The 288358-nt window shown below is 39.7% G+C and overlaps 1 protein-coding gene and 3 non-coding genes across 27 annotated transcripts; all 4 read right to left on the bottom strand.

Moving 5' to 3' along the window:
* Nucleotides 1-46966: 46966 nt before the first annotated feature.
* Nucleotides 46967-209204, bottom strand: PUM1 (pumilio RNA binding family member 1). Of its 24 annotated transcripts, none has more exons than XM_056795362.1 (22): nucleotides 208906-209204; nucleotides 203443-203819; nucleotides 156260-156328; nucleotides 133102-133210; nucleotides 131724-131902; nucleotides 118608-118774; nucleotides 116818-117088; nucleotides 107042-107138; nucleotides 105062-105178; nucleotides 94140-94291; nucleotides 84789-84927; nucleotides 83657-83800; nucleotides 82028-82324; nucleotides 80355-80591; nucleotides 75343-75610; nucleotides 73707-73836; nucleotides 71367-71501; nucleotides 69759-69896; nucleotides 64081-64206; nucleotides 62795-62916; nucleotides 52863-53055; nucleotides 46967-48703 (listed from the first exon to the last, which is right to left on the bottom strand). In XM_056795362.1, the coding sequence occupies exons 1-22, from the start codon at nucleotides 209042-209044 to the stop codon at nucleotides 48572-48574; spliced, it is 3738 nt and encodes a 1245-aa protein (XP_056651340.1). In that variant the 5' UTR covers nucleotides 209045-209204; the 3' UTR covers nucleotides 46967-48571. The 24 variants fall into 24 exon arrangements, with proteins under 24 accessions (XP_056651340.1, XP_056651342.1, XP_056651343.1 ...); XM_056795364.1 differs by having other exon boundaries at nucleotides 71373-71501; XM_056795365.1 differs by having other exon boundaries at nucleotides 105062-105166.
* LOC130454179 (small nucleolar RNA SNORD103/SNORD85) lies at nucleotides 50205-50291 on the bottom strand. Its single transcript, XR_008911852.1, has one exon. It is a non-coding gene; the product is annotated as a small nucleolar RNA SNORD103/SNORD85 (small nucleolar RNA).
* On the bottom strand, nucleotides 84613-84695 carry LOC130454182 (small nucleolar RNA SNORD103/SNORD85). Its single transcript, XR_008911855.1, has one exon. It is a non-coding gene; the product is annotated as a small nucleolar RNA SNORD103/SNORD85 (small nucleolar RNA).
* Nucleotides 103458-103543, bottom strand: LOC130454181 (small nucleolar RNA SNORD103/SNORD85). The gene has a single exon (XR_008911854.1). It is a non-coding gene; the product is annotated as a small nucleolar RNA SNORD103/SNORD85 (small nucleolar RNA).
* Nucleotides 209205-288358: the final 79154 nt, after the last annotated feature.

Genomic DNA, 288358 nt, shown 5'->3' with positions numbered 1-288358 from the left:
ACTATTGTGCTGTAAGGAACAAAGAACAGAATGATTTCATTAAAAGCTGGAAAGGGGGCAGCTTGGTGGCTCAGTGGATGGAGAGCCAGGCCCAGAGAAGGGAGGTCCTGGGTTCAAATCTGATCTCAGACACTTCCCAGCTGTGCGACCCTGGGCAAGTCACTTAACCCCCATTGCCTAGCCTTTACCACTCTCCAGTCTTAGAACCAATACACAGTATTAATTCCAAGACAGAAAGTAAGGGTTTAAAAAAAAATAAAAGAAAAAGCTGGAAAGATCTGCATGAACTGATGCAGAGTGAAATAAGCAGAAGCAGTATAATATTGTTCACAGTAACAGCAATATTGTATGATGATCAACTATGAAAACTTGGCTACTCTGAGCAATGCACAGATCTGGAACAATCCTGAAAGACTTAGGACAGACTTACCTCCAGAGAAAAAACTGTTGGACTTAGATGGATGCAAGTCAAAGCAGATTATCTTTCAAATCAGTGAATTTACAGTTTTATTTTAGGATTTTGGTTATGTATGAGTTTGTTCTTACAACAAGACCAATATGGAAATGTGTTTTGCATAATAATAAAAATAAATTTTTAAAAAGAAATAAGTTTTTTGGTCATGTCAACCAAAGAAACAAACAGGGGGGAAATTTTCCCACAACCCTGTCCAGCCTCATTAAACTTCCACGGTGATGGCAGAGTGGTGGGAAAAGAGAAGAGGATGCCAAGAATTCCAGTGTTTTCAGATTGCCTACAAATATTACTTTAATTCTCTTTTATTAAAAAATGTATAAGTAAAAAAGATGGGTGGGCTGGCCATGTGGTGAGAACAAGGGATGATAGGTGGACAGCCTGAGTGTACTACTAGTACCCTCATGATGTGAGAAGAAAGCAAAGTCCCTCCCTAAGGATGTTAAGAGGATCCTATGTGGGGAACCTCAGGGTGGATATTGGGGAGACGTGTCCACCAGGGCTCTATCCTGGGCTCTCTTCTCTTCTCTCTCTACACTAATTCATGTGGGCATCTCATCAGCTCCTCTGGATTCAATAACCATCTCTATGCTGATGAGTCTCAAATCTAGCTATCCTGCTCCTAACTCTTTGCTGACTTCCAATCTCTCATCTCCAACTGCCTTTCAGTCATCTCAAACTGGATTCCAGTAGACATCTCAACTCAACATGTCCAAAATGGAATTCATTATCTTTCCTCCAAACCCTCTCCACCTTCCAACTTCCCAATGCCGTCCATCCAGTATTGAGTCTAAGATGGAAGGTGAGGGTTTAAAAATAAATAAAGATCCCATCCACTAGGGGAAGCCTTCCCCAGTCCTTCTTAATTCTAGTGTCTTCCCTTTGCAAATAATATTTATTTACTACAGTACTAAGCACATAGTAGGTGCTATGCAAATGGTAACACTGTGCTAAGTGAATATTATTTGCAAATGGAAGGCACTAGAATTAAGAGGAACTGGAGAAGGTTTTTTATACAGCACTGACTATGTGGCCTGCACTGCACTAAACACTTTACAAATGTTTTCTTTTTTAAGCCTCACAACAGCCCTGAAAGGCAAATTCCATTATTACCCCCCTTTTATAGATGACAAGATTGAGGCACATAACATCTAAGTAATTTGCTCAAGGTTACACAGCCAAGCTATAAGGATCTGAGGCCCGCTTTGAACTCATCTTCTTGACTCCAGGCCCATCCTCCTTTCTTCCCTTCACCACCTAGCTGCCTTTTATGTATCTATATTGAATGTAGTTTGTATATATTTGTTTGCTTGTTGTCTCTCCCATTAGACTGTAAGTTCCTTGAGGGTAAGAACTGTCTTTTGCCTCTTTTTTATATTTCTAGACCTTAACACAGTACTTGGCACATAGTAGGTGCTTAATAAAATGTTTATTGACTAAGATAAGCAGGCATAAATGAGTAACAATCTGTATCACTGCAGGGAATATTCAAAACAATGAAATCACAAATCCGTTTTGAGTGTCACTCAAATTTCTAGTCACTCCCAACCATGCTCCATTCAACCACAAAGTGTGGATCTGGCCATGTCACCCTGCTCCTACTCAATAATCTCCAGTGGCTCCCTATCCCCCCCCAGAATCAAATAGAAACTATTCTATTTGGCATTCAAATAATCTAGCCCCCCACCTACCTTTCCAATCTTCTTATACCTTATTCCCAGTCAGAGATAAGAATGCAGAGATAGCACAGAACCTGACAAAATAGACCACATCCATTATGGTATTCTCACTGTGAATGATATGAAAAACATTTAATAAGAATTTATTATGTGCCAGGCACTGTATTCAACACGTGCGACTCAAAAATAAGGAAGTAAGACAGCCCCTGGCTTCAAGGATCTTATGCCATAATGGAAAAAGACATGCTATAAAGGAGAAGCAGAAAGGGAGTGGGGATGGGAGGGTTGTATTCCCATGCAGCTGTATAGTTTGGAAATAGCCCGGAAGGGATACAGAGGCCTGGTTCCTAATGAGATCCAGTGAAAATTCACCTGTCTCAGGACAGAATCCTTGGGAAGAGCACAGGCTCTGGTGGAAAGGGGATGGAGCAGTATGTTCAAAGAGGAGCTACCACAGTTTGGAAATGACCAACTGGCAAGACAGCTAAATGGAAGGAGAGTTCTCAGTCCAAAGACAAAGAGAAACATCTTTTTGATAGAATCATAGATCTATAGTTGGAAGGATCCTTAAAGACCATGTGGTCCATTTTACAGATGAAGACACAAAGGCCCAAGGAGGGCACATGGCTTGTCCAAGGTTATACAAGCATTGGTAACAGGATTTGAACCCAGGTTCTCAGATTTCAGAGTTAATGCTCTCTCTGCTATACCATACTTGAGTAACCTTGCCTGGGAGTACTCACCATGAATACAGACAAAAGAAACATGGCACCAAGAGTGGCAATTCATGTTGCATCATCTCTATGGAAGAAGAAAAGGTAGAAAAATTCTAGCAAGTACTTGATAAGATCCTCTGAGCCAAATTGATATTTATCTTATTAACTTCAATGTGAAGGAGGGCCTAAGGAAAGGCAATAAAAAATATGGTGGAAAATATTGTGCAATGTTAAGAAATGAAAGTGGTTAAAGGTTTATAGAATACAATCAAGACTGGCATCGTTGTGTAATAAATGCTATCTTTAAGAAGAGAAGAGGGAGCATCTTGGTGGATCAGTGGATAGAGAGTCAGATCTAGAGACTGGAGGCCCTGGGTTCAAATCTGACCTCAGATACTTCCTAGCTATGTGATCCTGGGCAAGTCACTTAACCCCCATTGACTTACCAGTCTTGGAACCAATTCACACTATTGATTCCAAGATAAAAGATATGGGGTGGAGAGGGGAGAGAGAGAGAGAGAGAGAGAGAGAGAGAGAGAGAGAGAGAGAGAGAGAGAAGTGCCAAAGAATAACATTAAAAAAAATTAACAGCCAGAAAAAAACTAGTTTCTTATGTGGGAGTTATTTCAATATCAGCTCTCTACGTACAATCAGATCATTTATTGAGAAGAACAAAATTCAAAAGTAACATCAAACTCGAATAAAGTCATAAAGGTAAGCTCCTTATTAAAAACATGGACTGTCTTTTATTCTCTGTGCCTAGCACATGGCCTTGTACATACATAGTAGGTATTCAGTAAAGGTTCATAAAGAGATTGATGAGAAGACACCTATGCTTTGACTTCTAGGTAGAGAAAATCGTGAAACCAAGTGGACTGAGTCCACCACAAGTTTATGTTAGATACTCTTGTCTGGGTCCTCCCTAATGCTTTTGTAAACCTTCCCATCATTTCACAAACCTCCCAAAACTCACCCATCCCTCACCCTCTTAGCTGTGTTTTGCCTCATATTTCACTGAAAACGTTGAGACTGTTTGCTGAAAGCTCCCTCTTCTTTCCTCCTTATTTCACGGCACTCAAATGTCTTCTTCCACTATCTGTGTCTTCTCACTTCATACCAAAGGCAAACATGCTGGAGTGACACCACTTCATCCTCTATCATCCCAACTTTCTCACGTCAATCCTTCCCTGTCTACTGGCTGGAGCCCTACTGCCTAAGAACATTCCCATCCTCAACCTGGTCCATCCATCCCCACTGGCAACCATTCTACTGTTCCCCTCCCTTTTGTAGCTAAACTTCTTGAGACGGTACTCTTTAGTCATTGCCTCCATTTTTCTTCTCATATTCTTCTTAATTCTTTGCAGTCAGACTTCCCACGTTGTCATTCAACTGAAACTATTCCCTCAAAATTACCAAACATTTCTTAATGGACAAATCTAAAAGCTGTTTCTCAATCCTCATCCTTCTTGACCTCTCTGCCTCTGATAATATCAACCACCCTTTTCTTCTTTCAAGATTTTTGTGACACTGCTCTCTCCTGATCTTCCTCCTATCTGTCTGAACACTCCATCTCATTCTCTTTTTTTGTTTGTTTGTTTCTTTAAACCCTTACCTTCTTCCTTAGAATCAATACTATGTATTGGTTCCAAGGCAAAAAGAGTGGTAAGGGCTAGCCAATGGGGATTAAGTGACTTGCCCAGGGTCACACAGCTAGGAAGTGTCTGCGGTCAAATTTGAACCTAGGACCTCCCATACCTAGGTCTGACTCTCAATCCACTGAGCCACCCAGCTGCTCCCTGTTTTGTTTTTTTAAAAGAGAATGAGATAGGGAGCAGCTGGGTATCTCAATGGATTGAGAGCCAGGAGTACAGATGGGAGGTCTTCGTTAAATCTGGCCTCAGACATTTCCTAGCTGTGTGACCCTGGGCAAGTCACTTGACCCCCATTGCCTAACCCTTACCACTCTTCTGCCCTGGAACCAATACACAGTATTGACTCCAAGAAGGAAGGTAAGGGTAAAAAAAAAACTTTTTTTAAACTCCTTTCTTTCAATCTTAGAATTAATAATAAGTATCAGTTCTAAAACAGAAGAGATGTAACAATTAGGCAATTGGAATTGAGTGACTTGCCCAGGTTCACAGAGCTAGGAAGTGTCTGAGGTTAGATTTGAACTCAAATCTGGGTCTCTATCCACTGTGCTGCCACCTCATTCTCTTTTGACAGATCTTTATTCAGGTCATGCCTGAATAAAGATAATAAATAAATAATAAATAAAGATAATAATATACTATTTCTTTTAGTGATTTCATCAGCAACCATGGATTTAATCATCTTTATGCTGATGATTCTCAGATTTACTCAACTAGCCCTACTCTCTCTGCTTGACTCTAGTTTTATGTCTCCAACCCTCTACTGGAATTTTGAAGCAAATGTTCTGTAGAAATATTAATCTCAACATGTCCAAAAATTAATTTCCCCTTCCTTACTTTTCTATTCTATATCCCCTACTGAAGATACCACCATTCTCTACTAGGCTCGCAAACTAGTGTCATTGTCTACTCACTCTCCTCTCCCATATCTTTTTTTTTATCCTTACCTCTGTCTTAGAATCAACACTAAGTTTTGGTCCCAAGGCAGAAGAGTGGTAAGAATAGGCAGCTGGAGTTAGAGACTTGCCCTGAGTCACACAGCTAAGGAAATGTCTGAGGTCAAATTCGAACCCAGGACATCTCTTGTCCAAGTCTGGCTCTCTATCTTTCTACTGAGCCATCTAGAAGCTGTCCCACATCTCCCATGTCTAATCAATTCCCAAATTCTGTCATTTTTACCTTTACAGCATCTCTTTTATATGCCTCCTTCTCTCCTCTGATACTGCCACCACCGTGATGTAGGCCCTCCTCACCTCACATCTGATCTATTGAAGTAGCCTTCTTTGTTTTTTTAAATGCTTATTTTCTGTCTTAGAATCAATATTGACTCTTAGGCAGAAAAGTGATAAGGACTAGGCAATGGGGGTTAAATGACTTGCCCAGGATCATACAACTAGGCAGTGTTTGAGACCAGATTTGAACCCTGGACCTTTCCACTCCAGACCTGACTCTCTGAGCCACCTAGCTGCCCCCTTGAAGTAGCAACTATGGTGGAACAACAGAAAAGAAACAGAAGATGTTAAGACCATCTATAAGCATTTACCATTTAACTGCCGAGATCATTGCTGTGTGATCTCGTCAAGTGATCAGCAAGTGAAGCACATCAATATAGACATTCTCCATATAAATAAAACCTAGAAGATACTCAAACACAACCAAGCACAGATATAACTTAGTGGTTTTCCTGACATGAGAAAATAAAAGAATAGTCAGAGTCAGTTAGTCATTCAACAAACATAAATTAGATGACAGGCACTGTGCTAAATTCTGGAGATGCACAGAAAGGCAAAAACTCAGTCCCTGCCTTCAAGAAGCTTCTATTCTGGGAGCAGCTTGGTGGCTTAGTGGATTGAGAGCCTAGAGAAGGGAGGTCCTAGGTTCAAATCCTAGCCATATGACCTTGGGCAAGTCACTTAACCCTCATTGCCTAGCCCTTACTGCTATTCTGCCTTGGAACCAATAAATAGTATTGATTCTAAGATGGAAGGTAAGGGTTTAAAAAAAGAAGAAGCTTCTATTCTAATAGAGGAGATGATATACAAACTGCTATGCATATACAAGATAAATACACTGTGAGAAGATTAAATTGATTCTGGATCTTTTTTTTTTTTACTAATTCTTTTTACAGTTCATTAAATTTGTCCTGTAACTGCCTAAGCTATAGTTCTCTGTCTCTGAACTTAGTTCAGAATTCAGCTAGCCTAAATCAGACCAGAATGAAAAGGATGATCAAAAAGCCAGGGATAAAATCCAGTCTTTACGAACCAGAATACAACAACTAGAATTAAGTGACCTCACAAGGCAACAGAACACTATAAAACAAAACCAAAAGAATGAAAAAATTGAGGAAAATATGAAGCATCTCACTCACAAAACAGAGGATTTAGAAAATTGTTTGAGGAGAGACAATTTAAGAATCATTGGTTTACCAGAAGACCATGTCAAAAGAAAAAGCCTGAACATCATACTACAGGAAATTATTCAAGAAAACTGCCCTGATATCCTAGAACAAGAGGAAAAAGTGGAGATTGAAAGAATTCACAGATCATCTCCTGTACTTAATCCCCAACTGACAACACCCAGGAATGTTATAGCCAAATTCAAGAACTATCAGACCAAATAAAAGGTATTACAAGCTGCCAAGAAGTCATTCAGATACCACAGAACCACTAAGGATTTGACTGCATCCACACTGAAAAACTGAAAGGCATGGAATATGACATTCTGGAAAGCAAGGGAACTAGGTCTACGACCAAGAATCAACTACCCAGCAAAACTGACTATATTCTTACAGGGGAAAGTATGGTCATTCAACAAAATAGAAGAATTCCAAGAATTCATAAATAAAAGACCAGACCTGAACAGAAAATTTGATGTCCAAGCACAGAACTCAAGAGAATCATCAAAAGGTAATTTAAAAAGAGGGGGAAAAGAAAAACAGAATTCAGCTAGCCTATAATGGGTCAAGTTTAGAAATTCTGATCTCTTTGTATTCACTATTCTATTCTTGCCTCAAGGAATTTAGCTATCCTTGGGGGATACAGGTGAATGCCAGGGTGTCTGGCCTTTTATCTTTGTACCACCAACCTATCTGTCAAGGATGTCTGGTTTGCTCTCTAAAGAAGTAGGCTAAAGTTTAGAAATTCATTCTTTCTTAAAGCATTCTGATTCTATGGGAAACTTCCTGAAACTGTGTATTATCCATGAGAAGCAAATCAGCTGGACCTGTCTCATCCTTGCCAATGAAAAAAGCCATATTGGAGAAGCTAGGTGGTTCAGTGAATAGAGAATCCAATCTGGAGAGAGGGGGGTGGAGTTCTGGATTCAGATTTGATCTCATACTCTTCCTAGCTATGTAACCTTGGGCAAGTCACTTAACTCCATTCACCTAGCCCTTACTGTTCTTCTACATTGGAACCAATACCTATATCAATTCTAAGACAGGAAAGAAAGGAAGAAAGGAAGAGAAAGAAAGAGAAAGAAAGAGAAAGGAAGAGAAAGGAAGAGAAAGGAAGAAAGAAAGAAAGAAAGAAAGAAAGAAAGAAAGAAAGAAAGAAAGAAAGAAAGAAAGAAAGAAAGAAAGAAAGAAAGAAAGAAAGAAAGAAAGAAAGAAAGAAAGAAAGAAAGAAAGAAAGAAAGAAAGAAAGAAAGAAAGAAAGAAAGAAAGAAAGAAAGAAAGAAAGAAAGAGAGAGAAAAGAGAGAGAGAGAGAGAGAAAGAGAGAGAGAAAGAAAGAAAGAAAGAAAGAAAGAAAGAAAGAAAGAAAGAAAGAAAGAAAGAAAGAAAGAAAGAAAGAAAGAAAGAAAGAAAGAAAGAAAGAAAGAAAGAAAGAAAGAAAGAAAGAAAGAAAGAAAGAAAGAAAGAAAGAAAGAAAGAAAGAAAGATGGAAGGGAGGAAGGAAGGAAGGAAGGAAGGAAGGTAGGAAGGAAGGAAGGAAGGAAGGAAGGAAGGAAGGGAGGAAGGAAGGAAGGAAGGGAGGGAGGGAGGGAGGGAGGGAGGAAGAAGCCAGAGAAAAAGGGAAGTGGAGATGAGGAAGAAGAATATTTTGAATATGGGGCACAGCCAGAGAGAATATCCAGAGCTAGGAGATAGCATTTTTTCATGGAAAAGCCAGGAGCCCATTGTCCCTGTACTGAAGAGTACTAAGATGTCTATGCTGTTCATCCAGTTGGAGATGTCTGAAGGCAGTTGGAGATGCAAGATTAAAGGTGAGTTAAGAGGTTGGGATGAGAAAAGTAGATTTCAGAATCATCAGCATAGAGATGGTCATTAAATCCATGGGAGCTGATGAAATCATCCAGCAAAGCAGTATAGAAGGAGAAAAGACCCAGGACAGAACCCTAAGGTACACCTAGAGTTAGAGAATGTGATATGTAAGAGGATCCAGTGAAAGAGACAGAGAAGGAGCAGTCAGATAGGTAGGAGGAGAACCAGTAGAGACTGATGTCCTGAAAATGTAGAGAGAAGAAAATGTCAATGAAGAGAGAGTGATCAACCATTAATGTCGAAGGCTGCAGAGAGGTCAGGGAGAAGGAGGATTGAGAAAAAATCATTGGAACTAACAGACCACTGGTAATTTTGGAGAAAACAGTTTCAGTGGAATTATAAGGTCAGAAGCCAGATTGCAAGAAGTTAAAAAGAGAATGAGAGAAGAGAAAGTGGAGTTTCCTATCCTAGATGGCCTAAGGGCAGAAGAGAAATAGGATGATAGCAGAGATGGTAGGATTAAGTGATGGTTTTTTCCAAATAATGAAACAATAAATAAAAATACAACATAACAGATAAAATTTTACATTGTGATTTTCTAAATGAATATGTAACCTGCAGGGATCCATTTCTAATTGGGTTCAATACCGCAGTCCTAGACCACAATAATAATGATGATGATAGCAGTATTTACACAAAGCTTTACAGTTTTCAAATCAATTTACATTCCACTCCTCATAAGAGTCCTGCAACAACCCTATGAGATAGTAATTGTGGATTTTATCACCTCCATCTTACAGACAAGGAAACTGAGTCATTGGTTGCACTCCCAGAGCAAAAGACAAATTCAGCTGGAGACTTTGGATTTTAGGATACAAAAGTGTCCTACAGAAAGATCCCCAAATGCCATTCCAGAGAATAGATACAGAGACTGAGGGATGCCAGGAGGCCATGAAATGCTTCTGTGGAGACCACACATAGAGAGGGAGTAGGGCAGGTCAGTAAGTGAGGAGCATACCTGGGATACAGCTACTAAAGCTGAGCATTCTTGCTAATTACCAGCTGAAAGTACAAAAGTTTTTGGCAACCCCTAGGGCAAATCCCTGATCGCCCTGCCCTAGTTATAGTTGTACTGGGGCAACATCACATATTGTAGATGAAAAGGTAGAAAAGTATCAAAATGAACTTGACTAAATGCTCCAAACAAAGTTAACATATACCTTGATGCACAGTGGCTTCAATGCAAAAGTACCATTGGGGAGCTCTGCAAAATCTAAATGGGAAAATTCAATTGGGGATCAAGAAATGAAAAAACAGGGAAGGTTCTTAAGCTGCCTCTGGATTATGAATACTTTCGTTTTATGAATATTCTTTTTTTTAAATAGAACTTTCACTTCCCAATGATCCCTTCCCCTACCTCCGTCAGAGCTTAGTGCAGAACAAATCAATCCTTGGGCCTTATTTGATGACCTCTATGGTCTACTCATCTCTGTTGTGAGATTTAAAATAGTGAAGCCTATAAACTGTAGTGAGTTAAAATGGTGGAAAATATAAATTGTGATAGATATAAGAGAGGGTGAGTAAATTTGACTGCAGAAAATATGTTTCACTACAGTGTCTTGGTTTTTAAATCAAATATAAGGTGGTCACCAGGGAAATATTCCCAATTATTCAAATACCCAAGTCAACTGGGTTTTATAGAGATTTTTAATTAATAATATAATGAGTAATTAGAGAAAGAGAGAAAGAGTAGGAAAGGAATAATTATGAAGGGCCTCAAGCCAATATGGCCTAGACCTGAGTCTTAAGAGAGAGAATCAGTCAGTCAGTCTTTTAACACTCACCATAAGGTCTACCTAAGCAAGGATTCTAGTGACACCAGGCCAGCATCATCTCAGCTGACTTCACCAAGAGAGTTCCAAAGGGCCTCTCTCCAGAGCCTCCTGAGGGACAGAGTCCCCTCAGAGGAGCTCCAGTGAGATCTCCTTAGAGATTGTCCTCCAAGAGCTTCCCTTCTCCAGAGCCTCTCTCAAGCGATTCTTCCCAAGCGATCCTCATCAGAGATCCTCCAAAAGGATCTTATTTTCTCAAGAGATTCTGCTTTTTCTTATATAGGGGTTTTTCTCCTATGTCACCTCCCCTAAGTCCTTACATCTACCAATCACTGTAGACATTTTCCAAAGGACTGCCCATCTGAATTCCTGCTAAGTCAACAAATCTCCTCAGTAAGTCTGAACCAGAAAAAAATGCTGCTGTGTCGACTAATCTCCTCAGTACGTCTGAACCAGTGAAAACACAGCTGAATCGACTAATCTCATTAAGAGAAAACTTGCCCGACCCTTTTAGGTACCTAGCATCTCATTGTATCAATTCTAAAAACAGGCCTGGCTCAAAGAACTCCTTGCCCCACCATAAGCATGGATCCCAAGTACTTTCTTTGTTTAGCAAGGAGTTTTCTCCCCTGAAGCAGTCCCAAGTAGGGATGGGGTAGAGATCCTCCCATAGCAAGGATTTTTCACATTCAAGTAGAGTTCTCACTATCTGGTAGGGAATTATTTCAAGTAGGGAATTGGAGGATTCCTCAATGTGGAGTAAAATTTTTAACATTCATAAGTCTGTGAAATTTTAAGGTTTACACTGTTGAGGAGAGCCACACTTCATCATAAGTCCTATGAGGTCATAATTAGTGACCACATGGACCAGAATCCTTTGGCTTTCTTTTACATCATTGCCCTCATTGGACATATTATCCTACTGCTTCTTCCCACTTCACTCTGAATCAGTTCAAGGAAGTCTTCCAAAGCTTCCCTAAATTCTTCATATTCATTGTTTTTTATGGTACAATAATCTTCCATCATGTTCATTTGCCACAAGTTGACTGATTTTCAGCCAATCTCATTTTCCTTCTAGTCCTCTGCTACTACAAAAAATGTTGCCATGAATATTTTTCATATGTATGTGTATAAATGTATAATATATGTATATGTACATATACACACATATAATATATATAATATATGTACACACACACCTTACATATCATTTTATTCACCACCTATTTGGTATGTTGAGTGTATACCATAAAGATAAAAAATAGAAAAGGAAAGATTGTATGTGTTTATGTATATGTAATATGTACACATTATATGAGATGTTTCCTTTATATACTTTTTCATATATATTAAATATATGCATATACACATGTATAAAATCTTTTATTTTCCCATGTGTATAAATAAATATCTATCTGTGTATATTTGTATATGTGTATATATGTTCTTTCCTTTTCTGTCTTTTGCATTTTCATGGTATACACCCAATAGGTGGTGGGTAAAGATATGTTTAGTTTATTGGCTTTTTCATTGGTGGTCCACTATGCCTGGACCTCTTTTCTCCTTTGTACTTCCTAGCTTCCTGTGAGTCTATCTTCCACCTTCTGCAAGATGCCTTTCCTGATCCCCCTTAATGGTTGTGCCTTCTCTCTGTTGATTATCCTCAATTTATCTTGTCTACCACTCATTCATACATAGTTGTTTACATGTCTTCTCTTTATACTGTGAGCCCCTTGAGAGAATGGAATGTCTTCTGTCTTTGTATCCCCAGTGCTTATAAGACCCAGGGCACGATACATAGTAGGAGCTTAATAAATATTAGATGGCTGATTTCAGACTATACAATTCTTTTTTCAAGAGGAGAGCAGGAAAGCTCTAGATGTGACAAGAACAAAAAAAAAAATCACAGAACCCAGAATTGATAATATTTAGCTGATGGGAAACAAGGAGTTACCAATGTGGGAGTTGATATTCATTTCAGGATCAGCTGTCTGTGTGCAGCCAGCTCATCGATTGGTTAGAGCAAAGGTCAAAATCAATACCTAATTAGAAGAAAGGATTAAGATGAGGAGACACTGTGTGTAATTACAGCAGTTCAGCCTCAACTTGTTTAAACAAGCTGTCAACTTTGAAAAACTCAGTCAGGGCCCACTTCCTCCAGGAAGCTGAAGCTGAATCCCTCCCTACCATCACTCCCACATTCCCAAGTTCCCTCCTCAAGAAATTATTTCCTATAAAGTTTGTATTTAATTTTCTATGCACCTTTTTCCCATCCCTACTACACCAATAAAATGTAAGTCCTCTGAAAGTAGGAAATATTCCCTTTTCATCTCTGTATTCCAAACACCTCAAATAATCTCTGGCATATAGTACTCATTTTAGGAATGTTTACTGAATAAATGAATGAAAAGCAGTATATGCACAAAAATAATGGCACTGAATTTAACCAGGAGAATTTCTCAGAGAAGCTTCACAATGAAATTTAACTCAACTCAATGAGCATCAATGAAATGATTCACATGTATAAGCTCTGAAGATCACTCTCCCAAAGTCTTCCTTGCCGTAACAGTTAAGTCCCTAGAGCAAGATTAGTTTTCTCCCCTCTCCTGGCTCTAGGAATAGCTCCAGAGGGATTATAGGAAGTTTCTCTAATGTTTTCCACTCAATATTAACAACAAATTAAGCATCTCTCTTATATCATCTAGGTAATATCAAGAACAATAGGAATATCAATATCTTGGGAGGCTTTCAAGAAAGGAGGAAGAAATGCTGTAAGACTCTGGTAGAGGGAGATGCTCTCCCACTTGGTCACCATCTGGCCTTGAACACATGTCACTTTTGTTTCTTCTGTTTACAGTTGTGTTGAGTTTTCCAGATGAATGAGTATTGGAGGCACAACGACCACATAAGCTCTATAGATCTGAAGAGTCATCAGAGAACCAGTGATGGAACCCCATATTGAAGTCTTCTACAGCCAGAACAGCTAAGCCAAGAGAGCCAGCCAAACGTAGAAGAACAATTTACTTGATTCAGCTGCCACAGGAAATTGAATGGGCAGTTGAGAAAGATACTTTCTTATAAAAAAGGAAGATATTCATCCATAGGTTACACTGTACCCAGAAGTGAACTTGGTAAGAGGGTAGCTATCATTTAATGTTTCTGCACAATCTCCCCAGGGATAAAGGTGGTAGAGGAGAATGTGCTCTGGTTTGGGGAAATGTTTTAGTGTTTGCTTGGTATCTTTTCATAGATATCCTTTAAAATATCAGTGATATTAAGGGGTTATCAACTCACCAAAAGGATACTGGGGCACTAATCACTAATTGTTGAAGTCATTTTTCATTTGTGTCCAATTCTACATGACACCATTTGAGTTTTTTTGTTTTTTTTTAGTGGTTTGCCATTTCCTTCTCCAGCTCATCTTCTGAATGAGGAAACTAAAGCAAATAGAAGCTAAGTGGCTCTCCTCGGGGCACACAGCTAGTAAGAATCTGAGGCTAGACTCGAACTCAGCAAGATGAATCTTTCTGCTCCAGGCTCAGCACTCTATCTACTGTGCCCCCTAGTTACTATTAAAACAAGTCACAGAATGCCTCCAGGATCATCCTGCATTATATGTCAACAAGCAGTTACCCAAAGGGCTCCAAGATGGATGTGCAGTTGGCAGAGAAAACTGTGCATTCCCTAAGGGCTGTGCTCCCACTTAACAGTCTCTCCTCCCCATTACACAAGCACCTAGCCCTATGTATCAGAGCCCTGTACTAGGTGTTAAAGCTACAAAAACAAACACTTTTTGACTTTAAGAAACATATTAGATACAAAACAGTTACCATAAAGAATTTGGTCAAAAGAATCTAGGAAGCAGCTTAAACAGTAATGCTTGTACTCTTTACTCATCAGAAAGAATGAAACTGAAAGAAATATTAGATTAGAGCCATGTTGGTGAACCTATGGCACTGGTGTCTAAAGGGATTGCTCCCTGCCCCCTCTCCACAAGCACCTGAGGACATTTCTCACATCACCAGTCCCTCTGCCCAGTAGCCCAATGGGAGTGTTTCCTCCCTCCCCTGTCTGGGGTAAGGTGGGGGGCTCACATGTGGCATGAGGGATGAAGTTTGGGCACTCAGTCTCAAAAAGGTTCACTATCATTAGATTAGAGTATACATTCATTTGCCAAACTTTTCCAGAAATATCACCCTATAAAAGGATAAAAAGCAGTTGAGTAGAAAACAGAAGACCTTGGCATGAGACCCAACTAAAACAGATTATCTGGAGAACATTTATAGATGAAACCAAAAGGGAGGGCAACAAAATGGCATTGAATGAAACAGATCTGCCAACATCTGTATGACAATCCCCCAATTATAAATGAAGAAACCACCAAATTTAGAACCTATCACATCAATAAGCCTTGTGATTGAGTAGCAATAGTACTTCAGAGAATCAGCACTGAGTTGAAGGGTCTTCAAAAGCCATCTGAGAGGCAGCCAGATAGCACAGTGGATAGAGCACAACGGAGTCATGAGGACCAGGGTTCAAATACTACCCCAAACACTTCTCTAGTGGTGTGATCCTGGGCAAGTCATTTCTTAACTGTATTTTCCCAGCCCTTGCCTTTCTGTCTTAGTGTTAGTTGTTACTAAAACAAAAAGTAAAGGTTTAAAAAAAAAAAGGCATTTGGTCCAGTCTATCGCTGAGCAGAAATCCTCCTACCATATTCCTAACAAGAAGCCATAGGGCTTTCACTTGACAACCTCTAGTGAAGAGGAGTCAGGCAGGGCAGATGGAACGCTCCTGGCACAAGGGTAGACAGACCACTCTGTAATTGCAACTATTCTTCCCTGTAAGGATGCCCCAAACCCTTGCCTCACCCTCACCATTCTTCCCTGAACTCCTTTTCTTTCTCACTCTTCAGGCAGCTCTGGAACAGCATGAAGGGAGCTTGGTCTGTAATGATAAATGAGATATATTTTTAGACTGTTGTTCTCAGGAATACAATTCCCAATGCAAAATTTATTCCCAGGGATGTATTATTTACCCCAGAAACAATTTCCTCTCCTGTCCCTGGAAGAGAAAGTCCTCAGATTTTTCTCTCCAAATCTCAACCCTCCACCTTGGGATCTATGCTCTTGACTCCTCACAAAAGATAGGAAGTCCAGGGAGTTAGCCCACTCCTTCCTGTCCCTCAAGACAGTGGGGGGATGGGGAGGCAAGGGAGGAGACCAGGATTAGGCTGTTGTCTAGAATACAGGAAAGCCACTGGAGACTTTTCCGACAGGAACAGTGTAGGGATATACTGGGGATGTTAGTGCTCTGAAATCAAAAGACATGAGCTCAAATCCTGCCTCTGATACTGGGTTTATAAGGCTATGATTGGGGATGTAGACTCTAAATGATCACCCTAGTGCAATTATCAATAATATGGAAATAGGTCTTGATCAATGACACATGTAAAACCCAGTGGAATTGCTCATTGGCTATGGGAGGGGGTGGGAGGAGGGGAGGGAAAGAACATGAATCATGGAATCATGGGAAAATAGTCTAAATCAAATAAATAAATAATTTTTTAAACTACCATAATAATTCTATGCTTAGAAGGGTCGTTAGAATATGCCTACACTTATGCCCCTAGTTAGAAAACTGGAACTCTGATCATGGCCTGGATAGAGCAGTGGATAAAGCACCCAGTCTGGAGTCACAAAAACTCCCAGAGTTCAAATTTGGCCTCAGATATTTACTAGCTGTGAGACCCTGGGTAAGTCACTTAACCTTGTTTGCCTCAGTTTCCTCATCTGTAAAATGAGCTGCTGAAGGAAATGGCATACCACTCTAGGATCTCTGCCGAGCAAACCTCAAATGAAGAATCTGAACAATGACCTGGGGGTTGAGATTCTAGCCCTAAGAGGTCACTCCTGGATACCTCTCAGAGCCATCTTTTACCTTCATGCTATGAACAAAGGGACATCAAAGAACAAGATCACTACAGGTATTTGTGAGAAATAATGCATTGAATCTTTTCTTTAACAGTTTATAAAAAACATGATAAGTAAAAGTGAGGCAGGGCCAAGATTGCCCATTCACTCCTCCCATCTGTTTTCTCTCATTGTCCCAGAAATTTTGTTTCAATTTTTTAAAGTAACACACCTCCCACTTCCATGTTGTCTCTCATGTTCTTGAGAAAGGGCACTGCAGATGTTTCCGTCACAGCTACCATGGTGGTGATGCTGCCCCAAGACACCAGACAGCCCTCATTCTCTCTCAAACCATTCAAAACGCAAAAGCAGTAGATTATGAGGTCCAGTCCTCATGGAAGAAAATAAAGGCTTTGGGCCACACATTCTCATCACTGCTTCTGCTTAAATATAGGAGTCTCTGGGAAGAAAGGCAGAACTGGGAAGCAAACAGCTGGTTAAGAAGATGGCTTCTAAAATCAGGGATTGGACTTCCACACCAGGGTTTCAAAGAGAAGTGATGGGCTTTCGGCCAAGGAAAGAGACTCCTGTACAAAGAAAGGCTGAAAGAATTTATTTGCTCAGAGACTTAAGGATCTTTGTAGGGGAAAGAGCATGGGTCAGGAAATCTGGCTACAAGTCTTGGCTCTGCTCCTAACTAGCTACGTGAGTTTGGGCATGTCACTCAAACTTATTGAGTCTCAGTTTCCTTCTCTGTCAAATGAAGGGACCAGATTGTATTATCTCTGAAGTCCCTTCTGGATCTAAGATTCTTGGAGCCATAGACTTTACCACTTCCCATGACAGAGCCTTAGATTACCCCTCAACTTTTATTTTATTATTTTTTAACTCTTACCTTCTGCCTCAGAGATAGAAGAGTGGTAAGAGCTAGGCAATGGGGGTGAAGTAACATGCCCAGGGTCACACAGCTGGGAAGTGTCTGAGGTCAGATTTGAACCCAGAACCTCCTATCTCTAGTCCTGGCTCTCAATCCACTGAGCTACCCAGATGCACCCCCCCCATAACTTTTAAAAGAGGGAACTTATGTCCATTTCTGTCTGCTGCCTATAGACATGCCCACGTCTCCCTCCTCTTAAAAAATTCTCACCTGATATATCCATCCCTGCTAGTGGTCATTCCATTTTGTCCTCCTTTCATGGCTTAAGCCCTGGAGAAGTCAATGTATAAGTAGGTGCTTCCATTTCCTTTTCTCTCACTTTTTTCTTAACTCTCTACAGTCTGGCTTCCTACTATATCATCCTTGGAGACAGTTTTTTTTGGTCTTTCTTTGTATCCCCAGCACTTAGCACACAGTAAGTGTTTAATAAATGTTTTCCGACTGATTGACTGACCTGGGATGGCAAGTGACCAGCCTAAAGTCATACAGGGAGCCAGTAAGTTCAGAAGGTATGGTCTTCATGATAGAACATTGAATCTGGAATCAGGAAGATGCGAGTTTGAATCAAACCTCAGAAATTTCCTAGCCATGTGACCCTGGTTAAATATGTTAACCTTGCCTAGCCTCAGTTTCCTCTTTTGTAAAATGAGTATAAGAGCTAGAGTATTGGCTATAATGAGTCCAAAAGAGCCTAGAAGCTACTACCACCCTTAAGTACTCCATCCCCTTGCCAGATGGGAAGAAGGGTTGCAGAGCTGTTGTACGGGTCCAATGAGATAATACATAGAGCTCTTAGCCAATTGAATCTTAAGAACCACGGCAATATCTACTGTTATTACTATTACTATCATGCCCAGAAGTCTAGCGTTAGAGTGAATACTCTGTGGTGACTTTTGAGAGCTTCTCCCAGGCCTATCCCAAGCCCATTCCCAGTCTGAGTGCCCAGGGTGGATAAAAGGGCGCCAAGTCAATGGAATTCCCTTGACCTCGGTGGGCAGTCTATTTCTTTAGGCAGCAGTGCCCTCTTGTGGAAATGATTAGTAACCTCAGAAAGCCTCTTCCACTGGTTCAACCTCATCCTCAATGATCATCTCATCCTCCCTCTTCCTTCTCTTTTTTCTTTCTTCCAGAAACACAGACTTCAGAGAACAGCTGGACTTCATAAAGAAAGGGAGGCTCGGCAGCTTTCTAAGCCTAAAGACTGGTCATTAGCACTTCTGGGCTAATATGGCTGCAGTGTAGAAGGAACTTCATGACTCTTCCTACTACCAATCACAGCCAAGCATCTCAAAAGGACAAAAATCGGAAGGGGCTCTACTGTAGGGTGCAGTCTTGATGGTAGTCAGGGTTTGGGTTTGGGCGTTTCCATACTATAATGGAGTAAAATTACTCCTACCAAAGTGCAAGCTGATTACACACACACACACACACACACACACACACACACACACACACACCTGCTATGCCAGAATCCGAGTATAGTATAGAGTATAGTAAGAATCTCTAAATTCTTGGAGCTGGCTGAGGGCACCACAGTCTTACCCCTAAGGACATCCATATTAGATTAGAGCCATGTTGGTGAACCTATGGCACTGGTGTCTAAAGAGACTGCTCCCTTCCCCCTCTCCACAAGCACCTGAGGAAATTTCTCACATCACCAGTCCCTCTGCCCAGTAGCCCAATGGGAGTGTTTCCTCCCTCCCCTGTCTAGGTTAAGGTGGGGGGCTCACATGTGGCATGAGGGACTTCTGGCTGAGAAGGGAAGATAAAACTAACACAGCAATGGCCACCAACACCCAACAACTACAATCTACAACTACCAAAAAAAAGTAAGATACAACAGAGAAAGCTTCTGACATTGGACAGCTTCTATGGAGAAAAGAAGCAGAGTATAAGGGGACAGCAAAGAGTGACAAACAAGGACACATATCCAAACTTTCGGGGGGGAAATGGAAATTGGTCACAAACTCTCAAGGAACTCAAATTGGAATTCAAGAACCAAATAAGAAAGATGGGGGAACAATGGGAAGAAAAGGGGGGAAAAGAAATGCAAGTCATTGAAAAGGAAAATAACAGTTTAAAAGACAGAATCTCCCATGTGGAAAAAGAGACACAGAAATCATATGAAATAATAAGCAAATTGGAGACCATAATTGACCTGCTAGAAGCCATGAAAAGCAGATTAGACCAAACCAAAAAGGAAAAACAAAAGATCATAGCTGAAAACCAGTCTAAGATTAAAGATTGATGAGATTGCTAAATCTCTGCTCTAACACTGACCATCGATATGGTCTTCACGGTGAGGCAAATGCAGGGAAAATGCCTTGAGCAGAACCTAAGTCTCTACATTGTCTTCATAGATCTGATGAAGGTGTTCGACACAGTGAATAGGGACGCATTGTGGGTGATCCTCAGCAAGCTCGGTTGCCCAGCAAAATTTGTCAAACTGATCCAACTCTTTCATGTCAACATGACAGGGGAAGTCCTATCTGGTGGAGAGATTTCCGATCGCTTCAACATCTCCAATGGTGTGAAACAAGGCTGTGTCCTCGCTCCGGTACTATTCAACCTATACTTCACCCAAATATTACGACATGCTGTGATAGATCTAGACCTGGGCATCTACATCAAATACCAGCTGGATGGCTCACTATTCAACCTTCGCTGCCTGACTGCAAAAACAAAGACAACAGAGAGACTCATCCTGGAAGCTCTCTTTGCAGATGATTGTGCTCTCATGGCCCACCAAGAAAATCATCTTCAAACCATTGTGGACAGGTTCTCTGTCGCAACAAAATTGTTTGGCCTGACCATCAGCCTCAGCAAAACAGAGGTGCTGTTCCAACCTGCACCAGGGAGGCCAACTAACCAGCCGTGCATTACAATCGACAGCACACAGCTTTCCAACGTCAACACTTTCAAGTACTTGGGCAGCACCATCGCCAACGACGGGTCCCTAGACCACGAGATCAATGCCAGGATCCAACAGGCCAGCCAGGCACTCGGGCGGCTACGCTCCAAAGTCCTCCAACACAGCGGTGTAAGCACTGCGACGAAGCTCAAAGTGTACAATGCAGTGGTCCTCAGCTCACTCCTGTACGGTTGTGAGACATGGACACTGTACCGGAAGCACATGAAGCAGCTGGAGCAATTCCACCAACGCTCCCTCCGGTCAATCATGAGGATCTGATGGCAGGACCGAATCACCAACCAGGAAGTCCTTGACAGAGCCAACTCCACCAGCATCGAAGTAATGGTCCTCAAAACCCAGCTATGATGGTCTGGACACGTCATCCGCATGGACCCACAGTAAATACCAAGACAGGTATTCTACGGTGAACTGTCAACTGGACTCAGGAAACAAGGCCAACCAAAGAAAAGATTCAAGGATCAGCTAAAGTCCAACTTGAAGTGGACTGGCATTACACCAAAGCAACTAGAACTCGCTGCCTCTGACAGAAGCAGCTGGCGAACCCACATTCACCATGCCTCCACCACCTTTGAAGATGAGCGACGTCAACGTCTTGCTGCTGCATGTGAACGCCAACACCAGGCCACAACCGCACCTCCCGTAACAACTGGCATCCCATGCCCCATGTGCCACTAACTCTGCGCCTCAGCCTTTGGACTTCAAAGCCACATGAGGGTACATTAATAGATGATAATGCACAAAGACAATTGTCATTCTCGATCACCGAAAGAATACCACTACTGCTCTAACCTTCTAGGTTCTGTGCTCCAAAGTCCTTCCTTACCCTGATATTCTGGGTTCTAAGATCTTCAACTGCTAAAATTCTTAATTTGAAGGTTCTTTTCATTTCTAACTGTTCAAATTAACAAAGATTTATTCATTGCTTACTAAGTTCCTCCCAACCCTGACATTTTATATATTGAGGTGTTCCCCAAGAGCTAGCATGTTATGTTCTCAATTTCCTGCTAACCCTGATGTTCTTTTATAGGTTTTACAAAATCTGGCATTCCCTATCTCATCTCCCACTCTCTGGCAAATAGGGTTCCCAGAGCAAGGCTATATCTTCCCCACAGGGTCTCAAAAAAGGAGTTTGGTACTCCTGAGGGGTTAAAGATGTCTTTTCTATGCTCATGAGCCCCCACTGGTATACTTCCCTCTATGGTTATCACTTAATAACTTAATTAGCTTTTATAATTGGTATAATTCATATAAACTTTCCCCCCAAAAAATGGATACCATGTTCTCCCACTGGTAATATACAGAATTCATGGTTAAGTAGGCTCAAATTTAAAGCACATATGGGAAAGGGGTAACTCATAGTTCCTGGAATTTCTTTTGCTGGAGTCCTCAAAATGTTCCCCATGGGCATGGGACAGCTTTTCTGCTGGGTTTTTTATAGAGTTTTGAATCAGCATCCAGCCTGTAAGGCTCCTGCAGACACTAGCATCAGCTGATCTGAGAATACTTCTAAAACAATGATGGGAAAACCAAAATTCTCTGGACTTCCCAAGTTACTTTGCATCTCTTTTATATCATTGTGTGTTTCCTTTTTCAGTTCATGTCATTTTGTCCCAGGAGAATGTAAGCACCTTGAGGGTAGAAACTTTTTCATTTTTGTCTTTGTATCCCCAGTTCCTGGGTTATTGCATAGTATATAGTAGACACTTAAGAAATGCTTATTTATTATTTTTTTATTATATTGGCTCAACCAACCATCAGCAATTACCATTTTTCCAATTGTTTAAATCTGACTTTATTTTTGTGAAAAGTTTTCATATAGTTCTTGGTCTTGGCAGGTAGATACCCAAATATTTTATATTATCTACAGCTAATTTAAGTGGAATTTCATTTTCTATATTTCTTTGCTTGGCTTTATTGGTAATCTAAAGGAATGCCAATGATTTATGTGGATTTGTTCCAAAACATGCAACTTTGCTAAAGTTATTCTTTTAACCAGTTTTTTAGTTGACTCTTTAGGACTTTATAATATCATCATTTCATCTGCAAAGAGTGATAGTTCTTTTTCTTCATTGCCCATTGTAATTCCTCTAATTCCTTTTTTCTTCTCGTGTTGATATAGCTAGCATTTCTAGTACAATATTGAATAGTAGAGGTGACAATGAGTATCCTTGCCTCACTCCTGACCTTATTGGGAAAGCATCTAGTTTATCTTCATTACAGATAATGCTCACTGGTGGTTTTAGATAGATACTATTTATCATTTTAATGAATGTTCCATTAATTCCTATGCTTTCTAGTGTTTTCAAAAGAATTGGATGTTCTTTATCAAAAAGTTTTTCTGCATCTATTGAGATAATCATATGATTTCTATTGGTTTTGTTCTTGATAGAGTCAATTATGCTAACTGTTTTCCTAATATTGAACCAGCCCTATATTCCTGGTACAAAGTTCTCCTGGATATAGCATATAGTCTTCTGTAATTCCTTTGCTAGTATTTTACTTAAAATTTTTGTATCAGTATTCATTAGTGAGATTGGTGTATAGTTTTCTTTCTTTGTTTTCGCTCTTCCTGGTTTAGGTATCAGTACCATATTTGTATTGTAAAAGGAGCTTGGTAGTATGCTTTCTTCTGTTATTTTTTTTTCAGATAGTTTTATAGTATTGGTATTAATTGTTCTTTAAATATTTGATAGAATTCATTTGTGAATCTGTGGTGCTGGGATTTTTTCTTTTGGAGTTAATTGATGGATTGTTCAATTCCTTTTTCTAAGATAGAATTGTTTAGTATTCTACTTCATCTTTTGATAATCTAGTCAATTTATTTTTTAATATTCATACATCTAACTTAGATATTATTTTCCATTATAAGATCTTTGGAATGTTTTTGGATTATTGTATTGATCCAAATAGCTAAGTCATTCACAGTTGATCATTATTTCAATATTGCTATTTCTCTGTAGAATGTTCTCCTGGTTCTGTTCACTTCACTTTGCATCAGTTCATATAGGTCTTATCAGGGTTTTCTGAAACCACCTTCTATAAGAATTGAAATTTAAGTTTTTATGCTAATAAGAAAGTTCTAAAGTGATATTGTGGTCTCGGATTTTAAAATATTACAGCTTAAGTCAAAATGAATTTTAGTAGCTTTATTTACAGAGATGGAAAGAATGAAAGTGGAAAATGTAGATAAAGAGATTGATTCTAATAAGCCTACCAGCCCTTCTCCTGTGAAGCCAGACTCATCCCCAGCAGGACTTCCCCAAGACTCTGTCTCCATGTGGATTTTCCTGGTAATGCTCAGCCAGAAGTCCTGGTGGGTATCTTCAGCCAAGGTTCTACCAATGCAGTCTCTTCCAAAGCCAAGGCAGGAATCTCTGGAACCAATCTCTCCAAAAGCCAGGAAAGGAAGGCCAGCTACTCACCCAGCAAGCCAACACAGGATCCAGGGAAAGAGTCTCCTCCTTCAGTCCAGCTCACCAATGCAGAATCTCCAAATGTGAACTCCAAAGGAGAAAAAGTTCAAAGGATAATACCCCTTGGACCAGGAAGTTCAGACTTTTTATAGTCCTTTTTCCCTGTCAATTCCTGTCCCTTCCCCACTTTATGAAACCAATGGCAATCTTTCAATTTTCCTAGAGGTGGGGCAGTGGCCTCTGGAATTGTTACCCACTCCAGCAAGTGACTTGTGAAATCTCATACTTAGTGACTGGTAAGGTACTACTAGGTAGGGGTACTTAAGTTTTGACTGATTAACTTCAAAGTTGCTGATTGGTAGACAAAGAGTTTGATTCACACTTCACAGTTCCTTGTCATTTCTTATTTCACAATAGTATTCCATTACAATCATATACCACAACTTGTTTAGAATTCCCTGATTAATGGACATTTCCTTAATTTCTAATTCCAATTCCAATCCAAATCTCCAATTCTGCCACTATAAAAGGAACTGCTGTAAATATTTTTGAACACAAAAGTCCTTTTCTTTTATTTTTTTAAATCTCTTTGAGATACAGAACTAATAATGGTATTGTTGGGTCAAAGAATATGCACAGTTGTACAGACTTTTGGAACTAGTTCCAATTTGCTCTCCAGAATGGTTGCATCAGTTCACAAATCTACCAACAGTGCATTAATGTCCCATTTTTCCACATCCCTTCTAATATTTGTCATTATCCTTTTCTGTCATGTTAGCCAATCTGATAAGTGTATGATGATACCTCAAAATTGTTTTAATTTGCATTTCTCTTATCACTAGTTTTTTTTTTTAAGAAACCAGTTTCTGGTTTTATTTATTAGTTGGATTTTTAAATTTTCAATTTTATTAATCTCTCCTTTGATTCTCCGGATAGCCAATTTGGTATTTCTTTGGAGATTTTTAATTTGTTCCTTTTCTAGTTTTTTTAAATCATACATCCTATTCATTGATCTGGGGGTTTTTGTTTTTATTGATATAAGCATTCAGAGGTATAAAGTTTCCACTAAGTACTGCTTTGACTGCATCCCACAAATTTTGGTATATTGTCTGATTATTCTCATTTTCTTTAATGATATCATTTGTTTATTTCTAGCAACTCTTTTTGTAGTAGCAAAGAACTGGGAAATTGAGGAGATGTCCATCAACTGGGGAATGCTTAACAATTTGTGGTACGTGTTGGTAAATGATCCAGGACGATGAAAAAGAATGTTATCTACCTCCAGAGAAAGAATTGGAGTTAGAATGCAGATCAAAACATACAATTTTTCAGTTGTTTATTTAGGTTTATATTTTGTTTAGGGGTGTATGGGGTGTTCAGGGAGGAGTAGTATCTCTGGTATGGAGGGCTTGTCATGCTCTTCTAGGGCAGCTCTCCAGCCTCTGACCCCCACCTGACACCCAGCTCTCACTTGTGGCTCCTAGTAGCTGCTAGCATGCAGCAGTGGCCACACCCCAGGCAACAGCTTCAACAGGCCGGATAAACCTTGTGAGGGTAGCCATCAGGTCGTCGACCCCTGGTGAACCAGGGCCATGCTCACCCAACATGTGAAGACTGCTTCAGCTGAACAGACGGAAGAAACCAATAAGAAGGTTCAACGGCTGAGAGGGCGACGCAGCAAAGCACTGTGGAGTGCTTAGGGCGTGTTGGAGCACAAAAGACAACACGGCCATCCAATGCAGCTGAGGAAGTCTCCAGGTGTAACGACTTTTCGTGCCATTGGACCCAGGCTTCCAACGCCAAGAGAGTGGGACTGTCTCTGTGCATCGACTTTTCCACTTAAATCTCCTTCACACACAAGTGTCTTTGTGCACACTCATCTATCATAGATGAAAACACACAAAGACAATCATCATCCTCGGTTACCGAGAGACTACTACTATACTTTGTTTATTTAGGTTTGGGTTTTATAAGATTACTCATTTACAAAAATGAATAATATGGAAATATATTATGCATGATAATAGATGTATAACACAGATCAAATCACCTGCCAGCACTGGGTGGGAGGTGGGAGGGGAGAAGGGAGGGAAGAGGATGAGTTCAGTCATATAACTTAGAAAAACTTATATGGAAATTATTAAAACACATAATTGGTAAATCAATAAATGAAAATAAAGTAAAAATTGATAAGCAAGATGATTTTAGAAAAAAACTGGAAAGATCCACAGGAACTGTTGCAGAGTGAAATAAGCAGGATGGGGAGAACATTGTACACAATAAGAGCAATATTGGACAATGATTATCTGTGAAAACTTGACTACTCTCAGCAATGCAATGATCAGGAACAATCCCGAAACACTTATGACATAGAATGCTATCCACTGTGTAAGAGTTAAATTTAATGGTTGGATGATAATTTTATGAAATTATGTGATCCCCAATATTTATTATATTTTGAATCAGAAATGTATTTATAAATATATACAAATAGAGAAGAAACAATAAAGAGAAATGTGAGGGGGTTAGAGAGGTTATCTATCCTATCAAACTAAATGTTTTACTCCAGGTTTGCTTAAAATCTTAACAAAGGTTACATCAGTAGCATACTATTAAATAGTAACAAAAAAAAATAAGTATAACTATGATCATATTGCAGTTACTGAGATAACTATAATATCTGTACCTCAGAAGTCAACTCTAATACATCATCTCTAAGAGCAGATGTAGCTGTATAAAAATCATGAGTACTTCTATTCTCTAACTGAAAAAACCATGATTATATTATGTGCTAATACTATCAAGATAAGTAGCTTGATATACTTGAAAATATTTCATCAGTTTGTTTGACATAAAAAGTGTTACACAAATGATTACACATCGATTATAGTTACAATAACAATTAATAACATTGATGAAACTTTAGCTGAATCTTCTTTTATCTTCATCTTCATCTTCATGGATCTTGTCTGTCTGGACTCTGGTCTGCGTGGTCCAGGTTGCTTGGAGGAATCTTCAAAGAATTAGGAAAAAATTCTTTGGAAAACTAAGATATTGTAAAATAAATTCTTCTACATCAGGAGATATAAAAATTCCTTTGATCTAAAATTTAGATTATATTCACTTTGCAAATAGCTAACCTATACTTGTGACATTTAATTGTAGGCCAAACAGAATTTCAGTGGTCTAAATTCATTGCTAAACTATCCTTTGAAATAGAGAAGAAATGCAGGGGAAAAGACCTTTGGAGACTGATTGTTTAAACACATGCACAAGCTAAGCATTAAATATCAATAAAAGCAAAATATAACAGATGTGGTTACTTTTTTCTTAAAGGCCAAACCATTTTACCCATTATCAATAATATTCCAATTCCAATCATGATCATAATTTGAAAACAAGCTGCTTGTAAGTTCCATAACCTAACAATTGCTAAAATGTTTAACTCATATGAATGTAAGCTTATCCTAGTAACCTTGCTGCATAGAAGCTTTAATTATATAAAACATCACTAGAGTGGTGAAAAAACTATCCTACCCTTAAAGTCTATTTAAAGATACTATTTCTGTGATTTAGACTTTGAACCACTTAGTCTTTAGGACTAGATTATTTTCCAATTAATATTTAATTTGTTTCCATCATAATTTATTAAATGTAATCTTATTTTATTAGAGTCTAAAAAGGATGCATTTAATATTTTTGCTTTTCTACATTTTGTTGTGATTTTGGTTTTTTGTTTTTTTGTTTGTTTTTAACCTTTACCTTCCATCTTGGAATCAATACTGTGTATTGGTTCCAAGGCAAGAGAGTGGTAAGGGCTAGGCAATGGGGGTTAAGTGACTTGCCCAGGATTACACAGCTGGGAAGTGTCTGAGATCAGATTTGAACCCAGGACCTCCCATCTCTGGGCCTGGCTCTCCATCCACTGAGCCACCCAGCTTCCCCTGGTTGTGAGGTTTTTATGTCCTGGATCTTGGTCATTTTTTTTTTTAAGGTGCCACATACAGCTGAGAAAAAGATATATTCCTTCTTATTCCCATTCAGTTTTCTCCAGAGGAGTAATATATCTAACTTCTCTAAAACTCTATTCATCTCCTTAACTTTTTATTTATTTTGTGGTTAGATTTATCTAGTTCTAGAAGGGGAAAATTGAAGTCTCCCACTAATATTGTCTTACCATTTATTTCCTCCTTTAACTCATTTTATTTTTAAAAATGTGGTGGCTTATACATTTCATATTGATATTACTTCTTTGTCTATGGTACCTTTTATCAAGATGTAGCTTCTCTGCTTATCATTTACTTAGTTTTATTTTTGTTTTTGCTTTGTCTGCAATCATGATTGTTACGATACCTTTTTATCTCAGCTGAAATAAAATAGAATTTATTCCACCTCCTTAATTTTATTCCATGTATGTCTCTCTGTTTCAAGTATGTTTCTAATAAACTATAAATATATATATATGTAGATACACATATATAGTAGGATTTTAATTAGTGTCCAATACTTCAAGTATTATTTTTATAAAGTTTATTATCCGACAAAACAGAACCACGTGACTAAGTTTTTCTAACTGCTCAAAAATCCCCAATCCACCAAAGCCAAGACAGGAAGGAAAAAAAAAAGACCTAGACACGGAACTCCACCCAATTTATATCCTGTCTACATCAGCATGTAACAATAGGAAGTGAGTAGGGTGCTAGGGATCATAGTTTTGCTGGAGATTGTAGTTTTTAGGGAAATAGATTCAAATTAAACTAGATAGATAGATAGATAGGTAGATAGGTAGGTAGATAGATAGATAGATAGATAGATAGATAGATAGATAGATAGATAGATAGATAGATATGGATACCAGTTTCTTATCCTTTCTGCTATCCACTTCCATTTTATGAGTAATTTCATCTCATTCCCATTCACTATTTTTTGGTTGTTGTTTTTTTTAAAACCTTTACTTTCTGTCTTGGAAATAATACTGTGTATTGGTTCCAAGGCATAAGAGTGGTAAGGTTAAGCAATGGGGGTTAAGTGACTTGCCCAGGTTCCCATAGCTAGGAAGTATCTGAGGTCAGATTTGAATTCAGGACTTCCTTGTCTCTAGGCCTGGCTCTCAATCCACTGAGCCACCTAACTGCCCCCATTCCCATTTGCTACTATGATTACTAACTGTATTTTCTTCCATCCTATTTTTCCTCTCTTTCTCTCAATCTCTTTTTATCCTGTCCCTCTCCAAGAGTCTGTTTTGCTTCTGACCTCTGCCTCTCTTAAACTGTCTTCTCTTCTATCAGTCACAATCCTTACTCCCCTTCCCTTATTCTCTTCTCCTTATACTTCCCTGTCAGGTAAAATGGGCTTCTATACCAAAATGAATGTGTATGTTATTCTCCATTTGAACCAGTCCCAATGAGAATGAGGTACAAGCGTTGCAATTTCCCTCTTCATTGTAAAGGCTCTTCTTTATACACCTCACTTATGTGAGATAATTTCCTCCATTCTTCCTCTCTTCTCTCATCTCCTAGTGCATCCCTCTTTCTCACTCCTTAATTTTTTTTTAGATTATCCCATCAGAGCCAACTTATAACTGTGAATTCTTTTTATGTAAATGCCTAACTAATGCCTGCTCTAATAAAAAAAAAAGTTCTTAGGAGTTATGAATATGATCTTCCCATAAAGGAACACAAATAACCAGCTTAATTATATCAAATCCATTATGATTTGTTTTTAATGTTGCTTATTTATGCTTTTCTTGAGTCATGTTTGAATGTCAGATTTTCTATCCAACTCTGGTCTCTTCATCAGAACTGCATGAAAGTCCTCTATTTCATTAAATATAATTTTTCCCCTGAAGAATTATACTCAGTTTTCCTGGATAAGTTATTCTTGATTGTAATCCTAGCAAATTTGCCTTCCAGAACATCACAATCTAAATACTTTACTCCTTAAATCTTGTGTTATCCCAACTATCCTGGCTTCAAGGCATTTGGAATGTTTCTTTCTGTCTGCAAACAATATTTTCTTCTTGGCCTGAGAGCTATGGAATTTGACTATAATATGCCCAAGAGTTTTCATTTTAGGATATCTTCCAAGAGGTGATTGGTAAATTCTTTTAATTTCTATTTTACCCTTTGGTTCTAGGATATCAGGGTAGTTTTCCTTGATGTTTTCTGGAAATATGATGTCTGGTCCTTTTTTTTTATTATTTGTTTATCTCTCCTGATGTGTTTTCCAGTGTAGTTGTTCTTCTAATAAGAAATTTCACATTTTTTTCTATTTTTTCATTCTTTTGACTTTGTTTTATTCTTCTTGATTTCTCATGGAGTCATTAGGGTCCACTTACCCAATTCTAAAGTTTAAGAAATTATTCTCTTCAGTGAGCCTTTTATACCTTCTTTTCCATTTCACCAATTTTGCTTTTTAAGATCTTTTCTTCAGTAAATTTTTGTACTTCTTTTTTTCATTTGGCCAATTCTTTTTTTTTATTCTATTTTCTTCTATTTTCCTAATTTCTCCTCTATCTCTCTTATTTGATTTTTAAAATCCTATTGAGCTTTGTTCCATTGACATTTTCTTTGATGTTTGGTTTGTAGTTGTTTTGACATTAAATTTTCTCCTAAATTTGTGTCTTGATTTTCTCTGGTCATGTTTATTATCCTGTTATTTTTTGTTGTTTATCCATTTTTCCAGACTATTTCTTGACTTTTAACTTCATGTTTTCATAGACAACTAATCTGATTCTTGGAAAGCAAATACACTCTGTTGCTCTGTTTAACATGTCTTTGAATCAAGAGCAATGAAGCTACTAAACTAAGAGTTTGATAACACAATGCTGAATATATTACAAGAGGAAGTGGAAACAAAGGTAAGAAAAGCAGTTGGACCAGACCAAAGGAACACAGGGGAAGTCTATGCTGCCAGCACACAATTACGAGGTCATTGAAGAATCTACTCTCCAGCAATCTGAAAGAGAAGTGTGGAAAATAAAAAAAGAAAATATCAAATGAATACAAAATTCCAACAGACTATATGACATATCTCTATTAAAATCTTTTTTAAAAATAAGTTTAATTGGGGCAACTAGGTGGCTAAGTGGATAGAAAGTCAGTCCTAAAGATACAGGGAGAAGGACTCCAGGTTCAAATCTGGCTTCATCTGGGTGACCCTGAGCAAGTCACTTAACCCCAGTTACCTAGCCCTTACAGCTCTTCTGCCTTAGAACCAATATTTAGTATTGATTCTAAGATGGAAAGTAAGTTTCATGAGGCCCTTTATTTATATAACACTTTCATTTCTATATATCTATCACCCTCAAACTGAAACCTCAAATAATCAATTAACAAGCATTTATTAAGTACTTATAATGGACCAAGAAGAGTTCTAATCTCTGAGGATACAAACAAAAGTGAAACAATTCCTCTCAACTTGAAGTTTACATTCCAATGGGGGAGACAAGATATATATCTTGTATATCTTAGAAGTATATATGAAATGTACACAAAATGAATTCAAGGTCATTTTGGGTAAAGTAAATCACTAGACCCTGGACAAGATCAGGGAAAACTTCATAGAAAAGTGGTTCTTAATGAAAATTGATGCAAAAATCTTAAATAGAATACTAGTAAAATGACTCCAGCAAGTGATCACGAGGGTTATTCGCTATGATCAGGTGAGATTTCTACCAAGAATGCAAGGATGGTTCAATATTAGGAAAACCATCCACATAATTGACCATATCAACAAGCAAACCAACAAAAATCACATGATTATCTCAATAAATGCAGAAAAAGTCTTTGACAAAATACAACACTCATTCCTATTGAAAACACTAGAAAGTATAGGAGTAGAAGGGCCTTTCCTAAAAATAATAAACAGCATATATCTAAAACCATCAGCAAATATCATCTGCAATGGGGATAAACTAGAAGCCTTCCCAATAAGATCAGGAGTGAAACAAGGATGCCCATTATTATCACCTCTACTATTTGACATTGTACTAGAAACACTAGCAGTAGCAATTAGAGAAGAAAAGTGGTGCTTGAGATGAGTTCTAAAGGAAATCAGGGATTCCAAAAGACAGAAATGAAAAGAGTGCATTTCATGGATGGGGGTACATTGTTATGTAAAGGCAGAGTATTGAATATGATGTGTAGAGGACAGAAAAGCATCTTTATAACAACAGCAACAACAACAACAAAGCCATTGAGGGAGAGGGAGGTAACAGAGTAGATAGAGTGCCAGGCCTAGAGTTAGGAGTGCATGAGTTCCTGGGCAAATCATTTAACCCCAACTGCCCAGTCCTTGCCACTCTTACATTTTAGAATTGATACTAAGATAGAAGGTAAAAATTTCTTTAAAAGCCATTAGACACAGGGGCAGCTGGGTAGCTTAGTGGATTGAGAACCAGGCCTAGAGACAAAGGGTCTTAGGTTAAAATCTGGCCTCAGACACTTCCCAGATGTGTGACCCTGGGCAAGTCCCTTAATCCCCATTGCCTAGCCCTTAACACTCTTCTGCCTTGGAACCCATATACAGTATTGATTCCAAGACAGAAGGTAAAGGTTTAAAAAAAAGCCATTAGGCAAAAACAACTAATTCAGTGATAATCAAATGATACTGATATATGATGATAGCAAATGATATATGCAATATTCTGCTATGAGAGTCACCTGCCTGTCAGCTGAGAGGAAAGAAATGTTTTACTGTCTATTTCCTGAAATTAAGAGTAGGTACATCTACTCCCAGTTCAGTGTATATATTGTTCTCTTGGTTCTATTTATTTCATGCTGTGTCAGATCATGTAAGTCTTCCCAGCTTTTTCTGAATTTTTTTCTGCATCTTGACATTTCATTGCATTTATACACACCTCAGTTTGTTTAACCATTCACCAAATGATGGACATTCATCTCATTTCCAGGACTTTGCTATCAAAAAGTATTTTTACAAACATTTTGGCACACATGGAATCTTTTCTTTCTATCTTTTATCTTCTTTGGGGGTTTTGCCCAGCAGTAAGATCATTGAATCAATCTACCCACACTTTCAAGATCATGTTTGATGAAGATCTGAGAAGGAAAAACATTTCCACAGAATATTCTTGAGCAGAATACACACCTTTATAATCCACATATATAGTTGGGAAGTGTAAAGAATACAAGAGCCTACTGTGTTTATTTTTTTTTGTTGACTGTAGAAAAGTATTTGATTCAGTGGAACAATGTCACCTTAAAAGCTCTCTTTTAAGAGATATGTATCAAATGTATCCTATGTATCCTATGCATGTATCAAAACTGTACAAAATCCCCTGAAAAAAATAAAGAAGTTGATATAAATGTTTTGAATGACCCTCTGGTTTTTAATATCAAGCAAATGGTAAAATAATGTGGCATATGCTAGCCATAATGGAGAATTTCTATAGCGAAATCCAGATAAAAGAGAGATTTCCAATGAATGATGAGGTCCTCCAGATCCTTCTGTGTGCATATGGCATTATGATGACCTCTTGAAGACTGTGAATTTTATTACTCATATGCCACCTGTGAAGACTGGATTTAGCTATCTCCTGATTGTAACAATGAAGATACTTAGCTCTTCCTTTATTGGGAAGATTGAATTGTAATCCACATTATATTTTTAGATTTTAATCCCCAAAAAGCGATAACTCAGTATTTTAAGTAGATCTACCCATTTGAACTACAAAAAGGTGTTAAGTAACTACAAAAGATGAACTAACCAAAAAAGGTGTTAAGTAACCCAAAAAGATATAATTTAACCAAAGAAGGTGTGAACTAAAGAGTGGGTAGTCCTAGAGAGGAGCATCTGCTGTGATTGGTAGATGTGAAATTTAGGGGAGGTGACACAAGAGAAAAAGATCTTTAAAAAGAGTATCAGAGGCCAGAAGAGATATTCAATTGGATATTTGATTCGAGAGTCGAGGTGGATGGAGAATTCTCTGACTCAGAGTTGGACTGGAGGAAGATCTCAGATTGCTTTTCTTTTTAGACAGTCATCGTTGGTGAGTGAGAGGCTGACTTAGTGATCCTGCCTTTCTTGGAGGCTTCATGCCTTTCCTCCAGGAAAGGCCCATTGTCTTCAGACTTTTTTTCCCTGATTAGGGCCTTAGTATTTCTACTTGGCTCAGAGGAAGCCAGAATTCTCTCTCTCTCTCTCTCTCTCTCTCTCTATCTCTCTCTCTCTCTCTCTCTGTCTCTGTCTCTGTCTCTCTCTCTCTCATTCCTTAAAATCTTCCCTCTATCCCTCTATTATTAAACTACCAGTAATTCCATTTACTTTAATAATTCATTTTTGGGTTTTAGAAATTAAATCCCTGGCGACCACCATTTAAATATATTCAAGTCTCAACCACAAATAAATGTAACACACCCTCAATTATGCCTATAGCAAACCATTTCCCACCCTGTTTCTGTCCCTTTCCCCAAATTCATCAATTACCAACTACATAGAAGTAAATTATCTCTAACATTCACTTCCCACTTAACCACCCTCATCTTCTTCAACTTAACCCCATCAGCATTTTAGTCCACCCACAATCACCTCTTCCTCTGTGCCCTCCAGAATTCCTATGCCATAGTGAGCAAATTGTCCATCATTGCAGTCCTCTTCTTCTCATACTAGGCCCTACTAAGACCTGGCTCTTCCCTAACAACAATGCATCCTTGGTCCTCTTCTTTAGCAATGACAAAATCTTAATTTGTAAACATTGGTCCTGGAGGGTGAGAAACAATACTCCCTTCTCTCCACTTCCAGACCCTCCCTTTACCAAAATGGCTAACCTATCTTCCTTTTGCAGTCCCTCATCATAATTAAAATTGGTTGGCCAAATGTTATCATTAAAATTCAGTTTGACAAAGATAATACTTTTAAAAATTGTTGTGGTCTCCATTTATAATAATTAAAAATTATATATTAAAAAATATATATAAATATATATATTATATATATATAAAATATATACATATATATATAAAATATATATATATATATATAAATTATATATGGGGATGTTAGTAGATTTATTACAGCAAAATAGTGATAGTAAGAGAGGAAGGAGATGAGGAATTTTCTAGCCTACCACTAGAAGTCTGCTCTGAAGAAATCTAGCTTGCTACCCCTACAAAGTTCTAATCTCCAGCCAGAAGAGCAGGAAAGTCTCAGCCTCCAGGTTCCAATCTCCAGGTGGAAGTCTGCGAAAGACTTCCACCCAAGAGAGTAACCTAAGACAAACTCCTCGAGCCACCAACACCAAATCCAAGGCAGAATTGAATGCCAAATCAAGCTGTGCCACCACAAGACTGTGTCGCCAAAAGACTCCGAGGAATCCCACCAAAACTCACACTCCGTAGGCTTAAAAGCCACCAAGAATCCAGAGCCAAGAATGAAGAGAGTCCAAAAATGAAGAGACTAAATCTTGCTTGAGCTCTCTCTTATATACAGTTCTCTCCACTCATTAGCTCTCCTTCGCACCTCTCAAGAATCAATCACTGCCTTTCAATTTGCCTAGCACTGCCCAAGATGGGGGTGGAGGGGGAGGCAATGCTTGTGGCCTGCTGTGAACTTTCTTTGTTAGTGACTTACTAAGTGTTACATTATATAGGGATACTTTAAGTTCTTGATTGATTAACTTAAAATAGACAAAGGGAATCAAAATTCCCTTTAACATACACTCAATTCAAATTTCCCATCCATCCCCATCCAGGTGGCCATCATGCACCTTGCTCATTCTCCTTGAATTCTCTCAAGTACAGCATTTGGTTCATTTCTTCCTCACATCTCCACCTGCTACTCTTATTCTAGAGGGCTTCAACATCTATATAGATACTCCCTCAAACTCACTGTTTTTTCCATATGTTCAATTTTCTTAAACCTCACGAGCTATTCCCTTGTTCCCCCTAAATCACACATAAAGATGGTAATTTCCTATATCTTGCCATTTCCCACAAGTGTGTGTATTCCTTAATCAATTCTGACATTACTCTGTTGAATCATAACTCCTATCAAACCATTTCTTATGTCTCACTTCTCTTAAATTGATTCTTTGCCCTCATTTTTATCTCTAATCTCTTTGCTCCTCAGTATTGTCTCAGGCTGTTACTCATGTTTTGAATTTATTTTCCTTTTAAAATCTCAAGCCTTTCATTTTAAAAAAATCATAGAATCAATACTGTGCATTGATTTCAAGGTAGAAGAGTGGGAAGGGCTGGAATATGGGGGTTAAATAACTTTCCCAAGATTACACCAAGAAGTATCTAGGGTCACATTTGAACTCAGGACCTCCCATCTCTTAAGCCTGACTCTCAATCCACTGAAACACAAAGATGCCCCCTTGACCCTTTCTTTAGCTATTCAGAGTTTATATTATCCTCAATTTTCACATCCCTTGTTCTGTCATTACTCATTACTTCGCAAACCTCAACCTAGGGTTGTTCCCACCATCCTCTACTCCTACTCATAAGCAGCTGAATGGAACTAGAAGAAATAACACAACTAGACTAACTGGGTTTTTTTTTTTTTGTAAATTGATGTTATTCAGCTGAATCCTCATTTTTTCCTCTCTAAATGGACCCCTATCATATTCCCCAAAGAAATCATTCCAAGTCTTGCCTCAAGCTTCTCACAGCTCCCCTCTTCCCTTTCTCTTAGCTGATGACATTTCTTACATTTACTGAGAAAATTAAAGTCATTTGGCACAATATCGCTCTTCTTCTCTTTCTTCCATCTTGGATCTCCTTGATATTATCCCCTGCTCTCTCTCTTTGATATAACTCTTATAATGAATTTGGTTCTCCTTGCTAAAGCCTACCCTCAACATGTATCCATGAGCCCATCCATCTTCTTCAGCAAATTACAAGTTCAATCACCCCTTACTCTCTATAATATTCAGTCTCTCCCCATCCATTGGTTCCTTCCCTTCAAATATTTCACCCTCATCCTTAAAAAACATTCACCAAACTCTACAATTTCCTCAAACTCTCATTCTACACTTCTCTTCCCTTTCTCAGTCAAATCTGGCAAGCAATCAGATCTGCAGAGTTAGAGACAAAATTAGGAATTATGGTTAGTGCTAAAGTTTTGAACTAGGATGACTGGAAGAATTCTGGTGCCCTTCATAGAAGTAGGAAAATTGGGGGGAAGGGAGGGTTTGGAGAGAAAAGAAAATGAATTCCATCTTGAATATGTTGAGTTTGAGGTGTCCCTAAGATATCTAGTTTGGACTGTCTAATAAGACAATTGATGCTAGCCTGAAACTTAGGGCATAGACCATTATGATTAAAATTTTCTGGAGACGATATCTTAATTTACAATTATTTATAAGGTAGTAAAAAGCAGGCTAGATAAATAAGTGTATAATTGGAAATCGGTTACCCTGAAAACTACATTTCCCAGGAGCCCACTGCCTTCCTGTTGTTATGTACTTCCTATAGACATAAAAATGTAGTTTTTAGGGTAACTGATTTCCAATTATACAGAAGTCACCAGTCATATGTGGCTGGTCACTTTCCATTCCAAGAGCCAGACCCACCCTCACAACAACTCGCTCTGGGATTCCAAGGAATTCCCCTACTTCCTCCCAGTACTCCAATTTATATTCTGGATGACATTCCTTTCCCAGGTGTTTAGAGCACTCTGACCTCATTCTGGACAAGAAGCAGGTATTCCAGACCTCTAGAATAGACCCACAATATTGAAGTCCACTTTTCTCTGCTTTACTGTCTTAAGAGGCTTGTTTACAGATAAACAAAGAACATGTTGAAGAAGTAACTTCAGTCTTAAGATGAAACTCTTTTTCCCTTTAAAATCCAAAGGTTGTCTTCAGGTGCCAAAAATGGAGTATAGATGTGTTAAATTTCCTCAAATGCTGACTGAATATATCTAAATGTAGGAGTCATTTGCATAGAGATGATCATTTAACTCATGGGAACAGATGAAGTCATGAAGAGTATTAGTGTAGGGGCAGCTGGGAGGCTCAGTGAATTGAGTCAGACCCAGAGATGGGAGATCCTGGGTTCAGATTTGGCCTCAGACACTTCCCAGCTGTGTGACCCTGGACAAGTCACTTGACCCCCATTGCCTAGCCCTTACCACTCTTCTGCCTTAGAACCAATACACAGTATTGATTCCAAGACAGAAGGTAAGGATTTAAAAAAAAAAAAGTATATTTGGTGAGGGCAAATGCTATGTGCCAAATCTGAGCCCAATCTCTTCAAGGACCAAGATGATATGAGGAGAGTATGCTCCCAGGCTTTGAAGGAAAATGACAGTAACTTCTATTCTTTCTCTACCTACACAGTAAATATCCTTTTGTCGAAACTAACTGATAGTCCTTGGTCAAATGAAACTGGCTACTAATCCCTGGAGCTTAGCAATAGGGGGAGTCAAATTAAATCAAGGCAACAAGCTTTTATTAAACATTTACTATGTGGCAGGCACTGTGCTAAGCAAGAAGAATACAAAAACAAGCTAAAAGAAAGACAATCTCTGCTCTCAAGTAGCTTACATTCTTTTTTTTTAAACTGTTACCTTTTGTCTTGGAATTTATATTAAGTAAGACAGAAGCGAGGTAAGGGAAATTGGGATTAAATCACTTGCTTAGGGTCACACAGCTGGAAAGTGTCTGAATCCAAATTTGAACCCAGGACCTCCTATCTGTTAGCCTGGCTTTCTATCCCCTGAGTTATCTATATGTTTTCTGTAGTCTTTAAGTACTTATGGGAAACATCCCACATTCTGAATCCCAAATGTGCTACAGAGAAACATTTCTCTTTGTTCCAAGTGATATGATAAAGGCAAAACTTTAAGACAGGAATTCTGATCAGCGTAATAACCAACCATGATTCTAGAGACCTAATGGTGAAACATGCTGCCCAGTTCCTGATGGAGAGATGCGGGAGTCAGTGTCAAATGAGACATAGCCTGTGCAGAATTTTCTTTGACGTGTTTGTGCCAGAGTTATTTTTTCCTTCTTATTTGGTGGAAGAAGAGATAAAAACATGTTTTTGCTGATTGAAAAAATTTGAATTTTTTATTCAAGTCTATTTTATTTCCCAATGACACATAATAATAATTTTCAACATATGCTTTCTGAAATTATAAAATTCAAATTATCTCCCTCCCGCCATTCCTTCCCCTCTCAGAGATGGGAAGTAATTTAAAATTAATTTTTTAAAAATATATTTGTGTTCTTTCTAGATCGCAGGCTTTCTAGTGAGAATGGATTTGCTGTTTATCTATTCTTCCTCTTTCATTCTGTCTATATCTCTGGCTTTTAAACCTTCTATCAGGTTTTTTTTCCCCTTGCCTTTGTGTAATTAGAATTTTGGACCCCTGGACTTCATTTCCCAGCATCCCTTTCCTTTCGTCCCCACATTACATGCTTACATTTTGAGGATAAGTCTGTGTAACTCTGCCCCCTCTCACTCTTCTCCCCCTTTTTGCAGTCAGGGAAATTGCTCTTTACTCAGGCTATCGCTTTCTTCTACTTCAAGTGCTTATTAATAAATCTTATAAAAACATACTATTTGGATTACTGGATATTAATTTTTCATCTTACCCTTGCTTTCCGAAATGAATGGAGGAAGCAAGAATCATTGCATCTAGCTAGTTCAGGGTCTGCACACAGTAGGTCTTTATAACTTTTTAAAAATAATGCTTGTTATCATAGTTTGCTATCAAAAAGGATTTGATGCCTACTATAAGGCTTTAAGTTCTGTGAGGAGATGATAGCCCCAAGCAAATAAAAATAGTTCATTTTTTGAAATGTTTTCTACCGAGCAGTTTCATGTATTGGATTGCATAATGATTTTATCATGGAGTGTGACACTGGATCAGAAAAACAGTCAGAAAACATATACTCAGTCTTCGGTAGGGATTTCTTTTCTGACATTTTACTATTACTAAGGCAGAAATGGTACATTACAGGAGTTTCTCTACTTGCCTCATAGGGTAGGTGTGTGTTTCTTTATTGTGTTTCCTCAAAATGGAGAACGTATTTTTGTTCACTGTAGAATTGTGGAGTGTTTTTAATTGTATTAAAATATTTCCTTAAATGGAAAATAAACTGATGATTTTGCTTTTGTTAAATGATGATCAGAAGCTTTACTCCCTTCACTCTCTTCATCCTTAAAAATGATGCCTTTCTTTAGAGAACTTAAGATCTTATTACATTCTTATCGCTACGTTGTCATAAAACAATAAATGTAATGTAATGATGGGGAAAGCTAGATGGCATAGTGGATAGAGTGCTTAAGCCTGGAGTTAGGAAGACTCAACTTCATGAGTTCAAATTTGGTCTCAGACACTTACTGTGTGACCTTAGGCAAGTCACTTAACCCTGTTAGTCTCAGTTTTCTCATCTGCAAAATGAACTGGAGAAGAAAATGGCAAGCCATTCCAGTACCTTTGCTAAGAAAACCCTAAATTGGGTCAGGAAGAATCAGACATGACTGAACAACAAAAATATAAAAATAATATATTGACTTTAAACACCCCAGGGCCTTTGTTCAGACAGACTTCTATCTAACCACTCCTCCCTTTTGTACTTATGAAGTCAATTTTTCAAATCCGCATGTAAGACTTCACATTTATTCCAATCAAATTTCATCTTAATAGATCCAGTCCAATGCATTATCTAGACTAATCCTTTTGGATTCTGACTAAGGCAGAGGAAGTTAGATGGCACAATAGAAATCAGTGATTCTGGCCTGGCATCAAGAAGTCCCGAGTTCAAATCCAACTACTTCAGACACTTATTAGTTGTATGACCCTAGACAAGCCACTTAACCTGTGTCTCCCTCAATTTCCTCAATTCTAAAATGAAGACAACAGTACCAACCTCAAAGGGTTTTCATTTTTATTTTGAGCATCAAATGAGATAACACTTGTAAAGAGCTTAGCATGTGTACACAGTTAAAAAATGTTTGTTCTCCTTCTTTCCCCAACTGTCATCCAACGTGTTGGCTATCCTTACAGCTTTGTGGAGTCTGATGAACAGGCTTTTATCTAAGTTATTGATTAAAATGTTAAATAAAAAAGAAACTCAGGACCAAGAAGGGTGCTTGGGCACTCCCTAGGAGACCGCCTTCCCAGATGATATAGGCCAATTAATGATTTCAAGATGTTCAGTCAGTGAATTCTGAAATCAGCTAGTGAGAGTATTGTCTAGACTAGAACTCTCCAGCTTTTCAGCACAAAAGAGTGACAACTTAATTAAAACATCTAGAAACTGTCCAAATCAGGAAAAGAAATGTGCTTGGTCTTGGCATGTTCCTGGTGAATCCTTGCTGGTTCTTTCTAATCACCACTTACTTATCCATATACACCTTTGCCTTCAAAGGCACAATCTCCATGTTCACGAACTCTGGGATCCTCTTATCTGACGGTAATCTATTGGCTTTCCACTCCTCTCTTTGACTTCCCTAACTAAATCCTGCTCTTCGTCCATACCTTGACTTCCAATCCCTGGACTGGTCCTTCAGTTCTTCCCCAGGCCATCACCCCTGCACTAGCCACTCTTCTCCTTTCCCCATCCTTACTGCTTGGTGAACAAGTTCAGCTATACAGTTGTCCTCTTCTCTTCAGTCTCTTAACTCCTTATCATGCCACCAATTGTACCCTGTCAAGACTCAACCTTGGATCACTCCCCCTATTCATTCCCTGAATGAAGATAGAGAAAATCAAACAACCAATCCAACGAGGTTGGCTACAGATTTATGTTCCATGACCTCAACAATAACAATCCTGTTATATCTGCTTTTATCAACTGGCTATCCCACTCTCCATAGCTATTCTTCCAGGCCTTCTGACCCCTCAAACCTCCCATGGCTCTCCCTCTCAGCTCAGACCTTTGCCAGATATTTGTAAACCTTAAAATTTCTTAGACTTATGAATGTTGGAAATTTCTCCATTGGGAAATTTCATACTTGAAAAAAGTTCCTACTGATAGTAAGAACTCTATTGGAATATGAAACTCCTTGGCATGGGAGGATCCTTCTCCTCCCTACTTAAGACTACTTTAGGACAGAAACCTTTTGCTAAACAATGGAAAGGGCTTTGACCTATGCTTAAGCATAGAATAGGAAGTTCTTTGAGTCATGATTGATTTTAGAATTGATACAATATACTTGGAATGACAGAACCAGGTCTTGGAAACTATAATCTCCACCCTACTCAGAGTAACAGGATTTAGGAAGGGCTGCAGCAAAGCTCAAGATTTAATTATTTGAGAATATGACCTTCAACAGACATGTGCAAAGGGGACAGACCTCTGGGCGGTCCTGGGTTAAGCTAGAGCCACCATTGGCACAGGGGAGACATCAACAGTGATTGGTAGATGTGAGAACTGAGGGGAGGGAACTTAAATTGTTGGCTTAAAGATAGTGGGGTCTGAGGACTGAAAGGGGTTTTGCTCTGAAGGAGGTCTGAGAGGAGAGAGGTCCTGGAGGGAGAGCTCCTGGAGAAGTCCTGAAGGAGGCTGTGGAAGGAGAACTCAGGAGGAGTCAGGAGGAGAATTCTCTGGAAACATTTCTTAAAAGGAGGTTCTCTTGAAGGTGGAGCCTGAGGTTGGCATGAGAAGCCTTACCTAGAGAGATCTTGGGTGAGTGATAAAACCAACTGACTGATTTATCTCTTAGGACTGAGGTCTAGGCCTTATTGGCTTGAGACCCTTCATTCTTATTCCTTTCTTACTTTCTCTCTTTTTCTATTGATTAATCAGTGTATTATAAATTAAATTTCTCTATAAAACCCAGTTGGCTTGGGCATATTCATAAATTGGGAATATATTCCCTGGCGACCATCTTATATTTATATAAAACCAAGACACAGTAGAAAACATATTTCAGCGGTCATAATTGTTATATATTTCCCTTGCTCCCAAACATTTTAATTATCACATTTTATGGCTCCCACTCTCCTATCTACAACTATTTAATGCTCAAAACTATTTTAAATCTAACATATTTTACTGAAAAAAAAATCGAGGCCATGTTTCCTCTTTTCCTCATCTCATCAGTCAGACGACTTCCTTCACCCAAATCACACACACAAAAGAAGGTGACATTTTTCCTTGCCAAGACAAATCTTTCTATCTGCATGTTGTAATCAAGAGGTTAAGTCTTTCAGTAAAGAGAGAAAAAGAGTGGAGACCTCCCTTCTCAAAGCAGGGTTCAAGGGAGACAGCAGCTGTAATGGAGAAAGGTTTGGGGATGGTAAAGGGAACAGGATCTAGGAGAGGGCAGCGGATGTTTAGGGTTGGCTCAGAGAGAGGAGAGGAGAAGGGTTTAAAGATTTCCCCCCTTCTGCCTTCCCTCCTTAGCTATGGCTGCTCTCCCAGATTTGCTCTTGTCCCTCTTGTCCCCCGCTCCTCCACCACTAGAGACCAAAGGGTTTCTTCTCTCCCCTTAATCTGTTAAATCACACTTGATTCACCGCTTGGGGAAAAGATAGCTTCTTTAATGTCAACTCAATCAGGATAATATTACCAAGGAATAACTGGCAGGGAAAAGAATAGGAAAGGAAAGAGGGGAAAAAGGGGGTCCCCGTCTCTATCTAAACCCTTTCCCCTTCCTCCTCAAGTTTTGGAGGAACTCGGGCTTTGGCAGTCTAAGCTCCCTGAGAAAGTCAGGTTGACTCACCCTGGGTTTGGCCCCTTGGCCACAGTTCAGACCCAGGGCAACAGGAGTTGAGGTAAAGTCTGACATTCAAAATGCCTTTTCTCAGGTTTCTCTTCAATTGGGAAGTGTTGGGGGGATGGATTTCCAGGCACAAGTAGGAAAAAGTGGGTAACCCTCAGGAGAAAGTCTTATTCAACCTTCTCACTTAGGCTTCCCCAGACTGAGAGACCAACTCCTCTTCCACCCAGAATCCTCTGCTCCTGCAGATCCCAATCTCCTGGGGCCCCTCCCCTGAAGAGATGATCAGATCCAGCCTGGCACTTTTTCTTTCATGCCAGCCTGTCACAATGTGATCCTGTTCTGTCTCCTGGAGCAATTTTTCCCTCTCTCACTTACCTTCAATCTCTTCTCAATCTACTCTTCCCAACTGTCCCTCTTTCTTCTGTGTTCTAAAAAAAAAAATCAACCCCCAAACCTCATGTTCCTTCCATCTTCACTATTGTCCCATAATTATTCTGCCCCTTTGCAGCTAAAGTCCTTGAGGAAATCCTCTATGAGTGCCTCCACAAATCTGGCTTCTGACCTCATCATTCAACTGAAATTGATTTCTCCAAAGTTATCAGTGATCTCTTCACTGCCAAATCCAAAGACCTTTGCTTCATCCTCATTTTCCTTAACCTCACTGAAGCCTTCGATGCTATTGATCACTACCTTCCAGATTTTTTGGCACTGTTGCCCCCTGGTTCTCCTACCTGTCTGCCTCCTTTCTCAGTCTCCTGCTCCTTCTTCATCCAGGTCATGCCCACTAACCAGGGATGTCCCTCAGGGCTCGTTCGATCACTCTTGGTGATCTCATGAACTCCCATGGATTTGATTATTCTCTCTATGCTAATGGTTCTCCATTATGCTAATGGTTCTTCTTATCCAGTTCTAACCTCTGTACTGACCTATCTCAAATCTGGAACTGCCTAGTAGACATCTCAAGCTATGTTTGGTCAATATCTTAACCTCCCAGTGCCTATAGTTCACAATCTAAGAGTCATCCTTAGCTTTTCACTCTCTCATCCACCATTTCCAATCTGTTGCCAAGACCTGTGGATTTCACCTTTGCAACACCTTCTCTTCTCGGACCCTGCCAGCAGCCTGGTACAGGCCCTCATCATTTCATGCCTGGATTACTACCTGTCTGTCTCTTTCTCCACTCTAATCCAACCTCCAGTATTTTTTTGTTGTTCAAACCCTGACCTTCTGTCTTAGAATCTACACTGTACTGGTTCCAAAGCAGAAGAGTAGTAAAGGCTAGGCAATGGGAATTAAGTGACATGGCCAGGAACACACAGCTAGCAAGTGTCTGAGGTCACATTTAAACCCAGGATCTCCCATCTCTGAGCCTGGTTCTCTATCCGCTGTGCCAACAACTGCCCCCCCCCCCCCATTCAGCTTTATAAGTGCTTCCTGGCTGGCTGATAATCACTACCCATCTATTTAATGATATATTCTAGAATTTTTCTAGCTAAGTCAAACTCAGTGGCCTGTCTGTTTTGCACACTTCTCTGCCACCACTCCTGTCCCTAAAGTCTTTCAGACAGCATTGACTGTAGCTCAGGCAATCATTTCCAATCTTTTTTTATACTAGAGGATCAGAGATCAGGAGGTAGAAATGTTTGTTAGAAATTCAGAACCTTCTTTTTATAGGGGAGGAAACTAAGGCCCCAGTTGTTTATGTGACTTGGCCAAGGTCACAAGGGAAGAACTCTTTCCTAACTTTTCTCACTAACCCCAGGACACTGCAAACTTAAAAGTCCTGATTTAGTAGACTTTTCATGACCAAGGTGCACTTTCTATTAGTCCTCTGTTAATCATGCTTGATTCCATGTCTGTATTTTAAAAAACAAATACTAGTGGGGGGGCAGCTAGGTGGATCAGTCATAGAGCCAGCAGATCCTGGATTCAAATTTGCCCTCAGACACTTCCCAGCTGAGTGACCCTGGGCAGGTCTCAACTCCAGTTGCTTAGGAACTAAGGGCTTTTAAAAAAGGCATATTTGTAAGTGATTTCCCTTAGTCTCCATATCAGTCTTCTTAATCAGGTTCCCTTTCCTCTTCCTATGAATTGTTTCCCCAAGTCTTCAGTGTTTCATATTTGCTAATGTCCCTCCTAGGCTGGGTTCCAATAGAATTTTAGGCAGGGGATTCAAATTCCCCTTTTTTCTGAATCCTTTGAAGGATTCACCTTGCTCATCCCAAATCAGGGGTGCAAGGGAAACCATGTTTAACTTCATTCTATAATTAGATGAAAATTAAAAAACAAACCCCATCCCTAAGATGCAGTCATTTCCCTAAATATTCCATTATGTGTATGCCCCAGACACAGCTCCTTGTTGGTGTCAAGAATCTGATCCAAAGAATTTCTCTGGCTTATTTTTCTGCCCCTTGAAGGACATGACAGCCACAGGGTGGCAAACAGGTTTATGGAGGCAGAACTGACTTGGGTTTGAATTCCACCTTGGACATGGGAACTATACAACCCTTGGCAAATCTCTTAATCTTTTTTTTTTTTTTAAACCCTTACTTTCGGTCTTGGAGTCAATACTGAATATTGGCTCCAAGGTAGAAGAGTGGTAAGGGCTAGGCAATGGGGGTCAAGTGACTTGCCCAGGGTCACCCAGCTGGGAAGTGTCTGAGGCCAGATTTGAACCTAGGACTTCCTGTCTCTAGGCTTGGCTCTCAATCCACTGAGCTACCCAGTTGCCCCTGAATCTCTTAATCTTTACATAGCCAACTGGTTATGACTGGTTCTCCAATCATAGAAGTTAACATTTACATCATACTACTCTCAAGACTATAAATGGCAGCTCCCAAAGGAGCCCAGATAATTGATGTCCTCCATGAAGACAGGGCTTTGTGACCTCCTTTCTGAATTCCACATCTCATTTCCTTTTGTGTTTGAGCAGCTTAAGAGGAACAGCACAGCTTCTGGAACTGCCTCGGTTCACCTTTGCCTCTCTCGAAGTAGAGTGACAAAGATGAGCCCAGAGTTGTCAGGGGCAGGGGAGTAGGGAGCCGCACCACGGCGAGCTGCCTGGCTGCCTCCTTCCCTCCACCATATACCCTGCCACAGAAATGCTCTCTTGGTCCCACTTAGCAAGATCTCTACATTGTGAAAAGGCTGGAATCCCCCAGGGAATGAAGCTCTCCTGACAGAGGAGGAAAAGTGAGATCCAAAGAGATTAAGGTCAGTCTGCTTGCTACAAAGTGGCAAAGGGGCCTAAAGAGACTCCCTAAATTAGCTTTGCCTGATGGCTTCTTCTCCTTCTTTGACACAAGGGATGTTTGCTGTCAGGGAGAAGTAATTGAGGATGAAAAAAAAAAAGTTGAAACCAATAAAACTCAAAAAAGAAAGAAACCAGGATCCTTTTGCCCCTAACCTGGAGAGAGCACCTCCGTTCTGTGGGGTGTGGCTCCTGCATCTGTGTCCCCATTTCAAACCCCACCATCTCAGTTCTCATTTCCCCTGGGCCAGAAGTGAGAGGTGGAGGTGGGGTGTGAGCCCGGTGCCCTGGGGCTCTACTAAAGAGGTTCAAAGAAAGCACAAACCCAGATTCCAAAGTTGTGTATTTTTCAAAATAAAGATCACACATTGTTTAGAGACAATCTACACAAGTTACAAAAAATAGTTGCCCAGGCATAAGCATACACAGGTTTGTTAATTATACACATATGGTTACAAGTGTGCTTGCAAAAAAGTTCATTGGAAATATACACAAGGCTCTGTAAATGTACACCGTGTAGTGTTACAATTCTATATTCAAACAAGGAAAATTGACAGTATGTTACATTCACTTACAAGTAGACAAAATGCAAAATACAGTTTATCTTCTGTACAAAAAGGGCGGGCTTCACACTTTACAAGGTGGAAGGGGCTCTGATTGGGGGCAGGGCGGGGCTGAACCTTTGCACGTCCTTTTTACTGTCACAAAATAAGCAAAACATGTTACTCCTGGAAGATTAAAAAAACACTATTTTTTAACTGAGTCATTTTGTAGAACATTTAGAAAGGATCTCGCTACTGTTCCACGAGGTGACAAATAAAACCAAGCTTTTTTTCTCTTTAAACATTAACTAGGCTGTATAAAGAACATTTCCTTCAAAAGAAAAAAATTTACTTCTGGTTGAAATTACAATTTACAATATACAACACTATATGCTACGACCATAAAAGGTGTGAATATACATTGAAATGCACAGGTTTGCTAATTTTTTTGTCTTACCAAAAAACGGGTTTATGTTGATTCAAACTTCTCCACATTTACATTACAGAGGTTTACAAATGTACAATTGTACAATCAAAAGTATGTTCCACTACTAGGGTACATTATAGATACAGATTAGACATCAAAACAAGAAAATACTACAAATTTTTATATATGCAAAGTCTACACCAAGTATACACTATATATTTATAGAAGCAAGACCAAAGCAGAGTTGGATTGTTTTTTCTCATGCTAAATAATCACATTTTGCCTTTGAACAGAATAAATCAAGTCGGCCGTAAACAAACACACCCACCCTGCTTTTAAAATGTCCTGGGTGTGCATTCATCCTTCCAAAACTAAGCTAAGTTCTTTAGCATATCCTACTCCCCCCAAAAAAGCAATTTAAAAAGTTTCATAAACTTAAAATTCTCTTAAACTGAAGCTTTAGCAACTCTGAAACTTTTAATATTTATAAACAGCATTAAATGCAAGTTTGTGCCATTTAACTAAAATGAGAACTTCTGAATTTTGACTAAAATGGGGGGGAAAAACAAGTATTTGCAAAATTTGCCGGCTCGGCAGATGAGTTAAAAACCTTTTTTTCTTTTTTTCTTTTTTTTAAACCAACCACCCTGAAAGTTTCTGTACTTGGAATATAGATACAACAGTGAACAAAATATGTGGCCTCCCATGTACATCGGTTACCTATGTACAAGTATCCTATACACCAGTAAAACAGCAGGGCAATTAGTCAATTAAAAAAAATAATTAGTACATGTTATGCATAATAAAATTAAAGAAATTTACAAAGGCTTTTTTAAAGTTTGTTTGATTTTCTCTGTAATAGGTGAGCAACCATTAACCCTTTTCTAACTGTATATTGGAGTATTCCCGATTGCTGGTTGGATTTGCCTATTGGCCACTGAGTTTTTCAAGAATTCATTGCTTCAAATGATGCCATTGGGTGGTCCGCAAATTGGCCCCAAGTCCACCCCATTCTTCATATAGTATTTTTCCAGCTTTGCCAGAATGTGTTTGCCATAGGTGTACTTGCGTAAAGTTGCAATGTGAGGCCGGATCTGGGGAAAGAGAAACAGTTTGTGAATTAAAAGGCTGCTGCCAGAACTGCAAGGATACTAGGCACAGCCAGACACACGATCAGACAATCCTATGTGGTGAAGGGAAGCCATGAGGGCTCTTTTGTCCAATTCCTCCTATTGGGAGAGAAAACTAGGCATCTTAGAACTCAGGTTCTCCCACTGGGCTACGTCCACTTTGCCACAGCTGTTCTAAGACAGACAGACAGACAGACAGACAGACAGACAAGACAGAGATGCACAGACACAAACAGGGGCTACTGGAGTTTCAATGACACTACAGCTGAGGCAAAGTATTCATTAAGCGACCCCTACAATACATGATGGCACTAGGGATACAAGAAGAAAGAAGAATAAAGGGAACAGTCCCTGCCCCCCACAGGTTGCATTTGATGAAGGAAAAAATATTCACACATGTAAACAAAGATACAATAGGTGATCTCCTGGGGACATGGGGCAGGAAAGAATCTGCAACTTCTGGAGTTCAGGCTTCACACAAGAAGTTAGGGATTCAAAAGGTGAAGTAAAGGAAGAGTGTACATAGCAGGCATGAGGGAAGGGCCTGTCCAAAGGCATGGACTCACCTGGTTGGGTTGGAATGTAAAGGGCAGGAATAGAAGTAATGTGTAGAAAGTCTGGACAGGTAAGTTAGAAGTGGGTTACAAGTCTTTAAATGCCAAACAAAGTCTCTATTTGATCCTAGAGGAGACAGAGTACCACCCAAGAGCTTCACACACAAGGAGCGCCCTCCTCTGGCAGCAACAACAATGTGGAAGCTGGACTGTGGACGGGGAGACCAAGTAGGAGCTACTGCCCCACTCTAGATATGGGGATGAGGGTGGCTGGACGAATAAGAAGGCTGGATACAGGAGACACTGTGTGGGGGAGATAAGACTTGGCACCTAACTGGAGAATAGAAAGTGGAGGAGAAGGAAAAGCTGGAGAGGAGTCCAAACCTGTAAGCCTAAGTGATTTGGAAGGAGGATGGTATTTTGGCCAGAAGTTGAAGAAGTTTAGAAGAAGGGTGGATTTTCCAGGAGACAGAAGAGTTCCGTTTTGGACATGCTGAGTTTTAGGTGGCTCTGGGACACCTCCAGAGGACCATGCCCAAAAGGCTGAGCACAGTGGAGAAAATGGGAATTTGCCACCAAAAATATAGTAACATGCATAGTAATTTATATAGTAAATGTTGTAAAATATAGTGAAGTGATGGTCGATGCCTTTGCACAACCTGCCATGTGCATTCCTAATTCCATTGACCTATCGCATGTGGCCTGAGGACAATCTATTCCATCTTTTGAGTGGGTTGCTCCCAAACGGGTCTCTCTCCTTAATCTTAATCATGCTCACACTCAAGTCCTCCAAAAAGAGTTGCTGTGTAACACAAAAACAAGCACACTTCTCAGCCTACTTTGAATAAACTAGTCCTTGATTTAGTTCCAGAAGCTTCCAAACTTTTGCTCTGAAGGAACTCATACATACGTCTGGCTCAGCACTTCTGAGTACATAGTAAAGGTTCTCATTACCGAACTGTGTTCTCAGTGAGGGCAAGAGTGTCATCACTGCCAGACTCAAGGAAACAGCAGAAGGGTATAGACAAGTGTATGCCAGTGCCTAACAATGTTGCTGCCATTATGTCTGCTGAATTTCCTGTAGTTTGACTGGTGCAATGTAAAAAGCACTGGGCTTGGAGACACAGAGCCAAGATTCAAATCTCACCTGTCCTATGACTGGTATTACCTTGGGAAAGTCACTCAAATTCTCTGGGTGTCGAGTTCTCTCCATCCGTGAAAAGAAGGCATTGGACTAGATGGCCCCCAACATTCATTCCTACTCTAAATAGATGATACTGTACAAATAAACCATTTCAGTCCTCTGCCAAATTAACATAGAGGTGAGCTCAGCCTTCCCCCCCCTGACTTTCTTCCCTGTTTGTGTGCAAGCACATTACTGACATTCAATGAAAGCTCCCACGGACAGTATTAGAACTTGTATTTCCTGGCATATGTCACACATCATTTTCCATCAAGGAAAATACCCCACCATGGATAAAAGAGGCATTTTCTACAATATGAACCATTCCCAGCAGCTATTTTATACAGGGTTACCGTCTCTTTCTCAGAGATCTCTCCGTGAATCTATAAGCCACTTCAGTAGAAGGAAAGAGGTACAGTGGGAGTCCTGGAGCTTTCTGGTACAAAGGATGGAAGCACACACACTCAGGGAAGGCTTTTAACTGACTGAAAACAACTGGGAGAAGAGAGGAGAGAAGGGGAAGAGGGCAGGGGAGGGACCCCAGCACCAGACTCTCTCTCCAGGTTCTGTCATATTCAGCGTCAAGAGCAGTCAGGGCTATTCGACTCTCAGAGGATCCTCGTGAGAGTGACCATTCTATAAAGGTCAGAAGAGAGGCGTCTGGCCTTAAAAGCCAAGGGCAGCATCAGTTTGTGGGGAAAATTCATCAGGAGCTTTAAAAACCTGGAACCATCCTGATGGTCAGTCACGGAACTTCTTTATGTTCTTCTAGGTTAATGCTAAACGCTTAATCACCATCACCATCTACTTCCTGGCAACGATGCCTCCTCTAAGTGGTCACTGTAGTGAGTAGGGCAGCCTCTCTGCAGACCTATCTTTGGGAGAAGGGCTGGTCTCAGAATGTAAAATAACTCTGGGAGATATGATACATTGAGCTTAATCAGTCAGAAAGGCTGAATAAGATTATCAAATTCTTTCCAGTAAGAAAAAGGTTTGGAGAAAGGGCTTTGTCTGTGTCAATTCTAAGATGGAAGAATGGCAAGGACTAGGCAATCAGGGTTAAGAAACCTGCACTGTATCACACAGGTAGGACATATCTGATGACAGATTTGTACCCAGGTCCTCCTGACTGAACGCCTGGCTCTCTAACCACTGGCTACATTTCAACAGAAGCCCTGGTGGCAGAAGTTAAGACTTATCGTGGAATAGGGAAGAACTATGTTATAGAAGAAAGATGAACGAATATGTGAGTGAAAAGTTCACATGTAGGGCAGCAAGGTGGCTCAGTGGATAGAGCACCAGGCCTAGAGATGAAAAATCCCTGGGTTCAAATCTAACCTAAGATACTCGCTAGCTGTTTGACTCTGGGCAAGACACTAAACCTAGCCTATGTCTCTGTTCTGCCTTGAAACGGGTATTTAGATTTAAGTCCAAGACAGAAGGTGAGGGTTAAAAAAAAAAAGAAAGGTTCACATGCCACCTTCTATGGTTAGCAGAATGTAGGACAGTGCCTGACACAGAGTAGCAGCCTAATAAATACTGCTCAATTAATTATAAACTTGAGCCAATGACAGTAACATCTCAGCCTCAGTTTCCTCCTCTGTAAAATGAAGGATTTCAACTGGACACGCCTGATGTTTCTTTCTGGCTACAGATCTTAAAAGTCTATGAGCCAAGATCAGCATCAGGTGGAAACTTTAGGGTTTACAAAAGCCTTTAAAAATGTCATCTCACCCAGTCCTTCCAAAACCCATGGGAGGAAGCTGTTAGTATTATCTCCATTTTACAGTTGAGGAACCTGAGATGAAGTGACTTGCCCAGGGCCACACAGACAGTAAGGGTCTGCGGTTGGATTAACAATGGCTAACATTTGTAAGAGAGTCCTATGTATCAGGCACTGTGTTAAGTTCAACACAAATATTCTCTCATTTGATCCACACTACAACCCTGTGAGGCAAGTGCTATTATTATACCCAATTTACAGATCAAGAAACTAAAACCAGCAGAGGTGAAATGACGTGCACATGCAGTCATCGTCTGAGGCTGGTATTTAGACTGAGCACACCCTGACTCCAGGCCTCATGATCTATCTGTTGAGAAGGCGACCACCTCGTCCAAATGCCTCATTTTATAGATGAAGAAACTGGGGAACAGAGAGATGAAGGGTGTGTCCGTGGAGACAAAGTAATAAGGAGCAAAGCCAGGCCGGAGGACAGTGACCTGACTCTCAGTCTAGTGATCTTTCTAAGGCACTCAAAGACTTTAGAGCTTCTACTTTTAAGTGGGGGGAGCCTAACATTCTCGCCTGAAAACAGAAACATCCAGTAACTGTATTCTATAAGAGGTCTCCCACAGACTTCCATGAACATCATGGGCAATCATATACCTTATGCATGACAATCTTCCGCTGGGCTGGTTCGGCCACATCGATCATTTTCTGGACCACGTAGTTGGCGTATTGATCTTTCATCATGGTGTATAAGGCACTGTGAGGGCCATCATTCATGGTGCACACCTCATCAATCAGCATGGCACGCTCCGTGCGAGATGCATGAGTAACACATTTTTCTACAACATTGCTGTTAAAAAAGAAAATGGTAAAAAGGTCTGAAAACCAAGCCGTGGGGTTAACTATAGCTGGGTCAGCTGCCTCGCCAAGCCTGCCACTGAATAATGCTTTTGGACTGATATATTTTCAACAACAAAAAGAAAGCCAAAAATACAGATCCTCAATGAGTCCAATTTAGCATGGCTTCCAATAAGAATCAGAGTCACTTAAGGTTAATGCTCTAAGGGCCCCTGCAAAATCATCCAGTCAAAACCTTTAAATAAAGGAGGAAACTGTGTTCAGATGAAGTGACAGAGTCAGAATTATGCTTGAGGGTTCCTGACACCCAATCCTTACCTCTCCCCTAGGCTGCCCAGCTCAAGAACTTAAGGGACAAACAGAAAGCTTTCTGACTCACAACATCAGAAAAATGGCAGACTGGTCACTTTTTAAAAACTTCTTCAACCCCTCCCCAAAGAAGTTACATGAAAAACCTAGAGTGACTAAATACATCAAGAAAATTAAAAATATATGAATACCAAGAAAAAAGCCCCACTATTATTATCCCTGTTTTATAGTTGGGGAAACTGAGGGAAAAAGATGTGAAATGACTTCCCAGGATCATAGAGCTAGTCAATGTATGAGTCCAGATTTGAATTCAGATCTTCCAGCTCTCACCATTGTGGTGCCCCCTCGATGTCTCTACAGAAGAAAATGAAGCCCCCAATCTTGGATAAATTTGAACTAGAGAACTCTTGAGTGCTTACTTTGCGCTAGCCAGACATCGACATGAGTACCAGCAAAGCCTCAAGCTTGTGAAGGGCTTGATCTCATGCCATGCATGACTTCCCATAAACAGCTCCATCTCCCTTCCTTCAAGAAGGGGCAAGAGTTCACTCTGCCCACTGATAAGGAATAAAGAATAGGAGGAAGCTGGCTATTTTTGCTTTTTGTTTAGCCCATGCTTAGCACGGTGCCTGGCAGACAGGCATAAGGAGGACAGTCTGAACAACTGCCCGACACAATAAAAATCTACTCACTAGAAAAGTAGGGGGTGAAAGTGGAGGCCCAAGGTATAAAATGACTCCTTCCATCTCCGAAAGAAACAAGGGAAAAAGCATTCGATAAAAGCCCAATATAAAAATCAATAAATCAGCAAAGGAGGATTCTTAATACAAAGGGGAAGAAAAGTACCCCATGCCTGATTAAAGATGCATGTCTGTGGATGTACCAAAAAGCATGGAACAAGAACTCCACAATGGTTCAAAGGAGAAATTTAATCCACAAAGAATAAATGAGAATGTACATAGGTCAGATATTAAAACACAACACAGAATTCAAAAATACAATCTCCAAATTACAAATAAAATATACAATTATCACCTCTCTAGATGATTAACAGATCTGGAAAACAAAAATACTGAAATAAAGGGAAATTTGGCAAAGAGAAACTACGTGAAAACATTAAAAACACCACCGAATTTCATACAAACGAAAAGGCCCAAACTAAAAGACAGAATACATAGCAATAACTCCAGGGTCACAGCTCTGCCAGAAAGAAAAGACAAAATGAAAAACTCTGAAGATCATAATGCAGCTATTAGTACGCGAAAACTATACACACCTTCTGTATAAGACAACAAAATCATGAGCCAGAGTACTCAGATACATTTCAAGAAAAACTCTTGAGCTTCAAATGTCAAGACAGGGTGATGAAATTTAACAATTCCAATGACAAGTTAAAAAAAAAAGGAACAAGAAGTCAGAAAATCTCCGACAATGAACAAATCATGTTAAAATAACAAAAATTTCTGGCACAAACACAAGAAATCTCCAAAATGCTGAACAACAATCCCAAATGACATCTCACCAAAGTTAGGCAAATCATGAGAAAGAAATGAGACAGCAGAGGAACAGAATATTCAATTCAAAATTCTCTCAACAGGTGGAAGAGGTGAATCAAATTAATGCCTTTTATAGGTCTTGAGTTACAGAGGGAGCTAAGAGAAGGGTTGATGGCAATGTCTTTCCAAGTAAGGAAAGGGATGGGAGACAAGGACCTTAAAATGAGAAATTTAAGTAAACTTGAGAAGTAGAGAAAAGTCAGGAAAGTGAGAGGGGAAAAAGGGCTCCTGGGAATAGGGTAGTATCAGAAGAGTTTAAGCTTAACCAGTTAATACCACGGCCAAGTACTGACTTAAAAGATGAAGGGGATTTCGGCAGAAGCAACACTAACAACAATGGGGGAAAAGGGAAAAAAACATAACCCTGATAGTTATTAAATTTAAATATTAATGGACTAAACAATTAGTCACAGAATGGATAGGAAAATAATACTCAAGAAATTATTGTATACATGTATGTACATACAGACACACATACCTACTATACACCCATGCTACCTATGCATCCATCTATTTCACAAAGAGGGGAATGAAAATAAGACTGGAACAAAATTTACTATGTATGAAGTGAATCCAAAAAAGCAAGAGTTGCAAACGTGATCAGACAAAGTAAAAACATAAGAAATAAATAAGAAAACTATATGCTTAAAGGAATTACAGATAAGGAGCTAAGTATTACTAAATATATGCAACAAATGGGATAGCATCTGAAGTCATAAAAGAGAAATTAACTAAATTGAAGAACTATAACAATGATGATGGGAGTCTTTAATGTTCTCTCAGAACAAGACAAACTTAAAACTTAAATGAAGAATTAACCAAAGAAAAAATAGAAAATTGAACAAACTGTTGGAGAATGTAGAAATGAAAGATATAAAGTATCCTCTGAATAAGAGCATAAAAAAATACCCCTCCCGCTCATTAGCACAGGGTGCCTTTACTAAATTGGAATATGTACGAGGATACAAAGAACTTTAGAAAGTCGTGTACAAGTAAAAGACATGGTGTCAAACGCAACCCTTAGGGTTTGCCAGTTTTTCCCTTCTACAAAGAGAGTTGCTATAAATATTTGTAAAAAAGTGAATATATACACAGAGGCTGCATAGTCAAAAACTTTTTTACTGATAGGGGAACTAAAACAAAAGTGTACCCATCAGTGCTCTTCTATTTTATAAGCAAGTCATCATGTCTTCAGCAAGAAGTAGCTGGATGCTAGCAGTGGAATCCCAATGGCATCTTCGCTTGCTCAGCCAAACCCAGATCAGGAACTGAAGGAGCTCAGATCATTGAGTCAGCAATCAGACTTTGCCCTGGGATCATATCATTTTGGGAACACTGAAAAGCTAGTAAGTGCCTACTTTGTCCTTGTGATCCTGGAATAACAAAACACTCGGTACCCCCAAAAAAGCAGCAACAGGACCAGTCATGACCTTCTGCATGGCAGAGCTCAGTCCTATTATCTGGTCTGAGGTCAAGAAGCAAACCAAAAATGAACCCCGCTACAATCAGCTGCTAGGGTGACAGGGATGTTCAAGACAAAAGCACAAGAAAAGAAAATGGCATCAAAACATCTAGAAGCAAAACTTCAAAAAATATAGCTTAGAAACAAATACAATGGAAAAACCCAAGAAGGACTCACATGAACTGATATGAAGTGAAATGACCAGAACCAGGAGAACAATTCATAAAATGAACATCATATGGTAAAGATAATGACAGCAAAATATCTACAAGAAAAACCTCAGAAAAAATACCCTTAGGCACAAACTAAAAAGGAATTCCTAAAGAGTAGAAAAAAATTAAGACTCACTGGACTAATCTAAACACCATGACCAAAAATAAAGCTTAGACATCCAGACAGATTTCAAGAAAAAAAGAAAAAAAAGAATTTTAAAGTCCTTACCTTCCCTCTTGGAATCAATACTGTGTATGGGTTCAAAGGCAGAAGAGTGGTAAGGGCTAGGCAATGGGGGTCAAGTGACTTGCCTAGGGTCACACAGCTGGGAAGTGTTTGAGGCCACATTTGAGCCCAGGACCTCCTGACACTAGGCCTGGCTCTCAATCCACTGAGCTACCCAGCTGCCAAAAAATCTTAAAAAGAAAACTCCATAGCATTCTTAGTACCAGGGAGCAAAGTGGAAAAAGAAAAAATTCATCAATCACTCCCTGAAAGAAGTCTGAAAACACACACACACACACACACACACACACACACACACACACACACACACACACACACACACACACACACACACACACACACCTAGGAGTTGCAACAAAAATTCAGGACTTCCAAATCAAGCAGGTACATGCAGCCAAAAAAGAATGCAAGTACCAATGAGCAACAAGTCAGGTTCATACCAAAGTCCAGTTATAAAGGAGTCAAGAACTTGGAATACTATATTCCAGACTGCAAAAGAGACAAGCCTTGGTCAAGAATAACGTCCACAGTAAAACTGAGTGTAATACTATAGGGGGAAAAATCGTCCTTAATGAAAAACATTCCTAATGAAACTAGTAGAACTGCAGAGAACCTTTGAAATAAAAACACAGGAATGAAGAGAAACATAAAAAGGTAAATATGAATAAACAATGAAAAAGGACTAAATAAGGATAAACTGCTTACATTCAAATAGGAGGAGATGATACATGTGTCCCTTCTTAACCCTATCATCAGCAGGGGTCATAGAGGGATCCCAATTAGACAAGATCTGGGAGGAGTTCTGTTAGGTCTTGATGATCTTAAGAAAAGAGTGGAAAGGGAGAAGAGGAATGGGGGAGGGGTAAACAGGGAGGGAGGTTAGGGAAAATCTAACACATAAACACATATTCAGGATGTAAAAGTAGACATCTACACAAAGAAGGAAAGGAGAAAGTAATTGATTCTTGAATCTCAGTCTCATCTAAACTGGTCAAAAGGAGGAAACATACACACACATACACTCACTCACTCACACAAATAGATTTCACACACCAGGGAAACAGTAAAGGGGGGGGAGAGGTGGTAGTAAAAGGAACTAAAGAGAAGGCAGATTAAGGGAAGGATCAGTACTAAGAAAAACTGATTCTAAAGGGGGTGTAGGGGGTGGGGTGTTACTATTATGCTAAAGTCTCATCACTAATAACCAGGTTTCCAGAGGCATGTGACTCACTTCCTGATACAAAGGTGAAGGGCTCAAATGCAAAACCAGACAAGCAATTCTGTGGACATAGCCAATGTTGCTATTTGTTTTGATTGACTGTGTTTATAATGGATTTTGTTTTTCTTCTGCTATCAGTCCTGGAGGGTGAGAAGACAGGTCTTGGCTGATTGGGGGGGGGGGGGGGGGGGGATTCAAAGCTGGAAGCTTCATACAAAGAGGGGTACAGTAATATACTGTTGGGTAAAGCTTTTTATTAGTTCAACAATTTGGAAACCCACTGGATTAATGCAAAGAAAGTGACTCAAATGTACAAATCTTTTGGTCAGTGATAAAAAAAGGTTTAAAATACTTAACAGCAACATTTTAAAGACTGAGCTAAACCAGTAATGTTAGGTAAATGTAACAGAATATGATTGTGCAATAAGAAACAATGAATATAATAAATATGGAGAAGAATGGGAAGATTTTATGAAATGATACAAAGTAAGCGGAGTCCGGAAAATAATATACACAATGTCTATATAATGACACACAGAAAGAAAAATAAAATAAATGAAATGCATCTATATAGCCAGGAGGATGTTGAAGCCGACAAACTGAAGAGCTGGCTTTCACATCTCTGAGGTATTTACATTTCAGAAATTGGCAAATGCTACAAACCAAGGCTTGATTTACTGTTTTGTTGATTGTCTAGACTTAATGTGAGGGGAAAAAATGTTAACAATGCAAAATTAACCTTAAAAGTTTAGGTGCGTGTGCATATATTTCAGGAAGGAAAAGAGCTAGGTGTTAAACATTTACCAACACACTCATGGTAATACCCATCAAGTTTAGCCCCAAAGAAGAGACTGGAAATACTTCCTCTCATTTTCAAAGACTCAGGCCTGGGTACTACCTATAATGTTAGAGTTGGCTGATGTGCTGGTTAGTTTTGTTGAATGTTTTTGTTGTTCAAGAGAAGTGCAGATGGAGAGGTGGGAGAAATTCCTACCAACTGAATGATTATATAATAAAGCATATTACCTGGAGATGCCTTCATTAAACAAAATGGTTCTAAATGGTCTAATTTAACTTCATAGGATAAAGGAGCAAATTTTTTTGTCATGTCGTGTGCCAAATTTTGAGTTTATCAGCTTTTAGAAGTTAGTCTCAACGTCTCTCCAATCATATTAGAACCTAAAAGAAATGGATTACTTCCTCATCATACCTTCTTGGTTCAACTGTTAAAGAATGGGATGGAATCAGAAAAATACAGGAATCACAGTCACAAATTAAGGAGGATTTGACCAAGAGTAAAAATAGAAAGAAATCTGGAAATGCAAGAAATCAAAATATGGACAGTCAAAAATTCCAAGTTTTCCCACCATTGCTATGTTAATGCTGGTTGTCTGTGTTCAGCAGCAACTCTGGATCACTCAGCTGAACAAGCCTTGTGACAGATTTTACATACTTCCTTCGAGGAAATAACATTGCCACTTCACACATCACACAAGCAATCCTAGCTGCTTAGCACATTCTTTCCTCCCTATTTGGCTATGTTAATGTAGCTATGTGCCCAGCATCTAGCAGAGTATTCTATGCAGACAACAAAAGCTTGCTGGTGCTGGTGCTGATATGAACAGAGCTTTTAACAGACTTTAGTCACATAACCTAAAGTGACACAATTTCTCCCGTCTTTCCTCGTGCTCAATCCAGAATGGGATCCCAGACAGTTAGTTATTGGCCCCCGCCTGGATGACCTCATCTATCCCCCTGGGTTCAATGGCCACCTCTACAAATATGACTCTTCAGATCTATGCTTCTGCCCTGTACCTCTCCTGGCCTCCAGGCCTCCATCATGACCTCCTGAAGGTATCTCCTTGATTCCTTAGGTTCAACAGAACTCGTTATCTTTCTCATCTTTCCATTCCCATCCATCCTTCTGGCAAATTCTATGTCTGTTAAGGGCACCACCAGCCTTGTCACTCCTGCTCACAACCATTCTCAATTCTGCATTCTCACAACCATCTCCATCCCTACCTCCAGAACCTCCTTTCACTTCTCTTCACTCATACAAACTGCAATAGACGTTTCCTTGGGGTCCTTGGCTTGAGCTTCTCTCTTTTCCAACCCATCTTCCACCAGAGTGTGAAAGGGAGATCACTGGAAAGCACAGAGGCTGGACTCCCCTAGGCCCTAGCTCCAGAGACTGCACACTGTCTGGAGATTCAAAAATGAAATTCCTTCGTTGAGAATTTAAGGGCCTTCATCACCTACATCAAATCTAATTCTTTTTCACTATACATTAGCCCTCTTCGCTGACAAAATCGCCACCATATCACTGGATCTCAGCCCGGGGCAGTCTTTCTCACCTTGACCTGTTAGCTAGAGCTCCTTCTTTCCTATGAGTATGAGCTCAAATGCCACCTACTAGAGAATGCCCTTCTCGATCTCCTTCAATTGCTTGTACCATTCTCCCTTAATTACTGAATAATTGTCTTGTACAGGAAATCCTCAAAGTCTTAAGAGTCATTAGTGTAAAACAGCACTAAAAAAACCTTCAGAATGCCCAATATATGCTTACAAGTATCCGTGTTCTTCTCCCCCAACCCCGACTCAGCTAGGGCAGTTTGCATTTTTTACTTTATATCCAGTGCCTGGCACATAGTAGGTGCTCAATCAATGTTTGCTGAATGTCCATTCCACAGCTGTAGAGCACAAGGTAAGAAGCCCACCCCCTTAAACTCCACAGCCATGTATACAGCTTAAAGAGGTCCAAGACTCAATACATTCCACAAAAATATTTCAAGAAGCATGTTTAGTGGTAACACCGATGGAAACAATGTAGAAGTCTATGAACTAGAGAATGACTAAACTATGGAAGAGGAATATAAGAGTATTAGTAAGAAACATAAACAGGGCCAGCTAGGTGGCTCAGTGGACTGACAGCCAGGCCTTCAGACAGGAGGTACTGGGTTCAAATTAGACTTCAGACACTTCCTAGCTGTGTGGCCTTGAGCAAGTTACTTAATCCTCACCCAGCCCTTGGAACAAATACCCAGTAGTGATAGGAGTTTGTTTATTAAAGAAAGAAAAAACAGATACTACAAAATGATGAATATGAAGAACAGACAAAATGTGATGTAGAAGGAAGTAAAACCAGGAAATGATATACACAATGATCACATCGATCAAAATGTGAAAGAAATATACATTAAAAGGGAGTACTACAATTAAAATATCTAAGGTTAGCCTTGAACAAAAGGTAATACAATGTCCCTACCTTTTTTCTTGGGAGAAGTGGGTGTCTATGAGTAAAGAACACCGAATACATTTTCAGACTTGGTTGATGTATTTATTAGTCTTGTTGAACTGCATTTTTATTTTTCATTTTAATACTTTGTTTCAAAAGATGGCTACCTTGGCAGATGAGGGTAAAGTGATATATTTGGAAACCAAGGTGATTTTTTAAACAAACTATATTGTCATAAATTAAAACAAAAATGCTCCTCCTCCTGTTGTATGGGAACTTAGTCCTAACTCTGGTCTAATCTAAGGATAAGCCAAACAATCCTACCTGTTCCTCTCCATGACGCCAGGCTATGGATTAATTCTAAATATGGACCTTAAAGAAACTTGATCTAACTTTGTAAAATAGATACTAATTTAACTCTTTCCTTATGAGGCACAGTATGATTCCACCAAAAGCCAGGTTAATCTGGGTCTTCTCCCTGAAGCAACCCCAATTGCCAGAACTTAAGGAAATATACTGAGGGCTGAACACAGAACTGTTCTCTGGATCGTAGGTCGGATTGTCACTGACTATTCATATTCTACATCACTTGTGAAATGGTCAGGAACTTACACTCTGCCACACAAAAAATAGACAGAATACACGAAGTTGGTCAGGAAAAGAGTAGACCCAGGCTTGAAATCCCCAGGCTTGAAAGATGGGGTTTGCGTCTCATCAGCCTCTCAAAGAGAGGGACATAGAGATCATATTCACAAATGGAGCTCATGACCCAGGGATTTCCATTTTAAAGTGGAAACAAAGAATTCTTATCTATGGAATATGGAATTTACTGTCTGTCTCCTGTGCCTAATTCCATATGTGGAAAGGGGATTTACCCTTCTGTGTCATTCCAAAGGGAAAAATTCAAATAAGACTGCAGGTAGAGCACTGAGCACTATAATGCTTAAAGAGGACAAGTGAAGGACTAAACACCACTGGTCTGGCAATCATCTAAAAAACAACAATGTGATCAGGACTGAGAACTAAACTTATTGTCCTTTAGATTCCCATCATTAGAAAAGAATTTGTACATCATTCATTGTAAACAAGTTCACAATCTAGTAAAAATGTGAATTCACCAACTTCTGTGCAATGGAAAAGATGAGGAAACTCTGTGGAGGAAAAATGAAGTTTCTCCATGCCTTGGACCTGTCTACTTCACTCAAGGGCTGCTCAACTATTGGGATGTGAAAACGCATTCCTAGAGTACCAAGGAAAAGTGCCTCAGAGCTCAAAGATGCAATGAAAGAGGCTGAGTGAGGCTGAGGGCTGGCTTTGCTTAGGGTTTAGTCAAGGCAGAGCCATTTAATTTCCAATCAGAGAGCAGGTTTTTTTCTTCATTCACAAAATGGCTTATTCTGTCTTTACCCAAAGCCTCATTTAATCTCCTGAAGTCTAGGCAGATTATGCAAAATGTAGCTGTTGTAGGCTCTAAACCCCATATGTACATACCTTGCAAATTTGTGCTGACTTAACACAAGCACATTCCCTCTTATTTCTGCTACGATTTTGCTTTTGTCCTCAGGACGACCATGCTCCAATACGTGTTGGATTACATAGTTTCCATACTGGTCCTATTGATGAGACAAGGAGAAGAGCCAAGCTCACATTCAAACTGGTTGTATGGTGCTACACAATTCTTGTAAGTCCCCTAAAACATTAAGACAGCTGGAGCCTTTGCCGAACCAAAGGACACTTAACCTTAGAATATCCAAGGGGCAGAAACACCTTCAGTTTGCTCTTTATCAAATCTGGTCCACATGGCTAGGACTAGAGAATGCCATCAGCATAAAAGGCCAGATAATACCTGACTTTGTAGTTTACTTACAAATCCACTGGGTATAACACCTTGCTCACCCCATTTGAAAACTGCCTGAGGGTTTGCACTCGCACAGGATGGGTGTGATTGAGGGAAAGAAACATATCCTTTAAAATCCTATAGCATAAGTCTGATGTTTTAGACTAGAGCAAAAGGAATGATTCCTCAAGGTATTCATGAAGGAAATATGCACACTTAAAATATGCAATCCATTTCTCCATTCAAGTTCTTCCCTTACCTTGCAGCGTTTCATACCTAGGGCTACTTGAATTTCTTTTTATTCAGATACAGTCTTCTTTTCATAAATGTATTCTAGATTATAACTAAAGGCAGTCTGGCATTCAGATAAACACTAAAGACAATACCAGAACTGGCAAGAAAGGGCCTTTAAAAACAACCCCCACAGTATAGGGAGAAACTGAGGCCACAGAGAGGTACCTGGGGACATGACTTGCCCTAAGTCTCAGGGGCCCACAGTAGCAGCAAAGTCTCAAGAGGTTCCCCATTCCAGAACTCTTTTTTTGGCAGGTACTAACTTGCTATAACAAAAAGGGCTGTATCTTCCCCCAAGACTATGTAATGGTAGGATTGGATTAAGAACCTAGCTCAGTGGATTGGGAGCCAGGCCAAGAGACAGAAGGTCCGAAGTTCAAATTTGGCCTCGGACACCTAGCTGTTTGACCCTGGGCAAGTCACTCCAATTGCCTTGCAACCAATACATAGTATTATTGATTCTAAGATGGAAGGTGAGGGGCTAAAAAAAGGAATCTAGGATTTCAGTGAATTTAAAATACCACACCACTCTTAAATAAGGGGCAAACTGCTTTCATTGATATATTTCTGAAGTAGATCTCTATGCTGCTGGGTCAAGCTGGGCTTGAGGCTGGCTGTCTTATTGCCACTTCAGACTTCTCCATACCTGGACGAGCTGCTCCGTGTGCTGGTGAAGCTCCTCTAAAATGGGAAGCGTCTGTTCCGGAAGACAGTGCTCCAGGATCCTCTGAATGACTCGACAACCATAAGGATGTGTAGACAGTGCAAACACCTGACAAAGAGCACACCCCCCACAAAAAAATAATCAGGTGCATTTCAATTCAATAATTCCGTCCCCAGAGCCTAAAATAGGCAAACCACTACATGGTCTGAGTTGCAGATATAGCAAGAATTCCCACATGCACAGAGGTCTTGAAAGCCAGCGCACACTGCATTCCCCTAATAAACAGGTTATCCCAGAAGTAGAACATGAATACTTCTTCTTTATAAAGATGAAGGAGCGGTGCAGGGTTACCTGGGAAGGGCTGCACTCTTTTCTTCATCTACATGTCTGACATTTTCCTGGTAACTACTCCTAACCTGCTACAACTAAATCAACCTTCTTTCTGCTGCTCAAAGCCTTCAGAGAGCTTCAATCTCTTATCCTTTTGGCAAGAAGCATTTCAAAATCCATAACCAATTAGAGAGAGGGAACGTGTGTTTTATGCTTTAGTGTGTGGAGCTTGTTCTGTTGGAAGGAGTGGTGGGATAATAAGAAACTTCCCTACAACCCAACAGTTGGCAGATTTGGATCACATTCGCAGGAGAAATTTTACAGTAAGATTCTGGGCAGAAGAAATGAGTGACTGAAGGCAAATTGAGCACCAAGTAATGAACCTAGATCAGCGAAATGAGTACACTAATCTGAGAATGAGCACTCTTTCTTGATATGTAGATAAAAGGGAGAGAGGAGAAGCTGGTCATTCCTGTGTAGGCGTTTTTACCACTAATGAATAGCAAACCATTTCTCCTGGCTCATGTGGCCTAGCACCAGGGCAGGGCAAAGCTGACTGCCTGGAAAGCTCATCTATGACACAAAATTCTTTTCAATGTAGAGAGCCAGTTGTGGATAGGGAGGGAGTTTTACCACAAATGGTAATCAAGAGAATAACACAAAAACAACCAAGGAGATGACTCAATGAGCCAAGAAAAGTCAAGTATGAGGGGCAAGATCAAGACCAGCGAGCAAATAAAAATCGGAAATCCCTAATACAGTCCTGGTTCTAGGCTCTAAAACTGTGGTGCCAGATAGGGACCTAAGATAGGCAAAGAACATAGATCACAGGCTGAAAGCTGGAAGGTACCCCATTGTCAGTCTAGTAAATAAAGGCACAGAAGGAAAGGGTTCACAGAGCCCAGAGCATGACTACACACCCAGCACTCTTCATTCCTCGCACCCCTCCCACCCCCCCTTTCCCCCGCCCCCCCTCCCCCGCCCCTATAGTCTCATGTTAATTCAGCCTCACTCCCTGGGCTAATTCCAACCCCCAAAGGCAGAAGTGCCCTAGTCCTCTGTGCAGTACCAGCTTTGTCCTCTAGGGTGCTGCCTCATTAGCTCATGTGGGATGTCAATGATAGCTCTAAAATCTGGAGCACAAGGGTCGCGTAAGTTGGCTCCCTAGCATGCTTCTTTCTTCCCTACCACATACTAGAAATAACCCTACTGTGTACACTTTCCTTTCTCCAGGCCTTCGTCCTGTCCACTGGATCAGCATTGGAAACAATGTGTCCAACAGGTACAGGGACCAGAAGAAAAGATGGTGAATGCAAACAGCCTAGGGGGATTATAGCAGTCTAACAGCAGAATTACAGCAGGTTGCAAACAACCTGAATAGGAAGGGACCCGCCATTTACATGCTGCCATCAGTCCAGAAATTCTCTATGCTCAGATTCCTACTTACAAAGACCTGCCGCCCCCACTGAGCTTTAACAGCTACCTGTCTTGGTTGGAGTAAACAAGAAAAAGAAAAAAGTGGAAAATGATGCTGTTTAGTGTAGAGAAGACCAACCTCCCCACCCAACTCCCAAATGACAGCTGATACCAACAACATAGTTTGGGCATACTGCTGGTCTTCTCTGACTAGCCAGTAAGACGAGCGGAGACAAAAAGTAAAGAGATGATTCCTGGCCAGAAGACTGGCAAACCAAGCACCATGAGTTGGGAGAGGCGGGCAGGTTTCATGAGGAATGATGAAACTATTTTAGTTTCTAAGGAAGAGTCAGTGCAGGGACATTTCTGTGGGAGCATCCACAATCAAAAACGTGCAATTCAATATGCTAGCAAAACCACCAGTTTGGCCAAATAGGATATTACTGCTATTTATGGACACCACTGGAAATCCCTTGGACTGGATTTGGTCCTTGTCTCTCCAAAATGCAGGAGACCTCTGATCAATACACATTGGCTGAAAGTGCTTGCAATAGATACAGTTGCTTCCTTCCTACCAACCTTTACTTGGCAAATACGCCACACAATAAACTGTACTCGCTGACTTCATGATGGAGAGAAAATCCACAGAATTGCCATACGATTCTATGGAGGATCTTGAAGAGCTGTTTCTGTCCCAACCCTCAGCTGCTTCAAAAACACTTGAACTGAGCCCTGAGAGACACAGAATTTGGCTCACAAATTGAGCACAGCCTCAAACACTTCCTTGACTTTGTCAGATGGTACACTCTTGCTTAGATGGTGGACCTCTGAGCCAGAAAATAAGGGCCTTATGTCTGTGATCAGATGTGCACAAGACCTAGATAGAATTATTGACAAAGGTTAGCATATCTGCAAAGTCCTGGACACCTATGGGTGAGAGAAACATTATGGAGAAAGAGAAAAGAACCCACCCAATCTGCTCCTAGTAATCTTCTGACTGTCTGTCAAAACTGGTGCTCTAGTTAACAGAGATGAGTCAAAGGGTGAAGTCAGGGCTGGAAAACACAGGATAACAGCCAGAGTGATAGAAAATGATCAAAGTCCTTTGTGACCATAGGAAATTCTCACAGCAATATTGTCTCTCATGCCTGCATAGATTATATGACCTTAGAAACTATGGCCTCTAATTCTTGTATTTCTCCAGTTTCAAAGATAGGTGGCTTTGGCTCAATTACTAAGAGATAGTTTGAAGGATATAACTATTGCTTCCCTCCCAGTAATGCTTCAGGCTCCTTACAAAACACCAAAGACTCCTTTTCAGCTCTCGCCATGCCTCTCACACATTGTATCTTATCCAATCCTCAGTCATAGCATCTTTCTCCCTTCCTCATACAAGCAGCCTGCAGGAGAGGACCACTTGATACAGTTACACTGGGAGGAGACTGAATCAGTCTGGGAGCACCCAGCAGGGAAGGCAGGTGAGTGCATTTAGTTGATTATCCTCCAAGTCTTTCTTTTGCATGAACAAGAAGTGATGGGGAATTGTTATATTTCAACTTTGCTGGCAATTAAGGGTGCCATCAGAAGCAGCTTAGCAGTTGGGATCTTAGTATTCAAAAAGACGGAACCAAATGACTTCTTTTGTCCAAAGAAATGATTGCATTACTAGGAGAAAACCATTTGGTCTCGAGAACAAGTTGAAACATGATATGCTCCATCTTGGTCCAGGTTACAAGCCTCATCCATCAAAGCTGACCATTATGAAAAAACAGAGATAAGTGCCCCTTTTGACCAGGTTCAGTGTGTCTAAATTTAGAGGACCCCAGAGCCTGAAGAAGCTCAGAAGCCCTGAGAAAGTAACTGCCTCCTATATGTTTCAGAATGAAGGCCAAAAAACTGTGTGACCCTGAGCAAGTCACTTAACCCCCATTGCCTAGTCCTTACCACTCTTCTAATTTGGAACCAATACACAGTATTAATTCCAAGACAGATGGTCAGGGTTTTAAAAAAAAGAACGAAGGGCTTTGTATCTGTGTGGGAATTGAGAAAAGAATTTGACTTTTCTCACACCTAGATTTCTTCACCACAATATACAGCTATGTTTTTGCCCCTTTAGGCCCTTGCTTGGGTTGCTAGAAGGAAGTGAAAACTACAGCATTAGCATGCTGGCTCCATGAGGCCTTGGATCCATTCAACCTATGTCAACCTATGCAGGGTTATCACTCTGCCACTTCCTGAGATAAGGTTATCTTAGATGTGAGACCTGACCTTAGGAGGGCTGTCATCACTCTCAGTGCTGAGGCAGATCTTGAACTCAATGCTATATTTAATAATCCATAATCAATTCTTGATGGCTCTTCCCAGGCTGACTGCTAGAAAGTCTATGAACTGATGCACCAGGCCCACTTGCTCCATCTCAATGCTGGGCCAACTTACTGCTATTTTACTCAAAGGAACCTCAATTCTAGGACAAGTGGGGCTCTTCACTGGTAGTTTCCACATAAAACGAATCAGCAAAAACCTCCTCAAATCTTTGAGCAGGGCACTCTGCTAATGAGGAAGGGAGCTGCGGGTAGTACAGGGGGATGGAGACCTATACAAAGTGGAACTTCCAAGATATGGGTCAAATACGAGGTTTGACTGGGCAATGAGTCTGGGAGGATCCATGGCCAGACCAGAGAACTTCTCAAGAGTAATCGCCAGGCTGCCTGCTTTAATGATGAAGACAAGTAGGTAAGCTTGTAACAAGCCAATCTCGGCGGGTGGATTAGTCTAATCATCAGTTCAAGTGTGGCCTAAGACCTGCTCCACAGTGGTCTTCTGGACCTAAAATCCTCACTAGTCACTGATGATAACTTTTTGCCTCGCCGTTGGGAGAGGGAGAATCGCCAGAATGTGTCTAGACAGCACAAGCCCAACACAGTCCTGCTGTTAGAGCTAAACGGGATAAGACCAGAGTGGGACAGAATCCGCTTTCTGAAGCATCTGAGAGGGAGGGGCAGCTAGGAAGTAAGAGCACGATGTAAGGCAGGAGCGCTGTGTGACAAAACAGGACCAGAAACCCAGCTGATAGCACAGAGGAATCATTAAGAGGCAGAAACTGGCACTGGGGCAACAATAGCTCAGGATGATTAACAAATGAAGAACAAAGAACTGAGCCAGACCCAAAAAAGGAAAGGGAAAGTTCATAGCAGTGTGTTCTTTTTCAAGTGTTATCAGTTTCATGTAGTGAGAAATCGCATGTATGACTGTTACAACTGACAGATAGTCTCAAAATGTAGCCTGGATATTGATGTAAAAAAATAATGACAACCCATTAGAGGGCAGGAATCACTGAGGCTGGTAAGGGACTGGATCAAAGCGGGTTTCCCAGACTAAAACTATCCTACTCAAATGAAAATCACAGAATCACAGACACGGATGGCACATCCCAAAAATGTTGAAGTTTTCATTGCTCTAATGTTTCCAGATAGGCATGTGGTACCTTTCTGTGGTCAATAGGTATCCTAATTCCAAATGACTACTTTAAAGTAATTTCTAGATCACCACAAGGCCACTGCAATAGGACATACCTACTATGAACAAGTAGGTATGCCAAGAATTATACTAAGTGCCTTCAAATATTATTTCAACTGATGCTCACAACCACCCTGCAAAGTAGATGCTATTATTATCATCAGCATAGAGATCAGGAAACACAGGCAAACAGAAGTTGAATGACTTCTCTAGGGTCACAGAGCTAGTGTCTGAGGCCATATTTAAATCAAGGTTTTCTTGATTCTAGGCCCAGCACACTGCAATGTACTGTGCTTTCACATGTATTCAGATTTTTTTTTAAAGAATCCCCACTTTCAATTTCATGCCTAACAAAACCCACAAATAAAACCTCAGAGTGTCACTCTTCTATCACTTACCTGTCCCTTAAATGCATCAATGATAAACTGTAGAGACTGAGGCTGCACACATTCGATACACTTCTGAACCACATGATTACCATTCTGGTCTTTCACACATTTCAGGACGTGGCCATCCAACTCCCGTACCATCTCATTCTATTGGAGAGAAAGAGAAAAAAAGCACCACCAGAATCACAGCTGGAAAGTACCGACACAGTATCATGACAGACACATCAATAAACAGTGGCATTAAACAAATAAACATAAGAAAGGATGACATCAGATATGGCACAGTGCAAATCAGTCACAAAAAAGGGACAGAGTTACAGTGACAATGCCTTACAAGTTAAAAGTGATATCATCTAATTCGATGATATGACAGTTTAACTATTAATTATTCATCTCATTATGAAGATGAGAAAGCAGAGGTCCAGCCAAGAAAAAACATGCAAGGAATTTAATGGCTAAACAATGGTAAAGAAGGGGCTCATACTTCAGCATAGTGCTGGATAGTCCCCTTCCCACCACCTCAATTTAAAGGAAGCAAATGTCACTAAAGTTTTCCCTTAATAGTCTTGGCAATAATTCATGAGGATAAGGTAAGAAAATTCACTGTAATATGCTCCACCTGAAGAAAAATCATTACTATGAGTGGCAGGCAAAAAAACAGTTGGTTTCGCTGGAAAGCTTGTTAGCACATAAGTATAAATTCCAGAAATAAATTAGGGGGAGGGAGCTAGAACTGGGGGACAGTCCTGAAGTATATATGCAGAAAAGGTACAGGAGGCATTAAAAACTCAAAAGAGAGAGATGGTAAGAGACGGAGTAGGGCAGAGGTGAGCACAGCAGAAATATGCGGCTCCAATACTACATCTTTAAGGAACAAAACCAGAAATAAGGAGATCGGGGGGGTAGATGAGATGGAAGGAAAAAATATCTAATGGGTTAAAAAAAAATAAACTATCCAATAAGAAACCTGGAAACCAGACACAATTTCGATATATTTCTGAACCAAACGTTTATGGGACAGGACAGAGGGAAAAGACACTAAGATGAAGGGCATGTGGGAAATTGTAATGAGTTTTGAAACTTGCAACATCACTCACTATAAGTTGAGAGACTAAATTTCACTTCTGGTTTTATAATCTTGGCAACTAGCAAAGTTCCTTATGCCTAAACAGTTAAGAGAGTCTGTAATAAATGCTTACTAAATTGAACTGAAATTTAAGAAATTAAAACATGCGGTCTCAGATAAGTTAAATCAGCAATAGGAGGAAATTGTGAAAACTCTGCAATTCTGCCAACTGTAAATGCCAACTAATAAAGCTAGCTGTCATCATGTTGATTCCTAGCTCACAAGACCTCAAACCATTACAGTCCTCACAGGCTAGCTGGTTCAATCTTCTCATTTTAGACATGAGGAAACTGAGAAATAGGGAGGGCAAATTAAGATACTTTATGAAATATTCTATGGTCACATTTGCCATGCACGCCAAAGCCAAATGCCAATAGCCACAGACACAGAAGAAAAAGGGTGAAAGAAAAAAAGGAGACTAATTCACACAATTTATTACATAATCCACAGGAACATCAAACACCAAGAAAAAAGTTAAAGTGGAAACTTACAATTACCTGCTGGTCTGGGGGAATAAACTCGAGAGCTTTCTGGATGACCCGACAGCCATACATCTGCAAAGCCAGGGATAAAACATGCCCACGAATTCTTTCTGCCAACGCCAACTTCTGTTCAAGGCTACCAAACTGGAAATCAAACAGAAGCACCAGGGTCACTCTCAGGAAAATCAAGCTCAAAATTAAGAAAAGACAAGCAGTACACCTTCTATAGGTCCATTCACTAGGGTTTTACCTTCTACCCTTAATTCAGTTTTCTTAAAATAAATATATCATTGGTTTAATTGAGGCCAGAATCTAAGAGAGATGGCCTTATAAGTCAAAGAACATAAGAATGTCAATGATTCTGGAAGAAATCATTACCATGGATGTTTATATACCCCATACTGGATGTATTTATTGGGCGGTCCGCCATGGGCAGGAACAGAGAGCACAAGCACACATGCAGTGCTTAAAGTGTGGAAACTCCCTGCACCAAGGTAACCTGGCAACTTAAGTTAATCATTTTGGAGAGTTATTTGGGGACTGAGAATTGACTTACAAAAGGTCACCAAGTATCAAGGTGAGGACCCAATTCCTTCAAAGATCAAAGATGGACTGTGCACAGTATTTATAACTCCATTTTTACAAATGAAGAAACTGAATGACTTCCCCAGGCCACACAGCTAACTAAACACAGGAGCTAGGATTGAAGCTCAGATCTTTCCTAAGTTTAGCACTTATACTGTACCACACCCAAAGGAATAGCCTTTTTAATGGTCATTACTATTCTCCATTTGTCAAAAATTTGTAGGGTCCAGGATAGCAAAGATGGGTACCTTTCCAACTTCTGTTAGATCTTATTTTTTTAATTTTCTTAGTTTCAAGCTAGGTAACACTGGATACCGAGCATTTATTTAAATATGAGAGAGTTCATAATAAATATAATATAGTAGGCTATGTGTAGGCAACATGTCCAGGACTGGAGATTCAAAAAAGGGCAAAAGGCAAACAGTCCCAACTCTCAAGGAGAATGCTGAGTGGATAGAGAAAGGCAATTAGGTAGCTTAGTAGGTAGAGCTAGGCTGGGAGGTGAGAGGTCCTGGGTTCCAATCTTGCATCAGACACTTTCTTAGCTGTGTAACCCCGGACAATTCATTTAACCCCATAGAGTCGTTAATAAGACTTTAGTAGAAAGGATTAAAAAAAGGGTAAGAGAATCAGCAATATTAGGACCCTCTGAAAACAAACAAAAAAAAAAAAACTTTAACCTATTCTGAAGGTTTTAAATGGACTGACAGCAATAATTCTTAAAGAGCACTTTCAAGACAGAGATTCTTAATGTTTGTGCCCCTCCCCACTATTACCCTCCCACTGGACATTTGGTCATTTTTTAAAATTATCAGTTACAAATTCTCTTCCTCCCTTCACCCCCAAAAAGAGGAAATATGATACTCATTATACATAAATTATAAAAAATATATGTTCACATTCTCGGTGTTCTAAGGGGAGAAGGGGGGAAGAAGAACTTCAGTCTGCTCTCTACGTGGAGGTGAATGGCATTTGAGTCCTAAGAAATTATGATGAATCAGTGTGTTGATCAGAGCCACTTAAGATTTTTACAGCTGATTACCTTAACAACATAGCTGTTATTGTGTAAATCAGTCTCCTAGATTTACTCACTTCATTTTGCATCAGTTTATGCAAGTCTTCTTGGGTTTTTCAAAAGCACCCCCTTCATCATTTCTTACAGCACAACAGTACCATCATATTCATATATCATAATTTGTTCAGCAACGTCCCAATTGATGAGCGTTCCCTCAATTTTTCCCATCACAAAAAGTGCTGTTATAAATAGTTTTGTACACATGGATTGCTTTCCTTTTTATTCAGTATCCTTGGTATACAGACCTAATAAGAGGTTTTGCTAGGTCAAAGGGAATGAATAGTATAGTCCTTTTGAGCTAGTTTCCAATTGCTCGCCAGAATGACGGGACCACTTCATAATTCCACCAAGTACTAATGTACCTGTTTCCTCATAACCTCTCCAGCATTTGTCATTTTCCTTTTCCGTTAGTCTAATGAGCATGAAGTGATACCTCAGAGTTCTTTTAGTTTGCATTTCTCTAATTATCAGTGATTTACTGCCATATTTAAAAAGATTGTTGGGCATCTATCATTTGTGTGGGCTCTTTAATACTATCAAAGAGAAAAAAAAACATCTACCATTAATAGGAGATGCAGAAGGCAGACAAAAGGTAAATCAAAATAGAATACACCATGAAAATGTTCATCTGAAAAATCTTACAACAGACTTACAACAATAAATACAATTAAGCAGAGGCTAGGGCTTACTTCAAAGAATTTCTGAATAACATAGTTCCCAAAGACATCGACCATTAGCTGGTAGGCAGCCTGCAAAATTTCATTAAAGACGAGCTGGCGTTCGGCTGGTGTGGCACGCTCTAGCTTCAGCTGAATGAATCTGAAAACGGATGGATAAATACAAAGGGATCATTTCAGGTGAGGTGTAGCAAGCACTATGAGATGAGTAGAATAAAGAGTATACATTGATATAAACCAGGTATTATTTGGATTGTATTAGGCAGAGATAGGGTATTAAAGGGAATGCTAAAGAACACTTCAGTAAAGCAAAAAAGGTTTTTGCAAAGTGAATAAGCCCTATCTAATTTATCTGGGCTTGTCTTTCTCCTTGTTTCTTTCTTTAAAAAACAAACAAACATTTTTTAAAGTACAGATTTCCATTGCTCCAGCTTTCTAAAAGCAAAGGTACACACTCAACACACTGTGGAGTTGGTTTACTTCTCCCCAAAAACAAGCCCATGAAAATATTCAAGAGCCCATCACACTGGATTCATGCCCGGTCTCAACTCCTTGTAACAAGCTAACACAACGCAAGGCAGAAGTCGATTACAATGAAGAATTAATAACAGATACTGCAATAACTTCTTTCTAAATCCATGTCCCCAAGGCTGAACAAATCACACCCTGACTTTTCCACATGTGGAAATAAGACCAGAACATCTATATACATCTCCTCTTAAGATTGATCTATAGATATTCTATCTAGGAAAAATCTCTTGAGTACTGGCAGACATAACATGAAAGCATTTCTATCTTAATGAACCGGATCTGGCAAAGGCTCAAGGGAAGAAAATGCCAAATCTTGGCTACTTGTCCATGTCATCTCTCAACATCACAGTTAAATAATGAAGGACAAAGAGAATGAAAAAAAGAAAATAAGTCCTCATTTGTCATTTGATTTTTTTTTTTAAACCCAGACCTTCTATCTTTGAATCAACACTGTGTTTTGATTCCAAAGCAAAAGAGCAGTAGGGGTTGGGCAATAGAAGTGACTTGCCCAGGATCACACAGCTAGACATGTTTGGAGGCTAGATTTGATCTTAGGATCAAATCATCTCTAGGTCTGGCTTTCAATCCACTAAGCCAACCCCACCCATCTCAACATTTGTTATTAGTAAATTTTTTAAGCCTTTTAAAATTGGTCCTACCCTTCAAATACTTCCATTACTAAAACACAAAATGATGATTGGGGAAAAAAGCTTTATTTATAACCTGAAGATATCTGTGCCCTGACATGGTTGGTTAGCCAAGTTTTTAAAAACATTGACTAGTCACATGCATACATACATCTATCTTTAGATCATACATGATCTATCTTTATCAGTCACTAGGGCCCATTTCCCCATTAGAAAACACTGCCCTATTTTTAAGCAAGGTAGCCCCAAACAAAAAGAAAGATTTCTAGGATAGTTCCTTTTCTAGCTATGCAGTGTACTCAGAAGAGAGAACATCCAAAAGAAAAAGAAAATAAAATACATAACGTAAATTTGGGAAAGCTTAAGTATAGTTTTGAAAAATTACCCTGTCTACGTACACAGGACATAACAGTTGCCCAGAGCTGTCCAGAACATTCCCTTGCAATTTCTTAAAGAGCTCAGGTCCTCACCTGGACCCATGCTGGTCTTGAGAAAATTCCATGATGTGTCCTGCAATCTCCCGAAGTTGTAAGTTGGGGTAGCGGTTATTGCGGAAGTCCTCCAAAAGCCTGCTCCGGCCAGAGGGCATGACGTCTGACAGGCCATAGCGAATGCGAGAGGAAGGGAACAGAGCACTACTAGGGCTAAACAGGCTAGACGCGCTGCTTGCACTCCGGTACTTGGCTTCAGCTCCAGGAGCCGCAGAGATGTATCTTCCGCTGCCATTGGTAAGCCCTCCTAGTGGACAGAACAGAAAGAGTGAAAGAATCATTCAACAGGTCTCTTAAGAACTCTTAGGAATGGGTTAGGAGACACGGGGAATGAGACCTCCTGTTGAGGGAATAAACCTAAGCTAGCTAACAAATCTTGTTTCTTTTCCAGCTTCTTGATTGAATTACGCTTTGACTGATGTGGAAGGGACAGCAGACTATGTTCAGGCACCTCCCTGAGGAGGGGATGAGCTCCTCATTGATGGCTATGGGTTATTAATGGACAACAGCTGATAGTACCTGGTAACTGAATTCTATCAGACAGCCTCTCTTTCCTCTGCGGTTCTAAACTAATGACCCTGTGGACTAGGTACCTGATCCAATAACATTAAGGAGGAAGACCATCAGAACAAAAAGCCATGGGCTAGCCAAACTGAGGAGAATGGTGATAGGGGAGAGAAAGGTACAAAAACAAGATAGCCAGAATGTTTTCTTATTCTGAGACACAGAACCAGCCTAAAAAAAACCAGGTGTGCCAGGCAAGGAGAGTGGATGGCAGGTGAAGGGACCCAAAGTACCATAAACTGATATACTCTGGTCAATATCATGCTATCATGAGACAGATGTCGCTATTCATCAATTATGATAAAGAACAGCTTAAAAAATCCCATTTAGACAGTAGCTCTGGTCTCTAACTTCTAATTTCACGTGGAAAGTATGATAGTGATTCAAAGGCTTTCTCAGGGTAGGAGAGAATGCAACAATGTCACTTAAGACTTGTGTTTAGCTTGTGTCTTTTAAAAACCTATCCTATTCTTGCTGGTCTTCCGCTGTGGAGCTCCATTGAGTAGGGCACATTTTATGTGCGGTTCAGCGCTCACTATGCATCTCTGGCTTTTCAGAATGTACTGGGCAGCTGCAGTGGGACCCAAAACAAACCAGGTGCAACTGGAGGACAGTTTCCCTGTGAGCTTTCATTACTTTACTACTTAAAGGGGGTTACCCAGTGAAACCCTGTAATATAGACATCTTTTTTATAAAAAAAATCACACTTTTAAAATCTAGGAGAAAACATTAAATTAGAAAAACAAACAAAAAACAAGCCAGGAAACAGTTTATGTGGGAATGGGGCATTAAAAATTCCACCTCTATAGACGAACAAGTAAGATTCACTCAACAGCTTACTGGATTGTTTTCCCCCATTCAGCACTGGGATGATCAAGCTTTTACGTCACAGGGAAAGATCACAATCTTCATGCTTTGTGGTCACATACTACTTTTCATTGTGAGATGAAGAATCTTTTAAATGAAGATGAAAGCCTGAGCAGAGTACCAGGGAGACCAGTGGTTTTTCCACCCCAAGGGCCATAACCAACAGGAATGGAAGCTTCCTTCAGTAGACAGTGATGGAAACATATATCTGTCTGACAAATGGAGAATCAGAAAGTGCTAAGCTACTCGAGTTCCCCGACTAACTCCAAGTATCAGGCTATACTATTTCTTTCAAAATGAGAAATATAAGAAAGCAATGAATAAATAAGCTCAGAAGACCAAATCAAAACACAAATATTTGCTCTCTTAATGTACAGACCAAACAAGTCATAACACAAGTAAAACATTTCACAAATATTCATTTCCTCCTACATTTCAGCCAAATGAAACACCAAGGAGTTATTTTGTTAAATGGCTAGTATAATGGGATGAAGATTAGAACTGTGAGTGAGAGAAACAGTGTTTCACTACGCTATGTCTAGATATCCCTGAGCACCCTTCTGGATTTTTTCATTGCTCATTCCACCAGTACATATTACTTTGGATAACCTGCATTTGGAGACAAACTCAAAAACTAATGACTTCAATAGGCCACTTTTCCCCCCTATTTCAATAGCTGTAATGCGGAGTTATTTGCGGAGTTCACAGAATCATTAGAGTTGGAAGAGACATTAGAGGCTACCCAACACAAGCTCAGAATTTAACAGTACAGAAAATTGAGACCCAGAGAGGCTAAAAAAATTTAAATTTCACTTTTCTTTAAAAGTACCTCTATATGTGTGTGTGTATGTGTGTGTGTGTGCATGCGTGTACATACACACGTTGCCTTTCTTGGGAATACAATAAGCCACACCAGGGCAAGCAGTATGCACAGCATTTTTCTTTGTATTCTCAGGACCCAGCAAATAACATGTATCTAATGAGGGTAAATTGATATATTACCTAGGATCACATAGGAAATAACAGAAATAGGATTTGAATTCCTGGACTCACTATTCCTATGCTCACTACTGTGGCATAGTCAAAGGCTGAGATGCTAAGCAGAAGTCAGTCAACCTCAGTCTGCAGTCAATTTTCACACATGGAAATTTTCCTTCAATGAGGGATTATTTCTCTTGGTCAATCCAATGCACCCAAATATATCACTATATTTTAATTTTGAAACTAACTGGAATATGAGGTCTGGCAGCCATCTGGCATATTCACATGAGAAGATGAAGAAAACAAGCCGCCGTCCAAAGAAAAACAACATCCCATAATTCCCTATTTTGAAGATAGAAGCAGAAAAAGAGGAAGGAGAAAGCTGAATCCAATATGCAAGAAGAGACATGAGGAGGCATGCTGTGGCCACCCGCAGCACCATGGACCAGGAATTCCCACCTTCCCCCCAGACACACACACTAAGAGGGTGAAGAGGCCAGAAAAGCAACTGCAGGCAAAGACACCAGAGCAGAGGGAAGGGAAAGGCAGGAGAATGTCCTTGTACTCCTCAATCTCCTGTATGGGTCAGGAAACAGCTCTCTCCTGAATGGACATGATGGAAAATGTCACTGCCCACCTGAGGGGCAGCCTGGGGAGAAGGACAAGCCAAGCCCAGAAATGAAGAGGAGGAGAGAAGGGAAGAGCACGGGACTTGAGATGGTCCCTGAGACAAGTGGATGTTCTTTTAACATCAATCATCTCCTAATGAAGCCAAATGGCTACGAATCACAGAATACCAAGATCTCAGAAGAAGACCCAAAGAACAATGCAAAGAGATATGGTGGATTCAAAAGTGGATGCAGCATATTATGATCTGCATACCAGATGATTAGGGGGAAAGAAATGTATAAATGGAAAGTGAACAAGTCACGTAAGAATTCGAGGAATAGCAGATGGGCTGTGGGAGAGCTACACTCGTAATATTAACAGGTTGAAAGAACTCCAGGAAATTAAGTAATTCCCCTGTGGAGGATGAAAAGAAGATAATGACCGAAAAATCTCACAGGATGAAAAAGCAATGAAGAGTTGCAATCTATGCTAGTGGAGGGACTAGAGTACCCACGTGATTATAGATCAAATGAGTTCCAAAACCTGACACTCCACTATGGGAATCAGAATGCCAAAAAGGAGAAAAGGTAGTCGATGGAACCAAAGTGGTACATTGCTGGCCTGGAGTCAGGAAGACCTGAATTCGAACTTAGCCTCAGAGACTTACTAGCAGTATGACTCTGGAGGGAGGGGCAAGTCACTTACTTAACCTCTGTTTGTCTCAAATAGCATCTGCCTCCCCGGGTGGTTGTGAGAGTAAAATGAGAATTTCTGTAAAGTTCTTTGCAAACTTAAAGTCCTTAAAGAGTTTAGAAGTGCTAATTATTATTATTATTGTTGTTGTTGTTGTTGTTGTTGTTGTTGTTGTCAATGTTACTTGTTCCAAAGGTCTTTCAAGCCTAAAGAAGTATTCCCAAATTCTAGCATACTGAGAAGTTTGATAAGGAAATACATTTTTATAGGGGTAGCTAGATGGCTCAGTGGATAGTGGTCCTGGGTTCAAACCTGGCCTCAAGACACTTCCTAACTGTGTGGCCCTGGGCAAGTCACTTAACCCCAGTTGCCTAGTCTCTACCACTCTTCTGTGTTGGAATTGGTTCTTAGTATCGATTCTAAGAAAGGTAAGGACTTTAAAAAAAAAAGAAAGAAAATACATAGTATCCCGATCAAGAATAGACTTCAATACTAACTCAATCTGAGGCTTCCATCTTCAACGTTTATAATGTGCCCTCGTGATTCCTTATTTTATGAACCACCCTCAATCATCCTTCCACTATCGTACTAAAAAATGGGATAATACCCACAGAAGAGTAAGAGATAGGTGTGTATTAAGCACCTAAGATGATGAGCCAAGAATTGCGTTAAGCTCTTTACAAACTTGGTCTGATTTTAGCCATACAACCCTGAAAGACAGAAGACCTCCATCTAACAATTGAAGAAACTAAGGAAAACAGAGGTTAAGTGACTTGCCCAAGGTCACACAGCCAGTAAGTGTCTGAGGCAAGATTTCCAGAAGCCCAGCTCTCTCTGTTCGCTGTACCACCTTGATAAAAACAAATCTGGGGACCATAAAAGTGTACTTCAGCCAGTTGTATGGCAAGAGCTAGAAGAAGCAAAGATATCCAGGGAGTAAGGAGACCAGGCTTTCAGTTGTAGCCCTACTGATTCCTTTGGAGATTCCCTAGCCACGAGGTTGCCAGACAAGATATGCACATTAGACAATGTGGGGCTTTAAAGAATAATGGAGATCACTTCCCATTAATGTACTTCCCAATCCTACAAACTCCAGTATCGAATTCTGACACTGGATACAAATTAGAAATCATCAGGAACCCAAAGTACACTGCAGCAGGGCCAAGTCTACAGGGACAGAGCTGACCCTCTCAGGGAATCAAGTGGCTGCTCACTGCACCTGCAAAGTATTTCTGAGATGTGCAAGAGGACAAGATAGGGCTAATAACAGCTCTTACCCAGGTTCAGACTTGAAGAAGATCCATGTGAAGAGAGAGAAGGAGGTGGTGTCTGGGAATGCCCTGGCCCCTGACTAGGGAGAGGCATTCCGACAGGTCCAGGAGAGGAAGAAAAGCCAAGGCCATTATAAAAACTGTGTCCAATGGGGGTCAAACTGCTGGATGTTCTCTTATATAGGTCACTGCTGCCAGTCAGGGAGTCTCGGCGGGAGCCACTACCAGTATTTGAGTTTGCCACTAAAATAGAATTGAAACAATGTAGATTAGAGCAGCCCTAGGGCTTTAAGAACAAAGCCAATGTCATGCTTCTACAACATGGTACATTATAACCTGGTCTGGGTTCTTCCCTTCTACACCCTCTGCCCACCTGTCACCAGGGACAGCAAAAAGAGGGGTACAGAATGCCAAGAGAAAGGAGAGCTGACCCAAAGCTGGCTGCTCCAAACACCATAGTCCTCAGCAAACAGCCCGACTAGACTCAGGCTGTGTTGTATGGTGGAAAGAGAAAACTCTCCTGGACAAATGCGGACTCCACAGAGGAAAAAACAACAGATGAGGAGAGAGCCTGCCTCGGCCGGCTTGTAGATTCTCAACAGCAGCAGTGTGACTGGGCTCCATGGGACGGTTGGACCATATTAAAAAAAAACTTGGGCACTGCGAGATTGCCCCTCCCAAACAGCCCCGATGCTCGGTCCAGGAAGCAGACTCTGACCCTCCCTAGCCAGGCGGTGACAGCCTCGGTTTGCACTTAAGGATGCTGGGTCCCAAAGATCACAACACAGCTCACTAGCGGCTCTCTTCCTGCTCCGCATTTTTCCCAATTCCATGACTTATAAGCACCTCAGTGTAAACACTCCTTGCAATGGGCCACAACAGCAACCTGTCACCTATGACATAACAACTCGTCCCCTTTGAGGTCCTTCTAGATAACGTGCTGCTGAGGCAGTTTGGGTCCATCTTCCTCACTCTCTTCCACTACTGAAATGTCTAAAGATTTTGGCACCTTCTTTCCTACACAAGAATGAGCTCTACGAGGCTAACTGATCTAGTCTCTAGAATGAAACAACTAAATGGGTGTGAGAGACAGTAGTAACAGTAGCAGCAGTAACGGCAGCAATAGTAGTAGTAGCAGCAGTGGTAGTAATAGTAGCAGCAGCAGCAGCAGCAATAGCAGTAGAAGCAGCAATGGTAGTGGCAGCAGCAGCAGCAGCTAGCATTTATATAACACTTTAAGGTTCGCAAAGTGCATTACATATTTTCTCCTGTGTGTGATCCTCGCCATAACCCTGTAAGGTGAGCACCAGTACTATCCCCATTTTACAGATAAGAAAAGGGAGGCTAAGAGACAGATTAAGTGATTTGCCCAGGGTCGTCACTTAGCTAGTAACTGTTGGAGGTCGGATCTGAACTTAGGACGTTCTGACTCCAAGTCAGATGCTCCATACACTATTCCACTTATTCCCAGAACAGGAAATAAAGCCCTTATCTATACAACCAGAGAAAGAAGATTCATAACGTCTCAGAGGAAGCAGAGTAACTCAGGCTGCTTTTTCCCTGTTGAGGACACATTCTCAGTGGCTTTGGCCCACACAGGTTCATGTAATATTTCAGGGCTCCATCAAGACTAGAACATGACATTGACTCTTAAGGCACCTCAAAAGCATGATTTCTACCTGCAGTTCCAAATCCTCCAAGAGCTGACCCCAGAGTGGCTCCAAGAGAGCTGCTGCTCCCGAATCCAAGGGATGTGTTGGCAGGTTGGGCAGAGCCCTGAGAAAAGAGGGAGCTACTTTGGGAATTACTGCTCAGAGAGTTGTTGCCATAAAATGAACTGGACGCCAAGTTGCTGTTGGGTTGCTGCTGGGGCTGGGGCTGAGGCTGCTGAGTTCCCAATGGGCGGAATGGTCCATTTGTCGTGCCTGCAAGACCACCAGCCGCACCATTTGCAGAAGCTGCTGCGGCTGCGACAGCTACAAATAAGAAAAGCAAACAGAGAGGATTAGGGGAATGAGCTCCTGTTCCCAAATCACTTTTCTCCTTCTTGGAGACATCAATTTACAAAGAGACTCTATTGCATCAGGACAGAATCTAATGCATAAACAATCATACACTTGAAACGAAAAGGGACTGAAGAGGTCATTTGATTCAACCTCCTACTTTAGAAAGCAAGCCACTGAAGCCCAGAAAGAAGTGACTGACTCAAGGTCATGGGGATAGTAAATGGCAAAGCTACTATTTAAATCCCCGGTCTTCTGGGTCCAAATGCAACCTTCTTATGAGACATCTCCCAAGGTCCCCTTTATTATGCCTCTTTTCAGTCTCATGGCCTCCATTCTTGGATCAAATAGGCGAAAAAATGGGTGTAACTTTAAGTTAAAAAGAGGCAAAATGCTGATCATTAAGGAGAAACTTACTAGTTCAAAAGCAAAATGAGCAATTTCAGAAAGTGGGGAACTCACTATCATTAGAAGTTTCCAAGTGGAAGCTAGAGAACTACTTATCAGGATTTTTGTGGACAAAATTAATATTTAAGTAAAGGGTGGATTAAATGCCTTTCTGGATCCCAACCATACTATTTGTTGCTGAGGACTAACAAAACAAGTCAATAGTTTGGTTCCCCCTATTTCTTTTCTTTTTTTTAAATTTTCCATGATTAAATGATTCCTGTTTTCTCCCTCCCCCATCCCGGAGTTGAAAAGCAATTCATCTGGGTTTCATAATATAAAATCACTTGAATGGTTCCCCATTTCTGTGTAGGGGAAAAAAAGTCACTCCCATTTTTAAAGACTCAGGAGTGTATAAAACTCCCAAATAAAATTCAGCCCAGCGACACTTTACAAGGACATCCTATTCTGTACTACACTCCTGACTGTGCTCAACTGGAGAACGGTTTGACGTTGTAATTCATTATAGGAGTAAAAATGAGTAGTTCCATTTTGACAGAGAAAGACTAAGTAGAAATTCTCTTTGCTTAGCCCACAGAGATAGGGGGTTTGAAAATATTAATTTACACAGAATGAGAAACTCTGGATATCCATAATTATTACTATAGAATGTTATGGGCATAAGCCAGTTAGATTCCAACTAAATAGTATGAATAGGGCATCTACAATTACTGAATCTCCTTTAATCCCCCGCACAAGTCAATGCCAAAGGTGATGGCTGTTTCACAATTGAGGAGGAATAAAACAGGTTATTTTTAAACCATCTAAGGAAAAACACCAGGTAAGCCTCCCACTCCCATCTCTCTTTATTAAAGCAATTCACCAAGATGCACTCCTGTGAGTGGTTAAAAGGTATACCTGCTTGCGCTGCTGAGGAGCTGATGATGACGGGGGCAGGGGCCACGAGGCGGACAGGAGCTCCCAGGCCATTCCTAGCCCCAGCATTGACAACAAGGGCCCCAGTCTGGTCATAATAAGCAGCTGGTGCCAAGACAGGATACCCTGGAGGTGGAAGCAAGGAGGGAATAATAGCTCAACCTTAAGAATGGAGATAGCATCAATGATATGACTCGCACTCACGCACGCGCACACATACAAAAACATAGTCCTGAACTCAAAAGAGTTTAATCGTCAATACATTTTTACTCATGATTTCAACAACTATGATTAAAAACTGACCACATACATGTGAACATCCCAACTGAGGGGAGGTCATTAGTGCTTTCTGACTGCTAAAGAACATTCTCTAAAACTGACTGCTCTAGAAACATAACAAGAAACACTTGCGCTACATTGGGAAAACAATGAACACTATTTTACCACTTGTGGCAGAGAGTTAGTTTTGTCCTTTTCCAAGTCAGCCTAGATTGCTATGTACAGGGAAGCATTTGCACATGAACTGCCATTTTTTATGATTCCCAATTCAATAGCCTTTCACCTCCAGGATGCCACTTTTTTTGCAAAGCCCTTGATTAAATAACAGTTTGCACACAGAAAAGGTTTCCCCAACAATTCTGCTTTTTCAGTAAAATCTATACCTCTACCAACATCTCTGAGGGATGTGAAGAAAGGCAAGAATCTGCCCAACCAAACCATTCATTCACTGCTACTGGAAATCATATGAAGGACACGGTTGGCTTTAGAATGGAGCCTGAACAAGAATGCTAGTCTTGGCAAACAATTCAGATGAACCACAATTCCTCGCTCTTTGATGAAAGATTTTAACATTGCAGAAAACTGAAGATAGCATTTAGACCAAAATGTGAAAACCCTAATGTGCCCACCTGACAGGACCAAACATTAAAAAGTTAAAGACAGGCTCAGAACCAATGAGTACAATCAAGAGCTCTCATCAATGAGTTGTCTCAGTGAGGGCAAGTGTGTCATCCCAGCCAGTCTTCAAAGATTTCAATGGCCCACCTACAGTTGACTCTCACTGAGAGTCTAGCTACCTCTTGGTAATACCAAGAGAAGATAAATGAAGTCATACCTGGCATCCCTGCAGCCAACCCCTGCCCAAATGCAAGAGCAGAGTTTACTGCAGCAGCAGCCACTAGTGGATCAGTTTGCTGGCCTTGCTGGTTTTGATTTGGGGTCAAAGGGCGTTGGCTGGCACCTCCACGAAGAACCTAGAAGCAAGGTAGAAAACAGATCAGCTCGTTCCTCCTTACCAGAAGCTTCAAATGACACATGCTGGGAAAGATCTGTGTTAACATTATGTGACCAGGCAAACAGGACAGGATAATTTCCTATGCATTCATTGATGAGAATGTATTTTTTACCTTTAAAAAATAGATTGTTCGTTATGTGGAATGGTTCTCCCCAAAGAGAAATATCAAGGGAAAACAGAAGGGTAAAGAAAAAAAGGAAAAGACACCATTAACAACTTTTCAAAATAAACAAGCAAAAAGAATGGGAAATCAAAAACCAGAAGAAATTCTCCAAAAACGGAATCACATAAAAGGTGAGAGGATGTAACAAGAACAACTTCCACTAACATTTATGCAGCATGTTAAGATTTGCAAAGTATTTCCTAGATAGTTTTTTCATTTTATTCTCAGAGAATTCTCCAAATATCCTATGAACTCTGGATTCTCTTTTCTTCTATAAAGATACCCTTTGACTTACACTGTCCCCTTCCAAAAACCCCTCCCTACACTCTGCCTTTCCCTTGACTTGTTAATTTCTAACATTCTTATTAAGTTCAAAACAGAGATGACCACTCCCCCCCATGAGGTTCTCTCTGTCCTAACACCCCCCCCAAAAAAATTGGTACAGATATGCTTCCATTTTTGTCCACCCTCTCTCCAAAGAATTTTGCATGCTATAACTGGGAACTGTCTATATCCCATCCTCATTTTAGGATGTGAGCTCCTCCACAGTAACAATTAACCTAACACTTTCCATAAAGCACCTAAGGGTACTCTTCTGTGCATGGGAGTGGCTCAATAAACTACTGCCCCAGAGGCTACACAGTCAAAAATTAGTAAAATAAATCATGTATTACAAATATGACATAGAAGATCTTCTATCTTCACTAATAAAAACATACAAATGGATGAGAACAGTATGTAAAAGATGCACGTATACCCTACTAGTGCTTTTATAAAATGATAGAATCTATTAAAAAGGAAATCTATGAGTATGTCATAAGAAATCACATTTATTGGAATTCAACCCTAAATTGTTGTAAAAACAAAAAAGGGGGGGGGGCCAAGAAATGGGACTCAAAAATATATACTGATGGAGGTAGCTCGGTGGCTCAGTGGATTGAGAGCCAGGCCTGGATTCAGGAAGTCATGGATTCAAATCTGTTTTCAGATACTACGTAGCTGTGTGACCATGGGCAAGTCACTTGTTTGGCTCTTACTACTGTTCTGCCTTGGAATTCATACCTAGTATTGATTCTAAGACAGCAGATAATGCTTAAAAATAAAAGCCAAAAAATAAAATGAGAAAATGGACTGTGTTGTCTCTCATCCTTTGTGATGCCTTAAATGATCTAAGAAATAGGTTCCCCTATTCCCCTCTTTCCCTCACTCCATCACCTACCATCTATCAAACAACCCTGTAACAAATTAAACAGGCTTCATTCACATTGGAAATTCTCCCTCCTCTACAAGAGCCTGCGTTGGGGCTACCATTCCATGCCCATACCAGCCAAGCTCATTTCACTACAGACTCCACGCCTGACACTCCAGAATTTTCCTACTTGCCCCTACTCCAAATGTAAGAAATCTCCCTTTACCCCTCACTTCCAGCTCTCTTTTTAGGAGTTGCTCTCTCCCCAACACATCCTCCCACTTAAAATTCAGGGATAGAGACTGCCTGTTTTTAGTTGTATCTGGACTATTAGCACTCAGCACAGACAGTGCCTGAAACAATCAGCAGTTAAAATATAAATTATCTATTCACGCCCTTTCCATTGTCCATCCTCCCCCACCCGTACAAAGAATAGCCCAGGAGATCTTATCTTAGCCCATTTTGTGTCATATATACCTCCAGAAGCCTGGTAAAGCATAGAGACTCCTTTTCAGAAAAAAAAAGTTTTTAAGTTAAGAAGATGAAATACATACAAATTATGGAAGAAACTAATTCTTTCAAAATACACTTTTCAAATAAACCTTTTTTTTTAGTTCAGACCACAAGTCAGAACCCCTGGTTTAGATGCAACTGTTAAAAATAAATCTCTAACTCTGCCTCATATAACAAAAAGATCAAAAATCAACATTCTTATTCAGAAAAGGGCTAAACAGAGAATCACTTCTGTGCTAAAATGCACATATTTTAAAAAGCCAGGTGGAATAAGAAGAGAACAAAAACATGAAGTTTACACAATGTGCAGAGGAGGTAGGTTATAAAAACAATTTGATGTGTGGAATTTTCTATAATTGTTCTTTTTAGTCTGTAAATACACAAAATAAAATGATGTCTTTAGGGTCCACCCACATGATCAGGACAAGCTAAACAGCTCACAAAACTGCTTATAGCAATACAACTAGGATTTGGAGTTACTTCATCCTTACTTGCTTATTGACAATAAATCGACCATAAAGTGGTATTGATGAAAAATGGGTAAGGCCTGGCAGATGTGCTCAGCAATAAATAGGAAACATGGTCTTCTCTAGACCACTGATCGCTACCGGCTCCCCGATCCACCCTCCCATAAACAAGGTCCAGAGCCCACCAACAAGTAAATTTTAGGGAAGAAGCCAGAAAAGGGAAAACTCTAGCTCTGAGCACAGCACTGCTCTGAATACAATAACACTCAATGAGCTCATTCATTTTACTAAAGAAACTAAAGCCCAAAGAGGTGCCACTATTAGCACAGCCCAGGAAAGAGAACAGCTGAGAAGGGCTCAAACCCAGGTCCTGATGAGCTTGTTCCATAAAGTCGTGGTGGGTTGAACAATTGCTACTTATCTTTCCCACTTAGCTGTAGAAGAGGACCACACGCTGTGCATCTACAAGTGCTTTCTTCTCATACCATTTTTTTCCTTAATTTCAAATTTTACTGTAGATAGACAAAAGATTTTTAAATTCGATGGTCGTTGGAGAAATAAATGGAAGATCTGTATGTCAGAAAGCATACTAATTGCTGTGTATAAGAGTTAAATAATATGGAATTAAAACAAGTCTATAATGAATGAGCATTAAATTGAGATAAAAGAGATAAAAGATAGCTTCCTTGAGGAAAACTTTGGTTGTATTATTTCCTCAATATACATTGAGAGAACAAAATGCAAAGGTTCTACAAAGCAGGCCAAAAGGCGATATACAAAGGTGGATGTACTAAATGAATGTTGTTGTACAGGAGTCCACAAACTGAGGATTCTTCCAATCTGGGTCCAACGATCTTGTGACCTTCTGAATAAGGTGGTTCAAGTCTCTGTCAATTTATGAGTTCAGCCAAGGAATACACCAATATTGAATTATTCACTTCCTCTTTCTGGCCTTTTTGAGACACATGACTAAAAATGATAATCGTGAATTTAAGAATATGATGTCTTACCACATACAAAGCAAGTTGTCAAAGATGACAAAAGCTTTGAATGGTTAATGCTTAGGGCTGTATAAAGACAACAACGCTACTACGCTGTGGTAGGAACCATGAATTAGTCAGACAATTCTGGAAATTGTGACTATTTCTGAGAAAAATGACAAAAAATTTCATTGTGGTTGTGCCAAATTCCACTAGGTATAATAACCTAAAAAGAATGATACCCTGAACAAATTTCAGCTAGGTCCTGTTAAGTGTGAATAATGAATTGTGTGAAATGGTCACATTACTTGAATTCTCATTGCATATTTCCCCTGCATTAGAACCAATTAATTCCCATACATAATTAAGACTTAGTACGTCTTCTCTTCCTCCTTTCCCTCCTTCTCCTCCACCACCAAAATATTTTTTGTAATACTTTTGTAGTAACAAAGAATTAGAAACAAGTAAATGCCCATAGATTACTAAAGGAAATGTGGAATTATAGGAAACTACAAACATACAACTGTGCGATCAACATGAGGAATAGGGGAAGCATGTTATGATGTACCGCAAAACAAAGTAAGCAAAAGCAGAACAGCAATATTCACAATGACTGTCACAGAACCACAGAATTTTGAGAGTCAGAATGGATTATCCATAGTTTCTACGGAAAGGGATTCCACTAAAGCCCAAAATAGTCCATTCCACTTGTTAACAAGTTTTCCCAAATATTCTGATATAAATGTGCCTCAAAGCCACTTTCATACATTGCTACAGATTTTGGGGGTCACTAGGTCGTTCAGTGGAAAGAGCTCTGATCCTAGAGCTGAAAGAACAGAGTTTAAACTGTCCTCAGCAACTTATTATTTGTGCTACCCGGAACAAGCCATTTATTCCTTGCCTGCGTGAAACTAGAGAAGAAAAAGGCAAACTACGCCAATATCTTTGCCAAGAAAATACCATAGATAGTTAGTTCCTAGGAACATGAAAGCCTGACATAACAGAATAAGAACAACAGTAAATCCTTTGGGAACTCATAAATAAACAAAAAAATAGATAAATGAATGAATCAGTGAATGAATAAAATGAACACACAAACAAACAAAAACCAAAGAAAAAATCAAAATGAATGCTGTGAAATTACCATAACCAGTCACTTGTTCTCCTGGTGGTGAAGCTGTGAACTAGAATAACCATTCCCGAAAACAATTCACTACAGAAATTACTAAAATATATTTCATTCCTAGCAATCTCCAAGCTAGGCAGATACCACCAATGAAGTTAAAGACAGAAAGGCTCCATATGTACCAAAATTCCTAATAGCATTTTTTTTTTGGTGATAAGATTTCTCTCTCTTAATATCCTAGTTGTTCAAGTGCACACACTTCATATTTCCATTTCTTATAACATTTCAAGTCTGAGTGCACCATTGGGAACAATTCCCTTTTACCTCACTAGTATCACTTTCAATTGAGGTGGAAGTTTTGAGACCAAAGCTTGGCGTTTTACCTCCTCAATAAGCAGGGAAATTCAAAGCTTAAAAGGCCCTATATATAGACACACAAAGATACTTAAGAGTAGTTACTTTTATAGTACCCAAGAACTGGAAATAAAAGTTAGATGTCTCCTGATTGTGAAACAGTTTAATCAAATGGAGACCATTAATGTCATGGAATTATTAGTGCACTATTAAAAATGGTTACTATGAAAAATACTTAAAAGAACCTAAAGCAAAATCAACAGACAAAATAAACAGAACCAGTAAACAATACCCACGACTACAATGATGTAAATGGAAAGTGAAAAAAAAATCCTGAACCATAAGCAATTATGACCAAGCTAGGTCCCCAAGAAAAGAATATATCTTCTTCCTTTGCTACAATGAGAAATTATGGATATGTAATACTGTAAATAAAATCAAAGTATAAATGATGCATTGGTTAATTTTGATGAGGTACTTTTGACCACTTCCTTTCTTATTCTGATTCACAGGGAATGATACACTAGGTAGTACAGAGATGAAGGAGGGTTATATGTACAAATAGAATCAAAACATATATTTTTTAAAAAAAAGAAAAAGAAATTAAAGCTATGAGCTATAATGGGAAAACAGTCAAGATAGATTCCTTCATCCACATCTGTAGACTATCAACATAAGTCTAGATTTCACATTTCAACTTTTAACCAAGTACAATGAAACTACAATTTAAATGAGCATATTGAGTATAAGTGAAATGCTTCCTATATTTTCAAATGATAAATTTAAGTATTTAATCAAACGACATTTTTCAATGGAAAGGGGGAAGGGTAGGAGCGTGCCAGCACCCTGGCCTGAAATATTATTTGCTTAAATGAATAAATCACAATTATGTATATAACTTCACTAGCTCCTAGAATAAAAATATTATTATATATCTACCCTAGACAACACGCTGTAATAGAAAAAACTGGAAACAAAATAATGCCCACCAATTGGGGAATGACTAAATAAAGTTCTATGTTCTTTGAATGCAATGGATCATTAGATCACAGGAAGACCCATGGGGACATTATTGGTTATAAAGTCCAAGGTCCTAATTTTAGCAAAGAAGAAGCTGAAGGCACACAAGTAAAACTACTTGCATGAAGCAATGTAACGGAAACAGCTGAGCTAAGATTTGAAACTAAGTATTCTTTCAACTATACCCCATTATCTTATAAAAAAAGAACGAAAAGTCTGTTCAATTTCAGAATATGCTCAATTTTTCTAATTTTCTGATGGGAGAACTAAGTAAAAGAGACATAAAGTGCAGCAACGAGGCCACAGAGATAAGAAATATTTTTTTAAGTATATCAGAAAATCAAATAATGACAACATTTAACAAACATGAAAAAAGACTCAGACTCAAGAACCAAGCTTTGGCTTTCATATATTCCAACTGACCTATAGCCCATTATGTACCAGTTGTAAATGGTAACTGAGGAATGGGAGAGAAAACAGAAAGAAATATTAATAGGTACAGAGTGGTGGAGCAAATTCTTAAAAATACAGACAGGCAAAAGACACAAGACATGAGCCCAGAACGAAGTATAGTTCCAATACCTTCTCCTTCTTTCCCTCACCAACCTCCCCCTTATCTCTCTGTTAAAAAAGGCCTAGAACTACTCCACGTTTCTACAATTCTTCTCAGCAGCTATGAATTGACTCAAGTGACGAACATATCTTGTGAAGGTAGGTTCTGCTCAAAGGTCATTAGCTAACTGATAGTATGCAAAAGTGAATTTGCTACTTTTGGTCTCCTTAGGATGCAAGTGCTGCCTCTAGAGATCTAAGGAAGACAGGAGTGCAATAAAACCAATACAGGTACCAATGTCTTCATTTGAGATCCCAAATCATTTCAAAATATCAGCTATAAAAAGATATTCTAAATTCTACAAAATGCCTTTTTCTCTGAATGACAAAATTTCATTATTTTGATAATATTTTAATAAGTTGATAAAAAATGCAAGAATCCATAAATTGAATGGCAATATTTATTCAAATATTCATCAATTCTCTATGCAGATTATTAAAAATTGATATATGTATGTGTGATTACAGGTATGGAACATTGAATATAAAAGATTCCCTATGATGTATAGCTATAAATTGCAAATTCTTTTTTCTTCTACCTCTCCATTAAAAAAACAAAATAGGTATCAGAGAATGACACAGGAGATGGGGCAAAATATCAATGATAAAACACCTAAAAGATCATCTATATTTCTACTAGAAAGTGTTTTGATTATACATGTATTACTAGAAAACTACAAATGGAGAAAGAAAAGTTAAGAAATGCAAGACCATGGGCAGTATGAAGACTCTCCCCTGACCATTTTTAGATTTAATGACCAGAAGCATATATATGTCCCACTTACACTTGAGTGGAGGTCTGTGACCACATGTGCAATAGTGCATGACAAATAAGAATTGACTGACTGCCCCCTGGGCAGTCCTAAGCAAAGTTGTAGCTGTTAAGTGGTCCCCATAAAATGGAAGGAAGTCACAGGAAGTGACAAAAAGGAATGGTCTTTAAAAGTGCCAAGAACTTCCTGTAAACTGTAAGGATAATTTTAATGTTTTGACTTGAAATCTAAATATGTGGTCGCCATGGGAAATTCACAAATATGAAAATACCCAAGCATAGTTAGAGGCCTTGGCCAAAGAGGCCTCCCTGAGTCTAAGGGAAAAAGGGAGTCAGTCTTATCACTCACTACAAGGCCGTCTCCAAGCAAGCTCCAGTCCTCCACTGAATTTCCTGAACTGAGTTCAGAATCCAATTCCACTCCAAACTCAATTATCTCAACTGACTTTTTACCCCTCCTTCTAAAGAAATTTTCTCTTATGTCACCTCCCCTAAATTTTTATATCTACCAATCACAGTAGACACTTTTTTCAAGGACTGCCCATTCTTAGTTCTCACCACTCTTTAGTTCTCACCTTCTCTGGTTAGATAATATCATACAAGTACTTCACACTTCTTTGTTAAGCTTTGCCTTTTGTGAGTTACTTGACCTTCTGTGATTTAACCTTTAAAGGTATTTAACACCTTTTTGTACTAGATCTAAAAACAGACCTAGCTTAAGGTTCTAGCTTCACTATAAGGTATGAATTGTTCATTGTTCAATGAGGAGTTTACAACTCTTCAAATCTTCCCCTAAAGTATGTCTAAGTATGGAGTAATGTAAATGTACCCAAGACATTCCTGATTCTTGATAGACCAAGTACCTCCATTGTTACAACTAGGAAATAGCTAAATAAAATCTTCTAAAGTACAGTCTGAGTAGTTTTTAAGATTCACAATAGAGGACTTGATCTTGAAGGAGCTTCAGCTTGAAATCTTGGACAGCTATTGGACTTTTCCCTTAGAACTACTATGTGAGGTGAGTGAAAAAAACTGACTCCTTTCCTGATTTTTCTGAAGGGACTAGCCTCAGGAGAGGCCTCCACATCCCCAGGTCCTTGGATCAAGGCTGAGGACCCTCTGGCAAAAGGACTAATCAGCCCTAACTGGGTTGAACCAGGGGTTGGAGCAAAATACTTAGTGTGTAGATTAGATATCTGACCCTATCCTCTCTCTGATTTTCTTACTTTCACTCTTTCTATATTTTATAAATAAATTGCCAAAAAAAAATATTATTTTGGAATTGATCAAATGTGACCCTACTCTTAAATAATCCAGTCCAACCTTTTATATTAACCCCTCTCATTCTGGCCCTTTCATCAGCCAGCTGGAACAGCGCACAGAGCACTGGGCTATGATGCAGAAGTCCTGGCTTCAAATCTGGCTTCAGATACTTCCTAAGATGAGTAACCTTGATCAAGTCACTTAATGCCAGTTGTGCAGTCCTTACCTGTCTTCAGCCATGGAAACAATACTTAGTATTGATGCTAAATCACAACATAAGAGTTTAAAAAGAAAAAAAAAAGGAACTATTAGAGGCCCAAAACTGAGGCCAGGGAGGGAGGGAAGCAATGTAGAACACAAGCTGTTACTGAAAGTGCTGGTGTAATGGACAGTTTTAGATATATACAGAGTACAATGAAAACTTTGTCTCCTTTTCTGTGGTGTCACCAAAACAAACACATATGGTATATTTCAAATACGCTGTGTTTATTGTTATTTAATAAGAGAGCTGAGTAACTGCTAACAACTTTTATTGCTAATTCATCCAAAATTAAAGTGACTAAAAGATCCAGAAAGGGGGAAAGGGAATTATATCTTCATTTTTTCTCTGTATACAGAAACTGCTTGAATTTATGCAAAGACAAAACTTTTCTCACATTTTCTCTTCAGGTATTTAGAATCTGACTGATGTATGACAGAAACAAGCACTTACCTGCTGCTGCCCTTGCTGAGTCTGCTGAGTGGTCTGTTGGCTAGCTGAATTGCTTGCAGCCGCAGCCGCAGCAGCTTGCTGCTGGAAAAGACTGGCAGGATAGACTCCCCAGGGAGTAACTCCATAATACTGGTGAGGGACAACAGCAGGGCCTAAAATGGTAAAAAAAAGTAAATTAGATTTGAATTAGGAAAAACACTAGCAATCAGACATCGCAAGCTGTACAAATGTAATAAGGCCTGAGACAGTACAATCGATCATCTAGGAAAGAACCAAAAATAATCTCAAATTGGCTGAAGAAAATGGCATAGGAAACATGGGTGTTTGACACGATTAATGTGTTGGAATGAAAAGTAAAACAACACAAATAGAACACAAAACTGTCACTTCAGATATGGGTCAGACAGGAGTGACCTCAAAGATTCCTATGACTCCTTGAGGTTCTGGGATTCTTTTTCTTAAACTCAGAGGAACGATGTGATGAGAATGTTACATTTGCCTAAAATCTATGAGATTTTAGTGAGCATGTGATATATGTCCACCTAATGTATGGTGCAAACACTAGAGATAGAAAGAAAAACAAATGGATGGTCCCTGCCTCCCTAACATTTTAGTACAACATGCAATGTATTAAAAGCATGTGATTCGAATTGACAAATAAACATTTTTTCTCCCACTCAGAAAACACCACCCTAATAAAGGAGGGAGAAGAGAAGGAAGTATTAAACAATGACATGTGCAAAGAAGGACAGACCTCTGGGCAGTCCTAGGTCAAGCTAGAGCCACCATTGGGACTTGTGAGGCACAGGAAGTGAGGTAGGGAACAGCCTCTGGAATTCGCTCACTTCCTGTGGAGAGAGCTAGAGGGCAGTTCCTGCTAGGAGCTGGATGAAGGAGGAGGACCCCAGTCAGCTTCCCTTCAGAACGGTCACATGAGTCAAGGACTGATTTTCTTCTCTACCTTCGTCCTTTGGGCCTAATCTCCCTCTGGCTTGGCCAGAGGTTTAGTTAACCCCTTTCCTTTTTCTCCTCTACTTCTCTCCCTCTCCTTTTTCTTACGCCCATTGTGATTAAACCACCATAAATTTCATTCTGACTCGAGTGTTTCATTTTAGGAATTTCATAAGTAAATTCCTTGGAGGCCATAGTTTTAATATTATAACAACCTTCTATGGTGTTATTTTTATATATATTTATTATAATTTAATATTATAACAGCTTTCTAAGGTATTATTTTTGACTACAACACAATGATGTCATAAGCATTGTACAAAAGCTCTTAAAAGAGCATTTGGGTGAAGATCAGACAGAAAGGAAGTAAAAAAATGACAGGCCCTGTGCTAAGAGGCGAGTGGTGTAAATAGAAAGAGTTTGAGATGTAAAGAGGAAAACTACATGTGAAGAACTATGTACAAGAAAGCTAGCTAGATACAGGATAAATTATGGATAATTAACAAATGGGATGCATCAAAATTAAGCAGAAGAGGGAAATGCATCCTCTAAAAATTTTTCAAGATTTTAACTGAGGCTCAAAGGATGTCAGGGTAGCCAGGAAGCAGTAGCATCTTCCAGATTAGGAAGAGGAGAATTCTAGGGATGGGAGCACCAAGCCCTTTTATTCACTGACCTCTCTTTTTTAAAACAAAAGCCAGCTCATTTTGAAAATGATTATTTTGGTGATCCTAAATCTGTTCCTTTCTCTTACTTCTTTGTATTACTTTTCTTGGAAGAAGAAGTAACTATTCTTCTCTTTCCTGCCAGATGAATTTCATTTTATTTCTAGGCCAATAAAATATCCTATCATAATTTGATTTTATGGCACTCCTGTTTTAAATTTGGATTCATGTGTTTCCTGGGTATCCCTTAGGAGAGTTTAAAAAAAGGATTTTATATCTTTATTTCTATTGAATGTAATTATTCTTTCTAACAGTACTTTTGTTGGTAGGCTATATATGGATTTTATATCTAACAACTCTGCTAAGTTTGTTACTTCTATTCAACTGGGTTGACATTTTTAGTATTCCTTGGACAAATCAAATAATCTGAATAATAAATCATTTTTTTCTTTGTCCATGTTTATCTCTATGATTTCAATTTCTTATCTTCCTTTCCTCCCCTAATGTTAAAAAGTAGTGGTGATACTAGCTAATCTATTGTAAAGGAGTGACCCATATCTTAAATGACTGGCTTGAAAACACAAAGGAAGGGGGCCTTGCAGTCCCAGATCTCAAACTATACTATAAAGCAGTGGACTTCAAAATAATTTGGTACTGGCTAAAAGACAGAAAGGAGGATCAGTGGAATAGACTTGGGGTAAGTGACCTCAGTAAGACAGTCTTTGACAAACTCAAAGACCCCAGCTTTTGGGACAAAAATCCACAATTTGATAAAAACTGCTGAGAAAATTGGAGGATATTGAGGGTCTGGATCAAAACCTCACACCCTACACCAAGATAAACTTAGAATGGGTGAATGACTTGAACATAAAGAAGGAAACTATAAGTAAATTGGGTGAACACAGAATAGTATACATGTCAGACCTTTGGGACGGGAAAGATGTTAAAACCAAGCAAGACTTAGAGTCACAAAATGTAAAATCAATAATTTTGATTACACCAAATTAAAAAGCTTTTGTACAAATAAAACCAATGTAACCAAAATCAGAAGGGAAACAACAAACTGGGAAACAATCATCATAAAAAAAACCTCTGACAAAGGTCTAATTACTCAAATTTACAAAGAACTAAAGCAATTGTACAAAACATCAAGCCATTCTCCAATTGACAAATGGGCAAGGGACATGAATAGGCAATTTTCAGTTAAAGAAATCAAAACTATTAATAAACACGTGAAAAAGTGTTCTAAATCTCTTATAATCAGAGAGATGCAAATCAAAACAACTCTGAGGTATCACCTCACACCTAGCAGATTGGCTAACATGACAGCTATAGAAAGTAATGAATGCTGGAGGGGATGTGGCAAAGTGGGGACATTAATTCATTGCTGGTGGAGCTGTGAACTGATCCAACCATTCTGGAGGGAAATTTGGAACTATGACCAAAGGGCGACAAAAGAATGTCTATCCTTTGATCCAGCCATTGCACTGCTGGGTTTCTACCCCCAAAGAGATAATAAAGGAAAAGACTTGTACAAGAATATTCATAGCTGCACTCTTTGTGGTGGCCAAAAATTGGAAAACGAGGGGATGCCCTTCAAATGGAGAATGGCTGAACAAATCGTGGTATATGTTGGTGATGGAATACTATTGTGCTCAAAGGAATAATAAAGTGGAGGAATTCCATGGAGACTGGAACAACCTCCAGGAAGTGATGCAGAGTGAGCGGAGCAGAACCAGGAAAACATTGTACACAGAGACTGATACACTGTGGTTCAATTGAACATAATGGATTTCTACATTAGTGTTTATGCAATGTCCCTGAACAACCTGCAGGGATGTAGCAGAAAAAACACTACCCACAAGCAGAGGACAAACGGTGGGAGTAAAAATAACGAGGAAAGGAAACTGCTTGACTACAGGGGTTGAGGGGATATGATTGAGGAGAGACTCTAAATGAACACCCTAATGCAACATGGAAATGGGTTCAGTTCAAGGACACATGTGCAGAATCACATGCTGGCTGTGGGAGGAGTTGCGGGAGGAGGAAAAAAATGATCTTTTGTTTCCAATGAATAATGTTTGAAAATGACCTAATAAAATAATATTGGGGGGGGGGGGGAAGGGGGGGAGAGAAAGACTGGCTTGTTCTTCATTACACATAATATTTCCTCTTATTGTTAGTGTTTCCTCTATCATGGAAAAGTCTGTTTATTCCTAATAATTCTAGTAACAGAACAAATGTTGAAATCCATCATTTAGTGATATTATTTATTTTATAAATATGGTTTAATAATCTTGTAGTGTTCCTTACATTGAACCAAAGTTACATTCCTTTTAGAAGTTCAACATGGGGGCAGCTGGGTAGCTCAGTGGACTGAGAGCCAGACCTAGAGATGGGAGGACCTAGATTCAAATCTGGCCTCAGACACTTCCCAGCTGTGTGACACTGGGCAAGTCACTTGACCCCCATTGCCTAGCCCTTACCACTCTTCTGCCTTAGAATCAATGCACAGTATTGATTCCAAGATGAAAGGTAAGGTTTATAAAAAAAGAAGTTCAACATAATCATTGTGTATTAAATTTCTGATTTGTTATCATAACTATTTGCATCAATAAACACTGGAATTTTGGCCTGTTTTTTTTTCATAGTATTCTTACAGATTGAGATATCATAACCTGAAATATAGAGTTGCTTCCTTTATTATTTTTCAAATAATTTATGTAAATACTAGATTGAATAAATTTTACCTATAAATCATGGTGCATTAGGTTTTTGTGTGGAAAAAAATACTTGGGTAGTTACTTTTTTTCACATTGGGCTATTTAAATATTCTATTGTTTTTATTAACATAGGTAATTAATAATTTATGGTTTTTATTTAATAACAAATTTTTCACATAAGTTTTCCAAAGGTATATGACCCAAATTGTCTACCTCCTTTCTTCCCTGACCCTTCCCAGAGCTGACAAACACACTCAGCTACGTTATATATATATATATATAATTATACAAAACATATTATTCATTTTGTTAAGTAAATGATCTTATTTAGAACCAAAGCCCCAAAATATATACCCAAATAACACAATGATAAATCATATGCTTTCAGCTACATTCCTGCAGGGAAGAAAAGTCTTCTCTGTAAAAGTGGATAGCATTCTTTGACAGAAGTCCCTTAGAATTGTTCTAGATCACTGTATTTCTAGAAACTGTCTATCACATTTGATCGTTCCAAAATATTGCTTTTATTGTGTACTATATTTTCCTTATTCTGTTTATTTCACTCTGCAGCAGTACATGCAGGTCTTTCCATCTCTTCCTGTCATTCTTTAAGAGAACAAAACTATTCCATCATCATCATGTACCACAACTTGTTCAACAATTCCCCAGTTGAGGGATATCCCTTTAGTTTCCAATTCTTTACTATCACAAAAAGAGCAACTACAAATATTTTCATATGAGCAGTTCGTTTCCCTTTTTTGTTTTATCTTTTTGGGACACAGACCTAGTTGTGGTATTACTGGATCAAAGGATATGTATTCTTTTATAGTCCTTTGGGCATAGTTCCAAATTGGACCACGTCCTCTCTAATATTTATCATTATCCTTTACTGTCATACTGGCAAATCTGATAGGTGTGAGTTGGTACCTCAGATTTGTTTTAATTCGCTTTTATCTCATCAAAACTGATTTAGAAGATTTTTTTTCATATAGTTATTGAAGGCTTTGATTTCTTCATCTGAAAATTGCCTATTCATACTCTTTGATCAACTGGTGAATGACTTGGATTCTTATAAATTTGAATTAGTTTGACAAAAATTTTATTAATCTTTCTAGTTCACCCTAGTATTCTGAACATGAATCAGATAATCTGCACCTATGAGAAACAAAAAGAATGTCAAATAAGATGATATATAAACAAAATAGAGCCCAGGATAGTGTGATATATAAAAATCCAGTCCAAGTGCCAGAAAAAGAGTGGTCAGTATAAGAGGAAAATCAGGAGGGTGCAGTGTCAGACATAAAGTTAAGAAGAAGAGTATCCAGGAAATGAGAATGATCAACAAATTCAAATGCAAGTGATAGCTTAAAATAAGGATTAAGAAAAATCCATTAGATCTGGAAATTAAGAGATCACCAGAAACTTGGGAGAGAGCAGTATCAGGTAAATGAATAATTGAGAAGATTTTTAACATAACAAAGAGCTAGAAACTATGGAGATATCCATGAACAGGAGAATGGATGAACAAATTAAAGTATCTGAATATTCTGATGGAATACTATTTGCCATAAGAAATAATGAAAGGACTGATTTTAGTGAAAACTGAAAGGACTTGCATAAATTGATGTCAAATGATTTGAGAAAATCCAGGACTCGGTATACTCTTAACACCATCATGAAACACCCAAAAGTTTGTTTTATTTTTAAATATGAGCAACCACAATTCCAGAGTACTCATAATGCCACCCATATTAATTTTGGATGGGGGGGGGGGGGGGGGGGGCGGCGGCACGGCACAGATGGCCAACTTGTTAATTTGTTGTACTTAAAATATGCTATTTGATTTAAAGTTTTTTTCTGTCCCTGAACACTTTAAACTTTTTTTCAAATGAGTGACAAGACAAAAAGTAAAGGTTTCTGGTGTAGACAACTTTTTCAAGTTTCATTTTTATAGTGGAAAGAAAAGAGAAAAATAGAACAGGGACTTAGAAGTCACTCAGAAGGATGGTCAGGACAACTGAGGTATTGGTTGTTTTACTTAAAGGATGGAGAAGATATGGACTGAAGAAAAGGCAGAGACACTGGATTAGAGTTAAGAGTGAAAGGATTTGTGTTTGAAAGGATGGGAATAGTGGTTGGAAGATTTACCTTGACAAGCATCTTCTATTGTGGGGTAATTACAGTTTTGAAAGAACTTTCTTATGTTGTGTCCAACTTCTGAAGTAGGGGGAGAACTTTAGAGTTGCAACAAGAGTCTCAGAAAAAGATAACAACTTGCTCAAACTCTTTTGCTTAGTAAGTAGAAGAGAACATTATGAGACCTGTCTGTAATCCACCATATCATGCTTCCTATCACTACAGTAAACCAGAAATCAGGCAAGCACCGTATTAGTGTGTGAGCTCTGTGAGAGCAGGGCCTGCCTCCCTTTGTCTTTTTTATTCCCAGGAGTTAATATGGTCCTTCACACATAGTAACTACCTAATGATTTTTTTTCCCCAATTATTCATGTGAGGGAGGGCTACTCTTTACACAGACTAGAATTTAAATTCTGCTTCAGATACCAAGTTAAGTCAGTCACTTTACCTCTCTGTGCCTCAATTCTGAATCTGTAAAATAAGGGACTCTCTGATCATTTCTACCTCTAAAACTATAATCCTAAAATCCCATGAGAAAAGGGAATAAAAATTCTGATTTATACCTAACTCACCTAGACTGCAAATGTTTCAGATAAAAAAACATGGACCCTCTACCATACTGTCTCCTACTCCCTTCTAGGCTTCTAACCTTCTCCTCCATCTTGATAGATACAAATGGATGTCCCTTGTAATGTCTCAAATTCAAAGTAATTGAATATCTCATCTCTTCTCTTCTTTCCTCCTCCAGTCACATACAATTAGACTTCACTATTTCTAACTGAAGAATCAGTTCCTCATGTTTAAATAGTATAGCTGTTATCTACAATTTCCAGTCACACTAAGTAACAAAATCAAATGCTCTTGACTCTAATAAGTCCCCTCATTATTACCCAAATGGACTAACAACTGAAAAAATCTGAGGAGGGAAAAGAGACAAATCCCAAACAGTAAGGATCTTTAGAAATTAGTTCATTCCGTCCCCTGACAGTTTACAAACAAGAAAATGGAGGGCCAGAGATAGAAAGTGATTTGTCCAACTAATATTCAGTAGCAGGGCTGGCATTCAGACCTAGATCTCAGGACCTCAAATCTTGTGTGTCTTTCATTGGTTTCCTTTCCTGCAGGCCTCACTTCCTCCCATTCTAACCACTGGCAGACTTACTTAGGCATGGAACTGATATAGAATTTTCTACCCAAAACATTCAATGATGCCATTTAACTATCATCAAATCAAACTCAAAAGCCATTCAAGGACTCCAACGCTGGTGCCAAAGGTCTTTCCAGCTCAAGCTCAAGTGTTTGAAGAGCCCCCCACACCTCCTGCAGCTATGATGACCCAAACCTAATGATGAGTACTTGCCACGTGGTTTACAGAGCAAGCTACTGCTCTGAAGATGCAGTCCTTCCCACTAAGGGCATTGCCTATGCTTGCGGTACCCTGTCTCTCATTTTCCATCTTTTGAAATTCTTCCCACTTTTGAGGCGCTAGTCAAATACCATTTTTCTATAAGGTCTTATTAATCTCTCAATATCCCAAACAGAAACAATGTTTCCCTCATAGTTACTGTAAATGTACAGCAGCTCTTTGGCCCCATATGAAATCCTTTTCATCTTGAAAAACAGCAAGATCGAGCTGGATGTCGAGTCAGGAATGATGAGAGAGCCACGAGCAGTGACACCAGGGCCAGAGCCGGGATAGCTGACACAGTATGCAATAATCCTAGCTCCCAACGAGAGGGAAGGAAGGGGTTCATTGCAGTTCTGGGAGGAATCAAAGGAAATACTACACGGAGCTGCAAAAGTTATCTAAAAAAGTATCTGAGGCACTTGTTATATGTCAGATCCCTCACACAAGACACAGAATTTTATTTCTGGCAATAAAGACCCTCCCCTCTTGCTTACTCTAGCACCAGAATAGGCTGGCAGTTCATTCTGTTCTTCAGGCTGACTTAAACCTCCAATCCGCCAAGTAGAACTGGGGGTCACTTGTGTGAAGGCAGCAGCTACATATTGCAGAAGCTTTTTATTTCATGTTATTTGTGCTTGTTTAATACGACAAATATGTAATATGTTGAAAGAAACACCACCACAATTCTTCTTAGACAATTTGTTCACATCCGACCTAAAGCCTGTGTTTTCAGTAAAAAGACCCAGGTGCTCAGAGATGATACCCAAATCCAATCAAAAACACTGCGTGAGGAGTTTGTGGCTCCCACCATTATGTTACTTAGTGGCAGAGGGACAAGATAACTCACTGAGGTAAGAAGAAGCCTGCCTAAAAGGGGGGAGGGGGGTAGGGGGAGGGGAGGGGTGCTCACCTCAGTTTCTAGGCCTTGTCTTTGGTACTGAGCACTGGATGCCAAATTCTGCATGGTGAAAACTCTTAGGGCCCCAGCCAAGTTAGTGATGCAGTTCTCAAAGCAGAATCTGCATTTCTTTCCTACTTTGAAAAATTGCATAGGGACTACTTTATATGAAACATAAGGCTAGGCAAAAACACGCACGGCTCACCAATAGTTCTGGGGACTTCTGGGGAACTCTACAATTCCTCTGTAGAATCAAAGAACCACAAACTATTTCAGCTGGATTTTGACAATGGAGAACCTGGATTCTAAGCCAATGTGTTTTCACCGCCTCTCCCTCATGCCTGCAGTACTCTTCCTCTTCGCTTCTCTGGCTTCCTTCAGAACAGCACTGGGCACATCGTAAGCAGGAAACATACATACGTTGACTGACTCACAGACATGCAATGAAGAAACAGAGGCCAAGAGCACTCCATAAAAATACAATGTGGGGAGTTCACATTGCTGCTTGTAGGAAGAAAAACTACTTCAAGCATTCCATCTGGCTCAGTTTTTGAGTACATATAGAAAGGTTCTCATCACCAAACTATATTCTCAGTGAGGGCAAGTGTGTCATCATCGCCAGAACGTGAAATCGGGGGAGCCGCACTTGAACTAAAGGAGCATTTCGTGGGATATTTGGGGAAACCTACTTCTGCAACAGATGTGTACAAAAAACTGACTTTTGAAACTAAAGAGAGCATTGAGGTCGACTATGTCTATATTTTCCCCCCGAATGGCTTCAGAACCCAACTAGGAAATGCCTAATCTCTACGAGGCCCTGGGCCACAGACAGGAGACAAAAACTACTTCAAAACACCTAACACTAGACCGCCATTTCAAATGCTAGAACTATTCAAAACGACAAAGGTTTGCTTTAAAGCACTCAAGCTATACGAAGAAGGAAAACAGTAATTCTCAGTATCTCTCACCAAAAAGTTCCCAAAAGGGGGTCAATTATAACATATTGATGTTTTCCAAATTAGCCATTCCAAGAAATTACTGTGCCCAGAGTTGTCAATTCATCCCAACAGTTCACTGGGTCAAGCTTAAACATGCACTAAGACCACAGGAACCCGAGAGCATGTTTTCAGAAGGAAACAAGGAAATGACCAGCAGCACTATGAAAGGGAAGGACCACAAGACCAGTAAGACAGCCGCTGGTGGCTTCCCGAAATCTCGGACATTTTGAGCGGTTCCTAAGATGGGATGTGGGAGAGCTACTGCGTGGAGAAAACTGCGATTAGGGCGAGACCGAGGCACTGGGCTCTCTTGCGCCTGCTCTTCTGGCTGAAGCCTGGAACCTGAAGGAACCTCTATGGGTGGTGAGCTTCAATCCATCAATTGGCAACTGGAGAAAGCTAAGCGACTCCACCTCTTTCCTGCCACCACTTTGACAAAATCTGCTATGTTCCAGGCACCGCACTTAGGCAGTACCTTATAAGCATGAGCTCATTTGATCCTCAGAACAATCCTAGAAAACAATGCTATTATTATCTACAATTTAGATGGAGAAAACTGAGGCAGACAGAGGTTAAGTGAGAAGGAAAAGGCTGAAGCTGACTCGAGGCCCAGTACTCTATCCAATGTGCCACTGCCTCTACTTCTGAATGAAAAAATAAAGCTGCTTCTCATTCAAATGTATAAACCAGAAAAAATTAATTCACATTCAATGTCATAGTCTATAAGCACAAATTAGCAACTATCTCAAGAAGCTGAAGACGTTAGCCCAGAATATTACTCTGTCATGATCAAAATGAGTTTAGATTGGTGCAGATGAGTAGCTCAGTGGACTGAGAGCCAGCGGTACTGGGTTCAAATCTGACCCCAGACAATTCCTAGCTGTGTGACCCTGGGCAAGTCACGTAACCCCCATTGCCTCTCCCTTCCACCTTAGAAACACTATATAGTATTGATCAGTATTTTTTTGTTTTTTAAAGATGACTTTAGATAAGGCACACCATGCTGCCTCCCCCCCCCCCCCACTCCCAAGACTACTGAGAGTGAAGCACATTTATTTTGCCAGAGTACAATCATTTCAAAGCCGACCCAAATGAGGGAAAATGAATACTCAAAAAAGGCGCTGTGCCGGGGGGGGATCTCACCTAGAGTTGCTGCTGCAGCCAATCCCGCCGTGTAAGGATCCGTCCCTGGTGGCGCGGCACTGATGATGTATGGATTGGGGACAAACGCGGCGGGAGCTAAACCTGCTGAAAACATACCTGTCAGTGAAAACAAACTTGACTAGAGCTGCAGCCCTCCCCGAGAGCTCTGCAGGGGCTGGGAAATTCACCCTGGGCTAGAAGAGAGGAGGACAAAGCACTGTTTGGATTTAATGACATGTCGGTGAGTGACATTTCCCCCTCAATAAAGAAATAGCGGTACAAAGCCTTTTACTGATGCTCTAAAAATTCAACATGTTTGTGAGAAACACTTTTCATTTGGATACACTAGAGCTGTGGCTTCCTCATGAATAAACCTCTCTATCAATGCCTATCTGTCTGCGCTCTGCGAATGACAGAGGTACGTAGGGCCAAAGAGAGTCAGGGGTTTCCCTGGAGTCTCACAATCACAGGTTGTGTCAGAAACAAGATTTGAAGCCTGATGCTGAGGCTGAGCCTATGGAACATTGCCCCTTATTAGAAATGGTATGTTCTTTCTTGAGTTTTTATTTGGGGCCATGGGCAGAACATACACATACAAAAAGGCAACATAAAAATATTAGCAAAGTTTGGGGCAAAAATAACAAAGAGCTTATTTCAATCTTATTTATTCAATTTTCAATATAATTTCTATTTCAATATAAATTTCAGTCAAATTTAAATCAATTTTTTCCAAAGGGAAATGAGGTTTTTCAGGCAAGATTTAACAGCTACATGCCTTATTCCAAAGAAGCCCTTTAAGCCATGTTGAATTAATATCAGTTTCATGAAAAATCAGCTTTGAGCCTCAGTTGGTGCGTTTCATTCTAGAGAAGCACCACAGTAAACACATTTTATTCATCCCATCTTTCCTTTATACATCATCTTAAAGATGGCAACTTTATTTCAATGAAAAAAAAAAGATGAAACTTGAGAGTAAATACTCTCAATAGAAACTCAAACAAGCCCATGATGGAGAGAGGGCTTGAGATTTAGTGAAAACATGAAAATGAAAAGATCCTAGGCTGGGAACATTAACGGGCATGTACACTCTGCAGGAGGCCAAATGATTGCCTGACTCCTTGATGAGAATAAATGTTGGTCCTCCAGTCTATCTTGTTCTGCAAAGGGCAAACCAGACAGCCGGTAAAGGACAGACAGAGACCTAACTCCTTCTGTTCATTTTAATTAAAAAGAGCCAGGGTCATTCTGTGACTTCTGCTCAGTTTAAATCTGGGAATCTAACAAGTGGTGACAGAAGAGTTAAACAATGGAGGAAACATTTAACTCTTAGCAGGCATGTATTCTATAAAGTGAGAGCCTACCAACAATAGAGAGAATGTCTTGGAAAAAGCTAGATCGGAGCTTCCAAGTTACGCTTTCTGTGGGCTTTGGTCTCTCTTTTATGGTCACTTTATTTTCATTATCAACACAAAAAAGAATACACCTTTAGGAAATTCATCAACATGGTCCCATGATACTGCAGTGATTCGTTAAAAATAACATCCAAAACCAAGGCTGACCCAAGAATACCCTCAAGGGAGCTTGAGGAAGCAAAACTTTGTCAACACGATCTAGTCAAAACACAAACTGGGTACGCTGAAGCCCCTGATGGGAGTTCACATCTCTTCCTTGTCCCAAAAGCTAAGAATCCTATGAATGACCATGTCCCATAATTGAGAAAAACCATCCTCTCACTGAGGATAAATTTGTCCCCAGAAGCAAGAAAGGATTGGATCATGTTAGCCCAAGGAGCAATCAGAATTTTGCAAAAATGACCATTACCGATGTAGAATACTAAAGTGAAATAAAATATTCCTGATGGCTTTTCTTGTTATCATCCTATCTTTTCATTTCTGCCCAACCTCAGCGGCTCTTGACTAGGACTATCACTAACAGCAGACGCCTAGGGAAAAGTTGTATGTACACTGCTGACAGACTTACCTATGTGAGGCTGATGGGCGGCGGCTGCCAGGGCATACTGTTGTTGTTGGGCAGCTGTGAGCTGTTGAACAGCAAGGGCATTCGGTCTTTGGAAGAGCTGAGAGAGAAGAAAACAGGACACATTGAGGGAAATAAAAGAGTCTGACCAATTTCCTATTGAAAGACATGTTTACAAAACATTATTATTAAGCCCTAAGTGGCTAAGTTTGAAATGACAACCTATAAAATCCATAGCCTGTAATTTGCTGCCCCCTAACCTGCAAGCAGAGGAAAACCTTCCAGGCAGGAAACGTTCTTCCCCTCCAGATGGTCTCATTTGCTTAATAGCAAACCAGGCTTTTGTCTGCAAAAGCCAATCACTACATCTCATATACTAACTAGGAATGGAGGCCTTCACAACTTTTCTTTACCTAGTCTACTCATCCAAGACAGAAAGACTTTACACAATCAAGTTTTGAAAAATACTCATTTCAAGCAAAAGTATATGAGAGGCTAGAAATTAATGCTTGCATTTATTGGTGACTTAATGAAACATATTCCTTTTATTTACTGGTGATATAATGAATGGTGATCTATTAGAGTCCTTTAATATCTAGCAGGCAATTAAAGGACTGCTGCTACATGATTATAATGGGTCAAATAACACCTGAAAAACTAATTTTTAAAGACTGAGAACTACATAAGACTTTAACAACAACAAACTATGATCAAAGTTCATTATGATAGTGAATTGAAGAAATGTGCCGGACACTAGGCTAGATGCTAGGAATATAGAAAGGAAAAAAAAAGAAGAAACAATAACAATTATCGAGGAGTTCACATACTATTGAGAACATGTACATATATAAATAAGCATACGAAGAATAAATTCATAGATAAATTAATTAGGAAGAACATACACTAGTAGGATGATCAAGAAAGACTTCCTGAAGGGAATAGCTATCTTAAAGGAAATGAGAGGCTCTCTGACACAGAGATATGAATGGAATGTAGGCAGGTCATTAGGAGAAAAGAGAGATTAAGGACAAAGAAGCAGAGGAAAAGATCTTGGTAATCTGCCTGGACAATTATGGCAACCATGAAGCTATGTGGAGTATGCACTGAGGAAAGCAGACATGCAGTGAAGGGCAGCCAGAATAAATTAGAAGGCTATTAATGAGAGATGAAGGTCATTGGAACTAAGTGGCTATATGAATGGAAAGAATGAAACAAAAAGAAGGGAAATTTTTGAGCTGGTAACTGTTTGGGCTAGTGGGGATAGAAGTAGAGGAGAACTGATGCTTTAAATATGACCTTTCACATCTGAATGAATGGAAGAATGGTGGTAGCCTCAAGAGAAACAAAAAAAATCTGTGTGTATGAGTGTGTGGGGTTTTTTTCTGTTCGTGGTTAAGTTGGGTTTTTTTTCTTTTCCTTGGGGGAGGGGGGAGGGGTTTAGGTGAGGATATAAAAATGTTAGTGTTGGACATATTAAATGCCTATGAGATCTACAAAAAGAAAAGTCCAGCAGGCAGTTGGTTAGGTGAGGAAGGATATACAAATCTGGGAATTAGCTGCAAAGTGTTAACAACTGAACTTGTACGATCACCAAGAGTGAAAATATAAAGAGAAAAAAGGGAGAGGGTATAGGATGTAGATCTCCAACAAAGGAGATTAAGAAGAAGCCAACCAGGTAAAAAATCCAGAAGGTACAGAAAGTATTCAAGACATGGTAATGATCAACGTTTTGAAAAGCTGAGTCAAGAAATATGGAAGTGAGCAAAAACTGAGCAATTAAGAGTGGAAATAACCTTGAAGAGATCAACTTGGATAAAGAAAGGGAGACACAAAACACATGCTACAAAAGCATAAGAAATGGAATAGAGGTTGAAGAGTTAGGGTAGAAACAAGTACAGAGAATAGTACTGTCACTTGAAAGTTCTTTAAGGGAAAAGGTGGTTAGGGCATGTTTAGCAGTAGAGGAGGAGCAAAGGAATAAAAGGGGTAGGATGGAGGGGAATCAGATACACTTAGAAACAAAAAGCAACCGAATCAGAAAACAAATCAAAGATGAGATCAAAGGGAGAGCCACTTAGATTAGTCTTCCAAAGGAGAAGAGATCTTCACTCTTACAAAGGAGAAGAAATTGAAATATATATAAGAGGGAAATGATGAGGTATAAGAGGGAGCTAGTGAGCTCCTGGATTTTAGAGTTGGAAAGGACCTTAGAGATCATCTGGTTGAATCTACTCACTTCACAAATGAAAATAACAACAGTTGAGTGAAATGAAGATTTTGCCAAGGTCAAAGAGGTACTGTCTTCAAAGACCTGAGGATTTAAACTCAAAATCTAATGTTTTTTTCAATCTACCCTTACTGATGGCTTCTAGTAGGAAGCAAGGGATCATATTGAGAGGGAGGGAAAAAAAGGTAGACCAGGACAACTGAGGACAGAAGAGGTCTGGGAATAACCAAATACACAGTAACAGAGTTGATCAGGGATGAAGTAAACAATTGCCAGACATCCCCACCCAGAAGAATTAATTAACATAAATATATCTTTTACCTGGCCACAGTTGTGGCATCCTCTAGAAGCATACAGAAGGAAGCAAAAAGAAAGGAAAAACACAAGACACTGAAGCAAACAAGGTTAAGTGACTTGACCAGGGTCACAAAAGCTAGGAAGTGTCTGCCATCATATTTGAACCCAGAACCTCCCATCTTCAGCCCTAGCTCCTCTATCCACTGTGCTACTGAAGGACACAATTTTTGGAAACATTTTTCATTAAAAGGCTGGGATCTTCAACAAAAAAGGGTTGTCATTCTGCAGAAGTGGAAAAGTTATGGTAGTCAGTAACAAACTGCAAGAAAACAGTGATCACAAAAAAGGGATCATTATTTGTAATTTTTTATTTAAAAAGCAAAAAAAAAAGTATTAAGTTGGATATGAATATAGTTCTGCAGTCCCATTTAAAAAATCACTGTAATTTTTTTACTTTTACTGTCAGATCTATTAAAAAGAGGTGACTAGTGAGAAAACAGAATTATCTGCTAAAAGGAACTACTACTGATTTCAAGGTCCCTTCCTACGTCATGAGTTTTCCTAAAGAAAAATGATCAAGGAAGAAAACTACTTTTGGAAAAATCAAGGGAGCCCTGTAAATGAGAAGCATTATGAAACTGAATTTTGAAGTTTCTACAGATTTTTCTAAGATGAAAAAATGTAAAGAGAAATAACAAGTTGTTTTTACTAACATGTTTTGTACAAGCCTGAAATAGTTAATCATTGACTCAACATCCCATTAAAGAAAAGTATCAGCAGCTTGCCAAATTATCACTATTTCTCCCAAGTTAAAAGACCATCCCAGTTGGGTCCATTACCTACTTAGAAGTAATGCTGCTTAAGTTTAAAATTCAAACTGGCATTCCTCTGACATTTATTTCATCCTCAGTATTAGAAAAAACAAGTGGTTGCTTAGGAGAGAAATCTTCATGATAGTATAGTAATTGACTTCACTTAATTTCTAAATCTTCTATGTTCCACATAATATTCTTCACACTTAAACAACAACATCTCCCATTAAACAAATTTTTAAAATAATTACAGAAGAAAATACTCATTTACAATGGCATGAAATTCCAACTTAAGTTTTTGTTATTACAATTAAAAAGGAAATTGGTAATAACCTAAAATAATGTTTGACAGGTATAAGCAACTGTGTGGTTCTAGCAGCTAATTCAATTTTTTAAAATTCTACCAAAAAAGCTCTAAAAGACATATTTTAAAAGGCAGTATATGATATTGATGGAAAACAATATTCACATCCACTGGCGTTTGATAGGAACTTCCAGACGAGTTTGGAGGGCAAGTTCCAATAAAACATTACTGAGATAAATCATCATCAAAATGTGAAAATATTCTTCTACTCAAAACTGGGGACAGAGTGAAGAAGCTTTTAGGACATACTCGGGATGACTCCTATTAAAACTTGAGCCTCACTTTGAATACCATGACTGACATTAACAGAATGAACAGAATGAGGAACAAAATAACTTTTCCCCACTTAGTCTTAGCACACACTACGTAACAACTAAGCAGTCAAGATAGACAAAAACTACTGATGATTACTAAGTCAAATTCTAGAAAAAGTGGGCTAGACTGGATTAATGGCCCAAGGAGGGCACAACATTCTATGGAAAGTTAATCCTACTTGAAAAATTCAGTATTGAAAAATTCAGTAAAACAAATTTCACTGAAAGCAAACATTAAACCACTGGAAATCTTACTGAGCATGCACAGACAGGTAGAGGCCTCTGTAGAAATAAACAAATGAGGAAGAGGAAGACACTTGGCCAACCTATCAGAAACCTAGGGCTGGTTTCTCCTTCCCATGAACCACACTCATCAAGTCTAAACCTGTCTTCTTGGCTTCCAAGGCATTACAAAAGCTGGTCTCAGTCCAAACAGCCAGTCATGTGCCCTTTGTTCAGCATAAGCTATTGTCCTGGGCCCATAGGCAATTCTCAAGAACTAGGATTCTGACATTCATTTCATAGCACCGTCTCCAAAGCTAATAGAGGCACATCCAGTCTGTATTGTACTGTCCTGGTCCCAATGAAATCTTAAGCTGCAATGTCTTTGTGTGCTATTATTAGAATGCATAAAGTATTTACATAGAGAAATGAAGGCTATCTTACCTCAATCTTCTAATAATTTAAATTCTGCCCCCACATTAGGGCAGATCAAAACTTCTACCTCGTGCATGAAATCTTTCTTGTATGTTCCAGGCTTCATTAATGTCTTCCTTCAGTTGAATTTAGCATAGAAATCATAGGACAAACAGGAGATCCCCAACCTAAAAATGCACAAGATGATCCAGAAACACTACTATCCCCACCCACCCACCTATCTATCTGATACCTGGGATCAATCGTCTTCCCTACCCCAAGCTTCTTTCTACTTTTCAACCACTGCCAGCAATAAAGAAAGGTGACAGCACTAAAAGTAGTTTGGAGGAAGAAAAAGAAGGAAAGGCTGGTCAGCACAATGATTACTTGTCCTTGATTGCCTTCACCCTAACCCCATTAGAGCCAGCAGCTATTCCCATGCAATCTCCTCACCACCACTCCAATCCTGCTCTTCAAAGACTTTGCTACCACCTCAACATCAGATAACAATAAGGAATGAGTTCCTAATATCGATCTGTATTTAAGCACAGCCCCACCAAAACATGGTAGTTTTTAATGATTTTTTTTAATTGTTAAAGTTGGCCAAGCACACAAATACCTGATAATTAGGCTTTGGGGACTGGGCCTGGGAACCTAACCACGAGGCAGAATACTGTTTCTATGGAAAAACAAATTCTAAGTTCCAAATGAACCTCTGGAACCCAATCCACGAGCCTTAATCTGTCTATAAACAATTTAATGTATTAACTAGATGGCAATGGCGTTTACTCCCTGTGTGTCCTCTCTCTAGCTCCTAACACAGGGATTTAGTCATTGATAATGAGAGAATAAATTTTAAATGCCTTTTATTTATAACACAATAAACTTACTCTGAACCAGTAACAACAAACCTTTACAATTAAATCACCCCCTTATTGAAGAACACACAGTTCTCAATCATTTAGTTACTGCTCAAACCATTCAGATTGGGATTCAAGCCTCTTTATAATCATAAACCATCCTACCAAACTCTATCATCCTCTGTTCCCAATTTAAACTCAGTTCTAGGCAAGGTGGCCTATTAAGAGTAGTCTCAGTGCACCATGATCAATCTCAATTCGAAGTCATTATATTTATACTACTCAAAACTGGGAATGTCCTTCCCCTTGCATACCTAATCATTATTCAGGGACTAGCTGAAGGGCTATAACCTTGATAAACCTAGTAATACATGATACTATTCCAGACCTGGTTTATCTCTTTCCTTCCTCTAATGTAAATCATCTGTTCTTAACGTTCTAGACTTAAGCCCATGGTCCTTCCCATGGAAAATGTGCTCCCTAATCTTATTCAACGCTATCATCTCCTCCTTATAGTATCTATCATTTACCACTGATTTCACATTGAGGGCTCTAAAACACACATTTCTATACCACCATTAAATAGATCTCACCTAAGAATGTCCTACCAGTCAGTCCTCAACTAGACTACAAGCCCCTAAAGAATAGTTATTTCTCTGCCTCAGGACCAAGCAAATACAGAAAAACTTAAAATTAATGAAAAAACAGGGAAGTAAAAGGCTGATTCAATTAAAAACTATTTCATACAGAGAAAATATGAACCGAGGACTAAATATGATGATTAAAATACAAGAGCAAGGGAAGTCACATAAGAAAATGCAGTATGTAGCTTAATGAAGCAGGACAATTAAAATTTTAGCCAAGGTACAAGTCAACTACCTTTAGGACAAATTCTGAGAGGGCTAACTCCTCTTGTTGTCCTGGAATTTTGTTGTCCTAAATATTCCGTGGAAGCTAATAATAGAATTTTAGAATTGGAAGGGACCAAAGTAGGTTGGCATGTATCTATTTCCTTGACACCATTACACCATCAGCTATGTCTTAGAAATCAAGCTACTCCCCAGTAATACTGCTATTAGGTCTATTACTCAGAGATAAATGAAAGGAAAAGAACTCAAAAAAAAATTTTTTTAATTCATATTATGGTGGCAAAGAACTGTAAAGTATAGAAGTGTTGATCAATTGAGGAATGGCTGAATAAGACATGGAATATGAATAATACTTTAATGTTTTAAAAAATGAAGGAAATGCTTTCAGAGTAACCTAGTAAGACGTATGAACTGATGTAAAGTGAACAGAATCAGGAAAATAATTCATACAATAACAGTAATATTAAAAAGACAACTCTGAAAGACTTAGGAACCTTCAGCAACAAATCACAATTTCAGGAGTTAAGATGAAACGGGACTCACCTCCTGACAGAAAGGTGGTAAACTCTAGGATATATGTTTTTAGATATGGCCAATGGGGGAAATATTTTGCTTGACTACACACACACACATAAGCACGCACACATGTGCGCTCAAAACAGGAGTTCTGTTTTTCTTGCTTGGGGAGAAGGGGGAAATGGAGGGGAAGGGATCTGAATCTGAAAACAAAATGATTTTTAATTTAAAAAAATTAATCTATGTACACAGATAATTTTAAATTTGTAGTATTTCACGTTATCATTGTAAATTAACCAAAAAAAAAATCACAGCGTAAGATGAGAGGAAGGTAATGTTCAAAGTGAGTTCATTGTTGCATTAGAATGTAAACAGCAAGATTATTTTGACCACATATTTTATTAATGATGTATGAAGAAAAGTGAAAAGAACAAATAACAATGTGGACAGACAGAAGCTTAGGAAATATTAATGAAAACAAACTAAATAATATGATCATTAATGAAAGGAAATCAAACTTTTTTCTTGCTAGCTTATGGTCCTATAAAGGAATTAAGTCATTAAGAAGTTAAAGGGAATATTACTTAGGGATCATGGTATAACTGTTCTGGACACAACACTATCAAATTCAGTCCAATCCACTGAGAGTAGCAAGCAAAATTAGACCCTGTAAAGATATTATAAATAGCTAAAGCTCATCCCATATGTCCCCCTTTACGTCTCAAAAATTCATGTCTCAGGAACTAAAGTTCTAAGTAAAACAGAAAAAACTGAATATCCACATTATGTACCAAAATATGACAATAAACATGTATATCTATGTAAATTGACACACATGCGTGTGCATGTACATAAAAATATGTTTAGGTACAGAAGTAGCCTTTTTTTATATCAGAAAAACCACCTCCCACCCCCCGAAAAAGGAAAATCAAACAAGAAACTGAGGGTTAAAACCAATGAGAAAGAATATAGATGTTTTAGAAGTGATAGCAACTCTTTTAGAGGAGCTAGGAAAGAAGATTCAGCTCTTGTGGTAATCAGGTAAGGCTAAAAATGAACTAAAAGAGTAGAATTTGAAATAAAAAAGATTTTTCTGCAAAAATAGGTAGGTAGACAGAGGAAGATAGATCAAATGGCCTCGATAAAACTTATTTCCCAAATTGGAAAAAACTGGAATAGACACAGAAACTATACTGTGCTACTGAATTTCTTTATAATCATGACTCAGAATGACTTAGTATTGAAATAAGTCATTAGGAAAAGGAGAAAGAATTCTATGTTCTAAAGTATATGGGCCTTAAAGAAACACCAAGATCCTCCAGTTGGAGGCATAATATAATAAGAAAGGCAGGAAGACCCCACATAATAGATGAAGCAAATGACCACTAGGTGTCACAAATGAAAAGAACATGAGATGATTGTTTTCCCATGGCCTTTACTTTAATATCAAGGAATGAGAGTGGGTCCAGGGTGGACATCAAGTTATAATATCGAAATAAGGAAATGAGATGGATAAGCGTGCGTATATATACATTCATAAGCATACATACACATGGACATTCATACACACACACACTCACGGATGAAAAAGTTATGAATTTGGTCTCACCACTGAAAAGATAAAATATCTATTTAAAGATTGACCAAGGAGTTTAGGGTTTTGTCCTAACCAATAAATAGTAAACTCTCTGTTATCTGGCATTCTATCGATCAGGAACACATATTTGGTAAACCAGGATTCCTATTAAGCTTTTTTATTTTTAAATGAAAACATTTCCTAAGCAGGGCCAAGATTCATAGCCATAAGCCAAACACACACACACACACACACACACACACACACACACACACACACACACACACACACACACACACATATATATATATATATATATACCCATCTCTCCACCCCAAAGTTTCTCTGAAAACCTTTCCTCCTAATTTATGCTAATAAAAATTCAACATTATGTGAAATGTTACTATGAAATACGCCTTTAGGCACTTTGATTATAACTGTCCTCCATTTTAAATGAGGAAAAATAGTGTTTTGTTGTTATTTTAAAATCCCTAAGAAATAAGGCATGGTTATAATTTAAGAACCCCCTAAACCTTTAAAGTACTTCCATTTAAAAAAAACCACCTCTTAAAATATTTTTTCTCACCAAAAGCCAGCAGAGCTATTGTCTGGCAAAGCCCTAATCCTCAGTTAACTCCACATTAAATTGTGGACATGAAAAGTGTTCTGAGGCATTCAGAAATGTTATTTTAAAAGACACATGATCATATCAGATTCCATTTCAATACTTCAAAGCCCCACTGATCTCACCTTACAATCCTTACCAACCTAAAGAATTTGTGGCTAATCCCATGGCATCCGACCTTCTATTTACATGTACTGCCCCTCTTAATACAGCCAATGAAATCTCAAGAGTTGCCTTGAATCACAGTTTATAGTACAGTTTTTTGAAATTTTAGTAACCCACAATGTGCTTTACAATAGCTTCTTAATAACCAGAAAAACTCCCCTCCTGGTCATGTCTGATAACAGAGAGTTTAGTACTAAAACAATGGGAAGGTGGTGACCAGGACAGGCCATACAGGTCTTACAAAACACATGACTCAAATGGGTTGGGCTTGGAATCCAAAGACTTGGCTTTCCAGTACTGACTCTGACTGTGAGATCCTTCCCCAGTCACTGAACTTCTGGGTGCCCCCAAGCAACTCTCTAAGACTCTACAAAACAGAGGAAGTGCTGATCTGCATTGGTGAAGGAAGTTTCCATACTAGGACATGCCCAGATCAATGAAATGACAGGTCCAGAGAAGACCCCATAATGTGCTTACTGAAGAGACTGGGAAGAGGGGGACAGAGACACACACAGTACCTGTTGTTGAGAATTGTAGTCAAAGAGTCCCACAGTTGCTGCTCCTGAGTCCACAGGTACCTGGGTGCCTGAATAATCAAACTGAAGAGGCTCCATGCCAACATGCTCCATGGGGTCCAAGGGGACACTCTGGGACTCCATGTTGGAGAAATCCTCCACAGGCTTGGCACCATTAGTGCTGGTCAGCTGGGCTAAGCCCTCAGAACCATTCTGGTTTGGACCCAGAAGATCCACTTCATTAGCAGAGTTCTGGCAATTACCAGGGGTACGGCTAAACAGAAAAAGTAAAGGGCATTAAACCTTATTTTGAGGGGGCATACCAAAACAACGAAAGCGAAGGACAACGTCCCTGATAGCTTTAATCAGCAATAGTAGTTAACATTAGCAACCACCAGAATTTGTTGTGGAAGATTATTTCTGGGGTTTATAACACATGCAAATCATCCTCTGAAATAACTTTTTCACCGGGGAAAAAAAACATAATTGCTATCAAGCTTCACTCACTTTACAAAATGGGAGAGTATAACTCATAACTTCCAAGAGAACATTTACATATGCAAAACTGATAACATGAAAAAACTTTGAAAGCTGGATTTCTCATTTAAAAGATGCTTTTAAAAGATATTTTTGTTTCATTTAAAAAATCCAAATAAGGACCTTTGTAGGTGTTACCTGGCCATAATTCACAAATGCTAATACTTCTTTGACAAGAAACAAACAGGTAAATTTGCAAAGTGTACTGCTGGCTTAGGAGAAATCACCCTCACTAAGTTATGATGATATCAACCATTTGTAGAGTCCTTTAAGTCTTACAGGATTGTACAAGGATGCAGAAGAAATGTGTGGGATGTGCCAAACACATGGAAACATAGAAGAATGTGATTTCAAAGCCAGCAGGTAGGAGGGGTTTGGGATCTGGATATCCAACAATACCATCCCACCGTTACCAACAGAAATCCTGCAACTATAGCAAAGAGTTCCGTTTCTTAGGAGAACAGGTTATGTCTTTCCCCTCAAAAAACATTGCCAAGGTTATATGTCACATGAAATTATGCTGGAACGAGAGGGAACTCAGGATCTGATTTGCAGGAATTCCATGGTATTAATTTCTTCAAATAAAAAGAACAATTTCTTTTGTTTTTCTAAGCCACGTAGATTAGATATGGTATGCTGTATGGTGGAGATGAGTAGACCATTAGTATTCTTTTAAGAACAGATCTCATCATTGTAGCTTAACATTATATGTTTTAAAACTTAAATTCCCATTGACAAAGGGGGAAGGCAGCCCAGAAGTGTGCTGGAGGTCAAGAAGAAGCCAACCTGCGATTTAAAAACTCACACATAAATAAATGAATTGAATGTACTGGGGGAGGTAGGGGTGGGAATGGGTGAAAACAGGGACCATTGCAAATACTACCATTCTGCCTATTTTCTATTCTTGCAGGGTAAACAAGACCTACAAATATAGGATGGAAGGGGATCATTATTTGACAAGGGCCAATCACTTAGCCTATCTCAATTTCCTCATCTGTAAAATGGGAATATCTACTCATCAGGATACACTCAAGATTCCTTGAAAAGTACAAAGCACTCTATAATACACCCCACCAACTCTTAGAAAACTAAACTCTACCTGATGATTTAGAAATATTCACACTTTCTGATCTTTTAAGCATGGCCTATGCTAGGTAGACAGAACTCTATGGAATACTACTTTCCAAAAATAAACAAGGAAAAACCCACAACCCCCATACAAAATCAGAAGTGTAAAAAAAAAAAAAAATACGAACCTAAAATCTTTGACGTCTGCATCAATCCCATTCTGTACTGGTAAACCATTGGTCTTGTCAATCACATCACCCTCCTCCTTCAAATCTCCTAGCTTATCTCCATCAAATGTACCCTTGTTCTTCTTTTCACCTTTGTCGTTTTCATCACTGTCTGCATCCCTTGGGCCCTGTTTAAAAAATAGCTTCAGCTTCACTAATTATCATCAATTAATATTTATTGGGCTCCCATTGTCCACCCTACTATACTAAGCATTAATATTAAAAAAAAAAAAAGGAAATGGTCCCAGGCCTGGTATAGATTACAATCCAAGTAATGGATAACACAAAGACAAGCGCAGCATTCAAAATTGATATTGGGCCAAATGTAAAAGATATATATATATAAATATATATATAGTTATAGATATAGATATATAGATATATATATATACACATTTAAAATAGGGGGAAATTTTTCCTAACATTGATTCTGGTAGTCAGAATCAAAAATGTTCTTACCATTCCAAATGACTCCAGTCTGATTTCCTCTCCTTTTCTACCCAATGCCCACTCTATGCTTTCAGCCCTATCCCTCTCTTACCAAGAATTTCTATTCTTAACATTAAGGTTCTTGAGCCTTCTAATGCAGAGATTTTTATAGGACAAAAAGGTGGCTCAGTCTATCAAAATGGGAAAAAAACCCAACCTCTGATCCAATCTTCCCCCAGTATTAATAATCCTGGAATAATATCATTACTCTCTTTCCCCATCTGTTTCAGCCTTGTTCCCTATGGTCTGATAGCCAACTCATTCTTGCCTCATGATTGTTTTACCCTTGGCCCCGGGACATGCCCAGCTCATCACTTCCACCATCATCTCAGTTCCAATCCCATAAGCAGAACTCCTTCTTATCACATACAACTCAGAAATCATTCCTGGATTTGATTAATTTTCAAAACATTTAATCAAATAATGATTTGAAGAGGGCACTTGAAGCCTGAAAAAAGTAGGAATATTCATAAATCATAGTTCTACTCCTTATCATCATGCAATAATAAATGGAATAAATGGAGAACATTAAATCTTAATATAAACGTGACCTAATTCACCTCTGAAAGAGCTCAAGCTATAAAGCTTCAAAATGTAGGCCTGAAAGAGAGAGAAGGTACCAAGGCTAACGTTGAGGTGGTACACCTTGGCTCCTATGGGGTTGTCCACATAAGCCAAATTTTGCTTTCCAATGTCATAAGCACCAACCAAATCGAGATAATAGAAAAGTAACCCTTCTCCCCACTCAACCCCCCCCCCAAAAAAGAAGGAAAAAAGCATAGACTAGAAAAGCAGATGTTAGTGAAACAAATGAAGTACAGCACATTGCGAAATGGAAATGTGGGATTATGAAATGTGATATGCTCAAAGAACAATGTCTAAGGGCAGGCAACCACAGTTTTTATTAAGTGACTGGAATCAAAACACTGGGTGTGATTTCACAGCGGAATTTAGGCTATAGGGCAAATGCAGGATCCAGGGTTTTTGGTCCAATAAAGAGAAGGTCCACACAACGCCTATAATAGGTTCACAAAATGTGGATCAGGTGGTTGCTATTCTGGAACATAGTGGGTACATCACCCCCCATTTTAATGGGATAGAGACTCAAATTCTAGGTAAAAACTCATCTTGATTTGCTAGAAGGAATCTTGCTTCCTCCTCTCCCCCACCACTCAATGAGTGAATGCCCTTTAATAGTTCTTTTCTCAGTTCTAATTCTGACCTTCCTACAACATATGACACTGTACACAACATTCATTCTTCTGGGCTATCACACTATACCTATAAAGTGTTTTGCAAAGCTTCAAGTGCTATATAAATGCTAGTTACAATTTTTACAGCCATCATTGATATTCTCTCCTAACTCCAGACTTTAAAAAACCTCTTTCCTGGTTTTCCTTCTATCTGTCTGTCTGATCTTCTCTGCCCCATGGTGGTAGGTGGTCTTTAACCCCCTTCTCTTTTCACTTTCTAGATAATTACCAAATTAAATTATATGGTTATTCTTCTGATGGTGTTATCTGGCTCCCTACTGTCTCCAAACAAAACTGCAGGTGTGACAAAATGAGATGGAGAAACTCAAGATGATCATATTAAAAGTAGGCTACATGCAGGACAAAAATGACTAGCACAAAAGAAGTGGCCTCAGGAAATGTAAAAATATAAATGGGAAAGGGAAGCCAGTGATTTGGGGGGGTAGGGGGAGGAAAAGAGGCAAGGGGTGGTACACATCTGTGAGTGTACATTAACACCTGCAAAGGAGGGTGTGAGGGGTGTGGAGGGCAGAGAAGGGACTAGAGAGAGAGAGCAGATGGCAAACCAAGTAAATGCTATTCTGATAAGTCATGAAACATGGAAAAATGGCCACCAATATTGCACTGGAACAACCATCAATAGAATATTTATGGAAAGCCTGCTCAAGAATCATGAATTATGCAAAGACATGCATAGGTTTGATGGCATGCTCACTGATAAATAAACAAGACTGAAGCATTAAGAGACATAGATATGACTCCACTCTCCACCTCAGAGCCTATTGGGCATTCCCATCTACCTGCTAGGCACTTCCACTTTTGATGTCTTCCTGGCCATCAAACTCAGTGAGTTTCCTGATCCACCTCCTCCTGCACACACCTGGTGGCAGAACTAGTCATCTCCAAGTCACCAAGTCTACAAACCTGAGTGATTGTCTTCCTTGCCAAGTCTTGCTGGTACTAGCTCTGCAATAGTTCTCAAATCTGTATATTCCTATCTACACCCACTACTTCAAACCTGCTTCAAGCCTTTATAGCTTAGCTCCAGAATGAATGTCATATTCAACTAATTAATCTCCTTGTCTACAATTCACACTGCTTTCCTGATCACTTTCCTAATGCACAGATGAGGCAGATTTTTGTTTTTAAACCTTCAGTGATTCCTGACTGTCCAGAATAAAACATCACCTCTTTAGCCTGTCATTTACAGCTTCTGTAATACTGCTCCAACCTACATTTCTAAGTTGATTCCACAATATATAGCTATATAATATATGCATCAATCAAACTGAATTAGTAGTTTTTAACACTTCGGTGTCCTTTCTTCTCACCTGCACTGATCTGAGCCAGAGGGCAGTCTTTGCATGGAAAACAACATCTCCTCCTTGAAGCCTGTTCAGGAGTTAATGTGTGAAAAGTATGCCAATACCTTGAGCATGCCAATTAGAGGGATGTTTCCCTCAAATTTTTTTCTGGGTTCCCCCCCTCAAATTTTCTCACTGCATTTTGTCAGTCCTTACATTTGCTTCTATCATGCTTAAGCTATCAAGTAAACTAACAAAAATCACTCATTAACCACTTACTACGTGCCAGGCACTAGATCCTCCATTTTACTTGGTTATGTTGTATACCTGAGCAAATGATAAATTGTAGGAGCACAGCCTGTTATAAATCTCCTCTTGATGTCCCCAGAGAGATAAACATAATATGTATTTAATAAAGGTGTGTTGACTCAAATTGCATATTGTTATTGCTACCCTGAAGGGATCTGACCCAGAAAGACTGGATTATAATGCATACAGAACATCTAGGTTCTGGGAAAAGGAAACATCGCGACCTGTTAAGTTTACATATTTACTCTCAAATCAAAAAAGGAAACTGAAGTAAGAAGATATTCTAGTTCATACAAAAGACAAAAATATCAGAAATTAATTTTAGTGTCTAAAGACATCTGGCCAGGTGAGCATGATCCACCAAGATGGCTCTCTAATGGGGAAGAGTTCAATTCTGGGAGTCTCACTGGCTAAAGGAATGCCTGGGATAGTGACTCCTAAATTATCCTTCAGATTTCAAAATAAGAAAGCAAGAATTCTGAAAAATGTTGACCACATGCTGGTCAGTCCAAGGAAAAGGAAAGAGAAGACCCTTCTCTATAGACGGTAAGTCTAACAAGAGAATCATCTAAAATTAAATTACTGCGATACTGTCCTGAAAATCAAAGAAGGTTGTAAACATAGTGAAAGAGTCTCAAGGGAGCATATATCTGACTCAGGAACCACGTCCTATGTGCTAAGAAAATGACTCCTAGGATGGCCTGAACCCTGGCACAAGAATCTGGCCACTGGCAGATGAGATGCATAGCAGATGCGGTGAACATGCAAGCACTGCTCCACATGAAATAGTCACCAAAGGAGTATGAAGGAAATTTAAGCAGTTGAAAATTGCTCTCTATCAAGAATTTTCAACTCTCGCTAATCCAAAAGAACAGTTCTACTGAGTTGAGGGAGCGGGTGCTAACAAGAAGGCAGCTTGATGACTGTTTGCCTACAAGGTGACTGACTGTCTAACTGACTGACTGGTGACTATTTCATCTGGTTCCAGATTCTCAGAGGTCTCCAGAAGAAGAATTCAAATCTAGTGTCATGTAAAGCACTGTCACCTGATCTAGCAGGTTTCTTCCTGGGAACTAGGAAGACTTTTAAAGCAAAGGATTGCCCCAAATGCCATGTCAAAGAGGTGAAGTACACTTGCTGAAGGTAACTAATTATCCTGAAACTGAAAGAATTCCAGGTAACACCCTAATCTCCCAAGCACTAAATCACTATGACAGAATGGGGTGCAAGAAAGGATCTTATTGGGGGAATGATGTGCAATCTATAGATACAGAGCAGATTGACAGGAAACAAAAAGTATACTCGATGGGTTGGTAGGAAGGATAGATTATATCCTTAATCCTGTGTTCCTCTTGTGACAACAAATGTATTCTGCTTTCTGGTTGACATCATAAAGGCCACTGGGGCCAGAAAACATAGTTTCCCGTGGTTTCTCCCACAAAGTTTTCACAAGGTTATCATTAACTGGCAAATTACCTAAAAGACATAGATTAACCTTGAAAAGTCAGCTGCTTGCAGTTCTGTTTGAAATAAAAATCAAAGATAATTTTAATTACTGAAAAACAAATTGTCAACAATTATAGGGAATGTATTTCAGTAAGTCTAAACCAAGAAAATGATTGTAGAACAAAGCCACAACAAAAAATAGTTTACTCCAATATCTATTAAGTTCTTATAATAAAGTATTGGGCAAATAACTAAATTCCAAAATGAACTACTAAAGGAGGCTTTAAAAGAAAGCTCCAGTAATACTTGAACTAAGTTCTGAAAGAGAAAGGACCAAAGGGGCAGAGAAGGTAATTCAGAGGCTAGAGAGTCAGACATAGAGATGGGAGGTCCTGGGTTCAAATCTGACCTCAGACACCTCCCAGCTGTGTGACTCTGGGCAAGTCACTTAACCCCCATTGCCTAGCCCATACCACTCTTCTGCCGTGGGACCAATACCCAGTATTGATTTCAAGACAGGGTCAATTAAGGGTTTTAAAAAAAATGGTATGAGCTTCCTCCAGAAAAAGAACTGTTGGAGTCAGAATACAGATATAAGCACACAACTTATTAATTGTTTATTTTGGTCTATGTTATGGGGTTTTGGTTTATAAGATTATTTTTACTCACTCACAAAAATGAATATGGAAATGTTATGAATGATAATACATGTATAACCCAGCACCAGAATGGGGAAGGGAAGGAGGAATAGGTACAATCATGTAACTTAGGAAAATTACACGGAACTGGCAAAAAAAATTTTTTTAATATTTAAATGGTATGAGCTAAAAAAGGGGCAACTGCTCATGTCTATGGAATCACGAATAGTATAATTTGGCTGAAGTAAAGAGTGAAGGAACCTGAATAATGTGGCATGAGGTTATAAAAATGTTGATAATACACTGTAGAGGGGATGTCCAATTCAGAGGTATGAGGTTAAGATTTGCAACAGCGTTAACTGTTCTAGGGATCTGGAACAGATTTCCAAATTATCCATACTTTGCATTTCTTCTTCAAAAATTGTCTACTGTGAGGCAGCTAGGTGGTTTAGTGGATTGAGAGCCAGGTCAAAAGATGGGAGTTCCTCAGTTTAAATCTTGCCTCAAGACACTTCCTAGCTGTGTGACCCTGGGCAAGTCACTTAACTCCCATTGCCTAGCCCTTACTGCACTTCTTCCTTGGTAGCAAAGCACAGTATTGATTCTAAGACAGAACTTAAGGGTTTAAAAAATTTTGTATATTCATCTCCTTGCATCATCTATTTGCTGGGAAATGGCTTTTGGCCTTAAATATATGGAATAATATTACAAATGTGTTGATGTATGTACATAAATGCATACATATTTAGACACAAATACTTTTTTGGTTCTGCGATATTTCAGGAGAAGATTTTTCCACCAATAAATAAGGATGCCAAAGATAAAAGTACCATAAATGTCAGAATTTATATAAACTGACAATAGGCCAAATGAAGCAGAACCAGGAAAAATGATATAGGCAATGACAACAAAAAAACCAAAAGAACAATAAAAGATTTAATCATAAAGGCCAAGTCTACAACTGAAAAAGAGCTAAGGAAATGTACTCCCTCCCTGAGAATTAGATGCATATACTATCAGACATTTTTAATATACTAATCATTGTGAGAAAACTTTTTTGTTACTAAAAAATAACTCTGATAAAAGGAATTCGTTAATATAACTCTTAAAAATATATCTCAATATAGCTACTATTCCACTAAACTAGTGGTTGAGAAGTGCGTACCAGATTACTCAACTTTGCTTATCCAAGTAAGAAGTCATGAGGACTAGAGTAGAGTGGTAACAATGAAATTGGAATCAGAGAAAAGCCTTCATTAAAACACACTGAGTAGTGGGACGCTGGGTAGCTCAGTGGATTGAGTCAGACCTACAGATGGGAGGTCCTAGGTTCAAATCTGACCTCAGACACTTTTCCAGCTGTGTGACCCTGGGCAAGTCACTTAACCCCCATTGCCTAGCCCTTACCTTAGAATCAATACACAGTATTGATTCTAATGTGGAAGGTAAGGGGAGGGGGGGGGATTAATTAGGGACTGGTAGTAGCATAATAATTATCTGAATTTCCTCATTATTTCTACATCTTCTTCCTTCATCATTTTGTCTTCTAATGAAAACGTTCCACCAAAATAATAAAGATACACACAGGAAAATTTTCTTCAATATTTTTGGGGGTAAAACTTGAAATGTCCATTACCATTAGACCTTTTATAGCACACTTAAGATAATCTTTGCCAAAATGTGAATCTCTGGCTACTGAATCAAATTATTGCTGCACCACTTGTGAGCAGGCCCATAATAGGTAATCCTATTGCTTCCATATCCACTGGAGCCACTATTCAACCCAATAAATTTAATGAAAGTCCAAAAGGTTTTATAATAGCAGAGCAAAAGAAGGAATCAAGAAACAGGTTTCTGCAAGGCTTGTATGAAGTTTGCATCTGAGTGAGATCTAAATCCCCACCAGGGGAATTAGATGATTCAGACTTTGTAATGGTAATCAACTTTTTAAAAGCTGCACTGGGGTAAGGAAGAGATTTTTTTCCCCTGCTTAAATCTACATCAAGAACTCTTTATTAACTAATGAAGCAAGTGATATGAAGACCCCAATGAAAAAAGCAGGGACAAGTCACCAAATTCAGCACTGGGAAGATTTCCTAAAGAAACCATGAGATAGAAAAGGACCAACATGTACAAAAGCAGTGATAGCAGCAGTTGTGGGGGGTGGAAACCTGGAAACAAAGTCCATCGACTGGGGAATGGATGAATAAATATTACTGTGGCTCAAGAAATGAATATACAAATTTTAGAAAAACCATCGAAGACATGAAATGAACAGATTCAGAAGAAAGAATTTATAGGATGATCATAATAATATAATGGAAAACTCAAAAAGACAAGTCAATGCAGTGACCAACTATGACTTTAAAAGACTGCTGATAAAGTATCTCTCCTTCCTCAGCATAGAAATGGTAGATACAGTATGAGACAGATATTTTCACACATAGTAAGGACTAATTTTGCTTTGTTCATTTATTAATTTGTGAAGAGAAGCCTTATTACCTCTACTTACCCATTGGAAGTTAGGAGACAGAGAAAAAGAGGTAAAAAGGAAAACAAAGTCTAATTAAAGAGGGAAATTCCTACAAAAGAAAAAGTCTAGAAGTACAATAATGACAATATTGTTTCTATGTCTATGACAGAATACATACTTATATGATTTGGCAAATTCTATATATATAACAAGTTCATTTCACATGTGTTCCTCTTTTTAGTTCTTTCAAGTTCATAATAAAATAATTTTTTTTTTTAAAAGAAGCCAGGCAATAGGAATGACTAATAGCATTTGAGAATGCCCCAGGGAACCACATCTAAACTTTAACAAAACATGGGAATAGAGGTCAAATTTTTTAAAAAGAAAAATGTGGCCATAATCTGAATTTCTAGCTAAATGAAGATAATGATGGAGACTCTAAGATGAATTTCTTGGGCAATAGGAACACCTAGGTAAAGAAAAGTGATAATTTCTTCTGGAAGAAGGATAAACAGAAGTCAGCTTGGAAAGAAGGGATCCGACTGCTATAGGACTAGGATAGTGTTTCAGGATTTCATCCCTGTGGTCTCAGAGAGATTATTTACTTCATCCTAAACTATGTATCCAATAACCTTGTAGCTCCCTTTTCTACAAACACAAGTCATGATCCCTCTATAACTTAGTAGCTAATCTGGATAGTTTCTGTGACTTAAAAATTCATGATCCTGCTGTCAACCAGGAACCTATACTATCACTAAGCCCATAAACAAAGACTTACCAGAGAGTTCAGCCTCTGCTCTATTGATGGGTGGGTTTTGTTTGTTTGTTTGTTTATTTTAAGCCTTACTTTTACAGTCTTAGAATCTGTACTCATAATAAATTCCAGGGCAGAAGAGTGGTATGTGTTAGGCCGGGGGGGGGGGGGGGGGGGGGGGCGTGGGGCGTTAGTGACTTGCTCAGGGTCTCAGAGCTAGAAAGTATCTGAGGACAAACTAGAATCCAGGACTTCCTCATCCCTAGACTTGGCTCTCAATCCACTGAGCCACCTCGCTGTCTGTCTGCTGGTATAGGGTTTAAAAAAAAAAAAATCATTACAGTCAAGTGAGATATGTAAGAGGAAATATAGTGCCATAAGAAACCATAAAGATAAGGAATTCCAAGAAAGAGAAAACAAAGTGAGGAAAGCAGAACCACAAAAATAACTACAAAAATTTAATTAAATGGCAGCTGATCAGGCCATTCTTCCTCCCAGAGAAAAGATTAATAAACACACTTACCTTCTCTCAACAGAGATGTAGGGAAGTACAGAACCAGAATGCTATATAAACTGTAATGTCAATCTGCTTGCCATAATTCTCTTTCTTGCAAGGAGAGATTTCAGGAAAGGGGATGGCATACTAGGAAAGCAATATGGTACAAAGAGCCAAAAGACATCGATAAATGATTTGGAAACTATATTAGGATCCTATCTGGCCAACAATGGCCCATCAAAGGGTAGTTGAATGCCAGCGGTGCTCAGGAAGTTTTGCAGGCTACTCCTCTGGGAATTCCTGAGATCCAAAGATGCCAAACTTATAGTGAATAGTGACTACTCACAGTGGGAGTTTATCTCATTTGGGGTGGGCTGCTTTTGTCCGCCTGAAGGAATCCCTGCCAAATGCAGTATGGAGCAACAAGAAAACTACCTAGAGATTTTCTGGAGAGTTGGGAGTCTCTCACATCACCAAAGATCACTGATACTATTCACATCCTCAAGGTAAGAGATACTGAAAGGAACATGAAGACTTTCTGACTGAGCTCTTAAGAGAATTCAAATAGCCAAAATTGATTTTTTCTGTCAGTAAATGAGAATATAACCTTTCAAGTCCTATCAAGCCTAGGGAGGTCTACAGCAGCCGAAAGTCAAAATGCACACAATCAAAGATCATTCTTTGAGGTCCTGAGGACCTCTTCTACGGCACAGCAGAGAAGACAGCTAGAGTGAAGACAACCAGAGTGGTGAGAAGGGAGTTGGTGTCTCAAGAGATGACTCAAGTTATATAAGAGTAACTGGGATACTCATGACTGTCAGTCTTCAAAACTTCAGCTGCCATCTGAAAAAAAAATGGCAAAGGAAAACTTGGAAGACATTTTCTTCCATTATTTCATGGCAATTTGGATTTTCTGAGGGATCCTTTCATATTTTGGAAAAAAGGTCTTCCATGCATGAACCCATATTCCCAAACTTAGATAACATACGTATTCAAAAATAAAAGAATGGATTCCTCAATAAACTCATACAACCTTACTTCCATTACAAAGTGCAGACAGGAGAAATAATACAAGATTCAAATACATCTTGGCTGAAATTTGGTTTAAGCCTTCTACAAATTATTTCATGTGGCCCATTTTCAGGATACCTTTTAGTTGTTTCCAAGCTGTCTATGATTATAGAACAGTAAAACAGCCACAAGGTTCAGATAAAACAAATGAGAATTTTATAACTGCTCTTTTAAAACATAAGAACCCAACCAACATGTGACATGAATTGATTTTTTTCTTGGGTGTCTATAACAAGGTAAACAAACAACAGGGCCAGTTTTGAACATGAAAAGAAAATTCCCAGTTACTGTACATGATGGTTTACTGTGATGTTTTGAAAGGTCAACTTATGTAATCTGAGACATTTGAATCCTTCTTCCTCTTCATTCTTCTGCCTCTTACAATTTCATAGCAACCTAGTTACATGTCTCCTCAGGTGATAGCACATGTCCATAACATGGAAATCCATCTCACATAAAATTTATGACAAGAACCTTAACATTATAGCCCAAATGAACCCAGGTCCAATCAAACTTGCCTCTTATTACTCTGAATTTTATGCTTAAAAATAGAAAAAAAGGTGAATTCAGATACTAAAACTGTTTTAGGGTTGGCAATGCGTGAGAAGGTTCCTTCGTTAGGGATGGGCACAAACTTTAGATAAGCTACACCAGAGTGAACTGGGTACTGAAACCTAGGTGATGTTTTTTCAAGCTGAGGTCCTGAGGGGGAAAAAATGAATCTCAGGAGAGCAGGAAGAATAGAATGCGGTAGAGCAAGGAGGCTGACCCAGAGAAGAAAAGCCTAAATGAAAACCAAAAAAGGGCAGAATCAGAGAAAGAAAAAAAAGGAAAGAAGGAAAGAAAGCAAGCAGCTGGAAGTACTGAACAGAGGACTGGGAGGACAGGGAATCAGAAAGCCTGGGGTTCAAGAAGTTCCATCTCTAACAAGGACAGATGAACGAAATGAGAAAAGTGAGGGAAGGAGGAAAAGACTGAGAAGGAAAGGAGAAAGGAAAAGAAGGGAGGCAGGAAAGGGAGGATTCACTTTTCCTATGGAATAAATATTACATAATTTGAGTTAAGAAAAGGCCAACCGGGTCAATATGGATCCAGCAATAAAAGGCGAGCATATGTCCCAACAGAGGCAAGGCAAGGCACTACTGCTCTGGTACTTGACAGAATGAAAATCGGCCAAGTCAGCTGAAGGCCAAAGGATCCAGAGAATATAAATTCTAAGAAAGACTCATAGTGCAATAATCTCCCAAGTTCAATTTATACCAGACCACCATCTCTAGGCAGTGTAGATTCCAATCAGGCTCCTGAAGTGATAAAACACAAGTCATTTAATTCTTAGCATCAAGCCCTTAGAGCCAGATGGTCAAAATCCTGTGACAATTTTATTTTAAGCACAAATTATGACATACCTTTGCACATAGTAAGGATACTCTAGATAGGAACCTAGTTACCTTAACCCAGGTCTTTTTCTATTATGCTAATCAGTTTTAATTTACTAGAGGTCTTCTTATAAATAACCTGTACTGTGTAAAGTTTCTATGGAAGACTACCATAGCCCCTGCCCTAGCCTACTCCACAGGCATTAGGACAGCCAAGCACAACAACAAATGGAAATACCAGGCTAGCAATGAAGGAAAGATTCCCCAGTGACTGGTATCAGAAAGATATCAAAGTAAAAGGAAACCACTGAGCAGACTTTGGATGAGGAAGTGAGTGTTGACTACTGGGCCAAGAACAGGTGCAGCAAATGTTCTATGACAGGGAACTCTCACTCAGGATGGTTTAGAATCAATCATAGAGAGAGGCAAGGATGGAGTAAAAAAAAAGCAATCTGGCCCTCAACCTCGTCATAATGGAGGACTTTAGAGCATGTACCTGTAATGGAAAACAAAATGGGGTGGGAAGAGATGGGAAAGAGAAAGCAAACAGTAGAGAATTTTTAAAATTAATTTGCATGAAAAGCAGTAGGCTCAGAGAAAAGCATCTAAAGATGCTTAAAGAAGATGATCTTCAAGAGAAAGAAGTTGATTAAAGCAATGGAGCCGGAAAGAAAGTTTTTCAGGAACCGAAGAAGGTCAAGATCTAAAACAAGATGAGAATAAAGAGCAGCAAATGAACCTGAAAAATATAGTTCTTAACCCTTTTCGGTCCATTGGCATACTTCAGGAAGCCTATGGACTCTCGCTTCTCAGAATCATGTTTTTAAATAACTGATGGAGATGTTCAATCTCAATTAGACTACCAAAAATAAAGATGTCATTGTTTCCCATCAAATCCAAAAACCCATTGAAACCTATCCTGAGACCTTAGATTAAGAAGCCTTGCCACAGACAAAAACTGACTGACCAGGACTTTCCAACAAAATGGAAGTGGCAAAGGTAAGGAGGAAAAAAAAATCAAAGGTGGTTAATCCTACACACAGCCAAGAATCAGAAGAATGTGTCTAATGGGATCATTGCTTTAGTTCCTTAGTTTTGGGGGATGGGGAGAATCTTCTCCTTGAAAGGTTCTTAGATTAACAATTCTATATTAATGACCCGCTCCTGTTTGGTGTTTTTTGGGTTTTGGTTTTTTAATAAAAACAACATAGTCTGGAATTACAGAAAGGAATTAAGAAGTAGGGCTCTAGTTCTGACTGAATTGTTAGCTATATAGACCAAAAGAAATGATTTTTACTTTTTAAAAAAGGCATATCTCTTAGAGTTTATGCTGAGGTTAAGAATAAGGAAATGTATTCTCTATTATTACACTATCATTATTACGTACAGCATAAGTAACTAAAACAAGCACATTTTGCTTTAAAAAAATAAAGAGGCATAAGAGCAAGGTTCTAAAAAACCAACTTACAAATCCTCCTTTTCTTAAACAGGAATCACCAGGGGATGAACTCAATACATATTCCACCATGCTAACTCCTAGTCCTCCACTCTCCGACCGTGGGGACAATACAGAATTGACCTCACTGTTCACATGGAAACTCTGACCAGGTCTTCTCTGCACCATGATGGGCTGGGAAACTGAATGATCTACAAAAAAGGATACACAAACATAATAGAGTACAACTTGGAAGTTCCAAAAAAAATAAGAGCGATGTGTAGTGAGTGAGTGCACAAGCCGATGACTGACTTGGAATCCAGATGATCATTTTAGCAAAATGCCACCTCCCTCCCTCTCTGTCTGTCTGTCCATCCCTTGGAATGGTATTCTATATAAAGTGAGGAAATATTAATACCTTCATTGTCCACCATCAACAGTAAACTTTTCCGGATAAATTTATCTTATAAAGTGGAGAAATATACTTAATTCTACAAGTATAAAAGGGAAAATGAAATTTTAAAAATAAAATGGAAAGTTAAAAGATAATAATTCCAGCCACTTCTGGAACAAAACTTTCTGATTTTAATTAGATAATTTTAAACATTTAATGCCTAAGCTTGGTGAGGCTTATTATTATAATGGGCTATAGTATGTTCAGTTCTGCATGCATTATAGGGGCTTTCTGTACATCCTCTAACTATTGGCTGGTTTCATTTAGTTGCTATAGCTTACCATCAAAGCACCAAATGGCCCACTATGAATGATATGTTCATAAATATCAATGAGACATTGAGTAAAAAACCTAAGATCCGGGCTTTGTGTACAGGTACATCCCCCTATGTATGGAATTGGGGCTGTGTTTCAAAGAGGTGTGTTGTCGGGAATCTAATTACAAAAAAGTGGAGCATTCGCAAACTTACATGTTAGGCTACAACATGTTAAGTCATCAAATATGGTAATGGTAGATCTGTTGAAGAACTGATGGTAGTATCCTCTAGAACAGTGACCAAGCCATCCTGATGACCTAATGCTGATAATTTAATGAAGTCTCATCTGCATTTGGAAAGTATATCCTATAAATTTAGGGGCAAGGAAAGGAAAGGGGGGGAACAGGACATGACTTTTGACTTTGGGGGCACGTGATTACTTTAAGCTGATGTAATACTGATCGTAATATGGAACAAGAACAACCAAAACTCCTGCCAAAGGGGGAGGTCATTTCATTTTGTCTAAAAATATGAATCAAATTTTAAACAGGTGACATGTGTTAAGTGTTTTTAATAAATTGCATTCCACGAGACCCTAAGTGGTAACAAAACCAAAGAAGAAAGAGAAGTTTGACATGCTCGTGACACATGTAAAATCTATGACTTGCCAAATTACAGTGCAGGTGCTCAGTCTAGATTACCTGATGTTCCCCAGGCACTGTCCCGCCATTGATCACCCAGGAATATTCCTTTTGGTCCATCTTTGCTGGAATCATCTGTTTCCCAAAACTTTTTACCTGGCAAGAGCTGCTGCAAATTAAAAATAATAAATGCTTTGAACGAATTCAGAAAGGTTAAAAAAATACAGTAGTCAACACTTTCATTAGACAAAAGTACTGAAGATGCCCTGAAGAGTACAACCTACATTCAGAGCACTAGCATAGATAAGGGGGGGGTGGGGGGTGGGGGTGGGGAAGGAGACATAGAATGACTAGGACCAAAGGGAAGGGAAAACACATATACATACACAGCAGCAGTATGATGGATTTCATTCCATTTTACTAATATCCATATAAGAATAAGACTGAATGGCTACTAAACCAAGTGGACAAATAGCAATAATTACTGAAAGAGTGAATGCGTGTGTGAATGTGCATGTGCACCTGCATGCACTCTCTCTCTCTCTCTCTCTCTCTCTTTCTCTCTCTCTTTAAGCCCTGATACCTGATCGCCACAGAAAGTTACTGCAACTATTGACATACATTAATGCAGTTGCTAGAGGAAAGTTTCCCTCTTTTGCTTATTATGAGAAATCTAAACAAAATGCCAACACCACAGACCAAGGCCATAGCATTCATAATTACAACATGCTTAGGTATGCACCATTATTCAATGGGCATGGGAGTAATGAATGTGGGCAACCCCTGCAAAGAGACAAATCACAATCTACTGAGGTCGACCCCCATCCCCAAGTCTTGGTGACTCTAACTCATAGCCTTCCCTAGGGAATCTACCCAACATAATGGAGACTTTCCTCCAGTTCTCCCCAAAATACTCACTCTTGCTTTACAAAAGTCTCTGTAAAATTATTGCAGCATTAGACACCTAGATGAGAATAGAAGCTACTGAAGAAAGTAATGGGGGAGAACTGAAAACAAAATCAATGGATGGACCCCAGTTGGTTCAACTAAAAGCAGCCCTGAGGACCTTTGTGTTTAGTATCTAAATTTGTTTAAAATTTTTTGATACATTTTACACCACAGGATGAAAACTATTTCTATAACTTAGGAGGGGAAATTTATTGATCTTAAATATTTAACACTTAAAGTAAAGCTGTTTCCATTAGAGAATTATGGCATCAGCAGTGATGTTTCCTGAGAAAGAAATTACACCTCAAACCAAATAATGGTTATGCAAATTTACACCATTTCTCCCCCCAAAATGCAAATACCTTTAAAGTCAAAAGAGAAAACAGAGATGAAGATGAAAGTGTTAATGGCTTAAGGAGCAATCAAATTATGTTGACTAATCCACTAAATGTAAATGTCTGTTTCCTGGTTCTACAAAGCTTTCCCCCCTCATCTGTGAAATTAATACTTTTATTTCAGTTGCAACTCAAAAGAGATGAAGCTCAAATCATTGCTCTTTGATCACGAAAAAGTTAACAGTCGGAATATATAAACCAGATTCTAAAACATCAAAAAGTGAAAGATTTCTCATAAATCCCACACCGCCCTGCAACCATGGGTAAAAGCTTAACTTCCTATACTGTAACTGACTCATTACAAAAAGTCAGAGGGAGAGACATTAGCTAATTTGAAATTCACTACAATGAAAAAGTCATTGTCTACACCCTTAATTCTAGATTTTCTGTGTAATTTTCAAGAGGATAAAACACAAATAAAGAGCACCTAAGTTTATACATTGCATTTGTGTGCACATGCACATAACACACCTGCATCCAGGCAGACACAAAGTCTTGGGTATTGGGATGACGAGTTTCTCATACATTTATATGTGATGATTCTTATCTAGGATCCACTAACTCAGACTTAATTTATTAAGTCTTCTTTGTCCCACATGATAAATGAAGAGAAAAACTTTTTATTACATGGAGGGAGAAGGGGGTGGAAGACAAGTGGAAGCTAAATTATCAAATCCCTTTATCCAGTAATTAATGCAGCCAGGCAAACAGTCTTTCAGAAGAAAAGAAGAAATAAACTAGAGAAAAGTCAAATGAAAGGAACCTTTGAGACAGGACCAGATTGACCAAGAGTTAAAGCTGAACAGGATCCTATTGAGTAAATCTAATGCCCTCATTTTAAAAATGAGCAAACTGAAGCTTGAAGGGGGTGAGTGACTTAACCAAGGTCACACAAGGTCTGCTAGTAAACAGCAAAACCAGAAATTACTTTAAATCAATATTCCTGTTGGTGATGCCAGCAATACCTCTCAGAGGTTTACAAAGAACTTTTCTTTCTCAAATTATTTCAGTCTTTCATACTAACATGAAGACATTTTCCCTATACAAATTCTGATAAGAACTTACTTCAACTATTTCTTTAAGCATAAGAATGAGGACCTCCTTTTTTAACTTAAATGATGCTGCTCACAGTAAGGAAAATTCTTTTGAGTTTCTTATTATTTACTTGGATATATGTCACAGAAATCTGAAAGATTGTTTAATCAACACTTCACAACTTTAAAAAAAAAAAAGAAAAAGCCTAACCATAGGCACAGTTTACTGACCAAATTGCTGCCTCAAGTTAGGGTCCTGTTCAATTCAGCTTTAAGCATGATAACCATGTTGCTGGTCAGTAAAGCAAAACCCCATAAAAGAGACAGCCATGTCTGCATTGATGAGAGAAAAACAGCAAAAACATTCAACCAGCTTCAACCTGCTGAAAAAAACAAGTTGATACAAGTCCAAAATTCTAGTTCCTTTCATGCAATTTCTCCTGGTATATATAAGTCACTCAAAAAGCAATTCTAGCAGATCTAAGCAAAAATGATGGTCCTTGCCCCGAGTCACACATGCAAATAGAAGCATGCACAGACTCAAGCGAAGAGAATGGGAAGAGAGGAGAGAGAAGTTCAGGATCACTACAGCCTTGTGTAGAGGTGATGGCTTTGGCTGAGCTGTAAGGAAACAAGTAATTGTGAGGCCAAAGTGAGAAAGAAGCAAGTCCATTCCAGACATGGAAAACAGGGAGCCTGAAAGGGAAGCCAAGATGCAATGTCGTGGAAGAGCAGCAGCAAGACCAGTCAGGCTATAGCATGAGGAAAAGTAGGATGTGGCCAGGATTCTCAAGGCCAGATAGCAATCCCAAGCAGACAACAACCAAATGACTGCAGATCTTAACAAACTAAATGTCAAAAATTAAATTCCTGAAGGTAATTTTTAACTAGGGATCATTCTGGGATAATAGGCAAACACACCAACTTTGTTCAGTTCTCTCCTACCACTCTGTCCAGAAAGAGATCCTTGTTCCCACCTGAACCCTAAGAGCTTTTTGGAGTCTCAGTCAACTCCCTATGCTTCCTTCCTATTTTTTCCTTCAAAAATCCTTTTTTTCCCTAAACTATAACAAAGAGAAACACTAATGGATCTAGCACAGTGCCTGACACAAAGGAGGTACTTAATAAAATATTTGTGTACTCTCAGATCAAGTATTTCCATTTTAACTTTTGAACCTTCTGGAAAGAACAGAATAAATGATGACAATGAGCATCTAAGTACAGGAGACAAGTTTATAGATAGGAGGAAAAAGGTCTTTTCTGTGCCACTCAAATCCCAAACAATAAAAGCAGCATAAATATAGCACTTTAGGGTCTCCAAAGCAGATTTATAAAAATTATCTCACTGATCTTCATCAAAACCTAGGTAGGAAGGTGCTATTATTACCCCCATTTTATAAAATGATGGGGAAACTGAGGCAGAGCTAGGTGACTTACCCAGGATCACACAGCTAATAAGTGTCTGAAGGTGACTTTTGAACTTGATCTTTCTGACCCTGGCTCCGCCTATCTGCTTCCAAAAACAACTGCTTACTCTGCCTAAGGCCAGGGTCAAACCTGGGTACAAATGATGGATTCCCAATATAACTGTGAAGATCATCACATTATTTAATGAGAGGGGAAAAAACCCCACTGGTTTTGGAGTCAGAGGACCTGGATGAGTATCCTGACTGCACTAGCTGCTTGGCTTTGGATTGTTTGTCGTTCAATTGTCTCAGTCATGTCTTACTCTGTGACTCCATTTGGGATTTTCTTGGCAAAGATACTAGAGTGGTCTGCCATTTCCTCCTCCAGGTCATTTTACAGATGAGGAAGCTGAGGCAAACAGGGTTAAGAAACTTGTACAGCTAAGTGTCTGATACCAGGTTTGAACCCAGAAAGATGCATCTTCCTCACTCCACGTCTAGCACTCTATCCAGTGCACCACCTAGCTGCCTTCAGATAAGTTACTTCATCACTATAAGAAGCTTTAATTTCTTCATCTGTAATGATGAACTAGATGCTCACTAAGGCCTCTTGGAGATCCCTGTGGATACTATGAATCCTCTGCCAGGCAGGAGTAATGGAAAAAATGATATACTAATAAGGATCATAGAAACAAAAGCCAAGGAGAAAAGGCTTGTGAGGGAGAAATTGGAGAAGAAATAATAGAGATGCAGATCATGTGAGTAAAAGGAACAAGGAAGAAAATTGTAAAAAACCTAATTTGAGTAAAGGAAATAACACAGAAAGGGGTCCCCATAGACATGGAATACATTTGTGTTGAGTAGTGTGGAAAGGAAGACAAAGGAGAAGAAAAATGAATCCAGGAAAGCAACAGAAAGGTGCAGGGAAGACACCAACTAATCCATCCACTTCTAATACCAGAATACTGAGGGGTTTTTTCTTTGCCCAAAGTATATTTCAACACTTCTCATTTACATGAATTTCTGAAAATCTGGGATTCCCAACTCAACAGATAAATGTAGTATTTTATTATAATCAAAACACTCCTTTAGGAATCTGCTTTCTAGGAATACTTCCCCTGCCATTTATAAGATGTGTCTGCCAAGTGTTGCTAGAGATGTTCTTGAACTTGGAAAAGGGAATTATCTAGAGTCCCACTTCATGCTCTTCAATTTTCTTTGTATTGGACAGCCTTTCAACATTAAATATGGTCAATTCCAAATGAAAATATGGCTTACTCTCCATCTTCAGAATAAAATAGGATCATAAGCCCTGGCCCACAAGGCACTTTACTCTGAAAGGCAGCTAGCTGCTATTAAATGACAGAAAAGGGTTTGGGTAGACTCTCTGGGACAGCTACTACTGAGGCTTAGTGCTTCAGAGTCCATTATCACATGTGAGTCTCACCACAACCAGATCATCCTGACACAAGATTATTATAAGAAGAAAAACTGCTACAAGAGAAAGAGAACTGGATTTAAAGTCAGGGGTCTCATGGAAAGATCGAAGAAAGAGGAGAACAGTATGTACCAAAATATTTGGGATAGTTCTTTTAGCAACGGAAAAGAGGAGTGCCCAACATTTGAGGAATGGTTGAACAAGTTGTTGTATATGCATGGGAGGGAATACTATTGTTCACTGAAAAACTTAAATTAATTCTCAAAAATGATAGTCATTTTTGTGTGTTCAGGATTTTCCAGGTTCCTTGTTTAGAAAACGAAAGGACTGAACTAGATGCCCCCCAACTTCCTTTAGCAATCTAAATCTATGATCCAGGGATCATTTTACAGATAAAAGCACCAATTTTCAGCAAGATTAAATAGCTTAGAGCAATTTCCCAAGAAATAAGTAAACAAAGTCTATAAACAGGCAAGTTTCAAAAGAAGGAACACAAGCTACCATCAAGCATATGAAAGAGCCATTAAAATCATTAATAAATGAGTTAAAACAACTTTGTCAATAGACAGGCAAAGATGACAGAAAGATTAAAATGCTAAATATGTATAGGGCTACAAAAAGAGAGATGTGAAAATGCACTCTGCTGGTGCTATTAACTGGTACAGTCACCCTAGAAAACAATCAGAATTTATACTTTTGAAAATGTTACTAAATCAAATGCCACCATCACTTGGCATTTAACTCAAGCAGGTCAGAGAGACGGGGAAAAGTCTCACCCATGTATATGAAAGCAGACACAGCAGCAATGATGTACAGAATAGCAAGGAAATGGAAAGAGAACACTCAACAATTGAGAAATAGCTGAACAAATTATGGCAAAAGGCTAGTATCAAAAAACCGTGCTGAAAAAAAGGGAATAAAATAAATACAGTTCTTCTCCCCCAAGTTTTTCAGGAGATGCCAAAAAATGTACATTCAGATACAGTCATTGTATAGATCTTTCTTAACTGAAAAAAGGAATACACACATTCAGTCATAGTCGATGTGCTGGATCTATTGTACTTGACAAGGAAGAATTCTTATTGGGGGAGTGGGAATCTTTATTAGAAAGTGACACCAGTGAAAAAAAGGAGGGAGCATAGCATCAATAAGACATTTTTAAAGAGGGGGAAAAGATGAAAAGCCTTACTCATGATCTCACAGCTAGATTCACATACAGGTGAGTTGTTTCTACTAGACCCACATTGCATTAGCATAAAAATGGATTGTAGAGGCATTTAATACTAACCTGTTAGTTCATCAGCTTATTGAAGGAGGTGTTTATAACCACACTTAGTTATGTAGTGTCTAACTTAGAGTACTTGATAAACACTCTCTTATTTGGTCTTCAGAAGAAGCTAGAGACTTGTCGGTTTCTCAGTTACAATTACCCCAATTCCTCAAACACTCATTTACACTGAAGACTTGGAGTTTGGCCCAAGATTAGGTCCAAAACTGGGCTTCCTCATATAATTATAGGTTTTATATGCTAAGTTTTCTTAAAACTAAAAACATATAAAGTCAGTTTCATTTCTTAACTGACTTACATGATAGGAAAAAAACAGGTTTTCCTCAGAAATGAGATGCAATGTATGCAAGCGCCCAGAGACAGGAGATGACAGGACAAAATAAAGAAATAAGGAGCCATTGGAGGAGAAAGGTTAGAGAACAGAAAATCAGGTAAAGTAAACAGTGTAAAAGAAAGTGAAAGGCAAATGATGAAAGACTTCAGCAAAAGGGTAAAAAGAAAAAACATTGAAACTTCAACAAAATCCCACGCAGGATTTGTAGCAACCATCTTTTCAACTCTTGGGATCCAACATTCCTTTCAGAGACATCTACTCTAAAAGAAACGTAAACTAGTTTCTGGTGAGTTATAGAACAGCCCAAGCATAAATCATCTCTTCAACATCTCTGCACCAGGAGGAGTTGGCTTCACAGATAAATTCGACGTTTTTAAACTATGGAATTATTCAAATAAAAGTAACTAAAATGTCCATATCCATTGACCTTGAGATTCCAATACTAAGCTTATATTCCAACAAGGCCAATGCCAAGAAGTTCCCACCTCTAACAAAATGTTTGGAAATTCACAGCACTTTTTTGTTAGCAAAGAACTGGAAACAAAGTAGATATTCACTGATTAAGGAATAATTAAATATAATGTAGCTCTTGGAAGGTATTGTAATATTACTCTAGTATAAAAAATGAATGTGATGAATGCAGAGAAGCCTAAATAGATCTACATGAGCTGATACAGAGGGTGATAAAAACAATATACACAGTAACACACATTTAAATGGAAAGAACCATCAAAAACACACACACACACAAACACACACACACACGTTACGAAATCACAAAGAATAAGCAAGGCTCAAAGGAACAAACAGCCTTTACACACAGGGCTAGGAGGTGTTGATCATGTACATATTTTTAAAAACTTCTATGTATTGATAGGTTTTCCCTTTTTGTCTTTAAAAAAATATTACTTGTTAAATGGAATGGCTCTCTGATGAGGCAAGGGAGAGGGAGAATGGGGGAAATTATGGTGATTTTTTTTTAAAGACATATAAGTAAAAATGTTTAAAAAAATAATCCTGCATACACACATCCATATCCCTTTCTGATTACATTTTATTTGTACTAACATTTCAATCAACATTTAGAGAGTCTATAAATAAATTTGAAGAGTAAGAAAATCGGGTTTATTAAGGGAAGCTATTAGAGATTAGGCATTTGCTATGAATAATCCAAAAAGCAGATGAGCTACATAAGCACAATCAAGATTTGGGGGGGGGGGGGGGGGGGGGAGGGGAGGAAAGAAGAGAGAAATAGAGACACAGAGACTAGGGTTAATCATATACACTACAATGAAGATCTAAGAGCATTAGCCAGACTTATATATTTTAAAAAATTAAAATATACATAATCCCCCCCAATAGCTTGTTAATGATAGGGTTTCTTTTTTTTTATTAATTTACCTAAAAGGAAATGGTCATGGTGACAATACTGAGGGACTTGGGAACACATGAAGATGGCCAAACTCAATCATAAGAGCATGAAGGCTTATGATTTTGTAAATGCATTGATCATCAACAATTTATCCAGTACATAGGCTTGTTTGCCCATAGTTTTTGAGTCTTGTCTCTCCCATTCAGCTATGAGCTCCTTGAGAGCAGCAATTGTCTTTTACTTTTCACTCAGACTCCAATAAATGCTTAAAGCCTGACCAATCACCAGCCTCCCAGGGCCACAATTTTGGAGTTATCCTGGCCATCTCATCCTCTCAAAGAGAAAATACCAAATCTTGCCATTTCTACCTCCTCATCTCACATTCTACCCCTAACACTTCGGTTCAAGTGGTCATCCCCTTTAGTCTAGATTATTCCAATAGCCTCCAATCCTGCCTACACTTTGCTACCAAAGTAAGCCCAGGGCTGACTGACCATGTGAGGATATTCCAAGTCACCTCTTCGGATCTCTAATCGCTTCTAGACTCAAATATAAACTCCTCAGTTTAGCTTTTAAAGCCCTACCCCGAGTTCCCAACCTCTCTTTGCAGGCTCACTGGTCATTCCTATCCCTCCCTCTCTCTCCGTGCAATCCAAACTGGCTTTCTCTCTTGTTCAAACGTTCTGATGTTTAAGTCTCCAGCCTCTGGACCCTTGTACAAGCAGTCTCACATACCTGGAGCTCACCTCATCTCTGTCAACATGATCTGCTTCATTTGTTGGTGCCTTCTCTCTCAAATGACCTTCTCTTTAACAATTTTGGATTTATTCTCTTTATTCCGTATACACTTATCGATGTACTTGTGTCTCCCAACAGAATGTATTTTAAATAGGGATTGTTCTCTTCTTTGTATTTGTATCCCCAGTACCTATTATAGTAGGAACTTGTTAAAGTCATTGTTTGAACACTAAATTTTATTCATTGCTGCTCCTAATTGTTTCTACCCAGCTAGGCCAACTCTAGTCTCCATCTTCCATAGATGCCTAGACTTGAAGACAGCTACCAAATCCAAGCCCACCCTTCCTCTTCTCTCCCCAATCCTTCTTCTCCAGGCTAAATAGCCTAAATTCCTTAATCATCCTGGTTGTTCTTCTTGGATTCGCTCCAGCTTATCAATGCTGTCCCCTAAAATATGGCCCCTAGAACTGACCAGGGCAGGGAACAGCAGTATTCCTACCCCTAGATACCATGCTGCTCAAAGCAACGTAACAATGCTTTAGCTGTCATGACTACATTAACACGTGGCGGGTGAAGATTGACCTGATCAGTCACTCAGCCCTCCAGATGTTTTTCTAATGCCGCCGCCCCCTTCTTGTACTAGTAAAGCTTATTTGGGAAGCCAAGCAGAAGACCTTACATTAATTCCTATTACATTTCTGTTTTGTTTTGTTTTTAGTTAGCCCAAAGCTTGAGCCTGTCGATTTCTCTTTGAATTAAGACACTGTCATTCAGCAAGCCAGTCATTCCTCCCAATTGAGTGTCATCTGAAAAGCTCGTTTGTTATCCAGTAATTCAAATACTTACCAAACATGGGTAGTTGGCTCAATTACAAAGAGCTAATACAAGGGGCTATATCGTCCTTTAAAAGTGCGAGGGCATCTAAGAAAAGAAGTGTTCAGGGAACTTTAAGGGTTTTTTCTCCCTGCAACCAAACAGTGCACACCAACTGAGAGAAATGAATAAACCTCTGAGGAGTATGGCACAATTCTCATTATTGGTAACAAAGTCTGGCCACTGGGATCAGAACTATCATCATGGGAGCCTGTATACAACTGGCAGATAGACCATTTGTTAGGAAGAGGTCTAGTGCAAGTGCTCCAGTTAGCCTGGGTTTGGCCCTGGGACATTTCCATTAAGTCACCAAATCTGTGAAAAACACAATGAGGAGAATAGTGGAAGGAATTGGCCATAAGTTTATGCTCTAAAACAGAAGAGGAAGGGAGGACATGCTAGCAGCCCTCAGATATCAAAAGGCTTGTCAAGTGGAAGAAAGAATTAAATCCATGCCACTTGGCCTCTGAAATGCACAATTAGAGTAAGCAACTGGTTAGAAGCAGTAAGGAGGTACGGTTTGCCTAGATAAAAGAAAACCCCTCCCAACAACTAGGGTAATTCATGCAAAGACTAGATGACTGGGCATTTTACTGAGGGAATTCTTTTTCAGATATGAGTGGGTCTAAATGGCTGCTGATATTCTATATGCAAGAAACATCACTAAAGCAAAAATGCTACTCCTGAAAGACTCGTTCCCTTCGATTGATAGAGAAGGTACCAGGCCATACAATCTACTTAATTGACGTGATGGAGGTCATTAAATCTTCCAAATTTTTAAATTTCTCATCATAGAAGGAATGCAATGTGCATTGAATAATATTAGGGTTAGACACTAAATTTTTCCCAGATTTAAACTTTAAGACTTATTCCTTATAAAGTACCTATATATACTATTTTCTAATTATTTTCATCTTCTCTTTCAATGATCATCTACAGTTAATTCCTGTGCCTCCTAAATGATTTAGGTTCAGAATTGTCCAAAACTGAAAAAAAAAAAAACAACTGACATTTCACAAGTTCCAAACTATTTTTGGTACTTCAATTTTCATTCAAAGTGCAAAACAAGTGACATTTTTCTTCATATATTTCATTTAACATTATCAAAATTTTACCTTTTGTTTACTGTTCATTATGTCTTTAAAACTTCACAGATTTGGGGTTTAAAAAGTTCATCAATTGTGAGGCATCTACAAAGTGAGGAATCTCTCTACATGGAAATGTTAAAATAAAAAGTATTTTCCCTAATTGACAAATGGTCATGGGATATGAAAGGCAGTTATCAGAAGAAATTAAAACTATTCATAGTCATATGAAAAAATGCTCCAAATCACTATTGATTAGAGAAATGCAAATTAAACCCCCTTTAAAATACTACCTCATACCTATAAGATTAGCTAACATGACCAAAAAAGATTATGATAAATGCTGGAGGGGATGTGAAGTAATTGGGATACTAACACACTGAAGCTGGAACTGTGAACTAAATCAGCCATTCAGGACAGCAATATGGAATCACACCGAAAGTTTGATCCGGCAATACCACTACTAGGTCTATATCCCAAAGACATCAAAGAAAAAGGAAAAGGACACATTGATATTGATAGCAGCTCTTTTTGTAATGCCTAAGAATTTGAAATTGAACGAATGTCCATCAATTGGAGAATGGCTGAACAAGTTGTGGTACATAGATATTATGGAATACTATTATGCCATAAGAAATGATGAAAAAGGATGATTCCCAAAAAACCTGGAAAGACTTATATGAATTGATGCAAAGACAAATGAGCAGAATCAGAAGAACATTGTATTCAGTAGCAGAAATATTATACAATGATCAACTATGAAGACCCAAACAATTATGCAAGAATACAAGACAAACCCCAAAGGACTCACAATGAAAAATGCTATCCACAGCCTTAGAAGGAACTGTCAGAAGGAATCTGAATGCATATTAAAACATACCATTTTTCACTTTATTTCCATACCATATTTCACTTTATTTTTATCTTGAGATTTTTCCTTGTGTGTGATATAGATCTCTCAAAAAAATGAAGAACATGGAAATATGTGTTACATGGCAGCACTAGTGTAGTCTATATGAGATTATTTGCCATCTGGAGAGAGGGAGAGAGAAAATGGATCACAAGACATCAGAAATCAATTATTAAAAATTGTTTCTACCTGTAATTGGAAAAAAAAAAAGAAAATGAACAAAAAGGAGAGTTGGCCCACCTTGAGATTTTGCTGATCCCTAAGCCCATCAGAATGTTGATACTTTGAAATACTTTTCATAAATTCCTTTTTATTTAAAAAAAAAGTAAAAGTATTTTTAATCAGCCTTGTCCCCAACTGAGGTTATAGCCTCATTGCTATTACAGGATATATGAAAACACAGTAAGTTACCTAGTCTAAACCCTCATGTTTTGAAAAAACAATCACCATAGTTGTACAACACATAAAAAACAGAAGAGCTCCAGAATGTGTTCTTAAGAATTTCTGTATTCACAGCAAGTGCTTCCTAACCACATAGATGTGACAGGCTCTAAAGGATATACTGAAATATTAGTTCCTTTCTGGCCAGCGGCATAAAGAGGAAAATTATCATGAAAATTAATTAGAAAACAATTAAAAGAAAAAAAGAGAAGCTAAAGCCCAGTGGATAACTTTAAGGAAAAGATTGACTTGTATGTGGAGGACATTAGAAGAGGAGAGCAGCAAGAGCATAAGAAATAAGCAGGATGTGTACTAAGGAAATAGAATGAGATGAGCCTTCTGACATCATTAACCCCAGTTTAAGATGTTTGAAACCCTGGCATCAACTTTGACTCTTGAATATGCCCATGCCTTATAGCAAATCAGTAACTTCTAGATTCTCACTGCATAATCTCTTCAGCTAAGATTTTTACAATACTGTGTATTGGCTGCAAGGCAGAAGAGTGGTAAGGGCTAGGCTATGGGGGTCAAGTGACTTGCCCAGGGTCACACAGCTGGGAAGTGTCTGAGGTCATATTTGAACCTAGGACCTCCCGTCTCTAGGCCTGACTCTCAATCCACTGAGCCACCCAGCTGCCCCCTTCATCAGCTTAGATTTGAAGGAAGCCAGGACATGGGGATGAGGAAAGAGAGCATTCCAGACAGCAAGGGGTAAAGGTGGAAGCAGGAAGCTGGATTGTCAAATGTCTTAGTGGTTAGTATACTAATTTAGTTCCTTCCATTCATTCCCTGTCACATCCCAGACCCTCATTATTAAATGCCTAAACTACTGCAAATGTGGTTTAGCTTCTTCCTCCCTCCAAGCCATTCATTACTGGGCTAACCTTCCTTATGGGACAAATAGCCAAAAATATATAAATAATTCCTATGCCAAATTTAAATGGCATTAAAGCTGGCAAAAATCTAGTGCTACTATACTTTTACAATTTTATGATTTTCCTGAATACACTTTATGTTACAGCCAAATGGACTACAAAATTCACTTCAGTCTCTTACCTTTTAGCCTTTTCCTGAAGTGCCCTGTCCTCCCTTCTGCTAACTAATTTCTGTGGATGCTCAACTGGCACCTTCCATTTCACATCTAGAACTAACTTCCCATTAAAGTACCAGCCATTCCAGCTCCCCTCTGAGGACATTTTCACTGGTTGCCTCCCGTGCCTAGAATGCTTTCCTTTTTATCTCCATCTCTTTGCTACCTTCAAGTTTTAGCTAAACTTCCTGCTGAGAAGCTGTAGCATGCACAGCGGCCACATCCCAATAACTCATCTCCAAAGATGGGCTAAACCAGGTTGAGGATAATAAATATGCCTCAAATGCATTAAAGGATTAGATACTGTCTATAAAAAAGCATGGCAAGATTTCCCCCAACAGAAAGGGCAGATGAGAACAATGTTACAATGGCCATGAAGGTGGTAGAAACAAGCAATGCTTGGTCAGATGTCAAAGATGCCATAGTCATATATTGGAGCTATTTCTGCCAACTATACCTTCCAGGCCCCCAGGCACTGCAATACAACCCAAAGACCATGTACCTTCCCTTCCCATCCAAGCTAAAACACAACCTTCCACTATTTGTTATCTCTCCCAATTAGAAAGTCAATTCCCAGAGAACAGAGAGATTGATATATTTATTTGCATCCTGTATAGTTAGCACATTGTGGGGCATGAAATAATACCTTTAATTTCTGCATTCATTCATAACTGAAAAAGTTTCTACTGTAATATGCCAAAGAAATGATCATTTGGGCTCCACTTAAAAACCTTCAACAAAAGAAAGCACATTTTGCTATTTCCTGGCATCAAACAATCACTGTGTCTAGTGTTACCCCTGCGGCTAAATAGAACTAGACAAAGCCCTCTTCCAGGCTGACATCTCTTCAAACATTTAAACATAAGCTGAGTTCTAGTTTTCCCAAAAGTTCTGAACAAAAAGATAGTTCTTTCCCAAATAACATTCTGAAGTTAACAAATGTGAAGTGAAGTTCCCTATCTAGTCTCGGAAAAACTAGGTTCAGACCTCCATCTAACACGATATTTGATTTATAATCAAAAGGTAGAAAATTGACGCATAGTTTTAATATTCAGAATCGTTATAAGGAAAATGAAGGTCTTGTGCCTCTTTTCTCTGCAAACTTTCATTTTCCTTATAACATATACATGAGAATCATGTAAGAACTTCGACAACCAATTCTCATCCAGACAAGTAAAGGACACTCATTTCATTTATATGAAACTAAAAGATCTTTGAACTCAAAACCTATGCAACTAGGATAACGTAAATTGACAACTGGGGGAAATTTGGCATCAAGTATCTCCTATATATGTATATTCAATATCTAGGAAATATTAAAGACCAACAGCCAATCTCCAAAAGATAAGTAGCCATAGAATATGAATAACCAGTAAAGGACTGTAAATACTAAAACTATATATTGTTGAGTTATATAGCAATATCAGACTAATCAACCCTACTACAAATCAGAAGAAACTGAGAAGAGCAGCTCTTCCTTAGGGCAAACACAACCTAGAAGGCAATGACCAAAAAACAAAAAGGCTCCTGAAAATGTAACCAATTACCAACCAAGGAGTACAAAATGGATGTTATTCATACCAACAAAATAATTCGAAAATAAGGAAGCAGAATGGCCAAAAAATGAGTTGTCCCAGCATTCGTGACTCCGGTTTATACAGAAACTCAAGCCATAACCTCAACATTCTATATGTATTTTTTGTTAACAATGAGGTAAACTGTTCTATATTGGAAAACATAATACACAAGTGATTTCTTTGCTAGAGGTCTTTGAGGGGACAGTCCATTTGTTTTTCTAATTCATACTGGATAAAACTGGAAAACTGAGTCTCTCAATATCATGAAACTCCAGAGGGTGTAGCAACAGAAATTTGGGTGGGGGTGGGGGGGGTGACACTTGAACCTCCCTCACTCCCATCTGAAATTGTAAAAGGAGAGAATACACATACACAGACCTCTCTCTCCAACCACAACACAAAAATATATTCCACTCAACAGAGAAAGAGAAGACACGAACAGGGAGAGAGAACAAGAGCAAAAGTAAATTAAGGGAGGGATTAATGTACAAAAATATTTATGGCCACTTTTCTCAGCGGGAAAGCAGTAGAAACTGAAGGAGGGCCCATCAGTTAAGAAATGGCTAACCAAGTTGAGGTTATATAAATGTGATGGCACAATATTGTGCTTAGAAAAGAAAGGATGGTTTTAGAGAAACATGGGACAACTAGTACGAACTGATATAGAATGAAGTAAGGAGCACCAAGAAAATGAGTTATATAATGACAATAATATGATAAAGATGTAGGAACTCTGACCAATACAATGACCAAACATAACTCCAGAGGCCTTGAGATATAACACGCTACCTTATTTCGCGAGTTTTGATTTTTTTTTTAACCCTTACCTCCTGACTTTGAATTGATATGGATTCTAAGTCAAAAGAGCAGTAAGGCTAGGTAGTTGGGCTTAAGTGACTTGCCTAGGTTCACATAGGTAGGAAATATATGAGATCAATCCTATGTGACTTCTAAAAGAGATTCACAATCTCCTTCCTTTCCAGACTAAGGCTCTCCACATACCCAGTGCCCCTGGTCTCTTGGCTGTTCTGTGTACAAGAGAATTCATTTCTCAGCTCTAGGCATTTTCCCTGGTTGTCTTCCCTCCCTTATCCTGACTTCCTTAAGCTTCACCTACAAGAGGCCTTTCCCAGGTCCCTTAATCTTATGGCCTGCCCTCTGAAACCACAGCCCAGTTAATCCTGTATACAGTGTGCAAATAATTCTTTGTGTTATTTCCTCATTAGATTGTGGTGAGGGTCTATTTTTGCCTTTCTTTGCATCAGCAATGCCTAGCACACAGTAGGCACTTAATAAATGCTAATAGACTGACTTTAGAGAGCTGTTGGACTAGGTAGTCTTTTTTTCTTGGACCAGGTAAATAATAACAGCAGCTGATATTTCTACAGCACTAAGTGCTGTGTTAAGCACTTTACAATTATTATCTCATTTGATCCTTGCATTCTGGGAAGTAGGTGCTAATTTTATCCCCATTTTACACTTTAAAAAAATGGAGGCAGAACGAGGTTAAGGGAATTGATCAGGATTTCACAACTAGTAATACAAGAAAATCTGAGGACAGGTTTCTTGACGCCCAGCCCTGTATCATACCCACTACACTACCTGGGCAAATATTTATTTTACTTTACTATGAGTGTAACAGGCAGTCTTTTTTCTGCCTAGTATTCTCATTTGGAGAGGAAGATTAAAAGAACACATTTTCTTTGATTGAAAAGAAATAAAATTTAATTTCAAAAACAATTTTCTAGAGGTAGTGTGCTCAGATGATGAAATACTTATATGGCCACAGGAGAGAATGAAGTGTAGGCAACAGAAACTACACTGAAGGAAATTCAGCCGGGTTAGGGCTTTTAAGCTACACTTAAGCAGGATCTGTCCCACACCAGGTTCAAAAACACAAACTACACATATTAGCATACGCTGAGGTGCATCAGCAGTTCCCAGTGTGAGGTCCAACTGGATTAAGGTCATAGTGACCATGAAGACATTTTCAAGGGGTCCAGGAAACACTGAACGCCATACACTTTATGGCGTTATGTCATATGTAATCTTATGGAATGAGGGGGGGAAAGTCAGAACTTTTAACTGGTGGACTGAAGGTCTAGTCTTGGACCGCTCCCTGGCCAAGTGAGGGAAAGGGGGGAAGGCATGTCACTGTCCTGGGCTATTCATCCATAAATGAAAACACTGGACAAAACCCAAAGATCCTCTGAGGCCTACAGAGGAAATTCAATTATGAACGAAACAAAACCCTGAGCTCAAAATTACATTAATTCCACTCTGCATAGTCACCAAATGCCAAAGAGCTCCCTTTCACCTTTGTTAACCCAACAGCCCTCTCGTGGAGCTTTAGCTCTGTGTGTCACCCTTAGGAGTCAGCTTCCTTACCAGGGATAATGCTCCATACAGCTACTAGCTGTATTGAGAGGATGAGACTTTGTAAAACTGAACGTACTGTAGATATGTGAGTGATTACTTCACAAGGTTGTTGGGAGGAAAATATTTAGAAAAGCATATTTCACTGCTATTAAAAAAACCTTAAAATCACTGACTCTGATGGGCAGAGAAGATTTGGTCTACTAATAATACTTCTAAGTGGTCTTCTTTTGATGAACGTCACAGCACACTTACTACAAAGTGAAAAGACAATAGTTTTAGTTATGGTTTTTTCATTTCTTATAACAATGGTCACATAAACCACTGCTCCATACAAGCTTTATAAGAAAAGGAATTCCATCCCAGCAGGTGGCCAATAGCAAGCATGAGTCATTAATCTGGTTGTAACAAATTCTATTAAATCAAAAATCCTGTACACCAAAACTTGTCAGTTCATATAGATCAGGATTCTTAATCGTTTTTATTACAGGGCACTTGGGCTGTCTGTGAAGCCCATGAAAACCAGCCTCTAGAATGGTAAGGGTGTGCGTGTTTCACATAACTTATGATTGAAAAAATGCTAAAATTTCAGTAAGTCAAAATAAAGATATAGGTTTTTCCCATCCAAGTTCACACCATCTTGAGGCTGAAGTCAAGTCTCTATAAGGGAGTCAATATTGTTTTGCTATTTATCAGTTATGCCAGTATAATACAAAGAAAGAAAAATCCCAAAATAGACTGGTTTGGGAATAAGAAGCAAGTTATTTAACCTCAATTTCATTAGTAAAAGGGAGATTATCATCTCACTACCTCCCTTAAAGCATGGTTGCCAAGAAAGCCTTGACACCAAGTCCTAGAAGCACTCCAGAAATAAACACTTTGCTTACTGCTAAATATGCAAATGGCATTTAAAAGGGCATCCTCCATATGTGAACAGATGAGGTGTGCTCCCCTTGAACTTAAGGGCTAAAAGCTAAAAAGTCAAAGACATGGTCATTAGCAAAATGAGTAAGTAAAAATGAGTAAAGTGGTGGAAAAGGGTCTGACTCCTCAGCTGCTTCTTTTCATTCGCTCCTTTCTAAAGTGCTGCTGTACCAGGAGGCCTCAATTTAAGTATATTTAAATAGAAAAGAGAAACATTGTCTTACTGCCCTCAATGGAATAAGTTTTTAAGCACAATAACCTCAAATACATTAAAAATGGAGTTCACCTGCTTGCCTTCTCAATGAGGACAAAAGTGAAAAAAGGAAAGAATTTGCAACTCCAAAAATTTTTAATGAATATTAAAAATTGGTTTTTTTCATGTAATTGGAACAAAGTATTAAAAAACAAAAAAACAAAAAATGGAGTTCATCTGTGTCTTAACATATCTAGCAGGCTGACCAGCCCTCCCACCCAAAAAGGCACTCTTCCTGGATCTCCCACCCAGAAGCCCTCTTCTTCCTTAAGGGTGTTTTACGCAAGCCCCATCCTTAGCAGAAACCCTTTCCAGATTCCCCAAAACCAACAGTCCCAAACCACCTAGCATGTAGGTATTTCTATGCATTTACTTTCTATTTTTTGAGCTCTCAGATTTTTCTCTGCATTTAGTTCCTCCATCAGAAAAAGAGCTTCTAATGAAAAAGGATCACTTCCTTCTTTGTACCTGCATCCCCCCCAAGGGTTTACTTTAGACACATGCTGCTTAACAAATTCTCCAGGAGCAGTAAAGAAAGGAGGAGGGGGCTCTCCTTTACCTAATAGAAGAGTTTCTGTCATCTGCCTGCCTCTCTCCCTCTAGGTTTCCCTGTCCCCCCTACCAACATAAATAAACACACTAACCAAAGACCACAAATTAGAAAGCTCAGACTTATCCTGTAAGCTACAACAAAAAAGGAAGTTTGGTTGTTTGCAAATGTTTTAACAGATACTTGCTTTCTTAAATTTCAGAGCAAAGGTGGTAGTAGAAAAAAGTCAAATAATCAATTTTCCAATGTATACTCTGATCCCAGAATGGACAATTATTAATATGGTTATCTAAACAACAAATGGTACAAAACAAATGTTATTCCCTTCAGTGATAGAGTATTAGCCTCTTAGGTCAAAAGCATAAAATAGAAATAATTTTTTGTGGTTATTATCTTTTAAATGTATTCATGGTATGGATTATTCTTATTCTCTTTAAATTTCTTTGTATATATTCCTTATTTTCTCTATATTTTCAATCTTTGTCATTTCTAATGACATAATATTACATTCAAATATCACAATCTAAAAAAAATTAAATTAAAAATACCATTTTTAAGGTATAGAGCTTAAAAAGCTCATTCAGCATAAGAGCAATTACAATCTCACTATTTTGGAAGGATCCTCTAGTCAAATATTCCCCAAGGGAAGAGAATCATCCCAAATGAATGATAGAAAGGGGATACTCCAACTGAGACTGGTATCTAAACCCTGCTCAGAGGGACTTGAGCACTCCCCAACCTATCCAAATGGCACAAAATACTGGGGGTGGGAGGGAGATGAAAGAACAGCCACTCTCCACAAAATTTACCAGGTAGCAAACAACTAATTCTTACAAAACTTGAACCCAATCTCAACACCTTTGTTAAATATAATTCTGCTCTATTCAAAAACTAATTCTGTTTTTCACTACTACCTAAGCTGATCCTGGACATGGCCATCTGCTATGTATGCATAGATGGGAGGAAATCTAAGAAAAAGCAATGGCCAGAAGACTACAAGAGAGATAAGAGGTAGCTCAAGAGGGAAGATTCTGTCCAGAGGTCAAAAAGGATGAAACAGAAGAAAAGCCAATGGACCCACCAGTTAAGAGATCATTAAGATCATTAAGAACTTGGAGAGCTGAATAATAAAGTGGAAAGTCTGGTGGCAAGGACCAGATGAGTGATAGAAGAGGACACGAAACAGCCAGCCTTTTTTCTAGGAGTTTGAATGTGAAAGAGAAGAAAGATGGCCCTGTCTATAGGCATCAGTCACAGCTCACAGACAGGAGAGGGTCAGATTTTGTCCTGGGCATCCAGTCTCACTTAGGTTAGCTTTCTATGGAGACAAAATTCCATCCTCCTTTAGTTGAAAACTTTTTGTCTTCTTAACTACTCCATCACCACCACCACACCCCCCCCCCAACACACACACACACTCTCACACCTGCCATCTTACTTTTTAAGGTGATTTTTTACCCCATTGCTTCTGTCCCACTATTGATATTCTCTGGACCATCTACATCCCTGATATCATCTTGCCTGAAATCCATTCTGCAAATCTACAGAAGTCTAGGCTTGCGGTTTGTAAGTGCTAAATGTCTAAAATAGCTTTGTAGACAACTACTAAGCTATTGCTTAGCTCTGCATTAGTCTCTAAACCTAAAGACAAACACAGTTACAATTTCGAAGAGCAGTGGGGCACTTAGTCCTTACCTTCACATTTATCTATGAGACTTCCAGGATTCCAGTATGATTTTATATGAAACCACAAGTTGCCCCTTTGAAGAAACAATTAGTGAGCTAGTACTTATTAGAACTATTAGAAAGGAGCAGGGAAATATGATTTCTGGTGTATATCAAGTCTTCATTTGGAATCTCAAACTCTTCAAATTTTATCAACAATCATCCTATTCCCTGTGCCCTCCATTATAAAATGAATAACCCTAGCTTCCTGGTTATAAAGACAAATGATGAGAAACAGTTCTCAATAGAAAACAACAAAAACAGAACCAGACTAAAGTGAAACACTTTTCCCAAACTATCTATGGCTGAATGTATACTCATCGAACAAAAATAAAATTGGCATGAAATTTGAGTTCTATATTCTACAATTAATCTCTTGCCTAAGAGAAATCTAAAACAAGATGTCTAACGCCACAGTTTATTCTGTAGATTAACATTTATAAAATCTTTAGTAAATCGTCCCAAAAAGAAAAGGCCTAAAACACCAATGTTATACAATGTTATATCACCATTATTGAATTTCTGTTAAAAGGTACACTTGCTGAACATAATACCAGTGGGAGGTCAAAAAGAGAAATAAAGTCCAATATATACCAATAGATTTGCAGAAACACTTTGTAATGGCAAAGACCTAAAATTGAAGCAAAGGCCCATCAGGTGGGGAATGGCTAAACAAACTGTGGTGCATGAATGAGAGACGTCAATAAAAAATGGAAACTGAAAAGATCAACAACATAATCAAAATTGAATGCTGCAAGACTGTATTAACCAAGCTTGGCAAGAAAGAATAGATATAAGACAACAGTTCCCCCGGCCCCTTTCTTTGCAGAAGTGGGAGCATCATGAGTGTGGAATACTGCAAGCAAAGTAAGACTAGTGGTCTGGTTAGTATCACAGAACTTTTACATTTCTCAATTCATTTTTTTAAAATAATTATAAGAGATTTATATCAGACAGATATGGAAAGAATACAGTGATAAATACAGGTAATTATAGAATCAGCTAACAATAAAAAATTATTCTGTGCAATCATAACAACCAAGCTTAGCCCCAAAGAGCTATGAAAATGCACCTCCCTTCTCTGCAGAGCACTATGTATGCTGTCCAACTTGATTCGTTTTGCTCAACTCCTCCCCTGCCCCCATTCCCAGGTCCTTATTAATTTTTATTATAAGGGTAACTCTGAAAGGGGGAGAGGGAGAGCTACACTGGTAAATGAAGTGATGGTAGAAAAACAAAAGATATCAATTAAAAAAAAGTTGGGGGGGGGGGGGGGGGAGGAGAGACACTCCAAGCAGGAAGTCTTGAGTATGAAAGCCCAATGGAACCAAAAAACCCCAGTGTTGTACAACCAGAAGATTATAAGAGTTAAGTTAGAAGCAAAAACTAGACAACTGAGAGTTCTGGAAACCAAATACAAAAGCAAGCAAGAAATTCAGGATCAACATATAGATCATAAAACTGGAAGAAACCTTACATCTAGTTCAAACTTCTTTTACAGATGAGCAAACTGAGGCACAGAGGTCAAGTATCTCATCCACTGTACACAGCTACATCAGGGCAGTAATTCTGTAGCACTGGTACAAAAAACACATATGAAAGATAACATTTGTCCCTGTTTCTATGAAAATTTTGGTGAAGACTAGGAAAAGGAAAGATTTGGAGTACAATAGGTGGTATTATTTATCGACAGCAGGCAGCCCAAGCCAAGTATTTGTTCATAAATGATAAAGCAAAAGTAGCCACCAGGGAGAATTTAGCAACCCAACATTTCACAAGTAGAGTTATATCATTCCAAGCAAGGACATTCTACCTAGTCTTTTACAACTAATTGTTCCTGAAAACAGTTAATCAGTAAGAAACTAGAAAAGAAAAAAATCAACTGAAATACAGTTTAGCCAATACCCATTTCAATTGCATTTACTGACTGCCATTATTCCTTGGTAGTAAAATATTCTGAGCTGGAAAATTTTGTTTCTTAGAAGTGATTGCCAGCCATATCCTGACTCCCTGACTCAATTTGCAAATGGCTTACCCACAGCCTGAGTTCAGATGCATTTTCAACAGAAACTCAACTGAAATCAAGAATCTAGCACTCAGCTTCTCACTATCAATTTCAGTTCTGAGTCTCAAAAGGAGGAACCAATAACCCTCAGAAACAGGTTATCATAATACTATTTAGAAAATCAATGCTCTTACTATGAAATTTTCTGAAAAACTTCTTTAAAATGATTCCATTTAATATCATTGACTGTCTTCATGTATTTGTCCCTACTGTCTTTTTAAAGGTAGAACTACGACCAGAAAATATTTAGATTTATCCCACTCCTATTACAAGAATGGTCACAAAGAGAAGAAAGGACAACCTTCTGAAACTATATAATTAAGACATTTTAGGAAAGACAATTTCTTCCTTCCCTTAAGAACTGGCTCACTTTTCTTTCATACCAGTTCCACTTACCTCTCCCATGGCTCTTCCCTCTAAAGCAAGTGCTTGAAAATCATGGTTCAGTTCATCCATAGATCGTACCTGTTGTTTCAAAGAAAGAAAACAGACATGTCAGCATGTTGATTTTATGTTCATGTTACACAAAGTAAAAGACTTCTATGGTTGTCAGGTGTAAACCCACAAAGTTATCATCAATGAAAAAAGCTAAATCACTCCGGTCAAACTTTCACTCACCTTTTTTATCCTGGACACAAAAATATCCACTTGAAGTATTCATAGAGCTTTATCAAGGAAAAACAAAAACAAAACTTCCCTACCAAGAATGTTACTGGATGACTTTGGTTCATGTCCTAAAGCTTAGTAGCCTGGCAATGCCAAAAACACTGAAGGGTTTGAATTTACAATCTGATATCATGAGTTCAAAAAATGCCATATATTATTTTAAGCCATCAGCACTCCCTTTCTGCCAAAATGAACTCAGAACATGCCTTTCTAAATTGTGTTTTCAGGTAGGCATTTCAGGTGAGTACATTGCTATGCTAGGAGGTGGGAAGAGAAAAGGTCTAGCCTCCCTCATGCCAAAAAAAGCCCTTCCCAACCTTGCCATAAACCTCTCTTAGCTAAGTCTCACTCGAACTGTATTCCCACTGTCTCTCATTCAATCTCCTCTCTTCCTGGTATCATCTACCATATGAAGTCCTCCGGGATTCCCAGCTCCTAAATGCCCTCCTAACTACCTTGCATTTCTTTCTATTAACCTGGTCAGCTCTCCAAGTAGAACTGAAGCTCCTGCAGGTCTGGGATTTTTCCCCCTTTTCTTATATTTGGATCCCCAGAATTTAGGAGAGGGTTTGGCACACAGTAAGCAATAAATGAAGGCTTGATTGATGGACTGCCTGATTAAAATATGTCAAGATTAGGAACAGTTAGGTGGCTCAGTGGATAGGGCAACCGGTCTAGAGATAGGAGGTCCTGACTACTAATGGAGCCTCAGACACTTATTAGCTGTGTGACCCAATTGCATAGCCCTTACCACTCTTCTTCCTTGGAACAGATAGTTGTCGACTCTAAGACATAAGATGAGGGACAGAAAGGTAGCATCTACTTATTACTCCATGTAAAAATGACCAGAAGACAGTGAAAGAACTGGAGGCCATGCCATATGAGAATCAGTTGAAGGGAATAGAGATGCTTTGCCTGGAGAAGAGGGTAACTTGGGCAATAGCTGTTATTTAAGAATCCAAACAGCTATTGTGTGGAAGTGAGATTAGGTTTGGGGGCAGAGAACAGAACTTGGAGGTGGGGGTCATAGCTGAAAAAGAACTGCTTTTGAAAGCCATGTTCTCTTCAGTTCAGGCTCCATGTACAACAGCTGGGTCCATCATGCACTTCATCCCTCTCTTTAAGAATATGATCTTTTGTATTCAGGCTATGTATTCATCTGAATTTATTGGGGAATACGGCATAAGACATTAGTTCAGTTTCTGGCAGATTGCCAATTTTCCCAGAAGTTCTTATGAAATGAAGACTTTCTATCCTAAGGAATTTAAGTTTATCAGACACTAGGGTGCTTCTCGGCAGGTGACAAACAACACATTACAGATTTTTTTTTACTCTATTGACCAGTTACACTGATTTTTTTTCTTCTTATTCCTTCTTTTTTATTAACAAAATTCTGTCATATGGATGACTATCTAGGAAGGGGAAGGATAGGACACAAGGAGAAATGTAGGTGATATAAAAACATGATTCCAATAAAAACTTTTAAAGGGTAAATCTTTTTAACAGCTTCCATGAGGAGAAATCAATGCCTCCCGAGTATAGCCCATTCCAATTTTGGAGATGTAATAGAAAGTTTTTCCACATACTGCATTGAAGTCCACCTCCCTGTAATTTTCACCTCTAGTGCTAACCCACAAGCCGATCCTTCTTCTGGGATCTTTATTCAGCCCCAAAAAGAATGCTTGGGAGGAGGGTAAACAAATGGACACTGGCAACCAGAAGAGCAGAGTAGTTTTCAATAGAAATAAAGGAGGCCACCGAGTTGTTGTAATGGTCTTATCAATGACCTCAACCTTGAGCAGGGAAACAGCAACTTGGGAACACAGATTAGAGCTGTTCCAGTCTAGGCCAGGATACTCCCTTTACAAAGCCTTTTTGACTAACAAATGAGGAAAATGAAGCTCCAAAGCTGCAAGTGATTTATCCAGCATCATCCACATAGCAAATGGTAACTAACGGCCAGATTTCTTGGTTCCTTCAAATCTAATGTTCTTTCCCCCTCTCCCCAGGGCCTCATTCCACAATCAGCATTAATGGAGAACAGTTAAACAAGTACAAGTATCCTTAACTGGCATGCCCCTGTCCTCAGATTTAACCTGGTTAACAGGGTCTTGTTCTTAATAAAAGCTCTCTAAGATCAGTCAGTCCACTTCCCAGTAAGTCCCAGACTTACTCCAAAGTTATCTCTGAATATCAATTCTCTCCCAACAAAAGTTTCTGCTACTGACTGTGGCATCAAGAACAAAGAGGGTTACAGGGTTTAGCAAGAAAAAAAAACCAGACCATGAGTCAAGTGACCTCATTTCTAGTCTCAAATCTCGCACTAACCAGGGGGTGAAACTTTACACAAATCACTTGACTTCTACTTGACTCTGTTTCTTTATCCGTAAAATTATACTATCCCTTCCAGCTACAAAATTCTAAAACTTACTAAGACCAGAGAAAGGCTATATGAGGATGGAAAATAGTAGGAGAAAAGAAAGGAGGAAAGTCTCATTCATCCAGCACTTAATACCTGCAATCTACTATGCGAGCTAAATGCTGAGGAAGTGTATTTAGAATTTTATAAGCAACCGGTTTTGATGAATACAGGATTGAAACCATGCTCTTGAGAAAATTAAAATACATAGTTATGAAGAAATATATTTGCAAAATATAGTGCTGACACTAAGTTAAAAACTAAACATTTGATGGGCAGTTAGGTGGTTCAATAGCTTGAAAGGCAGGCCTGGAGGTGGGAAGATCTGGGTTCAAATATCACCTCAGATAATTCCTAGCTATGTGACCCTGAGCAAGTCACTTAACCCCAATTGTTGGCCCTTATTCTAAGAAAGAAGGTATGGGTTTAAAAAAAAAAAAACACTGAACATCTGAAATTTTAGGATATGTATATTTCACATGCCTTTGCTATTCAGACTAAATGCTATAAAATTGTAATATCCAGACTGAAACTTTAAATCATACAATCTGAGATAAAGGAGATAATGCTTGTCATTAGCGTAGTCAAGTTTTAAAGGCCTTAAAAAGAGGAACTATGGAGAGCAGCTGGGTAGCTCAGTGGATGGAGAGCCAGGTCCTAGGTTCAAATCTGGCCTCAAACATTTCTAGTAGTGTGACCCTGGGCAAGTCACTTGACCCCCATTGCCTAGCCCTTACCACTCTTCTGCCTTGGAGCCAATACACAGTATTGATTCTAAGATGGAAGGTAAGGGTTTAAAAAAAAAAAAGAATGGGAGCTCATAGCTGGGAGGAGAATCGCTCTTGCCTTTCTTTATATCCCACAGAAAGCCCTGTAAAAAGTTGTGTTGGCACCATGGACTCCTACTATGTTAGGGACTAAGATGTCTAGTCCAACACAAATGGGGCAATTGACATCCATAAAACTAATGCCCTTATCATCATTGCTCTTTACTACAACTGAATAAGCAGAGGACATAAGCCACATGAATTTCATATAGAAAGACAAGCCAACTGAGCACAGCTCTCCTCCCTCTCCATCACTAGCATTTTGTGTTGTCACTCCAGGGTCCAGTTCAGTTGGCTCCATTAATGAATCACGGCCAGGAAATTCTCCAACAAGCTTCCTATCTCAGTTATGAGCAGTCCTGGGCAAAGCCACTCATGATTCTCAGCGATTAGAGCAGGATTACCAAATAGATTTCTGTTGACTGATTTACACTGAATCTGGCTCAGAGAAGACAGGAAATATTAATATTTTAAGAATCTTCATAAGGATTTTTCATTGAGCAAATGAGCAAAAAGATCTGAAAAGATAGTTTTCAAAGGAAGAAATCCTAGCAATCAAATAGACATGAGAAAGAAAACACTCCCAATCACTAATGGTGAAATACCAATGACGATAATATGGAGGTGCCACTCCACATCCACCACATGGTCAAAGACAACAAAAAAGGAAGCTGAAACATGTCAAACAGGGTAAGAAAACAGACACAGTGAGGCCACCAACTGGCCCAGCCTTGGGACTGACTGCATGTGCTGGGAATGATGCCCCCAAAGCTGTCTCGGTGTGTGTACCTTCTGAACCAGCAAGCCTAGATCTGGGAGCAAAAGAAAGAGAAAGAGGGCCCATAGGTAGAAAAGCACCCCCTTTTTGTGATGACAAGGAGCTGGAAGCCATGGGGGTCCCCTCCATAAGAAATGACCTGGGATGACTTATGAACTGAGACAAGTGAGCTGCACTAGAATAGACTAAAAAAAAAAAATCACAACTCAAAGAATTTGATCAGCAATGACCACGGTAAATCCCAGAAGGCCAACAAAGGATAAATACTACATACCCCAGGCAGCTAGTTGGCTCAGTGGTTAGAGCCAAACCTGGAAACAGGGAGGTCCCAGGTTCAGCTCAAGAGTTCATACACTTCCTAGACAAGTCATTTAACTTCTATTATGTAGCATTTACCATTCTTCTGCCTTGGAATTGATACTCAGTATCAATTCTAAGACAGAAGACAGGGTCGAAAAAAACACTACATAGCCTAATGACACATCATGGTCAACGTAGAAATCTGTTTTGACTACATATGCTTGATATAAGTTTTATTTCCCCCTTTTTCCTTCTTAAAAAAGAGGATGAGAAGAGAAAATAAATGCTTGTTCAAAGAGCAATTTTGAATTTTACCAAAATTTCATTCTTTCATTCTGTCGCCACTGCACCATGTACCCTCCTCCCTTAGACAAGCAGGCAAACACTGGTCTCCACACAGCTCCATCCAGATCCACCACAAACCGAGCACTAGTGGCATACTAAGGAAGCAGTGGGCCCCAGACCCCAGTGTACTAGGATCTCAGCAGCCCTTAGTGCTCCCAGAATCCCTTATTCTCATGGCCCTTAGTGAGCCTGACAGCATCAGCAACTCTCAGCTCCTAATCCCAATATTTCCCCAGGAATGCAGACAAACCTGTAAGAGTATATATAGATATAGATGTGTGTGTGTGTGTGTGTGTGTGTATGTGTATGTGTGTGTGTAGTGGGGGGAGGGGGAGTATTCTACGAGGATTCTCCCTATCCTGTTTCCTTCCATTCTTTCTCTGTCCCTCAAAGTACCTGCCTTGATACCCATTTTCTTTCTTTTTCAGGTTCTAATCGTTACCTACCTGCTCCCATAAAAACTTTTCTTGTAGCCCAAGAGTTTCTCATCTATCTACCTCTCTTAATTATTACTCTACTCTTCTTTCCTATATACAGAATCTTCAGTACAACCCCCAACAAAAACCCTATTTGCTGTGCTTACAAGAGTTTTGAGAAAGAAGCCTCAATATTTTTATAGTTACCTCCTCTCTGCTGTCCAGTTCTGATCTTAAAAAAAAAAAATCAAGAAATTTGATTTTTGTCACTTCAGCTGAGGTTAATCAGGCCCAAATAAAGTGAGCCATGTGGAATAATCAAGAGGGGCTTAATTCTTAATGAAATCCCATTAATAATGGGAGCTATGTGGGGAGCTGTGATAATCAATTCTAGCCACACACTCAGGACACCACTTCCTAAGAAACTAAATTAAACAGAAGTTTGCCTGGTGATCAGATAACAAAAGTTAATAATTATACTATTTCTGTCGGGCCATGCTGTGTCTTAAAAAAATTACCCTTTGCTGTGAGAACCAAAGGAATGTGTGTTTATATGTGAACACAGTTAGTATTCGCACTCAGAATCAGAGAACCTTCCTTCCTAGTAAAGGTGATGTTTATAACTCACAAGCTCCCTTTTTTCTACATTTCAAAGCTATGTGGAGTCCTAAAACTATGGCCAAGTAATTCCTAGCTAAAAGAAGAACTTAAATTACTTGTTCTGAAGTCTCCATTCCCCCACTGACCTAATTGGCCTTCTACTGGTTCAGCACTGACTTCCCCTATAAATTCTGATATCCATCCCCGTTTATCGCTTATCTCATTCTCCCCAAAAACCCAAACCCACCCACAGTATCCCTCTTCTTCACAGCCAACCTACCAGATAAGAACAACACAAGCCTCCTGATGGAAAAAGGATTCAGAATAGACAGCTAGACGCTAAGCCCTCCATGGCCCATGTGTGGCCCTTGATACCCGTGTACTCCAAAAAAGGAAAAGTTATCTAGCAAAAATGTTACCTCGCCTGTCGTCTTTGGGGTTCCAATTCATCTCAACTTAAGAAAAATAACCGGCAACCCTCAGCCACCATTGACTTAGCAGGTCATCAGTCCAAGGCTGCATGTCGGGGAGCTGGCACATCTGCTGCCCAAATTCCTCATGTTCAAAGTGGAGAGACTCACGGATTTGGCGAGAAACCTTTGGGAAACCTGTGCCTCCCAAGGAGGTCTCATGTTTGCTCCAACCAAGACTTGGTGCCACTTACAGAGTGAACATAATGCAAAAACGTTCCGCCATCTGCCCTGCCAACTTGACTGGGTCATGTCAAAAGGTCATCAAATTGAAGAAATCTCCTTAATATGAGCAAACTGACCCTTTTGAGACGTGCTACTGGTAAGCAAGTGGGCTGTTTCAGTATTTAGAGCCATAAAGTCACTACAATCCTCCCCTGCACAAAATGACCACACAGACCAGGGATGTGAATGAAGGATCTGCCATGCACTATTCAAAATGATTCATTGGGGAATAAGTACTCAAAAAGAATCATGGAGAAACCTGCCAAGACAAGTCACCAAAATACAATTCTATACTAGGCTAAGAATCAAGAGAGAAAGAAAATGAAAGCGCTGCCATTCTAAAGAAGAATATGGTGGTTGATGAGAAGAGGAAGAAGCTTTTAGGTAAGTGGAAACAAGTAAGTTTTGGGCAGAAGAAATCGACATAAAAAACAAGTCCAGAAGCAAAGAAACCTGTGCACAGCAGTCCAAAAGAAAATTTCTGGGGAAAAGAACCCTGGCAATTGAGAAGAGACCTTCAGTAAGTCCATTTATCCACAGGGCTACATTATTATGGTGAATTTCTAAAGAATAAATATTCTATGTGGGTTGGGGGGGAGGGGGAAGAAGCACCAAGCTAAGCTACAAGAATAGGCCAATGTTCAACAATGAATTTTACAAAACTAAACACTTACACCCAGGCTATCCAAAGTAAAATTTTTAAAAAGCTAGGATAGAGCATAGGCTGAATAATTTGTATAGAAAATTCTGGTATTGAATGTTTCAACAGTGAATTGGCAACCCCTAAAGCCAATAATGTTACATTCAAAAGACATGTGCTACTTTTCTCTCATGTATAAATAACATACACATAATCTTACTGAAAATGTGTGAGGACAGTAAGAAGGCTTTCTCATATAACTGTCTATAAAACAAGTGACTAAAAAGTTTTGAAATAAACTAGATTTCATCATGTTTATTGTTACCTCCAAAAGAACCACTTGATTTAATAGTGTAACACAGCCTTAAAGGTGGCGCCCATTAGTCTGGGCCAGGATAGGCCCCCACAATGATGAAATCATAAAACTGGCATTAAGTGTTAAAAGAAACATAGAGAAACTAGTAGGAAGAAAGCAACACCAAAAGAACAAATACACTACAACCACAACAGTGTAAATAAAGTCAACATAGATAGGAAAGGGGCCTCTGGTCAATGTTACACTATTGTCCAAGTTCAAGAACACTTTGGTTCTGTTAACAATCCACAAATTTTTTCAGGGAATGGGGGTGGAGGGTATTATTTAGGTGTTTTTTGGAAGATTTTACAAAAAAGTGTCCCCTTTTTCTAAACCCTTACCTTGTCTTAGAATAAATACTCTGTATTGATCTCAAGGCAGAAGAGTGGTGAGGGCTAGGCAATGGGGGTCAAGTGACTTCCCCAGGATCGCACAGCTGGGAAGTGTCTGGGGTCACATTTGAACCTAGGACTCGGCTCTCTATCCACTGAGCTATCCAGCTGCCTTCTGTCCCCTTTTTTTAAAGTGCTCCCATATATATGTTAAGGCAGGACAAGTAGGTGGCATAGTGTATAAAGTGCTGGGCCTGAGGTCAGTTAAAATCCTGTTCCTCAGTGCAAATCCAGCCTCAGACGCTTACTAGATGCATGGCCTTTGGTAAGTCCTTTAACCATGTTTGCCTCAGTTTCCTTACCTGTCAAATGAGCTAGAGAAGGAAATGGCAAACCACTCCAGTATATTTCCCAAGAAAACTCCAAATGAAGTCAGAAAGGGTCAGACACAACTGAAAACATGTTAAGATATTAAAGATTCTCTGAAAAAGACAACCAGAAATAACTAGATTCAGTGACTTCTGATTCAATATATTCAATGTATTCAATATAGGCATACAACAAGGAAAAAGCATTTGCCACTCTCATGGCATCCTGCCCACAGTCCACATGGAAAAGAATATTCCTAAAGATGCAACTATTCAGATTAGATACTGCCTTGATTGCATCAAAACTGAACAGCCTTCTCAATGAGATACATATTCATACAAAAGATCAGGAAAAAACTTCACAGATACACCAGACGGATGAAAAGGGCCCACTGGACAGATGACAGAATATTATACATGGATACTAGGTGTGTATGCATGCATGTATGTGTAGGTGAATCAGAACATGAATGGCTTAAATCAGTATAGATTTATCTTGTCAGGGCAGTGCAGATGGACAATGAACTGATTCTAGAATTTAATCCAGGAGCTAACAAGAGTGGAATGTACTTCAAAAGCTGTGCAGCATTTTTCAACAACCCTCAACTTCTCCCTCACATATACCAAAAAAAAAAAATGCAATTTATTACCAATGACAAGATATGAATCAACGAGTCTGAAAAAGGATAAATGCTCAAACACTGCAAACTGTCAAAGACCTCCAAAAGGGGAAGTTATTGATAGAAAAAGAGCAAAATATCAGGCATACCTTCTTCCACACTGTTGGTAGAGCTGTGAACCTATTAACAAAAAGGGACCAAAACATTTGTACTTAAATGTCCTAGTGATGATCCCAATTCTGTGTGTGTGTGTGTGTGTGTGTGTGTGCGCGCTGAAGTGATCAAAGACACACTCACAAGAGAAAATTTTGAAATAACAAAAAACTATTGAAGTGATTATCAATTGACTGGGAAGAGTATTTTTAGGAAGTGTTATATAAATGTAATGGACTATTTCTGAGTTGTAAAAACCCAATTGATAATACAATCACAAACAATATAAATGAAAAATTATTTAAAAGATAATAGAAGAAACCATTTTAAGAAGTTCAGGCAGAAAAAAGGAAAGGGGCAGCAGGAGGAAAGCAAGAACATAGGCAAGGTAACAGAGACAGTCATGGAACTGCAGGATTTGTTAATTTGAGGATTCTTCAACTCACCTATAACAAAATCCAGAAAACAATTGGAAGATGCCTTTCGGAATATCCAATATCCACTGTAAGATTTCCATTAAGGGGGAAATCTGTTAACTCCCACAACAGTCCATTTCACTTTTGATGGCTCTAATGTCAAAATCTTTTCCTCATGTAAAGCCTAAATTTGTCTCACCATAAAAATCATTCCACTGCCACAATTTTTTTTTAAATACTAAGAGGGAAGGGGCTAAAAATACCCCTACAGATACTTTCTCCATTACAATATTCCTCATCAAAAAGAAAAGCATACGGGGAAGGGGGGAGCAGCTGGATAGCTCAGTGGATTGAGAGTCAGGCCTAGAGACAGGACTAGTTTCAAATCTGGCCTCAGACAGTTCCCAGCTGTGTGACCCTGAGTAAGTCACTTAACCCCCATTGCCTAGCCCTTACCATTCTTCGGCCTTGAAACCAATACACAGTATTGATTCCAAGACCAAAAGTGAGGGAGGGAGATTAAGAGAAGGGGGGGGGAGAGGGGGGAAGAGAGAGGGAAGAGTGAAGAGAGAAGAGGGAAGAAGGAAGAGGGAAGAGGGAAGAGGGAAGAGGGAAGAGGGAAGAGGGAAGAGGGAAGAGGGAAGAGGGAAGAGGGAAGAGGGAAGAGGGAAGAGGGAAGAGGGAAGAGGGAAGAGGGAAGAGGGAAGAGGGAAGAGGGAAGAGGGAAGAGGGAAGAGGGAAGAGGAAAAGAAAAGAAAAGAAAAGAAAAGAAAAGAAAAGAAAAGAAAAGAAAAGAAAAGAAAAGAAAAGAAAAGAAAAGAAAAGAAAAGAAAAGAAAAGAAAAGAAAAGAAAAGAAAAGCATAGGTTCTAGATTACAAGTAAGAATCTGGTTTTTTAAAATCTCTCAATGAAGTCAGAAAGAAAAAGTACAATACATGACAAAATATTTATAACAGCAATTTTTGCAATAGCAAAAAAAAAAAGAAAATAAAGTAAATGTACATTATTTGAAGCATTTTGAAAGAAATTAAGGCATGTGAATGTGATAGAATATTACCACACTAAGAAACAAGTATTAAAAAAACTGGTGCAAAGGGAAGTAAAACCAGGAAAACAATATATACAATTACTACAACAATGTCAATGGAAAAATAAGGGAAAAAATTCAAACAATGTAGTGTTGTCACAATAACCAATTTATTTCATCAGAAGAGATAATTAGCCTGTGCCACCTGTCCTTTCCAGAGATAAAAGGAACTGGGGATATAGAACACTGCATCCAACTTGATTTGTGTCTTAAGTAGTTTTGCTGAACTTTACTTTTCACTTCTTTATTCCTTTTTTATAACAAAACAATTTAAAAACAAGATAGGAATAATATTTTTTACAACTAAAGAATAATCTCATTCTACCCCAGTCTAGAGGGATAAGAAAGTGAACAGTAAAAGCCAAAATATTTTGTACTCACCAGAGAAATGAACCACAGAAGAAATTTATGACCATTAAAGTACCCTAAAAGACTGAAGAATGAAAAATGGAGATACTGGGGTCAACTAGCTTAGAAGAAATGGAGTTAAGTTAGAAATGGGCATAGTTAGAAATAGAGAATGTGAACCTGTCATCAATTAAGTTGATTTGGCTTATGGACTCTTGCCCAACTCCAGTTTAGAGTACCAGGAGAGCTATTCCTACAAAATGGCCAAGGCTCTGAACAAAGCCATTGCAGGAGTGCTGGGGCAGGCAGTTTACCTGAACTATCCTGCCTGTGAATCCCCCACCCCCTTGTCCTTTCCCCACTATGTCTTGCCAACCACCAACCAATCTCTCTCTCCAGGATGCTGAACACCATGGAAGGCAGGCCAGCAACCAGGGGCCTTAGCAAAATGATGTTAACTAATCAACAGAGCCATCTATCAATATCAACTAGTTATTTATCTATATTGGTCAATCAACTAGATGGAATCAACGTGACAAAAGCAGTAGCTACTCCAAACTTTCACTTGTTTCCTCAAATCCTCCACAGAGAGTAAGCAGACTGGGCTAAAAAATGAATGAAATTAATGAATGACCTTCCTCTACAGTCAACTGTTAGATGATGCAAATTTTCTTCTCCTTGGCTCCAGGCTGAGAAAGAACTGGCCAACATCCTTAAAAACAATGCAGCCCTTTCTCTTTTCTTCAATTAGCAAAAGGCAGCCTTCTCTCATTCCCATTCCAAAACAAAACAAAACACTAAAAATGACACCCCTATTGGAAACAGGGATCATGAAGCAAAACAAATGTCTACATCCATCAAGGGGGGGTGGGGGGATCTCTTATTCTGCACTCCAGTCTTTCACTACTTCTGGATTATCAGGAAGTGGGCAGCCTGCTTCATCATTAGTCCTCTCTACTCTCAGAGCTCTTAAGTCTTTCACAATTGTCTGTCTTAACAGTAGTATTGTGGGAAAAGATGACTACTGCCTCAACTAGGAAATCTCCGAAGGGACGAGGGTCTTGTGCACAAATGCTTACTGCAGATCCAAGACCAGGAAGAGGCTCTGGCTAGTGCACTGTCAGCATAACCACTGCCAGTGACTACAAAGCTCCAGCCCACGTGTTCATTGTTCCACTGGCTAATTATGAGCTGTTGTTAGTTCCTGTCCATCCTGAAGACCCCACTCCTCTTTTGGGGAAGGGCTAGTAATAATCATTAAATCCCGCAACCACCTTTATCATCTGAAGGGAACTAGCAGGCACAATCCAAACACGTATGAGCGCCAGTGTACACAGAATCAGGGATACCCCACCCCTGAAGCAGTCTGGTGAAGCTTGTGGACCACTTCTCAGAGTAGATTTCGTAAATGCATTAACCAGAGGAAACCAATTGTGCTAAGTTAACAAATAATGTTTCTGAACAAGTTCACAGACCCCAGTTGTGACCAAGACAAAAGAAACCAACCACACTAAAAGAAAAAGACCCCAGGACTTGAAAATGTGAAGTATATTTTCTTTCTTTTTTTTTTTTTAGGCAATAGGGGTTAAGTGACTTGCTCAAGATCACATAGCTAGGAAGTGTCTGAGGTCAAATTTGAACCCAGTACCTCCCATCTCTAGGTCTGGCTCTCAATCCACTGAGCAACCCAGCTGCCTGGAAGTTATTTTCAAAGCCAGTTCATGTTCATTGTAACAAACACATAGCTCCACTTTCCTTGTTCTGTCACCTGTGCTATCCTTTATTGTTTATTTGCCTTTGAAATTATTATATGATACTGTTGACCACTGATGATGGGGGGGGGGGGGGGGGGGGCAGGCAGGGACAGACAACTTTTTTCTAAGATTAAACATTCATCTCTACAAGAATGAATTCTGGGGCAGCTAGATGGGTTAACAGCTAGAAGTCTGGAGTCAGGAGGACCCGAGTTCAAATGTGAGCTCAGACACTTCTAGCTGTGTAACCATGAATAAGTGAGATATGTTATTTAATTCCATTTGCATAGCCCTTGCCCCACCTGTCTTAGAATTGATACTAAGAGAGAAGATAAGAGCTTTAAAAAAAATTCTTAAATTCTAAGTAAGCAGTATTATTTCAGTCTTCAATGGTTCCACCTTTCTTTGTAACCTAATTCCCAAACAAGAATGAATTTAAGTTCCTTGAGGAGCAGGGATAACATCTTATTTTACCCTGTCTTTGTCAACCCACAGGGTCTAGTGAGAGCTTGAAAACAGCAAGCACTAAAATAAATCTGATCAATGGATGAATAATGGACAATAACCCTTTATTATATAATGGATGGCTACTATAAACAATAAAGAACTAAACTAAAATGACTGTTTACTTGCAAAGAGAAATTTACTTAAATTTGGCCAAAAGATATTTGAGAAAGAGGAAAGAGTAGTCCAACTTCTCTTACTAACATGTTGACATCCAAACTATAAAGTCACCTGAGAGGCACACAGGCTCAAAATATATATGGGGGAAAGGGAGAGAGACAAGAACAAGAAAAGTCTTAAATATGAAAAGCCTAAGAAATCTGTCTATATATTTGATCTCTACACTCCAAGTTCAAGAAATTCGGTCCAAAGACAGCAGATTTTAGACACTTGAGCATGGGAAACCATGTTTTCCAAAAAAGAAGAACAAAGCTCAGATGTCCAGTTTTTGTAGTGACAGAGCTGGAATCTATAGGAATGCTCGTGAATTGGACAATAGGTAATACTGGTGTGCTGTAAGAAGTGATTAAAGAGACAACTATCAAAGATATCTGGAAAACTTAACGTGAACTGATGCAGAGTGAAGTGAACAGAACTTAACAAGTTATACTGTAAAAACATTATTTTTTTAAAAAACAATTTTGGAAGATCCACCAATTCTGACCAACATAAAAATCAACTATGAGTGCAAAGAACTGATAGTAAAGAATGCCATCTACACAGTCTGACAGAGAAAGAGTCCGAATCAAAAGAATGAGTCATCTTGGGACATGATCAGTGTGGAGATTTCTAATGTTTTGCTTGGCTGCATAACTGTTACAAAGGTTTTGTTTTTATTTCTCTCTCCACCCCCCTGGAGAATGGCAAGGAGACACTTCATTCCTCAATGACCATCCCCTCTTATTTCCAAAACTAACTCTAATTTGTATCATAACCTGTTCTTTTATCTTAGGATCTTATTTCTCCAAGAAGACTATAAAGAACCCATTTTGAATTTCTTCAGTAACCTCTCTATCTCCAAAAGCAAAGAGCCCTCAAGACATGCTGGTTTATTCACTGATTGATAGAACTACAGAAATACCCCCAACATGGCACTAGAAGAAAGGCAGAAATGACTATAAGACTTAGATTACTGCAACTTGCTTTTAAAAATATATGTAAAAAGGTTATCATCATACTATAAATGGCACTTTTAAAAAGCCTTCTAGTTTCTAGCTACTCTGGGGGGGAGGGAGGGGGCCAGGGGGAAGGTGGGGTAGACACATATTACGTTGCTTTCTAGCTCCACAGAACACACTAAGCTACACAAGAAATTCTGCATCTTTTTGGTTATTTTAAAAAAAAATTAGCTGTCTCAAAAAATAAGGTTAAATTTAGGTTTATTGTTTCCTTAGCAACTAAATGAAATTACAGGTTCCTGGGATTTCATGCTAAAATAATCTAATCTAACACTATAATTTTACAGATGCTGAAACTGGGGTTCTGAGTGGCTGTTAAGCGATTTGGTCATCAGTCACACTGATCTTTGATAGAGCAAAGACTTGGACTCAACGGTTTTGACTACAAAGTCAAGGGTCTTTCAACTAAAACACTTTAAAATAACCACACAAACACCTGGCAGAGCCTAAGAAAACTAATGAACTCCCATCTACCTCATTCCTTTCCCTTCTGTTCCTTTAGTAAGTGCTTGAAACAATCAAGGTTTATGGGAACATGATGAATATTATGAAACTGAAGGAAAAAGACTAAGTTCAATTGGACTATTTATTGCCAGTATTTCTCCTAAAGCCAGTAGATGAAGAAACTGCTTCAGGATGTAGGTGAACTGACCAGGAAGACCACAAGCATCACACAATTGCACCGGTTTCTGGGCTATCAATCACTTGTGCTGATTTTTCTTTTACTCTCTTAAAAAATACTATTTTAGGATGAAACTAGATGGGGCTCAGTAGGTTAAAAGCCAGGCCTAGAGATGGGAGGTTCTAGGTTCAAATCTGACCTCAGATACTTCCCAGCTGTGTTACCCTGGGCAAGTCACTTGACCTCAATTGTCTAGCCCTTACCAATCTTGTACCTTAGAACCCATACACAGTATTGATTCTAAGATGGAAGAAAAGGGTTTAAAATATATATACTATTTTGTCACATAGGATAGCAAAGGGATTACTATGGTGAAATAAGAAACAAGATATCAAACTTTTTGTTAAGCAACTGGCTTTATCAAGCTCTCTAGAAAATTTTTAAATGACTGTCTTTCTTTCAAACTTCAGTGTTAAGGCTAAAACAGTAACTAAAATTAGTATATACAAAAAGGTGGTCAAAGACACAGATAATGAAAGTACCTAAACGGAGGCAGTACCAATCTGATTTAGATTTGTCTCATTATAAGTACTTATAAATGTACATTTAATTTGTATTGTGATTATTTAAAATTCATAAAGTATCTTTTTTAAACCTTCATCTTCTGTCTTAGAATCAAAACTGTGTATTGGTTCTAAGACAGAACGGAGGTAAGAGCTAGGGAAAGATTAAATGACTTGCCCAGGCCACACAACTAGGAAGTATCTAAGGTCACATTTGAACCCAAGACCTTCTATCTCTAAAGTCTGACTCTTAAATCACTAAGCCACCTAACTGCCCCCCATGTGTTTATTTTAAGTGAAATATAAATAGGATAGGACACTGATGGAGAACCTTTAAAGGGAGTGCCAGGCCCGCCCCCACCCCCCATACCAAGTCCCAAAACAGATTGTTGCCCTGCCCCCCTTATCCCTCAGAGGGGTAACCCTAACCCTAACTCATTGGGCTGCTGGGTGGAGAGGTGAGGGAAGTGAAAAATGTCCTCAGGCACAGTGGAGAGGGGAGATGGGAGCCCTAATTTTCTAGCAATGAACTGGGGTGGGTGCCATCTTTGCAATAGATTTGCCATCACTCAGACAGGGAATGGGAACAGGCTTTATCCAGTGGACTTATCGGCAAGTCAGAAAGGTCCCAAAATATCTTTTGAGCTGGTCACACCTTTGTTCTAATATCCTACTATTCAAAGTTGGTGTGACAATGAGGAAAATCACTAATAATATTTTAAAACTTCTTTGGTCTTAGAATTGATACTAAAGTATCAGTTCCAAATATCAATGGAGGTGAAATGACTTACTCAAAGTCACATGGCTAGGAAGTGTCTGAGGCCAGATTTAAACCCAGGACCTCCCACCTCTAGACCTGGCTCTCTATCCACTGAGTAACCCAGCTGCACCTGCTAGTGTGGGTATCAATAACTGATTGCAAGCTTCAGCAGCCTCAGAGCTTTGTGATACTGAGAACATAGTATATAGTCTAAAAAACACATAAATCTATAGAAGAAAGAAAAGAATGCTTCTGAAAAAAATCTTGATTTTTACTTCCCTTGAAAATAAAACCCAAAATATGCATAAATAACACATTTGATCATAGCACGGTGTAAAAAAACTTTCCAAATTCAAGTACTTAAATGGATTTTTCTGATCTCATCAATAAGGCTGCTCATCTGTTCTCCCATGAACTCCACACCAATGTGCTAGGAGATTGTGTAGGCTAAAAGTGAGCACCCCCACCTACTCAAATTAAAAACAAACAAACCTGGAGTCAGAAAGGAAGAGTAGAAGAAACAAGAGTTTATTTCTTCTTTCTCATGAGAAAGGGCACCCCACCTAAGTAAGGCAGAAATGCCCATGTATGGGCACAGAAACAATCATTATATAGGCTCCTAACCAGAGGCCTCCCTCTTCCACTGTCTGACTCTCATTATATCTCCCCCCTCAGCCCCCCACCCCCCACTTACAATCTAGGTGTGAAGTCTACACAGATAGCAAGATACATAGTATGAGCTCATTCCGTGGGAGTTAAGTGTCAGCCTAAATGTTCATGGGTAAGAAGTGATAAGGAGGCAATAAGACTTCTGCCTCAAACTGTATCGGGATGTCCTTGGATAAAGGGGTCTCTCATCCTCCCAACTAAACAAATATTCAAGAAGTCCTTGAAACTCAAGCAGACTGGCTTACACATTCCGTTCTTAATTGGAGTGTAAGCTGGAAGCTTTACCTTGAGAATCTGTGTGATTCTCACTTATTTCATTCAAGTTCTCCTAAGATCAAGAAAATGCCACTGAAACAGTCAGGCTAACTCTCATCTCCTACCACAATGACCTCAATCAAGTAATCCCTCATGGCAGCTCTTCATTCAGTCCCTCAAAGAACTTCATCATTAGTTATGACTTACAGCATGCTCATAACTATCAGTTGTCTCTGTGCAATATTCATTTTCAACTCTTCAGAGATTGTAGTGGCAGAGAGGCGTCGGGCTAAAACACGCGAGTAAGATGGGAATTGTGTTTTGCTTAACTACATTTATTTGTTACAAAGATTTTGATTTTCTTTTTAGGATTAGAATTTCTTTTTAGAATTTAGAATAATTTTAGAAGAGGGAAGATAGAAAAGACAAAAAGATTTATAGATTTTTAAATAAAATTTAAAAATTTATAGTAGGTTTTCTGCATAACTGACAAAACTAACAAAGGGTCCAAGAGAAAAGATGAAACATAACACCCATACAAACAGAAATATGCAAAATTAGACATGAATATTCCATGAAACAGAATACTTTCTATAACGTCTAACAGAAAGGTTTGTGCTCACCTTTTTTTTTTTCTGTGTCACAAGACAAGTTCAAATGGAAGGGTAAAATGGAAGGGATGGTGTAAAAACCATCATCAGTAAAATATGCATTTTAAGTGTATAGTAGATAATAAGTGAACTTTTCTTCCCAAACAAGTAACCTCTTGGTGCTTTAACTGGAGGAAATAAATCATCACTCCTTACACACACATATACACACAAATGTGTGAAAGTTTCACAAGTGAAAAAGTAACTAATTACTGATTTTTCATTCAGATAAAATTTTCCTTAGCTCTTCTATTAAAATATATCTTTGTATTTCCTCAAGTCACATTATAAACAATGCATTAACTACCTATGTTCAAGAAAAATAAAGATAAAACTTTGCACAATCCCTGCCCTCAAGGGGCATGTGGCATACATAAAAATAAGTACGCAACAGAGGAGGAGAGTGTACTGCAAACAGAAGGAAAGTGGAGGTAAGTACACACTAGAAATGAAGGAAGTTGCCAGGAACATGCAGCCCTGAAAAGAGCTTTAAAAAAGGGAAAGGATTTCAATCCAGGAGCCTGGAGAAGGGAGTGAGTGCACTAATAGTGTGCAAAATGGCTTATTCAAATCCACAAAGGCAGGAGATGGTAGTAAGAGGTAAAACAGAGCTAATAGTCATTTGGAATAGAAAGAGGTGTAAGTGTTAGTAGAACTATAAACTGGGACAACTCTTCTAGGAAAGTCTAGAAAAGTGTCTAAACAGTTCATTCACTAAACATGCATTAAGCACCTAATATAAATATGGCAGGTACTGTGCTAAAGGAGAAGACAACACCTAAGTAGAAGCTGGAAGGGAGGACAAAGAAGATGATGATGGTCTAATCCACAGAGTACAGCTGATTGGAAATGTCAAGAGTTTCTGGGAGGATTTTTTGCTTGCTGTCAAAACAGACAGGAAGAGGATACTGAAAGTTTTAAAATGAAATTACTCTGCACCTACTATGTACCAGGCACAGGTAGCTAAAGTGGTTCAGTGGATAGTGCTGGGCCTAGAATTAGAAGACTTCAAATTTGGCTTCAGACATTTACTAGCTATATGACTCTGGATAAGTCACTTAATCCTTCTGCCTCAGTTTCCTTCTCTGTAAAATGAGCTGTAGAAGGAAATGGCAAAACTTTCCAGTTTCCTTGCCAAGTAAACCCCAAATGAGGTCACGAAGAGTCAGACAACTGAAAACAACTGAATATTAAAATTTTCAGGAACTTTGTTATTTAGGAGGGTTTTTACCTCTTGTGCCAAGCTATTAATTATCTTTCCAATTTTTTCTTCAATAGAACTCATTTCTTTTTCAGTTTTCCACTCAAGCACTATCATTTCTTTGACAAAAACTTTTTAAAATAAACCTTGCTTCATCTTTTCCAGAAATTTTAGTTGAATTTGTGCCCAAGTTGTTTTATTTGAGGTTTTGCTTGCAGATGTTTTGGAGTCATCCTCTCCTGGTTTGTGTCTTGAGCATTCTTTCATTATGTTAGATTTAAATTAATACCCAGTAACTCCAAGTATTGTATTTTATAAAGTTTCTTAATAATCACTTAGTGTAGAAGAAATAAAACAAAAGTAAAAGCCTGAGTAAAACCACATGAGTAAAATTCTCCTGCTTGCACCCAACCTACACCAACTGTGTTCCAGGGAAAAGAAAGAAAGGGGGCGGAGCAACACTAAGTTAGCACTTAAAGTGAGGAGGAAAATGGCAAGCTGGGAAAAACAATTCTGGGGAGCAAAATTCCAATCATACAATTATAACAGCTTATTACTTTGTATGGTGGGATTCTTTGGTTTGCCTGCTCAATCTTCCTTCTATTTACCAACTTTGGACTTGATGTTAAAGAAGATCTGGGACACCCTTCTGGAAAGAAGAATTGGGTTGATCATGTTGCTGCTTTTTGGGAGTATTGATTGAGGTGTTATAATGGAGAGGCCAGTAAGCCAACATTTATTAAGCACCAAATATATGCCCAGGAACTGTGCCAAGTGCTGGAAATAATGAAGAGGCAAAAGAAAGACAGTCCCTGCCATCAAGGAGCTCACAATCTAATGGACTTCAGGAACAACTCCAGCTAGAGAATGGAAAGATGTCAATACATCCAAAGTGGTTTGATCCAGGGTAAGTCCTATCCTTGTCCCCAATCCACATTCTGCAAGTTCCTGTTTTAGGTTTGAATCTACACAATAAACCTTGTTACTGGCCTCCTTCAGAGTTTCAGAAGATTCACCCATTATATGGCAGTTCAAAAGTTTGCTAGGTCATTCGGACATAAGTTTAGATTTCGAAAAAGACTTGTACAAAAATATTTAAAGTAGTGTTCTTTGTAGTGGCAAAAAATTGGAAAATGAGGAGGTGTCCATCAATTGGGGAATGGCTGAATAAATTGTCGTATCTTATGGTGATGGAATATTATTGTGCTGTAAGGAATGATGAACTGGAGGAATTCCATGTGAACTGATACAGAACGAAAGGAGTAGAACCAGGGGAACATTGTACATGGAGACTGATATATTATGGCACAATCGAATGTAATAGACTTTGCTACTAGCAGCAATACAATGACCTAGGACAATCCAGAGGAACTGAGAAAGAACGATATCTACATCCAGAGGAAGAACTGTGGGAGTAGAAATGCAGAAGAAAAATATATGATTGATCATGTAGCTCAATAGGGATATGATTAGGGTTTTGATGTTAAAGGATCACTCTACTGCATAGAAATAGGTTTTGAACAATGAAACATGTATAACCCAGTGGAATTATTTGTCAGCTCTAGAAGAGGAGATCATGAATCATGTAACCATGGAAAAATATTCTAAATTTAAAAAAAAAGAAGTGTAGGTTTTCCTTCTGTCTGGGATGCCTGCATTAGTTACACCTCTGTAAGCTTCAGAATAAGCTAAAAAGATAAGAGGAGAAACTCCACTTCCTGCTGGTGCTAGAAGCACACAGCTACTTTCTTCTAAACTTGTTCCTCTGTCAGTACAAGACAGAGTCCAAGTCTCAGAAAGCCACTCCTGGATAGAGATGCACACTTCGGTCCACATTGGATCTGTTACTGGAAACTGAGTAGTGAGCAACATAGCTACCAGCTGGTACCTGTTCCCTAGGTCAAGGTGGTCTAGGCTAATCTCCAATCCCATATGGGGATATCTATGATATCCATGATATATATATATATTCTCTCTGCTTGAATAATTCCATTGATGATGACTGCATGATCTCAAAAGGCAATCTCATTTGCTTCTCTGTAAATTCATCCATCTGGTCCCAGTTCTAAACGTAGAATAATAAATTAATCCCAATTCCATATCATAACCCTCCAGATATGACTACAATTATGTTGTACCTTCTAGTGCCACCCCTTACTACCTCTTTTCCAGGATAAAAAGTGAGTTCTCGTAACTTTCTAATAGGACAGTTTCAAGATCATCTACCATTCTGGTCCCTCTCCTAAAGACATACTCCAATTTGTCAGAAGGGATTTCTTAGGATGATAGAGTGGCAAAATATAAGACTTGGAGAAGAACTGGTGGGAGAGCAAGCACTACTACTTTTTAAAATGTATGAAACTGGACATTTTTTAAATGGGTCACTGGACAAAAACCTCAGACTCATCATATATAATAAAATTGGGAAAATGAAATTTGCCCTACTCCTAAGCCTTCTGCAATCGTGTAGTATGAAATGTACACTTAAAATCTTTACTAAAGTATCCTCATTTCTACCTTTTATTTCAATGGAATTCAGATAGAAACACGCCTCTTTTAGATTTGGTAGTTAAAGTGGGTTATTGAACAGGTGAATAAAATGAGTTTCCTCATCTATAAAATGAGCTACAGAAGGAAACAGCAAAACACACTAATCTCCTTGCCAAGAAAAGCCCCAAAAGGGGTCACAAAGAGTTGGACATGATTGAAAACTAAGCAACAACAAAATAACTACTGTTATAATTAAATCAAAGAATGAGAATCCAAATGTATCCTCTGCAGGCTCGCTGAGAATATCTTAGGTACAGCTCTATTAGCAGGCTGGATAGTTTTTTTTTATCTTTTAAAAACTTTTTCCTCCACATAGTTCAGAGAAAATGAACATTTGGTAACCTATTAAAAACATTTTTCTTAAAATTTTATGGAACGATGTAAAACTGTAGGCAACAGTTTTTAGATAATAGTCTAGTACAGTTTATTTGTTGAATTCTCAGCTATATTTTGAGATCAATATTTGCAGCATGTGATGAATAATCCTAGCCAAGGTTATGTCCTGCTAGGTATTTAGGAGGTGATACATTTTTGCTACCCACAATGACATGGCATAGTGTCTACTGTTTCCTTTCATAATAGAAACTGATAGGTAAATACAGGCTCCTTAAGGATATAGCCTATCTGTAATTTCCAGACATCAGACCCAGTCCTATGAACTTCCATATTAAAAAAAAAAAAATCACATTTCAGTCTACTTGATACTTCTTTAAATCAACATCTTATTGGCTGATTTCATACAAATATCACCCATGGAGGGCCATTTGCTTAATTTCTTGGATCAAGCAAATATTTTGCATGTCCTCACTTGCCAGAAACCAAGCTAGGAGCTAGGGATACAGAAACAAAAATAAAACCATTATTGCATTCTAGTAGTTTAAGTCCTGGAGAAGCAGCATATACATACATGTTTGTGTACACATGTATGTACAACATACACATATGTATACATGTGCAACATACACAACAAGGTATTTCATGGCCAGTAGCTACTGAAAGGGACCAGGAGGGAGCATGTAACAGAAATGGTGAAGTTAGAGAACAAGCAGGTTTAGATGGAAAAATCATGAGCATTTACAATTCATATGGTCAACAAGATGAAAAACAGGATTGTCTCTGATCCTCACAAACTCTCAAAACTCTCTAAAATAGAAATTAAGCACCAGAGATAAAAGTAATTTCAGCTGCCTCCATAGTCTAGGGCCATGTTGGCAAATCTATGGTACATGTGCCGGGACTGCTCCCTTCCCCCTCTCCACACACACGCCTGAGGACAATTCTCACATGACCTGACACTTGCCCAGCAACCCAATGGGGAGAGCTTTCTCCCTCCCTGTCTGGGGTAAGGGAGAAGGGGCAGAGTGGGGTCACATGTAGCATGAGGGTTACAGTTAGGACACCATAATGTTTGCTATCACTGGTCTAGGACATCAAGAACCAAAGGGGAAAAGAAACTCCATGAACTAATGCCTAGGAGGCACTCACTCACCAACTTTTCCCTGACCAGATACCATGCTTTTGGCATCAGAGTTGCAGAAGCCAACCTGGCCCACAGGCTTGTGACAGAATGCCTCCCTACACCTTGACCTGTGCTGCAACAGAAGTGAAGAACAGTGAGAATAGGACAAGACATGTGTCTGGATTTGTAATAATGCTCAACTCTACACCCTGATCCCTATATCTTCCTGGTGCCTTGAAAATCTACACTCTGAAAGGCAAAAATGTGCCTGGGCAGTGACAGCAACAGCAATGCAGCAGTATTCAGTATTACTGGATCTGGCAGTATATCCTCTATGAGGAATTAATTATGTGACTGACACTCCATGAAGCCTGAGGAAAAAAGTTCACATCTGGTTACAGACAGTTCTGTCCCCAAAAAGTTACTTGGGGCAAAGATCTAGACTAGTGAATGGTGAATTGCCCTGTGTAGAGTGAGGATGAGATGGTCTGAGATCCAGCCCACAGGAAAATCACAATCAGAGGAGAGTCAGAAAGTGAAAAAGAGAAGAAAATAATGAAAAAAAAATTTAATCATCAAAAATGTCAGAAGGAAGAAAACTCAAGAAATCTCAAGCATAAGCAAATAAACCAATATGGTAGACATGAACAACAGAAAGAAATATGATCTCCAGTTCGAGTAAATAAGTTAAAGAATCAATTAATTCTGGGGGCAGCTGGATGGCTCAGTGGATTGAGAGTCAGACCTGGAGGCGGGAGGTCCTGGGTTCAAATCTCACCTCAAGACACTTCCCAGCTGTGTGACCCTGGGCAAGTCACTTAATCCCCATTGCCTAGCCCTTACCATTCTTCTGCCTTGGGGCCAATACACAGTATTGACAGAAGGTACGGATTTTTAAAAATAAAAAAAGAAAAGAAAAAAAGAATCAATGAATTCTGTAAAACCAAGGAAAAGGAAAAATAAATAAGATAAAAAACCCTATGGAATTTAGGAGTAAGGGAAGACACAGAACACACCATTCCTGAATACTTTAAAAGAGAAATGGGAGAATTACAGGAGTAGAGGTTATGGCCTGCTGAGCAGAAACAACTGGTAGAAAAGAACTTAAATCTACAAAGACAAATGTCACCAAAGAAACAAAAGAAAGGTCAACAGACATGGAATGCCAATATTCAAAAGTGAAGAACAACCTAAAAAAAATAGTAGGCAGAAAAGGGTTATGGTTAGAGCATGAATTTCAGGGTTAGGGATTAGGATTAGGGTTTCTACATTTTCTAGCAAAAAAAATAAAAAGAAAACGTGTTTGATATAAGCAAAACATATTCATCTCAAAGGCAGGATATGTTTAGAGACTACCAGAAGAATAATTGAACACCATAATGCTAGAAGTAAATACAAGGCAAGAAGCAAATGCTCAGAAACTCTTAACAGAGACAACAAAGTGCCAAATGAAAGATTCCAATCACTTCAGAAAGTCATGGCTGCAAGACAGTACTTACATTTGACAATTCCATCAAGAAACAACAAATTCTACAGGTGCCCAGAATGATCATCAAGTACATAAGAAAGGAAATTTGAATAATATAAAATTATTCTCCACCCAGCAGAAAACTCACCAGTAAATGGTAAAAATGGTGTTTTGAAGAACAATGAAGCTACATACAGGCAAAGGTAGCCCTAACCTACAAATCTGAGCTTAACCATAAATGGAAAAGGAGGGATGCTCAATAATAAAGACATTTGGGACTCTCTTAGAAAAGCAGGCCACAAGGGATTATCAGATTCTCTAAAACCTCACATAATGGAATTGCAGGAGAGGATGAATGAATGCAACAACAAAAGAAAGCAAGAGAACCCACTAAGAATCTGAGTACATTTAGAAAGTAATCTCTTAATGGGTTCTGTTTTAAATGTACACAAGTAGAGAACTTGGGTTCACTTGTACACAAGTAGGGTGAAGGAGGAAGACAGGTAACCTCAAGTCTGAAAAGGTACTCCAACTATAAGCCAATCAGTATTTATTACAAAATATGAAGGTAAATGAAAGAGGGGAGGGAAGGGGAGAAGGAGGAGAGAGAGGGCTATGTGATGTGCCCAGGTCAAATCAAAGGCTAACAGCGTGAGGAAAGTGACTCTCAGAAAAATAGTCTTCAAGAGAGGAGGTAAGGAGAGAAGTGGTCTTGTTTTAATTGTAGCATGATATTCCATGCCTATGGAAGAAGAGAAATATTTGGTGTAGAGAGATGGGAACTATGTCTTTATTGGTGTTAGCTGCAGAAATCTAATTCTTGAAAAGAGTAAAGAAGAAAATGAAACTCCTGGAAACTGGAGGGGTAAAGGATGTGGACCAAAAGAGGATATTTTGAGGCAAATAGGGAAGGAATGCAACCAAGAAGTGGGCAAAGGTCAGTAACAGAAGGCATAATTGAGGTTGGGGAGGAAGGGCCTACCATGAGACTCTCTTATCATCTCAACGAATTGGCTTTTTTTTTAAAAATGAGGCACAATGTTAATAGTGGGAGGGGGAGTATGCCCACAGGGCAAACAATATAAGGGAATAGTAGAAATTACCTAAAGGGGAAAGCCCAGAAAGAAAGAAGAATGCAGAAAATAGGGAAGGATTGGCTAAGTAGGAGAATTCTCTCTGCAAAAGGGTACAGAAAATAAAAATGTATAAATTATTAAAGACAAATTTAGATGGGGGGATGGGATGCATGGCAGGAAATCCTACATGAATGAGGAAAAGAGGCGATCAGATAAAAGGAAGAAAAAGGAATAAACAAAAGGAAAGGTAATAAAATGAAAGAGATAGTTGGGATAAGAGGAAAACAGCTGATGTGGTTCTATCAAAAAAATAACAACTTTAGAAATAATGGAAGAAGGGGAAAAAAATCATAATTTGAAGGAAAAAATTTGGGGGAGGAAAATATAAACCTAACTCTAAAAATGAATGGATTAAACAATCCAATGAAATTAAAAAGAATGCTAAAAACCATATACAAAACCCAAAAATCTGCTGCTTCCAAGAAACCACTTAAAAACCAGGCATATAACTAATAAAAATAAGACCAGCAGAAATTGTTATACTTCAAATGATTCCAAAACAGGAGGAATTGCAATAGCCAGCAAAACAAAATTTTTTTAATTTTTAAAAGGATAAACAAAGAAACTACAATATTCTGAAAGGCACCATGAGCAACACCAATATCAATATTAAACTTATATTCCAAATGCTTTAGCACCCAAATTCAAAAAAGAAAACATTGAGCTATATGAATGTATGGAAAGATGAGCTCAGTTGTAAACACAACAAGACGTAGTTATTTTATAGGCAGAACATACCAGATGCAGGCCAGAGCTTACCAGAACTGTAATGGAATGGTGATAACGGATCAACAAGGCACATTAAAAGATGTGGGAACCACTAAAACTGCCAATAGAAAAAGTAGAGATTATGTAAAAAAGAGTCCCAAAGGATATAACCTTTGAGGAACACTCACCTTAAAGAATGGAAATACTCAATGAAGGAGATAAAAATCAGGCACACAAAGCATTTGAGATTTCTTAAGCCAAGGAAAGTTTCCAGTAGATTCTTATGGTAAAAAAAAAAAACACCTTTCTGGAACTCATAGGTGCACAATTCTCATTCATCAAGAGTTTTCAAAGGGCACCAATAGAGTGAACAATAAAATTCACCAGATCTTTCAGAATGCAATTTTCCCTTTCTCTTGTAAATGAATTTAGTGAAAGTAGAATAGTCTCCCAACATCTCAGTATGTAGGAAAGCTTTTCAACTCCTGGTAACAAATTTGTTGTTCTTTCCTCAACAATATAAATATCATTATCATTAGCTGAAAAAATAAAAAGGAAAGTAAGAGTTGAATAATTCTGTCTTCTGACTTCATATGTTATGACTGACATCTATACCAAAGAGCAAATCACCCATTGTGCCACCATTAACTTCCTCTTGCTCCCAACACAGAGCAAATATAACTCCTTTGTCTTGAACATTCATCACTAATTGTTTTTTGTTTCTGATCATTAGCACTCCTAAAACTATTCTTATAAGGTCACACCACTCTTCTACACTGACTGTTTCCTGGCACTGGTTCCATGGATGAAGATAGAACAAAATTTCAATGTTATAAATATACTCTAAAAGTTAAGTAGGATACAAACACCTTCTTTTCTGTTAACTACTGATTAATTTATACTTTGAGGTATTTGTGTGCTTAGTGGAAAGCATCTTTTTAAAAACAAAATATATAATTTTATTTTTCATTTAAAAGTAAATCTGATTTAGTCAGAGTTCTCTATGATCCAAATCAAGGCTTTTACAGTTCTCATTTTATCCCTTATTGAAATCCCTGAGTGTGTCTGTCACCCCTCTTGAGCGGACTAATCTGGAAGAACTTTAGGCTATGGGATTCTACCTATTCATTGTTTTCTGAACTCTCTTCTGGCACAAAAATATTTATAACATCCCTTTTTATAGTGGTGCAGAATTAGAAAGTTGAGGATGCACATCAACTAGGAAATGACTGTGGGATAACATTGTAATGGATTACTTTCAGAAAAACCTGCAAAGATGTATATGAACTGATGCAATGTGAAGTGAACAGAGCAAGGAGAATATTGTGCGTAGTAACAGCAATATTGTATGATAATTAGCTATCAGTAATGCAATGAACAACCCCATCAAAAATAGGGAACTCCATGAAAAAAAAAAAAAACTTGCTCTAGATAAAGAAAAGATGGAGTCTGAATGCAGATCAAAGGATATATTTTTTACTTTATTTTTCTTTTTGTTCTGTTTTTGCTTTGATGGGTAATATGAAATAAGTTTTGCATGACTACACATGGATAATCTGTATCAAAATTCTTGCTTTCTCAAGAAGAATGGAAGGGAGCGAATATGGAACTCAAATTTTTATTTTAGTTTAATTTCAATGTTTTTTTCTTTCCATTATTCATTTTTGTAAGTGTATAAGATCTTATAAAACCAAAATCCCAAAACATGTCCAAATAAACAAATGAAAAATTATATGGTTTCATCTGCATTCCTATTCGAACAGTTCTTTTTCTGAAGGTGGAGAGCATTCCTTTTCAGAAGTCCCTCAGATTTGTTCTGGATCATTATACTATTAGTAACAAAGTCTGTCACATTTGACTGTTAGAACTCAAAAATTTGTTTATTTTTAGGTGTTTTTCCATGGTTACAAGGTTCATGTTCTCTTCCTCTCCTCTTCCTTCCCCCATCCTGGAGCTGACAAGTTTTGGTTATACATGTGTTATCACTTGATACTGACTTCCATATTATTCATTTTTGCAATAATCTTTTAAAACCAAACCCCAAATCATATACCCATAGAAACAAGTGATAAATTGTATATTTTCTTCAGTGTTTCTACTCTCACAGTTCTTTCTCACAAGTCCCTCAATGTTGTCCTGGATCATTCATTGCATTGCTACTAGTAGCAAAGTCGATTATAATTGATCACAATGTTTCACTTTCTGTGTACAATGTTCTAGAAGGGCATAATTTCAACTTGCCTTCCAGAATGGTTGAATCAAATCACAACTCCACCAACTTTGCCACATCCCCTCCAACATTTATCATTTTCCTTGACTATCATATTGGCCAATCTGCTAGGTGTCAGGTGGTACCTACCTCAGGGTTGTTTTGATTTGCATTTCTCTAATGGAGGGGATTTAGAACACTTTTACATGTGATTATTGATAGTTTTGATTTCTTCATCTGAAAACTGTCTATTCATATCCTGTGACCATTTGTCAACTGGGGAATGGCTTGATTTTTTGTACATATGACTTAGTTCCTTATAAATTAGAGAAATTAGACCTTTGTCAGAGATTTTTGTTTTTAAATTTTTCCCCTCAGTGTCTTGCTTCCCTTCTAATTTTGTTTGCACTGGTTTTGTGAAACTCAATTTTTCAAAAAATGTTAAAAATTGGGGGCAGCTGGGTGGCTCAGTGGATTGAGAGCCAGGCCTAGAAATGGGAGGTCCTAGGTTCAAATCTGGCCTCAGCCACTTCCTAGCTGTGTGACCTTGGGCAAGTCACTTGACCCCCATTGCCTAGCCCTTACCACTCTTCTGCCTTGGAGCCAATACACAGTATTGACTCCAAGATGGAAGGTAAGGGTTTAAAAAAAATGTTAAAAATTACTTTTACATGAAATTGGGGGAAATAATTTTAAATTTTTTTAAAAGAATTGTGGTCTTTTGAAATATACAAGGATGTATGAAAGACTATACATAGTTTTCCCCTTCTGTTACTTTGTAACCACTTTTTTTTTTTTACACAAGCATTATCAGGGGATCTAGATCTGCAAAATGGTAACTAAGGTTCTTCAGGTCAACAACTATCTCACACTTTTCTTATTCCTAGTTATTCATTATATATAAAACCAAACAGAAACAATTCTCTTTGCTTCCTCTAGATATTCAAGGCTTAATCTTTATCTCCCAATAGTCTCCAAAATAAACCTGAACATTAAAGTCATATACATCATGTCACTTGGCCTCCCAAAATACCATGCTCATTTCATTCAGTCTCATCCTATTTTCTTCAAAAGAAATATACGACTCCCTTGTCTCCTAGATCAATCCAAATTTTACCTAATCTTCAAAGCCTAGTTCAAGCTGGAGAAGCTGTGGGACAGAACAAAACACATACTGAACTGAGAGATGGAAAAGCCCTGGATTTCAGTACCTGCTTTGTTACTAACTAGCTGTGTGACTGCAGACAAATTACTTAAATCTCAAAGAACATCAGATCTGTAAGACCTTAGAAAGCATGTACTTTACCTCCCCCATCATTTTACAATCTGAATGCCATACAGATCATTATAGGCAGAACCAAGAATAAAACCAGTTTCCTATTTTCAATGCAACATTCTTTCCTGCAAAGGATGCAGCTTCTCTGCATGTGTAAAACGAAGAGGCTGGTCTAAAGATCAGCCAGTCACTAAACATTTATTATGCTCCAATTATATGCCAAGTGTGATGCACCAAATGCTAGGGATGCAAAAAGAGGTAACAGATACTCTGTCCTCAAGAAGCACACAACCTAATGGAGAAAATGCACATGAATATGGACAGACCAGTTATACAGGATAAATAGGAAATAACTCAAAGGAAGACTCTAGAATTAAAAGGTGTTGAGAAAGGCTTCCTGAAGAAGGTAGAATTTTATCTGGCATTTGAAGAAATGAGAGAGAACCTTGCAGGCATGGAGGACAGCCAGGGAGAATGACTAGGTCATTTGGAGCTATCCCAAGTCTTGCATTTTATTCTGAGCCAGTCTTCTCTTCAATCTGCAATTATTAGTACCTATCAGCTCTGATATGCATCCCGCCAAATAGCAATTTGTGGCTCTATTGTTCCACAATGCTTTCCCTTGTCTCCCTAACAATAATATAAATTCCTTAAGTCAAAGTATTCTACCTGATCTTTTCTTGCATTCCTACAACACTTTTCACAATCCTTGACAGACAGTATGAAACTTTAAAAAAAAACTTAGTTCTAGACTTCACTCAGCACAATTACTTATCCCTCTAATATCCACCTATGTCTCACCACAACAGAAGAATCTTATTTCATGTTCATGGCTCTACCTAGACACCCTAACAGAGCCTAATAGACAATCCTTTAAGTATCACAGTGACCAAAGGGTTTATAAGAGATGCTTTATATATGGTTTTAAGAGTTATATAAGAGTTATTTAAGAGTTATTATAAGAGATGTCTGGAGCAGGTGGGTCACTCAGTTGACTGAGAGCCAGACCTAGATATGGGAGGTCCTAGGTTCAAATCTAGCCTCAGACACTTCCTAGCTGTGTGACCCTGGGTAAGTCACTTAACCCCCATTGCCTAGCCTTTACCTTGGATCCAATACACAGTATTGCTTCCAAGACGGAAGATATGGGTTTAAAAAAAAATACTTTTTTCAGTATCAGACCTTTGCCTCTTTCTTCTATCACATTAGATTATAAGCATATACATGCTTTTGCTCAAAGGATATAGATCCAGTTCATAGCCCCACCAAAAGGGAATAAATGTGCCCATTTTCCCATACTCCCTCCCCACCAACCCTGGGCATTTTCCTTTTGGGATAGTTTCACCAGAGACATGGGCATGAGGTAAAGCCTTAGAGCTGCTTTAATATGCTCTTGTGACTTGGGAGCATGGCTTCATATGGTTATTATTGAAAAGTTTTTATTTCTCCCTCTGAAACTGCCAGATCATATCTTGTGAGCATTGCTCAAATGGGTGAATGGCTCTGATATCTTCTAATCTTGGAAATCTAACCTTTATCAAAGCAGTTTGCTGCAAAAAAATTGTTCCCCATCATAGCAACCTGAGATTCAATAGTTCAAAATTTCAACTTTACTTAATCAAAATTGTTAATTTACTGTGATCCTTTCTGTCTTATTTGACAACAAATTCTTCCCCAATCATAGATTTGCAAAGAGAAATTCTGCTTTGTTCTTGCAACTTGCTTTATGATATGACTAAGATTTGCGTCCAATGACATGTGTCCATTTGGAGTCTATCTTTGTATATGGTGTAAGATTTTAAAGGATTTTTTCTTTTATTGTTCTTTCAGTTTGCATAATAACAGATTTGCACTTTGAAAACTGATGCAATTTGCTCATAAACCTATTTGGTGCCAGGGTTTAGATTTTTCCTCTTTGATAATTCATTTGTGATTTGTTTGATTTCTTTTACTGAGACTAGGCTACTTAAATTCTCTACTAGATGATTTATGTTTTTATAATTATTCACTCACTTCATTTAAGTTGTCAGTTTATTGGCATATGGTTGAGCAAAATAGTTTCTAATTATCCTTTATTTCTTCATGTTGGGAATGCTTTTTTCTTTCTGATACTGGTAATATGGTTTTCTTCTCCTTTTAAAATGAAATTGTGATTTTTTCCCACCCAAAACAACACATCTAGTTATGTTTATTAAATAAATGGTTTTATTGTCTTTGTTCTTACTGTTTTCCTTAAGAAGTAATATTTTGGTGTTTATTAGGATTTTTTTTGTTTAGCTTCTGGTTCCTTTTTTAAGCTGCATTCCAATTTGTTGATCTCTATTCTTTCTCTTTTCACTAACTTGTTTAGATATTAATTTTCCTTGAAGGACTGCTTTGCAGCCTAAAATTTCACTGTTATCATTATTGTTAATGAAATTTTCAGATCATATTTCTATGATCCACCAATTCTTAGGGTTTTTATTCTCACCTAATATTAATACTCTTCAATAGTCTAATATAATTTGTATTGCATTTTGTCAGGAAAGGATGCATTTATTTGTGCAAATAAAACTAATGGAGCAAAAAGTAGGAGGAAATCAGGAAACTAGAGCTCAAATGATGTCAACTCCCTTTTCATTGTTTGAATAGACTTCTAACCCCTGTACTTAAATTATATGAGATAACTTCCCCACCTTAAAATCTGGTTTTTGGGCCCCATCTGTACTTTTTTTTTCCATTCCCTTTCTTCTTCTAAGATCACTAAATCACTTCTGGGATTTTTATCTTAATGATGGGACTCCTATACTGTGAAAACTGATGACTGGGATCTTTCTATAAGGACACAACACATACTTATAAAATAGCCCCCTCTCATTGTTCAAACAGCATTTATTTACCTTCTGCTCCCTGTGACTCCCTCTTGTTTAAATTTTAAGAGTTTTTAGTCAGCTATGGTATTTTGATCAGGAATGCTAGGAAGTCCTCTATTTCATTGCCCTATAGTATTATGCTTATGAAGGAAATGTATCATATTTAATTTTCTGAGTAAGTTGCTCTTGGTTATAGGTTTCTATCTTAGGCCTTTTAGAAATTGTATTCCATGCTTTCCACTTCTTTAAACAGGAGCTGCTAAATCTTGTGTGAGCCTCACTATGGTTCCTTTTAATTTCTGATAGCTTGTAAACTTTTTTCTTTGATCTGGGAACTCAAGTTTTAGCTATGATGTTCCAGGGGTCATCATTTGGGACTGTCTTTCAGGAGGTGATAGTTGGTTTTCACTTTGCCTCCTGACTTTAATGTGGCTCAGCAGTTTTCTTTAACGTCTTAAAATGCAATAATATCAAGACTCTTCTGTGAGTTAAGAGATTGTGAAGAGTTGGAGTTTCCAGATAATTCAATGATTCCAAAATATCTCTCATGTTTTCCAGGTTCTTTTGGATATGATACTTTACATTTTCTTCTATTTTTTCAATATTTTGACTGTTTTAACATTTCTGGTTGTCTCATGGAATTATTGGCTTTTATTTGGTCTATTCTGATTTCCAGAGATTATTTCTTGAGAATGGTTTTCTACCGCTTGAGCCAAGCTGATAATTCTCTTTTCAAGTCTCTCTTCTGTACAGGTATACTCTCTTCCAATTCTTTCTCATTTCATTTATATCATTGCTGATTTTAAAAATAAATACATCATTTCTTCAAGGAATTCTAATTGGTCTTCTGGAACCAAGCTGTGTTTGAAAAGTAACTGAAGCAATAAAAAGTAATTCTCTTCTTCTGGACTTGGGTCTTGGGCATCTGAGAGATCATTATAATAATCTTTTCTTCCTTATGCATTCTTCAAGATTAATTCTTAGTCTTAGTTAGGCTCTCCCCTCTTCTGGCCAAGCTAGGCCTTAATGGCACTGCCTTATCATGACCTGTCTCATTTGTTGTCCTGCTGGGAGGATCAGAGCAACAAAGTCAGCCCTTGAGGCTCCCTGGGTCTGGCTCTAAGATTTTCTCTCCTACTTCTGAGAAGTGTCCAACATCCTCTCTACTGTAAGGGCCCTATTCTGCTCCTAGGATCAGACTTGATGATCCTGGCTCACTTCTAGTTCCAGTTTCTGCCCTGTTCTCCTGATTGTGAGTAAATCTTGTGATCTTGTACTGGAAAGATGAACAGCTTAAAGCTTAGTGTCTCTAGTGTTCCTCTGAGATCTTCCTAGATCCAGTTTTCAGAAAGCTGGGATACACTGCTTCCTCTCACTCCTCCTCCTATGCCACTTCTGCTAGTCTCCAAGAAGTTAAACAGCAATTGAACCAGTATGAAAAGCACTTCAAGAGTAACAAACACTGAAAGCAGAACACGCTGAGTAAAATATGGGGAGGTACATGATACAGGCAAAGTTTGGCTAATGCACAGAGCACATGGAGGGCAATAAAATGGCTAACCTTAGATTGTGAAAGATCAGAAACTAAAATTTCTGACAGAAGCAATAGGGAACCATAGCAAGGCTGGGAAGAGGGAAGTGAAATGATTTGACTGTCTCCAGACTTGGCTCTCGGATCTACTGAGCCACCTAGCTTCTCCCTCTCTTCTTAATTTACAGCTTCCAGGGGGGCACAGCTGGGTGGCTCAGTGGATTGAGAGTCAGGACCAGAGAAGGGAGGTCCACAATTCAAATCCTACCTCAGACACTTCCTAGCTATGTGACCCTAGGCAAGTCACTTGACCTCCACTATCTAGCCCTTAACACTCTTCTGCCTTGGAACCAGTTTTATTTAATATTAATTCTAAGACAGAAGATAAAAGTTTTTAAAAAAATACAGCTTCCAACCTCATAATTGCACTAAAAGTGCTCTCTCTCCAAAGTTCCCAATAATTTAATTGACAAATTCAATAGTCTTTTCTCAATGCTCATTTTTCTTGACCTTTCTGTAGCCTCTGACACTGCTAATCACTCTTGGGGCTACTTCTCTCTTCTGGTTCTCCCACCACTAGCCCTTTTCTCAGCCTCCCTTGATGATCTCTCATCCCCCAGGAATCTGTCCTGCCCCTCCTCTTTGTTTTCACCATAATATTCCACGGGATGATCTCATCAGACTCCCAGAGATTTTACTATCATCTCTATGATCTACCTACCCTGCCTTCAAATCTCACATCTCCAAGTGCCTTTCAAACATGTTTAAAGCTGAACTTCCTAACTTGCCCTTTAAATCTTCCCTACCTCCTCTTCCCTTCCCAGGGCAACATAATCCTCCCAGGCTCCCAGCCTGCCTGTCATTCTGGACTCCTCACTATCTCTAATCCTCCATATCCAATGTGTTGCCAAGGCCTGGCAACTTCACTTAAGCACCATCTCTCGAACTCGCCCCCATCATCATCATCAGATACCGTCATCCCCAGTCTGGTGGGCACCCTCACCACTTCATGCTTGGGGCTAGCCTGCTAATGAGCTGGCCTGCTCCAAAGTATCTGCCATCTGCCACCAAAGTAAGTTTCCTAAAGTGCAGATCCAGCCATGTTACCTCCCTACTCAATAAACTCCAATGGCTCCCTATGTCAGCTCTGGCTAAAACTGAAAGATACTGGAAAACATAAAAAGCCAATAATAAGCCAACTATCACACAAGTGAAGAGAGGACCAGATCAGGAATCAGAAAGATCTATATGTAAATGTGCCTTCACATTAGCTGTGACTGTGAACCCGTCCTTTAACTCCTACCTGCCTCGGTTTCCTCTACTATAAATTGAGGGAAATGATAACACTTATTCCTGCTATGAAGACCAAATAAGATATCTGTAAAGCACTAACAGTTCCTGGAACAAAGTAGACACAATAAATGCATGTTTCCTTCCTTGCTATAGTCATAGGTTCCAAAGGAATAGTCTCTTAATGAATATGCCTTTTTCAACACTGAAGATATTCTTAAAGAATGTGGCTTTATAAGCATATTTTTAGAAAGCAGAAGTCATTTTCCTAATAATTCCTTTAGGAAGGGTTATTGTCCTACTAAAACTAAACACTGGATAGAGTCCTGGACTAGGAATCAGGAAGATCTGAGCTCAAATCAAACCCCAGATACTAGCTATGTGATCCTGGACAAGTCACCTAACTGCTGTCTGCCTCAGTTTCCTTAGCTATAAAATGGCGGAAATCATAGCACTTATTGTGAGGACAAAATGAATTATTTGTAAATCATCTCTCAAATGTAAAAGTGTTTTATAAATGCTAACAAGAAGGAACAGAGCCAAGATAGTGGCTTAGGAGCAGGGAAAGCCAAAATTTCTCTGACTATAAATGCTAACAAGGACAAAGCAGTTGACCTATGTATGTATCCCTGGAGCCCCACAACCCTGAATGATAAGTAGAAACTGAGGCTTTGAAAGATCAAATTATTTGCCTTGGGAAGAAGGAAATTATGAAGAATGAAAGTCTGTGACGGCCAAGTGGATTCTAGAGGCAACAGGGAGCCACTGCAGTTTACTGAGTAAGAGAGTGGCTGGATGGAGCTGCGCTTTAGGAAAATCACTGGTGGCAGGCTGCCCACCAGAAGTCTACTGCAACAGCCTAAAGAGGCAGTGTCAACATCAGGGGGAGAGGGCCGGCATCTAAGAAATGCTGCAAGGGAGAAATTGGGTAATTGACGGCCCCTTGTCAGGCTAGAACCTGGAAAACTGGAAAGCACTGGGAGCTAGTGTTCTAGGCAATAACAGGGAAGCTAAAGAGTTGAGTTTTGTACATTCCAAGTTTCCACTCAGTTTTGGATGTCTGCTGGACATCCAGTTCTAGGTGTCTAATAAGTAGAAGGAGGTGGGCAGTAGAAGTTAGGGTGGGATGGGTAGGATTGAGAACAATGAGCATAGAGATCATGATGACTGGAGTGGAGAGGGTGGTCATCTGCCACCAAAGGAAGCATGGGTACAAATGTTGGCTGCACCACTTTTAAGTAGGAGGGGCACAGCTTTATGACCTTAGGCAAGTCATTGAAATTCCCTCAACTACCAAGGTCAAGAAAATTTACCATTCAAAGCCTTCCTAATCCTTTAAGTGGTTGCTATTTGCATATTGTCTCCAGGATGGGATTACAAATTCCTCGAGGGGAAACAATGTCTCACCTACTTCATTGTATCCAAAATTCTCAAAGCAAAAGTAGGCACAGACTGAGCTACTACAAAAGGCCTCTAAAAGCTTCTAATTCAACCAGGGAAAGTGAGCCTCAGGGCAGCTAGGTGACAGAGGCTAGAGGCCAGGCAGGTGCTAGGCTCAAAGTTGACCTCAGACACTGCCTCAGCTGTGTGACCCTGGGCAAGTCACTTAACTCCATCTGCCTAGGCCTAGCCCTTCTGTCTTAAGAGTGGTTTCTAAGAGAGAAAGTAAGGGCTCCTCAAAAAAGGTAAACCTACTCCAGTCACTACTCTGGGGAACCATCTCAAGTCCGGTATGGGCATTTCCTTTATAAAGGAAGAGTCCCATCACTAGGATATAACGGTAGGGATTAGGTAAGAGAAAGAATGAGGCCAGGACCACCATGAACAAACTTGCCTGCTCCATAGGGCCAAGGGAAAATCACCCCCCATGGCACACCTCCCTTTCTCCAAGGAAATGCCTCTTATTCTTTGTTACAAAAGGGAGGAGAGATAGAAAGAAGGACCAAAGACACCAATAAAAATTAGGTCACCGAGCTAGTCAAGTGTCTGGGGCCGAATTCAACACAGCTTTCAATTACAAGTCTAGAACTCCATCTACTGCATAACACCTTTCCAGACATGCATATGCCTCCCCACACACACACCCTCCAACTGTAGGGGTGCCCTCCCAAAACCACCTGGCATCTCTCTTCCAGATTGTCTGTACTGATTTATGTTCATGTTGGCTTCCTCATGAGCAGACCAAATTTTTTCTTTCTATTCAGATTTAGCATTGTGTCTGGCAGAGAGTAGGTGCTTAATAAATGGTTGCCAATATTAGGATTAAAAGTCTCTGGAAATTGTATATTCATAATTTATTAGTAAAGGTGAGAGATCACATGATCACCTGGTCACCCTAATTCCTAGTCGCTTTACATGCTACCTCTCTACCCCTCTAGCCTGCTCCATTCCCGAAAAAGAGCGGGTGCCTGCTCTATCCTTTCTTATAAGGCCAATGATATCGCTCCACTTCTCTGGTTGAACAGACTTGACCTCAGTACAAGTCGGACCCAAGACTTCTGGACTCCAGGGGTCCTGCAGCACTTAGGGCTAGAGCCAGCCATAGTGCACATGAACACTATAAAGGCTAAATTTAGTGGTTAGACTTAAAATTATATAAAATAACATGGTCACCAAAATTATTCTCTCAATTATTCTCTCAAGTCAGGAGTTTATTTACCAAACAGAGGGAAACAATAAAGAGAAATGTGAAAGAGGTTACAGAAAATACCTATACTATTCCTCAGTCAGGAGGGCCAGTTGTGAGTAATCATGTGGCCTCCTCCAAGATGAAAGCTAGTCTCTTAGGAAACTAGGAAGGGAATCAGCTTTTTCACTCACCCAGGGAAGTGAAGTTCCTTCAAAGACTATCTGCAAAAGACTATGTCGAGGAGACACCCTCCAGGAGACTCAACTTCAGGAGACTGCCCCAGCCTAAGGATTCCCTGGCTTTTGTGGTTGTCCCCTGTCCCTGCCCCTCTTCACAGGGACCAATCACAACTTCCAAATAGTCTAGCACTGCCCAGAGGGCAGTCTTTTTGGGAACCAGTTCACACCTTCTGGAGGGGTGAATACTCATTGAAAAGGGTTCACAGTTTCTGAGGGTGTGAACTCTTAAAAGACTTCAAAAGTTTATGGCTGTTTGAGTTAGAAAAAAAGGTGAAGCTCTCCAAGTATCTTGCTGGTTTCTTACCTAGCACTAAGTAGGGTATAAATTCACTAAGCAGTTTGTGAGCTCCTCCACCTAGTTCCAGATTGTGTTGATTCAATCAAAAGGTAGTCAAAGGAGAGTTTAATCCTATCTTCACAATCTAGTGAGGTACTAAGTAAGGGTACTTAATTATTCATTAACTAAAGTTTTAACTCCAACTGGGCAAACAGAATAAAGGATTCCCTTTTCACAAGTGTAAACTCAGAAGAGACAAAGAGAACCAAAATTGATAAACTGAGAATGGATTTTCAAACAGAATAACATATTAAATTCTGTTTAAAAGCATATTGCTGCTCCCAAAATTAACTGCCTTAATAAGCGCTAAAAACAAGTTGCATCTATTTTAATTTTCTCCAAAATTTCTCAGACTAATTCCCCATGAATACCCCTAAAAGTTTTCCTATTGTTCATAAGTTTGAGAATTTTTCATTGCTCTATATACTCTACTCCATCGACACTGTACAGCAGTAACATAATATATAAATTAATTCCATGCACATCTGCAAACTCTGAATATGTGTTTAACTGTCAAATTAATAGAGTATTATATGCTAATAACTTCTCTTGGTTGGGGGGCAGGTAGAAGACCTCTATTTAATCCATTATTTGCACATATTTTGACCAAATTTAAGAAGTGATTCGAATCACTACTGGGAGTCAGAAGGAAGGAAGAGAACCCTCCCCCCCTTCCTAGTCAAGGACCTGGCTATGTCAATGAGGAAAAGCAAACCAAAAAAGGGAAAATGATGGAAAGAGCTACATAAAATGAGCAATGATAGTAATCTTGAATCGTAGGAGTTCAAGTATAAAATTAGTAAATCTCAAGGAGAGTGAGACAATTTTACAACAGAAGCATCTGAAAAAGGTTTTCACCTTCTATGGTAACAATCCCTTCACTCCTTTATATATGCTAATTGCTACTACTATAAGGCCAGGCCCCATGGTAGGCCCTGGGGACAAAGATAATAATTCAGTGTGTAACAAATTCCATCCCCTCAACCTCTCCATTACTTGATAATAAATTTCAGAAATTCACTGTAGCCTTCCATTCTTCACATCAAATACATTTTTAGACAGGCTCCGGAATGTGTCAATTTTCTTGGGAAACAGGTCTAAGATCCCGGAGATCATTAATTGGCCTAATAAAAATAAAGGTATGCCACAATTCACCTGGTCCACAATTATTCCTTAGGACAGCATACAAAGCAAAAAAATAACAAAGCCAGCAAAAATGGCCACGTAAGTGAAAAATACAAAACTGCTATGAAATGAATCACTAACAATCTGGGGTCACTACATCTATTGTGGGTACAAGTTTTGGCTCCACCACTACTAGCTTTTATGACCTTAGACAAGTCACTGAACTTCCCTTATCGACCAAAAGAGAATTCCAACAGATTCCTTTCTCCCCTCCCCAGGCTGCTGCTAGGAGGGTCATATCTACAGAACACTTACTAACAGGTGAGTGCTACAGAAAGGTCAGAAGGTGTTTTATTATTGGCATAGAATATAATGGTGAAAGAGACCCTCCGATCAAATCCAAGGCATTTTATAGACAAAACTGTATATAGCAGACAACACTGTAAGTGTGAAGATAAAAAGGAAAACAAATGTAAAAGCCTCTGATTTGGCTTTGGAATACACTTTCTCTCTTAGTAACAAAGAGATTACCTTCTTCTACAGTAACAGTTAACATTTTAGCATTTACAAAATCTTCACAATAACTCTGCAAGTTTGACAACCCTGGGAGGTGACAGTTGTTAATTTACAACACTGGGACAATATTCTGGAAGGGGAAAACAATTGGGAAGCATGTTGGATGGCAATAGAAGTCAGCCTGAAATTTCAAATTGGCTATGGATGCTTTTTAGAGACTGCCGTATACATGGCAGCAAGGACTCCTCATATTTCCAATTTCCAACGTATCTTTTTTCCTTTTTTCTTTCTTAAAACCCTCACCTTCCAGCTTAGAATCAATACTAAGTCTCAGTTCCAAGGCAGAAGAGCAGTAAAGTCTAGGCAATGGGGATTAAGTGACTTGCCCAGTCACACAGCTAGGAAGCATCTGAAGTCACATTTGAACTCAGGACCTCCTGCCTAGGCCTGGCTCTCAATCCACTGAGCTAGCTAGCTGGCTCCTCCAAAGTGCTTTCTTCATAACAGAAGTTAGTTAAAAGTCTAACTGAGGACACTGAGGCTGAGAGAAGTAGAAATCCTCAGGGTCACACTGCTAGTAGTTCAAACCTAGGTCTTTCCAAGCAAAGGTTAAATATCTAGAAGCAGTAATAGGGCCCAATACACCATCCTTGGATATGCTCATGCCCATGTGACATGGGATCACAGGACCCCCCTAGAACTGTTCAGATGCACAGCCTTTGCTTAGAGAGCTCTTTTTTCAAATTGGGGGGGGGGGGGGGGGGCCACAGCACACTTCTGTTGTTTCCCAGAAATGTGCAAAGGAACCATGTCACCTTATTTTGTCACCCCAAAGCATTTTTCCTGGAGCTGTTCCATATTGCAGGATGCCATTCATGCCATATGCCATTTCACCTACGGCCTGCCCAGGAGTGGAACCTGATGAGTGCCACGACTGATCATTTGATGCTATGACCCATTTGCCAAAAGTGACCCAAATCAAACTAATCATGAAGGCAAATGGCACATCTATTCCCAACACTACCATGACCTACCATAACTGATACTCAGGGAGTACCTGGAAGACTGAACAGAGGAAAGTCTTACACCCTCCCCCAAAGCTGCCTCCGGCATTCTCCCAACTACAGGGCACTTTGTTTGGCCTTTTCCCAGCCTCCCTGTTGGCCATCTTAAGTCTGCCTTCCACTTTCCTCAGTGGAATGACCATTCGCTAACTTCGAAATAAGAAGCCATGGTGTTCATCTTCCTAAAAAGTTTTAACAGTTCTTTATTATTTCCAAAATGCTGCCATTTCATTGGTTTGTCCACTTCCACCAATGCAGGTCATTACCAGATGTGTGCATGGCTTGCCCTGGTCCTAATAATGCAACAGCTGGTTTTCTTTTCATTTTTTTCAAACCCTTACCTTCTGTCATGGAATTGAAATGAAGTTCCGAGGCAGAAGTGGGATTAAATGACGTATACTAGAAGTGTCTGAGGTCAAACTTGAACCCAAGACCACCCCATCACTAGGCCTGAGTCCCCCAGCAGCTCCAGCTCTCAAATGTGGCCGGCCAATCCCGGAGAACAGTCAGACTCACACAAACACACCCCTCGGGATCAGAGATGAGAGCTTTCCAGTAGAGTAAAGTGAGCCCAGCCACAGCTTAAGAGCTCATCAGGCCACACACAAGGAAGCTGCGGTACATCATTCTCAGCTGAAAGGCAACTCAGAGCTCCTCTCATCCAACCTGGACCTGAACAGGTGACCTGAGCATGGAGAACTCTGCTTCCCAATGTGGAAAGCCCATTTCAATATAAGCTCCTCCGAGGACAGGCTCTGCATTTTGCCCTTTTAGAGAACCCCCGGCACTTAAGCAGAGGCTGTCACGCAGCCGGCACTTACTAAATGTTGCCTGACTGACTGACTGAAATTATAGGTATTCGATGAGCACATCTATGTAAATGATGCCCAAAGCTGCCTCTCCGGCCCACAGAAATAGTGACGTCACAAGACTTAAGACACTTTACAGAAATCTCCGAATCACACATCTCCCCTTCCGGTCGGCTTCATTTTGCTTCTCTGCATCAGCCATGCATTATTCCCAGCTCCCAGGGCCAGGCAGTGTAGCCTCCCTTGCAGATACTCCAAGCTAACCCTCGAAAAGCCAGGCCATCTCTGGATCACTGCAGACACTTTTCAGCTTAGCAATTTTGCTCCTGACTATGGCTCATGCATCTTCCAGCTGAGGGTACAGAGGGGCAGAGCCTTCCATGCTACCAAGGACGCAGACCGCTCCTTATTCCCAATGAAGGGAGTGCTTTTCCCAGTATATGGCACTATTTTTTTCTCTATTCAGCCCCCAGGTCGAGTTTGTTAATGGCCACCTCCATGCGGACATCCAAATACTCTTTACACTCGCACACGTACACAGACTTCTCCCTGGAGAACGGGACGACGTCTCACACAGCACCATATCTCCAGAGCCCAGGAGTGGGGGACCGCAGGAAGGGTTCTCTTCTCAAAATAGCTGAGTCTGGACAGGATGACACGTTCTGGTTCTGCAGCCTACTAGCCATCTGACCCGGGACAAGTTACCTAGACAGACTGCTAGGAAGGAAAAGTGCAGACCTGCGGAGTCACAGGCCTCAGCTGGAATCTTGCCTTGGGAGAAAGCACTTAAACCACTACTCTAGGCCTCCTCCAGAAAAAGCGGGCAATAACAGCACCTACTGGTCAAAGAACAGCAGTTTTCAGAGGAAAAGATGCAAATGATCAATTAGCCATTTGAAAAATGCTCCAACTCACTAACAATTAGAAAAACACCTCACATTCCATTCAGATTGGCAAAGATGACAAATGCTGGAGGGGCTATGGGAAAAGAAACAGTTTGGGGTATTTTTAAACCCTTACTTTCAGTCCTAATGACATCTCTAAGGCTGAAAGGCAAGGACTAGGCAATTGGGAGTAAGTGACTTGCCCAGGGACACACAGCTAGGAAATGTCTGAGGTCAAATTTGAAGCCAGATCATCCCAATTCCAGGCCTGGCACTCTATCCACCATGGCACCTAGCTACCCCAAAAATAGGTTCTTTAAAGCACTGTAGGTGAATCTATAAACTGGTTCAGTCATTCCGGAATGTAATTTGGAAAAATGGACAAAAAACTTCTAAGCTGTAAATACGTTTTGATCCAGCAATTAGGTCTATTCTCCCAAAGAGGTCCAAGAAAGAGGGAAAAGGCCCATATATAAAAAATAATTATAGCTGGTCTTTTGTGGTGGCAAAGAATTAGAAGTTGGGAGGATGTCTATCAATTGTGGAATTGCTGTATAAGATCACTGAGTCTAGAGTCAGGAAGACATGAGTTTAAATTTGATCTCAAAGACACCAGCTGTGTTGTGTGCCCCATAGCAAGTCATATAACCCCACATTATGCTTCAGTTTTCTGTAAAATGGAGTAATAGTACCTAACTCCCTAGGGTTAGAAGCAATTTGCAAACCTCAAAACACTATAAAAATGCTAGCTCTTAGACGAGTCTGACAGAATACTATTGTTCTAGTAAAAAACAACGGAGGGGATGGTTTCTGAGAAACCTGAGAAGACTTGTGTGAACTGATGCAAAATGAAGTGAGTAGAACCAATAACAATTATATTGGAAAGATAGTCAACTTTGAAAGACTTGGGAATTCTGATGATCATCACAATGACCAATCACGTTTCCAGAGCACTGATGATAAAACAGGAAGCCTACTTCCTCCTGATATAAAAGTTAAAGACTCAAGAGTGGATGTGGCTCATGGAAAAATTTCTAACATTTGTAACAAAGTGGCTTATTTTTCTTCATTTCTCAGTTGGAGGTAGGTAGGTGTGAGGAAGAGAAGGGAAATCTTCATAAAGAAAGAAATGAAATTTAATTTTAAAAATACGAGGGTCTACTTTAAAGGATATTGGGAGCATCAAGTGAGATAGCACAGGTATGGAAATCTTAAAGCACTACATAAATGTTACATAGTATTACTTTTACTTATAGTCCAGGCCTTAGTTTTCTCATCTGTCTAACAGGAATGACAGTATCTGTTGTGACAGATAGTGTGGTATAAAGGATGGAGAGGGGAACTCCTGCTTCTGACTCACAGGGGACCAAGCACTGAAACTCTCCGGTCTGAACTAACTCTTTAAGTCTATAACTGAGCTCACTGAGAGAGGCAGTTAGTTCTCTTTCCAGAAATCCCAGGTACTATCTAAACAAGCACATGCAGAGAAGTATGTGAGTATAGACACGCATATTTTTGCATCATCTACCTCACAGGGTTGTTGGGATGATCAAAGGAGATCATAACTCACTTTAAATCGCAAAGCATGACTTTAAAAAAAATGAGCATAACATGCAAGAGTTGCCCAAGAAATGCTTGCTAACAATGATAAATTCACATTTACAACAAAGATAGTGCCGGTTTACTCCCTTCCTCTTTTCAGCAAACTACCTCATTTTAACAAATATATTAACAAATAAGGGCCCCCGCCCCAATCCCGGGTAACTTATACCCCAATGACCTGAAGGGGTTATTCCTCATCCCAAAACACACAGCTTCCCCCCCCCCCAATGTCCATGTAGGGAGGAGTCCTAAGACACTTGGGTCTGGAATCAGAAGTCTCAAGTTTGAGTCAAAGGTATAGGACCCCGGGGAAGCCACTGACCCACTTGGAAACTCAAGTTTTCTCAGTTGTATAACAAGAGTAATAAAATATGTGCTAACTTGGGGCAGTTCAGTAGCACAGCAGATAAGAGCACCAAGCCTAGTCACTGGGAGGACTCAGACCCTAGCTGTGTGACCCTGGGCAAGTCACTTCACCGCTAATTGCCTCAGCCTTGCCACTCTTCTGTGTCAGGAGTGATACTAAGATAGACGGTATGGGGTTTGGTTTTTTAAATGAGTTCTAACTATTTCATAGGATTGGGTGAAGAAAGGATTCTGCGAATTGCCAAGTGATACATACAGAAGTGCTGATGCTAGTATTTCCTCTGACAACTCAATTCAGCATCTACACTTTAAGATCTTTTTTTTCAGTGCAGCAATTTCTTGTGGGCTATTAGTCAAGGGGGCTGAATGTTTATTTCTTTGTTCATTTGAAATTTGAACAACTATCTGCGCAATTTTGAAAATTAACTGTTACTGCCCAGCCCAAAGTCCAACAGTTCAATAAATAGCTGCTGAATACCTCTATGTTCGAGATCCTGTTTTAGATGCTGTAGAAAATGGGGGGGGGGGGGGGGGGTGAAAGAGAAGCTGGGTGGCTCAGTGGATTGAGAGCCAGGCCTAGAACCAGGAGGTCCAAGTTCAAATCTGGCCTCAGACACTACCTGTGTGACCTTGGGCAAGTCACTTCATCCCCATTGCCTAGCCCTTACCACTCTTCTGCCTTGGAACCAATACACAGTATTGATTTTAAGAAGGAAAATAAGGGTTTAAAAAAGAGAGAAAATCCAAGCAGGGCCCTACCATTCAATGGGATTAAAGTCTACTGCTTCAGAGGAGACAAGCCAAGCTAAAGTTTTTCAAACTGGAACCTTTCAAATAAAACAAGGCTTTTGTTTGCCTTTTAAGATAATAAACATGTTGATAAAAATTACAATCCCAAAGTAAAAATTAACCTTTAAAAAAGAATAATTTTCTTTAAAAGATAATCATAACAAAAGTGCTTTAGGCTCAATGGAGGAATAGATTTGTTTTCTCTGGGAAAATAACACTAAGAAGTTTGTGATCCAAAAAAATCTTCGCTTTTTCCTCCCCACCTACAACCTAGAGAGAATAGTTAAGACTCTCTAGCCCTCACAACCAGGAAGTTAAATTACATTCTATTAAACACACTTGTTTCTGAGCATGCCACTTTCAAACATTTTCAGATGAAATTGTCCACACTGAGATAAACCCAAACTAAGTGGGAAAATGTAAGCCAGAAGAGCAAATTCTGAAGCCAAGCTTTTGACTCTTCTGGTGTCTCAGACACATGGCACAGGAGGGTGGCAGGCCTGTCTCCTTAATAGCATCACTCCCGATCAGAGGTAAGCATTTTCTTTACATTTGCTTTTTTTCAATTTGCACATTAATATTAAGAGAACATAAACAACGGAAACCTCATCCTTGTCCAAAACAAGCTTATGCCTATTGATTTCAGAAGTGAAGATATGTTAGGCAATAGCTGTTTTGGAAGGTTCTTCAAAAAATACTTTTGCATGAAAAGTGGAAAAATCTATGCAAAAAAAAAAAAGGATGTGTATTTTATTTTGTTGTGCAGGAGCCCCCTTAATTACAGGATCCAGGAGGCAGCTGGGTGGCTCAGTGGATTGAGAGCCACACCCAGAGATGGGAGGTCCTGGGTTCAAGTCTGGCCTCAGACATTTCCCAGCTCTGTGACCCTGGGTAAGTCACTTAACCCCCATTGCCTGGCCCTTACTGCTCTTCTGCCTTGGAACCAATACCCAGTACTAATTCCAAGAGGGGAGGGAAGGGCTCTGAAAAAAATAAGTAAATAAATACTGGATCCATCAGAGCTGACCAGCCAATGGCTCTTTCATTGCACTAAGGAGGATCCTCGGCCTAAAGGAAAAAGCAAGTGATTATCTTACGCCCAACATTGACAGTGACAATCCCAGCTTTAAGAACATTCACAAAAAGGCGACCCGCCGAAGCGGACATTGCTTTATTCACTCACGGGTTCAGAACTGAAATACTGTCGAGTATCTTTACCTGGTGCTCTGCATGAATGTTATCCCCAGTAGGCCAGCGATGTTTGCTGTTATTATAGCCGCCGCCACCACTTCCTCCTCCCCCAAGCTGCTCACCATGCTGCCTCTGAAAGAAGTAATCCACCATGGCGTCGTCCTGGGAGCGGCCCGCAACCCCTATGGATCCTGGGACCGGGCTCGAGTGAGTCCCTGCTGCAAGCGCCGGGTTTGCAGCCGGCTGTTGCTGTGCCTGGGACCCTGCTGTTCCAGATGTCAAAACAACAGGCATGTTGGGATTAGCTGTTTCTTGCGTGTGCTGTTTCAGGTGGGGGCTGAAGGAGTCCTGCCAGAGCACTGCTTTTCTCTTCAAAACACATGCAACGCTCATTCCACCAGCACCTAAGGAGACACAGGTTTGCAATGGTGAATGAACCCTTTTCACAAGAAACATGGCAGGCAGCAGGAGGAAAAAAAGTCCTCCAGCTTTTGCCAATGAAACAAGAAAGCACAAGCACTTGCATCGGATCCCTATCACGCAGCTACATGTTTTAAAATACTTTTCCATAAGGGAGTCTTCATTTCAAATTTCCAAACTCTCCCAGCCCCACCCCCTGGGCCCATCCATCCTGGAAGATCTCCTCCTCTGACAGGCGGTCAGCTGGGGAAGAGCCCCTGTGCAAACTGGGCTAGGCTAGGCCAGGCCGAGGCCTCACACAAAAGCCGCTGGCAGATGCCAGTCCTATATTCAACGCCAATCCAATCTGGGAGAAGCTGCCAGCAGCTTGTGCTTCACTGGCAGAGTCTTCAAGAAACCAGGAGGATCTCCATGCCAAGACGAGGTTTCTGCGTTGAACTCTTGTGGTGGATGGTTTAAATATCCGCACAGCATATAGAAAGCCGAAAAACTACTGTGAGCTGCTACAAGTCTATTTACAAAAACGCACAGTAGCTGGCATTCTCACAGGGAACAGCAAAGTCTGGTGTTGCAACTCTTAGAAGACTTTTGTCTCACCTTGTTCGTGTAAATAACTGGGGGAGGGGGGATGACAATGATTAAATCAATCGTCAATTACCAATTTCCCCCAAGAGTTTAGCTACAACCTCAAATGATTTCACACTTTCGACCTTTCCCACACACATAAAGAACACATGACAACACAAAGAACATGAAAGTGGGTGGGAAGTCTGAAGAAATGGGCTCACACCTGGACTGTGTAAGCCATTACCAACTTGGTGGCGCTGGACCCCACCACCTTCCTCAGCTGGTTGGAATGAAGCCCAAATGAACTCACTAACTTTTGCATGTCTTTCACTTTGAAACATTTCCTAGCTGTGTGACCCTGGGCAAGTCTTTGCTGCTCTTCTTAGAATTGATTCTAAGATAAAAGGGAGGGAGGAAAGGAAGGAGGGAGTGAGAGGGAGGATAGGACAGAAAAGATAAGAAAAAGAAAAGAATCTAGGGAATACCTAGAAGAAATACAGCTAACTTCTTAATGGTAGAACAGCAAAAGAACCTTCAAGAGCAAGGGGCCATCATTTCCAGGATACATCATTTGTATCCTGGAACACTATCACCCCCTCAACTTTACTTCTGGCCTACTGGTAAAGCTTCCGAGGACCTCTTCAGAATGTTTTTAAATATATAAAATATATAGGACTAGAAATGAAATCAATTATAATGAAATAGTTATCAAAATACTAACAAAAAATGTTCAGAGACTACAAACCTAGGAGGCCAAACCAATTAGCAACCTTACTTCAACTGATGATTTATTTTCATTTTTTTTTTAAGCCCTTACCTTCTGTCTTGGAATCAATACTGTTATTAGCTCCAAGGCAGAAGAGTGATTAGGGCCAGGCAATGGGGGTTAAGTGACTTGCCCAGGGTCACACAGCTGGAAGTGTCTGAGGTCAAATTTGAAACCAGGACCTCTTGTCTCTAGGCCTGGCTCTCCATCCACTGAGCCACTCAACTGCCCCTTGATGACTTTTTTTAAAAGATAAAAATATTGTGAATAAGTCAGAATAGACTAATGAACAATAAAAATTAACATTCTCATCACATTGTCAATGTCCTAGCAAGAAGATTCCAATATACTTTAGGTAACAAGGTGGCCCAAATGGCAAATTCTGTTACTGTAACTAATCTGAGTTTGATTCCATAGTTTCAAAACTTCAACATTGTTTTCATAATGGAGGGAGAGTTGCTCCATGATTAAATGTGGAAATGTGGTTATAAAATAAAGTTCAGTAAGGGCAGGGACTCTAGTTTTTATGTAAGATTCAGCACCTGTCCCAATCTGGGTGCCCAACCATTGCTACAAAGTAATAAATCAACTGTCAGTTTTAACTAACCTCCAGAAGGTACAATTTCAGAGAAGCTAAGACCTCTCCCCCAGCTGATGCTCCACTTCTTAAAACGATGGCACGTTTTAACCCTGAGATGACAATATTTCAAAGGCTGCCTTACAAGATGTAAATTGGGGGGGGGGGGGGGGAACCAACAAAACAAACTAACTTCTCACATTTAAAGACAATTTCAGAAGCCAACTCTGGATAAGATGGAATGTGTAACCTGCTCAAAGCACCCATCTAAAGGGATTTTCCCCACCATGATTATGTGGTGTAACAACAATTCAAACTCCTAAGAACTCTGCTAGGGGGTAGTCTTGAGTGCAGGTCCTGTGATAAGATCTTGCCTGTACTCAAACCCACCAGTAGTTACACTTCAACAGTTTATACTATTCAGTGCAACTTTCCTACCCAGATCCATGTTTTCATTATTTGATTTTCTCAAAAACTCATTACCATTTTGGAACAAATGCATTTCCTATTTTTTCTACTCTGAAATTCACCAACGAGCAGAATCTGGGGTAACTGCAATCCTTTTAAGTTTAACTTATCAATTTGTTGTCATTAAAAGGCAGCTACAGTGTACAATGACAATTCCTAAAACAGAAATTGAAGTATTTGGTAGGAAAAAAGGCAAATTAAAAAAAAAAACAGCTCACATTGAAACTTTCCTCAGTTAGAAATAAACTAACTTCTCAAATTGAAACCTCAATTACAGTGCCAGGTGGATAATAAAAACAAAGTGCACACCTCACAGCCACCCTCAGAGATAAATAATTCAAGTCTTTTTATCCTCACTTTACAGAAAGGGAAGTTGAGGTAGAGAGGGTTAAGCAACCAGTGCTGGACCACATAGTGAGGAAGTGCCTCAGGTGGTCTGACTCCCAAGATTAGTGATGCCCCTTCGGCTACAGTCCCCAAAACTAGTCATGAGGGACACCACAAACTTGTTTTGACAAGGGACTGGGCTTGGGGGAGAATCCCAGTCAAAATAACTAAAAATACAATCAGCTTTTGTAAAGCCATCTGCACACCCAGGAACTTCCTGCTTCACCTAATGCAGGCAAGCAATGCCAGACAAGAGCAGAAAACTGGGGGGGAGGGGGGTTGTGGGGGGAGGGGGTTGTAGGGGAAGGGGGGCAAATAACTAGATAGCATTCAACTTTAGTCCTAACATACAATATCTGGAAACACAGACAGTGATAGGACACAGATTAACACTGTCACCTGAATGGAAATTATTTAACCCACATGCACTAAAGATTCTTCAAACATGTCTGAAGCTATGCTAAAAAGTCCTCATTTGTAACAGGTTTTTAAAGATACAAATAATTGTACACATGAGAAGTAACTTCAGACTAGTGGAAACTCTGATGAGAGCTGTTCTTTTCCCCCAAACCTTTCAAACTGTTTATAATATCATCCTTTTCACTGACTAGCACACTTTCAAACAAAGAAAACTTTTTTCTCCTAATCACCTTTTAAAAGCTTTGGTAAAAACGTGTTTCCTCACACATGTTTTTAATTAAAAAACAAACATTCTGGGGTCAGAAATGTATTTTTAAGCAACTAAACGAAGCCTCAAACTAAACAAATACTAACTTCAAAAAAGGCAAGAGTGGCCTTGGCCAAAATGAATACAATGTGTATACTACAAAGTACCAATCAAAGTTCAGAATCCAATGAGCATTTTCCGAAGACTTGATAAAGAATCATCAGCTCTTAGAAGTGTTTTAGAAGTTAAAATTAGAACAGAAGAAAAAGCCCCGCTCACTTCACTTAGATAAAAACTACATCATCGAAAGCTACAAACCTATTGTTTAAGAAAAGGCCTAAAAACCACCCCTCCAATACAAACTCGGTATATTCCGAAAAGAACAGGAAATGAGCAAAAACTCAGGGCACGAAATGAAGAGCAACCAGCCCTTTTTTGATTGCACGAAGTATACAAAAAAAAGAAAGAAAGAAAAAAAGCTATTAAAAACAAAATCTTCACTCAAAGAAAGAAGCTGCTTCAATAAAATTCCTCGTCGGAAGAAAGTTACCAAAGTGTATTTCTTTCTCCCTGGAGTACAGAAGGGTTAACTCTGAAATATAACCAATTACCTGTTTACCAGGCACATTGACGAGGCTGAAATTGTCCAGCATTGTAATACACACAGGATAAGAGGATATTCTGTTTGTTTGTGTGTGTGCGTGAGTGCGCGTTTGTTTTCCTTGCAACTAACAGAGTAGAGCCCCTTTCAGTTAAGGAAAGCTCCGTGTCTCTTTCTTTTTTTCTCCTTTCTTTCCGTTTCCAACCAGGGGACTTCTCCCACAACCTCCCCCTTCCCCGAGCCCCCCAACAACTCCTCCCACGTAAACAAAAGCCCAACAGAGCCTGCAAACCCTGCCTCCAAGCCTCTGAAACTTCCTGAGGAGGACTTCCACACCTTATTCCATTATCTATCCCTCTTCTTTCCACCAAGTTCCCCCACATGCCCGGTCTAGTCATTCCACACTAACCCGGCAAAAGCTTTCTCTGGCTCCAGGGCTAGCTAGTTGTCCCCCTGTCTGCCCCCCACCCGGTGGGACAGATCTGGGGTGCCCCCGGCTCTCCCCCCTCCTTCAGCCTCTGGATATCCACGGAGACAATCGAGTCCTCTTTCCAAGCCGCACATATGATGTGCAAGGAACACCCCGAGCCCCAGGCTTTAGGGGGCTGGGGAGAGGAGGCGGGAGGGGTGGGGGGACGCCCCCCACCCCCGGTCTGGAGGGAAGCTGAATGCAGAAACCCTTGAATGCATCTGGCCAGGGCCTAGAGGCTGAGGATTTCCCTCGTTTGCACCTCCCTCCGCGTCCCCTCCCTCCTTCGATAACAATAGGGGCCTTGCTGCTGACTCCAAAACATGTACTAGGAGCGGAGCGAGGGAAGCGCCAGCCCCGGGAGCCAGGGCCGGGGCGGCTTTTCCAAAGCCCTTCTCCCCGCTCCCGCCGGGCCAGAACCCCAATATGACTGGACCATCGGCTCGCTGGGAGTCCCGGGTAGCTTTTGGACCCGGCGGGGCTCAGATACTCACGGGCGGAGCGGTCGGATGAAGATGGATTTCAGCCCCCCGGATCGGCTCTCGCCAGCGCTCTCGCTCCCCCTTACCTTTCACTCCGACAACATGGCGGCCCACTGGGGACTGGGCTGGCGCGGTGCATGCTGGGATCGGCTCCGGCCCTGGCTCCGGCGGCGGCGGCGGCGGCGGCGACGGCGGCGGCGGCGGCGGCAGCGGCGGCGGCAGCATGTGCGGAGAGGAGAGGGGAGGGGGGGAGAGGAGAGGAGGGAGAGGGAGGGAGGGAGGGAGAGAAAGAGAATCCGGGAGGGAGGGAGGGGTGGGGAGGCGGGCGAGGCTAGGCAGGAGAGGCAGCCGCCGGCTCGGGAACAGGTTGCCTGGTTGCTATGCCAACCCAGGGGCCTGGGTGAACTTGGGAAACTCACTCATTTTACAACATCGGGGCTGCCGCGGGCTCAGGGTCTGGGTGCGTGCGTGCGTGTGACTAGGGTGGTCCCCTCTGCCCAGAAGTGGACACCAGCGCACATCTGGGAACTGAGAGGTGGGCAGGGTACCTGGAAGAGATCAAAGCGTCCTGCCCGGTCCCACCCTCCCCCCACCCGCAGCCCCCACCCCCAGCTATCTCAGACCCCGCCTCCCACGGTAACACTGTCCTGCTTCTCAACTGGCCCCTTTGTTCGATGCCGAAAGTGCCCACGGACACGATTTCAGGGTGGGCTTTGCGCCCATCTGATGTTCACCTGAACTGGGCTGCACTGGAAGGACCCAGCTCAGAGATAACACTGGGAAGTTATTAAACTGGAGTTCTAGTCGCAGAGTCTTTCCAATTCCAAAAATCCTGTTGTATCCGAGGAACCGGGGCCTGCCACGAATTTGCTTTTTAAAGACAGCGCTCTGAATCTCGCCGTGCCTCAGTTTCTTCCTCTGAAAATTTGGGAGTGAGATAAAACGGCCCCTAAAGTATTTTTGAGAGCTAAAATTCAGTCATTCCAAGAGCCATAAAGCCTACAATTTTTTTCCGTGTGTTCACATCTACCCTGGGTTAAAGGGTCCTTTGCTGTGTGTGTACAAAGAAAGCAGCCATACTCAATGTGGAAAAGCTGTGGAATTAAGGTCAGAAGAATTGGATTTTGAATCCCAGTTCAGTTATTTACGAGCTGTGTGACCTCCGAAATTTCTAAACCTCTCTGGTCCCCAGTTTTCTGTCTGTGAAGGGAGAAGATTGTAAGGGAACAATCTGTGGGGTCCATTCTGCACTCTTTAGCTCCAAATTCTATGAAGAGCCTCTCTAGGCCACTGTTTCCTTTTCTGTAAAGAACAAATACATGTTCTCTACAGTTCCTTCAAGCCCTTTATTCTTGGGATCTGAAAACAGTAACATTGTTACATGGAACTGAAGGTATTAACTGTAAACCTGGGCGTCCTTCCGAGGGAGGGAAAGAGCTGCCTTTCATTTCCCCAAAGCTTGAAAATCTTTGGGGGGGGGGGGGGAGGAGGAGGCTTTGAGGGCTGACTGGGAAAGCCCTCTGAAGGGAGAAAGAGAGGACCCCCTGGAGGCAAGCCTCTGAAAAGGGCCAGGAAGAGGGCAGGCACTACCCAACTGCAAACTATCAGGCAAGGGAAGACTATCTGGAGGCTCACTCCAAGGGGAACTTCCCAGTGTTAGACCTGAGTTTGATGTACGAATTCTGACACTTACTAGCTTCTGTGCCCCTGGACCATCCACACTCAATCTTGCAGCTTCTCTGGCACATTTGTCCTTGTTTAGTGGATTAGTCATGTCCCATTCTTTGTGACCCCCTCTGGGGCTTTCTTGGTGAAGATCCTGGAATGGCTTGTCATTTCCTTCTCTGGTTCATTTTACAGATAAGGAAACTGAGACAAACCGGGAAACGTGACCTACCCAGGGTCACACGACTATTCAGTGTCTGAGGCCAGAGTTGAGCTCAAAAGCTAATAGCTTAGGCTACTTCATCATCTGTAAAATGGGGATAATAATAACTAAAATACTAACTTCTCTGGATTGCTGAAAAGGAGGCATTTTATGAAAGTTAAATGCTAATAGAAAGAAATAATATAAACTGTTCATTGGAAAACCTGAATCAACAGCACTCAGGCCTACCAGTCCCAGGCAAACCATGGAAAAACTACAACTGATAATAATAATTAGCATTTTTTATAGAGCTTACTATGTACCAGGCACTAAAGCTCTTTACAATCATTATTTCATTTGCTATTTTAAGTATTTTAAAATACTACCTCATTTGATCTTCACAACAACTCTGAAAAGTTATTATCTCCATTTTACAGGTAGGAAATGGAGGCAAATGGTTTGTGACTTGCCCAGGGTCACACAGCTAAGTGGCAAAGTGGATTGAGTATGGACCTGGAATCAGGAAGACCTGAGTTCAAATTCTACCTTAAACATTATTAAATTGAATTAATGAATTAAGTTAAAACTTAAAATTCTGTGTTGCCCTAGGTAACACATTTGATCTGTCAGCCTCAATTGGCTTATCTATAAAATGGGGGTAATAATGGCACCTACCTCCATGAGCTGTTCTAAGAATCAAATGAGGTAATTTTTTTGGAAATTTTTATTTAATTAATTTAAAATATTTTCCCATGGTTACACGATTCATGTTCTTTCCCTCCTCTCCTCCCAACCCCCTCCCATAGCCACTGAGCAATTCCACTGGGTTTTACATGTGTCATTGATCAAGACCTATTTCCATCTTATTAATATTTGCATTAGGGTGATCTTTTAGAGTCTACATCCCCAATCATATCCCCATCAACCCATGTGATCAAGCAGTTGTTTTTCTTCTGGGTTTCTACTCCCACAGTTCTTCCTCTGGATGTGGATAGTGTTCTTTCTCATAAATTGAGGTAATATTTTAAAGCTTTTACAAATCTTGAAATCCTATATAAATATCAGCTATTACTAGTAGTAATTTATCTGTTTTTATGTCATTTCTCTACCCCTAAAAAAATAAGCTCCTTTAGAGAAGGAACTGTTTTGGCTTTTTTTTTTTGTCCACAATGCCTGGTACATTAATAAATTAATAAAATTAACAATACTTAATTTTCATCAAAAATGCTAATTTAGACATTTAATTTCAAATTAATTAAATTAACTCTTATTAGTGTTTTTTGTGTATCCCTAGTGCCTGGTACACTAGTAAATTAATAAAAGGCAGTCAATAAATGTTTATTGAATCAAATTGTTAAATCTTATGGAAGTATGTATTCCATCGTCCCATCAGTGTAGATCATGCTCCATCCTGGCCCACCAGTCCCATGTGATTCTTGTCCATGATTTCCCAAATCTTCTCCTGGTGTACTTCCCTAATATTCTGTGAACTTGTCTTTTAAATTTATGGTGTCAGAGCAGTTAGGTGGCTCAGTAGATTGAGAGTCAGGCCCAGAGATGGGAGGTCCCATGTTCAAATCTGGCCTCAAACACTTCCTATCCATGTGACCCTGAACAAGTCACTTAGCCCCCATTGCCTAGCCCATACTATTTTTCTGCCTGTGGACCAATACTTAGTGTTGATTCTAAAACAGAAGGTAAAAGTTTTAGAAAAAAATTAACTTGTGGTGTCTTTAGTCACCAACTCTCACCGATGGATCAGATCAAATGTTTGCTGGCTAAGGCAGCTTCTGGGCTCTTTCTGCCTCCTTATTGTAGTGATGACTTTCCATCAGTTACACTTTCAGCAGCTGAGGTTGCTCATGGCTGGTCTCTTTACCTTTTTCTAGCTTATTTACATGAATCCTTCCAAGGCTTTTCCATCACATTCCAGATCCTCATCCTTTCTCTTACCTTGGCTAAGTGTGACCTGTCCACTAGTCAGTGGTCTAACTGCACAAACAGATTATCCTTAAGTGACTCCCCCATCAGTAGCCAGTTGCTTCCTATCAAAATAGAGCTTGAGAGAGAGCTAGGCCAGGATGTGGGGGAGCTCTAGGTGTTTACCTGGAAGGGTGGAGGCCCCAACCCTGATACAGTTCAGATATCTAGGATGGAAACTCCTCCCCCAAAAGGAAATCTTGAGCCTGGCTCCAGTCTTTAGCTACTATACTGTGAGTCACCACAGTAACCCTACAAGATCTAGCTTCCAACTCCACCCAGAGGGACTAGATTTGGAAATCAATTGCTAAATCCAATGACCTTTTCTCTGTCCTTACCTTTCTCAAAGCAGTTTGGGCTAGCTCCTCCTCCTAGATTCCTTCCCCCACTTAATTTACCTTGTCTCCTGGTTTCCTTCCTCCATCTCTGACAATTCCTTCTCAGTTTCCTTTGCTAGATTACCTTCCATGGCCCTGTACATCACTCTATACATATCTGTCTCCCAAGGCTTCATGCTGAGTGTTCTTTTATCTCTAAACCAGGGGCTCTATCTTAAAAAAAAAAAAAGAAAAGAAAGGAGAAGGGAATGTACCCCTTTGGGGAGGCTTGGACCTTTGGTATGGAGAGTGCCAGCCTCTATCACAACTCTCAACCTGATGTAAGTGAATTTTTTTTTAAACCTCACCTTCCACCTTAGAATCAATACTGTGTATTGGTTCCAAGGCAGAAGAGTGGTAAGGGCTAGGCAATGGGAGTTAAGTGCCTTGCCCAGGGTCACACAGCTAGGAAGTGTCTGAAGCTACATTTGAACCCAGGACCTCCAGTCTTTGGGGCTGACTCTCAATCCACTTAGCTGCCCCCTTAAGTAGGTTTGGTTTTTTTCTCAAACACTTAACTTCTGTCTTGGAATCAATATTGTGTATTGGTTCCAAGGCAGAAGAGTGGCCGGTCTCTAGTCTCTAGGCCTGGTTCTCAATCCATTGAGTCACCCAGCTGACACTGTACATAAATTTTTTTGAACTATCTAAAAAAATAGACATTTTGGTAATTGTTTGAGTATAGTTGTTTTCCTTTGTAGTCATCTGGATTTTATTTTATGCATGAGGAAAGGGGCACAACAGCTTCCATAGACTGCTGGAGGAGTCGATGGCAAATACACACCCAAAAGCTTTAGAACTTCTGCTTTAAGCCCTCCTTCTTTTTGATGTCATTAACTCCTCAGGGCTCAGTTATCAGCTCTACACAGATGACACCCAAATTCAGATATGTTGTCCTTATCTTTCTCCTGCGATCTTGCAGCCTCATCACCAACTGCCTGCTGGACATCCCCGGCTTGGTAGCCCAGTCACCATCTCCATTCGTCATATCCAGAAGAGAACTCTTACCTCCCCCTCCTAAACTTTGCCCTCCTCCAGACTTCGCCATTTCAGTGGAAGGAAGCTCCTAGTCTCTCAAGCACAAAACCTGTGCCACTCCACTTATCACTTTCCTCACCCCCAAGCCAATCAACTGGCAAGCCTTGTTGATTCTGATGCTTCTCTGATCTCTCCTGTATCCTATACTTTGGATTCAAGCAGTCACCACCCTAGTTAAGGCTTTTTCATCTCTTAAATGTACCTCTACAATAGTATCCAGGTCTATTCTTGTCCCTCCTCCAATCTATCCTCCAGACAGCTGTCAAAACAATCTTCCTATAAATATAAATATATATATGTATATATATATATATATATTTTTTTTTTTGTACTTGTAACCACATCACTCCCACATGCCCAAAGAAATAATCAGTGGCTCCCTATTGCCCTTAGTATAAAATAAAACCTCCTCAGGTTGGCAGTTAAAGCCTTCCCATTGTAGCTTGAGCCTTCATCCCATACTTATTTCATATTATTTCTCTTCACGTGTTCTTAATGAAAACCAAACTGGTCAATTCCCTGATCCCTGACCTTGATATTTCACTCCAGACTTTGACATTTTGGCAAGGGCTAGCCTCTCTTGCCTGGAATGAACTCCCTCCTCACTTCCAACTCTTATAATCCTTGAAGTCCTTCAAGGCTCACATGAGATACTATCTTCTTCCAAGCATGGAAAGTTAATATTCATTGGTACCCCTCCGTGGCCCCCAAAATGACCTTTCAATTTTAGAGTTCAAATGGTTAGATTTTAGACTAATGCTACAAACTGGCTTCTCCCCCCAAGCTGTGGTGCTGAGTGGGGACTTCTTTCCTTTTGTCTATATCTTTTGTCTTTGGTTAGGAGGTTAGGACTGGCTAGATGGAGACCAGCTCTTTATTTATCTGTAAAGTGGTTAAATTGGTCATTAAATGAGCTCCACAGAACTGGGAGGAGAGAGGAGTGCACATGCCCTGTGCTGCCTTTCTGGATTGCTACTAGTTCTTGGCATCACCCACCTCTTAGCCTGATTGAGCCTGAGTCCTCCAATCAGAGGCTTGGGAAAGAGACCTCCAGAAGAGCATAAATTTATTTAGGCCAGAAGTCAGTCCTTTCCCCTGGAGCCAGAGACCCAGGAGGACATGTGATCTGGTTCTGGGCTTGCTCAGTTGCTCCTCTAGCAAATGGCTAGCAGTTCTAGTTGGGCTCTCACCTTCTCAGCTTCTCTCTTTTTTTCTCTGACTCACTTTTTGCTCTTTAATAACTAATTATAAAATTAAGATATGATCTCCAGAGAATTTTCAATGTAATATAAGGAACATTTTCTTGACTTCCGCACCACCACTGGCCCACTTGTGAGTTCTCTTTCCTTTCTTGAATTAGTTTAGATTTACTTCTCTGTCTACTTATACTATGTCCCAGAAGAATGTGAACTCTCCTGAGAGCAGGAGCTTGGCCATTTCTTTACATCCTCAGGCTGCTCTTCCTCTCAATAATTGTTCATTGAATTGCCAGGACTAGTCACTTTCTCTTTTTTAAAAAAACCTTACCTTCTGGAGGTAGCTGGGCAGTTCAGTGCACTGAGAGTTAGACCTAGAGACCAGAGGTCCTGGGTTCAAATCTGCCCTCAGACATGTCCTAACTGTTAAGCCACTTAACCCCCATAATAGATACTAGTATTGATTCTAAGACAGAAAGTAAGGGTGTGGTTTTTTTTTTTAAACCCTTATCTTCCACATTGGTTCTAAGGCAGAAGAGTGATAAGGGCTAGGCAATGGGGGTTAAGTGACTTGCCCAGGGTCACATAGCTGGGAAGAATCTGAAGTCACATTTGAACCCAGGATCTCCCATTTCCAGGCCTGGATCTCTATCCACTGAGCCACCCAACTGCCTCTCAGTTTCACTTTTTTGTGATGTTGCCCAGGATTGGCAGAGAGATAAGAGGCTTCCAGATAGCCTAGAAGCCTTCAGCTTCTTTCATTTCTTCATCTTGAGCTTTGTTTACTAACATACTTTTCCTCACCTTCTCCTGTGCCCACTTTCACATTAAAGTCCTGCAGTATGGAATGCTATGTTGATTTCTTCAGCAATCTCTTCCCTCCCTTGAGTCCCACATGATAGCCCATGAGATGCCTCAACCAAAAAGCATTATGTAATGGTCATATTTTATACCCATTATGTCATAGGATTTGGAGATAGAAGGGAACTTGGAGGTCAGTGCCTGGTCCAGTCTCCTCGAATTACATTTAAGAGAACCGAAGTCAAGGATGGCATGGTGACTCACGTAGATCAATTCCAACCCTGGTCTTCTGTCTCCAAATGTTCCCACTACATTGGATACAGTACTTAGAAATGTTACACATAGAACTGTGGACTTCAGGGTCTTAGAACCCAACCCAGTCATTTTATAAGTAAGGAACCAAAGGCCCTACCAGAGAGGTAGGCACATAGGTAGCAAATGGCAAGAACTCAAGTCCTTTGATCCTAAATACTCTTTTAACTACCCGGATGCATTTCTTCCTTCCTCCCACCCCACCCCCCTTTTTTTTCAAAAAATTTTAAACACTAAGGGCTAGGCAATCGGAGTGAAGTGACTTGCCCAGGGTCCCACAGCTAGGAAGTATCTGAAGCTACATTTGAACCCAGGACCTCCTGTCTCCAAGTTTGGGCTCTATCCACTGAGCCACTTGGGTGCCCCAGTAGCTGACATTCTAATGGGAGAAGACACCATATAAAAAGGAGAGGAAGACCAGTCAATCAAATGGAGAGACTAGTGGGAGGGATGGATGGTACTTCCAACATATGCAATTCAGAAGTACAGTGAGCTTTCGGGTACAGAGGTTTCTGGGGTTTTATAGAGAGACAGGAGAGAAATCTGTATTCTATTAATCTATGAAGTAGAAAATTGCAAAGAGATCCTTTAGATCAAGAAATGGGGAACTTTTAGAACTCTTCCTTGATTTCATCTGTCCACATATACTATAGCAGTGATGGCAAACCTTTTAGAAATGGAGTGCCAGGCTCTGACCTCACCCTCCAGAGACCAAATGCCATGCCCCGCCCTACCCCAGACTGAGTACCTGCCCAAGTCCTGTTCTACCTTCCTTCCCCGCCCCCCTTGCCTCCCTCTTTACCCAGACAAGAAAGGGAGAAAGCAATCCTATTGGGCTACTGGGCAGAGAGGCAGGTGAAAAGAGGCCCATGTGGAAAGGGAAGGAGAGTAGCTGGAGCACTCTGCTCCCTTCCAGCTATGTGCCATTCTATGAGCTATGCTCCCTTCAAACCTAGCTCCTCTCCAAACCCATCATGGAAATCACCTTTAACATAGACTATAACCTGCCATCTGTGCCACACTCACACAACATGTAAGCCCCACCCCCCACCTCCTAGTGCCTTACCTCAGATGGGGGAGGGAAGAAGCGCTCCCATTGGGCTGCTGGGCAGAGGGGTGGGTGAAGGGAGGAAGTCCTCAGATACATGGAGAAGGGGAGGGGAACCGCTCTGCCCTGAGTCCCTCTGGTTTTCTACTAACCAATTCTGGCAGGAGGCTGCAGACCTGCTCTGCATGTCCTTTTTGGCCCACATGCCATAGGTTCACCATCACAGTAATATAGAGACCTAGAAATCCCTTAAGATATAATATTAGCCTGGTCACAGAACTATAGCTCAGATACTTTATGTGAATATTCCACTCATAGGCAAGCCTGTGAAAGATTTCAATTCCAATCAATTCAACATTTATTTAGTAGAGATCATTGACAGACTCTGTCTATGCTTACCCATTTATTCTAGAAGGTTTTTTAACTAGACAAAGAATTTTGGATTTGGTTTTTTAAAAAGCTAACCCACAAGGATATAAAGGCTGATTCCTAAAAGTTAAGTTTTAGACATTGTAGAATGAGGCAGCCCAAATTCTCAAAACAGAAAGATAAGGTGATCTGACAGTTTTTGAATGTCAAAGGAATTGACATCTCCAATTTCCAAAGTTAATGTCAAAAATCCAACTCTTTTCACACACATGAAAAGGTTTCAGAATTCCCAATGAAAATAAAACTTTTTCCCCCAAGAATAAATGAAATAGTTTGAAAAGAAAAACCTACAGGTTGTTTCCCAGTAGTAGAAGAATTAGACAGCTAATTAGCTTCCAAGGAGCAGTGATAACTTACTTTGATGCTCACAGTCCCACTCAAGAGCAGAAATGGTTTATTTAACAAGGCATTTTTGCATTTCAGACTTACCAGACTCATCATTTTTTTTTCTCTCAGTGTCATTCTCATTCTGTCTCTACTTTTTTATCTTTCTCTTATAGGTCATCCTCTATTTCTGACCATCAACCTTCTCTGTTGCTCTCTCCTCTCCTTTTCTCTTTCTTTTGTCTCTTTACTCCCTTTTTTTTCTTTTTCCTTTCCTCCATCTTTGCCTTCTCTCTTTCCTTTCTTGTTCAACTAGCCATAAAATAGAACTGGTGTATACAATTACATCATACTTTTATTTTATTTTTTAAAAACCTTATCTTCTGTCTTAGTTCTCTAATAGAAGAGTGACAAGGGCTAGGCATTTGGGATTATATAGCTCGGAAGTGTGTGAGGTAATTTTTGAACCCAGATCCTCCCATTTCTAGGTTTGTCACTCTATTCACTGTGCTACTACCTAGCTGCTCCATGAATTCATTTTTTTAACATTCATTTTGAGACCCAAATTCTCTCTTTATCATCAGCCCCTCCCTGACACACTGAGAAAGCAAGCAATATGATACCTATTCTACACATTGTACATTAAGTTTTAAAAATAATTATCCCTTTAATTTTTGCAGTGTGCATCACTTCTAATTCATCCCCTACCTGAAGTCTTTCTCTACTCCAGTCCATCCTTCATACTGCTGCCAAAGTAATTTTCCATAAGCACAGATATGAATTCATCACTACTCTGCTCAACAAACTTCTGTGGCTCCCAATTGCCTTTAGTATAAAACATAAATTTCTTTCTTTTGTTTTGAAAGTCCTTCACAATCTGAACCGCAGTTATATTTCCAGCCTCATTTCTGTATTAGTTCCCATCCCACACTCTTTATTCCAATCAAATTAACCTTCTGGCTACTTTCACAAGCCGCTCCAGCATCATGCATTTATTTTTTTAAATAATATTTTACTTTCCCTCTTTACATGTAAAAATAATTTTTAACATTCATTTTTTAAAGCTTTGGTTCCAAATTCTCTCCCTTCTTCTTTCTCCCTCCCTCCCTCCTTTCCCGTCCTTCTCCCTGAGATGACAAGCAGTTTGATATCAATTTTACAACATCATGCATTTATTTAGTACCTACTATCTGTCTGGCACTGTACTGGGTACTGGGATATAAAGACCAAAATGAAACTATGGTTGCTTTTGAGCTGCTTTTAATGATAATGATAATGATAATGAGGAGAGTGGTGGCAGCAGCTGAAGAGCCTTGAATTTTTAATTGAACAAACTTTTATTAAGAGCCCAAAATATTCTGGGAACTGACTGTGCTGGGTGCTGGGGATACAAGATAAAAATGAAGTAACACTTGGCCTCAAGGAGCTTCTAAGAAACATTGTATACTCAATAAAGCAAATACAAAAGAAATTCAAAGTAATTCTGATGTGGGTGGGCAGAAGGGAATCAGGACTATCTCATTGTAGGCATCACTTTAGCTCAGCCTAGGATTTCAAGGGGCAAAAGTGATGTCAAGGAAGAGCATTCACAGATAAGTAAACACAAATGATAAAGTAACTACAAAGTAATCTAGGCCAGCTGGCAGTAATCACAGCTGGGAGGCCTTTGTGTGCCACCTGACTGAACCCTGCCAGAAACTGGGAATTACTCAAAGTGAAAGTGAGGAAGGATAGAATTCCAGGAATGGGGGGTGGGGAGAAGGCTATAGAACAGCCCGGAGAGAGCAGATTTTAGGATCTTTATTCTGGAGGGGGCAGGGACCTCGGAGGCCATCTTGTCCAATCCCTTCAGTTTGGAGGAAGCTGTAGTTAGGGGAAGGTTGAGGGATTTTTCCGGGGAGGTTAAGGGAATCCCCCAAGTCATTCAAGCAGAGGTGAATGAGATGGAATGGCTTGGACAGGAAGCCACAGCAAACAGGTACGGTGATGTATCCAATATAGAAAGAAGGGCAGAGAAGACTGGGAAATTAGACTCAGAAGGAGAGCATGGAGTTCAGTGGTAAAGGCTTCACCTCCAGTCAGGGCAGTTGGTGTTTTGCTGGGAGCCTCTAAAGCTTCTTTGAGCAAAGGAGTGGTGGAACTTGTTCTGTATGAATATCAGTTTGGCAGCTTTGTGCATGGTGGAGTGAAGAAGGCAGAGACTCCACACAATGAAACCAGTGAAGAAGCTTTTACCCCACACAGTCCAGGTGAGAGCCCCAACTGGCATGGCAACATCCTGAGTAGTGAGAAGAGGTCAGAAGTGAGAGATGGAGAACAGAATAGTGGGGGAGGAGGGGAGGGGAGTTAAAGAAAGTGAACAGTAACTAATGTCTGCAAGGCTATAAAGCTGGGTGATTGGAAGAATGGTGGCTCTCTGGAAGCACATTTTGCCTAGTTTTAGCAGAATTTGAGATGCCTATGTGATATTCTGGCACAAATGTCCAACCGCGCGGAGCTAGATGACTTAGGGGATTGAGAGCCACAACTAGAGAGAGACAGGAGGTCCTGGGTTCAAATTTGACTTTAGATCCTTCCTAGCACTGTGACCCAGGATAAGTCATTTAATCCTCATTGTGTAGCCCTCACTGTTCTTCTGCCTTAGAAGGGATACACAAGATTGGTTCTAATATAGGTGAAAAGGGGGAGGGAGGAAAGAGGAGAAAGAGGAGGAGGAGGAGGAGGAGGAGGAGAATGAGGAGAGAGAGAGAGAGAGAGAGAGAGAGAGAGAGAGATCATTAGTAACCTTCAGTATAGAGTAGTAGAGTCCAGAGCCATAATGAAAGAAGTTATGGGGAAGAGTAGGAGATGAAGAAATAGAGGCAAAGGGCACAAAAGACATCTATGAATTTGGCTGTGTAAGGGAGAGCTACAATTCCAAGGGGGTATTAAAGATGACATTTTTAGGGAGATGTGTCTCTGGGGACTAGGACTTTATTTCTCTACCTGGAATTTTGAAGAGTACATTAACCCCTTCCTGAGAGGATTGAGGTCATCTCCTGGACTGAGGAAACTCAGGGATGAAAAATAATTGACTCAAGTTGGTCTGATCAGTCATGCTCTTTGTACTGGGCCTATACATGGGAGAGAGAATAGCAGAACAAAACTCAGAGTGTACAAGTATATCTTGTATGGTCCCTCCTTACTCCCCTACTCAAAGAGGGATGGGCAGCCAAGGGAACTATGCTCGTCCCCCTTCCAGGAGGTTATAAATACTTCAAAATCAAGGGAAAATTGCCATTTGGTGTCTTGGGAAAGGTGCTACTTCATTCCAGCCTTCAATTCTGGGACTTCCAGGGCTAAAAGATCCAGATAAATAAGACAATCACTTCCAATTTGATTATACTGCCTGCCTGCACTAAACAGGCTGCTAGGATGTCTCACCAATTAGCCAAATCAAGTCAACAAGCAGTGCATTACTAATGGCAACCTTGAATAGAGAGAGGCAGCAGGTACAGCACATTACAGGTGCTGCATCTTCACCATATGGACCTATGAGGTGGCCTCAGTCTGCTCAGTCCAGTGAATGGAGCAGCCAAATGCCATCCTCCTGACTGGGGAGTGTGTGCTTTCCTGGACAATCCCAGTGAGTGGAGAGTTTGCAGGTCAAACCTTCCCTCTCCAATAAGAAAAGAGAGTTTGTAGTCAGCTCCAGCCACTCAGAGAGAAGAGCATGAAGCACATGGTCCTAGAGCTGGAAAAAAGACCAGAGTGAGCCACGATAGGGAAGAACAAAAGCCTGGGTTTTACTGCTATGGTGTATTTGGATTTTCTGATGGGGAGAGGCTGGCATCTTCTCAACCCCAAGCTGGTCTTCTTTCTTGGTTGTGGGGCCTGTCCATGGTCCCTTGAGTAGTATTATCTCTAAGAGCCTATATAATTCCCTGAGGCAGAAGGTGGAACTCCCTAGCACCAGGAGGAAAATTGACTGCTTTTATTCTGGATGACTAGGAGTAAAGGGAGTTGTTTGGTTTTTCCTTTGTGGGGTGAAATAAAGACTGCCTATGCCTCATGGTGCATTTTTACCTTAAGTACCTGCACAGGTGATAGGGATCTTGTTTAATTGTTTCAGGAAAGACCTGGACTTGAGTTATAGGAGGCGCCCAAAAGAAAATCTGGATTGGGATAAAAAGAACCAAAGATATCTATTTGGGGGCCGGGCAGGGCATGAATTTACAGCATCAAGCCTGGTCAGTGAAAGGTCCAGAGTTTCTGTTGCAGGATGTGGGTTACATTATTTATAGTTGCTTAAAAGAATACTCTTCATTTGAGAAGTAACTAGAAACTGTTTATACTTCTTTCAATTGGAAAAAAAAATTACATTGTTGCTCATATTGGGGCAACTCTGGCCTGGGCCCTTTGTTGTTATTCTTCAATAGCATTTCACTGAGTGATGAGGAGTGCTCCTGTGTATTCACTTATCATCTCTTTGCATCTCTGGACCACAGCTAAGTAGCACACTGGATAGAGAATTTAAGACCTGAAATCAGGAACAGCTGAATTCAAATTTGACCTCACATTTAGCTGTGTGATCCTGGGCAAGTCACTTAATCCTATTGGCCTCAGTTTCCTTATCTGTAAAATGAGCTGGAAAAAGAAATGGCAACCCACTCTAGGATCTTTGCCAAGAAAATTCCAAATGGAGTCACAAAGAGTTGGACACAGCTGAAACTACTGAACAACAATTGCATATGATTCTGATTGGGCCCTTACCTCTCTCTTGAAATCCACCCTCCTACCACCTATTGGACATCTTCAACTGACTATCCTCTAACCATCTTAAATTCAGCACATCTTCCCACTCAACTCCAACCAAATCCTCCCTTGCTCCTGACTTCTCTATTACTGGAGAGTAAGAACCATCTTCTAGTCACCTAGATTTGCAGCCTGACTTTGTCCTTGGCTCCTCATAGTCTGTCAACCCCTATCCAATCTGCTGCCAAATTCTGTCATTTTTACCTTCATAATATCTCCCATGAATATCTTCTTCTCTCCTCTGACACCACTACCACCCTGATGCTGGTCTTAAGCGCCTCATGCCCAGACCTCACAGAAGAACCTGGACAGCCACAGGAAGTAGCAGCAGCCCTGTTCCTGGATGCTTCATGAATTTATCATTGATGACTTGGCTGAGATGCTTCTTCATTCTAACCCTAAATTCTGGGACTTTGACTATGAAGGGCTAAAAGGTCCAGAGGAATAAGATATAATCACTTAATTTTTTTTAAACCCTTACCTCCCTTCTTAGAATCAATACTATGTATTGGTTCTAAGGCAGAAGAGCAGTAAGGGCTAGGCAATGGGGGTTAAGTGACTTGCCCAGGGTCACAAAGCTGAGAAGTGTCTGAGGTCATATTTGAACCCAGGATCTCCTGTCTCTAGGTCTAGCTCTCAATCCACTGAGCCACCCAGCTGCCCCTCTTATTCTCATTAAAAAAAAATAACTTCTTATATGCAAATAAAACATGATTTATCACTTGTTTATTTGGGTATATGTTTGGGGGTTTGGGTTTTACAAAATTATTCACTTATAAAAATTAATAATATGGAAAGATGTTTTATGTGATAATATATGTATAATCCACATTGACTTGCTTGTCAGCTCCAGGAGTGGGGAGAGAAGAAAGGAGGGCAACAATATGTACAATATGGAGACAATGTGGAAATTTATGAAAATTAAAAATTAATGTACAAAAACGTCATTACTTATGATGGAAGGCTCCCTAGAAGTTAGTGAGTCAATAAGTAGTTATTAAGCATTATTATTATTAGGCATTAATAGTAATTATTATCTATTATAAATTATTATAAATATTAATTAATATTAAGCATATTTTTAAGCATTATGTGCCAGGCACTGTGCTAAGCACTTTGAGATACAAATAAAAAAAGGGGGGGGGGAGTGGAGACAGGTCCTGCCCTCAAGGAGTTTACAATCAGGGGAAGATAAAAAAACAACAAAAGGAAACTGAGTCAGTCTGGAGTGGGGCTGCAATTTCCTACTCTAGGCCAAGGTAGAGATCAGTCAAAGAAGGGTGAGAAATGAAGGGGAGAGAAGTAAGGCCACAGGAGGAATGTAAGCCATTCTTTTTCAGAATTAGTAAAAATCTATTGTTATGCCAAATCACTAGCTTCCTTCAAGTGCCTCCTCCTATATTAGAGGAAGCCTGAGAACCTGGATGTTAGTTTCCTTCCTGAGCCCCCCCAAGTTACTTTGTATCTTCTATGTGTATATTTCATGTTTGCTTCTGTTACACTGTTACAATAATCATCTAAGGACAATACAGTAACTCCTCAGGGTGATGAGCCTTCCCTGCTCTGTGGTTTTAGGGAGTTAATTTTTTGAGAAAAAGTTGCCACAGCGATCAATCTTCTAACTTTTGGAGATCCAGGCTCTCTTGGCTCTTGCCCTCTTACTGCTTCAGATGGAGGCTCCTTGGCTTGCAGCCAGTCATGGTGCTGGTTCATGTTGAGTTTCTGGTCCCCTGAAAGTCCAACATGTCTTTACATGACTTCTCCATCTTGTTTTTATTTAGTTGATTGTTTCAACAACAAAACAAACAAATAAATAAATCATTTACCTCTATGAAATGGCATCTTATTTAGTGTATGGGTGAGGAGTTGATCTGGATACCTCTGATTTATTTATGTTCTTCCCAGGCCATTTGATAAAATTAAAGATGATAAAGGACAAGGAACAGAGACAATGAAATGTTAAAGTCTTAAAGGAAGTGAAAATAAGGACTTACACTTTGTTATTCCTTCAGCAAATTTAAAAGAGATTCTTCAATCAGCCTCCACAGACATAGTAGTAGTAGTCTCTCGATAACCGAGTATGACGATACACTTGTGCGTGAAGAAGATTTAAGTGGAAAAGTCGATGCACAGAGACAGTCCCACTCTCTCGGCGTTGGAAGCCTGGGTCCAGTGGCACGAAAAGTCGTTACACCTGGAGACTTCCTCAGCTGCATTGGATGGCCGTGTTGTCCTTTGTGCTCCAACAGGCCCTAAGCACTCCACAGTGCTTTGCTGCATCGCCCTCTCAGCCTTTGAACCTTCTTATTGGTTTCTTCCCTCTGTTCAGCCGAAGCAGTCTTCACATGCTGGGTGAGCAGAGCCTTGGTTCAACAGGGGTTGATGACCCTGATGGCTACCCTCACAAGGTTTAGCCGACCTGTCGAAGCCCAGGGTGTGGCCGCTTCCGCATGCTAGCAGCTACTGGGAGCCACAAGTGAGAGCTGGGTGTCAGGTAAGGGTCAGAGGCTGAAGAGCTGCCCTAAAAGGGCACGACAAGCCCTCCATACCAGAGATACTACCCCTCCCTGAGCACCCCAGACAACAGCTAACCTCCAGGAATGAGTCATGATCCTGGTGGCTTTTTAAAAACAAGACACACTCTCTAAGCAGTCAGGGAAGACTATTCTGGCAGTGGAGAAAAGAGCCAACTCTTGAGAGGGAATTGCTTTTTTTTTTTAAACCCTTACCTTCCATCTTAGAATCAATATTGTGTATTGGTTCCAAGGCAGAAGAGCTATAAGGGCTAGGCAATGGGGGTTAAAAAAACTTGCCTAGGAAGAGCCTGAAGTAAAATTTGAACCCAGGACCTCTCATCTTTAGGCCTGGCTCTCAATTCACTGAGCCACCCAGCTCCCCCTGAGGGAATTGCTTTTTGCCTCCTGAAGAGGAAGGGAATTTCTCCTTCCTTCTGCCACATTAATCATTTTTTTTTTTTGGAATGGAACTAATCACCCAGGAGATCAGGCTCAAAGTCCAGCTTCTAATCTGAGAATGTACCAGCATCAATAGGCAGGATTTGAGTTCCAAAGAGGACCAGACCCAGAGAGCCCAGAAAAATGACCTACCTAGCTAGCAGAGACATCACACCCAATAGGGAGTGGAAAAGGGACATCAGGATTTTGCTGTCTCCAGAAGAGAGTTCCCTGTGTCACATGACCTCATTACATATGCTCCTTTCTACTAAGGTACATAATGGGGGAGCACAGCCTTCCTTTGACAATGTAACTAGAAAAGACAGTTAGGGGTTGCTGGAACCAGCTCAAATGGGAAGTCTAGAGGAGATTATTGAATTTTCCTTGCAAGCATTTATATCTTGGAAGTTAGTAAAGTCTACAAATCAGGGCTTGGTTTATTGTTTTGTTGACAAGATAAATCTAAGAAAGTAATGGAGAAAATCTTAATAATGCAGATTGACCTTACAAGTGCCTCATGACTTCTTTTTTTGTTCTTCTAGAGACTCATTTGGTAAACATTTATCAGCACATTTACCAGCATGTCCCTGAGTAATAGTCCACATTTGAGTTTGGCGTGTTTGTTACTGTTTGTTATATTCCTATAATGCTGTCTTAGTAAATGCCTTTGCTATGTGCTAATTGTATCTAATGGCTTAGTACTAAAGAGAGCATACCAATGGGGGCTCAAGAGTTGTAACTGTAGGAATAAGAACTCACACGACGCTTTGAACCTGATGTAGTAGTCTCCAAGGGACCTCTGTCTGCAAGTGTGAGTTGAGAGGGAGGAAGGTGTGATGGCTTGTTAGATTCAATTCATCACCCTAGTTTGTTAAATCTTTTCTGGATCCTGGCTCTGTCGTCCAAAATGTGAATTCTCCAATTCAACCTTAGTACTCTGCCAATTTGAGAAATGTGTATTCTATGCATTTATATAAGTCAGTGATAAAAATGTGGAGCATGGAGGCAGTGGGTGGAGAGCCAGGCCTAAAGAAGGGAGGTCCTGGGTTCAAATTTGGACTCAGACACTTCCCAGCTGTGTGACCCTGGGCAAGTCACTTCACCCCCATTGCCTAGCTAGCCATGACCACTCTTCTGCCTTAGAACCAATACATAGTGTTGATTCTAAGGCAGAAGGTAAGAGTTAAAAAAAAGAAAATTCCAAAGAGAGTCAAGAAGAGTCAGTCACAACTGAAATGACTAAAGGACAAACTAAATCACAGAGGAAGTACAAACCTGTCTTGGTAGATGAAGTTTCCTCTTCTGGGAATGCTGTACACCAAAGAAATCACAGATACAGTCCCTATAGCTAATGTCTTCTGCCCAGAGGGCTTCATTCTTCTCTATAGAAAGGTGGGGAACTCTGGGTGCCGAGCATGGCATGAACTATCAGCAAGAAGCCATTTTATTAGCTGGTTTTGCTTCATTTCATGACAGAATCTATAAGGAAGTGCCTGGGATGCTTGTGTGTGTGTGTGTACACATACAGTATTATTATATAGGATATATGAATGTATTACACCTCACGTGTAGACAGTGTGTTTATACACACACACACATCTGTCATGTATATGAATGAATAATAGGAGGAATTGGCCAACAAGCACATGATGATGTGGAAAGGAACAGTCAGACTCTTTACTTGAGAGAATATGTAGGTATTACATAACTGTTTCCTGTCAGCTTGCTGTGTGATGAAGAAAAGCCATTTTGGTCAGCTGCTAAACTGGGACAGAACACACACAAAAGGTACCAATAGAGAAATTAGTTTTTTTTCCCCTTCCTGTTGTCTAGGAGGTATACAAATGATTCTCTGAGCCCCAGAAAACCAGTAGAGTGGTGCCTTAACCACCCAAGCCCACTTCCCATCAGGCCAGCCTGTGAGGGCACCCTCCTAGGTAATTCTCTGTCTGGGAAGGAGCTGTCTCCTGTTTGTATTTTTTTTCCTTCCCTCCTTTCTTCCTTTCTTCCTTTCTTTTTCTTTCTTTCTTTCTTCTTTTTTCTTCCTTCCTTCCCTTTTCTTTCTTTCTTCTTTCCTTCCTTCCTTCCTTCCTTTTTTTTCTTTCTTTCCTTCTTTCTTTCTTTCTTTCTTTCTTTCTTTCTTTCTTTCTTTCTTTCTTTCTTTCTTTCTTTCTTTCTTTCTTTCTTTCTTTCTTTCTTTCTTTCTTTCTTTCTTCCTTTCTTTCTTTCTTCCTTTCTTCCTTTCTTCCTTTCTTCCTTTCTTCCTTTCTTCCTTTCTTCCTTTCCTTCCTTTCCTTCCTTCCTTCCTTCCTTCCTTCCTTCCTTCCTTCCTTCCTTTCTCTTTCTTTCTTCCTTCCTTCCTTCCTTTCTTTCTTTCTTTCTTTCTTTCTTTCTTTCTTTCTTTCTTTCTTTCTTTCTTTCTTTCTTTCTTTCTTTCTTTCTTTCTTTCTTTCTTTCTTTCTTTCTTTCTTTCTTGTTTTCTCCCTCCCCCTTCCTTCCTTCCTTCCTTCCTTTTTCCCTCCCTCCCTTCTTTCCTTCCTCCCTTCCTTCCTTCCTTCCTTCCTTCCTTCCTTCCTTCCTTCCTTCCTTCCTTCCTTCCTTCCTTTCTTTTTTCTTTTCCTTCCTTTCTTTCTTTCCTAAGACAGAAGAACAGCAAAGACAAGGTAATTTGGGGGTAAAGTGACTTGCCCATGGTTATATAATTAGGAAGTGTTTGAGGTCACATTTGAACCCAGGTCCTCCTGTCTCCAGGCCTAGCTTTCTTTCCTTTGTACTACCTAGCTGTCCACAGGACATCTTTTTCTGTCCAAAGCAAAGCCAATGATGAATTTTTCTTTTAATGATAATTTTAACCTTTAAAAGTTAAAGTGACAAAGAGAATGCATTTCTAGACCTTACTCTGTCTAACAAGGAGGAACTTGTTGGAGTAGATGCAATGGGATCCCATTCTGTTTGTGACAGAAGAGTGGAAAATGAGTGATTGTCTGCTATATGTCATAAATCCCGATAGAGTCGGTTTCAGAGATTACAGAGAGAAGATAAGAAGGATCAAACATGTTGCAGGGCGGCCTACCCAAGAGAGGCAGGGAACTTTCTAGAATGAAATTGGGAAGATGAAGTAGAAGTTGTCCCAACAGAGAGAAAGGGAGAGGCTGTCGGGAACACGATCTGGATCACTGAGAGCTTGTCAACTAACTCAAGTTTTTAAGAAGGAAAAAAAAAATAATCATAATAGCTAGCATTTATATGCTTAGTATAGTGCCAGGCACTATACTAAGCACTTTACATGGTGCCTTGGAGAGAATGCCAGGCCTAGAGTCAGCAAGACCAAAGTTCATATCTGGCCTCAGCCTCTTACTAGCTGTATGACTCTGGGCAAGTCACTTAACTTCTGTTTAACTTTCTGGATAACAATGAATTAATAATAATTGCAAAGTGTTTAAGTCTGTCCTTCCTAAGCTAAGTTCACTCTCTTTGGCAGAAAAAACCCAAGTCCAGGAAGAATGGAGAGTCTCAGCCTTTTTACTATTATCCTCATTCAAGTAGGGGCCCTATTCCTTCTTGGATTCTTCTTTTTCCCCTAGTGTCTAATTCTTCCACCCCCTCATCCCCCCACTCCCATCCCATCCTCAGGCTTCATCTGCCATCCTCTGCTAGTTGTGGACAGGCACACAATAAAGGCTATATAAATATTAGCTTTTATTATCATAATTTGATCTGACAACTCTGGGAAATAGGGGCAGTTATTTTCCCCATTAAAAAAAAATTCTTACCTTCCACCTTAGAATCAATACTATTGGCATATTGGTTCTAAGGCAGAAGAGTGGTAAGAGCTAGGCAGTAGGGGTTAAGTGACTTGCCCAGGGTCACACAGCTGGGAAGTGTCTGAGGTCAGATTTGAACCCAGGATCTCCCATCTCTAGGTCTGGCTTTCAATCCACTGAGCCACCCAGCTATCGCCTATTTTCCCCATTTTGCAACTTAAAAAACATATGCAAGCACACTTTGGTGCTATTATAGCTTCTGCTCCGGACCACTGCAATAAAGCAAGTCACGTGAATTTTTTGGTTTTCCAGTGTGTATAAAGATTATGTTTATATCACACTGTAGTCTGTTAAGTATGCAATAGTATTGTGTCTAAAAAATATAGTAGTAGTCTCTCAGTAACCAAGGATGACGATTGTCCTTGTGCGTTTTCATCTATGGTATATAGATGAGTGTGCACAAAGACCCTTGTGCGTGAAGGAGATTTAAGTGGAAAAGTCGATGCACAGAGACAGTCCCACTCTCTCGGTGTTGGAAGCCTGGGTCCAGTGGCACGAAAAGTCATTACACCTGGAGACTTCCTCAGCTGCATTGGGAGGTACAGAATTTTAAAACACACAGCATCAAACTCAAGTCTCATGAACCATGAACGTGACAATCAGTGCCAAAGTTATCTTCCCAACTTGGGTATCCTTTTTAGGAAGTTTGGGGATTGTTCAAATGACTAATTGGAAAATACTTTAATGCTAAAAAAGTCTAACAATCACCTGAGCCTTCCACAAGACATCTTTTTGCTGGTGGAGGGTCCTGCCTCAGCATTGCTGGCTGCCGGCTGATCAGGGTGGGGGTTGCTAAAATTGGGGGGAGTCATGGCAATTTCTTAAAATAAGACAACAATGAAACTTGCCCCATCCATTGACTCTTTCTTTCACTGGAAAGCTCAGAGGCATCTTAGGGTTCTGGATTGGCCTACTTTCCATATTGTTGTGTCTCATGGAACAGGGAGGCCTGAGGAGAGGGGGGGAGTCTGGGTAGTGCTGGTGAGTGGAGTGGGTAGAACACAAACCAACTTTACTGATTAGATGCCTTCTTCTGTGGGCGTGGTTCATGGTGCCCCCAAGCAATTCCAAGAATAAAGTCAAAGGTCAACCGTCCTAGAACATATATAATAGATATGATAATCATGAAAAAGCTTAGAATAGTGAGAGAATTACTCAAATGTAACACAAATGTGACATGAGCACGTGCTGTCGGGAAAATGGGGCCCACATACAGGCTTGCCACCAACCTTCAATTTGTAAAAAATAAAAATAGCAAACAAACAAACCAACCCATAATATCTGTGAAGCATAATAAAACAAGGCATTCCCATAGTAAGTGGGAATAAGGAGAAAGTTTAAAAGGATAAATGTACAAACATTGCTTGATCTTGTACCACTGGCCATAACTAGCAGAGGCAGGTGGATGAAGGGTGAGGACACCAAAATAAAAAAGGAGGTGGGGGGGGGGAGCGAAGGAGTAGGACCAGAGAAGGAGTAGAGCCCCTACTTGAAGTCCTAGTAATAGTGAAAAGGTTAAGTACTCAACTCTTCCTAAGAAGGGCCAATGAAGCCAAGTCACCAGGCTCAACTGAAACTGTGCCCGTTCTAGAGCACTGAAAGCACAGACAAAAGTGATCATTGAGCCACCAGTAGTTAACTTCTGAATGATCACAATGATGGAGATTGAGAGAATACCCATAGGGTTGGATAAAGGAAGAGACTGGCCCAGTTTGAGAGAGAGACAGAGAGACAGAGAGAAAAGGAAAGGAAAAGAAAGAAAGAAAGAAAGAAAGAAAGAAAGAAAGAAAGAAAGAAAGAAAGAAAGAAAGAAAGAAAGAAAGAAAGAAAGAAAGAAAGAAAGAAAGAAAGAAAGAAAGAAAGAAAGAGAGAGAGAGAGAAAGAGAGAGAAGAGAGAGAGAGAGAAAGAGAGAGAAAGAGAGAAAGAGAGAAAGAGAGAGAGAGAAAGAAAGAGAGAGAGAAAGAAAGAAAGAGAAAGAGAGAGAGAGAAAGAAAGAGAGAGAGAGAAAGAAAGAAAGAGAGAGAGAGAGAGAGAAAGAAAGAAAGAGAGAGAGAGAGAGAGAAAGAGAGAGAGAAAGAAGGGGAGGGAGAAAGAGAGAAAGAAGGGGAGGGAGAAATAAAGAGGGGAGGGAGGGAGGAAGGAAGAAAGAAAGAGAGAGAGAGAAGATGAGGGAGAAAGAAAGAAAGAGGGGAGGGAGGAAGAGAGAGAAAGGGAGTGAGGGAGAAAGAAAGAAAGAAAGAAAGAAAGAAAGAAAGAAAGAAAGAAAGAAAGAAAGAAAGAAAGAAAGAAAGAAAGAAAGAAAGAAAGAAAGAAAGAAAGAAAGAGTCTGCAAACTAGTTCAGAGTACTTCACATCAATTCCTGCCAAATTTCTAGACTATATTATTAAAGGGATGGTTTGTGAGCATGTAGAAAACATAGTAGAGTTCCACTGTAGTAATGCATTTAATAGTTTCTTATACTTTTTAATCCAAGCGACTGGGTTCGAAAGATTTCCATAGTCTGACAACTGAGACATGACTACTTTGATAGCCTGAATTTTATGAAGGGAACCTAAGAAGTTAATAGGGCAGCCAGGTTGCACAATTAATAGAGAGTTGGGCCTGGAGTCAGGAAGATCTGAGTTCAAATCTAGCCTCAGAGACACTGTTTGATACTGGGTAAGTCATTTAACCCTGTTTGCCACAATTTCTTCATCTGTAAAATGAGCTGGAGAAGGAAATGACAAATCACTCCAGTATCTCTGCCAAGAAAACTCCAAATGGGGTCAGGAAGAGTCAGACATGACTGAACTATTGAACAAAAAAAGGAAAGTTAACCAAGGCAGTTAATGTGTCATTTAACCACTTAGGCTCTGTTTCCTTATCAATGAAATGGGAATAACAGCAGCATTTAACTTACAGGGTTGTTGTGGGGATTGTGAAAGGAGATAAAAGCTGGAAGGTACTTTGCAAATCTTAGTGTTATGTAAATGCTAGTTATTCTTCTTCTTCTTCTTATTTCTAGTAGTAGTGATCTATAGATAACTCTAAGTAGTTGTAGCTTTTCCCTTACCCTAAAAATGTCCCCAAATCTAGGGATTTTGTGAGGAGGGTAAGAGTCTATTCTGCAAAGGATGGGATGTCAGGTAGAGCCAACTGTTTGTTCTTAAAGATGGGATTGGGGGAGGGGCAGCTAGGTAGCACAGTAGGTAGAATGTCAGGCCTGCCCCAGGAGGACCTGGATTCAATTCTGGGCTCAGACACCACCACCCAGCTGTGTGGTTCTGGGCAAGTCACTTGACCCCCATTGCCTCGGCCCTTCTACGCTTCTGCCTTAGACTGGATATCAATCCTAAAACAGAAGGTAGGTTTGTTTGTTTGTTTTCTAAAGGGGGGGGGGGGGGTGGGAAAGTTGTAACTGAATTGGAACTCTGGACCAAAGATCTCATCTGGAGAGGGTCGAACTCCATTCAACTTGGTCCAAGTACGGTTTATCCCACAAAATATTTTTCTACCTTGAGGTCAAGTACTAGACATGTTTCCAAGCTTAGGTGAGAGGTGGAGGCTGGGAGATTTATGGCTACGGTTGCTCTTGATGCAAACATTTTGGCAACAGCTATCCCTGCAGATAAGATGGAGAGTTACTGAGTTTGGGGAGCTGGCCTTGACCCTGTGAATACTGGGTATTGGTTCCATGGCAGAAGAGTGGTAAGGGCAAGGCTTCTGAGGTTAAGTGACTTGCCCAGGGTCACACAGCTGTGAAGTATCTGAGGTCCCATTTGAACCTAGGACCTCCCTTCTGTAGGCCTGGCTCTCAATCCATTGAGCCACTCAGCTGCCCCCTGGGAATTTTTTTTTAATGGGATACCTCTAACTCCACTTAATTCTAAAGTCTTCCTTTTATTATTCTCTATTTCTCCTGTATGCCACTTGCTTTGGATATATTTATTTGCATGTTGTCTCCTCAAGATGTAAGACTGTCTTTTGGCTCTTTTTTATCCTCAGTGTTTAGCCCAATGTCTGGCATGAAGGAAGGAGTTTAATAAATATTAATTGATTGATATGTGAGACTTGTGTAAAAATGGAGACTTGAACCCAGGACTCCAATTCCCAGAAGTCCTTGCTTACTTCCCAGGATGCTTTGTAACCTCATCTGAATTCTCACCTGGGCCCAGAGCAAATTATTATTTAAAGGGTCTCCACCTACGGCTGGGTCTCTTTTCCTGTTTCCGCTTCCAAGCAGACAAGTCTCATGATGTAGGTGAGTTGGAATGGGCCTCTCGGCCCATGTGTAAACATATGCTTTTTTACTTGTATATTCTTAAATTCTCAACCTTTAATAAACCTCTAGAAAATATAATACTTCTAGAGTAAAACTAATTTCTACCTGCCACAATTTGGCCCCTAAATTTTAATCTTAACACTTGAAAGGAGCCAGGAGGTAAAAGTGAGAAGAAAAGAATTCCTGGAATAGGGGACAGGCAATGAAAGTGGAGGAGCTAGGTTGCTCAGTGGGATAGAGAGCCAGGCCTAGAGATGGGAGGTGCTAGGTTCACATCTGGCCTCAGATACTTCCTAGCTGTGTGATCCTGGGCAAGTCACTCAACCTCAGAAGCCTAGTCCTTACCACTTGTCTGCCCCAGAACCAATACTTTGTATTGGTTCTAAGTCACAAGGTAAGAATTATAAAAAAAGAAAGGAAGAACAGGGGGCAGCTGGGTGGCTCAGTGGATTGAGAGTCAGGCCTAGAGATGGGAGGTCCTAGGTTCAAATCTGGCCTCAGACACTTTCCAGCTGTGTGACCCTGGGCAAGTCACCTAACCCCCATTGCCTAGCCCTTACCACTCTTCTGCCTTAGAGCCAATACACAGAATAGACTCTAAGACGGAAGGTAAGGGTTTAAAAAAGGAAAAGAAAGAAAATATATAGAGTTGGGACAACAAATGTCTAGAATATTTGGTTCATATTTTTTTAAAACTATTTTATTTTCCCCCCAATTACCTAGAAAAACATTTTGATGATGATGATTTTCTTTTTTTAATTTTGAGTTCCAAATGCCCTTTGGTTGTAGTTCCAAATTGTCTCCCAGAATGCTTGAGTCAGTCTCCAATGATGTCTTTGTGCCTCAATTTTCTTCCCCTGCCCCTCCAACATTTATCATTCTTCTTTTCTATCATATTAACCAATCTGGCAAGCGTGAGGTGTTTGGTTCACATTTCAAGAAGCAGGAAGATAACTTGAAAGCATTCATAAGAGGGCAATCAGGAGGCCTGTTGAAGAAACAATGTTTATCCTGGAGAATAAAAGAGTTGGTGGTAAGAAGTAGGACTTAGCCCTGTTCAAGTAGGCACTTGAAACACTCAGTCCCAAATGACAGATCCAGGAGCACTGGCAGCAAAGAGGTAGACACAGATTTAAGGAGCTCAAAGAATGAGTTCCCCATCACTGGACACCTTCAAGCAGAGGCAGAGGCAACTAGGTGGGGCTATTTGGATAGAGTGCTGTGCCTAGAGTCTTCCTGAGTTCAAATCTAGCCTGAGACACTTCCTAGCTATGTGACCCTGGGCAAGCCACTTCACCCTGTTTGTCTGTTTCCTCATCTATAAAATGAGTAGAGAAGGGAATAGCAAACCACTCTAGTCTCTTGGCTGTGTGACCCTGAGCAAGTTACTTTACCCCATTTGCCTCTGTTTCCTCATCTGTCAACTGAACTGGAGGAAGAATGAGAATCCACTCTAGGATTTTTGTCAAGAAAACCCCAAATGGGGGCAGTTGAGTGGTTCAGTGGAATTGAGAGTCAGGCTTAGAGATAGGAGGTCTTGAGTTCATATCTGGCCTCAGATACTTCCTAGGTGTGTGACCCTTGGCAAGTCACTTAACCCCTATCCCTAACCACTCTTCTGTCTTGGAACCAATACACAGTATTAATTCTAAGACAGAAGGTAAGGGTTTAAGAAAGAAAAGAAAAGAAAAGAAAAGAAAAGAAAAGAAAAGAAAAGAAAAGAAAAGAAAAGAAAAGAAAAGAAAAGAAAAGAAAAGAAAAGAAAAAAAGAAAAAAGAGAAAAAGAAAAAAAGAGAAGAGAAGAGAAGAGAAGAGAAGAAAAGAAAATCCTAAATGAGGTGGGAAAGAGTCAAATAGGACTGAAATGGCTGAATAATAAAAATAAACCGAGGCCAAATGACCTCAGGCCATTATAGAAGGCATTCTTGTTGAGGTGTGGGTTGGACTAGATGTCCTTTCAAGTCCCTTCTTGCTCCTTCATCCTCTGATTCTCTAAAAGAAGAAATGAAGGAATGAGCAAGAGCTGGAGGCCCAGAACTTGGTGAAGAATCAAAAGAACTAGGATGTAGGAAAGTAAAACTTCTTACCGAAACTTTATTAAAAATAGAAAATATTGTGGCAAGAACTAATGGTAATAGGGAATTTACCTATTTACTTATTGCTTATAAGATTTACCTCTGATCACATGGCGAATTATGATGATTTCTTACAGTGTTAAGAGAAAAACAATGGACAGAAAAGAAGGGAAAAGCAAAAATCAGAGATGTCTTTCATGAATTAAGTGCTAAATGGTGGAATTTAGGATTCAAATCAATTATTAAGAGTTGAGGATAAAGTTAAATAGTTAAATGACTCAGTGTGATAGAAAACCAGGCCTGAAGTCAGGAAGACCTGAGATTAAATCTGGCCCTCATACACTTTCCAGCTATGTGACCCTGGGCAAGTCACTTCACCCTGTTTGCCTCAGTTTCCTCATCTATAAAATGAGCTGGATTAGGAAATAGCAAATCTTTGCCAAGAAATCCCAAATGGAGTCATGAAAACTAGGACATGACTAAAAATGACTAAACAATGAAAATAAAACGGGATATAAAGATTTAAAAAATAAACAACTCATTCCCTAACTTATAGGTGATATTCATTTGGAATAATGTAGAATAATACATTGGAAAGACCACTGGCTCTGGAGTCAGAGGACCTAGGTTCAAATATTTCTTCTGATACTAGTTGTGTGACCTCAGACAATTTCATTTTCTTGATCTCTTGCTTAAAATCCATGATTCCCTCACAATGTTTACATTCTATTAAAGAGGTGGAGTGGGGAATATAATGAGTGCATTCAGAGAAATAAATACAAGATATAAAGCAATGAAGTGAAAAGAGAGAAAATTCAAGAAGCCATTCAGATATTGGTGGAGTCAAGGAAGACTCACTGAATTTTTAGCACCTGAGCTGAGTCTTGAAAGAAGGATTCTATAAAGCACTTGTAAAAACTGGGACACTAATTTGTTGCTGGTGGAACTGTGAACTGATCCAACCATTCTAGAGGGCAATTTGGAACTATGCCTGAAGAGCTAGAAAACAATGCATACCCTGTGATCCAGCAAGTCCACTGCTAGATCTGTATCCCAAAGAGATAAAAAGGGGGGGGGGGGGTTGGGGGAAGGACCTATATGTATATGTATAAAATATTTATGACAGCTTTTTGTGGTGGCAAGTGATTGGAAATTGAGGAGATGTCCCTCAACTGGGGAATGGCTGAACAAAGTGTGGTGGTATATGATGGTGATAGAATACTATTGTGCTATAAGAAATGATGAGCGGGATGATTTCAGAAAGAGCTGAAAAGAGCTACATGAACTGATGCAGAGTGAAATAAGCAGAACCAGGAGAAAACTGTACACAGTAACTGCAATATTGTGGAATGATCAACTGTGATAGACTTAGCTGTTATCAGCAATACAATGCCCCAGGACATTTTTGAGGGACTTATGACAAAGAATGTTATCCACCTCCAGAGAGAACTATAGGAGTCAGAATGCAAATGAAAGCACATGATTTTTATTAGTTTATTTGGGTTTATGTTTGGGGGTTTTGGTTTTATAAGATTATTCACTCTCAAAAATGAACAATATGAAAATAAAAAATAAAAATAAAATGCAATTGGGGGAAAAAATCCAAATATTGAAAAGCACTGATGAGGAGGGCCCATACTCCAAGCATGACAGACAATCTAAATGAACTCACAGAACTAGAGAACTACTGAATGGAATCGGAGAAGAGTTTGGCTCAAGTATAGGGTGAGGGAAGAAGAATGATCTGAAATAAGACTTGAGAAGTAAGACAAACGTATATTGTGGATGGCCCTTAATGACAAGCTAAGCAATCTGTAGTTTGTCCTTTTGGACAGAATTTCCAGCAGAAGAAAACTTAGGTGGTCAGAAAAATATAAAGGAAGATTGGATTGACACCTTTGGAAAAAATAGACTGGAGAAGGAAGGACTGGAGGCAGGGAGGTGATGAGGTACTGAGTAGAGCCTGAATAAGAGAGGAATGGACAAATGGGAGAGCATCCTAAGAGAAGAAAGGAAGGAAAAAACTTATAATTCAAATAAATTCTTATAGCAACATTAAAACAAATAGGAATTCTCTTGCAAATTGATCCAGACATGGGGTAAATCTCTAATTAAACCCCTACAAACTTGAACCATTCACATCATGATAATGAAAGGAAAAAAACTCCACAATATCATTAATTTTATTTATGTATTTCTAAGCTTTATTGCTAAAAAAAACTATGCCTTAGCAAAGAGCTATATAACTGTGTGTACCCTTTGATCCTATAATACCACTACTCAGTCTATATCCCAAATATAGAATAAAAAGGGGAAAGGACCTACTTGTACAAAAGTCTTTATATTAACTCTATTTGTGGTGGTGGGGTGTATGGGGTGCTCAGGGAGGGGTAATATCTCTGGTATGGAGGGCTTGTTGTGCCCTTCTAGGGCAGCTCTCCAGCCACTGACCCTCACCTGACACCCAGCTCTCACTTGTGGCTCCTAGTAGCTGCTAACATGCAGCTCTCCAGCCGCTGACCCTCACCTGACACCCAGCTCTCACTTGTGGCTCCTAGTAGCTGCTAGCATGCGGCAGCGGCCACACCCCGGGCAACGGCTTCGGCAGGTTGGCTAAACGTTGTGAGGGTAGCCATTGGGTCGTAGACCGCTGGTGAACCAGGGCTTTGTTCACCCAGCATGTGAAGATTGCTTCAGCTGAACAGGCGGAAGAAACCAATAAGAAGGTTCAACGGCTGAGAGGGCGACGCAGCAAAGCACTGTGGAGTGCTTAGGGCATGTTGGAGCACAAAAGACAACACGGCCATCCAATGCAGCTGAGGAAGTCTCCAGGTGTAACAACTTTTTGTGCCAATGGACCCAGGCTTCCAACGCCGAGAGAGTGGGACTGTCTCTGTGCATCGACTTTTCCACTTAAATCTTCATGCACAGGTGTCTTTGTGCACAAAAACGCACAAAGACAATCGTCATCCTCGGTTCGAGAGACAACCAACAACATTTGTGGTGGCAAAGAATTGGAAATTGAAGGGATGCCCATCAACTGGGAAATGGCTGAATAAATTGTGGTACCTGTTGTGATAGAATACCATTGTGTTCTAAGAAGTGCTTAGCAAGATGATTTCAGAAAAAGCTGGAATGATCTGCAGGAACTGATGCAGAGCGAAATAAGCAGAACCAAGAGAACATTGTACACAGTAAAAGCAATATTGTACAATGATCAACTGGGAATACTTGGCTACTCTCAGCAATACAATAATCTGGGACAATTCTGAAACATTTATGACAGAGAATGCTCTTCACCTCCAGAGAAAGAACTGTTGGAGTTGGATGGGTGTGGATCAAAGCATACTGTCTTTCCCATCAGTGTGTTTATTTTGGTTTTATTTTGTGGTTGAGGGTTTGTGTGTGTGTGTGTGTGTGTGTGTGCTCTCATAACATGACCAATATGAAAGTGTGTTTTGCATGACAATAAAAATTAAAAAATTTTAAAATCCTTACTTTTTGTCTTAGTAACAGTCCAAAGACAAAAGGGAATGGGCTAGACAAACAGGGTTAAGTGACTTGCCTAGGATCATACAGCTAGGAAGTGTCTGAGGTCAGATTTGAACCCAAGTCCTACTGACTCCAGGTCTAATACCCTATCTACCATACCACCTAGTTGCTCCAGCTTTATTGCTTAAAAAAAATAATACCCTAGTACTATATTTCCTATTATAGTACTTCAAAAAAGGAAAGCCTAGAAAATGTCCTACATTCCATTCTGCAGTGCTAAGGGACCAAGCCATGAGTTTCTGAGTGGTCTCGAGAACCACAGAGGGCTGAAAAGTGGAAGAGATTTTAGAACTAATGTTCTTAGACTAAAACATCTGAATTTTTAAAACTTTGATAACTGTTTTCTGTATGAATTGGTTTCCTTTATAAGCCTCTGTATTTCATTTTGTGCATTTCAAAACATTCTTCTGAGGAGGGGGGCCATAGGCTTCACCAGGCTGCCAAAGGAGTCCAGGAAATAAGAAAAAGTTAAGAACTCCTGCATTAGAGATCATGTTCTCCCCGTCCCTTCATTTTACAGCAAAGAAGGCTAATGTTCATTGAGGGAAAACGTTAAGCTCAAGACCTGCTCAGCTAGTTTCTGGTAGATTTAGGAGTGACTCCAATACTCTTTTGTCTTAAATCCTTTAATGGACCTGTGGTTGCATCAGCATTACAGAAGTTATAATATACCCACTGCCTCCTCTATCCTCTCTCTGGGGTAAGAATTCATCAGTTACTTAGAATTCACTAGACTCGATGATCAATAATGTGTCAGAATGAATATACAACTTCTAGGCATGGCCATTCTCCAGAGAATAAATGTGTAGCTGACCCAGAGGGATTACTTTAATAGAAGCTAGACTCATTTGAAATCATAAAATCTTGTACTTTTATTTTAAAATCAGCCACAATATGTTCTAGCCGCATACAAGAGCATGCATGCACATCTCTGTGTCAATGTGGTAGGGAATGAGAGTATATGGCCATGGGACAAAAGATGTTCTCCTGGAGCCCATCTGCTCTTTAGTCCATGAGAGAGATACAAAGGAGCAGTTGGGAATAGCACCTCCTCAACCATCCTCATAATTCTCTGGACCACAGAGGTACAATCTGGCTTCCATTCTCCTATGTGTGTTGATTTGCTCTACTAGAATGCAAGTTCCTTGAGAGCAGAGCCTGTCTTTGCTTTTTTTCTTATTATTATTTTTTAAACCCTTACCTTTAGTTCTATTAACAATTCTAAAACAGAAGAACAAAGGGTAGGCAAACAAGTTTAAGTGACTCACCCAGGGTCACATAGCTAGAAGTGTCTGAGATCAGACTTGAACCCTGACCTTTCCCACTCCAGTCCTGACACTCTATCCACTGTGTCACCTAGCTTCCCCTATGCCTTTGCTTTCCTATTTATTTATATACCTAGTGTAAAAATGGAGATTTTGAACCCTAGACTTCAATCCTCAGAAGTCCTTGGTATTTCCCAGAATTCCCTATAATCCCACCTGAGTCCCCATGTAGGTGAGATCACAATTGGTATTTAACTGGCAGTAAAGCCTCCTACATTCTCTTTCTTCTCTTCAATTGCAATGATGTAGGAAGGTAGTGGGAAGCTAAGCACGGGGATTCTGAATTGGCTAATCAGCCATGGACATGTGTTTTTATTTTGTATCTTCTTTATTCCTTGATTTCTAATAATCCTTAATAAACCTCATAAAATATTTCTATTAGTAGAAATATAATTTAATTTTTACACTAGTCAGTCCAAAGCTTAGCATACTATAAGTGCTTAATATATGGTTTTCCATACATAATATTTTTGTAAGACTTATGAGAGGCAAGCCTTAGCTTAAGTGCCAGACTTCTCAAGGTGACAATTTTGATGGGCTACACTCCCTTTTATTTATAAGTTCTCTGATAAACAGAACCCTGTAATCTCTATCGCTAAACTGGATGGCCTCACAGGAGATCATCTAGCCCAATCTTTATTGGAGCAGAAAACTCCAAATATATCTTAATCAACATCTTATCCAGCCTCTTTGGGAAGAGTTCCATTGAAGGAAAATCCCCTAGTTCTAGAAGCAACCCATTCTACCTTTGTCAGCTAGAATTCTTTAGAGCTTCTTGGAAAGAATATAAACTCCTTGAAAACAAGACTTTTTTCCCTTTTGTTTTTGTTTAGAATCTCCTGTATCTAACATAGTGCCTTATGTATAGCTAGCACTCAGGAAATATTTGCTATTGAATGAATAATTAATCATTGTTAGAAGAATGATTTCTTCTGAGTCCACTTCCATTTCTAGATGGAAATAGAAATCTCTAATCTCTCAGTATCCTGAACCATCTTCTCTTCATTGCCTCCCCTCTCAGAAGAGGTGATCTTTTCCCTTGCGAAAAGAAAACATCAAACCCTTCTGCCTTTTTGCTTGATTCTATCCTACTCAACTAACAGGCATTATATATTAAATATTAAGTATATATAAACATATAAATATATTAAATATATATAAACAGCTAATTACAGGTAAGGAAAGCCCTATAGTAAGCAATGAAGAGAAAAAGAAAAGTTAAGGATAGTCTCTGCTCTCATGGAGCTCAGAATCTAATGGAGGAAACAACATGCAAACAATTATGTGCAAACAAGCTTTGGACAGGATAATTTGGTGTTAATCCATAGAGGGAAGATACCAACATAAAGGAAGATCAGGAATTTCTGATAGAAGGAGGAAATTTAAAGAACTCAGCTCCTAGTCTTATTTATTAGTTCAATAGTTCTTTTACTTGTAATTTTATTAATATCTCCTTTGATTTTTATAATTTCTGATTTAGTTTTTATCTGGGTTTTTCAATTTGTTCTTTTTCTATTTTTTTAAAGTTGCATGACCAATTCATTAGTCTCCTTCTCTATTTTCCACTGATTACCACTTTGGATGTATCCCATAGATTTTGATATTTTGTCTCCTTGTTGTCATTCTCTTTAAGAAACCAGTAATTGTTTCTTTGATTTGTTCTTTGACCCACAAGTTTTTTAGAATTAGATTATTTAATTTCTCCTTGATTTTAAATTTGCCTCTCCATGAACCCTTGTAAATTATTATTTCTATTGCATTATGATCTGAGAAAGTAACATTTATTATTTCTGCTTTTCTGCATTTGTTTGTCATGCTCTTAAGCTCTAGTACATGGTCGATCTTTGTATATGGAACGTGCTGCAAAAAAGAAGATTATATTCCTTTTTGTCCCTATTGTAAGGGTAATTTTAGGGTTGTGACTTAATCTAAATTAATTTGGTCACCAGGGAATATCCCAAATAAAATACCCAAATCAGTTTGGAAATTTTATGGTTGTTTAATTAATGTAGAGGGAAGGAATTAAGGAGAAGAGAGAGGGAAAGGGTATAGGATTTCTCCCTTCTGGCCTGTGCCAGGGGGTATTCAAAGACTTCCTCCATGAGTTTTTTTCAGAAGATTAGAGACTTTATAAGAGGATAGTGTTCAGAAGGTAAAGGAGAAAAGAATCAGCCTAAACTCCAAGAGAGCTCAATGAAGATGCCTCACCTGAACTAGGCTATTAAGCTTCTCCCAGTATTAGATCAAGGAAACTCACCACCAAACCTGGACAATAGCTGCCACCACACCAAGATGTCAAGATGCTCAGCACGCTGCCTCCAGGGCCGCCTCTCTGAGAAAAGAGCCCGGAGAGAGGAAGTGACGCAAAATAATATATAGACCATTTTTACATCATTTTCCTGCATCTCACGTGTACCAATGGTAGCTTAAGCTTGACTTAGGACAGCCCAGGAGTATGTCAGTTGTTTCTGATTTCTCATTTGCTAGCACATGTCTGTCATAGACCATCCTCCTCAATACTTAATCCTTAAGTAGGGGTGTAGTCATTCCAATTTTGTTAGACTAAGCAGGGTGGAGTAAATCTAAAGTTCACATTATTCAATTTTCTTCAGATATCTATTAGCTCTAATTTTTCTAACATTTCATTCACTCCCCTTGCTTCTCCATTATTTATTTTTTTGTTTGATTTATCTAGTTCTGATAGGGGAAAGTTGAGGTCCCCCACTAGTATGGTTTTACTATCTTTTTATTCCTTAAGCTCCTTTAATTCCTCCCTTAAAAATATGGAAGTTGTACCATGTGGTGCATATAGAAGGTAGAAATCTAGTTGAGATTTAAAGGAAGCTAGGGAAGTTAGCACATAGAGATGGGGAGGAGGAAAACAGTTCCAGGAATGAGGAAAAGCAAATGAAAATGCTGAGACTCAAGAGAGTGGGCAGTTAGAACATAAAATCAATAGAGTACTAGGTCTGGAATAAAGAAGACCTGAATTCAAATCCAGCCTCAGACACTTACTAGCTGTGTAACCCTGAGCAAGTCACTTAAGCTCTACCTACCTCAGTTTCCTCACTTGTAAAATAAGGATAATAATAGCATCTGCCTCCCATTGTTGTGGAGATCAAATGAGATAATTGTAAATCTCTTAGCACAGTGCCTGGCACATTGTACAAGCACTGTATAAATGTTAGCTATTGTTGTTATTGGAGGAACAACACAATCCAAGTAGGTCAATGGAGGGGAGAAGGTATTGTAAGACAGAAGACTGAAAAGGTAGTAAAGGGTGTGGGTTATGGAGGGCTTTAAAGGTCAGAGTATGTTATACTTGATCCTGGAGATAACAGGAGCCACTGGATTAAAATCTTTTTTCCATCTCCTCTGTGCATCATCTTCATTCTCTGCCTTTGTAAGAGGTCCTTCCCCTCTGCCTACAAACATACTCCTATAACCCCCAGCCTGGAGAATCCTTCTTCTTGATCCCTCTACCTCTACCTGCTGCCTCCATTTCTTTCCCTATTGACCACTTGAAATAGAGCTTCTTTCTCCATGACTCCTGAAACAGCTTTTCAAGGAGAGAGAAGGTCTACTGCCAAAGTAATCCTCTCAATGCAGCACACTGATCATGCTACTCTTCTCAATTTTGTTCCATCTTTCCCCACTGCTTATCAAATACTAATAGTTAACACATATAATAATAACTTGCATTTATATTAAAAATATTATCTCATTTTATAGGAATCATGACAACCTTAAGAGGTAGGTGATAGAATTTTCCCATTTTTCAGTTTGGGAATTTGAGGTAGAAAGAAGTTAAAAACTTCTCCAGGCTCACAAAGTAATCTGATCATGGCCTTTCAGGACTTTCAAGGCCTGACCCCAACCTAACTTTCCAGTCTGTTATTTATCACTCTCAATAGAGTCTACATCCCAGCTAGATTGGATTACTACTCATCACTGATTTGCCTTTGTCCTCTCCTTGCCTTTGTCCCTGTCTTCTTTCCTGTCCTTGCTCACCAGATTCTCCGAAGCTTGGAATGGACTTTGTTTCTTATCATCATCTGTTACAAATCCCTCCCTTCTCTCAAAGCCCAGCTCAGGAACCTCCTCCTTCTAACTCTTTCCCTATCCTTCTCCAGGAGGAGTCAGTCACTTCAACTTCACACAAAGACAAAATAAAAACCAATGACATCCCTCAAAGATTTAAATTGGGGGATGGGGAAGGAGGGGGCAGAGATCTTTTACTTTCCCCATAGAGTCCTAGACATAAACTATACTCTGATGTTCTAGGAGAGCTCCTGGGTTGGGGAAAGAGACAAAGTGTGTTTGTTTGTTTTGGGGGTGGGGGGCAGGCAACTAGGTGGCTCAGTGAATTGAGAACTAGGTCCTGGGGTCAAATCTGGCCTGACACTTCCTAGCTGGGTGACCCTGGGCAAGTCACTTAACCCCCATTGCCTAGTCCATATCATCATTCTTCTGCCTTGGAATCAATCCACAGTACTGATTCTAAGACAGAAGGTAAGAGGTTAAGAAAATAATAATAATAATAATAGTTATTTGCAAAGAGACTACTTAACCCAGTTCATATAAACTCAGAGCTTCCCCTCTGGGATTCAGATGATAAATTAATTTGGTCACCTTCCTCTGTGCCAACCTTTCCACTGGAGACATAAAGTATAAAGCTAAACACTGATTTGGTTTGATAGAGTTTGTTATGTTGGCCTATTTGTATATACTGTAAGGAGAGATGATTGAGTGTCCCATGAAAATATGTTTTTCATTGCACTGAGGTGCATGATGAAACCAGCTCCACCAGCACCTTGACTCACCTCTCTGAGAAGCATCTCTGAGCCTTCTGTGAAATGGGCACCAACTTTGGCAAATATTCCAGCTTTAGCTTACATCACTCTCCTTCATGAATTGGGCTTCCTGAATAGACTCAATATTAATCCCCAACCTCAGGGCATTTGCACAAGCCATGACCCATACTTGTGCATCTTAGAGAATATTCCTTTGTTTTTCCTTTTTTTCCCCCTTTTTTCTCTAAATATATGTAAAATTTTAACATTTATTTTTCTTTTAATTCTGAGTCCCAAATTCTTTCCCTCTCTCCCCAGACAGTAAGCAATCTGATATAGGTTATACATGTACAGTCATGAAAAATATATTTCTGTATCAGCCATGTTTCAAAAGAAAACACAAAAAAACTCAAGAAAAATAAAGTTTAAAAAAAGTATGCTTCAATCTGCATTCAAACTCTGTCAGTTTTCCTCTGAAGATGGATAGCATTTTTCAACATAAAGTCTTCTGAATTGTCTTGAATCATATTTCTGAGAAGAGCTGAGTCATTCACAGTTGATCATGATATAATATTACTGAGATTATATAAAATGTTCTGGTTCTGTTCACTTCACTTTGTAGCAGTTTATGTAAGTCTTTCCAGGTTTTTCTGAAACCGTCTTGCTGGTCCTTTCTTATAGCACAACAGTATTCCATCACAATCATATAACACAACTTGTTCAGTCATTCCCCAATTGATGTGTATCCCCTCAGTTTCTAATATTTTGCTACCACAAAAAAGAGCAACTATAAATATTATATATATGTATACATATACATATATATAATTACTTTTCCTTTTTTTTAATCTCTGGGATACAGACCTAGTAGTGGTATTACTGGCTCAAAGGTTATGCACAGTTTTATAGCCCTTTGGGCAGAGTTCCAAATTGCCCTCCAGAATAGTTGGATTACTTCACTACTCCACCAGCAATGCATTAATGTTCAAGGAAGGTTCTTAAGGCTCTTCTCCTCTGAACCCTTACCTCTGAATAAAGCTTCAATAGCTTAAAACTACACTAAAACTTTTGGGACACTCTATATTCCTTCAACACTCATGTGATTTCTTCAATAAGGACTTCCTCAATTTCCACACTTGTCCCCCTAGTTGTTAGTTCTCTCCCTCTCTCCTTCTCTCCCTCTCTCTCTGTCTCCTCTCCCCACTCTCTCCCTCCTCTCCCTCCAAATATAAGATTTAAATTAATATCATTAACTCCAAGTATTATATTTGATAAGATTTATTAATGATCACTTGAAGTAGAGGAAATAAAAGAACAAAATAAAAAGTCTAAGTAAACAATATGTGAGTAAAATTCTCCTGCCTGGCACTCACCCAACCTCCACCAGCCATGTTCCCAGAGAAAGAGTGTGAGAGGGCGGAGCAACACAAAACTTATATTTTCCCTATGTTACTACCTTACATAGATCTTACATAAATACATAACTGGGGATGCTGGGAGAGTGAGTCCTGGGAAGCAAAATTTTTATTACACAATTCCCCTGTGATTTCATTGAGAAATGAGCATGTAGAAATCTCCCAGATTTACATGCCTAGTTTCCCCAATGAAGTAGTATATAACTAACGTATATCTCTATTAGCTAGAGGTACATACAATATTGCAATTTCTAAGGGGAAATTACAATAATTTGGGGATAAAAGGGTAATAAAAGAGAAAAAGAACAAAACCAATGATTGCTAGGTACATTGACAAAAAAGCTAATTAGGCGGCAGTCCCCTTTGGCATAGGAGTTTACATTCAAAATAAATGCATTCAATCCCCCACAGTTCAATTCACTACATCCCAAAGTTTATTCTGGATCTTTTGGTGCAGCATATGGTTTCTACAAGCTTCTTTATGGCACCTTCTCCAAACAGTTCACTTTCTTAATTCAGGAAGGTAGCAAGTTTCTTATCCTAAAATTACTCTCAAAAGAATTTAAACTTTGCATTATAGGATAATAATACAATCCCCCCTGAGGAGGATGTTGACCAACACATGGGTCACCCCAGGATACATGGCTGAGAAAATTAAAAACATAAAAACCCAAAGAAAAAAGAAAAAAATATCTTCTGGATGAAACATAAAATATCAAAGTCTCATGTGTAAAAATTCTAAGTAAGGAAGTAAGGAAGAACAAGCCCATAATATAATTTAGCTTGTATTTATCTAATTTGTACATCTATTATAATACCCTCAGTAGACTGTAAGCTACTTGAGGACAATCAAAGAACAGGCATTTATTAAGTACTCTTCAGAAAGGAGGTATAGTCTCTCTCTGGGCCTATATTCAGAAATTGCCAGCTTAAAAGTATTTTGCAAGATACCATTTGATGACCAGAGGTTTAGAGCTGCTTAGGACCTTTAAGGGCTGCTAGGTAGAACAGAGGATGAAGTGCTGGGATTGGAGTCAGGAAGACCTATCTTCCTGAGCTCAAATAGGACCTCAGACCTGCTTGTCTGTGTGACCCTGGACAAGTTACTTAATCTTATTTGCCTCAATTTCTGATCTATCTTTGCCAAGAAAACCCAAATAACATCACAAAGATTCAGACATGACTGAAAAAAATGAATAACAACAACAACAACAAAAAAGAACTTTGTGGTCTACTAGTCCAACTGAGGTCTAGGTAGTGGCTTCATAAATGAGAGAGGTGAGATCAGAATCTAGGCTTTGATTTCAAATCTACCCCACTATCCACTGTGCCATGGAGATATAAAGAAAGTTGTAGATTTGGTGTTGGAGGACCTTTGCTACTTACTGCCTATGTAACCTATGACAAGTCACTCCAACTCTCTGAGACTCAGTTTCCTTATCTGTAAAATGAAAGAGTTGGACTAAATGGCCTTCAAGGTCCCTTCCAGCTTAGTATTTATGATACTTAAGAAAATGGTCTAAAGGAGATTGGCTTGAGCAGAACCAGCTAGGTTAAGAGAAAATGATCCTCAGGATGAAGTTAAGAACCTACCCCAGTGGCTTCCTCAGTCCCTGAACTATGGACTGAAGTGGCCTGCCCAGGATGTAGGTGTGGACCAGATAAAAGAGAACTTCTGAAACCCTGGGAGGGCTTTCTTCTAACTCTGGGTCTGAGAAGTAGAGATAGGGAGAGCAAGGATAAAAAGGGACATATAGATAATACCAAACCTTCCTTCTAGCCTATTGTTCTCAAATTTTGTGACCTTCTATACCACTTCCCATCTCCCAACCTTTCCAAGGTTAGACAAGAGCTACTAAGGATCAGAGTTCAAAAGATCCACACATTTCTTATTTTTCTTTAAGTCTATACCTTCTGTCTTAGAATCAATGCTAAGTATTGATCAGGGTTAGGCAATGGGGGTTAAGTGACTTGCCCAGGGTCACACAGCTAGGAAGTATATGAGATCAGATTTGAACCCAGGTCTGACTCCACACCTGGTGCTGTAACTATTGTGCTACCTAGCTGCCCCAGAATCCAAGCATTTCAAGCTAGCAGGAACCTAAGAGATCTTTTATTTTTCCTACTGTCTCTGAATATCTGAAGCCAAATATTTACTGGGCAAGTGCAAATGCCCAGCACTGAGAGACTATAAGAGAGTAAGTTCCTGAGAGCTTTTAGCCTAGGTAGAGAAATATTAAGTCAGATCATTTGTATAGGACTTGGGAGAAATCTGGATTACTGTGGCAAGAATTCTGGGATATGGGGTCAGGAGATCTACCTAGATTTTTCTAGTGACAAAATTTTGAAGTGAGAAGGGACCCCAAAGACTGTCTCCCCAATCCATATGAGCTATGATTACAAGTAGAGGGGTACTGAAATCATAGGAAGTGGGTTCAAATATCACCTTTGATGCCATATTATCTGTGTGATCTTGGGCAAGTCATTTAACTTGTTTCTGGACATATGTAAACTCATATGTAAACTGAGAATATTAAATAGCCTTTGAGGTCCCTTCTAGCACTACATCTCTGATACAAGGATTCCCCTTCAACCTACCTGATGGGTGGAACAACTAAGCCTTAAGTAAAGGGGACTCCATTGCCTCCAGAGATCCATTTGACTTGGTGCCAGCTCTCCTTAGGAAGTTTTCCTTACATGGAGCTGAATCTTCTCCATAACTTCCATCCATTGCTCCTATTGCCACCCTCAGGGGCCAAGCAGAACCAGTCTAACTCCTCTTTTTCAAGCCAGCCCTTCATATTCTTGAAGACATCTGTCATACTGCCCCTAAGTTTTCTCTTCTTCAGGGTACATATTTCTCACTTTTACAAACACAAGCCTAGTCAGGCACTTTGCTGGGAGTTGGGTAGGGAGGGGGATTACAAATAAAAATTCACAACTATTGTCCCTATTGTCCATTTTACTAGAGGCATTAAGATTTATAATCTCAATTGTTCTGATGATTACCACTTTGTAAGAATAATCACCAAAATAATCTGATACTGGCTAAGAAATAGAGCAGTGACCAGTGGAATAGATTAGGTTCACAATACAGAATAGTATAGTCATTTGATCATAGTAATCTAGTGTTTGATAAACCCAAAGATCCAAGCTTTTGGGACAAAATCTTACTATCTGACTAAAAACTGCTAGGAAAACAGTATGTCACAAACTAGGTACTGGCCAAAATCTCACACTGTATACTAAGATAAGGTTAAATGGGTATTTGATTTAGATATAAAGGGTGACACCATAAGCAAATTGGGGGAGCATGTCAGATTAGTATTTACTTGTCAGATCTATAGATAAGAGAAAAACTTAACGACAAAAAGGAGAAAGCATTACAAGGTGTAAAATGGATAACTTTTATTATATTAAATTTTAAAGGGTTTGCACAAACAAAACCAATGCAACCAAGATTAGAAGGAAAGCTGAAAGCTTCGGCTAGGGAAAATGTTTACAGCAAATATTTCTGATACAGACCTTATTTCTCAAATGTATAGAGAACTTCATCAAATTTATAAAAATATGTCATTCCCTGGTTGATAAATGGTCAAAGGATATGAATGGGTAGTTTTTAGAGGAAGAATCAAAGCTTTGATCATATGAAAAAATGCTCTAAATCACTATTGATTAGAGAAGTGCAAATTAAAACAACTCTGAGGTGCCACCTCATGCCTATCAGATTGCTTAATATGACCAAAAAGGAAAAAGAAAGATGTTGGGGAGAATGTGAGAAAATTGGGAAACTAAAAATGCATTCTTGGTGGAGTTGTGAACTGATTCTGAAGAACAACCATGCCTAACAGGCTTTAAAACTATGTTTATCCTTTGGTCCAGCAATACCATTACTAGGTCTATATCCCAAAGAAATCATAAAAAAGGGAAAATAATCTAGTTATAGCAGCTCATTTTATAGTGGCATAGAACTGGAAATTGAAAGGAAAATTACCCACTAATTAGGGAATGGTTGAACAAGTTGTGGTATATGATTGTAACATAATGCCATTGTGCTACAAGAAATGAGAGGTATAAGCAGGAGGATTTCAGAAAAAAAAAACAACACCTGGAAAGACCTACATGAACTGATGCAGAGTGAAGTGAGCAGAACCAGAACATTATACACAGTCCCAGCAATATTGTATGATGAACAACTGCAAATGACTTAGCTATTCTCAGCAATTTAACGATCCAAGGCAACCACAAGAACTCATGAGGAAAATTGCCATCTGCCTCCAGAGAAAGAGCTGATGGAGTCTGAATGTAGATGGAAGCATACTGTCTATAACTTCTTCACTTTTTTTGTTCAAGTTTTCTTCCACAAAATGACTAATATAGAAATATGTTTTACATGATTGCATGTGTATAACCTATACCAGATTGTTTATTGTCTCAGGGAAGGGTGAGGGAAGGGAGGAAGAGAGAAAATTTGGAATTTAAAATTTGATTATCAACTATTACCAACAAGGCAAAAATCCAGGATAACTCTAAAGAGACTCATGATCAAAAAGGTTATTTACTGCCATAGAAAGGGCAAGATAGTCCAAATACTAATTGAAAAATATAATTCTTCACCTTATTTCCTCCATGAATTTTTCTCTAGTATAAACAATAGGTGTCTTGTTTCATAACACGATGAGCAAGGGGAAATGTATTATATGATAATATATGTTCAACCTATAACATATTATCTGCCTTTTGGGGGAGAAAGAAGGGAGAAACATGGTTTGCAAAAAGTCAGAAAATGGGGACAGGTGGGTAGCTCAGTGGATTGAAAGCCAGGCCTAGAGACAAGAGGTCCTGGGTTCAAATCTGGCCTCAGACACTTCCCAACTGTGTGACTCTGGGCAAGTCACTTAACCCCCATTGCCTAGCCCTTACCGCTCAATTAATACATCATATTAATTCCAAGGTGGAAGGTAAGGGTTTGGGGGGGAAATTGTATCAATGAAATCTGGAAAAAATTAAAATTAAGAAAAATTTTAAAATATGGTTCCTAGTGGGTAACTGAGTGGCTCAGTGGATTGAGAACCATGCTTAGAGACAGGAGGTCCTAGGTTCAAATCTGACTTCAGACATTTTCTAGCAGTAATAGCTATACACAGTATTGATTCTAAGACAGAAGGTAAGGGTTTAAAATATATATGTGGTTCCTACCTTAAAAAAAAAAAGAATGTTTTTATATGTAACTGGGGAAAATATATATTTCAAAAGATTTGTAAAACACCTTTCTCTCTCTCTCAAATATATATATATATTACATATATATAATTTCATTTGACTTTTCTAGCAACTGAGTGAGCTAAGTACCTTTAATTGTCCTCATTTTACAGATAAGGAAACTGAGGCAAAACTAGAATCCAAATCTCCTTGGCTTCAAGTCCTGGGGTCTGCTTATTTTGCTCTCAACAAGGACTCAGAGAAGTAAATGCAAAGTATACAGAGAATATGTACAAAGTAAATACAATATGGTTTCAGGATGATCAAAACACCTATAGTGAGAGAATGGGAAACCTGGCCTAGAAGGAATCATCTTTTTGAGCACCCCCAGTTCCTTCAGCAGTAAAATGGGAATACTAATACCAATCCTGCCAGAATCCATATGAGAAACAAAGGAGGCAGGCGTGTGCTTTAGGCTGCTTAGTAGGACACATTGTTCAGTTTTCAGTGTGAGCATCTACTGGTTAGAAATCAGCAAACGCTACAAATCAGGTCTTGATATACGGTGTTGTTGATTGTCCAGACTCAAGAAGGATTACCTTCTCCATTAGGAGAAAAATGTTAACAGCGGAGACTAAATTTCAAAGTATGGCATATATACACTTTTCTTTTAAGAGAGCTGGTTATTAAACATTTATTAGCACACCTCTGAGATAACATTTACTATTTAGGGCAACTAGATAGTGTAGTGGACAAAGTGCTGAGCCTGGAATCAGAAAAACTCATCTTTCTCTGTTCAAATCTGGCTTGAGATATTTCTTAGCTGTGTGACCCTGGTCAAGGCACCTAATCCTTTACACCTCCATGGAACTCCCCCCCCCATGCTGGGTACCCTTAGTGTCCCTCCTTTTCCCACCTCTTTTCCTGTGTTGTCTTCTCAGTTAGATTGTAAACTCCTTGAGGGCAGGAATTGTCTCTTTTCCTTCCTTCCTTCCTTCCTTCCTTCCTTCCTTCCTTCCTTCCTTCCTTCCTTCCTTCCTTCCTTCCTTCCTTCCTTCCTTCCTTCCTTCCTTTCTTTTTTTTAAATCAACTATATCCCTAATGCTTAGCCCAGTCCCTGGCATATAGTAGGTACTTAATAAATGTTTTTTTGAATAGATCAAATTATTCTTCTTCTAGATGGACAGATAGGCAGATACTTAGCTTTGTGTTCAATTCTTTTTTCATCTTGTCCTAGTTCCCTGACCATCTCCCCTCCTCCTTCTAGTCAGTATAGGAAATAAATGTATATGTAACTGGTATAAAGAGGCAATATAGATAAGACTACAAAGGGGAAATTGGAAGTCATGCAAATTAGCCCAAAAATCAAAGGAGCATCATTTACAAATTATATCATATAGTAACCAAAATTCACAACCTGGTAATATGTACAGACTCAGCAGAAGTCATCTAGGCACTGTTGTCAGCCTTCTGGTGTTATGATAAGTAAATTCCAGACAAATTCCAGACTTCCACTGTTCCAGACCAAAGGATCACCAAATAGCACTGATAATTTTGAGATGATGTAAACATGTTAATATGAAAGTTTTATCAACTTTTAAATGATTTTCATATGTTAATGAACTAACTGTTCCCCCCAAAACCATGAAAAATGAAACCGTAAACTCTTACATCCCTGCCTCCCCACCCCCAGCTTCTATCTCCATTGTCTCCATGCTGCCCCAATACTTCCAGCTTTAATCCATGGTTAGGTGAGTGATACTTTCTGCCTCTCTCCCTCCTCCTCCTCTTTCTATTGCAACCTATAGGTTTGGCTCCTTGCCAAAAACCAGTTACACAAAAGCTCATCACAAATAGTGAATAGTGAACAAATCCATTTGTATAACAAAACAGCAAATAGAAATTGGAGAACTTATCCAGATTCAGGGGTGTGCTTGTTATGGTTTATAAGCAAGTTGTTAAAATTTTCAGTGTGAGCATTCACATCTTAGAAATTGGTAAATGATAAAAACCAAGGTTTGATTTGTTTTATCATCTACTTGTGAAATTGATAGAGAAAATATTCATATAAATTAAACTTAGAAGTAATTGTATCTTGGGGGCAGTGAGATGGTTCATGGATTGAGAGCTAACCAAGAGAGAAGCCCCAATCTCAATCATAGGGAAGTTCCCCCTGAACCTCAGGGAAAACTAACTGAAAATCAGGGATATGTTAAATATCTAGCCTCTACATGTCTGGAGTTTCCAGAGATTGCCTTTCTCTCTCTTTCAACATGTCTAGAATCAGTCACCAAGGGAGTATGACACTAGGTTTTTCTTTTCTTGAAGGAAGGACCTGCTCTCTAAAGTCATTCCCAATCTGGCCCCTCCCTAATTTTCCAGGATTCTTACACTTCCCTCTCTTCTATGCCCTTTACCATCTAGTTATACTGGATCCCTTGCAATTGCTGACACATCATTTAATTACACCCCTTTGTACCCCAATCATTAGAAACCCTCATCAATGTAAGCAATTAATGCTTATTGATTGATTTTTCAACCCCTTCTAATCTGGCTTCTGTTCCCACCCTTCAATTGTACTTACTCTGAAAAATTACCAATGATCTCAGATTTGGAACTTCTGGATTCTGACTCTGATGCTCCTGGAAGTTTTCTTTTGGAGGTTTCTTTCAAGAGGTCGCTGGTAGATTCTATTTCCACCTTATCCTCTGGTTCTAAGATAGCTTCCCCTTTCAAGATTATCAGTTGAGAGCCATTTTTTTCTTTTCAAACCAGGCTTAGGGTGCTTTTAACTAAGGTGACAGAAAAGGAACAGTTGGTATAAAACATCCTCCATCCTCAAATTCTGTGACAGACTGTAAGGATAATTTTAGTTGTGACCTAATCTAAATTAATTTTGGTCGCCAGGGAATATCCCAAATAAGATACCCAAGTCAGTTAGTAAATTTATGGTGGTTTAATTAATATAGAGGAAAGGAATTAAGGAGAAGGGAGAAGGAAAGGGTGTAGGATTTCTCCTGCCTGGCCTGTGCCAGGGGAAGTTCAATGTCCTCCATCACAAGGTCTCTGAAGATTAGTGGCTTTCTAAGAGGGTAGTGTTTAGAAGGTAAAGGAGAAAGAATCAGCCTAAACTCTGATAGAGCTCAGTAAGATGCCTTACCTAAACTAGGCTACTCAGTTTCTCCAAGTATAGTATAAAGGAAAACTCACCGCCAAACTGGACAATAGCTGCTGCCACAATGCTTAGCACACTCAGCAAGCTGCTGCCAGCCACCTCTCCTCCACCAAAGAGGCTGGAAAGAGGAAGTGACACAAAATATAGAAATGGTTTTACATCACTTTCCTGCATCTCACCTGTACCAATGGTAGCTTAAGCTTGACTTATGACCGCCCAGGGGTCTGTCAGCTGTTTCTGATTTGTCACTTGCTAGCACATGTCTATTACAGGTCATCCTCCTAGATATGTAATCCTTAGGTATGGGTGTAGACATTCCTGATTTTGTTAGACTAAATAGGGTAGAGTAATCTAACGTTCACAATACTCTCCCACTAGTAAATATAGAATCCTCAAAGAGTGACCTCAAACTTTGAAAGTACATGCAACAAAAGGGTAACACAAGTCCTGGTTGCCAAAGGTAATTTTCTCCCACTTGTGGTTAGCTTGTAGTGTACTTGTAGTATAGTTTCTTTGTTGGGCTCCTTTTAGAACCATGAATCTACATGCAGTTTATCTAGCTTCTAGTGCATACACTACTATCAGTTGATTAGGGAATATTTCTAGGAAATAGTTGGGAAGATGGGAACTCCAATATCTTCTAGACCCTTTGAAGTTGACAGAGTCCTCCTCCAGCCAAGTTTGGAGGAAAAGAAGAAACCTAGGCCAAGTCAAGGCTAAAGCCTCTTCTTCCCTGTTACAAGGGAATCACTTTAAAAGACTGATATATATATATTAATTTAAGGTCGCCAAGGAATCAGCAATGTAATTCCTAAATGAAAACTTAATTCAGCCGTCAATCTTTTATGGAGTTTAATTACAATAGGAGGAAGTAATTAGAGATAGAGAGAGAGAAAAGGGAGAGAAGGAAATAGGGCTTAAATACCCCTTCTGTTTAGGCTGGGCCAAAAGGCCCAAGCCCTTAGATAGCTGGGGCAAAGAAAAGAGATCAGTCCCTATTACTCACGTGACCAAAATGGAGAAACAGTCTCAGAGGCCCCCACCTTCAGCTTCCTTCAGCGCAAGCTTCTCAGAGCCCACACGAACCACCCACCAACTACTCAACCCCCCTTCCCTTCTCCAGACCCTCCTATCTTTCAGGAAAACATCCAAGTTCCTCCCCTCAGTTCTCCCATCTACCAATCACTGTTCATCAATTTCCCTGTGCCAATGGAGGCTCTAGCTTAACCCAGGACCGCCCAGAGGTTTCTGGCTTTTGCACATGTCTGTTGAAGGTCATATTTTCAAATGATTAAATCTTTGCTCCTTTGCTACAGCCCTTTCTAAATCCTGTTAACCTGAGTAGGGTAGAGATTGGAATAATTAAATTTTGATCTATGCTGCAGCCCTTACTCAATCCTGTTAGGACTGAATAGGGTGGAGATTGATTCCAAGTATCTCCATTGTATCAATTCTAAAATCAATCATGACTCAAAGAAATTCCTGTTCTATGCTTAAGCATAGGTCAAAGTCCTTTCCATTGTTCAGCAAAGGGTTTCTGTCCTAAAGTAATCTTAAGAAGGGAAGAAAAGGAACCTCCCCTGCCAATGGGGTTCCCATTCCAATAGACTATCAGTAAGAAATTTTCCAAGTATGAAATATCTCAATGGTGAAATTTCCAACATTTATAAGTCTAAGGAATTTTGAGGTTTACATCCCCAACCATCATCTCTGGTTAGAACACCATGCTTACTTCAGTCTCTGGAATAACTTCCTTCTTGATTCACTGGATAATTTTTAGATGACATCTGGAGCATGACCAAGTCTCTTAATCTTAATCAAATCATATTCTGGTACAACATTGCTTTTCACACAGTCTATGATTAATTAAGTGGGACTATTTTCACCTTTTTTTTTAAGTGCCAAGGTATTACTTTAAGTGGAGTAGGATGATTTGATGGAATAAATCAGTAAATCCATTTATATCTCACATAAAGCCTAGCACAGTGATTTACTTATGGCATATTCTTAATAAATGCTTATTCACTGACTGACTTTTTAGTCCTTTCTAATCTGGCTTTTGTCCTCATTCCTCAACTGTACCTACTCTTTACAACGTTACCAATGAGCTCTACCTTGGAAGCTCTGCATTCTGACTGTGATATTCCTGAGAGTTTTCACTTGGACATTTATTTCAAAAGGTCATCAGTGAATTCTTTCTCTTTCTACTTTGCCCTCTGGTTCTAAGAGAGCTAGACAGTTTTCTTTTAAGACTTCTTGAAATGTCATTTCTAGGCTCCTGTTTTTGGTTATAACATTCAGTCGATCCAATGATTTCTTAATTTTTTTCCTCCTTAATCTGTTTTCTAGTTTTTGCTATGAGATACCTTCTACTTATTTTTCAGTTTTTTTTTAAATTTTATTTTAAGGGGGCAGCTGGGTAGCTCAGTGGATTGAGAGCCAGGCCTAGAGACGGGAGGTCCTAGGTTCAAATCTGGCCTCAGACACTTCCCAGCTGTGTGACCCTGGGCAAGTCACTTGACCCCCATTGCCTAAAAAAAAAAATAAATAAATAAAATAAAAATTTTATTTTAAAATTCCTTGTTGTCTCACTAAACCAAGGGTTTCTTTTTGGTCTGTTCTAATTTTTAGGAAATTTGTTGCTCGAGGAAGGCTTTGTAGCTTTTATGACAACCCTTTCCAATGTTTTCTTCCATATCTCTCATTTAACTCTTTTTTAAAAACTCTTGATTTATCTCTTTCAGGAATTCTAGTTGATTTTTGCTTGTAGATTTGTTTTGGAGTCATTCTCTTTTCCTAGGTTTATTTCTTGAGCATCTCTGTCAACATATGAGTTCTTTATGGTAGGATTCTTCTAGTCTACTTCCTGACTTTAGACTTGATTTTAGAACTGTACTCAATAATACTTCTCTTCCTCAATATGTTTTTCAGGTCAGTTCTTTTTTCTATGAGATACTTTGTATTATCTTCTATTTTTTTTTTCAGTCTTTTGACTTTGTTTTAATATAGCTTGATGTCTCGTGGAGTCATTAGTTTCTATTTGGTCAATTCCAATTTTCAGTGAGTTATTTTCTTTAGTAAGATTTAGTATCTGTTTTTATGAGCTACTGATTTGCTTTTGATTCCTTAAGGTTTTCTTAAAATAATTTTTCAAATTCTTGCTTTAACTATTCCAATAGTTTTGGTTGGGCTTATTTCCCAGTTGTGTATTTAACTTGAGTTTGCTTATAGTTGTTTTTTTAGTACCCTTACCTTCTTTCTTAGAATTAGTACTAAATACTATTTCCAAAGCAGAAGAGAAAGGGGTAGGCAATGAAAATTAAATTACTTGTCTAGAATCATATAGATAGAATGTGTCTGAGGCCAGATTGGACCCAGGACCTCCATTCTCCAGACCTGGCTTTCTATTCACTAAGCCACTTAGCTGCCCCTCTTATACATATTTTAAAAATATTTTCTTCTTTTGAAACAGGCCCAGTCAGATGGACCTCTGGACCTCACAGTGGGACTTCAAGGGGTGGGTCTGAGGTGCTCTTTTGCTGTTGTAGCTTCTGTCTCAGGATCCCAAAAGTTAGCTTATACCCAATTGCAGAACCTAGCTAGGTAGGGGGTAGGGGGGTTGACCAACACTCTTCTGTGTGCAGTTTTGCTTCTAGTTCCCCCTTGAGAAAATTGACTCTCTCTGCCTAGCTTTCAAGTTATGTTCAGCAGGAGAACCCTGTGACTGTCTTGCTGTTGGATTTGGATTTCTGTCTTTTTGAAATGCTTTTTAAAGATTGGATATGAAAGGATAGTCAGAGCAATTTTGACTTTTGCTGCTACTAAGTCTTCATCTTGACTCCACCCCCAAGGGAATTATGTTCTCTTCATTTGGGATTGTATTTTGAGCTTTCCTGTCACCATTATAGCTCTATATCACAGTATTCCCTTTTTTGGTTGCTCATTCTGCTAGCTTATTTCATAGCTGCATTTTATTAGGGTTGGGCTCTGTGCACATCTGGGGGGATTTTCTCTCCTAAACATGTCCTGTTACACTCTTCTGCTGCTTTCATAGCTCAGGCAGAGATCCTTTAAACTCCCAAAGTGATGTGATCTGGGGCAAAGTCTGCTCACTATCTTCTTGATCTGAGTTCTACAAGTCTCTGAGTCAGGTTTTTGGACTGTTGACTTATCCTTGGTTGAGTTTCAATATATTGCTCCTGAACTCAATCCCCTGGGAGACTCTTCGGTTCAAAGTTACTGAACTACTGATTCTCCTTTGGTCTTTCCCCGGGGCACTGGTGTGCTCTATTCTCAGTTTGCTCCTGGCCCAATTCTATCCCAACTGTCCATTGACCTTTCTGTCTCTCTATATTGATCTGGGTTCAACAAATGACTTATTATAACTTTTTCTGAATTTTCCCATTAGGATTTTGTCAGGTGGACCTTCCAAATCTATTTAGAGCAATCTTATTAAATGATCTCTTTATTGCTACATCCAAAGGCCATTTTTCTTGGTCCTCAATGTACTTGATCACTCTGCAGTGTTGGATGCTATTGACCATTCTCTCCCCTATATGCTTTCATGAAACTGTTCTTTCTTTGTTCTCTTCTGACTTATCATATTCTTCTTTATAGAATCATCTCCTTTGTCTTTCTTAGTCTCCTTTGTAGAATTATCATCCATGTCCCAAACTCTATACCTGGGTGGAAAAGCCCAACTTCCTTCAAAGTACAGCCCAGATTCTGCCTCCTCCAGGAGTCTTCTCCTCATTCTCCCTAGTTATTAGCCCTCTCTTCCTATCACATTATTTTGTATACCCTCCGAAATTCACTCTCTTAGAACATATTGTCCCCTCCAGCAGAAGAACAGAACTTCCTTGAGTTCAGGGTTAGTTTGGGGTTTTATCTTTATGTCCCCAGGGTCTAGGATTGTGTCTGATATCTATTAAGTGCTTAATAAATGCTTATTGATTGAGATCCAAGAATGGGTGGGGACCAGATTTCTGGGTAGCACCAGAGTTCAAAGCCCAAGTTTCTCCCTTTGATGACCATAACTGAAGACCAGAAGTGATGAGACCAGGAAAGAGGGAGAGACTGGACCAAATGCTAGAGACCATCAGCTATCACAAAGCCCAGGGGATGACTGAGTCAAGGATGGAGAAACCTACCTGTCTCCCTAACGTTCTCCTGTCTTCCTAGTGTATATTCCGAGGTCTAGAGGTGGGCCCCAGATATATAACCCTTTTCTACATTTCCCTTCATAAACCATGAGCAAGTGTAATTCAGGAATGTCTAGTAAGCTGTGTGGTTACTACAAATGGATTGGCTGAGCCCAGTGATTGAAGCAGGTCATTCGACAAAGACTGGGAAATTCCAGGTTCAGAACCATAGATTTCTTGCGTTTAATAATTTCGAGCAATATTTCCCATTATTCCCTATTCCAATTTCGAACATGGAAGTGTTAGGGGCTCTCACTCAAAAGCCAGGAAGACTTTGGGGAGACCTTGAAAGTTGGTAAGTTGAACATAGTGACACCTGGTGGACAATTCCTATATTACAACATTGAATGGCGTATCATTATAACCTACTGCCTTTCCCTAGGTCTAAGGAGTATGGCTCATTAGAGTTGCTTACATTATTGCAATGCCCCAAAGTGTCACATATCTGCAAAGGTGAAACAAGTAGTTCAGATTTGAAACTGGAACAGAATGAATTTTTTTGGGAAACATTTACTATTTAATAAAAGGAGGTTTACTTAGCCACTCACCAAGGGTGACTACCCCTATCATCCTCAGTCATCCTGAGGCTATGCCACATTTGGAAATGAAATTTGTGTACTGAAGTACATTTTTTAAAGTCTTTTTTTTTAATTCTTACGTTCAGTCTTTGTGTCAAAGAGAGAAGGGTGGCAAGGCTAGGCGATCAGGATTAAATGACTTGCCCAGGGCCATACAGTTAGGAAGTTTCTGAGGTCAGATTTGAAACCAGGTCCTCCTGATTCCTAACCTGGTGCTCTATCCATTATGCTACCTAGATAATTCCAAGAAAATAAAATTATTTTACTTTAAAATTTAAAATAAAAGTTTAAAAATTAGAATTGGGCAAGTGGAAGCTAATGGCTCTATGAAACATCAAGAAACAATCAAAGTCAAATGAATGAAAAAATAGAAGAAAATGTGAAATAGCTCAATGGAAAAACAATGGGCCTAGGAAATAGATCACAGAGAAATAATTTAAGGACTATTGGACTCCTTGAAAGTCACATTCAAAGAAAGAGCCTAGATATCCTATTTTGAGAAATTTTCAAGGACCTTTCCTGATATCTTAGATCCAGAGGCTAAAAAACAAATTGAAAGAATTCACCAATCACCTCCTGAAAGAGATTCTAAAATGAAAACTCCAGGAATATTGTAATCAAATTCCAGAACACCCAGGTCAAAGAGAAAATACTTCAGGCAGCCAGATAAAGCAATTCAAATATTGTGGAACCACAGTCAGGATCACATAAGATTCAGCAGGTTCCATGTTACCTGAACAGAGGGCTTAGAATATGATACTCTAGAAGGCAAAGGAGCTAAAACTGTAATCAAGAATAACCTACATAGCAAAACAGTATAATCATTCAGGAGGAAAAATAGATATTCAATGAAATAGACACCTGGGGTTTCTACACTCAAACTAAATAAACTGGGGATCGCTAGATTTCCAAGTTGACAATTCCTATATGGGAAAATGATATGTATAATTCCTAATAACTTTATCATCATTAGGGGAGTTTAAAGGAATTTACAAAGAGAGATTATATTGGAATAATCTCCAAAAAAAAAAGAAAGAAAAGAAAAATGGAGTGAGAAAGAGGGGCAATTAGGTATGTTAACTTGGAAATAACACAGAACTATTAAATAGTCAGAAAAAAACCCAAGTCTTTAATCAGGATAGGGATAAGTCCAATTTGACCCTTTACTCAGAGTTCGGTGCCACAACCTTTTCAGGGTATAAATCCTGGACTCTGGGGATGTTATCCCTAGGGAGTGCCACAAGGATAGATGACAACTCCAGGGAACAAAAGAATTTGGGGAACCTATATACCATTTGGGGAGTCCAGGGGCAGGGAAAGATTCACATTGTTATAGCTACAAGGAAAATGGGAGTGTTCAAACTATATTGACAGGATACAATCAAGCTTGGGAAAGGAATCATAGCTAGAGGCTAGGGTGTAAGAGAAGGGGCTACTTACAATGGATACTAAAGGATCCTTAGCATATGCTTAGTCTCATCCAACAAGGATTGTCATTCCCCTCAGGGTCTCCCATTTAGTCCAAAACTGCCAATTTGGGATTCCCTTCATGGTAGATTCCCAGGGGAAAAGGGAAAAAGGATAAGCTTTGGGGTCTCCAACCGATAAGTTAGTCCTGAAACTTGGGGTTCATCAGATCTCACTAGGCCACAAGTTTGGGATTCCTAGATCCCATGTTGACAGGTAGCTCAAGGGTTAGAGAGTCAGACCTAGATCTGGCCTCAGACATTTCCTAGCTCTGTGACCTGGAGCATTTAACCCCCATTGCCTAACCCTTACCATTCTTCTACCTTGGAAATGATATTTAGTATTGATTTTAAGACAGAAGGGAGGTTTTTTCTTTCTTTTTTTTTAAAGAAAGATGAACTGGGAGAAGGGAGAGGAGAGAGGTAGAATTGGAAAATTTTCTCAAATAGAAAAGGCCCTCAAAGAATTTTACAGTGAAAAAGAAAATGGGGAGGGTGTGGCAGGGAATGCTTGAACCTCACCCTCATCAGCATTGATTCATAGAGGGAAGAAGATACAAACATAGTTGTGTATAGAAATTTAGCTTATTAATTAGAAATAAGAAGAGAATGAGAAAAGAGAAAAGAATAGATGACAAAAGCAGGGGGGATATAGACCAAGGGAAGCAGTGATTAGAAATAAAATGAACTTTTTGAGGTAGAAAAAGAAAAAAGAGAGAAAAGAAACAGAGGGAAATAGGATGGATGGAAATCCACAGTTAGTAATCATAACTGTGAATGTGAATGGGATGAACTCACTCATAAAATGGAGCAGATAAACCTTGAAAAACACAGAACCACTAAAGTAATTAGAACAAGTCTTTAATCAGGACTTGGAATACAATGCTCAATTGGGCCACCACACTGCCAAGAGGTTGACATACCACACAGAGCCAAAGCTCTGGGACTCTCGGGAACAATGGGGGGGGGGGGGCTCTTTAAAGGAGATTTTCCAAAGAGCTGAAGAATTTGGGGTCTTATATACCTTTTGGGGAAATAAAGGATAGGAAAGTACAAGGGAAGGAGGAGCCCTGGGCTGGACTACCAGGGAGCAGTCTCTGATACAACGGGTGACACTTCCAAGATAAAAGGGTACTTAAAATTTGATTACATCTACTAATTCTATCTAATCTGAGATCATTGGGTACTTTAAGGTTTATTGCTCAGTCTAAGACAAGGTCAGTCTAGGACTTCTCTTAAGGGAAGCTCCCAAGGCACAGGGGCAAACTTGGGGGGTTCCATTAACAAAGTTGACACTAGCAATCATGATTTCAGACAAAGTAAAAGCCAAAATAAACCTAGTAAACAGGGAAACTACATTTTTGCTAAAAGATACCATAGAAAATGAAATGATATGAAAACATTTTACAAGTTTTTCTGATAAAGGCCTCATTTAAATATATGCTGAGTATAGAACTGAGTCAAATTTATAAAAATAAGAGCCACTTCCCAACTGATATATGATCAAAAGAGATAAACAGTTTTCAGAAGAAAAAAATTTATAGTTATTTGAAAACATGCTCTAAGTCACTATTGACTAGAAAATCACTTTGAAGAATTACCTCATATCTATCAGAAATGACAAATGCTGGAGAGGATAAGAAAAAAAAATAGGCATCTTAATGAACTATTGGTGAAATAGTGAGTGAATTGATCCAAACATTCTAGAGAATAATTTGGAACTAGACCCAAAGGTCTAAAAACTACTTTCTCTTTGACCCAGTGATATCACCACTAGATCTGTATCACAGATCAAAAAGAAAAATAAAAAAAAGAAAGGAAAAAGGATCTATAAGTATAAAAATATGTGGTAGCAAAGAATTGCAAATTGAGGGGATACTCATGAATTGGGGAATGGGTAAATAAATTATAGAGTATGTAAACTGAAAAAAACAACACAGAACTATTAAATAGTCAGAAAAACCACTCCTTAATTAAGGAAAGGGGTTCAGTGCTTTCCTCAAGGACTCCACACAGAGTCTCATGCTACACATGTCCCAAGATTTGAGACTCTGGTTGGTCTGACCACTGACCACTGGGAGAGCCAACTGCCTTAGATGAACAACTCCAAAGAGCCATTAAAATGGGAAGCTAAAATCCCTTTCTAGGGGAACATGGAGGCTGAGGATGAGAGAGAGTTGATTAGCTTTACAATGGTAACAAAGGAAAATAAAGAGTCCCAGAAGGGAATAAGTTAGGGGCCTATGCCTTACAATGGACACAAAAGGGGAAGATCCAACCAAAGGCTATCCAGCTACCTCACAAAAGGACTTTGGCCTAAGGGGAGAAACCATTGAAATAAAAGAGATACTTAACACCTGATGGCCCTCCCCACCTAAATTACTTTAAGGTCTAATTGTTAGTCTGAGACTTGGAGGTTGGACTTTCCCCTCAGGGAGAAACTCTCATGTAACAGGTAAAACTGGAGGCTTTTCTACCTTTTAACTAACTAAACTGGGGGTCATCGAATCTTACTAGGCCACAGGTTTGGGGGCTTCTAGATTCCACGTGGACAATGTTTATTGTTATAATTTACATAAATGTACTAAAAAAATGATGAGGGGGTGGTTTTAGGAAAAAACATGGGAAGACCTTTATGAACTGATGCAAAGTGAAGTGAGAAGAACCCAGAGATCTTAGTACTGGGTAAAAGCAATGCCTGTAATGATGATTAACCTTTAAAGACTAGATTACTCTGATCAATAAAATGATCCAAGACTATTTCATAGGACTCATGATGAAAGATGTTATCCACCTCCAGAGAAAGAAGTGATGAAATCTGAGTGCAAATTGAAGTCAAATTTTCTGATTTCTTTTAATTTCTCGTCTTAAAAATACATGATTAATATGGAAATATGTTTTGCATGATTTCAAATGTATAACTGATTGCTTGCCTTAGTGTGTGTGTGTGGAGAGGTGGAAGGGAAAAAATTTGGAACTCAAAATTGTAAAAGAAAAGGTTATAAATATTAAAAAATTTAAAAATATTTTTAGAAAAAAGGAATTGGTGGTATAAATGCTTTAAAATGAGCCTGTTCTCCTCAAGGGTCAAGGTGATATAAGGAAACAGTGTGCCCCTAGGTGTTGGGGTGAAATGTTTGTGACATGGGCACTGTACCCCAGAAACCCAGGGGAACTATTACCAGGGAAACTCCCTTGCCTTTGCATCCTTGTGACTCTTAACCTAGAAACACCCAATGAGCCCACCTAGGGTCCTGAGATGTTTACCCTCTTTTGTCCTCTAGATTTAAGGAGGATAAAGAAATGAATCTTTATGCCTCCAGGCAGGCCCCAGTCAGATGATCACCTCACCCCACCCAATGCCTGAGGGACTAATACTCTAGGTCAAGTCCACACCAGGCTAAAGAGTATATAAACCCCAGAACTGATGTCATCTGGGGAACAGCCTTTCCACCCGTGCTGTTCCCATGGAGGAACAGCCTTTCCTTTCATGCTGTCCTCCTGAGAAACTGCTCCCCATCTTGCTCTTCCACCTTGCTATCCTCCTGGCCACTCTCAACATTACTTTCTAAATTAATAAGTCTCTTTTTTGTTTTTAAGCTAAGTTCTGGAATCATTGCATGCTTGCAAAAAGTATCCTTCCCGAACCCCAAAGGGATCCTTCCTGGCCATAACATTTTGGTGCCCGTACACATCAACCCCCATAACATTTTGACTCCCAATGTTTTTGGCTCTCCTGAAAGCTACTCCTGTACCCTGGATCATCCACGAGGACATAGCTTCTCAGGTAGGAAGGAGCCTTTTCTTTGACTCCTGAAACCCCCCCTCTTTTGGGAACTTTTTCGTGCTCTCCCATCAGCCCCAGATCAGTCTGGCTGCTGGAGTTTGGGGTCTATCTGTCGGCTTCCCCTTCTGATACTAGAAGATGTTCTGGTGTGTGGGGAGTCTCGCCTCAGTATTACACTGAGTGCTCGCCTCAGTCTTGAACTGAGTGCTCTTGGTCGGGCAACCTCTGTGGACGCACAGTTGTTGACTCTCCGCTGTGGAATTGGCCATCCCACATCTAAATGGGACAGACAGAGTGTACCCCAAGATTCCCCTTAAAAATTGGCACTAAACAGCTTAAAGAAAAAGCAACCAATTTCTTTTTGTAATGTTAACTGGCCACATTACATCCTTGGTAAGCAAGAGGCATGGCCTATCCATGGCACCCTAAAATTGAAATTTTTTTTTTCAGCCTGAGGTCAAGCCAGATAGGGACTAGCCAACCCAATTAAGACAAAGGGAGAAGCATGCTTGCAGGCCTCTCCTGTTGGGAAGAGATCAAGTCTAAGCCTGAGAGAAAATTCAGTTGGATTTTTTGTTTGTTTTCTCTCATGTTAAATAGCTGAGCAACATAAAAAAAATGAGGAAATTGACTTTTTTTACCCTAAATTCTAACACCGGGTGGCAATTAGACATATTGTAAGGACAGAAGCTCCTTACCTTTTAGCTTTTTCTCACCAGGCTCCCAGTTCTCCAAAACTCTACTCTTTACTTGGATTTTAAGCCAAGAAATCCAGGCTGAGATGGGGAAAGGAAATGGAGAAGAAGCTTTTCAGTTCACTGATCAGATCTGCCTTCCTCCTTTACTGCAGAGAGGAAGGGGGTTGATTTTGAACAGAAAAACTGGTGACACTCCTATTTGGGGGATTTTTAAATGTTTTACACTTTAAAAACTAAGGTTTTTTTCAATTTGTAGAATAACCTATTAATTATCTTCTGTTTTGAGGTAAACGGGGAGAGATAAGAAGACCTGATAAATCTCCTTTCCCTGTCTGCTAGCCAGAAGGAAGTAATGCTTAAAATCTGTTTATTAGAGGTATTTATTGGTATTTTATTTCAAAATTGTGATCATGCATTTATATGGGTTTAAAAAATAACATCCTAATTTTAATTTTGTCAGACAGTGAAATTTGTTTGTATAGAAAAGCCACAGATTGGTTTTGTAAAATAGGTTTTTTAGCAGTATAGCCTCAAAAAGACTACATTCCATCCTTATCTACCTTTCTACCATAAGAGGCTTATGGGAAAAAATGGGTTTAAGTGTTTAAACTTACCAAAAATGGGTTTTTGTTTAAAATTATCAAAAGGTTTTCATCTCAATGGTTTTCATCCCAGTGTATTAAAGTTGGACTAACTTTATTATTGCATTTAACTTCTTGGTCTTAAAAATAGATAGTCAGCCTGCTTGTCAAAAGGCTTTATGGTCCTTAAAAGGTTTCAAATGTTTAAATTTAAAATAGATCCTGTAATACTAAATGCTTTATGAAATTTTTTAATGTTATGTGAGTTGCTGTTGAAATATGTATTTTAAATATTGTTTGGATGTAAACAAGCTCATTGTAAACCTGACTACCATAGATTTTGTTCAATACTCAGTGGTTACCTCAGTTTACCAATTTGTACTATGAACTGAAATTTATAATGGTTGAGCCCTATGCTAAAGATGGTTCAATGGTTTAATCCTTTAAATCAGAATTCTTTGGGTTACCGATTAGCAGTTGAGGTGATACCAACAGAATGTTTGTTTGACTTATGATCTTCAGAGAAGGTGAAGAGGTATGTTGGGTCTGAATTCAGAAGAAAGAGGGACTAAAGTCCATAAAGCTTGAGCATGCAGATTTGTGAAGGAAGAATGGAAGTTGTGTTCTACCTTTTAAGCAGAGGGTTTTGAAGGAAGAGAGAGAGAGAGAAAGCCAGAGAGAGGGAGAGAGAAGGTGAAAGAGAACAGATAGATGTTCTGTCCTCATGATTGCTGTTCCACCTTGCTATCCTCCTGGCCACTCTCAACATTACTTTCTAAATTAATTAATCTCTTTGTTTTGTTTTTAAGCCAAGTTTTGGAGTCTTGCATGCTTGCAAAAGGTATCCTTTCCGAACCCCAAAAGGGTATCCTTCTACACCCATAACATTTTGGCGCCCAGAAGAAAGAGGGAAGCCCCAGGGGTACACATTGACCCCCATAACATTTGTACTTTAATTCTCCCTGTGTTTCTGCAGTAGTATCCTTTTGTAAAATCTGATTGGTAACTGGTTAAATGGCAAGGAGGTTGGTAATAAGGAAAGGGACATCCTAATGTCATGAGAAGATCCCAGGACTTGAATTCAATACTGTGTCAGAGTCCCAACTCTCTTACTTATTACCTGTAGGGGCCTCAGTTTTTCTTCTGAAAAAAACTGGAAGAGCAGGGGAGTTTGGGGTGAGGCGGGATTGTACCAGATGCTCCCTAAGGAGCCTGGCACTTCTAATGACTTTAGTCCCATTTTCCTAGCCCCATACTAAACTGCTTTTAAAGCTTCCGACAATTCCTTTGAAGGGGAACATAGCTGAGGGGCAAATTTTCCTGTACAAGAGCCTTCTCAGGTCTGGGTCCTTTTAAGGACCCGTGTCAGTAGGGGAATTCAGAATGCTTCCAGGACTGCCAAGCCACAGCTCTAAATATCAGACAACAGGAAGAAGGATCGACTATGCCTGGGGCACAAAAGGCTTCTCACCAGGATTCCTAGCTATACCCTGCAAGAGAGGGGGAAGGGATAAACTGGGGGAATTGGCTTGATTTGTGAGGCAGCTGGAGAGAGAAGAACTTCCCTTTAAATTTGGAGCCATAAGATCTGGATTTGAATCTCAACTCTATTAGTAAGCTGTGTGACCTTGGGCAAGTCATTCACCACTCCAGACCCTGTAGTTTCTTCATCTCTAAGTGAAATCTAAATGCTGAATGTTCATCTGGTGGTTGGCTTATGTGGGGTATAAAAAATCTACTACAGTCCCTTGCCATGAAGCCTAGGTTAATTCCTTCCCATCAAGACAATGAAATTGTCCCTGATGCTTGATTGGGACAGAAGGCTAAGGCTCAAGCCAAGTCATCATTGGTTACTTAAGAGCATAGAAGAAGGAGAAGTTAGGTGACTCAGTACACTGAGAGCCAGGCTCAAGGATGGGAGGTCCTGGGTTCAAATGTGACCCCTGACAGTTTCTAGTTGGGTGTCCCTGGTGTAAACCTCAAAATTTCTTAGACTTATAAATGTTGGAAATTTCACCATTGGGAAATTTCATACTTGAAAAATTCCCTATTGATAGTGGGTCTTGGCTATTGGAATGTGAACCCCATTGGCATGAGAGTTTCCCCCTCCTCCCTTCTTAAGATTACTTTAGGACAGAAACCTTTTGCTGAACAATGGAAAGGACTTTGACCTATGCTTAAGCATAGAACAGGAATTTCTTTGAGTCATGATTGATTTTAGAATTGATACAATGGAGATACTTGGAATCAATCTCCACCCTATTCAGTCCTAACAGGATTGAGTAAGGGCTGCAGCCTAGATCAAAATTTAATTATTCCAATCTCTACCCTACTCAGGTTAACAGGATTTAGAAAGGGCTGTAGCAAAGGATCAAAGATTTAATTATTTGAAAATATGAACTTCAACAGACATGTGCAAAGCCAGAGACCTCTGGGCGGTCCTGGGTTAAGCTAGAGCCTCCATTGGCACAGGGAAATTGATGGACAGGTGATTGGTAGATGTGAGGACTGAGGGGAGGGAACTTGGATGGTTTCCTTAAGGATAGGGGGGTCTGAAGACTCGAGGAAGGGTGGAAGAGTTTGTCGGAGTGGTTGCGGTGTGCTCTGAGAAGCTTGCGCTGAAGGAAGCTGAAGGTGGGGGCCCCCGGAGACTGTTTCTCCATTTTTGGTCACGTGAGTAATAGGGACTGATCTCCTTTCTTTGACCCAGCTATCTAAGGGCTTGGGCCTTTTGGCCCAGCCTAAACAGAAGGGTATTTAAGCCCTATTCCCTTCTCTCCCCTTTCTCTCTCCCTCTATCTCTCTATCTCTAATTCCTTTCTTCCTCCTGTTTGTAATTAAAACTCCATAAAAGGTTGACTGCTGACTTGAGTTTTCATTAAGGAATTACATAGCTGAATTCCTTGGCAACCTTAAATTAATATATATCAGTCTTTTAAAAGTGATTTCCTTGTCACATTGGGCAAATCATTTCATTCCCATATTGCCTAGCCCTTACCGCTCTTCTGCCTTAGAACCAAGACAGTATTGATTCTAAGACAGAAGATAAGGGTTTAAAAAAAAGAGCATGGAAGAAGCTAAGGGCATCTATCAGCTCTCAAGCCCCCATTACTACATTTGCAAATAAGGGAATAGAATTGTGCTTGTCAAGAGAGGAAAGAACTGATCCCAGTAACTAGTAGTCCTTGCAAATTGGTAGGTTTGGGGATGGGAAAGGAGGGGAATAAGCTTTGTTTTTGGAACCCCCAAGTTTGCCCCAGTGCCTTGGGAATTTGCCTTAAGGGAAGTTTCAGATTGATCTTGTTTTAGACTGAGCAATAAACCTTAAAGTACCCAAAGATCTCAGCTTAAATAGAATTAGTAGATATAATCAAATCTTAAATACCTTTCTGCTTAGAAGTTTCTCTCCAAGTATCAGCTGGACTCCTCCTTCTCTTGTGCTCATTATAAAGCCATCCATTGAACTCTCCGGTCCCTTATTTCCCCAAAAGGTATTATCAACATGGAATCTAGAAACCCCAGTTTTGTAGCCTAGTAAGATCTGATTAACCCCAAGTTTTAGGACTTGCTTGTAAATTGAAGACCCCAAAGCTTGTACTTGTCAACATGGAAATATAGGAATCCCCAGTTTACTTAGTTTAAAGGTAGAAACCCCAGGCTTTGAGGAGAGGTTTCCCCCTGAGGGAAGGTCCCACTTCCCCAGACAATAGACATCCACTTCAGGTGGGGAGGTAAATACCATCTGAAGTCAAGTAGCTCTTTTGTCTCCAGAAGCCTTTCCCATTATATCACACCCTCCTTCCATACCTTAAGCTTGGGAGACTGCTTGTCCTACCTACTGGGCCAAAGCTGAAGTGGATGTCAATTGTCTGGTGAAGTGGGACCTTCCCTCAGGGGGAAACCTCTCCTGTGACAAGGTCAAAACCTGGGGTTTTTACCTTTAAACTAAGTAAACTGGGGATTTCTAAATTTCCATGTTGACATACTTGTTCCAGATCCTGGAGTGGTTTGCCATTTCCTTCTCCATCTCATTTGACAGATGAGGAAACTGAGGCAAACAGGAAAGTGACTTGTCCAGAGTGTCTGGGATCAGATTTGATCTCAGAAAGATAAGTCTTCCTGACTCCAGACTCGGCACTATCCAAGCAGCACCTAGCCACCCAAGATCAAAGAACTAGCTCCTTTTAGAGCACAGTTGGGGGAAGGGCCCCCTCCTCAAGACTTCCAGATCTCCACTGCCCCCACTTCCCCAGCCAAGGGTTAGTGCTGACCTCCCAACTTACTCTCTAAGTACTTCAAACATCCTTCTTCCTCAGCTTCCAGCCCAACTCACCACTCCCCTCATTGGAATGTAAACTACTTGAGGGCAGCTCCTGTTTGCTACCTGTGTATTCCCAAGTCAGGATGAGCCCAATACCTTCCTGGCACCGAGCAGCTTATATATTTTCTGGGATAAAGAGACTGTCCACTTTGTTTATGGAACCCCCAAGTTTGCCCTTTTGCCTTGGGAACTTGCCTTAAGGGAAATCCTAGACTGACCCTGTTTCAGACTGAACAATAAACCTTAAAGTGCCCAAAGATCTCAGCATAGATAGAATTGGTAGAAGGATGCTTTTTTGTCTTATGAGTTTCTCTAGTAGTACCAGAGATTTTACCCAGGTAGCCCAGCCCTTGGCTGGAGTCATCCTTTCCTTGTGTACTTTGTTTTGTTTTGTTTTTAAAAACCCTCACCTTCCATCTTAAAGTCAATACTGTGTATTGGTTCCCAGGCAGAAGAGTGGTAAGGGCTAGGCAATGGGGGTCAAGTGACTTGCCCAGGGTCACACAACTGGGAAGTGTCTGAGGTCAGATTTGAATCTAGGATCTCTGGCCTCTAGGCCTGGCTCTCAATCCACTGCCCCCTCCTAGTGTCCTTTGGAAAGCATCAGCCTCTCCCAGGTAAGTCCAGCCCCAGTTGGACTCCTCCTTCCCAGGTGTCCACTGAAAAGCCTATCAACTGAACCTACCAGTCCTGTATTCCCCAGAAATGTATATGAGACCTCAAGTTCTTCAGCTCATTGGGAAAATCTCCTTTGGGCTGTGTGCTTTCCCAGAGATTGTTCCCAGAATCCCAGAGCTTTGGCTCTGTGTGGTGTTGAATGCTTGACTCCATGTGGTGGCCCACTCTTGAGCTTTGTGTCTCTTGTCCTGATTAAAGACTTGTTCTTTCCATCTACTTGAGTGATTCTGGGGTTTTCAAAGTTGACCAGAGGAAATGGAGCCCCTACCTGGGGGGCTGATATGCATAGGCTTTGGGAAGAGAGTTTCTAGCAGAATTTTGAGGGCTTGGGGATAGTTTACCAAGGGGAGGGATTCCTCAGAGACTGGCCTGGCATGTTTGAAAGACATCAAACCCTAATATATGTATAACCCAGTGGAATTGTGTGTCATCTCTGGGAGGAGGGGAAGGAAGAGGGCAGGGAGACAACATGAATCATGTCACCATGAAGAAAAAATGTAATTAAATTTAAAAAATAATAATAATTATAAAAGATAGCCAGCCCATCTGGGATCCAGATAAGGCTGTGTGTGTGTCTCTACAGATAAGAACCCATATCAGTTTCAGGAAAAGACCGAGAGAAAGAAAACTCTAAAGGCCATGAATCAGAATTATAGGACCTCTAGATTAAGAGCTGAAAGAGAATGAATGAAGGAATGAATGGTGAACATTTATTAAGTACTCACTGTGGGCCAAGACCAACACTCTTATTTTGAGACCCAGAACAGCTAAGTGCTCAAGATCTTAGACCCAATCAGGGGCACAGCTGAGGCCTAAAACTCAGCTCTTCAGTTTCTAAAAAGTGTTATTAGGGAAAAGAATAGGCATTTTATATAGAACCTGCTATGTGCTGTTGCTTTGCAATTATTTCATTTGATCTCACAATAATAGCTAATATTTATATAGCACCTGCTATGAGCCATGCAGTGGGCTAAGTACTTTACAATTATCTTATTTGATCCTCACAACAACCCCATGAGGTAGGTACTATTATTATTCCCATTTGACAGATGAGGAAACTGAGGCAAACACAGGTCAAGTGACTTGCCCAGGGTCATATAGTTAATAAGTGTTTGAATTTGAATTCTACTCTTCCTGATTCCAGATCCAGAGCTCTATCCACTGCACACCTTAGCTGCCTCTATTATTGTTGTGGGGTTCAGGAAGAATACCTTTTGCAAGGATGCAAGACTCTGAAACTTAGCTTACAAATAAAAAGAGAAATTTATTAATTTGGAAGGAAATGTTGAATTTGGGTAGGATAGGTGGAAGCCTGCCTCCTAGGTGGAACAGCATGGATGGAAAAGCTGTCCCCCAGATGCCATCAATTCTGGGGATTTTATACTTCTTACAACAGGATTAGGGGAGGGAGGGAGGTTTGCCCAAAGGCATGGAGGTGGTTCTTGTGATTTGGAGGACAGATGGATGTGGTGTGTCTCTTTGTTCATCTCAAATCAATGGGACAATCTAAGGAGGCTGATCCTCAATGTCACATGTTTTGGGTTGGGAGTCAGAGGTATAAGGGATCAAAGGAATTTCTCTGATAATAGTTTGCCTGAGTTTCTGGGGGTACAATGCCCATGCCATCTCCATTAGAAGCAGCTAGGTGGCCATTGGATTGCATGCTCAGATCTAGAGTCCAGAAGACCTGAATTCAAACTGGCTTCAACCACATTTGCTAACTATGTGACCCTAGACAAGTCATCTATCTGATAGCCTCAGTTTTCTTATCCATAAAATGGAAATAATAATATCAGTTTCCTCTTATGGTTGTTCTGATAAAATGAGATATTTGTTTGTTTTAATAAATTTATTTATTTATGTTTTTCCATGGTTACATGATTAATTATTTTTCCCTCCTCCCTCCCTGAGATGATGAGTGATTCCACTGGGTTATTGATCAAGAGATCAAGATTCCACATGTGTCATTGATCAAGACCTATTTCTATATTATTGATATTTGCACTGGGGTGATCATTTAGAGTCTGCATCCGCAATCATAACCCCACCGAACCATGTGATCAAGCAGTTGCTTTTCTTCTGTGTTTCTGCTCCCACAGTTCTTCCTCTGGATGTGTGTGGCTAGTGTTCTTTCTCATAATAAGTCCCTGTAAGATTTAAAAGAGTGGAAGATATAAATTGTGATAGACATAAAGAGTGGATTGAGTAAGTTGTGGCTGCAGGAAATATGTTTTCACTACAGTGTTTTGTTTTAAATCAAATATAAGGTGGTCACCAGGGAAATATTCCCAAGTATGAATATATCCAAGTCAACTGGGTTTTATAGAGAATTTAATTAATAATACAATGAGGAATTAAAGAAAGAGAGAAAAATGAGGGAATAATGAGAAAAGGATAGGCCGGCCCTGGCCAGTCCTGGCCAACCCAGGCCTAAGCCCTAAGAGAAAAGATCAGTCAGTCCTTAATCACTCACCACAAGATCTGTCCAAGCAAGAATTCTAGTGACACCAGGCCAGCTCCATCTCAGCTGACTTCCACCAGCTCATTGCCTCCCTCTGAAATGTCCCAGAGAGAGTCTCGAGAGAGACCCTTCAAGGCAGCCTTTCCCAGCTGACTGTTCCTAGAGAGAGCTTTTCCTCTCCTTTTAAAGGGCATTTTCTCCTATGTCACCTTGTAAATTCACAAGTTACCTGACCTTTATAAGTACTTAGCACCCCTTTGTATTAGTTCTAAAAATAGGCATGGCTTAAGCATGGGTTTAAGTATTTTTCATTGTTCAGCAAGGAGTTTTCTCCCCTAAAGCAGGCTTAAGTACCAGTGGAGTAGAGGTCTTCCCATTTCTGATCTAAGTAGAGTTCACTGCCCAAATGGGAAATGGTCTTAATCCAATCTTATGAAGTAGGGTCTCAGAATTTTTAAGGTTCACATCCCTCAGAATTGTCCTGGATTACAGCATTGCTTCTAGTAGAGTCCATTATATTGATTGTGCCACAGTGTATCAGTCTCCATATACAATGTTCTCCTTGTTCTGCTCCTTTTGCTCTGCATCAATTTCTGGAGATCATTCCAGTTTATATAGAATTCCTCCAGTTCATCATAAAATGTGATATTTGTTAAGTGCTAAGTAATATTAGCTGTCATCAGGTTTCTGATTGTCTGGATCCTAAGGCTTCACTTTGAAAAAAAAATTCATTCAGTTATTTATTTTGAACATTCTTTTTTAAAAATTTGAGTTAAAAGTTCTCTCCCTCCTTCTAGTCTATTGAAAAAGTAAGCAATGTTATATCCATTATACATGTGAAGTCATGAAAAACATGTTTCCATACTGGTAAGGCTTCAACTTCTACTGTGAGAAAAAATGAGAAAACGATAGATAGCAGAAAGGGAGTATGGGAGCGGTAGGTAAGTGGTTTATCCCTTAGAAGAAAAGTGGGGTGAGATCTGGCTCTGACCCCAGATGGGTCTGCTTTCCCCACCAATCCCTTTGGCAGAGGACCCACCCCTTCCAGTCCATTATGGAATGAGGCAATGCATGGGAAAGTTCTTTGTTGTCTGGAGTACCTATAAACAGTGATTATGGAAGCAGATGAGAAAAGGCAGAAAGCTCCAAGGTGGCTTTGCCTTAAAGAAACTTACTAATTGTATGACCTCGTGCTTGTTAATTCAGAGAAAAGCAACCAGAGACCTCTGGGGTCCTGGAATTTTCATTTAGAGAAGAAGCAACTAAAACCCAGAGGTGCCTATTGTTGTGGGGTTCAGAAGTGAACCCCTGGGGCTTGGGAAGGATACTTTTTTTTTAAAACCCTTACCTTCCATCTTAAAGTCAATACGGTGTATTGGCTCCAAGGCAGAAGAGTGGTAAGGGCTAGGCAATGGGGGTCAAGTGACTTGCCCAGGGTCACACAGCTGGGAAGTGTCTGAGGTCAAATTTGAACCCAGGACCTCCCACTCTAGGCCTGGCTCTCAATCCACTGAGCTACCCAGCTGCCCCCAGGAAGGATACTTTTTGCAGGAATGCAAGGCTCCACAAAACTTGGCTTAAAAATAAAGAGAAATTTATTAATTTGGAAAGTAATGTTGAATCTGACCATGAGGCAGCATAGGTGGGAACCTGCCACCTATGTGGAACAACATGGGTGGAAGAGCTGCTCTTTAGGAGGACAGCATGAATGCCTCAATTCTGGGGTTTTTATTGTCTTTTACAGCAGTGAGGACATGACTCTGGGGCAAAGGGTTGGGGAGGTTTGCCTGAAGGCATCGGGGTGGTTCTCCTGATTTGGAGGACAGATGGATTAGGTGTGTCTCTTTGTCCATCTGAAATCTATGGGACAACCAAAGGAGGATAATACTCTCAGATGTTTTGGGTTGGGAGTCAGAGGGTCTAAGGGGGAAAAGGAATTTCCCTGATAAGAGTTTGCCTGAGTTTCTAGGGGTACAATGCCCATGCCACTGTGAGTTTCATAGTCACCTAGCTAGAAAATGGCAGACCTGGGATTGGAATCCCAGTCAATCTCTGCCTCTAATACAAGAGTTCTTCCCATTGAAACTGATATTCAGTTTTCTCCTCTGTGAAATGGGTATAAGGTTAATACACAATTTACCTTAAAAGGTTGTTATGAAAAGCCACTGAGGCAAGGAATGAGAAAGTGCTTTGTAGGTTTACCAGTGAGGGGTGTAAAAATTAAAATTAAATCTTAATAAAATTATTATAATTTTAAGGAGGTTTATTAAATGATCATTAGAAATCAAGGAATAAAGAAGATACAAAATAAAAACCACATGCCCATGACTGACTGGCCATTTCAAAATCCCCACCTTACCACCATCACAACTGGCTGCAAGCCAGAGAGAAGGCAGAGCCTCAATGCCCATTCACTTTATCCTCTGTCTGCAGGAAGTACGCAATGACAGGAAGTCAGTGGGCTCTCAGGATATACAATTCTTTTTAGGGAAAGATTTTCAATTATACATTTCCCCTTGAGAACCAAGACTAGTCTCTCCAATGGGTCTTGTAAACATACCAACTTTGAAATTACAATAATTTGAGGATAAAAGGAAAAGAGAACAAAACCAATAATTGCTAGGCACATTGACAAAAAGCCAGTTGGGGGCAGTCCCCTTTGGCATAAGAGTATACTTACAAAACAAATGCATTCAACCCCATACAGTTCAAATCACCACATCCCAAAGTTCACTCTGGATCTTCTGGTGTAGCATGTGGTCAATGGAGGCATCTCCATGGTGCCTTCTCCAAAGAATTCATTTTCTGGATTTGGAGAAGTAGCATGTTTCTTAGCCTAAAATTACTTGCAAAAAGAATTTAAATTTTTGCAATTTAAAATAATTATCATACAGGGGAATCACTGGATCATAGATTTCAAGACAAAAGGGACCCTAGAGGTCATTAGCATCAATCCATTTATTTTTCAGAAGACTTGACTTACCCAAGCCCACATGGTTTATATAACAACAACAACAACAACAACAACAACAACAACGACGACGACGACGATAGCTAGCACTCATATAATACTTGCTTTCCCACAAATCCCTTTGACAGAGGACCCACCCCTTCCAGTCTGGTTTATAAAGCACTTTATATACATTATCTTATTTGTAGCAAAGCCAGAAATTGAATCCAGTCTTTTGACTCCCAATCCAGCCATTATAACTTTATCAGTAATATGAGAGGGTTGGACCAGCAGACCTTAAGGCCCATTCTGGAACCTGGGAACCATTGCTGGATGCTAATGTGCTATTATCATGGCTCCCTGCAAACCCAGACCTGCCTCCTAGACTGTTGTCTCAGAGGACCTTGGGTGAAGGAGGGGGAAATCCCTCTCTTGGGCTTGAGGGCTTTTTCCAAACATTGTCAGTACATGCTAAAGGCTTCAGGTTTCATCCCCTGCCATTCAAAATGCCAGGGACCCCTTACTTTTCTGTCTCTACATTCCTCAAACCCTCAGCCTCCCCCTTCTAAGATCTCCCTACGGCTGGCTTTTTCCTCTCTCCCCCCCCCATCCCCATTTCTAAATGTAGGGTGGCCACTTCCCAGAGGCCCCCAGCTTTTGGATGCCTTCTCATCCATCCCATTTCAAGCTCATTGGTTTTGTATTACATGTGTGACCCTGGGCATTTTCTTCCTTCCCCACCCCCTTCCCAAGCTCTTTGGGTGAAAAACGTGTTCCAACTTACTTCTCTGAAAGAGCTTGGGTGGGGTTACCTGCCTGCAAGGACACCTCGCCTTATTCCCAGAAGAACTGAATCCAGCTCCAAGGGCCTGGCTGAGACATAGGAAGCCCTTTCCTAACCCTCTCCTCTCTCAGCTGATTCTTTGAAGACCTGGCCAAGAGAAGCTCAGATCTCAGGATGCCCCAACCAAGCCTCTCACTTAGGGTGGAGGAAGGAGGAATAGTCCTCCTAGACTGCCTTTAGAGGAAGATTCTACGACTAAAGAAGGAGGGGAAGCTAGGGGGCTCAGTGGATTGAGAGCCATGCCTAAAGATGGGAGGTCCTGGATTCAAATCTAGCCTCAGACATTTTTTAAAAAACCTTTATCTTCTATCTTAGAATCAATACTGGTTTTAAGGCAGAAGAGCAGTAAGGGCTAGACAATGGGAGTTAAGTGACTTATTCAGGATCACACAGCTAGGAAGTGTCTGGGGTCAGATTTGAACCCAGGGCCTCGAGTTTCTGGACCTGACTCTCCATCCAATGAGCCATCCAGCTGCCCCTCAGACATTTCTTTGCTGTGTGACCCTGAGCAAGTCACTTAACCCTCATTGCCTAGCCCTTACTGTTCCTCTGCTTGGATACACAGTATAGATTCTAAGAAGGAAGGTAAGGGTTTTAGAGTTCTGGATACAGTGTTTTGGGGGTAAATTTTGACAAGCCAGAATAAATGCATCTAGATGAGAGCCACTGGACAGCAAAGGCCCTCTGAGATGATGGCATTTCCTAATCAAGTAAAGGAAGTAGTATGTTCAGTATAGTAGAGAAGACTTCCTTCAAATGGGTCTGATGATTGTTTTTAAGTATTTAAAGGCAGGAGGAGGGATTAACCTTGTAAAATCCTTGGTCCTGTGAAAAGGGAATTTGTCCTTAAATTTGATTCTTACATGATTTGTCCTTAAGGGCAAAAGGAAGAACATGGGGCAGAAGTTCACCCATTTAAAACTGGGGTCATTTTAGCCTGAATCCCTTCACTTTACAAATGAGGAAACTGAAGCCAGGAAAGCTAAGTAATGTTGTGAATCACCTGATACTTGAACTTTGGTAATTTAGTTCCAGAATCAGCATTCTTTTGCAGAAAATTTCTAACTATTTTTCAGTTATGGCCAACTCTTTTTTTTTAAAGTTTATTTATTTAATTAAGAATATTTTTTCATGGTTCTGTGACAAAGAAATCACTTTAAAAGACTGATATATATTAATTTAAGGTCTCCAAGGAATTCAGCTAAGTAATTCCTAAATGAAAACTTAAGTCAGCAGTCAATCTTTTATGGAGTTTAATTACAATAGGAGGAAGAAAGGAATTAGAGATAGAAAGAGAGAAAAAGGGAGAGAAGGGAATAGGGCTTAAATGCCCCTTCTGTTTAGGCTGGGCCAAAAGGCCTAAGCCCTTAGATAGCTGGGGCAAAGAAAAGAGATCAGTCCCTATTACTCACGTGACCAAAATGGAGAAACAGTCTCCGGGGCCCCCACCTTCAGCTTCCTTCAGCGCAAGCTTCTCAGAGCACACTGCAACCACTCCGACAAACTCTTCCACCCCCCCCCCCTCGAATCTTCAGACCCCCCTATCCTTAAGGAAACCATCCAAGTTCCCTCCCCTCAGTCCTCACATCTACCAATCACCTGTCACATCAATTTCCCTGTGCCAATGGAGGCTCTAGCTTAACCCAGGACCGCCCAGAGGTCTCTGGCTTTGCACATGTCTGTTGAAGGTCATATTTTCAAATAATTAAATCTTTGATTCTTTGCTACAGCCCTTTCTAAATCCTGTTAACCTGAGTAGGGTAGAGATTGGAATAATTAAATTCTGATCTAGGCTGCAGCCCTTACTCAATCCTGTTAGGACTGAATAGGGTGGAGATTGATTCCAAGTATCTCCATTGTATCAATTCTAAAATCAATCATGACTCAAAGAAATTCCTGTTCTATGCTTAAGCATAGGTCAAAGTACTTTCCATTGTTCAGCAAAAGGTTTCTGTCCTAAAGTAATCTTAAGAAGGGAAGAGGAGGAACCTCCCATGCCAATGGGGTTCACATTCCAATAGTCAAGACCCACTATCAATAGGAAATTTTTCAAGTATGAAATTTCCCAATGGTGAAATTTCCAACATTTATAAGAATAAGAAATTTTGAGGTTTACAGTTCCATGAATCATGTTCTTTCTCTCCCTTCCTCCCATCCCCCTTCTGCAACTAATGAGCAATTTTACTGTGTTTTACATGTGTCATTGATCAAGACCTATTTCCATATTGATGTTTGCACTAGGGTGATCCTTTAGAGTCTATATTCCCAATCATATTCCATCGACCCATATAATCAAGCAGTTGTTTTTCTTCTGTGTTTCTGCTCCCACAGTTCTTCCTCTGGGTGTGGATAGCATCTTTCTCATAAGTCCCTCTGAATTGTCCTGGGTCATTGCATTGCTACTGGTAGTGAAGTCCAATTGTACCACAGTGTATCAGTCTCTCTGTACAATGTTCTCCTGGTTCTGCTCCTTTCACTCTGCATCACTTCCTAGAGGTCGTTCCAGCTCACATGGAATTCCTCCAGTTCATTATTCCTTTCAGCACAATAGTGTTCCATCACAAACAGATACCACACTCTGTTCAGCCATTCTCCAATTGAAGGGCATTCCCTCATGGCCAACTCTTCATGACCCCATTTGGTGTTTTCTTGGCAAAGATAGTGGAATGGTTTGCCATTTCTTTCTCCAAGTCATTTGTCAAATGAGGAAACAGAAGGAAACAGGGTTAAGTGACTTGCCCAGGGTCACACAGAGCTAGTAAGTTTCTGAGTCCAGATTTGAACTTAAAGTCTTTTTGACTTTCAAGACTTTTGACTCTGACTTAAGAGTTTTTGACTTTTTCTCCTGCTCTATCCACTTCATCACCTAGCTGCCTAGCTTTGTATTCCTAGCTCTCAATAAACATTTGTTGAATTGATTCGAGCCCCGAATTCCCTCATTTAGCTGTTAAATTGAGACATCTCTAACTTTTGCTTTTCCCTTCTTTTCTGAACTGTTTATCTCTAACATTAAGAAATTGTCACAGTTTGCTATGTGATCAGAGGTAATTAACATCCGTTATTGCCACGATACTTCCTATTTTTATCAAAATTTCATTTAAAAGTTTTACTTTCCTTCATCTCACTCCTTTTGATACTTCATCAAACTCTGGCCTTCCAGCTCTATTCCCTTCAGAGAATCAGATGACAAAGGAGAAAGAAAAAGGCCTGAAAGGCCATCTAGTCCAACCCACCTCTGAACAAGAATTCTTTCTGTAATGGTCTGAGAAATGGTCATCTAGCCTCTGCTTGTTTTTGTGGTTTAGGTTTTTTCAGTCATGTTCAATACTTTGTGACTCCATTTGGGGTTTTCTTGGGAAAAAAAATGGAGTGGTTTGCCATTTCTTTTTCCAGCTCCTTTTATGAATGAGAAAACTGAGGTAAACAGGATTAAATGACTTGCCTATGGTCACATAGCTAGTAAGAGCCTGAGGTCAGATTTGAAATCAGGAAGATGACTCCTGACTCCAGGACCAGAACCCTTTCCACTGAATCATCTAGCTCTCCTGATTACAACTGTAGAATTGACAGAATTTGCCAATGTATTGATATGAACATGAGCTAGTGAGGCATCAAGGATGACACCTAGATTTTGAGCCTGGGTAGCTGAGGGGGCGGTCAAGCCCTCAATAAGAAAGTTAGAAAGAGGAAGATTTTTTTGGGGAAAGATGAGTTCAGTTTTGGATATGCTGAGTTTGAGTTGTATATGGAACATCCAATTTGAGATGCCCAAAGTGGCCAATATGGCAGCAAAGGAAAGTAAAGAATGCTGGAGGGGATGTGGCAAAATTGAGAAGTTAATGCATTGTTGATAGAATTGTGAAATGATCCAACCATTCTGGAGGGCAATTTGGAACTATGCCCAATAGGCACTAAGACTATCTGCCCTTTGATCCAGCCATAACTGCTGGGTTTATACCCCAAAGAGATCATAAGAAAAAAGACTTGTACAAGAATATTCATAGCTGTGCTCTTTGTGGTGGCAAAAAATTGGAAAATGAGGGGATGCCCTTCGATTGGGGAATGGCTGAACAAGTTGTGGTATCTGTTGGTGACTGTTAAGAGTGAAAATTAGGGTTTGTTGACTGAATATATTATACTAGTGGTCGCCAGGGATTAAAATTCAATCCCAATAAAATACTCAAGTCAGTTTGGGATTTTTATGGTGGTTTAATTACAATAGAGGGAAGAAATTAAGAAGAGAGAGTAAAAGGGAATTGGACTGCTCTGGCAAGTCAGAAAGGAGTTCAAAGGCCTAGGCCAAGGGGCCTTCTCAATCTAGCTTGGCTTCCAGCCATGAGGCCTCCTTGAGATGAGGGACCTCCTAGGAGGAATGCATTTTAGGAGGTAAAGAAAAAGAGGAATCAGCCTAAACTATTCACCAAGCACACTAAGAATGCTGCCATGAGCTCCCAGTGCTGAAAGAGCCCAATGTCTCTTTGAGGGAGGGAGAGAGAGAGAAAGAGAGAGAGATAAAGTGATTTGAAATATTTAGACTGTTCTTACATCACTTCCTGTGTCTCAAATGTACCAATGGTAGCTCAATCTTGACTTGGGACAGCCCAGGGAGTCTGTGAGTTGTTTCTTATTTGTCACTTGCTAGCACATGTCGGTCATAGGCCATCCTCCTCAACACTTAATCCTTAAGTAGGGGGTGTATACATTCCTGGTTGCTAGAATTCTAAGAAGACTAAGCAAAATGGAGAAAATCTAAAATTCACCTGATGGAATACTATTATGCTGTAAGAAATTATGAGATGTCCATAGGCAGTTGCAGATGGTAACTAGAGATCAAGAGAGAGATTAGCATTGCTTCAATAGATGTGAGGTTCCTGTGTATAGAGATGATCATTAAACCATAAGCTCCTTAGTTTAATTTGTTTTAAAACCCTTACCCTCTCTCTTAGACTTAATATTAAGTATCAGATCCAAGGCAGAAGAGCAATAAGGGCTAGGCAATCAGGATTAGGTGACTTGCCCAGGGTCACACAGCTAGGCAGTGTCTGGGGCCAGGTTTTGAACTCAGGACCTTCCATCTCTGATACTCACTGTTGTTGTTCAGTTGTTTAGTTGTATCCAACTCTTCGTGACCCCATTTGGGGTTTTCTTGGCAAAGATCCTTGAGTACTTTGTCATTTCCTTTTTTGGCTCATTTGACAGATGAGTAAACTGAGGTAATCAAGGTTAAGTGACTTGACCAGGGTCACACAGCTAGTAAGCATCTGAGGTCAGATTTGAACTCAGAAAGATGAATCTTCCTAACTCCAGGACTTGCACTATGGCTCCAACTAGCTGTAGTTATTTCATCTTTGGGGATCTGTCTTCTCATTCATAAAATGAGATATTAGACTCAACCTCTAATGTCCTACTGGGTCCGGATCCCAGATACTATGCCCCAGGGGTTCTCAAGCTCTGTGAGCAGAGTTGAAGACAGAAATTTGGAGAGAAGGGGAAAGTCTGCCACTAGCAGGCCAGCATATAGTGCTCTAGGAAGGTCTGGGCAATTGGAGAACTGGGGATACTGAGGACTGTAATGTCTTGGGGTGGGGAGTGATGCTAGGTCTCACATTATCTGGTGAAAAGAGAGAGACCAGAGAACCAGACAAAGACAGAGACAGAAAGGAGGCTCCAGTTCTAGAGCTGCTAACTCACTACATGCTCTAGGTTAAGCCATTTGCCTTATCTTGACTCCAGTTTCTACATCTGGAAAATAGTTGGATACTAGGAGTTCTTAACTTGGGGGCTCATGTTACCCCCTCAGCTCATATACTACCACTGGAAAAGGCTTTCTGTCTTTTTTTTTTAAACCCTTACTTTCTGTCTTAGGATCAATTCTAATACAAGGGCTAGGCGATCAATCAGGGTTAAGTGATTTGCCCAGGGTCACACAGCTAGAAAGGTCAAATTTGAGGTCAAATTTGAACCCAGGACCTCCAGTTTCTAGACCTGGCTCTTAATCCACTGAGCCACTTAGCTGCCCTGTCCTTTGTTTATTAATTTTTTAAAGCTTGAGAAAAACTTGTTTTAAAAATATTCTTATAATTGTCATTTCAAGATAATTGGTTTCCCTGGCAATCATCTGTGTTTAATTTTACATATTTGAAAAGGGATCCTTGTGTTTTTCTGGGCTACCAAACACAGAAGTAGGTAAGAACCTCTGGCACAATGTGATCTCTCTGGTCTCTTCCTGCTCCAAATTCTGAAAAGACACCTTATGAAATAGAGAGGAACAGAAGTACAGGGAGGATTTCTTTCTTTCTTTTCCCGAAGTCACATAGTTGTGTGAGATTTTAAATGGTTGAGGTCTTAAACTGTAGTGATTAAAATAGTGGAAGATATAAATTGTGATAGATATAAGAGAAGGTGAGTAAATTTGACATTTTGGAAAACACACTGGATTTGGTGCCAGACCTACAGTAAATCTGGAAGAGGCTAGGTGACCACTTTGGGGACACTGTAGATGGGATTTGTGTTTTGAGAGGGATTCATTTAAAGGATCCTGGTAGAGCATAATGGATATGGGCTCTGGGGTCAAATTTCCTTAAGAAAAAACCTCTGAATAAGTTATCGCCCTTTTAGGTTTAAATAGTTTACAAGTTGCCCCACCTTTATAGGTACTTAGTATCCCATTATATCAATTCTAAAACAGTCATCACTCAAAGAACTTCCTGTCCCTTCCATAAGCATGGATCAAAGTACTTTCATTGTTCTCAAGGAGCTCTCTGTCCTAAAGCAGTCCTAAGTAGGGTGGAGTAGGGATATTCCCAAGGCAAGGAGCCCCCACACTCAAGTAGAGTTCTCACCATCTGCTAGGGGATTTTTTTAAGTAGAAGATTCCCCAATGGGGGAAACCCCTAACATTCATAAGTCTGAGAAATTTTGAGGTTTACAGTTGGGAAGTGTCGGAGGCCAGATTTGAACCCAGGACCTCCTGTCTCTTCTTCCTTCCTTCCTTCCTTCCTTCCTTCCTTCCTTCCTTCCTTCCTTCCTTCCTTCCTTCCTTCCTTCCTTCCTTCCTTCCTTCCTTCCTTCCTTCCTTCCTTCCTTTCTTTCTTTCTTTCTTTCTTTCTTTCTTTCTTTCTTTCTTTCTTTCTTTCTTTCTTTCTTTCTTTCTTTCTTTCTTTCTTTCTTTCTTTCTTTCTTTCTTTCTTTCTTTCTTTCTTTCTTTCTTTCTTTCTCTCACATTTTGACTTAGAATCAATACTATATATTGGTTCCAAGGCAGAAGAGGGGTAAGACTGAGGCAATGGGGGGGGGGGGTTAAGTGACTTGACCAGGGTCATACAGATAGGAAGTATCTGAGGAGATATTTGAACCCAGGATCCCAGGTCCTTATCCAACTCTGGCTCCCTATTCACTGAGTCATCTAGCTGCCCTTCCTTACCCCCACCTCCCAGAGAGGATGTCAAGAAGAGACAGAACTTAGACAATGACTGGAAAAGGATCTAGCTCACTAGGGACAGAATTTGTGTATTAGTTTTCCCAGTCCTGAGAGCTTGGTTGCCCCTCCTCTCAACATCATCTTGGATGGGTCCTATAAAAAGGCACCTGCCTATGTCTAAGGATAGTGGGCAGCTACCCAAAGCTTCCCTATTACTAAATCTAACCCAACCAGACTAACACACTGCCTTGAATGCTCTCCCTTCAAGTAATGTGCCAGGAGCCTTCTGGAGACATGTGCCCAGAACTACTTGGTAGGGATAGTTAATGATGGTGCTGAATATCTAAAACATATTAGAGAAGAAAGTGAGCTTTTTTTTTGGGAAAGAGGGTGTCTGGAGCAGCTTGGACAGATATTATAGGAGCTCAGATTGGAGAAGAGGCTGTGAAAGCTCACTGAATGTGATTCTGCTGAGGAAAAGCTTCTCCCCAGCTTATAGTCCTGCCTTTTGGGACCCCAGAAACTCTCTAGTCAAACTGACTTATTTTACAGAGGGGTAGACTGAGACCTCCATCAAGGAAGCGATTTGCCAACAGTCATACAGTGGATCCATGACAAAGACCAGATGAGAACCCAGATCTCCTGATTCTCCCAAACTAGGCTTGCCCTACCCTGAAGCTTCCCCCCATCTCTTTCCAGGTGGATATTTAATTATTGGGGCACACTGGCTGCCTTCTCTCACTGCTCCACAGGTTATAAAAGCTATTCACATTTGCTAAAGTAAAACCTCTCACAAGTCATTTGGGAAACATACCCAAGGGCCCCTTCTTCCCCTTTATACAGAGGCAGTGGGGTACCATAGAAAGGGCAATGGCTTAATGACTGTAATTTACTACCTGTGGGACTTCAGACAAGTCATTTATCCTCTTATCACTTGTCCCTCAGTCTCCCTGTGCCTCAATTTCCTAATCTACAAATGGATGAGAGGATTGGACTAGGTGGCTTGTAAGAATCCTTCTATTTCTTTTTTTTTTAAACCTTTACCTTCCATCTTGGAATCAATACTGTGTATTGGTTCCAAGGCAGAAGAGTGGTAAGGGCTGTAAAAATAGACTTGAATCCAGGACTTCAATCCCTAGAAGTCCTTGCTCCACTTCCCCAGAATGCATTGTAATCTCACTGAATTCTCACCTGGGCCAAGAGCAAAAGGATTATTTAGAGGGTCTCTGCCTACAGCAGGCTCTCTTCTTCCCTGTTTCCACTTGTAAGCAGACGCGGCTTTTTTTCATGATGTAGGTGAGATTGTCTAGGCCTCTCCCTGGCCTAGACACGTGCTTTTTCTTACTTGTATATTCTTAAATTCTTAATCTTTAATAAACCTCATAAAAATATAATACTCCTTACAGAAAGAAACTAATTTCTACCTGCCTCAACTTCCCTAAATTTTAATCTTTACAGGGCTAGGCAATGGGAGTTAAGTGACTTGCCCAGGGTCACAGAGCTGGGAAGTGTCTGAGGCTAGATTTGAACCCAAGACATCCTGTTTCTAGGCCTGGCTCTCAATCCACTGAGATACCCAGGTGCCCCCTCACTTCCCCCCTTTTGCCTAACTTGTCAGTCATTTTTCAGTCCTGTCTGTGACCCCATTTGGGGTTTTCTTGGCAAAGATACTGGAATGGTTTCCCATTTCCTCCTAGAACTAATTTTTCATATGGGGAAACTGAGGCAAACAGGATTAAGTGACTTGCTCAGGGTCATACAGCTAGTAAGTATCTGAAGTCAGGTTCTCTTGACTCTAGAGCCAGCACTG

Source organism: Monodelphis domestica, chromosome 4 (genome assembly GCF_027887165.1).
Source record: "Monodelphis domestica isolate mMonDom1 chromosome 4, mMonDom1.pri, whole genome shotgun sequence".
Taxonomy (NCBI): domain Eukaryota; kingdom Metazoa; phylum Chordata; class Mammalia; order Didelphimorphia; family Didelphidae; genus Monodelphis; species Monodelphis domestica.
The sequence above is the reverse complement of the archived record's forward strand: the minus strand, read 5'-3'. Positions and strand labels throughout refer to the sequence as shown.

What these genes read in the sequence shown, in the direction of transcription:
- PUM1 (XM_056795362.1), bottom strand. Translation starts at nt 209,044, where the DNA reads ATGCTGCCGCCGCCGCTGCCGCCGCCGCCGCCGCCGTCGCCGCCGCCG. An exon ending in ACTACAATTCTCAACAACAG is followed by an intron (nt 107,139 to 116,817) that starts GTACTGTGTGTG and finishes CTTCTCTCTCAG; the next exon opens with CTCTTCCAAAGACCGAATGC. An exon ending in CTCAGCAAGGGCAGCAGCAG is followed by an intron (nt 84,928 to 94,139) that starts GTAAGTGCTTGT and finishes CCTTGCTTCTAG; the next exon opens with GTTCTTCGTGGAGGTGCCAG.